This window comes from Leishmania infantum, chromosome 34 (assembly GCF_000002875.2).
Source record: "Leishmania infantum JPCM5 genome chromosome 34".
In the NCBI taxonomy this organism is placed as follows: Eukaryota; Euglenozoa; class Kinetoplastea; order Trypanosomatida; family Trypanosomatidae; genus Leishmania; species Leishmania infantum.
In genome coordinates this window covers 721,151-990,820 of record NC_009418.2, presented here as the reverse complement: position 1 = coordinate 990,820, position 269,670 = coordinate 721,151, and the positions used below count along the sequence as shown (strand labels likewise).

General features: G+C 58.1%; 62 protein-coding genes across 62 annotated transcripts in view; all 62 read left to right on the top strand.

The window, feature by feature from the left end:
- Nucleotides 1-2,766, top strand: part of LINJ_34_2340 (conserved hypothetical protein) — a gene marked incomplete at both ends in the record, with an annotated part of 7,287 nt that extends 4,521 nt beyond the window's left edge. Inside the window, one exon of the mRNA XM_001468560.1 lies at nt 1-2,766. This exon is cut by the window's left edge and continues 4,521 nt beyond it. Coding sequence (XP_001468597.1) covers nt 1-2,766 — 2,766 coding nt within the window.
- An 822-nt stretch (nt 2,767-3,588) lies between these two features.
- LINJ_34_2330 (hypothetical protein) lies at nt 3,589-4,368 on the top strand (the record flags this gene model as incomplete). Its single annotated transcript, XM_001468559.1, has 1 exon — nt 3,589-4,368. The coding sequence occupies one exon, from the start codon at nt 3,589-3,591 to the stop codon at nt 4,366-4,368; it is 780 nt and encodes a 259-aa protein (XP_001468596.1).
- A 1,102-nt stretch (nt 4,369-5,470) lies between these two features.
- LINJ_34_2320 (protein phosphatase 2C-like protein) lies at nt 5,471-6,826 on the top strand (the record flags this gene model as incomplete). The annotated part of the gene is made up of 1 exon (XM_001468558.2): nt 5,471-6,826. The coding sequence occupies one exon, from the start codon at nt 5,471-5,473 to the stop codon at nt 6,824-6,826; it is 1,356 nt and encodes a 451-aa protein (XP_001468595.2).
- Nucleotides 6,827-10,736: 3,910 nt separating this feature from the next.
- Nucleotides 10,737-11,912, top strand: LINJ_34_2310 (protein phosphatase 2C-like protein; the record flags this gene model as incomplete). Its single annotated transcript, XM_001468557.1, has 1 exon — nt 10,737-11,912. One exon carries the CDS (start codon nt 10,737-10,739, stop codon nt 11,910-11,912), a length of 1,176 nt encoding a protein of 391 aa, XP_001468594.1.
- A 9,192-nt stretch (nt 11,913-21,104) lies between these two features.
- LINJ_34_2300 (conserved hypothetical protein) lies at nt 21,105-22,715 on the top strand (the record flags this gene model as incomplete). Its single annotated transcript, XM_001468556.1, has 1 exon — nt 21,105-22,715. The coding sequence occupies one exon, from the start codon at nt 21,105-21,107 to the stop codon at nt 22,713-22,715; it is 1,611 nt and encodes a 536-aa protein (XP_001468593.1).
- Nucleotides 22,716-23,607: 892 nt separating this feature from the next.
- LINJ_34_2290 (conserved hypothetical protein) lies at nt 23,608-24,687 on the top strand (the record flags this gene model as incomplete). The annotated part of the gene is made up of 1 exon (XM_001468555.1): nt 23,608-24,687. One exon carries the CDS (start codon nt 23,608-23,610, stop codon nt 24,685-24,687), a length of 1,080 nt encoding a protein of 359 aa, XP_001468592.1.
- A 1,034-nt stretch (nt 24,688-25,721) lies between these two features.
- On the top strand, nt 25,722-28,946 carry LINJ_34_2280 (conserved hypothetical protein; the record flags this gene model as incomplete). Its single annotated transcript, XM_001468554.1, has 1 exon — nt 25,722-28,946. The coding sequence occupies one exon, from the start codon at nt 25,722-25,724 to the stop codon at nt 28,944-28,946; it is 3,225 nt and encodes a 1,074-aa protein (XP_001468591.1).
- Nucleotides 28,947-30,414: 1,468 nt separating this feature from the next.
- Nucleotides 30,415-31,632, top strand: LINJ_34_2270 (conserved hypothetical protein; the record flags this gene model as incomplete). The annotated part of the gene is made up of 1 exon (XM_001468553.1): nt 30,415-31,632. One exon carries the CDS (start codon nt 30,415-30,417, stop codon nt 31,630-31,632), a length of 1,218 nt encoding a protein of 405 aa, XP_001468590.1.
- A 2,223-nt stretch (nt 31,633-33,855) lies between these two features.
- On the top strand, nt 33,856-34,989 carry LINJ_34_2260 (conserved hypothetical protein; the record flags this gene model as incomplete). Its single annotated transcript, XM_001468552.1, has 1 exon — nt 33,856-34,989. One exon carries the CDS (start codon nt 33,856-33,858, stop codon nt 34,987-34,989), a length of 1,134 nt encoding a protein of 377 aa, XP_001468589.1.
- Nucleotides 34,990-37,372: 2,383 nt separating this feature from the next.
- LINJ_34_2250 (conserved hypothetical protein) lies at nt 37,373-37,789 on the top strand (the record flags this gene model as incomplete). The annotated part of the gene is made up of 1 exon (XM_001468551.1): nt 37,373-37,789. The coding sequence occupies one exon, from the start codon at nt 37,373-37,375 to the stop codon at nt 37,787-37,789; it is 417 nt and encodes a 138-aa protein (XP_001468588.1).
- A 1,001-nt stretch (nt 37,790-38,790) lies between these two features.
- On the top strand, nt 38,791-39,225 carry LINJ_34_2240 (putative ribosomal protein l35a; the record flags this gene model as incomplete). The annotated part of the gene is made up of 1 exon (XM_001468550.1): nt 38,791-39,225. The coding sequence occupies one exon, from the start codon at nt 38,791-38,793 to the stop codon at nt 39,223-39,225; it is 435 nt and encodes a 144-aa protein (XP_001468587.1).
- A 1,648-nt stretch (nt 39,226-40,873) lies between these two features.
- On the top strand, nt 40,874-43,501 carry LINJ_34_2230 (conserved hypothetical protein; the record flags this gene model as incomplete). The annotated part of the gene is made up of 1 exon (XM_001468549.1): nt 40,874-43,501. One exon carries the CDS (start codon nt 40,874-40,876, stop codon nt 43,499-43,501), a length of 2,628 nt encoding a protein of 875 aa, XP_001468586.1.
- A 4,899-nt stretch (nt 43,502-48,400) lies between these two features.
- Nucleotides 48,401-54,022, top strand: LINJ_34_2220 (conserved hypothetical protein; the record flags this gene model as incomplete). The annotated part of the gene is made up of 1 exon (XM_001468535.1): nt 48,401-54,022. One exon carries the CDS (start codon nt 48,401-48,403, stop codon nt 54,020-54,022), a length of 5,622 nt encoding a protein of 1,873 aa, XP_001468572.1.
- Nucleotides 54,023-55,963: 1,941 nt separating this feature from the next.
- On the top strand, nt 55,964-56,530 carry LINJ_34_2210 (conserved hypothetical protein; the record flags this gene model as incomplete). The annotated part of the gene is made up of 1 exon (XM_001468534.1): nt 55,964-56,530. One exon carries the CDS (start codon nt 55,964-55,966, stop codon nt 56,528-56,530), a length of 567 nt encoding a protein of 188 aa, XP_001468571.1.
- Nucleotides 56,531-59,114: 2,584 nt separating this feature from the next.
- LINJ_34_2200 (DNAj-like protein) lies at nt 59,115-61,541 on the top strand (the record flags this gene model as incomplete). Its single annotated transcript, XM_001468533.1, has 1 exon — nt 59,115-61,541. The coding sequence occupies one exon, from the start codon at nt 59,115-59,117 to the stop codon at nt 61,539-61,541; it is 2,427 nt and encodes an 808-aa protein (XP_001468570.1).
- A 2,658-nt stretch (nt 61,542-64,199) lies between these two features.
- Nucleotides 64,200-65,852, top strand: LINJ_34_2190 (putative dolichyl-P-Man:GDP-Man1GlcNAc2-PP-dolichyl alpha-1,3-mannosyltransferase; the record flags this gene model as incomplete). Its single annotated transcript, XM_001468532.1, has 1 exon — nt 64,200-65,852. One exon carries the CDS (start codon nt 64,200-64,202, stop codon nt 65,850-65,852), a length of 1,653 nt encoding a protein of 550 aa, XP_001468569.1.
- A 719-nt stretch (nt 65,853-66,571) lies between these two features.
- On the top strand, nt 66,572-67,729 carry LINJ_34_2180 (conserved hypothetical protein; the record flags this gene model as incomplete). Its single annotated transcript, XM_001468531.1, has 1 exon — nt 66,572-67,729. One exon carries the CDS (start codon nt 66,572-66,574, stop codon nt 67,727-67,729), a length of 1,158 nt encoding a protein of 385 aa, XP_001468568.1.
- Nucleotides 67,730-69,511: 1,782 nt separating this feature from the next.
- Nucleotides 69,512-70,516, top strand: LINJ_34_2170 (conserved hypothetical protein; the record flags this gene model as incomplete). The annotated part of the gene is made up of 1 exon (XM_001468530.1): nt 69,512-70,516. The coding sequence occupies one exon, from the start codon at nt 69,512-69,514 to the stop codon at nt 70,514-70,516; it is 1,005 nt and encodes a 334-aa protein (XP_001468567.1).
- A 1,125-nt stretch (nt 70,517-71,641) lies between these two features.
- Nucleotides 71,642-72,187, top strand: LINJ_34_2160 (putative centrin; the record flags this gene model as incomplete). Its single annotated transcript, XM_001468536.1, has 1 exon — nt 71,642-72,187. The coding sequence occupies one exon, from the start codon at nt 71,642-71,644 to the stop codon at nt 72,185-72,187; it is 546 nt and encodes a 181-aa protein (XP_001468573.1).
- Nucleotides 72,188-77,447: 5,260 nt separating this feature from the next.
- LINJ_34_2150 (hypothetical protein, unknown function) lies at nt 77,448-78,476 on the top strand (the record flags this gene model as incomplete). Its single annotated transcript, XM_001468752.1, has 1 exon — nt 77,448-78,476. The coding sequence occupies one exon, from the start codon at nt 77,448-77,450 to the stop codon at nt 78,474-78,476; it is 1,029 nt and encodes a 342-aa protein (XP_001468789.1).
- An 8,577-nt stretch (nt 78,477-87,053) lies between these two features.
- Nucleotides 87,054-88,151, top strand: LINJ_34_2140 (conserved hypothetical protein; the record flags this gene model as incomplete). The annotated part of the gene is made up of 1 exon (XM_001468548.1): nt 87,054-88,151. The coding sequence occupies one exon, from the start codon at nt 87,054-87,056 to the stop codon at nt 88,149-88,151; it is 1,098 nt and encodes a 365-aa protein (XP_001468585.1).
- Nucleotides 88,152-89,970: 1,819 nt separating this feature from the next.
- Nucleotides 89,971-91,266, top strand: LINJ_34_2130 (conserved hypothetical protein; the record flags this gene model as incomplete). The annotated part of the gene is made up of 1 exon (XM_001468547.1): nt 89,971-91,266. The coding sequence occupies one exon, from the start codon at nt 89,971-89,973 to the stop codon at nt 91,264-91,266; it is 1,296 nt and encodes a 431-aa protein (XP_001468584.1).
- A 2,148-nt stretch (nt 91,267-93,414) lies between these two features.
- Nucleotides 93,415-94,035, top strand: LINJ_34_2120 (hypothetical protein, unknown function; the record flags this gene model as incomplete). The annotated part of the gene is made up of 1 exon (XM_001468546.1): nt 93,415-94,035. One exon carries the CDS (start codon nt 93,415-93,417, stop codon nt 94,033-94,035), a length of 621 nt encoding a protein of 206 aa, XP_001468583.1.
- Nucleotides 94,036-95,168: 1,133 nt separating this feature from the next.
- Nucleotides 95,169-97,841, top strand: LINJ_34_2110 (putative asparaginyl-tRNA synthetase; the record flags this gene model as incomplete). The annotated part of the gene is made up of 1 exon (XM_001468545.1): nt 95,169-97,841. The coding sequence occupies one exon, from the start codon at nt 95,169-95,171 to the stop codon at nt 97,839-97,841; it is 2,673 nt and encodes an 890-aa protein (XP_001468582.1).
- Nucleotides 97,842-99,082: 1,241 nt separating this feature from the next.
- Nucleotides 99,083-99,514, top strand: LINJ_34_2100 (putative clathrin coat assembly protein AP17; the record flags this gene model as incomplete). Its single annotated transcript, XM_001468544.1, has 1 exon — nt 99,083-99,514. The coding sequence occupies one exon, from the start codon at nt 99,083-99,085 to the stop codon at nt 99,512-99,514; it is 432 nt and encodes a 143-aa protein (XP_001468581.1).
- Nucleotides 99,515-100,461: 947 nt separating this feature from the next.
- Nucleotides 100,462-100,860, top strand: LINJ_34_2090 (conserved hypothetical protein; the record flags this gene model as incomplete). The annotated part of the gene is made up of 1 exon (XM_001468543.1): nt 100,462-100,860. One exon carries the CDS (start codon nt 100,462-100,464, stop codon nt 100,858-100,860), a length of 399 nt encoding a protein of 132 aa, XP_001468580.1.
- A 1,087-nt stretch (nt 100,861-101,947) lies between these two features.
- Nucleotides 101,948-102,199, top strand: LINJ_34_2080 (conserved hypothetical protein; the record flags this gene model as incomplete). The annotated part of the gene is made up of 1 exon (XM_001468542.1): nt 101,948-102,199. One exon carries the CDS (start codon nt 101,948-101,950, stop codon nt 102,197-102,199), a length of 252 nt encoding a protein of 83 aa, XP_001468579.1.
- Nucleotides 102,200-103,315: 1,116 nt separating this feature from the next.
- Nucleotides 103,316-105,163, top strand: LINJ_34_2070 (conserved hypothetical protein; the record flags this gene model as incomplete). The annotated part of the gene is made up of 1 exon (XM_003392738.1): nt 103,316-105,163. The coding sequence occupies one exon, from the start codon at nt 103,316-103,318 to the stop codon at nt 105,161-105,163; it is 1,848 nt and encodes a 615-aa protein (XP_003392786.1).
- An 860-nt stretch (nt 105,164-106,023) lies between these two features.
- On the top strand, nt 106,024-107,019 carry LINJ_34_2060 (putative G-actin binding protein; the record flags this gene model as incomplete). Its single annotated transcript, XM_001468541.1, has 1 exon — nt 106,024-107,019. The coding sequence occupies one exon, from the start codon at nt 106,024-106,026 to the stop codon at nt 107,017-107,019; it is 996 nt and encodes a 331-aa protein (XP_001468578.1).
- A 1,952-nt stretch (nt 107,020-108,971) lies between these two features.
- Nucleotides 108,972-111,224, top strand: LINJ_34_2050 (conserved hypothetical protein; the record flags this gene model as incomplete). Its single annotated transcript, XM_001468540.1, has 1 exon — nt 108,972-111,224. One exon carries the CDS (start codon nt 108,972-108,974, stop codon nt 111,222-111,224), a length of 2,253 nt encoding a protein of 750 aa, XP_001468577.1.
- A 1,766-nt stretch (nt 111,225-112,990) lies between these two features.
- Nucleotides 112,991-114,616, top strand: LINJ_34_2040 (conserved hypothetical protein; the record flags this gene model as incomplete). The annotated part of the gene is made up of 1 exon (XM_001468539.1): nt 112,991-114,616. One exon carries the CDS (start codon nt 112,991-112,993, stop codon nt 114,614-114,616), a length of 1,626 nt encoding a protein of 541 aa, XP_001468576.1.
- Nucleotides 114,617-115,643: 1,027 nt separating this feature from the next.
- LINJ_34_2030 (ATP-dependent RNA helicase-like protein) lies at nt 115,644-118,070 on the top strand (the record flags this gene model as incomplete). Its single annotated transcript, XM_001468538.2, has 1 exon — nt 115,644-118,070. One exon carries the CDS (start codon nt 115,644-115,646, stop codon nt 118,068-118,070), a length of 2,427 nt encoding a protein of 808 aa, XP_001468575.2.
- A 943-nt stretch (nt 118,071-119,013) lies between these two features.
- Nucleotides 119,014-124,845, top strand: LINJ_34_2010 (conserved hypothetical protein; the record flags this gene model as incomplete). Its single annotated transcript, XM_001468529.2, has 1 exon — nt 119,014-124,845. The coding sequence occupies one exon, from the start codon at nt 119,014-119,016 to the stop codon at nt 124,843-124,845; it is 5,832 nt and encodes a 1,943-aa protein (XP_001468566.2).
- Nucleotides 124,846-128,838: 3,993 nt separating this feature from the next.
- On the top strand, nt 128,839-132,387 carry LINJ_34_2000 (conserved hypothetical protein; the record flags this gene model as incomplete). Its single annotated transcript, XM_001468528.1, has 1 exon — nt 128,839-132,387. One exon carries the CDS (start codon nt 128,839-128,841, stop codon nt 132,385-132,387), a length of 3,549 nt encoding a protein of 1,182 aa, XP_001468565.1.
- A 971-nt stretch (nt 132,388-133,358) lies between these two features.
- On the top strand, nt 133,359-133,832 carry LINJ_34_1990 (conserved hypothetical protein; the record flags this gene model as incomplete). Its single annotated transcript, XM_001468527.1, has 1 exon — nt 133,359-133,832. The coding sequence occupies one exon, from the start codon at nt 133,359-133,361 to the stop codon at nt 133,830-133,832; it is 474 nt and encodes a 157-aa protein (XP_001468564.1).
- Nucleotides 133,833-134,787: 955 nt separating this feature from the next.
- LINJ_34_1980 (conserved hypothetical protein) lies at nt 134,788-137,286 on the top strand (the record flags this gene model as incomplete). Its single annotated transcript, XM_001468526.2, has 1 exon — nt 134,788-137,286. One exon carries the CDS (start codon nt 134,788-134,790, stop codon nt 137,284-137,286), a length of 2,499 nt encoding a protein of 832 aa, XP_001468563.2.
- Nucleotides 137,287-138,648: 1,362 nt separating this feature from the next.
- On the top strand, nt 138,649-141,513 carry LINJ_34_1970 (hypothetical protein, unknown function; the record flags this gene model as incomplete). The annotated part of the gene is made up of 1 exon (XM_001468525.1): nt 138,649-141,513. One exon carries the CDS (start codon nt 138,649-138,651, stop codon nt 141,511-141,513), a length of 2,865 nt encoding a protein of 954 aa, XP_001468562.1.
- A 5,077-nt stretch (nt 141,514-146,590) lies between these two features.
- LINJ_34_1960 (conserved hypothetical protein) lies at nt 146,591-147,892 on the top strand (the record flags this gene model as incomplete). Its single annotated transcript, XM_001468524.1, has 1 exon — nt 146,591-147,892. One exon carries the CDS (start codon nt 146,591-146,593, stop codon nt 147,890-147,892), a length of 1,302 nt encoding a protein of 433 aa, XP_001468561.1.
- A 5,440-nt stretch (nt 147,893-153,332) lies between these two features.
- Nucleotides 153,333-157,481, top strand: LINJ_34_1950 (putative dual specificity protein phosphatase; the record flags this gene model as incomplete). The annotated part of the gene is made up of 1 exon (XM_001468523.2): nt 153,333-157,481. One exon carries the CDS (start codon nt 153,333-153,335, stop codon nt 157,479-157,481), a length of 4,149 nt encoding a protein of 1,382 aa, XP_001468560.2.
- A 7,718-nt stretch (nt 157,482-165,199) lies between these two features.
- Nucleotides 165,200-169,837, top strand: LINJ_34_1940 (conserved hypothetical protein; the record flags this gene model as incomplete). The annotated part of the gene is made up of 1 exon (XM_001468522.1): nt 165,200-169,837. One exon carries the CDS (start codon nt 165,200-165,202, stop codon nt 169,835-169,837), a length of 4,638 nt encoding a protein of 1,545 aa, XP_001468559.1.
- Nucleotides 169,838-170,709: 872 nt separating this feature from the next.
- Nucleotides 170,710-172,407, top strand: LINJ_34_1930 (putative 8-oxoguanine DNA glycosylase; the record flags this gene model as incomplete). Its single annotated transcript, XM_001468521.1, has 1 exon — nt 170,710-172,407. The coding sequence occupies one exon, from the start codon at nt 170,710-170,712 to the stop codon at nt 172,405-172,407; it is 1,698 nt and encodes a 565-aa protein (XP_001468558.1).
- Nucleotides 172,408-173,685: 1,278 nt separating this feature from the next.
- On the top strand, nt 173,686-175,161 carry LINJ_34_1920 (conserved hypothetical protein; the record flags this gene model as incomplete). The annotated part of the gene is made up of 1 exon (XM_001468520.1): nt 173,686-175,161. The coding sequence occupies one exon, from the start codon at nt 173,686-173,688 to the stop codon at nt 175,159-175,161; it is 1,476 nt and encodes a 491-aa protein (XP_001468557.1).
- Nucleotides 175,162-176,948: 1,787 nt separating this feature from the next.
- LINJ_34_1910 (putative eukaryotic translation initiation factor 2-alpha kinase precursor) lies at nt 176,949-181,352 on the top strand (the record flags this gene model as incomplete). The annotated part of the gene is made up of 1 exon (XM_001468519.1): nt 176,949-181,352. The coding sequence occupies one exon, from the start codon at nt 176,949-176,951 to the stop codon at nt 181,350-181,352; it is 4,404 nt and encodes a 1,467-aa protein (XP_001468556.1).
- Nucleotides 181,353-185,553: 4,201 nt separating this feature from the next.
- Nucleotides 185,554-186,285, top strand: LINJ_34_1900 (putative NAD dependent deacetylase; the record flags this gene model as incomplete). The annotated part of the gene is made up of 1 exon (XM_001468759.1): nt 185,554-186,285. One exon carries the CDS (start codon nt 185,554-185,556, stop codon nt 186,283-186,285), a length of 732 nt encoding a protein of 243 aa, XP_001468796.1.
- A 1,175-nt stretch (nt 186,286-187,460) lies between these two features.
- LINJ_34_1890 (conserved hypothetical protein) lies at nt 187,461-187,931 on the top strand (the record flags this gene model as incomplete). The annotated part of the gene is made up of 1 exon (XM_001468758.1): nt 187,461-187,931. The coding sequence occupies one exon, from the start codon at nt 187,461-187,463 to the stop codon at nt 187,929-187,931; it is 471 nt and encodes a 156-aa protein (XP_001468795.1).
- Nucleotides 187,932-189,356: 1,425 nt separating this feature from the next.
- LINJ_34_1880 (ubiquitin-like protein) lies at nt 189,357-189,599 on the top strand (the record flags this gene model as incomplete). The annotated part of the gene is made up of 1 exon (XM_001468757.1): nt 189,357-189,599. The coding sequence occupies one exon, from the start codon at nt 189,357-189,359 to the stop codon at nt 189,597-189,599; it is 243 nt and encodes an 80-aa protein (XP_001468794.1).
- A 1,395-nt stretch (nt 189,600-190,994) lies between these two features.
- On the top strand, nt 190,995-191,915 carry LINJ_34_1870 (conserved hypothetical protein; the record flags this gene model as incomplete). Its single annotated transcript, XM_001468756.1, has 1 exon — nt 190,995-191,915. One exon carries the CDS (start codon nt 190,995-190,997, stop codon nt 191,913-191,915), a length of 921 nt encoding a protein of 306 aa, XP_001468793.1.
- Nucleotides 191,916-193,656: 1,741 nt separating this feature from the next.
- On the top strand, nt 193,657-195,915 carry LINJ_34_1860 (putative cardiolipin synthetase; the record flags this gene model as incomplete). Its single annotated transcript, XM_001468760.1, has 1 exon — nt 193,657-195,915. The coding sequence occupies one exon, from the start codon at nt 193,657-193,659 to the stop codon at nt 195,913-195,915; it is 2,259 nt and encodes a 752-aa protein (XP_001468797.1).
- A 3,006-nt stretch (nt 195,916-198,921) lies between these two features.
- LINJ_34_1850 (conserved hypothetical protein) lies at nt 198,922-201,963 on the top strand (the record flags this gene model as incomplete). Its single annotated transcript, XM_001468518.1, has 1 exon — nt 198,922-201,963. One exon carries the CDS (start codon nt 198,922-198,924, stop codon nt 201,961-201,963), a length of 3,042 nt encoding a protein of 1,013 aa, XP_001468555.1.
- A 2,454-nt stretch (nt 201,964-204,417) lies between these two features.
- LINJ_34_1840 (putative protein kinase) lies at nt 204,418-205,575 on the top strand (the record flags this gene model as incomplete). The annotated part of the gene is made up of 1 exon (XM_001468517.1): nt 204,418-205,575. One exon carries the CDS (start codon nt 204,418-204,420, stop codon nt 205,573-205,575), a length of 1,158 nt encoding a protein of 385 aa, XP_001468554.1.
- Nucleotides 205,576-206,554: 979 nt separating this feature from the next.
- Nucleotides 206,555-212,431, top strand: LINJ_34_1830 (conserved hypothetical protein; the record flags this gene model as incomplete). The annotated part of the gene is made up of 1 exon (XM_001468516.2): nt 206,555-212,431. The coding sequence occupies one exon, from the start codon at nt 206,555-206,557 to the stop codon at nt 212,429-212,431; it is 5,877 nt and encodes a 1,958-aa protein (XP_001468553.2).
- Nucleotides 212,432-218,950: 6,519 nt separating this feature from the next.
- On the top strand, nt 218,951-222,337 carry LINJ_34_1820 (conserved hypothetical protein; the record flags this gene model as incomplete). The annotated part of the gene is made up of 1 exon (XM_003392737.1): nt 218,951-222,337. One exon carries the CDS (start codon nt 218,951-218,953, stop codon nt 222,335-222,337), a length of 3,387 nt encoding a protein of 1,128 aa, XP_003392785.1.
- Nucleotides 222,338-224,014: 1,677 nt separating this feature from the next.
- On the top strand, nt 224,015-224,962 carry LINJ_34_1810 (conserved hypothetical protein; the record flags this gene model as incomplete). Its single annotated transcript, XM_001468515.1, has 1 exon — nt 224,015-224,962. One exon carries the CDS (start codon nt 224,015-224,017, stop codon nt 224,960-224,962), a length of 948 nt encoding a protein of 315 aa, XP_001468552.1.
- Nucleotides 224,963-225,700: 738 nt separating this feature from the next.
- On the top strand, nt 225,701-228,112 carry LINJ_34_1800 (putative ATP-dependent RNA helicase; the record flags this gene model as incomplete). The annotated part of the gene is made up of 1 exon (XM_001468514.1): nt 225,701-228,112. One exon carries the CDS (start codon nt 225,701-225,703, stop codon nt 228,110-228,112), a length of 2,412 nt encoding a protein of 803 aa, XP_001468551.1.
- A 5,160-nt stretch (nt 228,113-233,272) lies between these two features.
- LINJ_34_1790 (hypothetical protein, unknown function) lies at nt 233,273-234,523 on the top strand (the record flags this gene model as incomplete). The annotated part of the gene is made up of 1 exon (XM_001468513.1): nt 233,273-234,523. The coding sequence occupies one exon, from the start codon at nt 233,273-233,275 to the stop codon at nt 234,521-234,523; it is 1,251 nt and encodes a 416-aa protein (XP_001468550.1).
- Nucleotides 234,524-242,227: 7,704 nt separating this feature from the next.
- LINJ_34_1780 (conserved hypothetical protein) lies at nt 242,228-245,962 on the top strand (the record flags this gene model as incomplete). Its single annotated transcript, XM_001468512.1, has 1 exon — nt 242,228-245,962. The coding sequence occupies one exon, from the start codon at nt 242,228-242,230 to the stop codon at nt 245,960-245,962; it is 3,735 nt and encodes a 1,244-aa protein (XP_001468549.1).
- Nucleotides 245,963-247,546: 1,584 nt separating this feature from the next.
- Nucleotides 247,547-249,436, top strand: LINJ_34_1770 (conserved hypothetical protein; the record flags this gene model as incomplete). The annotated part of the gene is made up of 1 exon (XM_001468511.1): nt 247,547-249,436. One exon carries the CDS (start codon nt 247,547-247,549, stop codon nt 249,434-249,436), a length of 1,890 nt encoding a protein of 629 aa, XP_001468548.1.
- A 1,806-nt stretch (nt 249,437-251,242) lies between these two features.
- LINJ_34_1760 (conserved hypothetical protein) lies at nt 251,243-251,722 on the top strand (the record flags this gene model as incomplete). Its single annotated transcript, XM_001468510.1, has 1 exon — nt 251,243-251,722. One exon carries the CDS (start codon nt 251,243-251,245, stop codon nt 251,720-251,722), a length of 480 nt encoding a protein of 159 aa, XP_001468547.1.
- Nucleotides 251,723-253,646: 1,924 nt separating this feature from the next.
- Nucleotides 253,647-254,480, top strand: LINJ_34_1750 (putative pyroglutamyl-peptidase I (PGP); the record flags this gene model as incomplete). The annotated part of the gene is made up of 1 exon (XM_001468509.1): nt 253,647-254,480. One exon carries the CDS (start codon nt 253,647-253,649, stop codon nt 254,478-254,480), a length of 834 nt encoding a protein of 277 aa, XP_001468546.1.
- Nucleotides 254,481-257,608: 3,128 nt separating this feature from the next.
- On the top strand, nt 257,609-260,653 carry LINJ_34_1740 (conserved hypothetical protein; the record flags this gene model as incomplete). Its single annotated transcript, XM_001468508.1, has 1 exon — nt 257,609-260,653. The coding sequence occupies one exon, from the start codon at nt 257,609-257,611 to the stop codon at nt 260,651-260,653; it is 3,045 nt and encodes a 1,014-aa protein (XP_001468545.1).
- Nucleotides 260,654-263,139: 2,486 nt separating this feature from the next.
- Nucleotides 263,140-263,721, top strand: LINJ_34_1730 (putative amastin-like surface protein; the record flags this gene model as incomplete). The annotated part of the gene is made up of 1 exon (XM_001468507.1): nt 263,140-263,721. One exon carries the CDS (start codon nt 263,140-263,142, stop codon nt 263,719-263,721), a length of 582 nt encoding a protein of 193 aa, XP_001468544.1.
- A 1,683-nt stretch (nt 263,722-265,404) lies between these two features.
- On the top strand, nt 265,405-267,048 carry LINJ_34_1720 (putative amastin-like surface protein; the record flags this gene model as incomplete). Its single annotated transcript, XM_001468506.2, has 1 exon — nt 265,405-267,048. One exon carries the CDS (start codon nt 265,405-265,407, stop codon nt 267,046-267,048), a length of 1,644 nt encoding a protein of 547 aa, XP_001468543.2.
- Between the last annotated feature and the right edge of the window lie 2,622 nt (nt 267,049-269,670).

Genomic DNA, 269,670 nt, shown 5'->3' with positions numbered 1-269,670 from the left:
CAGCGCGCGGATCTGTGGTTCGGTGCTCTCAACGATGTACCTGCCAGCATCGTCGACCGCGCCTCTCGCGACAACCGAAAAGCTATACTTTGGGGACTTCGCTCTGTCCCAACATGTCACGTAGATCTGTGGCTTGATCGCCTCTTCGACGCCACGCAGTACCCACCGCGAGTGCAGCTGGAGATGACCAGCGGCTTGGTGAAGGTGTGCGAGATGGAGCTACAGTACACCCGCACCTTCTCGCTGACTAAACTGTTCGACTTTGTCAGCATTTGTGCCTCTTTCTTGAGCCGGCTGCAGTGGCGCGACTTGTGGGCGCATGCGAGTGAGGTGTTCACGCTAGCCGGTTGCCGCAGCAGCAGCGAGATTGCCTTGTCCTCCTTGGATGGCCTGCGGCTCGTCGCGCTGACTTACCTCATGCGCGAGGAGCTGCTCAACTATTCTTTCCAGAAGGAGGTGCTGAAGCCGTTCGAGTTGATTCTCATGTCAAATCAAAACGTCGCCTGCCGGCAGAAGGTGATGATGATTCTCTCCGAGGTGATCGACTTTCGCGCCGAACACTTGGCGAGTGGCTGGAACGTCGTCTTCTCGTGCCTCAGCCACGCCGCGGCCATTCCAGAGGTGGCGCCGTCCGCCTGGTCCATCTGCGAGGATGTGATACTGCGGCACATCAGCTACGTGAAGGACTGCTTTAGCGACTTGATCTTCTGCTTGACAACATTTGCCTGCTCCGGCGTGGAGGAGAGCATGCCGCTGCGCGCCATTTCGTACCTTGTCGCGTGTGGCCACTGGCTGCAATACGGGCTGGAGGCCCCTCCACTGGAAGTACGGACGGCAGACGCCGTTACGCGGTGGGCCACGCGCTATCTCACAGTGGAGCAGGAGCTGGCAGCGTCTCACGTGCTGGGCAAGCCCCTGTCGCGGGTGACGCTCGCCGCGGAGCCCCTGACGCTGGACGCGCTTCTCCAGAAGCCCATGACCTTTACCAGCAAGACGAAGTACCACCTATGGATGTCGCTGTTCGAGGGAATGGTGCCGATCGTCGTCGTGCACAGCTCCGTCCGGGTGCGAGCACATGCCCTTTCGTCGATATGGGCGTTGCTGGCGCAGTACGCGGGCCTGTTCGATGCGGAGGTGCGGAGCTCGCTGTTCAATGGCATGGTGCGACCGATGCTGACGACACTGCTGACGCACGTGCCTGGGGACGCGGATCTGGTGTCGCCAACGATGTCTGGCGGCTACGAGTCTGACCGCTTTGACTATCGACTCCTTGTCTACTTAGCGCTTAAGGGCATGCTACTCGCATGTAAGGATCACGCTCACTTGCTGGAGCTGGCGTGCAAAGTTTTGAATGAGCTCGTGGAGTCGACCAACATCACCATGCGCATGCTCCGCAACGACTACGTCGATGAGGTACTGCGGGTGTGCTACGACTTTGTCTGGGCTGCGCCGTCCTTGGCGACGATGGATGCGTTGGACAGGCTGCCCAGCGTCCCCGGCGCGCCGTCTTCCAAGGACGCCGTGAACTACGCAGAAAGGCTGTATCAATGGATCCCAACGGAGGCCCGGCACGACAATCCGTTTGTGGTAGGCCTGGTGCATGAGATTCAGCAGGCCGGCGTCGTGGACGTGGTGCACTTTAAGCGTACCGCTGGCTGGGTGGAGCTGCATCAGACGCCGGCGGCGCGCAACACCCCGGTGCAAGTGTCCCTATCCAGACTGTCCGCCACATCGGTGCAGTTGGCGAGTGCGATAATGCTGCAGATCCGCTCCACCATCTTCCGCTGCCTCACGCACGGCCTCCTGGGTAAGCTTCAGCTCCTCCTCAGCACGTGCGAGGCGGACCGGAACGTTTGCCTCGAAGTGTCGGGCGCCATGCGCCACGTGTTGCTTGGTGTGAGCTTCTATTTTCTCGTCACCCGAGACGCCCGCGCAGTGCGGTTTCTCAAGTCGGTCATGGCTACATCGCACGAGCACGGAATGGTGGGCTCGCATGACGTCGCTTCTCACACGGAGCCCGCGTCGCTTACAACCGCTGCTGGCACGGACGCCTCGGCGGGCGACGGCGCTCTGAAGAGCAGGTGCTCCTCCACAGCTGCTGTTGCAGCGTCACCGGCCTTCATCGCGACCTCCAAAAACGCTGTGCTGGAGACGCTGTTGCTGATTCCGTACGCGTGCGTGTTGATCGAGTTCATTGCCGCCTTTGATCTTGGCGAGGCCGACGACAACGTGGTGCGTAATGATTTGTGGGCCTACGTAAGTCAGTATTTGGAAGAGCTGAAGCGAACCCGGCTGGCGTGCATAGAGCTGCAGCAGACGGTGCAAGCGGGCGTGCGCGCTGAACTGGAGGCCGCAGCAACCACCACCAACCCTTCGACACCCGCAAAGCAAGTATTCAAAGAGTACAAAGGGTGCCATTTCACCGACATCTTCCGCTCCGCCCGTTACCCGATTGGGGCTCGCACCCTCTACTTGACTGCCCAAAGCGATCCATCGATCCGCCAGCGCGTCTTCACCGAGTGGTGCTACCTTCTTCGCATCTACGCCCTCAAGTGCACAGCGATCCTTGGCGCCAGCTCTGTCGTGCTACAGGCGTGCCCCACTCGTGATTTGATCGACGTGTTGCGAGTAATTCCCAGCGCGTTCGAGGAGGCGGCAGTTAGCGCCTACTTCAATAGCTGCTGGGAGGAGATGGACTTGCACTGCAGCATGCCGCCTGAGCCGTGTGTGGAGTTGTGTGCACGTATCCTCGAGTCACGCATGTGAAGTGCTTGCCGGTATGGGTTTCTCTCTCCCTCCTCCTAGCAACAGCGCCGCGTTCCAGCGAATGCGGACGATCACGCATGCGTCCTCTTTTGGTTTTCTCGTCGCTCCTTCGCCTTCCGTGACCTATGGGCCGTGGTTTTCCTCCAGACACAGGAGAACACTACTGCACACATGCCTGCGCGGGCACGCATTCCCATCAGTCTCCTTTACTTGTTGATGACCCTCTTTCCTTTTTCTGTCACGCGAGTTGGGCTTTGGTGGTGGTGTGAGGCTCATCTCTTCATGTGTGTGTGTGTGTGCGTATGCGTATGCGTGTGCGTGTCGTTACTGTGGCTCCTCTTTGCTTCCGTCCTGTGCTGCTCTTTCTCTCGTCGCCTCTCCTCTATCATTCCTCGCTTCGCCCTCCCCCCTCCCCCAAACTCACACACTCACGTGGCTTCATTGCGGCGCTGCCGGTTCGCGTCACTGCCTTGCGCGTGCGATGCTTTTTTTTTGCTTCACGCCTGTTACCTTTTTTGTTCCTTGGTGGCCAGAGGTGAGGTGTCAGAGTTTTCCTTTCGGCAACATGGTATGGTCGCGCGGCTGGAGGCCGAGTGGGTCGGGAGGACCTGGCAGAGCTTGCATCATGCCTCTCAGTCTATGTTTGTGTCTGCGTGTACGTGTTCATGTGCCTCGCGTAGTGTCGAACACGTGAAGAATTTGTGGGCTGTTGCCTCTACGCAGCACATCCACCTTTCTATTGGAGTCCTCCACACGATCGCACTCGAGGAAAGAAGCTCCAAGGAAAAAGCGAAGCAAAAGAAAATACATGCAAAAGGGCGTATGTGTGATTGTGGTACCGGCGTAGCGGACTGCGCATGTGAGTGCGTGTGTGTAGATGTCTGCCCCTCCCCCCTCGCGGTGAACGCGAGGGAAGTCAAGCTGGATGGGCACTGCAATGGAACTGTAGTGGCGGTGTGGGGGACTCGAAAAGTCGGCAGAAGCGTGACTAAATGCATCCCGTCTATCGAAGTGCTCGGTGAAACGATCGAGCCAAAACCGCGTGTGCGCTCATCATCCCTCCCTTTCTCCCGCAGGGAGAAGTACCTTTGGGTCGTTGTGCCGTCTCCATGCGGGAAAGATGTCGTCTGTCGCTTCATTGTCCACCACCACAATGTCCCTTGCCTCTGTTTCCCACACGAGTGCCGCGTTCTGCTTTTCTGCTTCTGTACTCTTGCTCCCGCCCTCTGCCGAGTTGTGACACGTTTAAGATGTGTGCACACGTACGCACACCATTTTACGCCTCCATCATATTCCCCTCTCACCTTTTGCTTCTCATTTGTATTTCCCGACTTTACCATCATCGCTGCTGCGGGCGAGCGTGTGCGTGTGTGTGTCTGTGAATCCAGAGTGGCTGCAGCCGCCTTTGCAGTTGGCCACTGCTCTTGGCCTACTCCCTTTTCCACCCTGTGTTCACCGTCTCACAAACTCGCCAGCCCACGGTCGGTGTCAGAGAAGGACCCTCGCAACAGCGCGAACGAAGAAAGCGAAGCGAAGGACAAGAGGACGCAGAGATCTCGCCGAACACCAACAAAAAATAAGAACGTAGAAGCTGTCTTGTGACGTCGCCGTCCTCTGAGCGCGTGTATCCGGAAAAGGTGGAGCAGCGAACCCCCTTTTCCCACGAACAAAAAAGGGAGGGGGCGCACTGAGCCAGGCCGTCTCTTCACGACCCATGTACGGCAAGCAAAACGATAGAAAAAGCGACACGCATCTCTTCCCATCCTCTCTGTCTCCCATCACCATTCCTTCATCGACATTAATTTGGCAATCGAGATCTTCACGCACGACGTGAGCAGCACGAAGGTGAGCAGTGCTGGCAGGGACGTCAGCAACAACAACAACCACAGCGTAAGAAAGAAGGAAAACCGAAGCGAGAGCACGTCCCGCACATCGCCTCGTTCCATCCTGCCGCCGCACATCCATTTACTCACGAGAAACTAGCAGCGCACGCTGCTTTGTTTTTCTTTCTCCATCAGTCTCCTTCAGTGCCTCGGTCCCTCTCTCGCGTGTTTCACTTGGTGGCAACCGCGTTCGCTCTGTCGCGTCACCCTCCACCGCCTTGTTTCTGTCTGTCTGGCTGCGTTTCTCATTTCTCTATCACCCCACGCAGCCATCGACCCCTCCTTCTAGGGACTTGACTATCGCACAGCAGCACGCGGCGAAGGGTGTCTTACTGGGCAGTGGGTCTTGCGGATTTTGTTTCCCGTGACCGCGTGCCGCTCGGACTGTTTCGTACTTCTGTTTTCGCTCTTCGCCGCCTCTGCCTCTTTCTCTCTCCCAGCTCTGCGTTGGGCACCGTCGTCTGTCCTTGGCTGCTAGCTGGTGGTGTTTTGTTACTTTTTTTCGTTTTCTGTGTTGCCGCTTCTTCCTATTTGCTCGACTCTTCGCCCGCGTTCTACTCGAACCCTCTTTCCCTCCCTCCAAAACCCACTCAGACACGCATATACATATAAAGCTCTACCTCTATTACACCGCTCTTTTTTGTTCTTCGTTGTGTGTCTCCGTTGTTGTCCTCGTAATCTCTTCTCCGCAGCGTCGTCTCCTTCTTTTCCTTCCTTCTTCGCTGGAACAGTTTTGCGTCTCTCTGTGCGACATCCATACGTCCTCTAGGTGACGTCCTTTTTAATATTTGCTCTCTGTCGTACCAACGACGTGCCTAAGAATGCCGGCAGAGAAGAAGAGCGACGCGACAGCGACGCGGAAACCCGACTCACCTCACTCGCCCAAGTCGCCAACCTCCGCCGGCGCGACAACAGCCTTCACTTCTGCGAAGAAGAAGTCTATCCTGCGTCCGAAGCAGAAACCGCCGACAGTTCCCGTGAACAAGAGCAGCTCTACGAGCAGTAGTACATCCGTGGGCAAACACCCACATTTTCTCTCGCCACTGCCAGCGAGCTCACCGACGAGACCGCGCGACCCAGCAAAGACTGGCCTACCCCCGCAAGCGCCGCCCCCTTCTACAGGCGTAGAGGATGCATCCGCACCGCAGTCGGCCTGCGACGGCAGTCACGGCAAGGGCCATCAAGCTAACCACGTGGTCGTTCCTTCCAATATGAGCTCCGCAGCGCCGTCGCGGCAGAACTCGACGACGCTGCACCCCCTTTGCCGCCACAGTAGCTTGCGCAAGACTGCCTTCGTTGTCGTCGACTACGGCGCGACCGCTGAGCAGGGCACCCGCAAGACGATGGAGGATCAGCATACGATGCTGTCCGAGGGGATTCCGTTTTTCGGCGTCTACGACGGTCACGGCGGCACCCAATGTGCGGAGTACCTCCGCGACCAATTGCACGGGCTCATCCTCGGCCATCCAGAGGTGAAGACTAATCCCGAGAAGGCCATCGTCGATGGCATAGTAGAGGCTGACCGAGCCTTCCTCGCCCGCTCCGAGGCGGAGACAAACGAGTCTGGCAGCGTCTGCGCGGTTGCTTTGATCATAGATGACAAGCTTGTAGTAGGAAACGTAGGCGACGCCGAAGTTGTGCTTTCGCACAACGCAAAGCCAGTAGTTCTCACCGTGCGACACAACATCGCCAGTAACCCGAGCGAGGAGGAGCGAATTCGGTCTGTAGGGGGCAAGGTGTGCCACAATCGCGTCGGACATCCGAACTACAACCCGGCGGTCGTTAGTCTTGCCGTGACACGCGCCATCGGAGATGCAGGCTTCAAGCTTGCCAAGTACACGGATGGCAAGCCCTCCGGAGTGATCGCTGTTCCGGAGACGTCGGTTACCCGACTGACGGATGAGGATGAGTTTCTCGTGATCGGCTGCGACGGACTCTGGGATGTCATGACATACGCAGAAGTGGTGGACTTTTGCTCCCAACGATTACAGGAAGGCGTGCCGGCGCAGTGCATCGCCGAGGAGTTAGCTCAGGCAGCTCTCACGAAAGGGAGCACTGATAATGTTACTGCCATGCTGGTTCACCTGACACGCCGGGAGGGACCTCTGAGCACGCGCGAGTTCGTGCCTGAAGCGGCTGTATCGACCTCAACGCGCAACCTCTCCGAAGAACCTTAGTCGTGCCGTGCGACACAGACACACCCACACAAACACGCACACACACACATACACGCACACACACAAGGCGTGCGCGAACGTCTGCGGATACCTCGCTTCTTGCCTTCTTGAAGTAACCCTCTTTCTCTCCCCCAAAGCGGAAGACAAAGAAGCTAATAAACCACCTGATGCATGTGATACAAACGGAAGAAGAAGGAAAGCCTCGAGGGCGGAGACTCTGTAGCTCTCTGTGTCTATGTGGAGGATCCTTTAATGACAGACATATTATAGAGTATGCCTTTGTGGGGTCGGCAAGGGGGTTAAGAAGTGTAAAAACAACGAAGGTACAGATGGCCAGACAGCTTCTGTTGCCGATCGGTGCGAGCTGGCAGACATCGCGTGAGCACAGAAAGCAGAGGAGAAACGACTACGGTCCCACACTCGGTTCTTCCCACTACCGTAGCCTTTTCCGGGCTGTACCCTTTTCCGCTTCCCCCGTCACAAGCACCAAACACCTCTATCGGACTGCTCCGCTTTCTTCTTCCCTCCTCCCTCCTTTGCGCTCCCCCGCCAACACGCTTTCTCCGGTGTTTTTTTTTTTTGGCCACTTTTCCGTCTGCTGATCAGGTTATCCCGATTAGTTTTCGTTTATTTCTCAGGATGTCGGCAAAAAAGTGAATAACAAACGGTTGGTAAAGGGAAAGTGGAAAGCGGAGGCTGGTGTTATGAGAGCGGGGGGTGGCTGTAGAGAGGTACGGCAATGCAAAGAGATAGAGCAAGGGTGGCGATGGCTCTTTTCCCTGCGTCGAAGCGAGCTCTTTTTCGATGCCTGTGTAGGTCTGTGTGTGTGCGTATCTGCGTCATCTTCATCCTTTCCTTTCGCGCGCGCTGCTCTTTCCTCTTTTGTGACGTCTTTCCTTTGTTTTTGTTTTCTTTGCCGCCCCTCTTCCCGCCGCTGATTGTTCTCTTGCCGTCGCTTCGTGTCTCATGCGATGACGAGGTGGAAGAGGTGGTGAGTTGGGGGAGGGACAGAGAGGCAAAAGGAAAAGCGATGCGACGCCCACGAAAGAAGCCGTGCGCACGTGGGCGGCCTATGAAAGGCGAGGAGAGTGTACGCATATGCCTGAGCGTGTGTGAACGAATAGTGAAGCGGTTGGGCGTGTGTACCTCTTTTCGTTCTTGTGTGTGTTTGTGCGTGTTCTTTTTGTTTTCATGGCTCTCTTCTGCTCCCTGTGACTTCCTCCTTTCACCCCCCTCCCCCTTCTCTCTTTCTCTGCGTGTGTATGATGATGGGATATTAGAGGCGGCTGGGTATAACTTTGCGGTTCTCTTACGAGCACATCTGCGTGTGCGCGTGTAGGATGCCTTTCTATCTCGTGCTCGTCCTGTTTTCTTTTTTGATTTTGGCAGGCACAGCGTAATTGTGGCTGTGATTTGCGGTGAAACGCCTTAGGGCATGCATGTATGCATGTGCGCTTGTAGTAATGGCGTCGGTGACTTCGATGGCCATGAGAACGCAAGACCGCCTTTCTCGGAAAAAACGGGGGGTAGGGAGCTGCTTGACAGATCTCTAGCCCTCGGGCAAGTGTGGCTGCTCCAGTGATGCGCGTGTATATTTGATGGCTGCTCAGCTGTGCTGTGAAGAGTTGGTGACTCGCTTGCCCGAGAAGAACACAGTTTCCTTCTTGCTCTCTCACAGCTTCTCTCTTTGTTGATGAGGCGAGGGAGAGAGACGCAGCGGCGGATGAACATGTCGAAGACGCACAAGCAGAAGCAACTTGTAGAAACACGACGATAAAAAATACCCTGAACCTGCGTCCGCGGCTTTCGGACGGGGGGAGGGTAGGGTGAGGAGGGAAGGGCAGCACAGAAGCGGCTATGTTTGCAATGTTTTTCTGTGTGCGTGTGTCTGCAGGTAGTGGGCCTATAGAGTGCATGGATGTGCATTCTTTGTGCGCGTTGATGCTTGTTATGAACATATATATCATGTCTGATTACTATTATTATTATTTTTTTCTCTATCTCTGTACGACTGCGATCCAACCTTCTCGCTTTTTTTTCCATTTGCTTCCGCACACTTTTGCGCGTGTGTTCCTTTTTTATTTGTGTGTGTGTGTGTGTGTTTCCTTCCTTTGATTCTCTCTTTTCTTTTTTCGCTTTGCTCTCCTTCTCGCGCTTGTTCTTGTCGTCTTTTATTTGGTTTCGAGGCTTCTCTTCGCCATCGCCTCAGACACTGACGACGCCGATAACCGTATCAACGATGAGGAGGAGAAGCAAACGCCCCCACACACACAAAAAAAAGGAATTTCGAAAAGGAGGAAGAGCGTCATTAGCACCCCTTGCCTCCTTTTTTTGGTTTGCTCTTCTTTCACCGTCGCTCAATCTTCCTCTTCTCTCTATCTCTCTGCACCGTCGATGTGCCACTGCCGCCCCGTCTGAGCTTAGGCTTTTTTTTAGTATTATTTCGCGTTTGTTTGGTTGTCACCCATCTTCCTTCAGTACTCGAAAGAAGCATACGCACACATACAACAGTCCCCTCAAAAAAAAAGAAACAGAAATCTCTCGAGTCGAATAAAAAATGCGCGACCATGCATGCGTGCGCTACCGCGGATGCTGCAGTGAGAGTGATGCCGATAGGAAAAGAGCCTGCATCGCTTTCGCGTCCTTTTCGCAGCCGTCGAAACGTGTCGCGATGCGACCATTCGTCTTGCGCGACGATGACGTGCTCCCGTGGAAACTGCGGGAGGCGACTTTCATGCGCAGGGGCGTTCGCGTGTTGTGTTTGCTACGTGGGGCAGCCGAAGTACGAGAGGTGAGGTGCTTTTGTGCGTAAGGGGACTTTGAGGGAATGATGTCGCCATGCCGGGAGTTGAAAAGGGAACTTGCGAATATGGCTGGCAAACCCAGGGCGCCTCCTGCATTCTCACCCACGGCATGCACTCACAAATGCTCCGCCCTTTGCAGGCGGTGGGTGAGTCTCCGCCGCACTGCGAAAGTCAGCTCTGTGCGCCTCCCTGCTTGAACGCATTCAGTTCCGCCTCCTCCGCGCGACAGTCGAGCTTCATCACGGCGCTACCCATCTCCATAACTCCTTTCTCTCTATCCTTTTCTTTTGTTCTTGGGTTCGCTTTCCTCCTCCACTAGCGGCTCCATCTCCCGCCTCCGGCCCTGCTTTCCTGTCCCACGTGACATGCAGCCACAGTAAGCTGCGCGCACACAGCTTTTCTTTCATCTCTGCCCCTTTTCACGCCACCGGTGCTCACTCCATTGGCTTTCTTCCTTTCCTTTCCGTCACCGCACTCCCTCCTTTCCCCACGTCGCCGAGACAGGGATTCCCACTTGTGTCTTCCCGTGTGTTTGTGCCTGCATGTGTGTTTGCGTACCTGTCTTTTCCCCCTCTTGTCTTCCACATCGCTGCGCCGGCTTGCTTCCCTTCTTTGTGAAATAACCTTCCCTCTTTTTCTTTTCATTCTCTTCTTCTTCCTTTTTCCTTCTCTCTGCCCTTCCCCTCCCCTCGCCTCTTTCGCTCTGTACTTTCTTTCCCCGTCTTCTCCCCGTTACCACCGCATCTCGTCTTTTCTTTCTTGCCCGTGCGCACGCGTGTGCGGGTGCTTTCGACGGGAACTCTCTTTGTTTTGGGGTTTGTCCCCTTCGCCCTTGCGTCTTCTTCAAGTTCTCCTCTATGTATGCTAAGTTTGTCTCTGCCGGATAGTTTCTGTTCAGGACGTATAGGGGGCATTGCTTGTCGCTATCACCGCCTGTCCTACTCCAAGAAAAACCGGGGAGACCTCCTTACCCACCCACCTACCCCGAAGCCTCCATCTACACCTTCTTTGCAGCGCGCGCGCAAACATCAAGCCCGCCACCCTCGGCGTTTTCTTTCACCCTTCCCCTTCCTCGCAAGCGCACCTTCCGCCCACTCTGTGTGGTGATGAGTCTCCGACCCGTGCATCGACCCGTTGCGACTGTTCTAGCGGTTGACATGATGCACGACAGTCGAGCACCGCACGGAAAGTCGCGCGTCTCGGGGGGCTCCAGCTGCTTCCCGTCCGATTATCTTAACAACGAGAGCTTTGACCTGAACTCCGAGACGGAACACGTATCCACGAACTCCTCCACATGTGATCCGGCGGAGTCGTACCACCTCTTGCTCCCTCGAGAGTTGCGGACGCCGGCTCAGGACTTCACCACGCCGGAGATCCCGGACAGCTCCTCTCACTCACCGCTCTGCAGTGCTTTCTTTTCTTCGGTGACTGAAATGCAGCACCAGTCGGTGCTGGAGGTCGGCGTGGCAAGCGATCAAGGCATCCGCTCGAGCATGGAGGACGAGCATGTGACCGTCGTGGAGCCGGAGGTTTGCTTTTTTGGCATCTATGATGGGCACGGCGGTCGCCAGTGTGCCGAGTACGTCCGCTCCCGGCTGCACAAAATTACACTGGCTCACGAGTGCCTTAAGACGGCTCCACGCAAGGCGATCAGCGACGCATTTGCTCAGGTCGAGCGCGAGTTTTTAGGGCAGAACACCAACGACATGAGCTCTGCTGGCTGCGTGTGCGCCGCGGCCGTCGTCCAGGGCTCGGTGCTGACGGTGGGCAACGTTGGTGACTGTGAGGTGGTCCTCGCGCGTGCGGGGCAACCTGTGCTGTTGACAGTCAAGCACAATCCCAGCTGCAACGATGCCGAGGCAACGCGGGTCAAGAAGGCTGGCGGGTGCATTTTCAACTGCAGGGTGGGCCACCCGCGTCTCAACCCGCGCATGTGCAGTCTTGCCGTGTCACGCGCGGTGGGAGATGCCGGGTTCAAGCTTGAGGAATACACGAACGGCAAACCTTCAGGCATCATCGCTGTCGCCGACACCTCTGAAGTGCTACTGGCAAAGGAAGATGCGTTTTTGATTTTGGCGTGTGACGGCTTGTGGGACACGATGTCTTACGCCGAGGCTGTCGAGCTGGCCACCGCGTACGTGGCGAGCGGGGCCGACGCCAACAGCGTCGCCGACCAGCTTGTGGGAGAGGCGCTGCGGCGGGGCACGCGCGACAACGTCACGGCCATCTTTGTACGCCTAGGTGGGCCAGCGCAAGCAGGACTAGGCGATGCCGAAAAATGAAGCCGAGCGTAGATGAGAATGCCCGTGTACTCTCCATCTTCTCTTCTGTGCGTGTGTTTGCGTCTTCGGTGCGACGTGCCATGAAGACGGCCCATGCGAACATCCGTTTGAGCTTGCATGACAGAGGAGAAGCAGGCAAAAGATAACCTTTTCATGCCCAGGCACACACAAATGTGTGCCCCAAATAACCCGTTCCCCTCGTCCTACGCGCTCTCGCTTTATCTTGTGCGACTCAGGTGCTCACTCCTGCTCGCCCTGGTGTGGCTGCTTTCCATTGCTTTCTGTTTTCGCATCGTTTAAGCTCGCTTTTTGAAGTACATGAAGCGGGAGAGTTTCTTCCTCACCTTCCCCCATGCTCGTCGCCGTCGGGAGAGGAGTGGAGGGAGGTGTGTGTCTGTGTGCGTTGTGAAGAAACACATGATGCTGTCGCGGTTTCTGTTTTCTTTTGAAGACGAGGTGTGTATACATGTATATCTACATATGTATGCGCGCATGTGCTGTGTAGTTGCCCCTGACGTTATGGGCGCTTCCTTCGCTCGTTTCCCAGCTTCTCTTCCTGCAGCTCTTTCTGTCGCATCATCGCTTTTATACGCGTCTTGGAGAACGGCACTATGCACTCATGCGAAAGCGTGCATGGCTTCGGGCAGCGGATGAGGGGAAGTTGATAGTTATGTGGATAGGTGCGTGTGCGTTCCTGCGTACTTGAAGGACTTTAGCACCTGATAGATGAAAAAAAAATAATAAGGCGATGCATACCTACACCAACACGCGAACAAACAACAGTAAAGTGTTTTCGAGTAAAGTGGATGTCTTCCCTTTTTTTTTACAATCTCTCGTGAAAATATTTTACTTTGGTGTCTATAGGCGTGAAGATGCGATTGTGTGTATGTGAGTGCGGTCGCGTGCATTTCTGTATCACCTTATCTTTTTCTGTGTGTGATTTTATTCCTCCTTTTCCATGTTTTCCGCGCCTTTTTTTCTTGGAACTTCTTTTTTTTTGCGCCCAAATCTCCTCTTCGTCGTTTCCGTATCAGTCTCCTCCTCATGCTCTTTTCATTGGAACTACTCTCTTCCCGCCTTATGTGTGTGATGCTTCGTGCTCATGTGAGGTCGTGCATCTTCTTTGCTCTCCCCCTCCTCCTGCTTTCTTTGCCCTTTTTCTTTGGTTTGACCCCTTCTCCTTGGAACTATTTTCTTTCTTCCCTCCCCCGACCCTCTGTTTCTCTGTTTTCCCTCGCACTCATGTGCGTGTGCGTTTGTGTGCTCTCTTGTTCAGCTCCTCTATTCTCCTACAGTCCTTCTCCCCTTTCCCCCTTTTCCCTCTTATACAGGTCTCTTTACTCTCCCTCATCTTTCATCGCAACCATCTTTTCATTTCTCTCCGCGGACGCGTGCTGATGTTGTTTATCATGTGCCTTGCCTGTGCGTGTGTGTTTTGTTCTCCCCCTTTTTCTTTGTTGGAACAGTTGAAGGGGCCTTCTCTTTCGCTCTTTTTTTTCAGCTTCTCTGTCGTCGGTGACGTTAACTGTTGTATATCTCTTTCCTGTGTGTTTCTCTCTTCTGCCGACATTAAAACAAACAACAGAAAAAAAAGATCTTTTTGTGCTTTACCGCATGTAAACTGCTTCCAATTTTGCACCTTCATTCCATCTTCCTCTCCGATATGCCTTCTATGCAGCTCCTCCGCTCCGCAACCTACGCGGATGCTTCCTCCTCTTTTTTCTCCGTGACATAATTGCCTTGTTGTTTCTAACAAACTCTTTTTCCTTTTTTTTTCAGGTCTCTTCGTCTTTCGCCCCCCCTTCCCTCCCCCTTCATGGCGCCTTTTTGCATATATGTACATATGTGCATGCGTGTCCTTGCGTGCCGTCCTAAGCAGCTGCCCTTTCTCCTTACTTTGGGTGTGGCAGCGTCTTTCTCCGTCCTCTGACCCTCTTCCTTCTTTTTCTTTGTGTGCTGTTCTCTATTTTTCTCCTCATCCTCGAGGTCCCCTGGAACCCTTTTCCCGCGCACCCCCGCCGCCTTCCCCGTTTTTTTTTTTGTGATCTCAATATGATGTATAGATCTAGAGCTCGGTCTTCCGCCCTTTGACTGCTCTTCTTCAACCACATCCGTATGTATTTCTTTCAGTTTTTTTCACTTGTAGCCATTTCTTTTTTTGTCCTATCACTATGTATGATCACACTTAGGAGTGCCTGTGTTTTTGTTGTGTGCCTTTGCCACACATGAGTGCAGCGGGAGGAGGTGGTGGTGGTGGCGACGTTGTGTTAGGCGCTCGTCAAGCACGACAATGTCCACACCGAGACGGTGTCGAAGTCCTTTTCCATCCACAAAGAAGAGAGAAAAGAATGAAAATCAAAGCATGTGCTTCTGCATAATACGAAAAAAAAAACCACGACCACGATGGATCAGCCACACACAGTTTGTCTCCTCCCTCTTTTCTTTTACTCAGCAAAAAAAAAAGGAAGGAGCCAGGGGTAGAAAAGCAAAAAAAAGGAGGGTACATCACACATGGTTCGAGGATAGAGAGTTCACGTGATGACGGAGGCAAAAACAAAATGCAAACAACAACGAGACAATGCGTTCATGTTTCTTTTTTTTTTGTTGTTGTTGCCTTTTAAATGCAGATGTCTGAGAAGTCGCATTACGTTCTTGTGTCTTGGCTTCGCACTTCTTTCTTTTTTCTTTGGTTTCGCTATCTTCATTTCGCGCCATCTGCATCATCTTATTGGGTCTCTGCTCTCAAAACCTCCTTTGGAGAGCCGGCTCAGTTCTCCTTGCCTTTCCTCCTCCCCACGCCCCACCTCACTGCTTCCTTCTTTCTCTTCTTTTTGTTTCTTCTCTCCCACCTCATCCTTTTCTTTGTTGAAGGACTTCCCTCTATTGTTGTGGTTCTTCACTCCCTCTGACTGTTGTCGTGGATCTATACAACTGTTTTTGTTACACCTGCCTCCCACTGTCCCTTCCTAAACCCCCCTTTTTTCGGCTGTTGCCGTTGTTCTCCCCTTTTCTCCTTCATTTTTCTTACCTCTGAGGTCTCCCCCTTCCACACCCTCTTCTCTCTTGGTCCTCTCGTCTCTTTATTCGCGTGTTGGGCGAATCGATGCTTTTCATCGTCACCGTATCTTCCTCCCTCTCGGCAATCGAATCGAACGTGAATTTAGCGTTCCATGTGCGCGTGCGTGCTCAGTCCCTTTCTTTTTTTTCTTTGTCGCTCTCTCTTTCATGTCCTTGGAAAAGAAGAAAAGAGAAAACGTGCTGCCGTTGGGGTTGTTTAGCACTTGCCGTTTGCGTAGTGCTCTGAGTGCGCGCGCGCGCGGCTGTGCATTGCTCTTTGGCCTCCCTCGATGTGGGCTTGTCTTTTTGCGACGGCTCGCGTGCGTGTGCGTGTGTGTGTGTGTGCGTGTGATCCAGGTACTTTTTGGGAAAGTGCCCTAGTCTCTGTCTGTCTGTCTGTCTGTGCGTGTGTGTGTGCGTGTGCGTGTGCGCGTCTGTTTGCATGCTACTCCCTTTGTGCTTTTCCCCGATTATTTTCCTCTCTGACTTCTCTGATCTCACCGCGGCAAAGTGGCTTCGGGCACCCCCTCTTTCGCGTGATAGTGCATCGCTCAGCTTCAGTAGTGTGCAGTTATCCGCGCTCACTTAGTACGCCTCTGTTGTCTTTTTTTTTCGTGTGTTTGATCACATGCCATGTGGTGCGCACGCTTCGTGCTTCTCTCGACGCTTGTGCTCACAGACACTCGCACACACGCGTCCGCACGCGCCTTCTACGCGAGTTACAGCCAAAGGGGTACGAGAGCACATACGGCACAGCGCTTTTCTTTTTTGCCCATGTAGTGCCGGTGGTGTGCTGTGGGTATGTTTTTTTTTTGGTTGTTGTTCATCTTGACCGTTCTACTCGTATGGCTGGCATTGATACTGTTCTCACGAGCTCTATCACTCTCACTCTTTTTCATCGTTTTCTTCTCTGACAAACAGGAAGCGAATGCTCGCACACTTTCTCTTGGCTGTACATAATGACTGACCTGTTTCCCTTCCTTCTCTCTCACGGGGAGGGGGTGAGGTCTCGATCTGTGAACTTATTTTCGTCTTCCCCATGTTTACCGGTGTTCTTTTTTTTTTCTTCTTCAGCCTCGTGTCTGGGATGCGTTTTCGTCATGGGTGGCTGTGCGTACCAGCTGCCTCTCCTGCTCGTTGGCGCGCACACACGCACGTTGATGTGTATCGCTGTGCATGTGAGTGCCTGCGTGATTGATTATTTCAAGCATTGTGCATCCTCGAAAGCTTCTCCCATCCTCTCTCTCTGTCTCTCTCTCTGCATGGCCTTCCTAGTACGTCGTCTACTTTTTCTTTGTCGCATTTCCGCGTGCCAACTTGCCTCACCCTCCTCCTCTTTTGCTTGCTCGCTTTTCCCAAGGCCTCTTCTTTCACGTGGCCAAGCGCGGGTGTCGGACATGGACGAGACCACAAGCAAGGACCCCAGTGAGGGAAGGAGGATGAAACAGTTTAGGCGGGAGAGAGACGTGTTGGCGAGCGCCGTATGACGAGGCGGCAGTGGGAGGGCCAATCTGCGGCACCACACTCGCACACTCAAAGCATACGCGCACACTCTCCACAACCACATTGCCCCTGCTTCGTTTGCTCGTTTTCTCTCCCGTGTTCATGTGCCCCCTGTGTCTTTCCCAGCTCACTGGTGTTCTTAGGGAAAGGGTCGAAAAGAAACGACCCCCAAAACAAAATAATTTCACTTGGCTTTGCTGTGCTAGTCTTGCGCCGTGAGCGGGCGAGCGGTGGGTGTACAACGTCCAGACTTCTTTGGCCACCGAGAAGCATGCGCATGCACTTAGAGTGACACGCACACACACCCACACAAACTACTAGAATCACCTATCCTCTCCGCTCTTACCTCCCTACTGTATGGGCACACTCGCGTGGTGTCTAAACACGCACCTACGGCCATCAAGGGGCCGCATACGAGCACTTGTGGAGTTTCCTTCCCTTTTATCATCCCTTTTCGACGCTTGTGCGCGGCGTGTGATGGCTTGCGCAGCCCGTGCCCCTGCCCACGTTTGCTTACTTCTCATAATTCACCGCCTCCTTCCACAGGAGCTCCGTCCGATGTTGCGGCATGAATAGAGACTGTCAATTACACCGCTTGTGTCTGTAGTCGTGCTTCTTTCACCATTTTTCTTCTTGTTTCCCTTCTTTGCCAGGCCGCGATTGCGGCATCTGCCTACTCCTTTCCCTCGCCTGCAGTCTGGGTGTGTGGGCATGTTCATGCGTGCGGAGTCGTACTCATAAACACGCTCACACAGACGCCAGCGCACATACAAAGGCTTTCCCCTTTTGTAAATTCTGTCTCACTTTCTCCCCAACGTGATTCTTTGCTTTTTTTTCTTTCCCCCAGTTTTTAGGTTATGCGACTGTTTTTTTTTTTGTTTTGTTTTGTTTACGTGTATGGGGTACTTGTACCGATAAGGAGCTAAGAAACGAATGCTAACAAGAGGTATCCGCTACATGACAACACAGACAGGCATACGCACCCACACGCAGACACGCAGCTCTTTGCTTCACAGTCCCACCAACACTCATGGTTTCTTGCCTTCTTTCGGTGGGCTCTCTTCACCGTTTCTTTCCGCCTTCAAAGCGGCGATGTCGCTTCCCGTCGTTACACAGACACACACATACACTTGGATGGCTTTCAAGAGTGCAGCACAGAAAGCATGCAGTCACTAGGGGGGGGGGGCTCGCATCGTATCTTAGGCATGGTGGACTTTTTCCTGGTGCGTGCGCACTTCTGGGTCATCCTCTCTCTCTGCTCTGCTCTGCAAAATAGCCAACAGTACATGTTGCGTTTTCTTCCCTTTTCTTGTGTGAGTGCGCATGTAGTTTTTTTTTTGTCTGACGTGCATGTGTGTGTGTGTGTGCTCAGGTGAATAACGGTGCGTCCCATTTTTTCCCCTTTTCGATTGCGGGATCGACCTCTGCTTTCCCATCATCTATCGTTTCCGCGTTCATGCATTTCATACGACTTGAGACGGCAGGGAAAACATGCTTTTTTTTCTTTTTGTTATTGCTGTTTTGACGGTGTTTGTCTGCGTGTGTGGGCCCTCTCTCCTTGTGTATGCCTTTTTTGTAGATGTGCTTACATATGCTATTTTACGGTGTCGCCAGCGAAACACTTACCCCCTCACCCAGCGCACACGTCATGCTTTCGTCGTCTTTTGCTGCGCACGCAGGAAAGCACACGCGCCTGTGAGCCTAGAATTGCTGTTTGGCGCCATGTTGAACTTCAAGTAGGTTTTTTTTTATCCCTCTCTTCCGGATTTGTTCGGCTTCCTTTCTTTCGTTTCACATCTTGAGCCTTCCTGCCCTAGCCTCCTCATGATATACTCCCATCTTTTCTCGGTACCTCCTTCCGTTCCCGCCTTTTCTTTAGCGCGCGTCTCTCTGCCGCTCTCTCAGCATCTTTTTTTTTTCGTCGTCGTTTCTCTTCGCCTGGGCTTACTTGGACGTTCTCCGTACCCTCTCCTCCTCCCCTTCCTCTCTCGTCTCTCTTTCCCTCTCTACATGTTCAACTTTTTTCATCATTTATGTGTGTGTGTGTGTGCTGATTCTTCTTTTTGCTCCTTTTCCTCTTTCGCCGCCGAAAGCCCAATCTCCCCCGTGCTTTTCCCTGTTCTCGTCTTTTCCGGGCTATCTGTTTCTTTCGTTACCCCCAACACTCCCAGCATGATTCCCGCCGTATGTGTGATGGAGACTGCGCCTCCTTTTTTTTTTTTGAGTGTCAGCGCTTGGCTTTTGTTTTGTGTTCCGATTCTATTTTCTGTGCGTGAAACCTTTTTTATCCGTGTGTGTTTCCTCTGTTTTTTTTTTTTTTTTGAGTGTATGCTGATGAGCATCACTCTCTCGTGTTTTGTCTTTGCCCCATCTCCCTTTTTCTATTGTTGTTCGGTTCATGTGGCGCTAACGGCTTACAGGCTAACGTTTTTTTTTTAGTTGTATTTTAGTTTTTAGTTTTTTTTTTTTGGAATCCCTTGTGCCTTCTTTTGCTTGATGAACGCCTTTCTCCAGTTTTTTTTTGTATGCTTACGTCCTCACACCCCTGTGCCCCATATCTGTTTGACATGTTCGTTTTTCGCCCTCTTTTTTTGTCTGTGGTTTGTGGTGTCGCGCGGGCGTTTGTACTGTGCTCCTTTTTCTTTCTTTTATGATTTCTGCCTCTCGTGGGCCTTTCTTTCCGTCTCTGCACCGTTTCACTATGACTGTTGCTATTCTTGTGAAGTTTCCCGCTGCGTGCATGAGCAATCACCTACCTCTTTCCATGATCGTCCCTACTTATTTTATTTTTATCTTGTTGCAACTCGACACACACGCGCACACTCAGGCACACAGATATATGCAGAAGGGCTTTTTCCCCTTCATCTGCTCGCTCCCTTTCTCTCTTTCCCGCGCCTCCCACTCATTTCACCGCCCGTTCTCGTTTACTTTGTGTTTCTTCACGTTCACCAGCACCACCTCGCCCCAGCCCCCCTTTTTTTGCTTCCTACGCTTGCTGTTCGTTGCTCGTGTCTGTTCACTTCCTTTCATTGTGTGGTGCCTGTGCTCGTGCGGAGCAGGCCTTACAGGGGACGTGTAATTCAGGAGATGCGTGTGGTGAGGAAGTCAAAAGAGCGAAGTGCGGGTGCTACTCTACGCCGGTGGGAAGCGAGAGAGCACTAAAAGGACAAGCAGCGCAGATGTGAAGGGCGAATTTAAGTGAAGAGGGGCTGGAAAAAGAATGCGCGGGAGAAAGCTTTCTGTTTGGATGACGCACATGTTTACCCCCACACGGGCCGGTGTCTTCGCTGCCACGCACCCCACTCGCTTCGCACCGATCTGGAACGCTGTGGCGCCTTCCTTTTGTTTTTCTCCGTGGATTTTCCCTTGTGACGCCTTGTCTTTTTTCTTTTTTACTTTCTCTCGCTCTTCATGTCTTTACGGGAGGCTGTATGCACCCTTTTTCTGTGCCTTCAGCGAAGCCCCTCTCCCTGAGCTTCTTTCTTTTCCCTGTCGTGCTTGCATTACTGCGCACTGTTGTTTTGCTTCGTTTTTTTTTTCTGCATTTCGTTTTGGTTCTGCTTTTTTTTTCTCGTGCGTGTGTGTGTGTTTTTGCTCTTCTCGTTTCCATTCGTTGTCAACCATTACCAATAAAGCAGCCACTCCCAAGCTCTCTCTATATCACTTGTTTCTTGTCCTCGCTCCTTCTCTGGCCTTGTGACGGCCTCTCTATCTCTTTGGTTCCTTCCTTCCCCTCTTTCGATTGCCTTGATGACGGCAGACACACACCTCGGTGCGTGGTATACAGGGTCCCGCACCCACTCTCTGAGGACGCCAAGCAGCACCCCCTATCCCTGCCGCATGCATAGCGACGTTCTGGTGGGGACAGGGTTATTTACCCACACGACATGGGAAAGCCAGAGCGACCGATCGCTGCGCGTGTAGGCGACCAGAACAAATAAAAACAGAGGATAATGAACATGCAACATAACCCATAAGCGCTTTATGGCGCTCCCAGAGATAAACGCAGAGGCGACGCAAGGGGTGCCACACATACGCACATACGTTACCCCCTTCCGCCCTCCAATCCCGGCACCCCCGCACTTCACCTGCAGATTTGCAGGGTCGTACGGATGGTAAGTGCGGAGATGGGGGTGGGATGTATGGAAAGGGGAGGAGGTGATCACAAGGCGTTGTCGATCAACTGAGCAGCTCTGCCTCTCCTTTCCACACATCCTTTTTTCTTTTCCTCGTTTTGCAGTGGGGGACTATTCCGAAATAGGAGAAAAAAGAAAAAAGATTTGAGTGTGTCTCTGTGTATCCGGCTGCCGCTCCACCCTCGTGCATTGTTCAGCCGTGGCGTTACTCGTCAGTTCGGCGTCACTGTTCTAAGACTCCTTTTCCACTTCTCTGCTCTCCCCTCACCATCTTTCCTCGTCCTATGCCTATGGATCTGCCTTGATCGACTGACCGCACGCCAGCACACACGCATACGAATGCACGGGTACATCTGTGATTACAACCGCGCTCATGCAACCGCCTTTGCGCGCCCCTCCTGCGTCGCTAACGGGAGACAGCCACCACAGTGCGGCGCTGCCCGCGTGTGAATACGTCCCAAGCGGCTTCCCCGCTGGTGGGTCTTACGGTGAGTCCATGCCAGGGTTTGCCGACTCTTTGAACGGAGTCGCCGTAGGGTCCAGCACGATGCTTACGCGTGGTACGCATTCGAGCCAAGACGCCATCCACTACACCGACACTGCAGCGGCGGCCGAGTGGCGTGCCCTCTATGGCGCCAGCGCCGAGATGATGAACTCGACAGCGCACACATTCCGTGCCGGCGGCGCCGGTGTTTCGTACATGACCCCCATCTTCCATCTTACCGCCGACGACGCCACCATCCTGTCCATGGAGCACAACAACCACTGCAGGCTGCTGGGCATCGCCACCTCCAAGAACCAGATTTTCGTCACGTGGACACAGCTTATGCCGGTGATAGAGAACATGGGCATGCTGTGGGCACCCGATGACGACCTCTTTGGCGGCGAGCAGGCCACGCCGGTGGATGAGCGGCTGCTTGAGTGGGACCCGGCGACGATGTCTATCTTGATTGACGAGTTGCCCTACACCTGCACCGAGTTGTCATGGGCGCCGTGGCAACAAGGCATCTACCTCGCTGGGCTCTGCCCGGGGCACGGCATCCGGCTCTATCGCTACTCGCATGGGAATTGGGCGCTGGATGACTGCATCCGCTCCACGGAGAGTGTGAGCTGCTCCATCTCCACAAACTTCACCGTGGCGTGCGCGTGTCGCCGCGGTCGAGTGGAGCTGTGGGTGAGAGGCTCCACTGCGTGTGGCACTGCAGTGGCTCCTGGGCCGTCACCCAGCTTGAGTGCGGGTGACGGCACCGCGACAAACGGAGGCGATGGGGTGAGCCACACCTCATGGGTGCTGTGCCGCGTCCTCACGCTTCCCTTCACCGAGGACGACGGCGGCGGTTCCCGCACGCATGACGGCGACAGGAGCGGTGATGCTGGCTCGTCCTCCGCGGTCGCAGCGCGCCATCGCCGGCGAGACACACTTGGCGTTGCCTGGGACGAGTCCGGCGCCCTGCTAGCGGCCGGCGATCAGGGAGGTTCTGTTTACGTTGTGGCGGCCACCCAAGACAGCACGCGGCTGGGCGAGGTGGTGTACCACCGACTGCCGTCTGCTTTGTGCAGCCCATGCAAGCAGGTTGCCTGGTCCCCATCCTCGGGGCGTAGCTTTTTGTGTCTGGCGATGGTGTTCACGACTTGCGTTCGACTGGTGCTCTTTCGCCGGCCGCGCTTCATGAACGCGGCCGGCCTGCCTCACGCGACCCACAGCGTCGGCGGCGGTGGCGGTGGGCGAATGGGATGGGCGCACGGCAGCGTAGCACCGATAGCCGCCAGCCCGCTTGAGGAACTGGCAACGGCGCAGGTGCCGTGCGAGGAGGTCGCAAAGCTGTCGTGGAACAACACCGGCACGCGCTTCGTCACGGCGCATCTCGACAGCTCCGTGAACATCTGGGCTGTTGACTTCAGATACCAGCACCCCGTGAAGGGTGGCGGAGCGAACGCGACCGGCGGCCGAGACGAGGCCAATACGCTGCACAGCGTCGACAGCGCACGCATGGATGGGCAGGTGGAAACGAGCGTGTTTGCCGCAGCGGGGGACAAACGACTCGGCATTGTCGTATCCGTGCGGCGCACCTCCGCGGTGCACCCTTACCACGCCTTGTCGAAGTGATGTGAGCCGACGACGTTTTAGGGACCGCTCTCTCTTTCTCATTCTCTCTCGCTCTTTCTTCCTCCTGCCCTGCTCCTCCTCAGTGCGCCTGTGGCCCTCTTCGAGGGAGACCTCTTGTGAGCGCTGCGGTGTGTGGATGAGCGTGTGCTTGTCCGTTGTGGTTTCTCTATCGTCAGGAATCGAAAAACCCGGACAGATCTGACGTTCTTGCGAGAGCGACACGCATTACGTGGGAGGGGGTAGGCACGTCTATCGGCGACGACAGACAACTTTCGCAGGCGGTCTCGCTTTCTGGTGCTTGCTACTGTGAGAGGCGCCCGCTGCTTTGCTTGTTTTTTTTCCTTTTCGTGCATTGCCCCCTTTCCAACTCCTTGTCCCTCTTGCACAGCTCTTTAGCAGGAAAGCATCAACAGTCACAGCGACAACACACACACGCAGTCGTCGACTGGCCGACGGGCCATTGTTCCCTTTCTCCTTCAGAAGGACCCTCTGCATGCGACGGCGTCACGAGAGTGTGCTACGCATCGTTCACCTCGTTGCTTGCTGCATAGCGGATCGTGTGGCTGTGTGTGTGTGTGTGTGTGGAGGGTCGTCTGTGCTCACGGTGGCCGATGCCCGCTTCCAGTGTTCCCGAATCGTCATGAGGCCCAGCTGATATTTAACTCCATCTTCACCGCAACACCGCACCGTAGGTGTCTGGCGTCTCGATAGCGTCTGAAATCCTTTCCCCTTTGCCCTTTGTATTTCTCGGTGTCTTCTATTGCTCTCGTCTTCCTCCTGCATATGCACGCAAGTCGAGACAGCTCCTCCGCTGCGTCGGAGCAAGAGCTTGGGTGCCTTTACAAGGACGCCTGTACACCCTCCCCTCCTTTCCACTGATTTAGCGGCGGAGATGCCGGGCTCTCTGAAGGTACAGACCGGCAGGAGCGATGCTCGAAAGACTGTAAAGAAGACGGTGCCTTCGAAAGGCAATATCGCACGCAGTGATGAGCCCGCGGGGGCCGCCCACTCTGCGGCCTCTGCGTCTGTGGCCACGAGCAGCGCTACCACTGCGTCAACCCTGACGAATGCAGTGGCGCTTAGCACGTCTGAGCAAGAGCGGCCAGTAGAGGCGGTCAAGGCGACTATTCCCGCATCCGCAAGTCGAGAGGTGCTTCGCAAGGATCCGATCTACCGTATCATGCATATGCTTCCTCGCTCTGATGTACTGGAGGTGGTGCGCAGCCGTTTTGAAAAGCCGCACTGCGAGCGCGCCGCGGCGTATTTTGACCTCTCCTACATGAAAAATCCGCTGCGGCATCTACGCCTGCAGCTTGGGTGTGACGGCCCTACAGGGATTTACTTGTTCTTCCGTCGCATCGCCGCACATCGCCACACTCTGCGCGTGGTGGACTTTTCACGAAATAGGCTGAGCGCCGACGATGCCGTTCTACTCTGTAACACCCTGGGGCTTGGGGTCGCCGGAGACGCAGCAACCGCACCGGGTATCACGAAAGCGTCTTCTCCAGGCGCTGCAGCTGATTCGACAGTTTCGACGGCAGCGGGGGCCTCCGCGCAATCGTCTTCCTCGCTCGAGCTTTTGGACCTCAGCTACAACGCGAAACTCGGCAATGACGGCGCCGTGCACGTCGTGGCGGCAGTGCGGCGCCTTCCGTCAATACGGGCAGTGATCCTAAAGAGTGTAGGCATCGATGATGATGGCGCGATCGCCGTGGCGGATGTTGTACGCCGCTGGCCGGCGCCAGCGGTTTGCGCGAGCTCAGCTACCCCACACGCGCTGCTTCGTCCAGCCACCGCCTCTGCGACCAAATTCTACCTGAACTTGAACGAGAACTACATTGGCGCTCGCGGCACGGACGTGTTGGGGAAGGGCCTGCCACATTACGTTTCACTTACCCTGGCAAAACAGCGGCCAGACCCGGCGCGTAGCCGGAAGCGCTCACGAGACGACGACGGAGCCGCGCGCCGATGAGCGGGCGATTCTCGAAGGCACAAGACAACCGATGCCCAAATGTCTGCGACAGAAACTCACGCGATGCCCCTAATGCTGTTTCTTGCTCTCCGGCTGCGTCTTTTTACCCTTGATGACGAATCGACGGCATCATCGGCTTAATGTCGAGTGGGACGATGAGGACGCGGTGTGCCGTGGCGCGTGGGCGGCAGTGGTGCTAGTGCGGAGCATGAAGGTGGGTAGGTATCGCGTTTCACAGCGCACTTGCCACATGTCGGCTTTACATGTCCTCGCTCTAGTCTCACGCATCTGTGGTTACGTACGGTTTGCAGATTTGCGCTGACCGACCTTGCCTGCGTGTTGGCGCGGGGTGGTTCACATGTGTGCCACAGGGGCGTAATCTCCATATCAGGTGCTTTTGCTGTGATTCTTAAAGGTGGCAACACGCGCATGCAAAAACCAATCAGCGTACAGTATCACGCTCGCAGGTGCGTAGAAGAGGAGGATGGTGGTACGACACACCGCTACAGCGGCTGGTGCTCCTCCGCTTTTGTTGCGCGATCGTTCCGGGCACCCTTTTACGACTACGCTAAGCGGTGTGCTTTTTTGTTGGTATTCCCCCTCCCTGGCTGCCAGGACGCCATGCTGGTTGTGGAGCGAGTCGTTCTCCCAGTCCTGCGCCTCTTCTCATCTGCCTTATTCCCCCTCCCTCCATCATCATCATCGCCTCTTTCACGTTCTCGGTGTGGGCATCCATGCGTCCGGCTGGTCTCTTCCTCTTTCTCGTCCGCTTGCGCACATGCGACGCGCCACGTTCGTGATGCCCCCCCTCCCCCCACACACACACACACACACACCGGCTCACATGCGATCACAAACTCGCTACCCTTGCTTACATTCGCCGCCATCGTCCACGCGACGAAAGAAAAGAGAAGCAGAGCATTGTGACGAGGTTGCCTTTGTGCGGCGTGCAGCCTCTGTCCCCACGACTCTGTCTTCCGGTGCCCGCCTCATTGGATAGCCTTCGGAACCTTCCGCTTTACCTGCCCGTCGCCATGACACAGCAAGATGGCGGCCCCGGCCCCTCTTCGGCGGTCTCCCCGAACGGGGATGTCAGCGATGTGACGCATTCGACGGCGTACGTGGTGCTGAACGCGCTCATCGACGAGGGCCAAATCTCCGAGGAGCGTGCCGATTACTTGAAGCGAAAGTTCAAAGAACTGCACTCCCGCGTTCTCGCCATCTACAGGCGTGACAACACACTTCTGAAGCACGCGCGACAGTTGAGGAGCCGGCTTGAGGTGGAGCGGCAGCGCATTTACACCTTCGGCGACGCAGCCAAGAAGGATGACGAGGTGATTCAGGCCCTCAAGCGCAACTTAATGGAGCACGAACGTGATCTCGCGGCTGCGTTGGAGCGCGACAGCGTCCTCCAGGTCGAGGTGCTCGAGTATGATCGGCGTAAGCAGCACCTCATCCTTGAGCGCGAGGACGCCATCGCGGCGGAGGAGGCGCGGATACGGCCCAAGATGGAGTCCATGCAGGCGGAGATCACGGAGATGGGGACCCACATCAAAGAACTGGCCGCAGACTTGGTCAGGTGCCAAGCGGAGAAAGATGAGCTCGTCAAGGAAGAGGCGCAGAAGAAAGAGGAGATCGCGAACTTCGCGACCACCTTGGCGCAGGCGAGGAAGCAGCTGCAGAACGTGCAGAGCGACCCTGAACGCGCGAAGAAGCAACTTGACCTCGTACAGGGAAGCCTGGTCGGTGCCCAGCGCGAGCTCTCCAGCACCGAGGAGAAGGTCTTGGCGCAGGCAGAGCGCATTCAGTCGATGGAGCTGCAGCGCAACAGCCGCGCCGAGGACCACGAAGCTGCCAAGAAGCGCTTACAGACTCTACGTGCCGAGATGGACGCGAAGCGAAAGACGCTCGCCACGATGAACACGTCGTTGGAGGTGGAGGTGGAGACACGCCAGGCAACTCAGGAGCGCGTCGCCGAGCTCGATCAGCTCGTCTTGTCGACGAAGATAGCACTCCAGCAGGAGCAGGATGGTGTCGACCGCATCGAGCGTGAGCGGGAAAAGTGCATGCGCATCTTCTCCACCCTGGAGCGGGACATGGAAGACTCGCGGCGCGAGGAGGAGTCTCTGAGGGAGCAGATTGGCCTCCTGCACAGGGAGCTGGAGCAGGTGACGCGTGCCACGGCGCACGTGGAGAAGGAGATCCAAGCCCACCGCAAGGATGCTGAGGTTCGCACGAAGAAGCTGCTTTTTGAGCAGGCCAAGTCGAAGGAGTTCGTCAAGAAGGCGGAGCAGGTGCTCGCTGAGATCCGCGAGGCTGAGGAGACGATCGCTGTGAAGGCAAAGCAAGAGGACGTGAAGCGGCGCGAGCTGGCGGCGATTGCGGTGAAGCGGCAGGAGTTCAGCCGAGCGAGCGCGCGCGAGGAGACCCGCGTGTATTTGGCGCAATGCGAGCTGCAGATGCGCGAGGTTTTGGTCAAGGAGGCGCAGCGGCGCCACAGCGAGCTGGAAAAGCGGCTTGGGAAGGCTATAGATTTGTTTCAAAGGGTGAAGCAGGAGCGGGCGCAGAAAGCTACGCAAATCCAAACGATTGCGCAGGCCATGGCCCAGGTGGCGGAGAAGACAAAGCTGCTCGAGAAGGAGCTCTCCGTGCTGACGCGCGAGTCTGCCCTGAAGGACCAGGAGATCGCGAAGGCCAAGTTCCAGTTGCACGAGCTGACGCACCTGTGCGCTAACCTGCGGCTGGAGAAGAACCGGCAACGCAAGCAGATGGAGAAGGCTGCGGACAGTGAGCGGGAGGTAAAGGCGCAGGTGCGCCGTCTGAACACCGACATTGCGGCGACCGAAGACACAATGGCGGACCTGCGCCGTGCCTATGCAGCGGCGATCGAGAACCGCAACCAGGCCGGCATCCAACTTATTGATCGCAACGATGAGGCGGCGCTGCTTGCGGCCCGCATCAAGGCCCAGGAGTTGGCTATCGCCGAGGGTACCCGGATGACGAATGACCGCGCGAATGAGGTGCGCATGCTCAAGACGAAACTGGGAACCTTGCTGCACGATATCGAGGCATGCCAGCACTCCATCCCGAAGGTATCGCAGATGGAACTGGAGCTGACGCGCCTGAGGGAGGAGATCGAGGCGGAGCAGTGGCGCACACAGGTGCTTGAGGATGACATCACAGACCCCAAGAACCCGCATCGGTGGAACCGCGTTCCGCTCGTGCTCCCGGGCAATGTCGCCTTACCGGCAGCCAGTGAGGCGCAAGCCACGGCGGCGGCAGCGGCAATGTGCACCCAGGCGGATAGTGCACCGGCAGCTCTTAGCGCCTCCTCGTCCCCTGGCGATGCAGGACATGCCGACAAAAGCGGTGGTGATGCCCGTGCGGCGCCGGCGCCGGCACTGGTGGGCGGCCCTTCCGAACAGTACGTATGCTTGCAGGCTCGCTGCCAGGAGTTGGAGGCGCGAGTGCAGAAGCTGAACGCCAAGCTGCGCGAAAAGAACCTTATCCTCGAGGAGGTGACGGAGCTGGCGGAGCGCGTCGGCGATCAGGCGGATGCCGGTAAGGAGTGCACACTAGCTCTAGCGCAGCAAGTCAACAAGTATCACAGCAGCATCCGCCACAAGAGTCGCCAGATGATGGCAACCATTGCGGAGCTGTCCCTCTTTCAGGCCTCGAGCATTCAGCTTCAGCAGGAGGTGCAGCGCCTCGAGTCCGTAGTGGAGGAAGCCGAGGAGCGCTTGGAGGCCGGCGAGGCCCCGTACGCAGAAGCCGAGCTGCATTACGAGCGGGAGCGGCAGTGCCAGCAGCGCTACGTGGCCGCCCGCCAGCGCCAGCGCGACGCAGCTAAGGAGAGCGAGACATCTTTGGGGATGCAGATGGTCGCCACTACGGCGGTGCCCCGCCCCAACGCATACGTACCGCAAGACGACGACCTCGGCCTTCCGCGGCCCTTCGGGCCGTTTGCGCCGTTTAAATCGGCGTCGGCGCCCCGCGTGGCGTTCAATCCACCTCGTGCAGAGGCGTCGTTGCCGTCTGGAGCTCAAGGGCCCTCACCTGCGCCGCGATCTATGGAAGCGGTGCGCGGTTCCTCAGTGCCCCTCTCGGCACCTTCGTCCCCGCCGGGAACTTCGGCCGGTATACCGTTCAAAGCCTGTGGCCCCTCCACACCGCCTCCGCTTCCAACTGCGACGGCAGCAGCTGTGACGACGACAGACGCCACCTCCTTCAGTAGCCCCGTTCCGAAGCGACGGCAGTAACGGACCTTGATAGACGTAAGCGACGGCGCAAAAATATGGGGGCTGCAGCGCATCAGCGAAACTGCACTGCCGCCTCGCAAGGGCCTATGCGCGTCAACCAGTGGACGAGCTCCAGCGGCACTGGTGGTGTAGGATCACTGAGCTGCCATGACCAAGGCACACAAAACAGTTTATCCACGTCTGCTGCACCCCCTTTTTCGTGTGTGTGTGTGTGAAGGGCGGCTTTTGCCTTTTTCCTTCACTCTCTGTGCAGTCCTTATTCTGTTTCCCCTCCGTCACTTGTTGATAAACCCCCTCCACCGCCGCGGTGATGTACAGAGCTTATCGTGGCGCTGCTGCTGCGAGAGAAGGACAGAGCGGAGGAGAGGCAGCCGAGCGTAGACCAGTCGCAGCAGGGGGCATACACATTTGTGGACCTCCACCTACGCCTGTTGGGGGTTTTCGGTGCGCTTTCCTTCTCTTACCATCGCGCAACGCGCAAGTGAAGTTTCGCTGTTTGCTCCCCTCGGTGAAGGGGAGCAGGCGGCCCACTCGATGTACAGCGGGCGACACGCCCCTCCAACCTCCCCTTTTCGCTTTATTTGCCCATGCGCGCGCTCCTTGGCTGCCTCTCAGCTGAGAGCGCACACGAGGGAAGAAGGCAGCGCCCCCGTCCCCATCCCTCATCATCCAAAAGAAAAACACATACACACACACACCATGAAAAAAAGAACCCCCCCCCAAGTGCCCGTACAGGTGGAACAAGGCAACAGCTGCACTCCCGAACAACAAGAAACCGTTGCTCATCCAAGTGTATCTTCTGTTTGATGACGGGTTGTGTGGGAGGGAGAGGGGCGAAAAAAGTGGCTGCGTAGTAAGCGGGGAAGAGAAATTTTACCAACCGTGCCCTAGAAATGCAGCCGTGCTCCGGGAGACCGGCTCGCCACCTGTGAGGGAAGGATAACGGCGATGGTGCCGCGGACAATTCTCGCTGCATCAGATGACCTTGGTTGGCCGTGCCGTTTTATTTTTCCCTGTTAGTGCACGATATAGCCTTCGCTGAGCGTTTAGCAAACTCAGCGGCAGCTCCCGTCGCACTCCGCCCCCCTCTCCCCTTGCAATCGTCTTCATCAGAGCACCACCGTCGTCCCACTCTTCAAACGCAAGCGCTGTCATGTTTGCACGCAGCCAGCTATCTTACCGCTCCGCCTCCTCTCTTGATGTTTTTTTTCTTGCTCCTTCCCGTCGTCCCCCCCCCCATCGACATCGGCCTCACTATCTCCAACATTGACGCGCACTATTCCGTTATCTCAGAATCCTCCTTGCGCGGGGCACCTGGAACTCGGCGAAGCAAGCGAGGCACACACACACACACACACAAGGAAAAGTGAAACCGAAAAGTGTGCGCTGCACCTCTCTCAACTGCTCCTTCTATACCTCTCGGCGCTGAAAGATAACTGACCTCTTACTTACTGACACCAACACAAACATGAAATCACCGGAGTCTTTCGATGGTCTGAGCTCTCACTGCCAGCGGGCGCGCTTCCGGGTTCAGGCTTGCTTCGATACGGCAGCCCATGAGCTCATTCTCTCCGCCGAGGCATCCGAGAACTCTGCTCTGTTAATCGCAGATGACTGCTCGGTAGAACTACGCGTTGCACCGGTAAGTAGCGGTGCTGCCGGCGCCGCTGGCGTCTCACCAACGACGCACGCACTCACAGCATTGCCGTGGGATTGCAGCCGAATGCGACTTGGCGTCAACGGTATCAGTTACGGCACCGGCCCGCTGGTGTTGCGGGATGGAGACGAACTCACGCTGCACCCCAACCACGTCACAGAGGCCACAACGTCGTATACATACAACGTCAAAGCAGTTCCCGCATCGGCAGATGTGGCTGGGAATGAGATGGGGGATGGGCCCCCACTTGAGACCCGCCCCAGTGCATCTGAAGAGAATCATCGGCTGCGAGTGATCATGTCGAACATGGAGCAGTACGCAAAGTGGAACAATTTTTACAGCGAACGGTTCACCAACCTCGCCACGGTCAGCGTGCCGCCGAGCAACGGCACTTGTACGACCGGCCAGCTCCACAAATGTGCGTGTGGGTCCTATGTACAGGCAGAGGTGGGCACATCCGATGCCATGCCACGTGAGACACACCCACCCAACGCCGCGCAGACGCCGCTCGTGTGGGATGCAGACGCTGACGTGAATAAGGCGCTTCCGTCAGCACATGCCCGCACCCTCGTTACGCTGCTCCCCAGCCTCCCCCAGCTGCTAGATTTCGGCTCCCCTGCAACGCAGCCACCGACAGCGCCCCGTGCACCCTTGCCGGCAACGTGCTGCTGCTGTCCGTTCACGTCTGCATCCTCAAATCCGGCGCTGCGGCTCTGCAGAAAGAAGTCGGCTTATACATCAGCGGCCGCGCCTCCCTCTTCTATCGGTGAGAGCAGCGACGCGCAGCAAGTCTGCGAGACCGGCCCGTCTTTGCGTGTCGATGCGAGACAGACTTCTTGGAGCGTCTACGCCCAAGCTCGTCGCGACGACTGTGTAGCCGCTCCACAGGTCAGCAATGCAAAGAAAGCGGTTGATGCGCCCAACAGTGACGCCTTCTTGGGTGGCGCCTCACTTGGCAGGCCAGCTGTAGCGCTCTTGAACCGCATCAGCTCCTTAGAGAGTGCACTGATGGGCTTACGCTACGAATGAGCGAACCCTCGTCGGGAGCTTCCTTTCTTTTTCTCTAACTCCGCCAGTGGTGCCCAGAGATGCGCGGATGGCGGAATTGAGGCCACATGAGTGCCAGCGCCCACCCCGCACCTGTGCGCACACACGTGGGCGAGGTTTCCTGCGTTGTATGTGTTCGCGTCCGAAAAGGGCTGCGTTCCTCCTCCGTTCATCTCTCCTTTTTGCAAAAAAAAAAACGCCTCTGCCTTTTCATCACTCACTCACTTACAGACTGAATGATCTCCAAGCATGCACAGAGAGCGCGCGTCTGTTCCTAGACTAGATCCCTCATTTCTTTTGTTTTCATTTCTTACGTGCATACATGTCACCGATCAGACCTGTTCTCTTCTCTCCTGCTGCTTTTTCGTATTATCGTCTCGCTGCCACCGCCCCTCGATGACGGGGGGGACCCCTCGCAGTGCGTGGTATCACAGGGTCCGGTACACCCCTGCGCGGTGGGCAAGCCGAGCGGTCACCCTCTATCCCTGGCAATGCCCAACCAGTTTATGGTGGTGTCAGAGTCGGGCGCCTACGACGCGGGCATGCCAGAGCAATGCATCGCTGCTGGTGTCGGCGGTGAGGTCCTGGACGGCGTGGCGTCGGAGCGATCTGCGTCAGTACGCACAGCTTGTGCGATCCCTATGAGGACGCAGGGTGTCGGCGCGACTGGAAACGCATCCCGCCCCCCGCCCCTCACGCTGCCCACTGGTGTGGTGGGGGGAGCCCGAGCCACCTCGCGAGGGATGCACCAGAGGTGGGGACCTGCATGATGGGGCGGGTAGAGTTTGAGGCGACGAGCAGAGCGGGGGGCGGGTGGAGGTTGTGGCGGGGGGTGGCCGTGCTCTCGCATGGCTGAGCTGGCCCATTTCTGCGACGCGCGTGTCCACCGGGTGCTTCCCACCACGCGATGAGGAGAGGCGGGGGGGGAGCCTGCGACAAGCCGGTGGGGTGGGTGGTAGAGTGAGGCTTGACTCATGTTGTATATCAGAGATGGTGGACATGTTGACCAGAAGCGTCCCCCTCCCTGCCATTGCCCGCGAGACGGGGGGATTTGAAGCTCTTAAGCCGAGCGGCTAAAAAAGAAAGGTGCAGTTCGCTTTATATGGGTCGCAGTATAGGCAGAGGGCAGCTCATCATTGGCAACTGAAGGCAACTGGTTTGAGGTGTGACAGCGATGATGTGATTGATGCGTGCGCGCGTACTATGCAGCAGAGCTGACCGTTGTGCACCAAGGCGCGTACACCCCAAGAGACCAGTACATTCCCCTTTTCCCTTTGCTCGACCTCCGTGCTTCCTGTTGATCCCCGCCGCAGACTCGCACCTGTCTCTTTGCGTACTCGCGACGGCTCTCCGATGCCCGCCCCCTCCCCCCTGCTGCTGTCTGCGCGACCTCCCCTTCTTCATCCTATGCACTGCCTCTCTCCTCTTTCTTCTCCTCCTCACACCCTGCGTGTTCGCCTCCACACGCGCACGCACGCCTGGACACCGACTCTTGCTTGGCCCACTGTTTTATGTGCTTTTTTCACCTTGCCGTTGCCAGCGGTGAAACGCGGTAGGAGATCATTTAGTATCGTCAAAAAGACAGCGAGGTGGGGTGCTTCGCCGCCAAGCACGACAGCCGCGCGAATCCCATACACCATTCCGCGCACTGGGACAAAAAAATCCAGAAGAATAACTGCGGAAGAGATAACAAGGACAGGAGGCGCTCGGGTGTCTGTCGCGCACCTTAACTCACGCAGCACCGGCGGCACGTCGAGTGGCTGTGATTTTTCTCATCAATCTCCTCTGCATCTCCTCTTGTTCATTTTTTTGTACGTCGTATTGCTAGTTGTGCTCTTCACTTCGAAATACATTTTTGAACTCCGCTGCCTCTTTCCCCCCTCAGTTTGTGACTTTGCCTTCTCCTTAGTGCCACGTGTGCCTCACTGTGCGAGCTCGCGAGGAGCGATCCGCTCCGCCTTCCCCATGAACGCGAACTCCCCTCGACGTACACCGATACCCAAACGTCTGCTCAAGGACTAAATCGGATGCTAACGGCAGAAAGGCAACCCTTAACACGCATCAAGCGCTTTTTTTTTGGGGAGCACCTCTCCCCTTGTGCTAGCGTCCTTTTTCGACCTTTTCGTTATCGAACGTGGGCCGCTGCTTTAGTCCTTCCTTTTTTTCGCTCGTCGCGTGTGTTTCTTGGGCCGTGCATGTCGCACTATGCTTAGAGAGTCAGCTTCGAGCTCGCAAGGTGGCGAAGGCGGGGGAGGCGGACTCACGGGCGAGAACGCTTTCAGTCGATCGGCCTTCTTGCCGGCCTGGGTGCCCCCCGAAGCCTCCACCCTACATCAGCGATCGGCATCGCTCACACCTCAACTGAACTCAACAACTTGCTCGCCCCTGCTGGGCCTTCGCCGCTCAAATGCGTCTAAGATGGCCGGGCATGGTGACGATGGCTTGCGCGGAGCGGGGGCCAGCGCATCACCACAGCCGCCTCTGGGGAACCCTCGCTTCGGCTTGTCGCCGCAGAGAGCGTCGACATCACTGAACATGCCGTCGCCACCACTCAGCAGTATGTATTACTCGCCGCAGGTGCCGCCAGCGCAGTGCTCAGGCTTATCGATTACGCCCACCGTTGCCTCGTTCATGTCGTCTTCCTCTTCCCATTCCCCTACCGCCGCGCGGGTGCTGATGAGCGCCGCGGCTTCGCAGTCGCCGTCGCGCCGCCCAGTACGATTGGCGCTCGGGGCCTTCTGCATGTTAAATGCGGTTATCGCTTTCCTGTTCACGTGGATGATGTGCACGCAGCAGATCGGCTTTGCGCTGACGGCGGCAAAGCGGCGGTGGGACCTCAAGGAGCGATCTGGCGCGACCTGCACGGCTGGCGTCTATTACTTAATCATCGGGCTTGTGCTGCTTATAGACCGACTAAGCTCGACTGTTGCCGTGGTTGCTCAACTAGGCGTACGGCTCGTGAGGGCCGGCTTTCCGTCGATTCTTCGCTGGTTGATGTGGTGCGTTAGTAGAATAGCAGCGTCGAGGGTTTGTGTTCCACTGCTGCGCCGCTTAGCCCCACACGCCGCCATCGCCTCGTCTGAGAATTACCGGATGCTAATGCGAAGCAAGTCGGCGCGGCCTCTTCGGTCTTCTAGTGCAGCCGTTCCTGCTGTTGGTGCGCCGACGGCGCTCTCGGGCCATGGGCTACTGCCACGCTTTTCATGCAGCCAGATGGGCTCCTCGTTTCAGTGTTCGCAGACGAACTCGATGCGCGAATCCATGGCCGATTCGGAGGTGGATAGGCGACCGTGCTCCGCCACCGCTGCATCACTGAGTATTCGGCGACGCGGTGGCTGACGTTGTCGATGCACGGCCCGTGTAGCGGCGTGATCGTCCCTGCTGTAAGCTGCCCCGACGGCGCTGACTTTGCAGCAATGTGATCATGCTCTCCTCTGGTGCATCTCCTCGTGCCACGGCGTGGGGCGACTTTGTGTTGTTTTGCTTCGTTTCCGTTCTCTTTGTTGCTCACATCCACCTAACAGTAGCGGCCGCTCTCTTGTACATGCCTTGCTTCGTCTTTGTGTGTTCCTTTGATGTATGCGTGTGGATGTATGTTTCTGACGCATCACCAGTGCGTCTTCCTCTCCCCGTGACAGAGTCTCGTGCGAGGGCCCGAGCTCGAGCGTTGCCTGCTCTCGCTTCCTCCCCCTCTTCGTCCATCATACATAGTCGCGCATTGCCTTTGGGCGATTTCGAAGTAGAGCTCGATGAGGGAGACGCGTGACAACAGTGGCGGACGCTCACACGCACTCGCGGCTGTGCTGCCTCCTCTCGCTTCCCCTTTTGCTGCCGCTGCGCGAACCCGTTGTGTGCGCGTTTTGACGCATGTTCGCCCTTGCTCAACTCTCCTCCCCTCAAATGCTGCATTGCGGCACCAACGTCGTTGAAAAGGAGAAGAGTGCGCATCGACCCACCCACACCTATAGATGGTATTTTGGGCGGCTTTTCTCTCTCTCCGATTCTGGCTCCATGCGTCAGCAGCACGGCGTCACGAGGACCGGGGCGGGGGGGGGCGAGAGGCGGCGGAAAGGGCACCACACATCCACATGAATATACCCTCACAAGAAAGAGAAGCAAGCACGTATTCCCTGTGCACAGCAGCAGCCGTTCTGCAGAGGTGGCGATTTCATAGTGTAGAAATGCAAAACCCACCCACACACACACACACGAGCGCGAATTGCAACAAGGGCACAGCTCCGGCTCTGAGCAGAGATGGACGAGGTGCGATGACAAGACGAGAGGGAAGGCGCGCTACTTCTTGCCGCTCCTTTTTTTTTCGCGGTGTGCCACTGTGGCAGAGCAACCCCACTGCATGCGCGAGGCGTAGAAGCGGTGCCCTCTTCGATTCACTGTTGTGCATCGACAGCTTGTAACCCCCTCTTCTCTTCCGCCTCTTTTCTTGCATGCTACACGCTCCATATTTGGCGCCTGCGCAACTCCGCCCACTAAACGTCAACGGCGGCGACGGCTGCTGATAGTGTCCGTTTACTCCACAGAAAAGAAAAAACAACAGCGTAGTCGCTCGGTTTTCGTACTGCAGCATTGGGTGAGTTATCGGGTGCCATACACCCACATAAGGACACCATAGCGGTGCTCGTGTGCTTCTTTCTTCGTACTGTGCACGCCTGTATCCCCTTTCTCTCTTCCTCTCTACCTACTCTGTTTACGTGTTGAGATTCTTCAGGGGGGCGGGGCGCTGTTTGGTTGCGCGTCTTACCCGACGACGTGGCGTTGTCTCCTCGTACTTGTTATTTGTTGCTCTTTGTTGTATGCGGGCTTACCGGCATTGCGTAAGCCACTAGAACCCACGTACATTGAGTGCAACAACAGCCTCAGCGATACACCTACTCTCTCACATACGTGCACGCGCGCACGTATACGCGCGTGTTGCCATATCGACTGTCCCAAATCTTGCGCAGGTTTCTTTGATCAGGAGAAGAGTCACCTTCATGTGGCGCGGCTTCATATACATACACGTACGCAAACAATTTGATTTTTTTTTTTTGGGGGGGGCCTCGACTTTGCATTACGCATTTCGGCCAGTCCCTGCTCCCGGTCCCGCTTGCACTCGCTCTCTCTCTAACACACACACACACGTGTTGTTCGTTTCGTGTCGTTTACCGCCTTTCTACTACACACATATATATACATATATACATGTATGTGTGTATTTTTTTTTCGCGTGTGCTCATTGTGCGTTTGGTTTAGTATCGTTCTTTCATCAGCGCTTTTTTTTTGTGCATTCCGGGGCGCCTCCTTTTCCCGGCTCATTTGTGACGCACTTGTCCTTATTTTTTCTTTCTCTTCATTGCTTTTTTTTTGCAGCGATTTTAGTCTCTCAGTGTCTCGTGTGCTGGTGGCGCACAGGTAGCAGCAGCAGCAGCGGCAGCGGAATCCGTGTTTTCCATCCGTGTTCTGTCGTCTCTTCGCCTTTATCTCGGCTTAGGGTGCCTTGTGGTGCTGCGTCTCGCGCGCACCACCAGGCCCTCATCTGCCTACCAAAACACACGCACACACGTCCAGCATCACTACCCGCTTTCCTTTCTGCTGTCTTTGCCCTTCGCGCCCGCTTTGCTCATCTTCGTACGCGACTCCTTCTCTTCCCCGTTCCACCCCTTCACAGGTTACATCAACGCCGACCAGCAGACACTCATACAGGTGCGCCGCTAGGTATCCCACCATGGGTTTTGGCACCCGCTCCTGCATGGTGTTCTGCTACCTGAACGGTGTCTGTGCGGTGTTCATTAGCTACTTGTTCAAAATAGGCATCGACTCGATGGCAATCACTTCGGTCATCAACAAATGGGATCGGCAGGAAAAGGCGCGTGCGTGCCGCAACGCCGGTATTCTGTACTTGATCTTGGCGGTGGCGGTGACGGTTAAGGATGCGATAGACACCTGTCGTGAGCGGCGCCTGAGCAGAGGCGTTGACCAACGAATGGCAGAGTACGGCGTGGCTGACGCACCCGCTGGCGCGGAGGAAACCGTACCTCTGCTTGAGTGTAGCGCTTACGTCCACGGTGACGGTACGCGCCGCCGCAGTGTTGCCGGGCGTGGTGGCAGTGGCAGCGGCGGTTACGGTGGTGCGTATTACTAGGAGGATGCACGCGTGCATCTCTCTCTCTGTGCGCATACTTCTCCATGCAGCGTCAGTGTCGACTCGCAGGCAGTTTTCCTTTTTGACGTGTTGATCTGCGGTCGCGTGCTGTGGTCCCTTCGTGGCAAACGAAGTGGTGCAGTAGTCTGGACATGCGCGTTGGTGTGCATGCGCCAACGTCCATGCCACTGACGTCTTTCCTCGTCCCTTCACTTTTTCTTTCATTCTTTCATATTGCTAGAACAAAAACACAGGAGGGAGGAGGATTGAGCAAGCGTATCGATGTACAACGTGGGCAGAGGGCAGCACTGCCGGCGACCCCTCACTGCGTGTGCGTGTGTTTGTCATGTAGGACGCAGCGAGCGCAAGAAGAACGGCGCAGATGATGATGCCGTCTTGCACGAACAACGCTATTGAGCAAAGGAAAGAGAGAGGAAGGGAAGAGAAAACCGGAGGAGGACGCTGCTCCACGTGCTGCCCAAGAGGAGACGACGCAGCACGTCACAGATAGCTTTTGGTACTCCAGCGCAGACGCGGAGATGGGTGCGTTTCCGTTGAGGGAGGGGCGTCGATGACGCACGGTGCACCGCTTCTCAGCCGTGTGTCTTTTGCTGTGTGGCCACGCAGAGTCGCTGCGCGAGCACAAAGGCGAACCTCAGCAGCGCGCCACCACGTGGACGGGCACGCGTTCGCAATCGATCGGACAAGTAAAAGCAGCGAGCCGCGGCGCTCGTGTAGTCGAGTGCACGGTGCACTCACAGAGACGACCCATGACACGCTATGCGTCTCTTCATATTGGCGCCTCGTTCCCATGTGCCTTTGAGGTCTACCCCCTCTCTCCGAATTATGCGCTATTCCTTTTCCTCGAAAAAATTTCACCGCTGCCAAACCTTCATCAACTCTCTTCCCTGCGCCCTCCCCTCACCCCACACACAAACTCAAACGCCCTTTTTCTTCACTCGCTTCTGCAGCCGTTAACATCCGGATCGACTTCAACACGGATGACTACCTCGAAGGTCCATTCGCAGCGCAGCAAGAAGCTGCACCAGCTGTCTGCCAAGACGAGCAGGGTGAACCGCAACCGCAAGGCACCTCGTCTTTACATGAAGGGCACGCTCGCCGGCTACACGCGTGGCCTGCATGGTCAGACCAAGCAAACTGCACTGGTCCGCGTTGAGAACGTCAACACCCGCGAGGACGCCACGTGGTATGTGGGCAAGCGCGTCTGCTACGTCTACCACGGCAAGAAGGTGAAGCGGTGTGTGCGCTGGAGCAAGGCGCCCGCGCGCCGCAGCACCACTCGTGCCTTGTGGGGTCGCGTGACACGCCCGCACGGTAACGCCGGTATGATGCGCGTCAAGTTCAACGGCGCGTCTGTGCCGGCGTCCGCCATTGGCCGCCGCATCCGTGTGTACCTGTACCCGAGCCAGATCTAGAGAGCCCCACGAGCCACGAAGAGGGAGGGCGCCCGTAGCGGGGTTTTGAGTCGATCTCGAGCACGATCTCTTTGTGGGAGCTTTCGCTTCGTCGACTGACTCTCTGCACGGTACCGGACAGGACGGTGAGGGATGGATACGACTGAGTTACGAAAGCAGGAAAACAAGACGGCACGGCTGGAGGGTTGACTCTCGCAGCTCCTCCACACCCTTCTCTTCTTACAAGTTGTGGGTGTTGGCGGCGGCGGCGTGAGTGGTCTCGGTTTCCGTACACCATCTCTTCCTTTTCTTTTGTTCTTTTCGCTTTCATTATCTACGACGGACAAAAACGAAAACAAAAACACACACAAACGTACACCCGAACCCGCAAATAACCCACGATGCCGCACCGGCCACTTCACGTGATGGCCGGTGAATGGAGCAGTAGATGGGGTTGTGACGCGCACGCTTCGCTAGAGGAGGATGAGAAGTAGGATGCATCGCCAGCGTTGTCGAAAGGCTCCACTGGGACTGTCGCTTCAATTCCAACTGTTCAGGCAGCGCCGATGTTCACACACACCGAAAGAGGAAGACGGTGCTGCACTACTCGTTAGCCCTGCCTGGGGAGTTCGTGCGTGTGTGTGTGCCGCTCTCCCTCTGGACGCCGCTGTCTTTCTGATGTGACCACTTCAGAGATGCCGCCCTCTGCATAAGGGCTGTTGCCATGCACACGCACGCGCGCACACAGGCGCACATATATATGGACACAGACAAGACTTTTCTCCTCTCTATGCACCCCGCTCCCTCTCGCTCTCGCTCGTGCTGTTTTTGTTGTTTCACTATCCTGTTCGGGAGGGGTACCGTTTTATGGGGCATACCTGCACACAGGAGAGAAGGACGGACGTGAGGACCGCAAATCGGCTCCCCCTCTCTTTCTGTCTTGAGCGCCTAAACTCACGCACGGCCACATCCACCTATTCCCACCGCAACCCCCCCCCCCAGCAGCGAGCTCCCGCTAGCTTCGCGAGCTTCCGCGCCGCTTATTGTGCTTCTCCTTGTACAGCAGTTTGCTGTTTACCAACGGCCATTTCTACTGTTTGTGTGTTACCTGCTGCTGTGCTTTCTTTCGTTTCACCGACATCCCCGGTGGCTCTAAGCAGACGAATCGAGGAAGCTGTTGAACGAGTGCGTACCCCCCAATCCGTGTGTGAGCGGCGTCATCGCTTAGTTGTTTTCTCACTCTTGTCTGAAACACGTTGCATGGGGCCGTCCACACAAACACAGACAGATACACACACAGGTCTATTTGTCATGTGGCGCACACTAGCTCGCCGTGCTGAGCTCTCTCTCTCTCTCGAAACTCGCCCTTCTCTCGTGTTCACGTTTAGCTGGTCCATGAGGTGTGCGCTCTGAGACACTACCCTCGCTCGGCTTCCCTGTACTTCCCTCCACCCCCTGTTGTGCTCCTTCGCCTCTCCTTCCCTTCCTTTCCCTCCCCTCCGAAACAGAAAAAAAAAACAGAGGCGCTTCACGTTTGCCTCGCTGCACTTCATTCCAGTCTCCTCTTACTAGTCTTGTGCGCTTACCTTCTTTTTCTCGACTTATCTCTCACTCTCTTTGCCTTTTTGTCCGTTCTCCTGCTACGCCGTGTGTTTTGACTTCGCTGAGTATGCTGCAACAGGAGGCGTTTCGAATACACAGGAAGTCTAGCGACGCCACGGCTAGCGTCGGCACGGGATACCAGGACGATGCCGTCGCCACCACCACCTTGCCGTGCACTTCGACTTCTCACTGTGTGCCACCATCGGCTTTGCCAGCTCCTAATGGATGCTCTTCGACGGCGGCGGTGGGGGCCGGCGAAGTCGCGGCGGTTTCATCAATATTACCACCACCAACGTCGTCTTCAGCTGACGGCGAGCAGATGCTGAGTCTCCACACAGTAGTGCAGGAGACGCATGCCGGGACGAAATCACAGCAGCAGATCTTGGCCGAGCGCGCGCGCGCCTCGTTTCGCCATGACCGCCGCCTCCAACGAGGTCAGAGAGATCCCAGACAGACCGACGCACTCTCATCGTCAACGCCTCACTACCCTCATCCTTTGATGGGCTCTCCAGCGTGGGTAGCACTTCCAGAGTCGGTGGTGGCACACAGTGAGGAGACCGCCTCGCCTTCACTGCTGCTTGATGGCGCCGATGAGCGTAACTGCGTCTCTGCTCGCCCGACTGCGTGGATGTGCAGCTGCTCCTCCGTCATGAACTCCACTCCGCCTCAGCTGCTTCCGCCATCCGCTGCATCGACGACGAGCTCCGCAACACTTGGTGGCCGCGCGGGCGGGCTGGCGTATCAGTCTCTCACCGCGGAGGATGACGAGGGCGATGTGGAGTACAAGTGGCGCCTCACCGGCATCTCGCCGAGCCGCTTCCAGCACCTCGTGACGCAAATGCAGTTTCGCGTCTCGGAGGGCCATGGCCAGTGCCTCTACGAGCTCGGTGTCTCCGACGACGGCACCCCTCGCGGGCTGACCCGGCGGGACTTCAACGAGTCCGTGCAGACCATTAATCGTATGGCAGCTCAGCTGCAACTAGAGGCGACGCTGCTGCAATGCTGTGTCGTCAGAAAGACTGCCGCGACCCCGGCCGGAGGCAGCGTTTCCTCCCCATACGACAAGTTAAAGGTCAGTGTGGCAGAGCGCGCGGAGCGAGATGGCGAACAACATGAACCATGTCACAGCAAGGAGAATGAGGAGGAGCTGCTGTGTGGAGAGATTATGCTATCGCGGCGTCAGGCAGGCAATAGCGGCCACGATTTGAGCGTCGCCTTCTGCGGCGCCGTCGGCTCCGGCAAGTCGACGCTGATGGCGGTGCTCCTCACGTCTCGCCTCGACGACGGCTGCGGTGGAACGCGGCAGGCCCTGTTCAACCACAAGCACGAGCTCGACACAGGGCGGACAAGCTCGCTGGCGTCGCGGGTTTGGACGGTGACGCAGACACCGGCTGACACGTCATCAGAGCTGAAGCGGCCCGTCAGTGCAGCGCAGCTGCCGTCGCCCAGGGATTCGCCCGCTGCGGCCCTGCGCGGCTCCGCTCCCAGCTGGTCCTGCACCTCATCTCCTGCGGCGCCGCTGCCAACATCGACGCTGCCTTTCACGGGCGCCTCGCCTCGCTCCATCACGCTTCTCGACGCTGGTGGCGACATCACTAAGACGATGCTGTTTTGTCTCATGAGCCGCAAGCCGGATTACGTGTGCGTGTGCGTAGCGGCCGACACTGCCGACGTCTCCGACGTCTCTCTCTACGCGGAGGTGTGCTGCGCCATGAACACACCGTTTGTCGTGGTGGTCACCAAGAGCGACTTGGTGGAGGAATTCGAGCTGGATGGCCTCATCATGGAGCTCGCCATTGCGCTGGAGGTGGTGGGGTGTGAGTCGGAGCAGGTGGACTCGACACTGATGGCTGCGGCGTACTGCCGGGCGTGGCTACCACGCCACCGCGACGCCGCCGTGGAGGGGGGTGTGGGCACGACGACTCCCATTTCCACCCCAAACACGACAGCGGTCCCGCCCCGTGCCGAGCGGCTGCGCGTGCCCGTGTTTTGTGTGTCGTCGGTGCAAGGGGGAGAAGGTCTGGAGTTGTTCCGCTATTGCCTCTCCCACATACAGAACCCTCCTCCCTCGCCTCTGCTGAGCCCGTCTTCGTGGGCCTCAAAGCCCCCCTTTGAAGTGCTCCTTGACTACGCCTTTGCCGTCGATGGCGTGGGGCATGTTGTGCACGGCCGCGTTGCACGCGGCCCAGTCGAGGTGGGGTGCAGCTGCTACATCGGGCCTGGCAGCGACGGTCGCTTCTATGCCGTGCTTGTGCGCGGCATCCACGTTGACGGTGAGCACGTGAACGAGGCGCAGGTTGGCGACGAGGCCACGTTCGCTCTGAACCGACTGCCGGACGCGGTGACGGTCTCGCACAAGGGCAAAGTTCTCGTGCGCCAGCCGGAGACGGCGGTGTGGTCTTTCCAGGCTGCCGTCTCGGTGCTGTCGCAGTCGATAAGCGCGCATATGGAGCCGATCATGTACACTCGCAATGCGCGTCAGGCTGTGTGCGTGACTTCTGTGACGCCACCTGGCAGCGAGGAGGAGAGCGACGCCGCCGCAGCAGCCGGCCTTCGCGAGAGCATCCTCGTACAGTGCCGTTTTCTCTTTCGTCCAGAGGTAGTCAGCGCCGGCGACGCGGTGGTGCTGCACTGGGCCCCGCGCGGCATTGCCGTTGGCCGCATCACGTCCATGAACGCGCCGGCCAAGGTGTAGACAGAGATAGAGGCTGATGTAGAAATTGGCGGCTAGACGGCAAATACCCGGTGACTCTTCACGGAGAGGAGAATGCGTGCGAGTAGGTGTGTGCGTGTGTGTGATCGCAGGGGCGCGGGGTGCTTGTGCCGAGATGCTGGAGAAGCGGCAGAGAGAGAGGCAGCTGGAGGGGTTAGTGGCGCAGCGCGCGTTGCACTAAAACTCCCCTCCTACAGCGAAAGTTGAGCAGAGTGGTGGCGTTTCGTACTGCAGGTGGAGATACTGTGTGCGACTGCCTCAGCAAGGGCTGACACTGCCGCCTCTTCGCCCCCCCTCCCTCCCTCCCTTTGTTGCTCTTCTTTTGACCTCCTCAATTCTCTTCTGCATGCCTGCCGGCTCGCGCGCGTATTCCCGCAGACCCGCTTTGCACGGAAAGAGACATGACGAACGGCCAGCAGGCGCAACGGGCTGCATCTAGTTTACGGTTGTGCCCCGCTTTGCTGTTCTTGTCGTTTGCACTCTTCTTCAGTCGGCCACCCAGCTCCTGAACCCTCCGCAGATGCTCCTCTGCCTCTTCACCCTTTTTATTCTGACAGTTACCCCCCTTTTTATCTTCGTTTCTGTCTCGCCAGTTGCACCTTCCACTGTGGACCCTGCCGGCAGTGCTGCTGCCGCAGCGGGCGTCCTGGGAGAGGAAGGGTATGCGCGTGGGCGAGGAAACGTGGGGGCGAGTTAGCGGTGACTGTGTAGAAGGGTGTGATCTTCTCTGTGCGTGCTCTCTTTGTGCTTCCTTTTTGCTTTCCTCGTTTTTTTTTCTATGCCGTGTGTCTCTGCGTGCGCGAGCGTCGAAAGTGTGGTGGGAGCATGCGAACCCAGTCGAGCGGGTGTGCTTCCGCCGGCTCCCGCGCACACCTACATGATGAAGTGTTGCTGCGCGTTCGGCCATACAGGAACGCGCCGCGGCTGTCGTCCGACTTGCACCCACGCATACACGAAACGGAGAAAGCCAATGAGGAGATGGGAGGCTGTGGTACTCACCACCGCTGCTGTGATTTAACTGAATCTCCCTTCTGTCATGCGCTGCCCTTCTCTCGTTCACCTTTGTTGTTTCACCAAGCCGAGAACGGAAAGAAAACGACTGGTCACTTGTGCTGGCCTTCTACGATGGAAGAGTGGCTGCGGATGACCCACCCCTCTGCTTTCTTGTCGTCCAGTGTATCTTATTCTCTTTTATTATGTTTTATGGCGCGCTCCTCTCCCATGAGAAGACACCTCGGTGCATGGTATCAGGGCCCAGCACCCACTCTCTGGGGAAGAAAAGAGCCTGCGGTGTGCCCTCGGGTACGTTTGCAGACGCTTGGTGTCGGCGGACAGGTTTGAAATGGCACTGCCACCGGTGCGCCGCGCGAGATCCGCGGATCGCCCGACGCTCGAGGCAGACCGCGTTTCACGCAATGGTGTTGCGCGCAGGGATGCCATTGCACGCACCTCACTCGCGCTGCACGGGCCTCCGCCGTCGTGTGTATATCGCTGCTCCCCACATCCTCCGTCCCCTGACCTGGGAACGGCGGGCTGTGAGCGCTCTGTGTGCGCGGGCGCATGCGTATCGGCGGGGCTCTTGGGGTGGCCCCTTCCGCTTGACGCAGCCACGCCTGTGAAAGAGGTGCGGGTCGAGGACCAGGTGGGGTGCCCTTTGCTGCCCCCGACTCACAGCAGCGTGCCACCCTGCCGCGGCACATGCGGGCATGCGGTCCAGGCACGCGCCCACCCCCCGCTGCATCGGCGGAAAGGGACGATGTGGACAGCGCGCTCCCACGGGCAACGATGCCGCGCTGAAGCAGGCCCCTCCCCCTTCCAAGGTATGCACAAGTGCGAGCGCTGTGCGCAGGCGCTGTCGGTGGGCAGCTGGCACGGTGTGCCGCACTCCGAGCAAGGTGTGCGGGAGGTGGGCAGGGCTCAGCCCCCGGCTGCGTGTGAGCGGAATATGCGGCATCTTCTGCGTCCGACCGGGGTGGGCTGATGCTGCACAGGTGCCGGAAGCGTGGGGGAGGACAGCACCGGTCTGCACCATCGAGTCCTCCAGACTCCCGTGTGGAGAGACGCCGCGCCGCGCTGCGGCATGCCGCGGCCTGAAGCGGGTGAGGGCGAAGCATGGCATGCAGGGAGAGTGCGCAGGGTCTCGGAGGGCCCTGGGCTGAGTCTGGGCAGCGTCCTCCTTGAGCCCACCCGGCACGCACATAGAAGAGCATCCCCTGCTGCCCGCACGGCAGACGCCGCCGCTTCCTGCCCTCGAGCCGGAGCGTGGGCGCGGCCCGCGTGGATGACGCCGTGTCGTCCACACCCGGGCCCGCGTGGCGCCGATGACACGGCACGCATGCGAGGAAGGGGCGAGGAAGGAGAGGGAGAGGTCATTAGGCACGCGCCCCGATGCAACGGCAGGGCGGCTCGCCCTTGACGACGAGGGCGCAGCCGTGGCGCGGTAGCGCTGGAGGAACTGTTGTTGTACTTCTGTACGGGCTTGGCTTTTGGAGGGAGATGAAGCGCGTTGAAAGAAATGTAGCGTTGTTTCTGAAGTGCTGCAGCGCGACTGCGTTTTGCAGCAACCGAATCATTTCCTCCCTCTTCTTCCGCACTGCTCTTCGTTTCCTCTCGCTCTCTCTCGATCGATTTTCTGCTTGCATTGCGTTTCCAGTTTTTTTTTTTGCAATTATATTTCACCGATTGTGTCGCGGAAACGTGCGACGACTCAGAGAGCTCTTCCGGTTTCCGTGCTTGCTTACTTGCGGCTGGGCTCGCTCTTCTCTCTTGCAACACATCTAGTTGTTTTTGCTGAATCATGCTGTCGAAACTCATCCGTTAGGCAGGAAGGGAGCGGGAAAGTTGGATGCTTCGCGCCCCTATATATTTGCGAGACGAAAGGGTATTGCGTGTGCGTGCCCCGTAACCCCCCCCCTCCAACAAAAAACGTCGACTCCGGGGCGTTGGTGTGTCGTGCAAGCCAGACGTGAGCACGAGCATGCGTGAGGCGGATGTGCATGCCGACGGATGCGCTCTTCTTTTTTTTTCTTGAAGAAGAACGAATCTATGTATGTATACATGTATTCTTGTTTTTATATATACGATGGACTGCTGTTTATCACTTGTGCGATGTGGTATGTGTGTGTTTCCTCGCATTTTCTCTCGTGGCGGCTTTGGGTGACGCCTCATCCCCCTTTTCGTCTGTTGTTCATGTTGCGCCGTTTCCTCCTCCGTCCGCATACATGCGCACACCTGCGGCGACGGAGGCACAACTTGGGATGCCTTGTCGTTTGTTTTTTCCCGGATATTACACAAGGCGTTCACGCGGAGAAGGGGATGCTCTTTAGCAATCGACAAGTGCGATATAAGGTGCTGCTCCCTCAGTCTTAGAGGGCGGCGAAAAAAAAAAAGAAGACGCTGGCAATGAAGCAACACGCGGCGAGGCAACTCTGCTCGTCAGGCATTCCCTTCAGATTGCTCGACTGTCCTTTTTCTGAGCAGTATGGTTAGGGAGAGTAGGGCCAGAGAGCGCGCACGATGATGATCGTCACGTGCTCCGGTATCGCACAATGCTGGATCGCAAGCGCATGGTCGCCGAGAAGGTGCTTCACGGCGTTTTTCTCTCTTCACAATATGTTTTATGCCTACAGTGGCTTGCTTTCGGTTGCTGACAACAAAGGCAAGAACGCCCCTTTTCTTACATAGATGTTCAGCGTGTTCATTCTGCACAACAACATCAGCTAAACCATATTCTTTCCCTGGTCCGTCACAGCCCCGCCATCGCGCAGTGCGAAGCATCCCTAGAAACATGTGTTGCATCGATGGGCCAGCTCAGCCATGCGAGAGCACGGCCACCCCCCACCACAACCTCCACCCGCCCCCCCCGCTCTGCTCGTCGCCTCAAACTCTACCCGCCCCATCATGCAGGTCCCCACCTCTGGTGCATCCCTCGCGAGGTGGCTCGGGCTCCCCCCACCACACCAGTGGGCAGCGTGAGGGCCGGGGGGTGGGATGCCTTTCCAGTCGCGCCGACACCCTGCGTCCTCATAGGGATCGCACAAGCTGTGCGTACTGACGCAGATCGCTCCGACGCCACGCCGTCCAGGACCTCACCGCCGACACCAGCAGCGATGCATTGCTCTGGCATGCCCGCGTCGTAGGCGCCCGACTCTGACACCACCATAAACTGGTTGGGCATTGCCAGGAATAGAGGGTGGCCGCTCGGCTTGCCCACCGCGCAGGGGTGTACCGGACCCTGTGATACCACGCACTGTGAGGGGTCCCCCCCCGTCATCTAGGTTCAGGCATCTCCGCGTTAGAAAAAAAAATGAAAAGCAATAATCGCACCAGTTTGCTGATTAGGCTGCTGTTTCCTTGCTCTTCTACTCTTGCTTCGCTCTCTCTGGGTGCCTTTCTTCCGTCATTCTACCCTGCACCCCCCAACGGCCACATCGATGGTCTTGCTGCGCCGTATCGCTTGAGGGAGCCCGTGTTGCCTTTTTTGTTGTCGCGCGTTCGTTTGAATTCTCCTTGAATGCTGCGTGCTGTGTTGCCCTTTGCATTTTACACCGCGGCGTAGTGCTCCATTCTGTTAGCCCTGTGCGCGCGCGCGTGGAGCAGCTTTTTTTCGTTTCCTCTCGCCACCGCCGACTGTAGCCGTGCCAGTCCGTTCAAGAAGCGGTCGGAGGTACAACATCCCCCTCTACAGACACACACATACACAGATCTCTCTAGTCATTAGCGACAAAAAAAGAGGTGCACCCTCTTCTCCCCTCTTGCGTCGTCCCTCCTAGGCTTTCAAGTGCCTCCGTTTCTTTACGTGTCGTAGTCTTTTTCCACGTAGCACGTCTCCTGCTTTTAGCTCCCTTTACAAGACGCCGCAGTATCACCAGCAGCGAGAGGATGGCGTCGCTATGCGCGTCGGCATGCGATGTGCATGAATCTCTGAACGACAGCGGGGAGACAGACAGACAGATGGTGCTTATCCATGTCGATAACACCTTGCTTGCAATGCGCACGAGCAACCGGCTCAATTATCGCAGCAGTCCGCTAAAGGAGAAGGAAGCTAGCGAGTACGCAGTTGCTCAGGAACTGCTTGACCTGCAGCGGCGTCTCTTCGCCGGGGCTGTGCCCGTGCCCGGCCGCACTTCGTCTTCGTCCTCGGTGCACCCCTCTCCGCAGGGGAAAAGTAATCCTGCCTGCGCCTGCTCCACCGAGGCACTACCGGATCTCGTGCCATTGGCTCTACCGGATAGCTACTCGAAGCACGGCGAGGTGAGTGAGGTGGCAATTCTGAGCGCCTTCGCAAACGTGTGTCGCAGCCCTAACACCTCGGCAGTTGTCACCGGCGTCGCCCTCACCGCTTTGGTCGACATGTTGGACTTGCCCTGCGCATTCGTGTCAATGTACGGCGTGTACGCCGCGATCGAGGCCGCCTCCGAAACGCGTGCTGAGGTGCACGATAGCGCCTCGCATGAGGTGCTGCTCTCTCGCATCTTTAGCGTCTATGTCGCTGCTCTGAATCACCCCGCAGCGGTCATGGCCGACGGCGGCGTGCACGTGCGGGCACTTGGCCGCATGATGGTGCTGGCCACGCACCCCGAGGCAAGTCAACTACTGAAGCGCACCGTGGAGAAGAGCATGCGACTCATCGTCATGACGTTGTTCCGCCGGTTGCTGCATCTGCCAGCGGACGAGGACGCGCGCGGGGCGTTGGTGGCGGCAGGTGTGACGGTGCTGCGGTTCATAAGCCGCCTTATCAGCGGCGACATCGCCTGCTTCGACAACGACGGCCACGAGGTCGCGTCGACGGTGGCGTTTGGCGGCAGCGAGGGATTGGCAGGCACTTCAGCGAGCGGTGGAAGCGGTGACGACAAGACCTCACCTTTGGAGAACACGATCACGCTGATTCAACTGGAGGGACTTGCACTCGCGCAGGATTGTCTGCTGCTGCTTCGGTGCTCCCTCAGCAAGCCCTTGTTTGCGCCGCTGCTGGACACAGTGCAGAACCAGCTGTGCCGCGCGCTCTTGATCGCCGGCGTTGGCACTATGCGCACCATTGTTCTTGCCCAAACGCTGCGCACGGTCCACCTCGTCATGCAGGGCTCCTCGGTGCACTTGATCCCACAGATATACAACTTCATCCGCGTGCTGCACCTCAACCCGCTAGAGGCGCTCGCAAACGAGCTTGCCGACGCCGGCGCTGTCCAGCCGGGTTCGCCGGTGGGCCGTAGCGGTTCTCCAGTCGCGTCCAGGCCTCCGGCCAGTCCTGTCAGCACTGCTTCCTCCGGCCACGGCAACTCTGGCCGACTCTCTGCGCAGCAGCTGCAGAGGAAGCAGGAGCGGCGCGACATCCTTCTGGAGAGCTTGGCGGAGTTTTGCAGCGACCCGCGCTTTGGCAGCTTCTGCTTTATCCACTACGACCTTTCGTGGCGGTACGCCTCGCTGCTGCCGCAGCTTTACCAGGTCCTGGCAAACCACGTCTACCCCGTCTTTCACGGCGACCCAGAGGAGGTGGCGACAGCGGCGTGGTCACAGCGGCGGAGCGGCATGGCAGGAGACCGAAAGGCCGCCGCCCAACGACGCCAGAGGGCTGCTGCTGCTGTGGATTACCGCAGAGACAGGCGCCAACGGAGCATGGCGGCGCGGCGTCTGCCGCGCAGCACCCAACGCACGGCGCTGGATGCGACGACGAACATGGTGTCCGGCATCGCGATCCGGGCCATCGCGTCAGGTGCATTGCCGTCGACTGCCGCCGAGTCAGATACCACCATCTGCGCCGGAAGCCCCTCGACGTCCCTCGCGGAGTTGCAGCGCCTCATCCAGCATGCGCAGAAGGAGAAGGACAAGCTGAACTACTTTGCATCGCTCTTTGAGGACTCACCGATAAAGAAAGGCATCCCGTTCCTGCTCGAGCACGCCATTCGCGTGCCTGCCGGCGCGGAGGAGGAGACCTCCTTGAAGCACTGTACAAAGCTTGTGCTTGCAGAGCCGGCAGGCGGGCGGGAGCTCGGCGAGGCCCTATACCGTCTCAGCATTGTGCTGAACAAGCGTGTGCTTGGGGACTACATTGGTGAGCAGGGCCGCAACCAGCCAGAGGACGTCGCCGCTGCCGAGGATGCAACGAGACCGGCTGCTCTCTTCTCTGTTCGGTTCTTCGAGGAGCAGCTCGACGGATTCATTCACCAGTTTGAGTTCCACAATAAGCCGCTGCTAGATTCGATTCGCGAAATGGTGTTCCTCCTCTGTCTGCCCGGTGAGTCGCAGAAGATTGACCGAGTGATGGAGTCCTTCGCGAAGCACTGGTACCAGCAGAATGTGACCTACCGCGAGGACGGCACTTTGGTCAAGGACGAGACGCTCAACCCCTTCCACAGCGACTCGGGCGCCTTTGTCCTCTCTTTTGCCATCATTATGCTCAACACGGATCAGCACTCCGGCAAGGTGGCGCAGCAGATGAAGAGGGAGGACTTTGTGAAGATGAACCGCGGCATCGACGACGGCAAGGACATCCCCGCGGCCTACCTCGGCAGCATCTACGACGACGTTCGTCAGCACGAGGTGGTGATGGCCGAGATGATGGACCGCGGCTTCGCGAACGATACGACGTGGAGGCTGGAAATGCAGCCGTGCTTGAACTTTGTGCATCACGCGCTGAGCGCAGCGGCAGAGGTCGAGAAGGCGGAGGCGGTGAAGGCGCTGACGACCATATCGTCTCACGAGCTCGGCGCTGCGACCGCCGCCGCCACGGCGGGTTCGACAGTCGCAACGGCGCGTATGCGTGACCCCGAGAGTGGCGTCCTGCAGATCTTCGACCTGCTTCTCTTTCAGTCTCTCTGGAAGCGCAGTCTGCTCGTGCTCGATGGCATGTTGGCGTCCGCCGTGGACGAGGTGTCGTTGTCGATTGTGGCTACCGGTGACACCATCGCGCGCGCCGTCGAGGAGGCGGAGCAGCAGTTGCCGGCTGAGATGGCTATTCTGCAATCGAGCCTGCGCGGCGTCTGCCTGCTGGCGCGTGCTGCCCACGCACTTTCTTTACCCGTGGTGGCCGACCAGTGCTTTATGGGGCTGCTAAAGTATGTCGTGATGAGCGACTTGACGAACGCCGAGGAAGAGGTGCGCGCCCTGTACCGCAGTGTGCCGAAACTGTTGTGCATGCGCGAGATCTTTGCGCTGCTCGTGGACATCTACAGCAGCCTCGAGGACAGCTGGCTGCCGCTGTCGCGCTTGATACTGGACATGCAGTTGGTGGGGCTGTTTGCCGAGCCTGCGCAAGCGGCGGCGAGGGGCAGGCCGAAACCGCGTGGGGCTGATGATGGCGACGCTGAGGCGTCGGACAGCAGGGCAGCGCAGCGGTCGGTGTCGGCGCCGACAGAGCCCCTTCACGTGCTTTTGCAGGACCCCGGCATCTACGCCAACGTCTTTGCACCACTCTCGGCAGCCTCCGCTGCTGGGGACATTGCCGCGGAGCAGAAAGCGGCGAGTGAGCGCGGCTGGTTCTCTTCTCTGTTTGGGGGTAGCGGGGCGCTGCAGGTGTCGACGGTCCAGCTGTCTGAGCTGCGAGATGCACTCGGTCGAATAGGCAGCTGCATCCCAAATATGCGTCGGCTTTTGTCGATTCTGCAGCGAGTGTCAGCTGATCCGAACGCTGCCCAGCGGTGTTTGTGCAGTCTCTCTGCCGTTTCTAGCATTGAGGAAGATATCGCCGGCAGCAGCGGCAACGGCGTCAACTCAGCCCCAGCAGAAGGGGAGGGCAAGAAAGGAAATGGGCACCCTAGCGGCCTGGACGAGGCCTCCGCCTACGCCGCCTCGTACGAACTCGCTTTCATCTGCGCAGTTGTGGGTGGCGCCGCAACAACGGCGGTGCTTCAACCCGCGCACTTTGCCTCGCTCACCACCCGCGTTAGCCGGCTGCTGCGGGAGGTGGACGTGTATCTGCACGACACCCGCGCGAGCGACGGTGTGCGGGCGTACTGGTGCACCCTTGGCAATCGCGTTGTGTGCGCGTCGCTGCAGCTCATGGCGGTTCACTGGCGCGGCCAGCACGGCGCCGTCGCTATGGAGCAGCTATGGGCATGCTGGATGCGTGCCGCTCCTTCGACCTTCGCCTTCGTCGTGGCTCGCCCCGTCGCAGCGTTTCTCTACGACCAAGTCGTTGTTCTGGATGAGGCTGAGAAGGGCGCTGGCCCAGGCGAGAAGGAAAGGGACGCAATGCAGCCGTGGGCCTCTGGCAGCGAAGTACTTGTTCTCCTTGCACCCTTCGCGGTACACGCCGCCGCCGTCTCTGATGTCGTGGTACAGCGCCAGATTGGCTCCCTCCTTTTGCATGTGGTGCAGCAACGCCGCTACAGCGTCTCGGACGACACGGAGAGTATTGTGTCGCTCTGCCTGTCGTTTAGCGTGTGGATGCGACACAGCCGCGCCGCAGGGTCGAGCACGGCGGTCGGCGACACACCAGAGAGCAATGAGGCGGCACTCACGAAAGCGAAGTGCGGGGCGGTGGCCACCACATCCCTTCCAAGCGGTGCCAGCGTGGCGGAGGTGCTGGGCCTTTGTGGGCGCAACGTGCTCCTGGACAACGCCGGCACGGCCGCCGGTGGAGCTGGCGCGGAAAGGGGCGAGTGGTGCAGCCTTTGGGTGTTTGTGCTTCGAAGTCTTGGCGCGCTGGCCCTCTGCAGCTCCGATGCGCGTGATGGCAGCGAGGCAATCTTGTGCCTGCAGCGTGCTTTGCTGGATTCAGAAGCACACGATCTTCCCTCCTCTGCGGTTATGGCTGTGTATGAGGACATCCTCATCCCTCTGACAGAGCGTCTGTGCGCACCGAAGGCGCGATTGCAGACTGGTCTGCAGTGGGCCGGCGCGAGAAAGGCCGCCTTGCGCGAAAACAGCGGCGCCGCCGCGAGCTTCAGCCGAAGCGTTCTCGGCAGTCTCGTCAACTCACTCGTGTCGCCGGTGTCGCCGGAGCGGAACGGGCAGGGTGAGTCGATGGCTTCTGTGGTCGGCGCCTCCGCTCTGTCTCGGCGATCTGCACCGCCGACGCTTGTGTTCACGGAGGTGAAGTGCCGATTACTGAGCTTGGTGCCCAAGGTCCTGCTGCGGTACACGGCCGCGCTAACGACGCAGCCGGATTTGCTGCTGTCGTTGTGGAGGCGGGTTCTGGGCACCTTGTACGCGGTGCACAGTGCTTACCCGGTCATAGAAGATGCTGCCGGGCATGGCATGGGCGGCGGTAGCACCTCCCATGACGATGCGATGCTGGTGCAGGAGGCGGTGGAGGAGACGGTAAAGAATATGATCTACGTGGTCGCCTCCACTTGGCAGTGCTCGTCGTCGTCGACAGTGGGCAGTGTCGCCGGTACCCAGCAGCAGCACGCGGCTGCTTTCTGGGCCGCGATTGTGCGCTTCTTGCAGCCTTTTTCGTTCTCGGCACCGCTGGTTGATTTTATGGTCCAGGCTGGCCTTGTGCGGATAGAGGCTGGTGCTGAGGCTGCTATCGCACCGGACGCTGCTGCTCCAGCTGGTTGAGTCTTATTCTCTCTGCCTATCTTGTATGCTCTGTGCTTTACGCGCGGGGAAGAGGTGAGCACGAGCTCGTCGGCCGCTTGTGCTTGAGAGTGAGGTGTACGCACGTAATGGCGGTGGAAAGAAACGAAAAAGGCGAAGCACAAGAGGCAAAGCAGGCAAGCAACAGCAACAGCAGAAATGTGCACCATCGGAAGAACGCGATTACCACTCGAGATGCAAACACGCATAAGACTGAGGTGCTTTCTTCGGTGTTCCCCTTTTTGTGCGCGTCTTACGCTGGTGGTGGTGGTGGTGGTGGGGTGGCTTAGCATGGGCAATTGTTGAGTGCGTCCTGCAGACCCCAGGGCGCAGGTGCGTCTGTGTATTTTCTCTGCGCGCTGGTTTTCTCGTTTCTGTTTCGTCGTTTGACCGCCTTCATCCCTCCTCGACTCGCTTGCGTGTGTGGCCGCGGCTTCGTTTTGCCAGCTCTGTTCTCGCGGATGCGCAACTCGCCTCGCTGCGTCATTTATGCACCAGTGCGGTGTCGCTCTATGGGGAGGTGCGTGCGACAGCCCTTGAATCGCGTGCTCCGTGGTAGCTTGCCTCTACTTTTTATCCAGCGTGCGCACTCCAGCGCGTTTGCGGGCGCATTTCTCATTCGCTTCGTCGTTTTGTTTTCCCCCTGTTTTTCTCTGTGCTTCGCGTGCTTTTATGTTTTTTTTTTTTTTACGCGGCCAATGCTGTTCAGCAGCGTGTACATCACAAAGCAGCAAACTGTAGAGCACGCGTGCACCTCTTGCCGTGAAACGTGAAGCAGGCAGACGAAAGAGTAGGACGTCAGAGCATTCTCTCTCTGGCGGCGAGGCTCACAGTAGCTGCGCCTTGGTGGCACACTAATAAAGGTGCGCCCAAGGGAAAGAAAACGCAACGAAAGCAACTGTGAACGCTTTTTCCCCCAGCTCATGCCCACGGGTGCGCATCCAGAGAAGGTAGAAAGCGCAGCGACACCTCTGAGGCGAGGAGGAGTCTGCGTGCCCGACCGTTCCACATGCGTCTGTCTCTCTATCCCTCTGTGTCCAACGCGCCTTCGCTGGCGCGCACGCCTCTCCCTTCCTCCACTGCCTGTCTCCTATCGTCTCTCTGTATCTCTCCCCCCTCTGTGTGTGTGTGTGTGTGCGCGGCGATGCCACCACCAGGGAGTTTCTTCAGCGCCGCACTGAGCTTCGTCTTTGTTTCTATTGGTGCCCCCCCCGCCCGCCGTTGTGCTTCCCTCGTCCGCGTGCGCCAGAGCTACCAGAGCGGTAAGGTAGATAAAAAAAGAACAGAAGAAAAAAAAGCGCGCACGAGAGGCAAGCACGCATACGCACACACATCGCAAAACAACAAGAAAAAGCAAATCAGGGTGGCACAAACCTCTATTCTGCGCACCTCCTCCGCGCCTTTCTTCTCGATTTTTTTTTTGCGGCTTTTGCACCGCACCGCGGCCGCCTCTCAGGCACTGCTGCCGTTCTTCTGTTGTTGTGTTTTGTTTTGCCTCTTCACAGCTCACTCACTTTACTTCGCGTGTGCGTGCGTGCGTGCGAAACCGAGCAGCATCTCTATCTCGTCGTTGCTGTTGTGTGTGCGTGTGTGAGCAACAACACGAGAAGAGACTCTCACAAGCGCGTACACGACACAGTAGCCCCCCTTCTCCCTCCCTCTCCCTCTCCCTCTCCCTCTCCCTCTCACCCTACTCCCTCTTCTGTTTTTTTTTCTTCTTGTATTTCTTCCGCCCTGTTTTGGTTCTACATCTCCTTCGCTCGTTTCTTTCAACGCGTATACGCACCCGCACATACACTTTTGTCTGATTCGTGCTCGCGCTGCGTGCACTGACGCAATCTTTCGCCCACAGAACCCCTCTCCTCCTCATTCCAGCGCAATTCAGCATAGGCTCATTCCGTCATCGCTGTCCCCAACAAGAAAATGTCGTTCCGAATCGAGAAGCAGCCGGCGAGGAACTTCGCCTTCGCCACCCCCGGCGAGTCCTATCTCATTCTTGCGTCGAGCGCCTCTCTGCGCAAGCACCTCACGGACAGCTACTGGTGCGAGGCGATGGAGCAGGTGTGCGCTGGCAAGCTCGAGGGCATCGCGGTACGCTACACTGGCGAGAACCTTGTAATGGTTCAGTTCTGCCCCACCAACCTCTCCCCCGCCGGCTACCGTTATCCCCTCTTTATGTCCATCCCGATCGAGTTTCTGGTGCCGCTGGCGGAGAGCACCTTCAATATCCCGCCGCCATCTGATCTGCACGGCAGCTTTGGCACGGCAACAACAAGTAGCTTCCACTCCAGATCCAGTAGCGAAGGCCGCTCCACGTCAAACGGAGCGACAATGCCGAGGTTGTGTGTGGTGTGCGGTCGGTTCAACGTTCCCGGCATGATTCACCGCTTACACGGTTGGAAATGTAAGGAGTGCAAGGGGACGAAGTCCGATAATCGTCTGCGGCAGGAGGCGCAGAAGCTGCGGAAGCGCATGAAGGCACACGCATAGCGGGTGCCGCTTTTGTAATGTTGTCTACTTGAATCCACACCATCTTGCTGCTCGCCTCCTCTGCTCCGCACGCTGCTCCCCCGCCTCGCGCTCTCTGTCTATATCTCCCCATCTTTTTTTTTTTGTGAAGCATGCCGCCTTTGGTGGTTTTGTTGCCACTTTAACAACCCACTTGCCGTTCCAGAATGCTTAATTGCGTATGCACCGGTGTGTGTTGGGAGCGTGTGTACACGCACTGTTTTGCCCCTGCCAGTCCACTCCTGACGCACGTTGATGTCTTTGCTGGCGCGTGGTTGAATGCGCTAGTTCATGTTCCTTTTTCCGCGTTTTTTTTTCCGCTCGCCCTCTCGCTCATTCCGTGTGTGCCTCGAGGGTGCTCAGTCGCGCATATGCGGTTGAAGATGTGTTCTCTCAACGCACGTTCATGTCTGTCTGCGTTGGCGAACAAAGAGCGTATGATGGTGGCGCGCGCGCTTCTTTGCGGAGCGCTTCGTTGTTTGTGTTTTTTTTTGGTGTCTGGGGCGTTGGGTTGATGATTAAGCGTTTCACTGTACGGTATACGCCGCCGGCTCGAGGATTGTTCTACGCGTGCTTGTGCTTTAGTGCACACCCACAACCTAGGCCCTCACGCTCGTGTGAGTGCGTGAGGCAACAACAACAAAATAGCGAAACGCACACACACACGGATGGGCCTAAAACTACAGTAGCTTCCGTGACAAGCTGAAATCAAGCGGAGCAAGACGTGGCGAGTTGCAGCGCATCTTTCATGGGCGGACTGCTTCCTATGCTTCTCGTTCGTCTTTGCTGCACAGCGCTCTTGGCAGACGACATAAAAGAAAGAGGGTTTCGCCAGCTATCCGCTTGCTCGCTACGAGCAGAGGTAGTTCTGTGCTCACTGGAGGTGCGAAGAAACGCAAGAGGGTAACGCCACCGGCTGCTTCCGTTCTCTATCGCGCGGAACCGATGCATCTACCACCGCCTCCCATTCTACTTTCCTCCAATTCCTTTTTTTTTTTTTCGACTCCATTCCTCGTGCGCTGATCGCGCGCCTTTGACTCGCCCCCTCCCCTGCCCTCCTCCTGCTCGTGTGCTTGCTCGTCAACGCGGAACGGCGTTAAATTGCGAATTCGTATCGCCCACCTCTATGTGGCTTTTCTCATCCGGGGACGATAACCCCGAGCCTCCTCTTTTCTCTCTCCCCTCCCCTTGACAGTCCTCTTCCCGAAGTGAAGAGCAGCAACTCGTGGTCGCGTCTCTGTACCTTTTCTGCTGCTGCGGTGTTGGCACTGAGCATCAGCTTTTTGTTTGCTTCTGATTGTCACCGTGCAGACGGGGAGGCGCTTGGACGGCCCCTCACCGCCTTCCTCATACTCCCGGCGCAGCGTAATTTCGTTTGCTTGTCAGTGCGGCTTGGCTCTTATTTTGCATACCCTCTGCTTCCTGACCGTGAAACCGCGTACCGAACTACCGCTCCGTTATTCACTTGGCCCTCTATCAGACTCGCACCTTCCTTTTACTTCTTCCTCCTAGAGACCCTGGCTGCCGCCCGTGTCAACCGCAGCCTCACTCCTGCCCTTCCCGTGCCCTGGCTGCTCTCCTGTGGTGTGTGCCCTGTTCAAATAGCTCCCGCGACGCTCAGTCCCCCTCCCCCTCACCTCACACACACATCCAAGCACGCATATATACCTTTCTGTTCTTCTCTCTCCCCGGCGTCTCGCCTCTGCAACGGACTACCACATATTCTTCCTCAACGCCGTGCGTGCGCCGCTGTTTTCCTTTTTTCCCTGTTGTTGTTTGTTTTTGTTTATGCGTGTATGATCTGTGTCTTCTCTCTTTCTCTCTCTGTGGCGCCGCTCCTTCGCCGTTTTTCGTTTTGTTTTCGCCACGCCTTTTTCTAGTTGTTGCCGTTTTGCTTCCCAGCGATCGGGTTTGTCGAGTCCCCTTCCCCTTCCCCTAGCCGTGCCTGCTGCCTGTGGTTCACTGCTGATCGGTGCTCTTTCTTTCTCCTGCGTGTTTGTGTGCACGCCGCTGTGCGAGCACACGGGTTTTTGAAGTTTCATCTGCCCACTACTACGCACACAGTTTTCTCTCTCTCGCCGTCGCGCGTCGTTTGGACTTGCACAGTCGTCTGCTCTCACGTGAGCGACATAGAAACCTGCACCCTCTCCTTTCTTCTTTCCCCGCCATCACAAGGCACTCAGAGGGGACTAATTGGAGAGGACGCGCCACGTGTGCACCAGACATCCCCTTCACGCTTTCGGTGACGTTCATAGATCGCAAAAGAAAACAGAGAAGAAAAAGGGCGACTGCCGGAGAGCAGAGGCCAGCTCAATCCCGAGGCGGTGGCGTACGCTCATATTGGTCTCCGTGCGCCCACGCCTCCGCCATTCAGAAACAACGCAATATCAAGACGGTATCGACAAGACGCTGACCGTGGCGGCCATTATCGTTGCTGGTGAACCCACCCGCCCTCCCAGCCACCCACTCGCAGAAGCGCACAGGACACAACGCGCGCCTCTGCATAGTTTCTCACCTGTTCTCCCCGCTCGCTTCCCTCGACCCCCCGATCACAAACGCGCGCGCCATGAGCACCGCCCTTGGAATGGAGCCGGAGGTGGTGTCTTCATCGGCCTCCTCCTCGTCTGAGCTGGAAGAGCCCACCGTTGACCCGCGCGACGTCGGCACCGATGCGGGGAACCGCTCGCCAGAGCTGTCGCTGAACACGGCCACCGCCAGCGCGAGCGGCCTGGCCTGGCCAAACAACCTCAACGTCAACAAGATCAGCGGCGTCCGAGCTGGCGCGACAGACAAGCTACAAGGTGGAACTTCTGCCCATCGCGGTGTCAACGGCGCCACAGCTCGATTCACGGACCCGAAGGACGAGAACGGCTTCACCGTTTTCAGTCGCCGCCCGACCGGCGCCGGTGCCGCCGCGACAGGACTGTCACAGCAGCAGACGAGCCCTACATCCACCTTGGCGCCGAACGTCAGCAATGGAAGCGGGGTCAGCAGCGGCCACGCATTGCGCAGCTCGGCTAACGCAAGCGGCGCCACGGCCAACGATGAGCGTCCAGGGGTGATGGAGTTTGCCAAGAACCTCTCCGAGCGACACCTCAGGTGTGCTTTGTGCGCCAAGGTGGTGGTAGATGTTGTGCTCATCGGGGCGCATGCGTCGGTAGCGTGCCGGCGTTGCGCTCTGGCCTTGCCAGGTACCCACATCACAGAGTTGCCGCGGCCGCTGCGAGAGGTGCTGCGAGCGCTGAAGGCGGCAGCGGGACTGCCTGAGCCAAACGACGACTTTGTGGGCGATCGCCGCATTCTGCGCGCGAAGCGACCGTTTCCAGTGAGCGCCACGCAGCCCAACGGCACAGAGCCGACGGTAAAAGAGGAGACGGCGGCTGTCGCTTCGCCCGGCTCGCCGGCTCCGGCTGCTGCCACCTCCACAGCGGCGATGCAAGCGGTCTTAGCGGAGCTGACGGATGCCGAGATGGCCGAGCGCCACCAGATCGGTAGCGCGGAAGCCTCTAGCCGCGCGGAGATCACGACGCGCAGAAGCGTTGCCATCGCAGCGCGAGCCGCACCGGCGGCAGCTGCCGGGAAGCCTAACGGCGTCTCGAGCCGACAGTACAAGCTGGAGGCGGACCGCAAGTATGAGAACGCGGAGTACGTCGCTGCGTTGGAGCTGTATACCAAGGCAATCAAGCTGCAGCCGATGGATCATCAGTCGAACGTCAAGTTCCTCTACGGCAACCGTAGTGCTGCCCACTATATGGCGCAACGGTACAACGAGTGCATTGAGGACTGCCTCGAGGTAGTGCGCCTGGACCCGGGCAGCGTGAAGATGCTGTCGCGCGCCGCTCGCTCTGCCTGCACGATGGGAAATCTGAAGCGTGCCGTGGAGATCATGGAAAGCACGCCGAAGGATCGCTTGACCAGCGACATGGAGGCGGAGCTTGCCCGGTACAAGAGCGGCCTCGAGGCGTACCGCCACGCCGAGCGTTGCTTCGGCACTCCGGAAGGCGATGAGCAGTACCGGATGTTGGTTGCTCAGTTCAGCGATACCGTGCCGTTTCGAGTTCGAAGTGCCGAGTCGCTGCGGGAGCAGCGCCACTACATGCGCGCCGTGGAGGTGCTGGAGGCGCTCTCGTACTCCACGCGCACCCCGGCTGCGTGCCGCATCATGAGCGAGTGCCTCTACCTCTCCGGCTTCGAGTACTTTGAGCGGGCGCGGAAGTGCATCGTGGACGCGGCGCAGCTGGACGACGCCTGCAACGAGCTTCTGAAGAAGATTGATGCCGTTGACGACGGTAAGCAGAAGGGCAACTCAAACTTCAACAAGAAGAACTACGGCCCGGCGGCCGAGTACTACACGGTCGCTATTCAGGCCGCCGCTGACAACGATCAGGTGCTGCGCGTGCTCTACTGCAACCGCGCCGCCGCGTATAAGGAGTTGGGCCGCTACCGGGAGGGCGTCGAGGACTGCACCAAGACGCTGCAGATCGACAAGGAGTTCTACAAGGCGTACGCGCGCCGCGCGCGCTGCCACGAACACCTCGGCGACCACTTTGCCGCCGTGCGGGACTTCAAGAAGGCGATCGAGTACGACGGCACCGACCGCGAGCTGGCCCGGGAGCTGAGAGCGGCAGAGCAGAACCTGGCCAAGGAGGCGGAGAAGGAGAGGGACTTTTACTTTCAATTAGGTGTCTCTCGCACCGCGACAGAGCGAGAGATCAAGCTCAAGTACCGCGAGCTCTCGCTGCGGTGGCACCCGGACAAGTGCATTGGCCTGGATGAGGTCGAGCGCGAGCGGGCCGAGCACAAATTCAAAATTATCAGTGAAGCGTACGCCACCTTGGTGGATGCCGTGAAGAGGCGCGAGTACGACGCGAAGCAGGATCGCGAGCGCTTCACGCGTGCTGGCGGGTTCAATTTCTCCTCCACATACAGCGGTGGCAGCGCAAACGACTACTACCGCGGTCGTCACCGCGCCGGCGGCAACGGCTTTTGGTAGTGTCACGCACGGAGTCGTCCGTATGCGGGGACGGAAAGGCGCAGTAGCGCCTCTGCCACCGGCCTTCTTTCACCTCTTCGGACACCCTCTGCTCATGGTGGGGTAAGAAAAACGAACAGAGCGTCTCGCACTCGTTCGCTATGGCTGATTCGTTTCTGCTCTTCCGTTTCTTCTTTTTTTTTGTTTTCGCACTGCGCTCTTGTTGATTGCATGGCCCACCTACTGCGTCCGCCTCTTGTCCATTCTCCACCTCCCCTCCTTCCTCCTCCTCCGTGATATTTTTGGTCTCTCTCTCTCTGGCGATGTTTGCGCTTCGTTTTGCCTTTCTATGCTGCCTAATGTATGGGGCTATGAGCCTCATCTTGTTCTTTATGTTGGCCGTCTTTACATGCACGCCGTATGTTAGACTAGGGTAGCGCGCGTGGGGGTGGCTGGATTCCTCGGTTGATTGGCTCGCTTGGTGCAGTTTCCGTGGGTCGTCGCGCAGGCTCGAGACGCCGCTTGCGCATTCACAAGCAAAACTGACATGCCGCTTGCTGGCGGCTTCTCCGCCACCCTCCCCCCACGATTTTTTTATTTTGTTTCGTGTTGGCTTGCCTTCAATCTTTGTGAGTTTCATGTCTCCATGCCCTCTTCTTTCCTTTTTCTGTGATTAGAGAAGACTGCCCCTTTTGTTTTGTCCCGTTTCGCTCGCCTTTGTCGTGTTTTTCCTATGGTTTGTATTTTCGCTTGCTTTTCGACGGTGCCCCCTCCACCTTTTTTTTTCCTTCTCGCTTCCACTCGCCCGCAAGTATGTTCGCACTCCCCCTCTTTTTTTTTCTGTTTCTTTCTCGTGATGTGCCCTGCGTCTGCTTGAGGCACTTGGGCATGTTAGCGCTTGCCCCTCTGTGTGTGCATGTGTATGTGAATGCGTGCATGTGCGAGCAGGTGTTTGTGCCTCTGTTTCTGTGCGAGCCGGCGAGGTGTGAGCGTGGATGTTTCGTTTTCTTTTTCTTTTGTGTGCTGGATGTCTGGGCCTCTCTCCCATGATGCCGTTGCTCTGTGTGCTTGTGTGTGTGTGCTGCTCGTTGAGAGAGAGGGGAAGAGGGACAGATGTCGAGAGTCCCTACTCTCTTATTATTATTACTTTTTCGCTTCTATGTACGTGAGTTTGCGCGTGTGTGCGTGTGTGTGTGCCTGTGGGCAGGCTTTTTGTTCTTGATGTGAGTCTCATCTATTTTCTTGTTTTTTTGCTGTTGTGTTGTAGTTTCGCCCTAGCGTGTACCGGTGTATCTCACGGAATCGTCTGTGGTTCTTCCTTCTTCCCTCCTCACCCCTCCGAGCCTGTTTTCCTGAAGGGGATGCCCTGCCGTCTTATCGGCCGCTGTATATTCACTATTGCCTCGATCTTGTCCCCCCCCTCTTTCTCTTATGCGCGCGCTCAGCAGCAAGAGTGAATATGTCGGGACAGGCAGGAGACAGTCGTGATGGGCTGTGAGGTGAGTGTCGGCGGTGGCTCGTGTAGATCGGAGAGCGAAGGAAAAACAAAGTGCATACCGCAGCTGAAGAGAGTGCACGGCTTGCCGGTATGCTCGACGGCCGAGAAGGGCAGCACGCGTGGGTGTGTCGTTGTGCAAACTCGCGTTGGCGGTGTGTGCGCTGCTCAGCACGGTAGGCAGCGCACATCTAGTTTCAAGGACATCATGTTGGGCGAATGCGCATCGGGGAAGCGACGCACACATTTTACTAGACGGAACGTCAGCCTCTGCGGAAAACCAAAAAAAAAACGAACGCCAGCGTTTCTTTGAGCGTACTGGAGCGCATGACAATGCTATTCAGAGCTGCCACTCACTGGAGGCGGAGTAAGTTACGAGGCGGCGTACTCCTACGGCACCGCGACACAACCATGTGCTCTTGGCTTGCCGCAGATGTAACGCTCTCCTCGCCCCCCCTCCACCTCATCGGGTGATCGCTGCATACGCCATCACTGTTTTCTCTCGTACATCCTCCCCTTCTGTACCTCTTTCTCTCCTTTTTTTTTCCTGCCCCTCTGCGCCGGGTGTCTTTTCGGCAACTGGCAGTTGGGCGGTCTCGTAACGGTTGGCGCCCTTTTCCCCTCCCGCGTCCTGTTTCTTTCTCTCTCCCTGTGCCCCTCCCCCCCCCGCGTCTACACTCCCTTTGCCGTCCCCTTGACGCCTTTTCAATCATAGACGTCCGCCCCCTTTGACCAGAGCGCATTCACGCGTTCCGGGTAACGCTATCGTGCGGAGCAAGTGCTCGCTTTGCTTGTGTGTACATATACGTACATACATCTAACTATCTCTCTTTCGTCCGCCCGCGTGACCTTGTTCCCTGCCGCTGCTGCCGCTATCTCTATTATTCTGCCTTCTATTTTTTTTTGTATTTTTGTGTCTGCGTTGTCTCAGCGACAAGATCGGCCCTACATCGGCCGGATCGCACGCTGCGCCTGCTCACCTCTACACGCCCCTCACCCCTACACACCACGTCCGTCTCTCCCCTCCATGTCCCAGTCGCATCCGACCTATGCATGTATTAAAGTGCTGCTTTGCTCTTCTTTGCATGCTCTTCTCGTCCTTTGACTCCTCTTCTTCGTCTTTCTCAACCTCAAGAAAAAAGAGGAACAGATAAGCTCATCGCGAGTGAGCAGAACAGACAAAAATGGAGCTCATGCTGCTCGGTTTCCTCTACGCCTTCGGGGCGGCGTGTGTGGTGAACTACCTCATTATGTTTGTGCGCATCCGGACGACGGAGATGTACGTGCAGAGGCGGAAGAGGGTCGTCGACGCTTACGAAAAACTGTACGGGCCTTTGGGGAACGGTGCGGTGGAGGAGAGGGAGGGTGAGGACCGCGCGCCTGAGACCGATGCGTCAGCTGACCTGCTGTCCAAGGAGCCGTTGCGCGTCGCCTTCCTCCACCCGGACCTCGGCATCGGTGGCGCGGAGCGGCTGATCATCGATGCCGCTGTTGGACTCCAGAAACGCCAATCGATCCGCCTCGTCGAGTTGATCATCGTCACGAATCACCACGACCGCAGTCGAGCCTTCGAGGAGACGACGGATGGTACGGTGCGCATTGTGGTGCGGGGCAGCGCGCTGCCCGCCAGTATCTTCGGCCGCGCCAGGGTGCTGTGCGCCACGATTCGCATGGGCTTCGCCGCCTTCGCGACATGCTGGAGCTTTCCGAACACAGACTGCTTCGTTGTAGACCAGGTGGCGGCGGCGATGCCGGTCCTTCACTTTTTCGCCGGCAGAACACCGATACTCTTCTACAGCCACTTCCCTGACCAGCTCTGTGACCCGAACCGCAACCCAGACAGGACCTTCAAAAGCGCCGGCTCTGGTTTGGCTCCGTGGCACGAGACCTATCGCGGCTTCTTCGACCAGGTGGAGGCCTCTTCCATGAAGTTTGCAACGAACATCGTCTGCAACTCCAAGTTCTCGCGTCAGGTGTGCATCGACACGTTCCCGACGCTGGCCGACAAAATCCACGAGGCCACCGATATCTTTTACCCGCCGGTGGAGATGAAGGTACGCGAGGTGACAGAGGACGCCCTGTCCCAGTCTGCAGCGTTGCGGGAGCTGAAACAGGCAGTGAGCGGTGCTGTCACCTTCGTCTCCATTAACCGCTACGAGCGTAAGAAAAATATCGAGCTGGCCATCGAGGCCTTCGCGCTCCTGCTGTCGACGGGCGAGTTCAAGGGTGCAGAGGGCAAAAAGCCGCTGATGCTGATCATCGCCGGCGGCTACGACCCCCGGTTGGCGGAGAACGTGCAGTACGCCGACGAGCTTGCCGCGCTTGCGACAACGAAGCTGCGCATTCCAGCTTCCCAGGTGCGCTACCTAAAGAACATTAGCGACGATGAAAAGGCCGTGCTGCTGTCTGAGATGCGGGCACTCGTGTACACGCCCTCTCGTGAACACTTCGGCATTGTGCCGGTGGAGGCCATGGCGTACTCGAAGCCGGTTGTCGCGATCGCCGATGGCGGCCCGTGCGAGAGCGTCGGCAGCGTGGAGCTGGAAGACCCGTCAAAGTGCGGCGGACTCTTGTCGTCGCCGGAGCCGGCGGCGTTTGCGGAGAAGATGGCGCGCTTTGCGCGCGACCCGGTCTACGCCGCCAAGGTTGGTGCACAAGGTCGCGCCCGCGTCCTCGAGAAGTTCAGCATGGAGGCGTTCAGCATGCAGCTAGTGACGCGCCTGGTGCGCCTGCGGAGTGAGGCGGACAAGAAGTTGTTGGCTGAGGGCATCGAGCTTGCCAAGAAAGAGGCCGCCTCAAAGGCAGGTAAATCTTCACAAAAGGCAAAGAGCGACTGAGGCGATCAGGAAGTGGAGAAGGCGCTGATGACGCACGCGTTTTGCGCTCAAAGCGGCGTCGGTGCTTCCTGTCCTCTTCGAGCGCACTCCCTCACTCTCCATTCTTGTGCTCAAGGTTGATCGCCGTGCGACCCGGAGCGGATGGAGGCTGTGCCCGTCTTTTCTTCCTCGCCAACATGACGTCTCAGCCTTTAGTGCGTGTGCGTGTTTTGCCCGGTCTTGGCTGCTCATCATTTGCGTATGCGAGTGTGATTGTTAGTACCTGTGCTCATTGCGCGCTCGGTCTTGTGTTCGTTTTATCGCCTGCAAATCTTCCAAGTCAACTGGATAATAGTACCACGAAAAGAGTCACAGGAGGCAAGCAAACAAGAGCCCAGTCGTATTCTTCGCTTCTGTGCAGTGCGCACCCTGTTAGCGATGTGCTTCTCTCTCTCCTGCTGAACCGCATGGACCGATATTAGCTGCACGTGGGTGGTGGTGGTGGTAGTGCGGGAGCCGATCGGAGTGCAAGAGAAGCAGAGGCTCTCGCTCTCGAACGCCGTTGTGCGACCAGCATTTTTTTTTGTTGTTGCTGTTTTGTTTACGCATGCCTGACGCTCCGGTGTTTTCATCTCGTGTGTGCACGTCCCACTCGATCTTCTGTTCACCTTCCCCTCTCCGTCTTTGATTGCACCACTCTTTTCTCCACGGATGCCTCACACCCGCATCCGCCCCTCCCGATGAAATGCGCTTACCTCTCGCTCCTTGCTGGTGTTTCATCTCTGGACAAGTGGACGGATACATCACTACAGCGGACGCGGACAAAAAACACGATGGAGCGCATCCCTCTTGTCGTGCGCCGGATGGTGGCGACAGAGCAAAACTGCGCCTTTGTCCACTTTTTCGCCTCCTTCGCCGATGTGTCCGCAACACCGTTGGCCATCGAGACGAAAGCCTTCCGCAGCGCTGCCGCCGGTGGTGCAGCGGACGACGCCGAACCGGCGTACCAGCTTGTCTACGACGTCATGCGTTCACGAAATGGCCATATATTGTTCAAGAAATCTTATGCTGAGCGCTTCACGCACAGTCTTACCCTTGCCGCCCCGGCGCTCGCCCTCCCAGCCGAGCTGCAGTCTCTTGTTCAGTCGCGTCTGCAGGCGTACATCGAGTCGCCGGGCGTTTACCTGGACGGCGTCACCGAAAAGAATGTGAAGTTGCTGTCATGGATTCCGGCCACCGGTGCGTCCACCAAGCAAGCAGAGGCGTTCCCGATACCCGTCATTATCATGCTTGCCAAGTCGTCTTACCCTTCAGAGTCCATGTACCGCGAAGGTGCCAAGCTCGGCTTACTGTTTAACGCGCACCGCATCAATCCCAATGCGAAAGTGGCCCAGATGGGGCTGCGCGATCGCGCTAACGCCTACCTGACCGAGAATGGTGTGTATGAGGTGCTACTCGTGCACGACGCCGCCGACGCTTACCTCGTTCCCGAGGGTTCGCGGTCGAACTACCTTCTGCAGAAGTCGGACGGAACGTGGTGGTGCAGCGCCGAGGAGGACATCCTCGTCGGGATTACGCTCAAGACAACGTACCGGGTCGTGCAGGCGTGCGGCCTCGGCAGTGTGCAGCATGCCAAGCTCACCCTAAAGGACATTCTTGAAAGCAAGTTGCTCTTCATCCTGGGCACAAGTCCGACGATCATGCCAGTTCAGTCGGTGCTGCTGTATGGGGACTCGGAGACACGCAGGTTCTACGAGGAGGCAGTTCGGGCGCTCGGCGCGACCGCAGGAACGGTGCAGCAGGTGTCAGACGCCAAGGCAGAGCTTCTCTTCCCCGTGAATGTGGAGCTGGCGGCCGCCCTGCGGACTCAGTACTTCGCGGAGGCCGCATCCTCATAGCGGCCCACGGTGCTTCCACCTCCTCCGCACCGGTCACAATCGCCATCAACTGCAGCTACGTCTTTTCACTCCTCCCTCCGTCCCCAGGACTTCCTACGCTTTCGTGCTGCAACAGCGGGGAGGCGGTCGAGTTTGCGTCCCTCTTCTCCGCCCCAGCGGTTCCTCTCGTTGTTTTCTTGCCCATCCTCTGTCACATCTCTGCGTGAGCCGCAAGCGCGCACGCACTGGCACACGCATCACTCCTGAACGGGCGCGAACATCTTTCCGCCCGCCTTCTCCCATGCCATCACCTCGGCCGCCTCAGACGGCGCCGCTGTTATCGCTCTTAGCACCTCTTTGCTCGCCCTTCGTGATGGGGAAGAGGGGGCCACCCTCGCAGTGCGTGGTATCACAGGGTCCGGTACACCCCTGCGCGGTGGGCAAGCCGAGCGGCCACCCTCTATCCCTGGCAATGCCCAACCAGTTTATGGTGGTGTCAGAGTCGGGCGCCTACGACGCGGGCATGCCAGAGCAATGCATCGCTGCTGGTGTCGGCGGTGAGGTCCTGGACGGCGTGGCGTCGGAGCGATCTGCGTCAGTACGCACAGCTTGTGCGATCCCTATGAGGACGCAGGGTGTCGGCGCGACTGGAAAGGCATCCCACCCCCCGGCCCTCACGCTGCCCACTGGTGTGGTGGGGGGAGCCCGAGCCACCTCGCGAGGGATGCACCAGAGGTGGGGACCTGCATGATGGGGCGGGTAGAGTTTGAGGCGACGAGCAGAGCGGGGGGGGCGGGTGGAGGTTGTGGTGGGGGGTGGCCGTGCTCTCGCATGGCTGAGCTGGCCCATTGCTGCGACGGGCGTGTCCACCGGGTGCTTCCCACCACGCGATGAGGAGAGGCGGGGGGCCTGTGGCAGGCCAGGGGTAGTGAAGGCATAGGGGCCCACGACTCCTGTTGTACCGCACAATGAGTGCGCTGCTGGAATGGTTCGTTTTTCGCGTGTGCGTTTCTTCCGCCTGCCGTGTTTACGTGGTGTGCGGTGGCCGGGACTGAAAGCGAAAAAGAAAAGCGTGAATGAAGGCGCGTTGTAAGCGCGAGTGGCGCGTCGTCCCTGTTTCTTGTACCGTTGCCATCTTCGGTAGTCCGGGTTTCTCAGGCTTGGAGTCTCCTCCGATTGCGCGTCTCTTGGCAGCTGGCGCGGTATGGAAGTCTCTGTGGACGTTGGTGGGCGCTGGCGTGTGCTGCTGCCTTCTCGCAGATCCGGATGGCGCTTTGTCTGTTGTGTCCGTGGCGAACCCATCGAGCGTGTGTGTGCTGCAGGCCCTCGCAAAGGGGGCGACGCTGCGTTGGCATGGCTGATTCGCATCCCCGTACAAGGCAACAAAGGGGAACGGGAAACGAATCCTATGCTGCGGAAATCGGCTTCCCAAATCTCCCTCTCCACCTCTTCGCTGACTGGCACCGTTGCGCTCACGTTTTATGCACATGCGCCTGGGTGTGTGGCGCCGCTTTCTATCGCCTTGCTTCGCCCGCGGCACATGCCCCTTGCGTCTTTTGTGTTTGTATAGTACCTCTCCTGTCTTTGTTTGGTCGACAAGACGAGAGCAAGTCCCAGGCATTGGCTTGTCTGTATGCGCGCCAGCGACTCTTTCGCCTGTCGGTCTGATCGCTGTGCAACGGGTGCTCCCCTGCGTTGCTGACGGCACGCGGCTGATTCAACCCGCTCGCTTTTGCGTGTAGCCCCCTCTTCGCTATTTTTTTTCCTGTCTATCTCGCAGCCTGCGTGACGCCTGCAGTGAGCATGCTTCGGAAGAGTGGACGGCGGCTCGCCCTGGAGGGTGAGCGTCAGTTCTTCTACCCCGGCAACTCACCCATGCAGTCGACCGGCGGGCTACCTTTCTACGGCAACCTGTACGCTGGCCGCGTGGACTCCCAGAACTACGTGCCACCTCGCCAAGGCGGCTCTGGACTGCTGGAGGTGGACAAGTCCCTCTGGGACAACCCGGCGACGCGGCAGAAGCTGCAGTCCTGCCCCTACTTTGCGCTTAGTGATCAGGTCATGTTCCACAACATGGACCCCGTCTACCTCGACCCCGGCCTCCTGTCCCCTGAGGAGCACCAGCTGCTGCTGCTATTTAGTCGAGCCTACTACGAGAAGTGGGCTGCCATCCATCGCCGCCCCCCGCACGCACTGCCGAGGCTGCGCATCACCTACGGCTCGTCGAAGCTGCTGGACGAGATTCTTTTCTTGCTGGACGTGCATCCGGATGTGTGCGAGGTACTGAAGAAGGAGTACGCCGTCGACGACTCTACGCTCATTGGCATGAATCCAAATCTGTGGAGCTCCGCGTACCTTGACCCTGCAAACATGGATCACCTCTCCGGTCGAGTGCTCGAGTTCGCTGGTGTGCCAGAGCCGAAGCGGAAGAAGTTCTTTCTCCTGCTGGACCAGATGCGCCGCATCAAAGTCCATCGGCGTGACCTCCCCAACGGCGAGGAGAGGACCGATGTGGTGCCGTTTTGCTACGGGGTTACACTCTACGACTTCTGCAAGTTTCTCGGCATCACGCCGTACTCGGGTCAGCTAAAGGTGTACGACTACGTCGACCTTCAGGGAACTGCGCGCTCCGAGACGCTCAAGGACGAGGACTCCTACTTTGACTACCTTGTTGCTCTGTTCTACCGCGCCGATGTTCGCTCCGCCACCTTGACGGACCTGGCTGACGCGAGCGACCACACCTGCCGCTACACCGTCACCGTGGAGCCCTTTACGACGGCCGACCGCAGGGTGGGGCGCTGGTTCTGAGCGCGTGGAGAGGGATGTGGTCGGTGTGGCAAGCGGGAGGAGGGGCGGCCACGGATGAACTGGTGCTTCTGTACTACCTGCCTCTGCCGCATGGCTTTGTATCGTTAGGTAGAGGCCTCGCGTCGGCTTCTTGTTATTTGCCGCAGCACTGTCGCTCGTGCTGCTGCCTTGCGGTCGCCGCCGGCCTCTCCTTACAGGCGCGCCTGTGCATCTGGGCTATGCCCTCTTGTTTTGTTGCACGTCTGTGGTTACCGTTGCCTGAATATGACGCTGACGCACAACTTCTTGTTTTGTTCCTCCCCCTCTCCCGGTATGTTTTGCTTTTGCTTCTGCTGCGTGGCGCCCGCACGTGTGGAAAGACGCTGCTGCTTCTCTCACGTCGTCTACCGTCTCCGTGGTGGAGCAGGGTGGCGCACAAGGGGGAAAAACGCAGCACACACACACACACACACAAGCTACGCAAACAGAGCAACGAGGAGAGCCTTTTGGTAATGGCTAGGGTGGCAGCAAAGGGTGAGGTGCTCTGTGCCGCGACTGATGAAGACAACTGCCTGCGCTCTCTTTCTGGCACCGCTTCCTGCCCCCTCGCCTCGTCGCTGACACAGATGTCGAAGTCACGACAGACACCAAAAAAAAAGAGCGACCCTCGACGGGTCCATTGCTCTCCCAGTGAGTAAGAGACACAGTGCCCGCGGCGTCTCGCGCACAAGGGAGACCTCATCGCGTGCGTTGCCGGCTTTCTCAAACACCCTCCTCTGACCTCTTCTCCCTCTTCCTCTGCCCGCCTCTTTGTCCTCAACGCGACTCTGCAACGCAACAATAACAACACAACACACGGATAAAGAAGGAAAAGAGTCACCCTCCACGGGCCTACGTGAACGCAGAAGCACGCCTGCGTCTACCACTATCTTCGACTCGTCACACTGTGGATTCCATAGAAGGCTGCACTTGCTGGTTCGTTTTCGTGTCTTTAACGTGTGACTGTCGCTGTACACGAGCACATATTCAGTTTCAACCGCCACAGCTGCGGATCTTTTTTTCGTGTTGGTGTGGTTTACGCGCGCTTTTCTCAGTTCTCCCAAGCCAACCTCCTTCTCCCCCTCCCAATAAGGCAGCTTGAACCTGATGAACATCACTAGTCGCACATCGGGGCCGCTGCGCACCACTGCGCCGGCGGCATCAGCGCCGTCCGCGGCAGCGCGCCGTCGCTTCCAGCTTACGGAGGAACAGCGCCAGGAGATCCGAGAGGCATTCGAGCTGTTCGACTCGGATAAGAACGGACTCATCGATGTGCATGAGATGAAGGTCAGCATGCGAGCACTTGGCTTTGATGCAAAACGGGAGGAGGTGCTGCAGCTCATGCAGGACTGCGCTGCCCGGGACCAGAACAATCAGCCGCTTATGGACTTACCGGGCTTCACAGATATCATGACGGACAAGTTTGCGCAGCGCGATCCTCGGCAGGAGATGGTGAAGGCGTTTCAGCTGTTTGACGAGAACAATACCGGCAAAATCTCCCTTCGCTCGCTGCGTCGTGTGGCGCGGGAACTGGGCGAGAACATGAGCGACGAAGAGCTGCAGGCAATGATTGACGAGTTTGACGTAGATCAAGATGGCGAGATCAACCTAGAAGAGTTTCTTGCCATTATGCTAGAGGAGGACGACTACTAGGAAGCGGGAAGCGCCCAGTCGGGCACAGGACAGCTAAGGTACGAGGAGAACCTTGTAGGTGGCTGTCTGATGGCTTTTGTGCGCTGCTGAAGGGAGAAGACGCAGCAAGAGCATCCAGCGTCGAATTAAAAGCGGCGAGACCGACAGCGATGGAGATGTATCACCGGACTCGGCAAAGCCACGTGCATGTGCGATACATGCTCTCCTGCTGACTTGTTCATGCTGTCTCTCTCTCTCTGCAAGCTCTGTCCACGACAGCTCTGCTCCTTTTTTTTTTCGTTGCTTTCCGCTGCTTGGTGTGGTTCGGCCTCTCCGTTCCCTTTTCGTTTTCTTGCATAGACGTTGCAGTAGAAGTCAGACGTTTGGGCGTGGTGACGATAGCGTTACTGGCAAGACGTGCAGGCAGGTGTGCACCAGTACAACTCAGTTGTCTCCCGTACTCTCCCCTCTTGCATGCGTGAGGTATTGGCATCCCTTTGCTTGGACTCGTGTGCACCTAGCGCTTTTTCTCCAGGCTGACCGTTGTGCCTAGTCTGCTCTTAACGTTGAGGTGGTTAAAGTGCCATGGGCAGCCCTCACAGCTCCGTACGCGCATCCCGCCGCCCAAACGCTGCAGTCGCGTATGCGTCAGCGTTTTATTCCCCGGCAGGCTGCGGGCGCGCTCCCCAGACGAAGAGATAGGCACCAACGTGCCGGTAGCGACTCTCCCCCGTTGCGCAGCTCTCCCCTACCTGCTGTTGCACAGATGGTGCAGCGCAGACAGACAGCAAGTCCGGTGCGGTCGTGATGCGTTGTCGCGATGATGCATGCACAAGTGCACACAGGCAAGGGGCTGCGGCGTCTTTGCGTGCCGCGACCGCGTGCGGGGCGTGGAGCAGTGGTGCTGGCGCCGGACCTGCTGCGAGGGTAGCGTGACCAGCCACGGCGCAGAGAAGCGCGTGTGGTCGCCCTTGTTGCGGGGTCGCTCTCCCGCCCTCATGGCACCCGCCACGGGCGCCGCCACCGTGGAGGACGGCTTGGTGCGACGGACCTGGGCACGTGTGCCGGCGCCGCTGTAGCCGGTCGCGTGCGTCTGTTTTTGCCATGGAGAACGTGCGACCTGGTGCGCCACGCGCGATCCGCGGATCGTCCGACGCTCGAGGCAGACCGCGTTTCACGCAATGGTGTTGCGCGCAGGGATGCCATTGCACGCACCTCACTCGCGCTGCACGGGCCTCCGCCGTCGTGTGTATATCGCTGCTCCCCACATCCTCCGTCCCCTGACCTGGGAACGGCGGGCTGTGAGCGCTCTGTGTGCGCGGGCGCATGCGTATCGGCGGGGCTCTTGGGGTGGCCCCTTCCGCTTGACGCAGCCACGCCTGTGAAAGAGGTGCGGGTCGAGGACCAGGTGGGGTGCCCTTTGCTGCCCCCGACTCACAGCAGCGTGCCACCCTGCCGCGGCACATGCGGGCATGCGGTCCAGGCACGCGCCCACCCCCCGCTGCATCGGCGGAAAGGGACGATGTGGACAGCGCGCTCCCACGGGCAACGATGCCGCGCTGAAGCAGGCCCCTCCCCCTTCCAAGGTATGCACAAGTGCGAGCGCTGTGCGCAGGCGCTGTCGGTGGGCAGCTGGCACGGTGTGCCGCACTCCGAGCAAGGTGTGCGGGAGGTGGGCAGGGCTCAGCCCCCGGCTGCGTGTGAGCGGAATATGCGGCATCTTCTGCGTCCGACCGGGGTGGGCTGATGCTGCACAGGTGCCGGAAGCGTGGGGGAGGACAGCACCGGTCTGCACCATCGAGTCCTCCAGACTCCCGTGTGGAGAGACGCCGCGCCGCGCTGCGGCATGCCGCGGCCTGAAGCGGGTGAGGGCGAAGCATGGCATGCAGGGAGAGTGCGCAGGGTCTCGGAGGGCCCTGGGCTGAGTCTGGGCAGCGTCCTCCTTGAGCCCACCCGGCACGCACATAGAAGAGCATCCCCTGCTGCCCGCACGGCAGACGCCGCCGCTTCCTGCCCTCGAGCCGGAGCGTGGGCGCGGCCCGCGTGGATGACGCCGTGTCGTCCACACCCGGGCCCGCGTGGCGCCGATGACACGGCACGCATGCGAGGAAGGGGCGAGGAAGGAGAGGGAGAGGTCATTAGGCACGCGCCCCGATGCAACGGCAGGGCGGCTCGCCCTTGACGACGAGGGCGTAGCCGTGGCGCGGCAGGGGTAGGCGAAGTACGGGTGCATGCGTACATGTTTCGCGGGGGTTTCCGTGGTTGATTGAGGTGTTGACAGGAAGGGGATACTTGGTGACCGGGGGACGTGAAGGAGGTGGCGGTGATGCCTCTCTCAAGGCGGACGAAAGGGGCGTCGAGGTCGCGCTGGGTGGGGGGAGGGAAGGTGGGTGGGTTGGGGGAATGCGGCGCTGAGGCTGCGTTGCACAACTGACAGCGAAGGGGAGCAAGGATGATGTGCGGCAGCAGAGCTGTGGTTGAAATCGTGAAAGCAGGGAGATATGCATGTGAAGGAAAAGAAACAGATTCACAAAGAAAATTGTAAGGGAGTGGGCTCTAAGGGCGGGATCGGCACCCAACGTGCGTGAGGTTGAGGTGCCGGAATTTGGGGAGACGATCGCTTCTCTCCTTGCTTCCCGTACTTGAGCGTGCCCTGTCGAATTCTGCGTTCGACTGTGCACGCTTGACTGCTCTTTCGATGTCTAGTCTTTCACGGATGGACAACGCCCTGTTCCCACATTGTCGCGGCACGCGAATGCATGCTTCCTGAGAGTTGAGCTTTCTTGCTCTAGTCACATGCAAGTCTGCATCGATGCTTTCTTTTTTTTGCTCGTGGCTGTTAGGGGGCCGTGCTTCCCATTCCTCAAGGCTTGTGGGCTATGCTGAATGCCCGTCTTCTCTCCGCTCGTCTTGCCGAACCTGCTCGTCTATCTCTTTTTTTTCTGTCTTGCCATGCTCCCCTGCGCGACAACGCGGCATCTCTTTCCCTCCTTTCGTGGATTGAATGCTCGGTGCAACGGCTACAACGTTCATTTTCACGCGCGTGGCGTTTTTGTTTTCCGCGGGGACGCCTACATACACTCTCACCATATGCACATCTGGCACACGAAGCTCACTCCCTTCCTGTCGCACCGCCTCCTTTCGTTTTTGCTTTCTCGTGTTTACTCTCCTTTCCGCCTCTCTGCCACGTTTCTACTTGGTTCCACATTTGAAGTACGCAATAGACAACGAGAAACTCACACGAGGACGCAGAAAAAGAGGTCGTTGCTCTGCTCCATCTTACGACGCTTTCTTTCACGCTAAGTGGATTCTTTCTCTTCTGTGTTGACGCCATTCTAGTAGTTTCTATATCTTTCTGCTTTGCAGAGTGAAGTACGGCCCGTGCCTTCCTTTTCTCTGTAGGTGATCGGGTGCGAGGGTTAACCGAATCTTCTTTTGTGCCCCGCGTGCATCTTTTCCCTGTAGCTCCTCTTACCGCGCGCGGGGTAAAACTTGACAGAACGGCGTCGCCGTCCTCAGGGTTGGACCACTCAACGTTTTTGTGGTCCACCACTTTGCTCGCATCGGTATCCTCGGTAGGTATTCGCGGAGACACCCCCCCTCCTTCTCCTCCTCCGACGCACACACTGGTAAAGCTGATAGAGGCACAAATAGTTCCTGGTTTCTAGGAGTGGAGTCGCCTGCGCAACGAAAGCTAACCATCAACAGCATCTCACACAAACACATTCGCCAGCCACGCATACGTTTATGAGGAGGAGGAGAAGACGGACTGTTTTGTGGTGCCTTTCTCGCCCTCGCCCTCTCTCTTTTTTAATTCATACACGCCGCTGTTGCTGTACGGTTTTGACCTCGTCGTGCTCCTGTCGAGTGTGTCAAAGACGGTTTTCCCAATCGAGTTGACGCGATTACGCACGCCTCCCCTCCCCCTATCAGATATATGCGCGCGCGCACACACACACAGCACACAGACATCACCTTAGCGGAGCTCTTTCCTTTTCGTTTGGTTGTTCCGTGCGTTTGTTTCGGCTTTGCACGGCTTTACAGTTCGCATCACCAGTGACCGCACTCGTGGAAGAGACCGACCGCTGTTAGGAGTGGCCCTCTCTCCCCCGACACCCTCAAAAACACACACACACACACACACACACACACGCACCACTTCTCCTCACGTGAGTGGGGCAAGCGCGTGCGTTTACCTTTCACATTCGGTCAGAAGACTTTGTCTTTTGTGTCCTGTTTTTTTTTTCCGGTTTTTCTGTGTTGTGTGCTTGCCTCGTCCCTTTCTCTCGCTCTCTCGGTCCCTCCGCTTTCCCGAGCGGTCTGCTTTGGCACCCACAAAGGAAAGCGCACCACCGATTCAGTGTTAGGTTTATACAGGTCCGTTACCTTCGTCTTTCAGAATCGCTATCGGGCTCGTGAACCCCTGCTCTGACGCGCTCTCTTCTCCTTTCCTGTGCTTTTTTCTTTTTCTCTGTGCTCAGTTGCCACGTGGTGGGCAACTGCACCAGTAGCGGAGCCGCGTAGGATTAGACTTGAAAGAGAAAGGGCGAGAAAGCCTGTACTCTGGTCTTCTCCCACTACACCCCATCGCATTTCTTTTGTTCGGTCCTCGTAGCCACCCGAAATCCCCTGCCCTTTCCCTCACCGCGCCATCGGCTCCCCTTATTCACGCAGCAGCTCTTTCGAAACGGAGCGACCGAGGTAGAGTGCAGGTGTGTATATGTGTGTACCGGCCAGGGTCGCCTCTACTTTCACTCTTTTTTTTATTTTTGTTCTCTGCTGACCATTCTTTTCTTGTGTGTGTGTGTGTCTGCCTGTCTGTGTGTCGTTCACCCCTCCCCCTCCCCGAGAGCTTCTTCCTTTGTTCGTCGAAGCGCTGTGACTGGACCCAGCTTTCTGTCTACAAAGGGTTTCTCATCACCGCACAGGACAGTTGTGAGATTGAAAAGGTAAAAAAAAAACAAGACGGCGGAGCGCATTCTCCCGTTTCTTTTTCTTTCTTTTTGTGTGCGTGTTCTCTTTTCTCTTGTGTGTCTAGAGTGGTAGTCAAGTAGAAACACTCGCGCACGAACAGATAAGCCTCTCCCCGCCACCGCCTCTGCTGCTTGGTTAGAGGGTCCGCACTGCTGCCACCTCTCTCTTGGCAGCGCTCTTAATATAACCCTTTCTTTGGTTTGTCTGTTCTCATTCGTGGGTTGGCCTGTCAAGAGAACTCTAAGTTGCTTTTTTTTGAGTTAGTTCTTTCTCTACCCCTTCCCCCCACACACACGCACAAGGTACGATGAACATTCTACATAAGATTTTCACGCCAGGCAGCAAGTCGAAGAAAACACTGCTGCACTGTGACGTGGAGGTTGGGGACAGACAGCCCCACAGCTCCCCCAAGGTTTCTGCCTCCGTCCAAGTCAAGCGCAAGTCGACCGCGGCGAGCTCCGATGACGACGACGACTGTGGCCCGCTGATGCGGAGCGTGTCCATGACGGTGGTCAGCGATCCAGTGCCCACATCTTTCAAGACCAATTCGAGCTTTGCCAATCAATCGAGGCCGACGCAGGGTCCCGCCTCCTTCAAGTCGGCGCGTCTGGCTAACTCTTTCTCCAACGCGAGCTGCCATCTCGAGCGGCACCACCAGCACACTGCTGCCCTCGCAGGTAGTGTCTCTCGCCACAACCAACGCTCACTTTTTGATAAGATACAGGGCAGCGGCAGCTTTGCGGCCGGCGAAACAACGGTATCAGGCGGGAGCTTCACGGCGAACGGCGGCGCGGTGAACCTGTGGCGGTTGCCGTGGACGCAGCAGAAGGTGACCATGTGCCCCAACTGCCATCGCCCGCGTCAGCGCGATCGCACCATGTTCGTCTCTCGCGCCAGCTACACTCTGCAGGAGACCACCATCGAAAACGGCATGGGCGACGACATGAGTGAGGCGAACGAAGACATGTCCTACAGCGACTCAGAGGGCATGGGCGCGCCGATGAGCGACTCCGTCACCTGCCGCTGTGGGGTCGTATCGGAGGGCGACGCGCCACTGGATTACGACGACTCTGCCGAAGCCACCGAGGAACACCCGCAGATGTTTGTCGTCGAGACGCAGAATCCGTCTGCAGTTCAGTTGCCAGGCACCATCGCCGAGGCCTCGGACAGCGAAGGCGAAGGCCGAGAGGACCTCCGGCGGTCGTACAAACTGTCGCTGGTGTCTCCCCCCACCTCCACCTCGCTACGGCGTCGTGCGCCGCATGTGCAGCCGCCGCTGAGCGGCGCCTCCACTAAAAGCAACACCGCCTCTGTGCCGAAGAGGGTGACCCATTGACTTCACGAGCAGCAGACCTCGGAGGCACCCGTCGTATTGAAGCCCAAGGCGTCCAGATAGGCACCGAGCAGCCGACAGCGAAGAGAACGTATCAGTTTGCTTCTTTTCCTCTTTGTTGGCAGCTGAGCGAGTTACGTCGTCTTACAATCTTTTTTTTTCTTTGCGTATTTAGTTCGCCTCCTCCTCCGGCCTCTTTTCTTTCAAGCCAGCCTGAAATCATCGAAGGAGAAAGCGACTGCAACATCCGCACCGCTCTTCTTTTGTTGAAGGGCCTCTCCCACTTGCTTCTCTTCCTGTTTAGGACTCTACATTCTCTGCTTCGCGAACGCTCTAAGTGCATGCGTTCTTTGCCCCTCCCCCTCCTTCCCTTTGTCTTGTGTGGCTTTGCAGCGTGGAAGCGAGTGCCGCCCTACACGTCTCGATTTTCATCATTCCTCGCCGTTCCTTCATCTTTCTTCTTTTTTTTTTCTCTCCTCTGGCTGGTCATTCTGAGGTCCCGCCTCTACCTTACAAGACGCGTGTTTTTGTTTGTTTTTCGTTCGTTTTTCCCTTGCTTCGCACTGCGCTACATCCTCTTCAAAAGACACTCGTAGTGTCGCTTGTGTGTGTGCGTGTGTGCCTCTTCGCCTCTGCTTCATGATGCTTGTGCCTCTGTGCATGCGTCTGTCCGCGCTTGTGCAAGTGCATTTTCTTTTTCTTCCGTAAAGATAGGTGTTGCCATGCTCTTTTCTATTTGCTCCCCCCTCGCCTGTTTTCTTGGCATGCGCGTGTGCCCATAGTCTCAGTGGTTTGCCCCGACGCTTGTCTAGCGCGTGAGGTTGAAAGTTTCCGTGCACGTGCTGCACGCGCTTGTTTTGCGTGTGGACTTCAGCGGCGCGAGCAGCACCCGTGCGCCGGACGAGCATGACGAAGTCCAAATAAGTAAAAGAGAAAGCATGCCGAGCGCTACGCTGATGGAGGGCAATCAAAAGGTGGACAACAAAATATGTACATGCGCTTCGCTACCGTGCTGACTGGGCTGGGAAAGAGCCCGGCGTGTCACTTCAAAAGGGGCTGCGGCGTAAGCGAGGCACGCTGCAACCGGTGTCTTTTCGTTGTTTTTCTTTTTGCATTTTGTTTTTGCCGCCCTTGCTTACCTCTTCGAATCTCACTTGCTCGATCGGTCGGCGACGTTGATGGCCTCCACGACTCCAGCCCTTGCCGCCGCCGTGCAAACGCTGGCGCGTTGGGCCCTTTGATACGCCCTTTCTATTATCGTCTTACCTGTATACGTAGATGTGTACGGAGCAGAGACGTAAAGACACAGGAAAGAGGAACACACAACTACTCCCAACTGGGCTCTCCGCGCATGCGTGTATGTGTATGCGTTCGGATGGCGACGATGATGATACACAGTCACACACCGCCTCCTTCCTGGCACATCCGAGTCTTCTCCTTTTTCATGTTTGCCTTCCTTCTTCGCGGCGATTTCTTTCCCTCCTAGTGCGTGCTTTTCCTCGAGCTGCCGTTTTTTTTTTCGCTCATTTGTGTCATATGTCTGTGCGTCCCTCAGTTCCACGTTCCCAACCGCTCATCCCTCCCTCCCCCTCCTCTTACTTTAGGACTATTCTCCCACACCTCGCCTGCTTTTTTTTTGATTTGTGTGTGATTTTTGTTCCTCTTCCGATATCCTTTTTTCTTGCCTACTCTCCTTCCTCTCTTCTCTGGAGCGGCGTACCTCCCTCCCCATCCCCCTGCGTGCCGCGACCGCGTGCGGGGCGTGGAGCAGTGGTGCTGGCGCCGGACCTGCTGCGAGGGTAGCGTGACCAGCCACGGCGCAGAGAAGCGCGTGTGGTCGCCCTTGTTGCGGGGTCGCTCTCCCGCCCTCATGGCACCCGCCACGGGCGCCGCCACCGTGGAGGACGGCTTGGTGCGACGGACCTGGGCACGTGTGCCGGCGCCGCTGTAGCCGGTCGCGTGCGTCTGTTTTTGCCATGGAGAACGTGCGACCTGGTGCGCCACGCGCGATCCGCGGATCGTCCGACGCTCGAGGCAGACCGCGTTTCACGCAATGGTGTTGCGCGCAGGGATGCCATTGCACGCACCTCACTCGCGCTGCACGGGCCTCCGCCGTCGTGTGTATATCGCTGCTCCCCACATCCTCCGTCCCCTGACCTGGGAACGGCGGGCTGTGAGCGCTCTGTGTGCGCGGGCGCATGCGTATCGGCGGGGCTCTTGGGGTGGCCCCTTCCGCTTGACGCAGCCACGCCTGTGAAAGAGGTGCGGGTCGAGGACCAGGTGGGGTGCCCTTTGCTGCCCCCGACTCACAGCAGCGTGCCACCCTGCCGCGGCACATGCGGGCATGCGGTCCAGGCACGCGCCCACCCCCCGCTGCATCGGCGGAAAGGGACGATGTGGACAGCGCGCTCCCACGGGCAACGATGCCGCGCTGAAGCAGGCCCCTCCCCCTTCCAAGGTATGCACAAGTGCGAGCGCTGTGCGCAGGCGCTGTCGGTGGGCAGCTGGCACGGTGTGCCGCACTCCGAGCAAGGTGTGCGGGAGGTGGGCAGGGCTCAGCCCCCGGCTGCGTGTGAGCGGAATATGCGGCATCTTCTGCGTCCGACCGGGGTGGGCTGATGCTGCACAGGTGCCGGAAGCGTGGGGGAGGACAGCACCGGTCTGCACCATCGAGTCCTCCAGACTCCCGTGTGGAGAGACGCCGCGCCGCGCTGCGGCATGCCGCGGCCTGAAGCGGGTGAGGGCGAAGCATGGCATGCAGGGAGAGTGCGCAGGGTCTCGGAGGGCCCTGGGCTGAGTCTGGGCAGCGTCCTCCTTGAGCCCACCCGGCACGCACATAGAAGAGCATCCCCTGCTGCCCGCACGGCAGACGCCGCCGCTTCCTGCCCTCGAGCCGGAGCGTGGGCGCGGCCCGCGTGGATGACGCCGTGTCGTCCACACCCGGGCCCGCGTGGCGCCGATGACACGGCACGCATGCGAGGAAGGGGCGAGGAAGGAGAGGGAGAGGTCATTAGGCACGCGCCCCGATGCAACGGCAGGGCGGCTCGCCCTTGACGACGAGGGCGTAGCCGTGGCGCGGCAGGGGTAGGCGAAGTACGGGTGCATGCGTACGTGTTTTGCTTTTTTTTTTTCGTGGCCGAGCGGTCTCTACTGGAAAACGTTGTCCTCTTTTCGCTTTGCGTTGGTGCGTTTTCGCCTGCTCTTTTTTTTTTAGTTTTTTTTTTCCGCTTAAAGGCGTGTCAGAAATGGATGCGGTTTGTGAGGTATATGTGTGTATGTGCTCGGCGGTGACATCTGGATTGAACGGTGGTTTTGTTTTCTGGTTTCGTGTGTGCGGGTACCAGGCATCAGAGGAAATGTTTTTGTATCGGCTGTGGTGGAATCAGATGCGCTGTGGTTGGTTTTTAGCCTGCAGCTTCTTTTTTTTTGCCCGGCATGCGTGGATGCTGAGCTCAGTTGTGTGTTCATCTTCGTGCCCTCGCAGCCTTGTGCTTTTGTTGCCTTTGTCTTGGTTGTGATGTGCGTGCGTGGACGTTTGCATGATGTGATGGCTTGTTGCTTGGTCATATGTGTGGACCATTTCATGTTGGTCTCCACCCGCCGTGCGACTCTCTCTCTTTGCACCCGTACACGAACACTGACGCAGGCAAACAGTGAACGGAAGAGGCTTTGGGCCATCCTCCGCCGCGCAGCCGCTGCACTTGTATCCCTTCTTTTTTTTTCCGGTTTCGCTCTCTTCTGTTCTGTCTCTTGCCTTTGGTTGTTGTTGCGCGTGTGCTTGCGCGTAACATGTTTATGCCATGTATATAGATAAAATGTTTTTTTTTTCATTATTATTATTCGTGCATGTCTGTGTGAAGTTTTTTTTTCGATCGTTTTTTTTCTTTTATGTTCGTGTTGTTGATATTGTTCAGCGCGTGTGTGCAGTTTGCGCTTCGCCGTTGCTGCTGTTGCTCGGTAATGTTTTTTTTTTCCTCTTCGTTGCTTGCGCCCGCCTCGTTCTTGGGTGTGCTGCTTCGCGCCTTCTTTGTGTGTCGTGTGCTCCTTTTCTGTGTACTCGGCAGGGCCGAGGATGAAGGTCAAGGCTCCCGTGCTGATGACCCCTTGCTTCCCCTCTTCCGCTTTTTTCTCCCGCCTGATTTCAAGCTCTATATATACATGTATACCGCCTCTGTTGTTCTTTGCTGTACACGTGCGTGCACGGACGACACCGACAGAGAGACACATAATCACCTGATTGCCCCTTTGTGTGCCTCCTCCTCCTCAGATCCCTCCACGCTCTCGCTGTCTTAATGCCTTTTCGTTTTTTTTTTTCTACTTTTCGAGTAGTTCATGGGGAGTTCTGGAGAGCCCGTGGGGAAGCACGAAAGAAAGGGAGTCCCAATACGCAATGAATATGTTTCATGAAGATAGAGAGGCTAGCAGGTTAGCCCCCTTTCTTTGCGTCGGTCGACATCCCTTCCTGTGAGAGGAACAGAGCCGAACAGAGAAGCTGAGAATGAGGGCCGACGACCCCGCAGCGACGGATGAGAGGCCTCCTCGTTTGTAGTGTTTTGATGGCTGTTCGCCTTGGGTCGGCGACGGATGCCGTGCAGATTGGGAATCAGCAACTTCAATCTGTGACATCTGAGGATGGAAAAAGAGAGGAGAGCCCACAGCGCAAAGTTGGCAGCAAACGCGACGTTCATGTTCGATATGTCCGTCATTGTGTTTTCACAGCTCTCTTCGTGAGTTGTTTCTCGTTTTATCTCCTTAATCGCCACGTCGCACGTGATGCAACAAGCAAGCGCGCCCATTCTTGAGTCTGCGCTCATCTTCGTTTTACGGCCCCCGGCTGCTCTCCTCGTTTCTTGTACAGATTCTCCTGCTTCCCTGTTGCGCTGCCCCTGCGCAACTATTCCGCATCGCCGGCCTGTTTTTTTCTCTCTGCCGACGCTAGTGGATTTCTTTTTTGTTGCATCTCCTCCTTCTTGCGTCTCTTCGACATCTGCCCTTCTCCGCAGCCGACTGACCGAACAGCCCGCCATCGTTTTTTGTCTATGAACGCCGCTAAGTTCAGTCGAGGTAAGCTGAAGCGGCTCGACTTGATGCAAACCAAGAAGAGCGTTGTAGTGAAAAAGAAACGAGGAGGAGAGATGCAGAGAAAACCACGCGCTTCGGTGCAGCCCAAGCACATGCAGAATCTCTCTTTCGTGAACGCGGGCCGAATGAGAGTCGCGAAGCAGACTCTGCGCGCCTACCCCACGCCCGGCATCACGAGATGAAAATCTCTCTCTATAAAAACGGTGAGTTTAGTAAGGTCTGAAATCATGCGCACGGGCTAAAGGGAAAGCGCATGAAGGAGTTTTGAACCAGCGGAAAACACGGCACAACGAAAAAAAAAATTGTCCGGAGTCCCTGTGCGAAGGAATGAACGTCAACGCGACAGTACGCGGTGCGACGGAGCGTCCGTTCCGTCACTCGTTGTTTGCTCTGCAAGCCTTTTTATGTTGTTTCTGTAATGCTCCACCATCTTCCTTTCGACTATGCACCCCATTTTTTTGCGTTGTCACTATAATGTAGTGGGCGCTTTTCTTTTTCTTTGCCTTCTCGTTAAGATTACTTGCGCACCGTGGATGCGGATGCAGTTCTCCGTTTCCTGGACGCTTCTCTGATCCTTATTCCGTCTTCCGTCATTCTCTTTGATTTCTTTGACTCTCCATGTGGATTCGCTCGTTGTGTTTTACTCACAGGCCTGAGCCTTCGTCATCGCTTGAATGCTTTCTTTTTCATCGCGTGATTGTCCTTTTACGTTCAATACTCCTCTGTCTCTCTTTCACCGCCGACCCCTCTGTCTCTCCTGCGACACCGCTGCTAGGTCGGGTGCTGCAGGATACGCGAACCGCTCCACCTTTCTTCTGGTTTCTCCACTTCTCTCTCTTTCTACGAGGCGCAGACAAGCCAGCAACGCTTAGCGATCGCCAGAAAAAAAAATCATCATGCGCTGTGCTCCTTTCTTGCCTTCGTTTTGTCTTTTCTATTCCTAATCTCCACCTCCACCTCCTCCTGCACCACCACTTCCCCTTTTTCATCAGTACGCGCGAAAGTTTTTTTTTTGTTGTTGTTTGTCCTTCTTTCCACCGACAAGTACAGCGCATGCTTTTTTTTTGTTCTTTCTCTGTATCACTTCCTGCTCGACCGCTGTTCTCCATTTTTTCTCCCTCTCTTATGGCCCTCCTCCCTCTGATAAGCTGATTGTGCTTCTTTCCCTTTTTTTTGTATGTTTGTGTGTTGTTCGTCGTCGTGCTTGTTGCACCTGAGAATTCGCCCTCAGTCATTCTCTCTTCCTCTTGTTTTGTGGTGTGCGTGTGCGTATGTTGTGAAACAGCCGCACATCTTGTGGGGGTCCCACGTACGCCCCCTATCAAAACGAACGCGCCCTGCAGCGCTGGCGCTCCCTCTTGTTGTCTTCCTCTTCTTTTTCTCTCTCTGTGTGTGTGCGTGTGCTGTTCTCTGCTTTAACCGAGACTTTGTGGTTGTGAAGAGAAGCGTCGTCGGTAATGCAACTGAAGAAAGATGGGCGTCCAAGCGAGACTAAGAGGGATAGAAGCGAAAAAAAGAAAGGAACTCACAACAAGTGACATATCAGACGTGCTGTTGAAGGACTCTACTCATCACTGCCTTCGCGGCTTTTGTTTTTTTTTTTCGCTGAATGTTTTGGATGCCGTCCTTCCATCATTCTGACTAAAAAAGAAAAACACTGCGACTATCGTATGCCTGTGCTTTGTTCTCCTGCTGCAGCCGAGGATCGTGCATGCGTGTAGTGGCGGTGCGCCGTCGCGTTCATGTGGGCAAGGGGATACGCGTCGGACATGCGCAGTGGTGAGTGAGACTGCTTTTGAATAACATGAGTACCCCCTGGGCAGGCCTGCTCAACCTCACCTCCCCTTTCCCCCTTTTCATACGTGTGTGTGTGTGTTATGTTCTCCTTTTTGTTTCTTTGCCTAAACGTGGTGGACGCCTTTTTGTTTTCGTCTCTTCGCAGCATCGGCATAAGCGAACTAACAATTCGCGAGTAAAGAAATGCACATGAATGACCTTTGATAGCGGAATTGTTGCCGCCTCTCCTGCCTGCCCGTCACGCGCGTAGTGGATAACCATATTTGACGGATACTGTCGTCATATGACTTGATGCGGGGTTCTTGCTGGCTCCTGGTGTGAATGCTCAACGATTGTTTTGTTTTCTCTTCTCATATCTCTGCTTCTCGTGCCACTCACTTTTCTCTGCTCGCTCTGTCCCTTGCTTGCATGATATATATATGTATATCCGATGTGGTGTGTACTGCTCAACGCGCGTGTGCGCTTCCGACTGTCTTGCACAGCTGTGCTCCGAACGAAGATGGACACCTGTGCCGTCATCATCTTGAGGGGCGGCCTTCTCTATGTGTGTGTCTGTGCACGCTTGTGAACGTTCGTGCGAGTTTTGTCTTTTTCTTCTTTGCGTGCGTCGTCTTTGTGCTGGCGTGTGATTCTCTCCTCTCCGGAGCGTGGGTGATATACATATATGTATATATATATATATACGCTCAGGTGGCTGGTAGGTGTATGTGTATGTGCCAATGAAGGTGTGCTTCTTCGCACAGTGTATCGTCCCTCGAATAGTCTTTTTGTGTTGTTGCTGTTCTTGTTTTCGAACGTTTTTCCTCTCTCTTGCTTGGTCGAAGCGCCTTGTTGTAGTGGACTCTCTCTCTTTCCCTCTCTGTCTGTGTGCGGATGTTGGTGTTGTGCCCTCCCTTCTTGCTTGCTTTTTCTCCCGTCCGCGCATGCTCTTCTTGTGTTCTCTCTTCTCTCGTCTTTTCAGTCTTCTCCCTTCTACGCGGGGTGCACGTAACTGTGGAACATGACCAGGTGCGGGAGACGGCGCCATACAAACAGCCCAACCGCTTGATAAGAACAGCATCGGGCGAATACTCCTACGGACCATTACCGGCACCGACGCAATCCAGCACGCACGAAACGCGGCGTCTGTGGCGGTGGCGGGAGAGGCTCTCGCTCGTTTTCGCTTGTGGGACTTCGTGGTGCGCCTTTCCCACTCCGCCCCCTTCTGTGGGCACTCCCTCTCCGATGTGTGTTCGTGTTCGCGCCTCCACAGACGTTCCGTATCACGCTGGCGCCGGAGGCTATTACAGCCCCGAGTGCGCGCGCTGGAAGGTCTTTCCTCTTTCGTTCCCCCCCTTTTCCCCTCACCCAGTGCGTGCGTACCGCACGTACTGGGCAGAATAGCCCGTTGAACCTTCTTGCTCCACAGGTCGCGACGCGGGAAGATAGGTAGGTGGTCGGGGCGGAGGCGCGCATGGAGGAGTGTGGTAGACACGACTTCCGACCTCTTCATCTCTTAGTTCATCTATTGCACCCTTTCCTCCTTTTCGCTTTCAACTTGTTCTGCTTCACCATGTGCTCCCTCAATCGACGTTGTTACGTTCACGATGCAGGCACTCTGCCAGAGGTGAACTCCACTGCACACGGGCGAACCCCTGAGGTGCACGCCACCCTTCCCTTTTCTGGTGAGCATCGATCTATCCCACCTATTCATAGAAGAAGATGTCCGCTGAGGGCGACATGGACGGGGTTGCGTACGGCGGCACCCTTGGATCGACGCTGGACCCGGACGAGGGAGAGGAGGAGCTGGCTTCCTATCTTGTGCCGCGCTTGGCTACATATGCGCCGTCCACCTCACCGCTTTCGTCATCGCTAGCGTCGCAGGTCGGCGAAGCCGACGGCGCCGCTGAAGAGGACCATGCTCTACCCCTTTCAAGGCAGCTTGGCGGCAGCGGAAGTCAGGCGTGGGACAGCGGCGAGCGTTCAGCCGCACAAGCCATCGAGGACGACACAGTTGAGGGTGTCGCACTGCGTGCGAGTCACGGCCTGCCTATGCAATCTTCTGCCTCTCCCGATGAAGAGGCACAGGCGAACGCCGGCAGTGGTCTAGACCCATTTCTTACGGAAATGGATGCCGAGGATGTCGACGACTGGCGCGAAGAGGACGAGCATGACGCTGACGAATACGACGAGGAAGAGGCTGACAACACCGATGCCCCGCCACAGACGCGCTCGGGCACGCGCCGCCGTGGCGCGAGCGCCGTTCCCAACTACGTAAACGCCTTCGCGCACAGCCGTGTAAAGGAGCTGCTCAAGTACGAGGGCAGCTCCTCCATCATCTCAAAGGATGCCATATCGGCGGTGTCTGAGGCGGTGGCGCTCCTGACGCGTGATCTTGTAGCTATGGCAGCGGGAGAAGCAACCAAGCGACATCGCAAAACTGTCACCTATGAGGATATCGCCCGCGTGGCGCAGTTGCTCGACCGCTTTTCTTTCTTGGCGGAGGTGTTGCCGCCAGTGGCCGCCTCTTCCTCCAACGCGCTCGGGGCTGGAAACTCGATCGTGATTGGCAGCAGCGCACACTCGGCCGCGATCCCGGGCAGCAGTAGCGGCACGAGGCGACACGGAGACCCGTCCGTGCGCAGCCGATCCGCGCACGGATGCCCAGGGAGGAATGCGCTGCAGAACCTCGGCGAATCACCGCCGGCGTCGGCGCGGTCCAAGACGGCGCACGTGGGCGTCCTCGGTGCAGCCGCGCACCGATCGGCTGTTCACCCGCAGCCCGGGGCTGGTTTGCGCCAGGCAACCCTGCGTTTTTGAAGAAGAGGGCGCACAAGACACCCGAATGCCCGAGACGTCATGAGCTGCTGCTGCGCTCCTCCTCCATGTTTTTTATGGAGAGGGGCTGATGACAGAGAGGAAGCGAGGCGCAGACAGACAGAGACACACACACACACACCAACAAATAGAGCACCCTAGGGCGTTGCTCCGGAAGGTCCGCTCCCCTTCCGCGCTTCCGGCCTTCCCGTTCCTTACTCGTGCATTAACGGGACTTTCCAGCTTTCGTTCACCCGGCGCGTGATAGGATGTCGTGCGTTCGAATCTAATTTTGCACTGCCATAGATGATGCTTATCGAAGTTGCATTATGCCGGAAGCGAAGGGCACGGAGAGGTGCTGAGGCTGCAACTAAGCTACAACTGCAACCAACAAGCAAACAAAAAGGAAATGCGCATCGTCTTTTCATCGCCTAAAGCTGCTGATGCTGCTGCTGCTGCCAGAAGAGGCCACGCGCTCACTTGTGCGCAGCAAATGGGTAGTAGCCCTCTTCTGCCCCTCACCGACGCGAGTAAAACACATGCTTTACTAGGCGAGGGGTGTTTGCACGACGTGCGCGGACTAAAAGGGAAGGGATGGGCGGACGTGCGACAAGGGCTTTTATGGCGTGCAAGTCGTGCTAGTCTTATCTTACTAGACGTTGCCCACTTTTTCTCATTCCCGTTGACTGTTACATTTTTTTTTCCCCTTCTTCGTCTCGCCTTTCCACTGTGCGGCTTTGCTTCCCTTTCACGCGCTCACGCAAAAAAAAAACTGACAACCCTGTGGACCTCTGAATAAAACGCGTAACACCGCCCTCTCATGCTTGTCTCGGTTGCTAGATATCCGCTGCTCTCTCGCACTCTCTCGCTCTCATTTTTCGGGTGCTTGCTGCACAACAAAAAAAAAAACAGAAACCCACAGGATTAGATAAGCGACCGCCCTCCTCCATATCCCGTCCTTTTTAGTTTGCCTGCCATCGTCCTCTCCATCATCTGGTGCCGATTTAAAGGGTGGACTCTCTTCTTGTCGCGTGCTCTCGCCCTCCTCTTCGAAGCTGTCTTTCTGTCGTCACCTACGTGTGCTTCTTTGCGTTCTGTGTTTGCCATTCTTGTATCCGTCGGTCTGCGAGCTACAGGGGGCGTGCATGAGAGGCGCTTCGCGCAAGCCCTCCCCTCAAAAAAGAAACCGCCCCCAACAAAAAAAAAAACAGGAAAAACCACCGCAACAAGCTCACCAGCACATGTAAAACTGACAAGGCGTGGATAAGGAACCTTCTCCAAAAAAAAAAACAGAGAACGTAACACAAGTGTCTCCCCACCTCTTATATTGAAGTGTCTTTTTCCTTCTTGCGTTGTTTATGCTCTTTTCACCATCTCACGATCCCCACGTATAGACAGCAACTGCAAACGGCAGTCCAAGGCGCACGCGAACACAGTCGCTCACACACACAAGGAAAAGGAACGCACATACACATGCACAGTTCGCGGTAACGCTGTCGCACGTTCGCTTATGTGCACGTTACATACACTGCAACGCAACGCTGTAATGAGCACGTGCACTTTCTAGTCTTATTATTATTTTTTGTTCTGGTTGATACCAAGTCTCTTTTTTTTGTTTTTGCCTCTTCTCCTGTTTCTGTCTGCGCCACGGTTTTTTGCGGTCACCCTCCTCCCCCTCCCCTATCTCAGCTCTGCTACCGCCCTTGAGTGCTACACGTTTTTTTCTTTTTACTTTTCCTTCAGCTTGCTGCCGGTGGGATCCTTTTTTATTGCGAATTCCTAGACTCCTTCTCCCTCGACCATTTTCGCTGGGCTACGAGTCATGTCAACGATGGCCGCCTCTCGCAGCGACACACCGGCGCCGGTGCATGAGATGTCCATGGAGCGACTGCGGCGCGAGTACGTGTCGCTCAAGAGCACTAGCTACTCTTTGACGGTGGAGGAGTCGCATCTTATCAGGAAGATCGAGACTCTGCGCGAGGAGTCGGTCCGCGCGGTGCTGAACGCTGAGATGAAGGAGGAGCAGGTGTCGAACCAGCTGTTCCGCCGCCTCGATGGCGCCGAAAAAGAGGTGCAGCGATACCAGACTTTGTTGAAGGAAGAGGAGAGCGAGACAGAGTCGCTGAGCAGGCGGATCAAGGAGATGCGCAGTCAGCAAACAGAGGTCGAGAATGCATTGGAGGAGCGGCAAGAGTATCTCTTGATGAACCTGCAGCGAAAACTGCTCGACATGGCGCGTAAGAAGACGGCGGTGGAGCAGGAGCTCATGGCGGAGCGGCAGAAGTACTTGGATGTGCTCGTCACACGCCTCAACATGCTGCGCGGCCGCGGGGTCGGCTCTAGCACGGAGTCCTCTGTGACCATCCACTCACAGCCGAGCCCGGCCGAGGCGAATACCGTCCCCGTGGAGAAGCACTTGGACGTGCCGCTACCGACAGCGGCAGCGTCCCACACTTCCACACCATTGCTGAGGACGGGCGTGCCTCTTGGTGACAACCACAGCATGCTGCCAGCCGAGAAGTCTCAAGAGGATGCGTACACCGACGCCGGCCTTCCACTACCCCTCGTCCTCTCGCCTGCCGCAGCTGCTCAGAAGAAGCCCAAGGATAGTGCCACTTTGAACGCGTCTCGCGGCAACACAAACAGCACCAGCGGCCGCCTGAGCGCGTCAACGACTCCCCGCTCTGCCGACCTCACGCCACGCTCTTCGCACTCCTCCGAGACTCACCACGCCGTGGCGGCTCTCGAGCGCAAACTCAACCAGCTGCTGCTGGAGCAGGCCGCCGCTATGCAGCGGACCTCCGCGACAGAAAAGCAGTGCGCTGTGCTGACGGCGAAGCTGCATGCGGTGCAGGAGGCGACGTTCCTCGACCGCGCCCGTGCCTCGAAGATGAAGGAAGAGCTGGAGAAAGCACGCACTCGCCTCTCGGAGATGAAGGCTAGTGACAGAGGTGGCATTCCATTCTCGCCATTGGACGACACCTCCGTCATGAGTGGCTCGAATGCGTCCTTTGACAACACCAGCTCTGCCGTATTAAGCAGTCTCTCGCTGCGAGAGCGCACCCGCGAGCTGCTCTCTTCGGTGCCACAACCGAACGCGAATGAGAGACCCTGTTGAGGAGGGCGGGGGGCGTGTGAGTGTGCCGAGAAACTGGAACATGTACGGCCGATACTCCTGGGTGTGCGCACCCGAGCAGAGAATGAGGCGAGAGGAATAATTCAACTGCTGCTCTTCGTGCGATGCTTCCGTTCATGCGTGTGTGTGTGTGTGGCAGCACCCACCTCCCTCTGCACTTCTTTTTCTCTGAGACGCATACTAAATATCTTCTTCGCAATCGCTAAAACAACAACAAAAACTGGCGACGACTTGATAGCCGAGTATCATCATCAACGTGACTTCAGACACCAGCACGGTCCGCGGCTCTCTTTCATGGCTTTCCGGCTCGCCCTTCGTTTTTGTTGTCAAGTATTGTGCTTAGACCCCGATAACGGGGGAGGGGGGAACACCTCATAGTGCGCGGTTTCACAGGGTCCACTACCCAACTCTGCGTGGGTGAGCCAAGCAGCCCCTCCTCCCTATCCCTGCCAGATGCCAGACCACTTCTGGTGGTAATAGGGTCGCGTGCCTACGACGTGGAAAAGTCAAAGGGATGCATCGCTGCTGGTGTCGGCGGTGATGTCCTGGACGGCGTGGCGTCGGAGCGACCTGCGCCAGTACGCACAGCTTGTGCGAACCCTATGAGGACGCAGGGTGTCGGCGCGACTGGAAACGCATCCCGCCCCCCGGCCCTCACGCTGCCCACTGGTGTGGTGGGGGGAGCCCGAGCCACCTCGCGAGGGATGCACCAGAGGTGGGGACCTGCATGATGGGGCGGGTAGAGTTTGAGGCGACGAGCAGAGCGGGGGGTGGCCGTGCTCTCGCATGGCTGAGCTGGCCCATCGATGCAACACATGTTTCTAGGGATGCTTCGCACTGCGCGATGGGGGGGGGCTTGTGACGGGCCGAGGCTCCTCTGGAGCCTGGCTCGTGCTGTATGGCCGAATGGACCCGCCGAAAGAAAGCAATGCTGCGCGCGGTCTATCGCATCCCCACACACGTGCACGGTGTCTTCTTTGTGTGCTTGTCGGTACACTGGCGCCGCCCCCTCTCTTCTGTTGTTCTCCACCGCCTTTAGACTCATCGCTATGCCTGTATCACGTCCCCTGTTGTTCTCGAGAGTACGCGCACTTGTTTATGTCTACTTTTCTTTCTCGTTTACTCACACCTTGTGAGCGCGCTGGCTGCGCACCGCTCCCTCAACCACTTGCACTGTCGCCGTAATGCTTCCCGCGCTCCCCCTTTCTGTGTGTATGTGTGTGTGTGTGTGTGTGCAATCGCGCGTCGGCGTGCTGTCGTGATGTTTCCAGCCAGCTCATTTCTCGCGTGCTCTTCTTTCGTTGTTGTTTTCGGGTTTCTTGTCTGATTTCGTCCATTTTTCGCCTGTCGGCTCATCTTTTGCCCTCTTTGCTCCTATCTGTGCCTCTGGTTTGCGATGGAATCGATGCAGGTGGGGAACGGCCTTTGAGAGTCCGAGGTCCGCGCCTGCCCCCTCGTCTGGTTGCCGTTCCTTCTCTTCCTCTCTCTATGTTCTGTAGAGGCAGTTGCCCCTGCCCTCCCCCCGTCGCTCTGCGCCTCTCTTGTGTGCGTGGTTGTTAGTTCTGTCTTGCTGCACGCTGGCATATTTTGTGCTTATCGCCCCCCTTCCTTTAGTGATGGCACCCGCGCAGTTATCTACTTGTGATGCTGACTTACCGGACCCCTCCCTCCGCTGCGTCTGCGCGCCTGTGGCTTTGTTTTGGGTGACCGTTACACACCCCCTCCCTCTCGCCACGGCCCAAAGAGCGGGGCAGACACGCAACAAGGACGCGCAACACCAAAACACGTGAAAGTAATGCGAAACACGAGTGCGTTTCCGGACGCATGGCTTCTCTGACGCGTGAAAGTGTCGGCGTGTCTTTCTTTTTCTTCTTCTCGGTATCATCGGAAGGCTGGCGGCCCGGCGCACACACCAATACGCCGCTGTCCGTCTCTTGATGCTTTGGGTCACCGTCGATTGGTTCGACCCATGCTCTCTCTTGCCTTACCCCTCATCTTTCACCTTCTCGTCCTTCCTTTTTTTCTTCTTTTGTGCGTGCATTTCACCGCGGCTTCGCCGAGCGCGTGGTCTCCGCTGCACGATTCTTTCACTATGTTCGAGGTGGCTGGAGGAGGGGGAGGGCATCAAGCATGTCTCACATCCACCACACTTACCATGGGCGCGCAGGGTCATCAATCACAACCCTGTCCTGCTCCAGCTTGGCAGCACAAGGCTCCGAGAAGCAGCGTCAGTACGGTCAGCGCTGCGCGCTGCTACGAGAAGAGCGATACAGGCGCGGCTCAATATGTGCGCTGGAGAATAACGAGTGGGCGGAGCTCAGCATCGTGTGTGCTGACGAGTTGGCGGTAGAGTGGTGGCGAGAGGACGCACGAAAAAGCAACAATGCAGGCCCTACGGAGCCGCGTCCTACGCGGTACACCTATCGGTACAGGGCAGGAACAACGGTGTCTGTGCTGCCTGTGGTCCAATCGACGGAGGCCCTCAATGGCAGCCTCACTGCGGCAGTCGGGACTGTCAATGCCGAAGAGAATCAGCTGAGGCTGTGGGAGTGGGAGAACCGTGCCGACTTGCAGGAATGGGAACTTGGCGAGCGACAGGAGATGGCCCAGGCAATGCAGAGTATCCTGGTGGCGCAGCGCGAGCTCCAGCTTGCCCATCTGGAAGCTGCGTGTAGGCGTGTGATGAACGGGACGACGGCGCTCGACTGGACGTCGTACCCACGCTACGACCGGCCGGAGCTGCTCTCATGATCCCCTCGAAGAGTTGCTATGCGTAAAGAATCTGGTGAGAGGGCAGACTTCAGGAGGATAGGAAAGCGCAGCGAAATGCAGGTTTTGCCTTTGCTCGCACATTGTACATGCATGTGTGTTGTTGGTGCCCGGCTCCCATGACATTCGTGCACTTGTGTGCGCGTCGCTTTCGCCTTTCCGTTTCGCTTCTCCCTTTGGAATTTGCCGACGCGTCTTTCCCTTTTTCGCTCTCCCACTTCCATGCGCGTGTGCGCTTGCCGAGGTGTGGGCAGTCGGGCGATGTGTGCGTTATCTGCGGGCTCCGTGTTGCGTCTACGCAAAAGCGGCTGATGTACAGCGTCATCAAATGGGGGTGTGGAGATGCTCTAGACACCAAAGATAGTGTCGAAAAGAGGAATGGAGAGGCGGGTATTCACGGTGACCCCACCCCCTCTTCCCACGCTGTTGCTTCTTCGTTCAACGCCGCTTGCTGCAAGATGCCGCGGGGTGGGGGGGTGGGGACAGTCTCTTTCCGGCTTTTTACGCGAAGGCGCGAATCACCGGAAGGGTTTGTCAAGCGTGATCGGTCAAGGCAGAGGGACCTGTTCCCATGTGCCCCTTTGAGGGTGCGCGGGCTCCTACGGTTGATGTTTTTGGGGCGCTCAAGGCTCCCTTCCCCCGTCCTCCCGCGTAATCCGCTGTGAGGGCGCGCTTGTGTTAATGCACTGTTCTCCGGCAGACACTTCTTTCCCACTGCACTGCTGTTCAATACATACATATATATATATATGTACATATATGTGCACACACATATTTTTTTTTGCCTTGTGATGCAAACCGTCTCGCTTTCTCGCGTTGTTGCCACCGAGGGACGGGTGCGGGGAGAGGGGCGACGCAACAAGTGGATCAAGCACGGCTGACGGAGGTCGACCCCTTCCAGCTGTCTTTTTTTCTTCTGAGTTCTAATTTCGCGCTGTTCTCACCCTGTGTGCGCTCTAGTGGAAGAGCGCGGTGGAAGGTGAGAACGTGGTTCACGGGAAAAGGCTACAAAAACGTTTCCAGCCACACGAGTGCCCATCTCCCTCCCCTCGCTTCCCCACCGACACACATTTCAGACTGCGGCACATCGGGCACGTGTAAGCTGCTTGCGACGAATGCATGCCAAGGCCTTGGCGAGGCTGCGAATGCACCACGCTGCGAGACAGCGGATGTTTTCTGTGGGCATGTGGCGGGCGTTGTGGGTGGTGGCGAAGCTGACGATGCCCGAAAAGGAGGCGCCGGGCTGGCAGACGACAATACAGGTGAATCTGGCGATGATCACGGAAAAGCCGCATGCGCTTGCTTCCCCGATGATGGCAAGTAGTGTCCGGCCGGCGGTGGACGAGGCGCCCTCTTTTGCAACGACGTCACCGCCTCTTGCACCCGGTCGCGGGTTCACAGAGCTCAGTTGCTCAGTTCTGGTACCCGTCTCTTTAGAGCCACCACTACCGGCGACCTCCTTGCCGTGGCGTGATCGAGGTTTGCGCACGGGCACCTGCGCATCTTCCTCATCAGCGCTAGTTCTGACGGCCGCCTCGTCTCTTCCGTCTTCTCTTCGTCAACACTGGTCCTCTTGCACTACTCTCTCCCGCTGCCCTTTCTTCTCTCTGGCGTTGCCGCTCTGCCTGCTGCGTCACCGTCGGACCCTGCCCCCTCACCACCACCACCGATCACCGCGTCTGCCGCTGCACACGCCCTGCAGAACAATAGCTATTCAGCTACACTCCGTGTTACTCTTTAAGGCATCGGGCTCGAAAGGCCCACGGGCGGAATCAGAACGCACCATGGAGAACGAGCAGCAGCGCACCGCTGCCGTTGCGCAGCTCAAAGCTGTTGTTGGCCTTGACGACAGGGGCGCCAAAGACCTGTCCAGCAAGCCGGAACGCGTTGCCGATGTGCTGGCCTTCTTCGCGCAGCACAGCATCGATGAAGCTTCTCCTCGTGAGCAGAAGGTCATGCTGTTCAACGTGTGGACAAAGGTGAAGAAGCCTGAGCACCGCGATCCCGTGACCGCCTTCATCCTTGACGGCAAACTCGACAGCACGCAGAAGGTCGACGCCGCCATCAGGTTTGTAAACGCGGCCGGGAGTGATGTGGTGGACACGGCGGCCATGCTGGCGGAGTGCGGCGTCGGGGTGACGGTGTCGCGGGAGGACGTGGAGAAGGCAGTTGCCGCGGCCCTCGTCGCTGAGGACGTGGCCGCGCTCAAGACGAAGTGGGACAAGAACCCGAACATGATGCTTGGCCAGATGCGCCGTGTGGCGGCCCTGCGCTGGGCCGACGTGGAGCACGTGCGCGCGGCGCTGGAGAGGCAGGTTCCGGGGTTGATCAAGGACGTTATCGTGGAGGCGAAGCCGGCAGCCGCGAAGAAGGAAGCCGCTGCTATGCCGAAGAAGGAGGTAGAGTCGTGCCGGCAGAACTCGAACTTCAAGGATGTTGCGCAGGGGCTACCGCGCTCCCCAATTGGCGAGCTGCCGTCGCACAAAGAGGGCGCCTGCGTCTACGTCGTTGGTTGGGCCCACCGCGTGCGCCACCAGTCTCGCATGTCCTTTGTGGTGCTGCGCGATGGCACGGGCTTCATCCAGTGCGTCTTTGACGGCTCCACGGAGCCCTTCCACCGCGAATCGTGCGTCGCCATTCGCGGGACCCTGCGTCACGAGCCGAAAGCGAAGTCGGAGCTGCAGCCGCCGATGGAGCTGCACGTGAACGAGTACGCTGTCGTTGGTGACTCCGACGGTACGATTGAGACGGTCATCACGGCTGAGAGCTCCGTTGACAAACTGTACGACCAGCGCCACGTTGTGGTGCGCGGCACGCTGGCGTCGTCTGTGCTAAAGGTCCGGCACGAGCTGTTGCGCGTGTTCCGCGAGCACTTCTGGTCGCACCAGTACTACGAGGTGACGCCGCCGACGCTGGTGCAGACGCAGGTGGAGGGCGGCTCGACCCTGTTCGAGGTCCTGTACTACGGCGAGAAGGCGTACTTGACGCAGTCGTCGCAGCTTTACCTTGAAAGCGTGACGGCGTCGCTGGGCAACGTGTACTGCTGCATGCCGAGCTACCGCGCGGAGAGGTCCAAGACGAAGCGCCACCTCAGCGAGTTCACGCACCTGGAGGCCGAGTACGACGTGTGCTCCTTTGAAGATCTTTTGAATCACCTGGAGGGCATGTTCTGCACCGTCATCCGCACCGTCATCGAGCGCGTCGGCGACTTGGTTGCCATGCTGAACCCCAGCCAGCTCATCGACCCCAACGGAAACGTGCGCGACCCCGCCAACTACAAGTTCACGCCGAAACGCCCTTTCCGCCGCCTCCGCTACGCTGACGCGATCCAGTTCTGCAACGAGAACGGCATCTTGAACACCGAGACAGGCAAGCCTTTCGAGTTCGGGGAGGACATCACTGATCAGCCGGAACGCGCGATGGTGGCCAAGCTGGGCGAGTTTGTGTTTATGACGCACTTCCCTGCCAGCATGAAGTCTTTTTACATGCAGCGTGACCCTGATGACCCGACGCTGACGGAGTCGGTCGACGTCCTGGCGCCCGGCATTGGCGAGGTGCTTGGTGGCTCGATGCGTATGTACAAGTACGACGAGCTGCTCGACGCGTACAAGCGCGAGGGTCTGGATGCGTCCACGTACTACTGGTACACGGACCAGCGCCGCTACGGCGGTGCCCCGCACGGCGGCTTTGGCCTCGGTGTTGAGCGTCTGCTGGTGTGGATGCTGAACCTCGATAGCGTGAAGGACGCATGCCTGTACCCCCGTTACATGGGCCGCTGCAAGCCGTAGTGCGTAAAGGTCAGAAGGACCGCTGCGTACGCGCGCGTGAGGTGGGGCCGTCAGAGACATGGAGTGTGCGTTGCGCGAGAAGACGTTGGCCGATAGGCGGCGGATGCGCGCTGGCTAATAGTGGAGAGAACAATGTGCGACCCCCTCCCCCAAACAAAAAAAAACGGAAAACAAGGCGCAGATGACCAAGACAGCCGACTTCCACGAAACCTCCTCCTCTCATACACGCACACACACACACACACAAACACTAAAAAAAACGAAAGAAACCTTCACCGCCGTGCTGTCGATGAGCAGTGGAGATGAGACACACCAATAACACGCGAGACGTCTGGCTATGCAACGGATCGTTTTCTCCGCTCATTTCCTTGTTCATTTCCTCCCTCCCCCATTCTCTTCTTTGTTGTGCTTCAGTGTGTGTGGGTGGGTACGGGGATAACGCGGCGCTCCAAAAGAAACGTCAGATAAGCATCACAGCTGACGCACGAGCTAGTTTGCGCGAACGTGGGGATGGCGCAACACGGACATCTTGCGGGAATCCTCGCAACTCATATAGGTGATGGGTGAGTCTCTGTGCACGCTGCGTCCACACTCGAGGTGCACGCGCACTTCTAGGAAAGCCTCGCAAGCGTGTTAAATGACAGCGTACATACGGCAAAAGAAAAAAAAAGGAGCGTCCTCACTGCGCGGTAGATGATGTGCGCCATGTGTTTACATGAGAGGACTTGGCACCGCACTGCCTTCTTCCATGGAAGGCGCTTTGCAATTCTTCTGTGTGTATGTGGATGCCCCTCCTCCCCCCCTCCGACTCCCACATGCTGCACTTGCGGATGCAACCAGCCGCATGCACCTTCTTTTGCTCTCTCTCTGTTCGCCGATAGCCATCGCTCCTTCTGCGCCCCCTCTACTCTTCTACCGATTTCCTTGGGTTTCTTACGCCGCCACGTGTTCTTCCACAGCTGGCGTCAGGTCGCTTGTTGACACCTGCGCACAACCATGAGAAGAAGAGCAACGCCAAAGGCAAACAACTGGTAGTTGCGCAGCGTTAGAGGAAAAGCTGGAACCGAGGAGAAACGAGACCCTCTCCCACGCATTTCTTTTTCTCTTTTTCTTTGGTTTACTCGCACGCGAATCGCCGTGGTGGTGCGAGGACAAACAAATCAACAGAACCATAGGCACGTGCGGAGATCATCACAACAAGAGCTGCCACGTCATCCAGAGGAGTACTCGCCTCCAGCGCAATGATCCACTTTATCCTCTTGCAGAACCGCATGGGCAAGACCCGACTGGCCAAGTTTTACATCCCGGTCGACGATGCCGGCCAGGCGCAGATCAAGCGTCAGGTCCACGTTATTGTGAACACGCGCGATACGCGCGCGACAAACTTTGTGTCTTACGAGAGCATCAAGCTCGTCTACCGCCGCTACGCCGGACTCTTCTTCATCCTCGGCATCGACCAGGAGGACAACGACTTGATGTACGTGGAGCTGATCCACCTACTTGTCGAGGTGCTGGATATGTTCTTCAAGGATGTGTGCGAGCTGGACTTGATCTTCAACTTCCACAAGGTCTTCATGATCATCGACGAAATGATTATGGGTGGCGAGATCCAGGAGGTCTCGCGGCCGGTCATTTTGAACCGGCTACAGGAGCTCGAGATCTCAAGTAAGTAGATGAGGAAGCCGAGGAAAGAGGTGCGAAGCGAAGCAGAAAAAATTTCACACCAGGACAGCAAGTTCGTGCAAAGAAAAATTCACACGGCCGTGCTGTCGGCGGCATAGCGCGTGGGCGAATCTGTAATCGTGTCAGAGCGAGAAAGCCGCAGCAGCACCACCGGTTCACCAACGCGCATGTGAACGCTGCACTTTTTCTTCCCTTCGACATGGTGTTTGCTTCCTGCCGCACTTGCGCTGCGCTATCGTTCTCTTTTGGCCTGTGTTCTTTGCTCTTGAGGCCCACTCCCCTCTTTCGATGGGTGCGCGTGCCGTGAAGCTGTGTGGAACGGTACTCGTTGAACTTGCGCTTCCCAGCGGAAGAAAGTAAAAACGATCACCGCAAAAAGAAAATACTCTTGCATGGAGAGTCGCGCTGGTGCGCGCAACTCTCCGGTCTCTCTGGATGAAAAGCAGAAGGTGCAGGGGGGGGGCCTGCAGCAGTCAGCGAAGTGGCGCACCTCTCAGCGGTGATGACGTCCGGTGGCCATGTGCCGGGTTGTTCTTAGGCCTGGGCTTTCTTCCTTCTATTCGACCTCCATGGAACCTGGCGTAGCTCTTCTCACTTTTCCTCGCCCCTCTTCTTGGTCTCTCTCTCTCTCGTCCCTGTCCTGTTTTGTACGCGTTGCCCGGCGTCTTTTTTTTTCCTTTGCTGCCCACTTCGCCGTTGAAGTCTCACCATCGAGCCGCAAATACAATTGCACCGCGTGCGGGAGTCTTACCCACGCTGCTGTCTGTAGCTGAACAAGGAGTTCGTTGCCGACACCGAAGAACAACGAAACAAGTCGACCAACACCTGCTCCCTCACGCCCCACGCACTTACACGCGCCGCCGCACAGGCACGGAAAGGGCACCGCATATCGATCCATCCTCATCAAACCCGCACGAGGAGATAAAAAAAAAAGAATATGGCGGTGCTCGACTACCTGTTTTACGCAGGCGTGCTCCTCCTGGCGCATGCACTGTATATGGCCTACTCTATCCGTGAGCAGCTGCAGGCGTCCCACCACAGTCACGGCCACATCCCTGCGATCAGCTTTGGCGGCCACAACGTGTCCATCACGGCGATGATGGTGCCCATCACGTTAGAAGTACTCGCTGGTACGTTGCTGGGCATTGCCGGCTTCGCGCACCGTCACAAGATGCAGGATGCGCGGCTGTGCGACGTCACCAAGTACCTCCGCTATGACAATCAAATGAACTCCGGCGTAGGCTTCATTCACTTCAATCATCGCGGCACTGTGGCGTGCAAGAGGGATGAGCTGAAGGAGGAGTGCAAGCCGCTCGTGCAGAAGAAGAAGGAGTGAATGTGCTGCTTGTCCGGCATGCGCGTGTGCTGGCCGCGTGGCTGCTTGACGCTATCCTTGCCTTCACTGTTTCTTCGCGGTTTGGGGGCTCTGCAGAGCTTTAGCCTTGTTGGTGGCGATGGGTGGGGCACATGCGCCATAAAAACGTTTTCCCGTTGCGTCTTGCATCATTCCAGGGACTGCCAAATATTCCTGCTGTGCTATCGCAAAACAGCTGCGCTGCAGTGGCTTTTCTGCTCTCCCCTCTCTTGTGCGTGCGGAGACTCGGCGCGAATGTGCGATTGTGCGTGGGTGTGGGTACGTGCGCGTGTTTTTTTTTTTTGGGGGGGGGCTCTTTATTGCTCGTGTTGCACGGGGCCGCGGTAAGGGTAAAGCTGGTAACGACTCGTTTCAGCAGCGAACGAAAAAGCGACAACCACAGCCACAACCACATCCGCGCAAGCGAAACGGCCGCAGTGCGCTTGTGCAGGCTGCAACAACAACAATGAAACCACAGAGGACAGCACGTGACCGTGAAGAGCACATCGACCCTCAAGGAATTCCCGCCAGTCGATCTCATCCCGCTTCCTCGGTGATAGGGCAAAGGTGGTTTCTGAGATCGTGGAAGAAACTGCGGAGGGTGAGTCCGTGAGCCCGTCATCGTACCTCTCTTAGAGGAGTGTACTCTGCTGCACTCTTTCCACTGCGAGAGAAGCGCAATCGCCTCGAGCTTGTTTGCACGTCTCTCTCTCTGCCTGTCAGCATAATGTCGAGGACTTGGTGTAGTGGCGACACTGCTGGTGTGACAGCGCTTCTTTTTCTTGCACAAACCCCACTCCCCACCTCCAACGTTGACGTTCTTTCCCCACCACTTGTACACCGTTGCATCACACTTGTGCACGCATGCCCACACTCCTGCAGTTGCAGGTCTGTCTGTTGCTTGAAGGGCGCATCCGTTGACTGCAGCCATTCACCTTCCTCCGCCCTTCTGGCTGTAGTCCAGGGTTCTCCTCGATTTTTTTTTTGTGTGTGTGTGCGTGCGTGTGTGCGTGTGTGTGCGTGTTGCTGTTGTTGTTCTCTAGCAGTCGTCATATCGGCGTTAGTGCGCATGCTTCAGCGAACAACACTGCGCTGCTACAGCGCCCTCCTCGGCCAGGCGACGCCGGTGCTTCTCGGCAGCAAGGGCGGCACGCCAAAGCGCAAGAAGAACCCCATGCAGCTTCGTCGCAAGACGTACGGCCTTCACTTCAAGGAGCGCTACCTCAAGCTGGAGGAGTGGTACTTTTGCCCTCTCTGCGCAGAGCCCAAGAAGCAAGGGGAGTGGTGCCGACGTGAGGACTGCCGTCAAATCAAGCCGTAAAGGGCGTCGATCCGTTCAGCTCGTAAGCAACGCAACTCTTTCGTCTGCTCCTCGGCGCGTATGCCGTGGCGCGCGGCTGCCTTGGCTGTGTATGCGGTGGATGGGTGGACAGGGTGCTTCTTGTGTATGTAGCGCCTCACCGTATGCGCTGTGGCGTGCCAAGCACCACGGTGTGGGCAGGGGTTTCTCAGAAACAGGTGTAGGGTGCGTGTAAAAGCAGATGCGAGCTGTTCAGGCGTGGGCTGAAGTTCCCCGATCCCATCGTTTTGTTTGTTGGGTTCCCCGTTCTCATGTTACCCTCTTGCGGCAGAGCACACAAACCAACCGGAGAGGCACTTTGCCTGTGTCTGTGTGTGTGTGTGTGCGTGTGAGTTTTGTTTAACTGCTGCACCATTCGGCGCACCAGGTGGCGCCTTCTACAGCTCGTGAAAGCTCCGCTCGACTTACTGTTTCCTTCCGCAGCAAAAGAAAAGAGGATGACGGGAATGCGCATGCCCGCACTCGCATCCACCGAACGAAAGAATGAAGTAGCAAAGCCATGGTATTCACGTGGACGGATGCGTGTTGGCTCTTCATGGCGGGTGTCTCTGCTAGGCCCGTTTGCCGAGTGGAAGGTGTCATGAGTGGCTTGCAATGCTTACGCGGAGGGGTCGATAACACACGCATACGTTGAACAATCCAAGTGCTCGCTCATCCTTCCCGCAAAAGCGAGACAGCGGGGGCGAGGCAATAGTGCTCTGTTATGCACGCCGCGAGGTGGGAAGGCTCAGGTACACACGAGTACGCATGCCTTATACTGGGAACTCTCTCGCTTCACCGACGTGTCCACGATTTTGTGCCCCCTGTGCGGAGGGCACAAGAGTGCGATGACGCAGGCGGGCTGTGGCCTCGAGCTTTGCGGCTCTTGATCCACTGAGACCAAAAAGCGCCGAGGGCCGTACGCCTCCGCTTTAGGCGATCGTGCGCGCTGGAGTGCTCGCGTGATGCTCTGTCCCCAACCGGGGGCGGAGCTGAGGGTGCTCCCTATACCTTCTCTTTTATTTCTTCACGCTCTTCATGGATAAATAAACTTCTTCTTTTGTCGCCGCGCATCCATCGCATACCGTAGCAGGAGTGATGCAGCAAGTGTTTCCGGAGGACCCCGCACGCGGCGGGGAGGGCAAGCCATTGATTCATTTTCCTCTTCCATCACACTCAGCGACAACCTCAACCGCAACCCGGAAGCGCTCGCGGAGCCCGGCGGGGGCGAAAGGCGCAGCACAGAGCCCCACTGCCACCAACCCTGCAACACCACTGTTGCCGGCGGAGCGTGTGGCCCTCTGCCGCTTCATGGAGTATGGCAACCAACCCAGACCTGCCTCAATGTGGCTCTCTCGCCATTCGGAGATGCACTCCACGCCGGCGCAGCTCTTCGCCAACCACGCGGAACCGTCTCGCGCTGCATTGGCCCCTCAGCATCGATGGTGCTTTGCCGCTCTCCGCCAGGCCATGTCGCTCCTCTGTCGGGTTGTCCAACTAGACAGCTCCGGGTATTATCTGCGCGCGGCGTCTCCATCGAATACGGGTGCCGACGCGACCGCGGCGGCAGGCGGTGCACTACCCTTATCCACCGAAGCTCCTGCGGCGACTGCGCGTGTGACGACACTGGAGCTGTACTGCCGCTTCCAAGCACTCGAACTCGAGCTCGAGGATGCGGCGCTGCGAGCCGAGGCAGCGGCGCAGGCAGATGCGGTTCCCGAGTCCATACGGCAGCAACTGCGGTCTGATGTGGATGCGACAGTAGCGTGCATCGAGGGTAGCTTGAATGCGCTGGAGTGTACTCTCGTGCAGATGCTGCTCGGCAGCTTTGCAGACTTCAGCGTCAACGGTGTGGGCACGGTGGACATGCCTCTGGCGCCGTCCTTGGAGTATGTGGCGAGAATGTTGCGGGAGCTGCCGTCCGTGCTCCACGCGGAGCAATGGCCCACTCAGTTTGTGTGTGATAGCAATGCTCCGTTAAACTGTGGCGGCACAGAGCTGCGGAACGCCGGGGCAATCACATCGTCGTCGTCCTCCGTCCTTGAGCGGACTCTACTCGGCATTTCACCACTCTCGGGGGCCGACGCCGCCATCTCGCAGCTTCTCGAGCAGCTCGGCGGTGCGACGACGTCGCTGGCTTTGCGGAGCTTGTTTGACCTCTGCCACGCGGACGTGTGGAACCTCCTCGGGGTAGCGGCGGCGTCTCCGATCAGCCGGCTCGCCGCGCTCGAGAAACTCGCGGCGGCGGCGTCGAGTTGTTCGGCAAGTGCGGCCGGACCGTGCCGGCCCGTGCTCGACGCGGAGACTCTCGAGTTCAAAGATATTCTCGTGCGGGCGTGGAACCGCCAGTACGGCTGCATCGGCCTCCGCCGCCTCTTCTTCGAGATGCAGGTGCTGTTCTACCAGTACGCGATGCATGCGCAGGCCACGGCAAAGCAGTCCCGGGCCGGTAACGGTGCCGCCCTCCGTGACGTATGCGGGCTGTGGGCCGCCTGGCGTCTCTCTCTGCAGAAGTGGTCAGCAGCGTTTCTGGCGAAGCTTGGCGCTCGCGAGCAGTCTGCGGATGTTCTCGATGCGTCGACGTTGAGGGCGGACGCGTGTGGCTTGATGCGCCAGCACGCCATTGCTGCCAGTGGTTTGGCGGAGGTGCAAAGGATGGCTCTTCGCGTCATCACAAAGTTGCAGGCTGTCGATGCGAAGGGCTGGTTCGCTGTACCAGCATTCGACCTTGTGAACGTCGATTTCACGAGTGTGCGTTACTGGATTTTGAGCCCCGTCTTTGCACGCAAGTCGAAGCGAGAGGCCTACCGCTCCCTCTGCCGCACGCTGGAGCGGATGGTGGACGGCTGTGTGCAGAAGTACGGTCCGACACACGCCTTCAGCGATGTCATCACAACAGTGCGGCAGCAGCTCGTTGACGTGGCTCGTGCGGAGGGACTCTTGTAACGCGAAGGCGTCCGTGGAAGGAAAGGAACAAAGAGAACTCATCACCGAGCGCGGCGAGCTAGACCGTGGAAAACACAGAAGGGACGCGTGCGAGAGTCTCACGCACTTGCGATGTCAGCGACGCTCTGGTGGCATACCGTGCGCAGACGCCCGTGTACCCCAGCATGTTCTCTTTCTTTGACGGACAAGGCAGGTCCAGCTGTCTCTTCTCTGTGCTGTACGCTATGCACTACATCGGCGCAGGAAGGGGAGTCAAGCGCAGTGCATTCTCTCTGAGGGGCTCTTCAGCGAAAAAAAAAGCAGACCGGAAATAAACGGCAACGTCAGCAGTGGGGGCGACGCGTCCACCACCGTTCAAGCCGTCGCGTCTTGCCCGCTCTGTCTGTGTCTTGCTTTCTCCGGCTCCTCTCCATCCCTGGAAGCGGCGCTGGCACACACGCACACACCAGCACACACGATGAAGGCGGCATCCTTCTCGCCGCCCCTGTTGCATCGTGGATTCCGCAGCAATGCGCGACGAGGAGCGCGCCAAAAAAAAACACGCATGCAACCATCTCCTCTCTTCTCGATGGTTCTCTTCTCTCCCCGACTCCGACGCCCTCGTCGACCTTGCTGCGCTTTCTCGCACTCTTTCGGTGGTGAACCTTTTACCGCGTGCGCAGTGCCAGCCCTTCATTCTTGTGCTCGTGGGATATTGCCATCTGAGCGCTGAATCCTTTACGCCTTTGGCTTCTCGACCGTCACCTCCCCTACCTGCCCCCGTTCAGTTTTAGTTTTTTTTTGTCTTTGGCCTAAGCATCGAGGCTTCCCTCACCGACTCTCTTCACTTCGTTGTAATCACAGCACACGTACACACCGCCATGCTACATATCGACTTTTGCATCGCAGCGGATGTCCTGGCGGCGCTGGAGGAATCGGGCAAGCCCAACACTGCCACGGTGGCCGTGCCCATCATCATTGAAAAGGAGGTGCTCAAGTTGCTGGCGCCGCCAGTGTGCTCCAGCGATGGCGGATTCGAGTATGACCTGAACGCGACGCGTAGGCTTCTGGATGCGAAGGGCGCAACCGCGGCTTACATTGTGGTGCGCACCGCGCCGAGTACGCAGTATGTCGTCATTTACGTGAGCGACGCCACAAGCGCGAAGAATCGTATGCTCTACTCCACTGGATTGTCGCGTGTGGTGGAGGCGACGCCACATGCGCAGAAGCGTACAGTTCAGATCTCCTCCGTTAGCGAGCTGCTGCCGACGCTGTTCGAGGCCGAGTCTAAGAAAGTGAGGGAGGCCTTGATGACCGAGAGTGAACGGCATCACGCCGCGATTGCGCGAATGGAGGTGGCACCGCAGCCGGTGGTGCTCCCCGGCGTGGCCGTCCAAATAACCACGGAAGCTGAGGACGTGCTGTCGCAGTTTGCAGGCGGCGCGGTGGAGGTGGCCACGTTCAAGATCGCAGCAGAACAGCTTCAGCTGGACAAGACTGTGGCGCAGCTGAATGGTAACCTCGATCAGGTGAAGTCCATACTGACGGACGCCGACCCCCGCTTCGTGCTGCTGCGCTACCCTTCGCCTAAGACACATCTCGCGGAAGCTGTCATGGTGTACGTGTGCCCGCCTACCTGCAGCCCCAAAATCAAGATTCAGTACGCATCCTCGGCCGCCGCCTTCCGTGAGCAGGCCTTGCGCCACAAGATCCAGCTTGCGCACAAGGTGGAGACGGACACCCCGGCGACGCTTGCGGAGGACGTGCGCAGCGCCTTCGAGCCGTTCCCGCCCGCTGGCGCACGCAAGACTCAGGATCAATCGCCGTCATGTCCCCCGACCTCGTGGGCACCGAAGGGCCACCGCATGCTCATTTGACTCGGGCGACTGCTTCTGCTGCACATCAAAAGCTCCCGGGGTGCGCCGTCCATCTCTGCTCTCCCGATTGGCGCGTCCACCTCCTCTTGTTATATATATATATCTGTATCTCATCATAGTGCTTCCTCTCCGTGCAGTGACACCGTCCTCCGTTTTCGCCTCCTCTTTCCTCTTTCTTTTTGAGCTTTCTGGTTGTTGTTTTGCGTGTGACGAGCCGTCGAAGAGGATTGCTGGTTCTTGCTCCTTTGTTGAGTGTGTGCCGCTGTGCCTTTTACTGGTGCTGTTGGTGTTGATACGTGTCTTGCTTATTTTTTTCCCTTTTCCGTTACTGCTGTTGGTTGTGTGTTTTTCTTTTTTCGCTGTTGATTCCACTCTCTCACGCTTCACTGTCCTTGGTATCCTCTCAGCCCTAGTTCTGATGAGTCCATTGTGCTCTTCCCTTCGCTATTCCCTTTTCCCTCTTCGTTCGTTGTGCGAGTCCTCAGAGCACCCCGTGGCGCTTCGTTCCGCCTCCTTCGCCGTCGCCGTGTCCGTCCTGGGACCTCTCCGACTGGCAGTGCAGCAGCCGCAGCAGTCGCTGGTTCGCGGACGGACGAGTCATGTTTTTTTTCCTTTTTTTTGTTTGCTCTCGGTCATGTCGGTGAATCGTGTGGGCACACTGCATACGTATATCTCCCCTCCTCTCAGCACCTCTGGACCTTGTTGTCTCTCGCCCAAGACGCATGAACAAGAGGAGAACACAGGCATACGGCGACGGCACATGCTTGGCACCTCTGCCTCCTTTTCTGAGACAGCGGTGCTCTTGTTTCTTTTTCCTCTCCACTCTCTCCCGTTGTTCTCCCCTCCACGGCATTCGCTCCAGCGCTCTCCATCATGCCGAGAGAATGGCGCACTTATGTGTGGCGTCCCCTAGAGATGGTGAGAGGCAAATGCCCACGTGCACATACCCAGTGTGAAAGGGGCGACTTCGGGCAGAGACATCAAGCTCTGCCCCCCCCCCCTCCCACCACACACACACGCACACGCACACATGGGTTCTCTGCTCTCTTCTTCCTGTTGGGAGAGCTTATTTGCTGTGTCGTTGTTGTCGCCTCAAGGCAAGTGCGTGAGTCGGCTAACAGAGGTTTGAGATGGCGAGACGGTCATGGAAGTTGGGTGCTGTGTTGCGCGTGACGCACCTCGGGCTTCTCATTTTATCTGCTCATCCACAATGCACGCCGTCTGCTGCGTGGAGTCGAAGCATCGGGAGCGCGTACGGGAGGAGAGAAGTGGTCACAAGCCAGCATTTCGCCGGTGCGCTTTCCTCAAGTGCGGATTTGCCTGAGAGAGACGAGAGGTTGTGCGCTGCCGACCTTTGCCATTGCCCTTTGGAGGAGGAGACGTGCGAAGATGGAGCGCTATGCTGCAGGGCTGTTTTCTTTTTTTTTTTGTTTCCATTTTAGCTTCGTTCTCACGGAGGGGAATGAGCGAAGCGAAAAAGAAGGACAGGGAAAAAGGAAACACATCGGCCGGCTGTCACGCCATGGCCATCGGATCAACGACAGTCCCGGAGCTAGATTCGCCTTCCTGCTTCCTTGTCTAGCTTCTCTTCTTTCTCCGCCCTCACCCTCTCTTTTTGGTCCACTAGCTGATCTGCACGACCTCGACTCTTCCTCTGTCTCATGCCCATGCTTGTCTTCGCCGCATAGACCGCCGTCTCTTTGGCACCGTGAAAGCCGACTCGATCTCTCTCTCTCTCTGTGTGTGTCTGTCTGTCTGCCTCTCCCTCCTCCTTTTTGGCGTCGTGCACGCGCACAGAAGCAGAGGAAGGACGGGCGGCAAATTCAATATACACACCCGCTCTGCTGTGCCGGCACACAGCCGCTGCTCCACGAGCGTTGTATCAGCTCCCTCTCTTTTAGCTTTGCCGTTCCTCAGCGCTTCGGATGGAGGCGCCTGCCGAGGTGGACCCGATGGTGGCACTGGTGGCGTCGTGGGACACCTACCTTGTCCCTTCTGCCCAACTAGCCTGCTCAACGAAGGCGTCTGCGCAAGCTCGCGCCGGCGTCGGTCAAAGCACGTGCGCCGTCACTTCTGAGGCATCACCGTTTCGCTATCACCTCACTGATGCATGCCCCATCTTCACTGCCAGCGAGCAAGACAGCAGTGACCAAGTCAGTCCAACGACCTCAGGACCGGACAGCGCGGGCGGCACACCCGCCGATGTGCCCGCTACGCTGTCATCCTCGTCGCTCTTGTGGCTGCTCACACTTGTGAGTCGGAACGTGGAGCTTCTGCGCGCCGCGGCTCACCTCTTTCTGCAGTTCAATGCGCAATTTGCCGCGCTCGTAGAGTCAAACGCGGTGATGGTGAACGCGCTCCGCGCACGCCACCAGCACCAGCTAGACTCCTTGCTTGAGGTGACGGACAATCATGCAGCGACGGATATGATTGTGGACTCTGCCGTCACAGAGCGAGTGGTTCTTCAGCAGCAGCAGGAGCTGGATGCTGCTGAGCGCCGCTGTGCAGAGGCGGAGCAGCGACTGGAGGCGGAGCTGCAAGAGACGTTTTGGCGGTTTCTCACAACTTCGGCTCCGGATGCCGTCGCGGCTGCCAATCGCAAACAGCAGTCGCTTGGCTGGGCAAACGGAGGCGACGGCGCAGGTGCCGGCGGCAGCCCCTATCGTGCCGAGGTCGACGTCAGTCGATTCGCCGAGGTGCGCAAAGTCGCTTCCTCGAACCCGCGCCGTTGCAACACCGCCGTCGCTCCGTTCTCGCCCGTCCGTCTGGTGCCCGTGCGCACCATCAAGCTGAGTAATGAAGTCAGCGATGCGTCCGCGGCTGCCGCGGCGTCTTGGACGCGGTCCCCATCGAAACGATCGCAGGATTCAGCCCTTCAACCCATCATTCTGGATATCTCACCCGTCTCGGCACTGTCGCGCTGTCTCGGGTGCTGCAGCGGCACTCAGCTTGGCGCCATCGCATCGTCTGTTTCGAGCGCGGCAGAGGAGCACCTTCTCCGCCTCGCACACACCCGCCACTCTGTGCTGCTCTTCATCGGCTCCGAGTCCGCCGCGATGGATGTGATGCAGAGCTGCAAGGCGCCGGAGCTGCTGCTGGGAGCTGGGCACAGCTGCCGTGACCGCTTTCAACCCTTGGCAAACCACCCTGTTCTACGGGTTCTGTTCACGACTCGACTGTGGGGTGCCAACGTCGTTCTCTTGTGGAACCCCGCGCAGGACGCTACACTGGCTGCGGCCGCGCAGGCGGTGGTGGAGGACGCGCTGGAGCTGGCGTACGCGTGGGATGCGGACATGTTCTCCGTAGCGGTTTTGGAAGGCGCGCGACTGCCGAGCTACGTGGGGGCCGGCGGCCTCTCCGCTCTGGCGACGGGGGCCTCGTCGACGTCGGCGGCGTTTTTCGCGTCTCAGGCGGTTTCGATGGAGGTCCTGCGTCAGCTGCGCAACGGTGTGACGCGAGAGCTTCTTGACACGGCTGGCACGCGCCGTGCCCGTCGGTGGCAAGGCACGGCGACATGGATGCAACAAGGGATTGGTAGCACAGCTGCTGCCACGGCTGGCACTCACATGTGCCCTCGCGCGGTGGGAGTACTCTACGCCAGCCAATCAGCCCAGCAAGAGCAGGAGAATCAGTTGCAGCATCAGGAGGTGTCGTGCGCCGCCTCATCTGTTCGGCCGAACGCGGCCTCCCCGCTTCGCGGTGACAACTCCATCGTGTCTGTCACGTCATCGTCTTTCTTGTTCTCGCCAACTTCCCCTGCGGGCGCATTCCGCGGCCCGTGCATCACCTTCAATACGCCACTGGCGATTCGTGCCTTTCTTCCGCTGGCAGAAGAGTACTTTATCCCGGAACAGCCGCGCTTGGTGAGGGGGTCCAGTCGCGGCGGGGGCGATTTGCACCGCGGCGTCTCTGAAGTAGCTTCCTCGACCACCCTTTACCAAGAGGGAGGCGGTGTGCGTGGTCTGCTGCGCCGGCCAGCCTCGGCGACGGCCACGGAAGACGACGACGCCTCCTTTAGCAGCGAGAAAGATGCGCGCTTCTCGCCAGCGAGCTTGAGTGCTACCTCCGCACCCGCTTCATCTCCTGCTATCGATGCAATGAGACCCAGCGGCAGCGGTGTCGAGGCAGGACTGCATCGTCAACCGGAGATGACTCTAGAGTCGCTGATCCAGTACGCCTTTGGGGACCTGGCCGAAATCCTCTAGGACCTGCAAGCGTCTGTTACTCTGCGTCGCGGACCAAAACACTTTACGCGGATAGTTTACAACGGTCTTCATAGCCATCTGATGATGAGCACGTACTTGACGGCACAACAGCGCTGCAATCCGTGAACGCGTTGGACTGCGCTGTGGATATTGTTGCACGAGCGGCGATGCCGCAACTGCGCGTGCGTGCGCTCGGGTAGTGGTGCTCGCTGGGTTGCGTGCAAATCTTATTTGCGCATTTTTATATCGCTCTCCTTGCTTCTGCTGTTGCACGTGGGAGGACTGCAAAAGTCTTCTGGTGAGGCAGCGACACGGGGTAAAGGCAGCCTCGTTGGCGCGCTCCCGCGCTCACCCCCTGTGGCTGCTTCTCCGACGCGCCTCACGCGTCTTGACGGTGTCGACGCAGTGATGCGGAAGCGCTTGCGCAACGGAGCACGAAAGTGTCGCGGCTCTCTGGTCGTGTGCGCCTGAAGGTTTCGTGTGGGCATCTTTTTATTTTAGCTGTGACACAGGCGCTGTCAGGAGCGTCGTGTCGTCGACGCTTCTCGCTCTCGCTCCCGATTATCCTACTCTCTCTGTTCCTGTGTTTTCCGCGCTCCCATGATCCCTGCGGCGGCGCAGAAGCAACTCAGCAAAGGGCAGAGAGTGTGTGTGCGCGCGTGTCGGTGTTGCACCTTCGCGCACGCACCGCCGTATCGTCGTTCTTTTCTTTGCTGTGCTTTTTCTGTCTTAGCATGCTCGTTCTGCGCGCTTTCGTTTTCACCTCTCCGACGCCCCGATGACGAGGTGGACACTCCTCTCGCTGCGGGCTATCTCAGGGCCCAGTACCGCAACACTATGGGGAGGGGGGAGCCAAGCAGCCCCTCCGCCCTCTCCGCGCCAAATGCCGAACCCTCTCTGGGGGCGCCACGGCCAGGTGCCTACGGCGCATGGAGCGGCCAGAGCGATTTAGTGCCACCGTGAGGTTGGCATTCAGGTCCTGGACGGTGTGGCCTCGGGGCGACCGGCGCCAGTGAACAAGTCTACGCCTTTCATATGATTCGGCAGGGTGTTGGCGCGGTTTGAGCGTGCTTTACCCGACCCTCACGCTGCACATAGGGATGAAGGGCGCCTGGGCTACCCTGATGGGGATGCGCCAGGGGATGGCAGCCTGCATGATGGGGAGCGGCTGTGAGGCCACCTGCCGAGCGGGGTTGGGTAGGCAGAGGTCGAGGCAGAGGAGCCGTGCTCGCAAGGCTGAGTCGGTGCATCGCTGGCGCGCGCGCGTCTAGCGTTGCCTGGCCCCATCGCAATGGGGGGGGGCGTGTGACACAGGACCATTTGTAGGGGGAGGGAGCTGGGGGGCTGAGCGGAGTGTGACCTCGTGCTGCACGGCAGAGAAACGGATGCGTGGTACACTGCACCGCCCCCTCCCTTCACTCTCCACACAACAAAAGGAAGAACAACGCGTTTTCAAAGAAAAACTTAATAGCCCCCCAAAAGACGACACCAGCAGCTCTCCCTCTCATGCACTGTCGTGTATGCGGCTGGCCGGACCCTCACCTTCTTCTCCCTTCCTCCTGTTTTTTTCTTTGTTTTGCTTGTTCTCTTGCGTGACGGGCGGTGTGAAGCTGGTGCTCATCATTGGCGCCGCTTTCGCACATCTGTCTGCCTGCGCACGTGTACGCGGACTTCACTGCCTGCTTGCAAGGCGGGTGAAAGGAACAGCGGTACAAACGGATAGGCGAGCAAAGGTATTGAGTCGGACTTGGCTGTCGCCCGATGAGATGAGCGAGATGCAGGAGGCGCTCAAGAAGAAGGAAGCTTGGGATCGCCATCTTGAGTCGACGTTGCTGCAACTGAGTTATTTCTACACCAGCCGCATCGAGCCGGTAGAGGCCTCCTACAACTACAATGTGTTCCGTCCCACGTGGTTCGCTGAGTCGATCAAGCAGAAAATGCCGTTCGTGACGTTTCTCGGGCCTTTCTCATCCGGCAAGTCTTCCTTCCTCAACTACCTGCTGCAGGGCGATTATCTCATGACAGGACCGCAGCCCGTTACTGACAAGTTCACCGTCGTCATGTATGGCGAGCAGTTCCAGCAGATCCCAGGTCGTGTGCTCATGGCAGACAGCCGACTGCCCTACCGCGGTCTCTCGCAGTTCGGCGACGCGTTTGCGGAGTTCTTCGCCGGTGTGGTGGTACCTCACCCAATACTGCGCTGCGTCTCGTTCATCGACACTCCTGGCATCCTTGAAGCTTCTGGCGATATGCACTCCCGCCGATACGACTACATCGAGGTGTGCCGATGGTTTGTTGAAAAGAGCGACCTCGTCTTCTTCTTGTTTGACCCGACAAAACTGGACGCCGGGCCAGAACTACGGCAAGTGTTCAGCAAGGCGCTCCTCCACGAGGAGAGCAAGATACGCATCGTTATGAACAAGGCCGACTCAGTGAGGGCACAAGAGCTGATGCGAGTGTACGGCTCCTTGTACTGGAACTTGTCGAACTTGGTCCACTCAACGGAGCCGCCGCGGCTGTACGTGTCCAGCTTCTGGGATAAACCGTACCACGACGGCACCGACCACGCGCTCTTTGAGAAGGAGAAAGACGATTTGCTGTACGAGCTAATCGTCACGATCCCGCTGCAGTCGCTCGATCGCCGCGTCACGTCCATGATGCGACGCGCGAGTGACGTGCTGCTGTTCGCGCTCATCTGCGCCAGCTACCGAACCCGCTTACCGGCTGTCTTTGGCAAAAACAAGGCGAAAGAGCGCTTCTATGAGGAGTACGAGACCATCGTAAAGGACCTGGCTTCGCGCTACCACACCAGCGAGAACAGTTTTCCCACATGCGCGGATGTGCGCGCCTTCCTGACCAGGGTCGACTCGAAGGACTTCCCTGACATCGAGAAGCTGGAGAAGCGCGGGTGGATCAAGTTGCTCAAGAGCACCATCGACGTAGACCTCCCACGTCTGCTCCAGCCGCTCAAGGAATACTCGATGAGCGACCCGCGGGAGCAACGCGACGCCATTAAGCTTCAGCGCAAGTATATGCAACAGCGAGCCAGTGCAGCGCCTCCGGCTAGGGCAGCTACCGTAGCAAGCCTTGGGGGCAATGACCCACCTAGCGCCACCCCGAAAGCCGTGGTGTCACCGCCCCCTGCAGCAGCACCTGCTGCAGGCAGTGTCTCGTCTACCACCGACACGCAGGCGCAGATGTTAACGATGATGCTGCAGATGCTGGCCGCGCAGCAGCAGCAGCAGCAGGCTAGTAGCCCCTCGACTGGTCAGGCAAGCCCTGGCGCAGCAACGACGGCCTCGAATGACCAGATGGAGCTCACAATGCAAAGTATAATGGCCATGCTGCAGCAGCAGATGCAACAGCAACAGTCCCAACAACAACAGCGGTAGGGGAGAGAAACGAGAGAGGCAACCCCCTTACCGCGTGACGCCCACAAAAAAGAAACAAGCCGCTGACCAAAAGCGTGTGCCATAAAGGAAGGATAGGGCAGGGATCGGTGAAGCAGGGAAGCGATTACGAGTTGCAACTTCTTGTTTTGTCTTTGACGATACAGTGACGATGTGGACTTGTTTCGATCTTCTTCGACCTCTTGGCCTCAGCGGTCTCGCCCTTCCGTCTCGCTTTCTCGGTACCATAAAAAAATCAGCGATAGTGCTGCTTGCGCATGTTTATGCTCGATGGCCGTTTGTCGTGCGCGTGCGGGGTCTGGTGGGGGTGGGGAGGGGGATTCGGGCCTTCTTCTTATAGGCGTTACATGCTTCCGTCGACCCCTTCCCCGCGTAGAGGGCCGCCGTCTCCGGCTGCAGACGCACGTATGCCATGGGAGCATCGATGCAGTTTTCTTTCCCTGTGTGTGTGTGTGTGTGTGTGTCTGTATGCGTGCGCCCGTTTCGGCGGATTGGGGCATCAACTCGATCGGTGGCTTCCTCACCTGGCTTCCGTTTTTCCCTGTGGGGTGAATTTTGTGTGGCTCAGATGACTCCATCGTGCACAAACACACACACACACACACGCACATCTATGTGTTCATGATTCACCTTTTGCATGTTGCTTCATTTTTTTTTGTTGTTGTTTTGCTGTGGTGCTTCTATCTTTTTTTTTCCTCTGTCCTCATCCCCGCACTCTGCAAAAGCGTGTGTGCGTGTGCCGGTGGGGTGGGGGAGGGCGCTCCTTAGGCCCCGTCAAGCGCATCACCTCAACACCAAAAGTGGGCAATGTGGAGCATAGCGAAAGAAAAGAGGGCGGCAATTATGTCTTTGATCACCATCATCACTTCGCTCATTTGATTGCGGTTGACGCGCGTTGCATCTACGGGTAATGAGCCCTCCGCCCTCCGCCCTCCCCCTCCCAATCTCGCCATCACGTCGCATTGCCTCAGCTCTGCGAATGGCAGCGAAGTCTGCCGCCATGTGACACATGCTCTCGTGGGTGAAAACTCACATGCTCTTGCACCCCGCCCTCCATCGTCTTGCGTTGCTTTTCTTTTTGTATTGTGGCAAATCTTGCACATTGCCTACAGCGCACCTCATGGCCCTCAAGCGCGTGCGCGAAGAGGCTGCCGAGAACGGCGAGGCCGGCCTCGGCGACACACTGGTCTCCCAACTCCCGAAGAAGCGTCCTGAGGTGGCTGTCTGCACCTCCAGCTCCGCATTGAGCCCTTTCACGCGGCAACCCTTCTCAGCCCGCTACCGTCAGCTGTTGCAGTCGCGTCAGCGACTTCCTGTGTTCGAGAAGCGCCACCTTATACAGGAGACGGTGCGAACCAACTCTGTCACGTTGCTCGTGGGCGAGACGGGCAGCGGCAAGACGACGCAGGTCCCTCACTTTCTTGCGGAGCTGCAGGACACCTTCACCGGCGTCATCGCATGTACGCAGCCACGTCGTATCGCGGCCATCTCCGTTGCCACTCGCGTGGCCGAAGAAATGGACGTGCCCCTCGGTGCGCATGTCGGCTACCACGTCCGCTTCGACTCGCGCCAGTGCGACGCCACGCGGGTGCTCTACATGACGGATGGCATGCTGCTCCGTGAAGCGTTCACGGATTCGGACCTCCAAAAATACAGTGTTGTGGTGGTGGACGAGGCGCACGAGCGGACGATCGACACGGATGTGGTTCTCGGCCTCCTGAAGCGACTCCTCACACGGCGTCCGCTTTTCCGACTGGTGGTCATGTCGGCCACGCTGGACGTGGCAAAGATTCAGTCCTACTTCCCCGGTGCGCCCCTCGTGCACGTCTCGGGGCGCATGCACGACGTGGACGTCTTGTACATGCCACATCCGGTGCGCGATTACGTGGAGGCGACTGTGTCGTGCGTGCTTCAGCTGCATGAGCGCGAGCCGGCCGGGGATATCCTCTGCTTCTTGACTGGCGAGGCGGAGATTGAGCGGGCTGTCGCGGCACTTCACCAGGCCCTCGGCTCGAGCTCTGCGGCCGCCTCCAAGGAGCAAGAAGCGCCGGTGCAGGGGCCCGGAAAGGACTTGACGCTTTTCAATACGCCGGCGGACGACCTGGCGCGGCCGGCGCGGCCGACGGAGGTGGTGGTGCTGCCTCTCTACGGTTCTCTTAGCCTCCAGGAGCAGCAGAAGGTGTTTGCCACCTATCCCCCCAACACGCGCAAGATTGTCGTGGCCACGAACATTGCCGAGACGTCCGTCACCATTGACGGCATTGTCTACGTTGTGGACTGCGGGTATCAGAAGCAGAGCTTGTACAACTCCGAGGCACGCGTGGACTACTTGCTGCCGGCGGTTATTAGCAAGGCCTCCGCCGAACAGCGCAAGGGTCGCGCTGGTCGTACGCGGCCTGGCAAGTGCTTCCGCCTCTTCACGTCGGCCGACTTTGCCACTTTTCCCGATCAAACGCATCCGGAGATACTACGCACGAACATTGTGAACACCGTGCTGCTGCTGCTCACGCTTGGCGTCGCTAACCCGTGTGAGTTCCCCTTCATCGACCCGCCCTCGGACCAGGGCATGAGCGACGCCTTCTACCAGCTCTTGTACTTCGGCGCCGTGGATGACGGGCTTCAGCTCACGGACTTTGGCCGACGCATGGCCGTATTCCCTGTGGATGTCTGCTTGGCACGAATGCTGCTCATGGCCCCCAAGCACGGGTGCGGTGCCGACGCCGCGGTGGTGGCGGCGATGCTGGAGGCTGGAAACGCGTTCAGCCGCCCGCCATCGCGGTTGGCCGAGGCTCGCGAGGCGCACGCGCGCTTCGACGACGCCGACGGCGACCACGTTGTGCTCTTTCGCGTCTTTCACGCGTACTTCAAGAACCAGCAGAACGGCAAACGCTTCTGCTACGAGAACTACCTACGACACCAGACCCTACAGCAAGCGGTGCAGGTGTACAACCAGCTGCGGCGGTTAATGAGCCAACTCACGATACCAGTGCAGTCCACCTACATCCCGGAGCGCGAGTACGTGGACACGGTGGCGCTCCGCAAGGCCGTGCTGGAGGGATTCTTCACACAGGTCGCCTTCTTGACTCCCGTGGCACCCATCACCCATACAGCTGGAGCGGACCCGACGACGCGCGTCTACCGCACCGTCCGGGACGCCTTGAGTGTGACGCTGCATCGTCAGTCCGTGCTTGCGGCGACGCACAAGTCACGCGCGCTTCCGACCTGGATCGTGTTTGACCGTCTGGAAGTGCAAGGGGACTCCGGGACGTTTATCCGAACCGCCTCAGCAGTGGAGGTGGGCTGGCTGCTGGACGTCAGTGACTTCTACACGGACCTCAGCGAAATCCCAGACGGCGAGATTGCGCAGGTGCTGCGCCGTGCTCGTGAGGCGGAAAGTAGCGTACACGCGGGCAAAGCCGAGCGCGAGAGTGTGTAGCGCGGCGCCGGAGACCGCAGCGGCGTGCTTGCCATTTTCGAGCCCCGTTCCTTAACCGTGCTCCATGGCCGCGAACGATGGGAGGACTCCTACTCGCTGATTCCCCTTCATCGCTTTAAAAAGGATTCATTTCGACGCTGTCGCCCGCTCCACGGAGCAGATGTCGCGCGCACCAGAGTAGACAAACAAAGGCCCCCTATGGAACAGGCGCCCTTTTTGCGTGGCTGTTTCCTGGCGGTTGCTCAACTGACATCCATGCTTGTCGTCGATGCAGCAGGCTCAGCGGTGCAGGGCATGAGCGCTGCCGGCCGTGCTGAGTAGACCGCACATGGGGTATAGGGGCGGATAAATGCGCAAACGCTGCAAAACATCCTCCTCCGCCTTCCTCCCCTCCCTTCCCCTCGCTCACGCTCTGTGTCCACTTCTGCGTCCTGTCGCCTTCATGCTTTCATGCGTTTTCCCTTTTTTCCTTTTCGTGTGCGTGCTCATGATCCCTGTTAACTGCAATGCAGTCGTCGCAGCTTGCGGGCACGAACGCACATACATACGCCTGCACACACACACACACACACACACACTGCCGTTGCACGGAACGGAGGAGGCGAGGAAGAGAGTGAGAGAGAGACGGCCGTCCCCTCACCTCCTGCCACCTGTCGTACAAAACGCGAATCCGCAAAAACAAAATCACATAAACGCGGGTGCGACTCACGGAACATCACTGCGACGTGAATCGCTGGAGGTGGCATCGAGCAGTCCCCGTGTTTCCCTGACGCGAGCAAGCAACCACCTCTTGCATGTGTCCCCATATTGACAGGCCTGTACGTTGCTACAGAGAGAACGAGAAACCACGCGTAGTAGAGATGCATATTCACATAGACGTACCCAAGGATAGATTGCCCTTTTTCTTTTTTTTACAAATCGTCCTGTATCTCAGCGCGCCGTCATGAGCAGTGCTTCACCGCCTCCACCGCAGCGCGGCGATGCTGTACAAGTACAGCTCGTGAACGCAGACGGCAGCACCATCGCGCAGCGTCCCATCCATATTGAGGAGCTGTTGCAGCAGAAGGATCACACCGTGGATATCGGCGCTGGAATTGCCCTGCGCCTCGAGGCGCTGAATGCCGAGCAGGACTACAGCGACGACAACGACACCAGCGCACCCGACGACTCTGCTGACGACGAAGAGGGGACCACAGGCTCTGTCGAGGGTGCCGGAGCTCGAGAAGAGCCCGCCTCCGCTGCTGCCCCACCTCCCGGCACGCGGGCCACCATGGACTGGTACGACGTGCTGGACGCGCTACGCCGCGAGCAGCTCGATGTCAAGCGCAACGCGGCTGAGGTGGGCGACGCCATGAGAAAGTCGGGTGAGGGCGAAGGCCGCCTTGTCACGCGACACCTCAATGAGTTGCGCAGTGCAGCCACGCCGCTGAAATGGTTTTCCAATGCAGCGGGCCTCGAGGGCAAGGCCATCGCCGCAGATGATGCCGCCGGGAGCGTGCCGCCACCAGGCGCGTCTCGGCGTGAGGTGTGGGCCTCTCTGGCACCGGCGAAGAAAAACGCGCATCCGCACAACTACAAGCTTCTCCGCTACGTCTCTTATATGCCGGTGCTAGACTACCGGCGTTTTCGCCCCACCGCCCTCACCTTTCACGCAGCGGCGTCGTACTTGAGCCGCAAAGATCGCGGCCAACGCCTGCTCGTCTACGGCGGCGTTTCCTTTGGCGCCCGCACCGTGGAGCATGAGCTGTACGAATTTTCTATGCTGACGGGCAACTGGCGCCGCATCGAGGGACGACAGCTCGTCCCGGCCGGCCACTACGGTCACACAATGACAGTGGTCGAGTCGTTTGACCGCGTCGTGGTGGTGGGCGGCATCGGGCCCGGCGGTGCGGCGGTTTCAAGGGAGAAGAGGCAGGCGTGGGGCACCGATCCGCTGTGCGCGCCGCGGTATCGATGCCTGTGCCCACTCCTGCATTGTCGTACCGAGCAAGCGGCGACTACGTTGGCACGCGCGGGTGGGACTGCTGCGCCGCTGCCCCTCTCTGTCTCACCTGTCTCGACCGGCTTTGTATCTCTGCTCTTCGACATGAACCTGAGTGATCAGACGTGGCGTGCCATCCAACCCGCCACCCAGTTTCCGCTGGCGTATCATACCACCGTGCACTTTGGCAAGGAGCTTTTTGTCTTTGGTGGGCTGACAGATGATCTGCGGGTGTCGGGGCAGCTGCTTGCCATCAACTCCGCCACGTACGCGGTTCGCCGCATCCAAACAAACGCTGGCTCGTCCAGTCGAGGCCGACAGGGGGTGGCACCGGGTGATGGGGCGGGGGAGGCGCACAGTGGCAGCGACCTGGATGAGTGCGAGGCTGCGGGGCCGGGGCCGCGCTTTCTGCATACGGCAGTACGGTACGGCCCATACATGATTGTCTACGGCGGCTACGACGCGCAGAATGAGGTGCTTGGTGACTGCTGGGCGTTCGACATGGCGAATGAACGGTGGGAGCAGCTGCGGTGTCGCGGCGAGGCGGCCGGCCGTGCAGGACACGAGTGCTGTGTCGTTGGCTCCCGCATGCTCGTCACAGGCGGCTTTGAGTCGTCGCTCGATGAAGTCGGCATAGCAGCGTCGCCAGTAACGACAGTGATGGAACTGAACCTTGTGCCGACAGTGCACGGGGAGCACATGTGGCGTTCTGAAGTCGGCATCCACCCGCCCTTGCCGCCGCTCGCCTTCACGCGGTGCGCACCGTGCGGCGACGAGCACTCGTTCCTTCTCTTTGGCGGGCTGACAAAGCTGGCGCGACACCGCAGCCGGTCCCGATCGGTTGGCAAGCGCTCCGCCTCCGCGAAACGCTGTGCGGCGGCCTCCACCGAGGAAGAGAGCGACGTGGACGTGGACAGCCACCCCGCCTCCCACAAGGTGTCAGAGCGCGGGGCGTCTTTGGCGGCGCGCAACGGATTTTGGAAGAGGCTTGCACCGTTCGACGACGGTCTTGTTTTGACTTTCCCAGAAAAGCGGCAGCGCAGCAAGGGGGCCAAGGACGAGCCGGTGGTGAACGCGCTCGGCATCGAAGTCGTCCCTGACGAACTGCCGGAGCACTTCAAGACCTTTGTGCGCCGGCAGGAGGACTTTGTGAGGAAAAAGGACGCCGCAGCCGCAGAGACGATTCGCAAGACGACGCTGGAGGAACAAGAGGAAATGGAGCCGATGCTGTACCTCACGGATGACGAGATCGAGTTGCTCCTGCACCGGAGCGAGGAGTGCTGCGTTGCGTTCGCGGAGCGCTACAAGATGAACACGCTGCCAAGCAATGTGCCGGACCGTGAAGAGCGCGTGCACCTGATTGAGGAGTGCATTTCCGAGAGTCGCCAGGTGCGGGATGTCATGCGCTCTATGAAGGGTTCGGTGCCGGGCGTCACCGCCGTCAAGTCGAAGACGCACCGCAAGCGTGCTGGGCAGAAGTTCGAGGACTACGCTGCCGCAAAACCCTTCCGCCGCGTTGTGGTGATGCACCTGCTGGAGAGCATCAACCAACACCTGTCACGCATGCATCGACTCAACAAGGCGCTGCGGACGGTGGACTGGCCTGAAAAAGAGGGGTTCCTCGCGGCCGTGGGCGACATGCAGAACTCCGTCCACGCCGTGTCGCGCGCCATCAATGGCGTCCTCAACAAATACATCCAGCAGCGAGTGGAGTCCCTTATGAAGGGAGTGGACAAGCACAAGGAGGTGATGCGGCTGCTTACGCAGGTGGTGGAGAAGAACCTGCACGACAAGATATGGGGCATCGAGGCTGCGCGAGATGAGAAGCGACAAAAACACCAGCGCGCCCGTGCCGCCGTGGAGACTCCTGGTCAGCCGACGGCTGCGGCGACGCAGGCCGCGAGACAGCGACGCACGCCATCGGCTGCTGCGCGTAGTGGAAGCTCATCTCCGGCCGCGAGACGAGGTCACACCGTCCGCAGCCGCTCGCTTGGTGGCGGCTACCACGCCGATGAGAGTAAAGCTGTGGTACACATGATGGACAGGGAGTGGCACGACCTGCTGAACCGCGCCCGCATGGTGGAGAAGTGCGCCGGCCGTCTGCGCCACTACTGCGAGGAAGGCGCGGTGACCAGCGACACAGCGCCGCTGTCAGCTCTGCCGCCACCACCAGCACCGCCGCCGCAGCAGCCATCCGTCGAGGGCCCCCTTTCGTTGCCTCTTGCCCCGCAGCAGACACCTTCGTTGATGATACAAGTCCAGCCCTCTCTGCAGGCGCCTACGCTGGCGCCAGGTGGCTCGATGGCGCCGCCGGTTTGCCTGCCCACCGGCGTGCCGCTTGCGGGCTTGCTGACGAGTGAGGCTCCAGTGGTTCCACCTGTGGCAGCCCCCGCGTCGACTGCGGGTGAGGCTGGTGCGGCTCGACCGCGCGAGATCATTATTCAGCGCTCGAACGAGCTGCGAATGACGACGGCGACGGTAGCGGAGGAGGTGCGCAAAGCAGCTCTGGACTTTCAAGCAGCGCTTACCCAGGCGGCTGCAGCGTTGCCACCGACGAGTTCCGCAAACGCATTGTCGGCGACGACGACGGTGAGCCACCCCACAGCTGCACCACCGCGGACGACATTAGGCGCCGATGTCGTCGCCCACACCACTCCGGCTCCGCAACTGCCGGCCCCCGCCGTTATGTCATCGCACACGACAACGGCGGCGGCGACCCCTGGACCCACGCTGCCTTTCCGATCATCTCCATCGGGCGCCAGCTCCTCTTCGTCGTCGGGATCGTCGCGGTCGTCGTCGTCTTCGGGGTCGTCGGGACCGGCAGCCGCCGCCGTGATGCGCGGTCCGTCGTTGCAGCAGCCTTCAGTAGGCCACTTACCATCCGCCATGGCGGCGCCGCTGGAGTCGACGGGGTTCGTGCAACTGCAGCAGCCAGTGACGGCGTCCTTGGGGGCGAGCACAGAGGCACCGCTTGCGAATGTGCAGCAGCCCCAACTCACTCTGGCGGCAACGTCTTCGCACGATGGCGCAACCGGCGCTTCCCATGGTAGCCGCAATGCAAACACAACCTCTGCTGAGCCGGCGCAAGTCTCCACAGTTCAGGGGCATGCGGTGTACCTGAGCGCGCTGCGCCCCATTCTCGCAGCGAAGGAGTCCCTCCAGCAGCTCCAAGACAAGGTGGCTCTGATACGCCTGAACGAGTGGGACGCCAGCGACCTCGCCGGCGCGCCGCAGGATGTGAAGGTGGAAAAGCTCTACAGGCGTCTCAGCAAATTGCTGACGGGAGTGGCGCAGTCTGTCACGGCCACCTTCCTGGCCAAGGCTGGTGCGAGGCCACCTCGTCTCCGCCCCGCTCCCGTTTCTGTCGGGCCGCCGCCGCACCGGTCAAGGGGCAAGAAGTCGACGGGCAAGGCAAGGACCAGCGGCCCGTCCACAAAGCGTGCCACGCAGTCGAAGTCGCTCACCTCGGTGGCGGAGGCGTGCGCGACCCCTGCATCCGCGGTCTTTTCGCAGGCGTTGTTCTCCAGCGCGGGAGGCGACAAGGGAGATTCTTCTCGCAAGGGCGACGGCGCGGCAGCGTGGACGCTGCCCAGCGCCGCCGACGGCAATGTGGGGGACGCCCTGAGGCTGATGCCGCTTCCTCCGCCCGCCCACAACCAGGCCGATGACGCTGATGACGGATGGCTGTCGAAGCGTTCTCGCCCCACCTATGACGAGGCAGCTGGTGTACCTCTGGTCTCACATGAGGCGCTCCTGCGGGATGTCCGGCCAGCGGTTGTGCCTGCCGCTGCCGCATTCACCAGTGCAGCCGGGCCATCCGCCGTCGAGGTGCACGCGGTGTACCCGGACGCACGCACGGTGCCGAATGCCAGCGCCACTAGCCTTTTGTGCGGCAGCGTGGCTCCACCGGCCATAGCGGCGGGTCCGTGGGCACCCACGGTCAGCTCAGGGCAGACAAGCGGAACGGCGCCTGTTGCTACGGCGGCGCCTGTCGTGGCGCTGAGCGTCGTGCCAAAAGTTGTAATGCCGGCAGGAGCGAATGACGTGAGCACTGACGAGTCTGGGGCGGCCTACACGACACAATCGCCACTGCGGCGCAGGCGCTCTACGATTGCAGATCTCGCGCAGCTGCGTCACCTCTCCCAGAGCCGGCTGGATGACGGCAGTTTCGGTGGTGGAACAACCAGCAGCGGCGACGGCGTAGACCCTGTGACTCGCGATCCGGTCACAAATATCACGAGGGGCAACTTTGTCGTGAACGCCGAGTACCTTTCTCGTGTGGCGCCGCATGCGTTGCTGGCGGCGACCACTGCCGAGATAAAGCTGCAGGGGGGTGCCGGTGGCATGCAGCAGGCGTGGTCGGACATCGATGAGGACTATTTCTACTTTGGCCGGCCTGTAGGGAAGCGCGTGGCGACTGCCGAAACGGTGTTGTCCGGCCCTCCCTACATCTCTAACCGTCCGCGTGGTGGTGTGGGCGTGTCGCCGCCCGTGGGAACGGTGGTGGGCTCGCCGCGTGTGAATGCGGAGTTAGCGGCTTCGTCAATGCGCGGCATCCCCGGCGTCACTCCTGCGTCGACGACACTGGGCACGCGCTCCTCTAGGGCGCGGGACAGCAGCAGCGGTCGTCGCGTGTCGGATCACTACCTGTCATCGACAGCGTCGCAGTTGCTGAAGTTGCACGCAGCGCGACCAGTCGTACGCAAAAGCGGCACGAAACACAGCTTCTTCACCCCCGGGGAGCTGCATCTGATGCAAGCCCGCGAGCGGTTGCGGTCAAAGTCGTCCATGTGATTGACACGCAAGCGCATGCTGCTTTTCGGCGCGAGACAGCCTCTGCGGGATATCTCCACATGTCCATCAAGGCTGTGCCAGCGTTTATGTTGATATGCGCTCGTCAGCAACTTTCTGATACGTTTCTGCGCAGACCCGTTCGCGCGAGAGAGAAAGCGACGATGCGGGGCACACAAAGGCACGCACCTGAGTACGTTTCAAGGGGCGGTCCGAAGTGCGCTGCCGTGGTTGTGGCCGCTGACGCACAGCCAATAGAAAATAGATGCAGAGTGGATGTGATAAATGAAATCGTCGATAAAGCACGTTTGACGGCGACTTGCGCGCTTGCCTTGCTTTGCCGGTGCTTGGGTGCTCTGCCTTTTATTCCGGCTCCACGCAGAGGAGCACCGAAGTCATATACAGCTGCTTCTCCGCCACCTCTCGCATCTCGACGGATATAGACGGCGTGTGTGTGTGTGTGGGTGGGTGCTTGTAGGCGTGACCGCAAAGGCGCATTGCTCTAACACGAGGAAACGTCTCCTTCGGTTTCGTCTGATCTTCGTATTATATATATCTGTGCACAACGCGCGTGTTTGCTTGCCTCTGGGGGTGTGCTGGGAGGTATATCGCATGTGTGTCTGTGTGTGTGTGTCGTCTCCTCTTATCTCCGTCCATGAAGCGAACAAAGCACACGGAGCAGGAAACAGACGTCAAGTGCGTGCGGAAAAAAAACGGGAGACGCAGCAGCGGACGGCAAAGTCTGTCGATGGCATCGTACACCAAGAGTGGTGCTGGCGGGAGTGGGATAGTAGACGCGCATCGGCTTTTCTCTCTCAGTGTTGCATGGCTCGCCTGTGAGCAAAAGTTCACGGGGCGCTGGCTGGTTCCTTGTTTTCTGCGGGCAGCATGGCGCTTCCCACGACCTGCACCAGCCCTTTCGGTATGTGCACGCTGTTTCGCTCGCGATCTCGGCTTTCCTTTCGTCCCTTCTCTCCCTTCCGCTTCCCTCTCCTCTATTTGGCCTGCGCGCCCCTCCGCCTTCCTCTTTCGACCTTCACGACCCCCGCCGTCCTGGCCACCCCGCACATTCGTTTTACATTCTCATCGCATCCGACACAGAGATACAAACGCAAGGAAATAAACGTTTTTCAGGGCCGCTTCTCGTCAGATTCGCCACGCTGCTGGGTGGCAGAAGCAACGCCATAGCGAAGCAGCACCCCCGCCCCGCACGGATCCACAAGCACCGTTGTTTTCTTTTTGACTTCCTCACCCTACCCCTCTCGGGGCCTTGAAAAGGTTTTGCACGTGAGTCTGTGGACGGCTTTCGTCTTCGTCTTTCTCACGCCCATTTTGATAGCCCCCTCCTCCAGTAGCGGACGCTCTCACACACCTGTCTTCCTCTTCCTAGGCGCCGCCACTACAAGCAAAAACGAAAGACGAACTGCTTTTTATTTTTTTTTGCGCCTTGTCTCTTCGAAGCGAGCGCTCATCCGACGTGGTGGCAGCCACACACACACACACACACGAAGAACGAAGAGGAGAACAGTAAGCGGAAAAGGAAGTCGGACAGGAGCAACAATACAAAAAAAGCGAGCCTTGACCCTCGTGCATCCTTTCCATCGGACGCAGCCGCTGTCCCCCCCCCCCTACACACACGCACACGTACCACCACTCTCCATTCTCCGTCATCACAGCTTTCCTGTGATCCGCTCACGCTGATTCAGAAGGTGCAGCGTCCGGCAACGCACAAGCAACAAGGAAGAGGAGAACAGACCGTACACCGTCGCACAAGATTCGCAGATCTGCGCCGGAACGACAACAAAAGCAAAACGACAGAGCAAAAAAAAAGTAAGCGGGTAGTCGAGTCTCTTCAACGCGACGACCCAAAGCGCACGGGCGCAACAGACGGACACACAGCGATACCCTCGCGCCTCCATTGCGCTGTTTTTTTTTTGTGCCGGCTCTTTTCGTGCTCTTCGTTGTCGGTTTCTTGTGTTGCCGTACGTGCTTCAGCACGCTTTTTCGTGCTGCGTGTGCGTGCGCGTGTGTCTCGTTGTGGCTCCTTTTCGGTGTTCCAGCTGTTTCTCAAACGATCCCGTAAGTTTGCCACAGTGCGTGCCTCGACCGGCTGATCTCCGCACCTGCTTTTTTTTTTCGCTGTTGTTCTCCTTCCAGGGTGGAACGTTTCGGCCAGGGAGGCGAGCTCAGAGTGGTCGAGGTGGCTGCTTTGCAGGTATCCCCTCCCTCCTTTTTCTTCTCTTCTTCTTTTGCCTCTTCCCAGAGCTCCTCCTCGCTCGCACAAGTATCATTATTGTGTATTTCTTTTTTTTTTATCTGGTTGCTGCCACTTCTGCTTCGTTGGTGCTCTTGGTTTTCGGCATACACGCGATTCGCCTCCCTCATCTTCTCTCCTTGTTGGTTCGTTCTTCTGGGTTTGCTGTCTTTATTTTTCCTTGTGTGTGTGTGAGTGTGAAGAGGGAGCGGAGGGGGATCACGGTTTGCCGTCGCCGCATACATCTCTCGTGCACTCGTTCTCAATACGAACGCGTGGAAGTGTAATTTCCAGGCTTTGAACACGTGATATAGGGCCGCGTTACCGGTGGCCAACAAGTAGAGAGGAAGGGGGCCCAGACCGTGGCCAAGGTGACGAACACGCAACTTCAAGTCTCTGCACTCCCCACTCCCGCAACACCCGCGGACCCGAACTCCGTTTTGGTGGTAGGGCAGAAGGAGACTTCTCCTATCCTTTCGTGCCATTCATACGCAACTGTCGCCTCCGCACGAGCATTCGTGCAGAGAGGGAGTGCACAAGCGGGGCACTGCACATCACGGTGAGCGGACCTCTTCTGTTCTATCGGGGCCGGAAGCTCAACCAGAGCAGGGCCGCCCCTTGGCGGTGTACCCGCGCTTCTTCTTTCACCCTTTTCCTCCTCTTCCCTCTTCTCACGCTTCTTTCTTCTCCGGATCGTTCTCAACTTTTTTCTTTCCTTTTCGCTGTTCCTGTGGGCCCATTTGCTTGTGTGCGTGTGTGTGCATGCGCGCACTCGTAGGAGGATCTGCACGTGTGCTCGAGGATCTCTGGCTCTCTGCATCGGGCTGTTGAGGGATTGGGTTGTGTCTCTCCTTTGTGTTTGTCGCATCAGCTATCCGCGGGAAGGTGGGGAGATCGGCACGGTGTGGGGTGTCACTTCGTCGGCATACACGTGTTTTCTTATCCCTTACCCTGCATCTATTGTGAGGCAACCGTCACACAGCCGAGGGCCCTACCAGCGCTAGCCCTAACAAAGGGCGCACATACCCACAGCTGCATATATATATATGTATCTGCCTCCCTCTTCCTTCCCACCCACTCCGCAGAGGCAGCACAAAACCTCGGCTACTGCCGCAAGCATTCCCTCTTTTGCTCTTCGTCTTCACGCCGTTCACGCCCAACGCCGCCCACTACGCCTCGGACTCTACTCCTTTCATGCCTATGTAGTATATATTTGGGGCGTGGTTTTCGCTATCGTGTTCTGGAGTGCTCTCGCGTTCTCGCTAGCTTTTCACCCTTCACTGCCATCTTTCTTTCTCTTGTCCAACTCCCTCTCTGTACTGCGCGGTTGTCGTTTCTGTTGTGTGGCTGTTGCTGACTGTGTGGTCGCCTCTTCCTCTTCTTTTCTCTCGACTTTCAGGCTTACCGTACTCGCCCCCACCTCCTACCACCTCTCTTCTATTCCTCCAAGGCGTTTTCAAGGGATTGTGCGTCTTGACGTTTTTTTTTCGTGGTTTCTTCTCTGTATCATCGAGGCCAACGGTGCTGCCCCACCCCCCTCCCCTTCCCTCACATCCTCTTCCTCATCCCCCTCGTGCCCTCGCTAGTGTTGTGTGTGCTTGTGGCGGAACATCACCTCGGTCGTTTTTGATCTTGGTGCTCACAGCTCTCTCTCTCTGTGCGTGTGTGTGTGTGTTTCATAAAAGCTCACATATCGTTGTTCTCTTTGTTCTGCTGTTGTTGCGCCACCGGCGGCGGTGAACATGAACCCACTCTTGGCGCGAGACTACGAGGTCCCGAAGAAGCCCATTTTTCTTCTCGAGGGCAGAGATGTGGTTCAGAGCACCGAGGCGTCTGCCTTCGTCTCGAACAGCGTCACTGATAGCGTCATGTACAGCACTAACGGGAACCTCGGTCTGCGACACCTGAGCGAGGTGGAAAGGGTCGGCTTCAAGACGGAGGTTCTGATGAATGGCCTCTACCACGAAGAGCCGACTGACATATCGGAGTACATGGGTATTCCTCGCACTAATCAGGTGGGGGCGAGTATCTGCACAGTCGACTTCGACTGCATGCTGGACGGTGAATCAGGTACGCTGTCGTCGATCCCATCCCGAAAGCTGAGCCTCGACGACGGTGCGTATCGCAGTCATTGCTCCGACGTCATGAGCGCGGATGGGGGGCTTATCTTCGACACGAAGTACGTGCGTACAGTCGGGCTCAGCGACCTGAGCACGTGGGGTGCGCAGGTGTGCTACAGCGACTTCCGACTCGGCGCCAAGGGCTCGCCAGTGCCTGTCGGCAGCGACACTAAAATCGGCTTCTGCAACTGCGTGGCGGGCTCCGGCGCGCCGCACAGTCTTAGTGTGGATAGCATGTCCGACGGGGCCCTGCAGATACATTCGTCACACGTGACGTACTGCTCGCACAGCGACCTGAATTATCGCATCGAGCTTGTCGTGCTCATTTCCATTGACCAGGAGTGCTGGGATGTTGCTCACCAGCAAATGGATCACGTGCATCAGTGCTCGCTGACCTCGGGCAAGGAGGTGACGACATTCACGGAGGTGGAGTGTGTGGTGAAGTACGGCGACACATATCGCCCGCTGCAGGCGGAGGTGGAGGGCACCGCATGGATTCGCGAATCCGAAAGCGGCACGACGTCGCCGTTCTCGCGCGATCGGTACAATGTGAGTGCCGGCGGAGGCGGCGGCGGCGCGCGGGACGGCGCCAGCAGCTACAGCAATACAGAAAGCAAGGAGCACGGTAACGGCGACCGGGATGGCGGCAGCAACTCCGCCTTTCTTCGACCAGGCTCGTGGCACTACCACACCTTCCACAGCTCCAACAAGGCCCAGAAGTCGTACGTGATCAAGAAGCGATTTATGATGCCACTGACGCCTGAGACGGTGCCGGATAGCGTCGTGCTGACCTTCCGTGCCTGTCACAAGCGCGACCACGCGGAGCAGCGCCCGCGAGCACTGCCGACGATTGAGGAGATGATTGCGGATCAGAAGGCTGCGCTCCAGTTGTTCTGGAAGACGTTTGACGCCGATGTCAAGCTGCAGGACGAGCTGAGTCCCAGCCGCAGCTCGCTGCCCTTTGTGTACAACGCATTTCGCATGTTTATGGTCAGTCACGGTCTGGAGGGTGGGCTGTCGCGCTCTGGGCTCTCGGCCGCCGGCGACGGGCTGCAGTTCAACCTGTCCGAGTACATTTACTATGGACTGTACTACCTTCTCACGCAGCCGGAAGCGTGCTTGCGACTGCTCAAGAGCGTCTACCACATGCTGCCACAATCGCGGAAGTATGCGCGCGTACTCGCCATGAACCACGGCGCCGTATTTCCACTGAACACGATCAGCGGCGTCCACTCCACGCATGCTGCCAACGTGAGCAACGCTCGCTTCCACGTGAACGCCGAGATCGGCTTCCTCATCGCCCTCTACGACGAGGCAGCGGAGAGCATCTCGGCTGAGGATCGGCTGCTGCTCCTCGAGCTGATGATGGAGTCGGCTCGCATCTGGCCGCAGTGTGGGGAGTGGCAGGACGACCACACCGTCTTCCGCCTGGACAACATCGCGGGTACGGATGAGTACAACAGCAACGCATCGGGCAACTTCTACGTCAACATCTCCGCGCGGAGGCATATCGCCTCCGCCTTCTCGTTTCTCGACCGTCAGCGTGAGCACCTTACCGAGGAGCAGCTGAACAGCGTCTTCGCTTCGCTAGGGATGTCCCGGCACGAGATGGCCGAGCTGCAGGCCGTCGGCGACGGCATCGTTGTACCGCAGCGCCACGAGCGACTCGGTGTGTATATGGTGCATGACAACTTCGACACCTTGATCGACTGGGGAAACGAGCGGGCCATGCACCCGCTTCACCTGAACTACCACCCGATCCACATCTATCGACGTAAGCTCATCGACGTGCCCGAGGTGCTGCTGGGCATGTTGCTCTACCCCGACGAGTTCGACCAGCGCGACTTTCAGCAGAACTTCGAGTACTACCTCCCACTCTGCACGTTTGACTCGCCTGAGTCGCTGTTTGTGATGGTACACGCGCTCTGCCGCGCACGGTCGAACTTCTCGCAGCCGATGCCGCTTCTGCGCTCCTTGGCGAACATCGATCTCGATAACATTGTCTACTCCGCCGAGGGCGGCCTGCACTTTAGCGCGATGGCGTCGACGCTGCCGGGGCTCATCTTCGGCTGCGGTGGGGTGCAACTTTCCCGCAAGGGACTGCAGGTGCACCCCATCCTTCCGGCCAGGATCGAGCGGTATTCCTTCACGATCAAGTGGCGCGGCGCGGTGCTGCGCGTGCTGGTGGACCGCGCGAACATCACGTACGACCTCCTCGCGGGTGCGAGCCTGCGCTTCATCCACGGCACCCCCGGTGAGCGGATCCACCTTCACACCGGCTTTGGCCGCTGCCCCGAAACTACCCACCTCGCCATCCCGCGCACGAGCCAGAGCCAGGTGGCGCAGTTTGATGGTGTTGTGCTTCTCTCGGACTGCCTCTTCGACAACCTCCTTGAATACAGTTACCGCTCGTGGTACAAGACGCTGGAGACGCTCTTCGACACGTACCGGGTGCTGCACAATCGGCCCATCCCCTCGCTCACACCGGAAGAGTTTATCGAAAAGGTTGTCTACCAGCATGAGGACGGCGAGATTTCGTTTAGCGGCATTGACCAAATCTTGCAGCGTCGTGGACTGTGCCTAGAGTTGGGCACCCCGGAAGATGCCGAGATCGTTGAGACGCGGTACGGCTTGGCGAATGCAAAATTGGCGGAGATGACGGAGATGGTGGTCATGTCGCCCCCACCCGTCAATGCCGGCCTCTTTCGCCTGCTCAAGGGCCTGGTGGAGAACGGTGTGGCGCTGGCTGTGGTGTCATACAGCCGTACGCTGAAGCAGCTGCTCGCCTCAAATCCGCAGTTGGCGCGTCTCTTCGTGGCCTCCATCGACGGCGAGGAGGCGTACGATTGGAAGATAAAGGGACAACCTCACCTTGACCTGTACATGCGGGCCGCCGAGAAGATCCACGTGGACATTAACCGGTGCCTCGTGATTAGCCACCACCTGGACCGCGGATTTAACGCAAAGGAGATGTCGAAGTTCCGCATGTTCATCGATGTCGAGGACCCGTTTGTGAGTTCGCGCTTCCTTAGCAGTCCGTACCCGTCCTTGACGCCGGAGGAGTCGAAAGAGACCGGCCGAGACAACCCTGTCGTGTGCCGTCTGGAGCTGTCGCGGATTCCGTCGTCCATCGACGAGCTGGAGGATATGGTGGACGGTCGAAAAATGTGAAAAAAAAGCCAGCTGCCGTGACACACCAAAAGACGTTGTGGCACCCGGAGCGGCTGCTTCGGCAGAATTGTGTGTGTAAGTGCTTGTATCGGTTGGCCGTGGCGTGCACGCAGGTGAAAAAGGTAGGGAAGAGATTTCGATGGGAGCGGGATGTGCGCAAAGGAGATGCTCATCCATCTACATCTGGCTCCTGCACACACCCAAGCACACACTCCTGCTGAAGGAAGTCGGTGCCACCAGCCCCGATAGGTGTGCCTTTTCACATTTCTTTTTATCGCCGTCCTTGTTATCCATTGCTGTGTGGCTCGTCAGCCACACGCTGTTTGCTGTCTTGTTGTTTGCGTGTCTCGGTCGCGTCTGCCACAGTGCATTTTTCATGCTCCCCGGCACAAAGCCACAACGGGAGGGTTGTCGTGAACCCATGTGCGTGGACATGAGTTCGGCAGCGACGGTGGCGAGACAAGCGCATTTTCCTTCAGACACCGCTCGCATCGGCGGTGATGAGGGCAAGTAAAGCTCGGTGCAGGTCTAGCGTCTCGGGCTTAGCTGTAGGAGCGTCCCTTGCGAAGTGTAGGGCGAGCAACAAGAGCAAAGCAAAGTCGCGGACCAGTGAGAGCTATTGCTGTTCCGTGGGCTGAGCGGGTGCGCATGAACAGCTGGCCCGTGTGGTCTCTGTGGTCCTTTTTCCAGCCCCGCTGGACTGCCGGGGGGATAGCCGTGAGCGCCGGCGTGGCCTGCCTTTTTCTTTTGGGCTGCTTCATGTCTTCCGTCTCTGTCCGACTCCTCTCGCGCACCCTCGTATTCTCCCTCTGTTCCTCTGTTTCTCGGCATTGTTGCGGTGTGCACGAGCGTGCTTTCGTGTGGCGGTCTCTGTTGGGTTGTCCACGCACCTCCTCTTGCCTGCTTCTGGTGGCACGACCGCCGTCCTTGCCCGCTATCCTGCCTCTTAGCCTGCCTCGATCCGCGGCGTCATGGTTGCCGTAACAACCCTTCTTCAGTGGTTTTCATTCTTTTCCCTGGCTACCCTGCAGAAGCCGTTTCTGCCGGTGGTCAAGGATGTTCTCGTGTACGTGTGCATGAGCGGCGCGCTGCTCTACCTGGTGACGATTGTGCTGGCCTTCGGGCTTGCAGATAAGGAGATGGAGCAATACCTGACACAGACGGCGCGTGCTGCGGTGCCAGACGGTATGTCGACGAAAGGCAACGCCGTGCTCGTGCCCTTTTCGTATGAGGCGTTTGTGAGTGCCTCTGTCACTGTGAGTGTCGTGGCAGCGCTCGCTGTTCTGCTGTGCTGCAGCTTTGTGCTACAAGTGGCATGGGACGGCATGGTGACCTGTGTGGCGCCGATGGTGGCGCTGACGGTGAACACGGTGAAGCCCAAGTGCTGGGACACCGCAGAGGATTATCGTGGGAAGGTGCCACCACCGCCAGAGGCGGCAACGTAGAAACAACATCGGCAGCTTGCCTGGTCGGCTTTCCCGGCTAGCATAGCTAGAGTGGTGGCGCGTTGTTCCTTCCGCTACTCGCAGGCCGCGGCTGAGCGGTGGTGATGGCATCGCTGCGGCGCTCGATGGCCGTTCTCTCTCTGTGCGTGGCTCTCCGTGAAAGCAGGTGCGCACTAGTGTGTCCTTTGAAGGGGCTGTCCTGAGCCTCCGCTGCTGAGCGGAAGCGCGTCGAGGAATGAGGAGAAACACACAGGAGCAGCCCTCCGCGTCCGCGCGGCCCCACACCCGATGGCTCGTACCTACCCACCAGCAGAGTGCTGTATGGGCACTGCCAGTTGCACGATTCACCGCTTCCCTTTCAAACAAAGTGATTTCGACCGCACCGATATGCTCACCTACTGTGGGGCCCGCTCTCGCAGCACTGCCGCAAGAGAGCGACGCGTCTCCTTTCTGCACCGTAGGCGCTAGCGTCTCGGAAGGGCTTGGAGGAGGCGGGTTCAGTGGCGCTGGCGCGGGCCACGGTCACCAGCGGCGGCACCGCTCTAGAGAAAGGCAGCCTACTTCCGCTTTCTTCCACCCGCGCGTTCGTCTCATGCCCCTCCGCCTCCTCCTTCGTGTCCCTCTACGGCCATCTCAACATCTGCACCTTCCTCGCTTTTTTTTTGCGTTTCCTCGTCGCAGCCGGATCTGGTTCTCGGCGTACCTTCGCCGCAAGGACTCGACAAATTGGATAGGCGTGACGGCTCTGCCTACTGCCTATCCTCTTCTTTTCTTTTCCCTTAGCTGCTGCCCGCGTGATTCCGTGTGCGTCTTGGTGTTCGGCGACGGCGCTCGCGCACGCGTGTGCCATTGTGCCGCATGGTTCCGCCGCACAGGTGCTTCTCCTTTTTACTTTTGTCACTGCCGTTCACGGTGTGCACGTTTGCGGGTGTGCCGCTGCCACTCGTCTTCCTCCATGCTGCGTCAGCTGCCGCTGCGCCGCTTTCGCCTCTTCTCCTCGTCCCTTCGCGCGACTCATTCCACCTCGGTCGACGCCACTATTCCGCGCGTGCGCACGCACCGGCACGACGCCGCCGCGAGCACGCCAGTCACTGACTCGACCTTGCTGAAGAAGAAGCCCACCAAGGCTGCTACCGCGTCCCCTTCCTCTGCGCCATTCCTGACAGATTACCGGACGGAGAAGGCGCAGCGCCGCTGGAGCAACGCGAGTCGCGCTACACAGGCCGTCGAATCAACGCCATCGCGCACCGGTCCATCACACAGCACTGCTTCCGTGCCCTCACGTTCATCACCCACATCGTCGTCGGCTGCGGCTCGCCCGCTCCTGAAGCGAACAATGCAGGCCAAGAACAAGGTGGTGGTGCTCCATCCCGAGGGCAGCCAAGTCATTACTCTCGACATGTCCATCGAGGTGCCGGCACCGGCGGCCGGCGCCGCGGCACCGCTGCAGCCGAAGCGCGGAACCACAACGGTATCAAAGAGCATGGCTCGAGAGGAGAAAGAGACGGCGGCGAAAACGCTCGGCCGCATTCGGCTGCTTTTTGCGCCGCCGCGGTCGAGCGGGCAGAGCTCGAAGCAGATGACGAAGGATAAAATTTTCGCTGAGTGCCCCACTGTGCGCGCCTTCTGCCGCTCCTCCGATCTTGCAGGGATGGCGGAGGAGGATGGTCCGCTGGCGGCGCCAGGGGCGACGTCGGTTGTCCTCCCGTCGTTGGACGAAACCGCACTTTTCACGGAACTGAACCCCGAGCTGCCCAACCGCATCTTTTGGAAGCATGCTCGGGTGCTGTGCGTCAACGAGACCATCGTATGCGTGCTCTACAACGTGCCTACGGTCGTCTCCATCACGTCGCCAGGTATCCCGTACGTCGGGCTCCCGCTCGCGTGCGCTGACGTGTCGCTGCTCTTCGCGTCCAAGGAGAGCCTGTGCTACGAGTGGTGCGTGCTTTCGGAGGCGTCGGCGAGCACGCGCAGCGCAAACGACGACGATGCGGCCTTTCGCGTGGTTGGCACCGCGCCGACGTTCACGCCGACCAGCGACCTCCAGGGCAAGGAGATGATGCTGCGCGTCTCGCTGGACCCCGCCACCGGCCTCTGGACGGAGATGCGTCTGCCCAGTGTCGTGCGCCAGCTACCGCCGCCGGTGCCGCGGTGGCAGGAGACAACCACGCCCGTCAACTACCCGGCCTTCCGTGTCGTGACGTACAACATCCTCTACGATGACTTCTGCACATCGAAGAGCTCCAAGGCAAAGATATACCCGTTCGCCACCGACGACATCCTCGACCTTGAGAACCGGAAGGTGCGCATTGTGCAGGAACTCTTGGCCTATCATACGGATATTGTCTGTTTGCAGGAGTGCGGCCGGGACGTCTTCCAATCCTACTTTCTGCCTGTGATGCGCGCGTGCGGGTACGACGGGGTGTACTGCAACAAGTCTGGATCGGTGAAGGAGGGCTGCGGCTTCCTATTTCGCGAGTCCCGCTTCCAGCTCGTGCAGCATGCGTCCGTCCCGCTAAACTTTCAAACCCTCTCCACCATGTTTCCGGAACTGGCGGGGCGTGTGGGCGCCTGCCCTGAGCTCGAGGAAGCGCTCTCCGCGGTCACCTCCATTGGGGCGCGAGTGGTGCTGCGGGAATCCACCAGTGACAAGGAGATCGTGGTCGGCAATACGCATCTTTTTTACCATGCCAATGCGTGCCATATTCGCGTTCTCCAAGCGTACATGCTGCTGCACTGGCTGAGCGACGCCACCCTGATCTCGCCCGGCGGCGATGCGGCGACGTCACCGTCGCCCAGTTTAGCCAACCGCGCTCGGCCGCGCCGACCTCTGGTCATGTGTGGTGATTTCAACTGCACACACGCGACCGGCGCGTACCGTCTTCTCACAACGGGCCAGGTGGAGGCCGATCACCCGTCCTGGGACAAAGGGAGGCTCTTCTGGTGGGGCTGCGCGCGGCTGCTCGGCTACGACGCCGACGACCTCGTGGAGTTGCTTGGCAAGGACGCAAAGCTGCCCCACGCCACGGTGGCGCGAAAAGATTGCAAGCGGCCACGCAAAACGTCAGCAGAAACCGCGGCACCCACTCCGGCAGATCCGGCAGAGATCCCTGCAGAGGCAAGCAACGAGACGCAGGCACAAGAGGACCCGGCGCAGGGCGAGGGCGGGGAGCGCGTCATCACAAAGGTATTTCATGAGGCCCTCTACGGACCGCAGGTGCGCCTGCAGGACGCCTACCACCGCACCGACCTTTCACTGCCTTGGACGAACTTCACACTCACCTTTCGCGAGGTGATTGACTACATCTTCTTCTCCGAAGACTCGTTGGAAGTGCTACGCACGGTGCCCATCCCCTCAGAGGCCGAGCTGACAGAGAACTTTGCCTTGCCGAACAAGAAATACCCGTCCGACCACGTCGCACTTGTCGCAGACCTCGCCTTCACGACGCAGTGAGTGAAATGCCTCCTCCCCTCCCCAGTAGAGCTCCTAGCCGCTGGGAGACGCTCACCCCGCCGCAAAAGCGCTCGTCGCTGACGCAGTGGGTCAGGTGCATCCGCATAATCGTAATGGCTGGGAGGGAGGGGATGTTTCCAGTTGGGGCCGCGAATGAAGAACAAGCTGAGATAGCTCCATCTTAACGAACGAAACAAGAGCGTAGAACACGTTTGTGAGACGCACCACGTGTCACACGTCTTCTCTTGGTGGTGGCGAGAGCAGCAACGAGAGCCCCGCTGTGCTGGGTGCGCAGGCTCGTTTATGCTCCCTGCCTCCTTGCCAACCAGGCTCTTCGCTTTCTCTTGGTGATTTACTCTGCTCCCCCTGCAGCGAGGCTCCAACATGCCCCCTCCTCTGCTACCGTCACGCATACAGACAGGTCCACCCTCGCCCACCCCTTCCCAATGCCCGTCATCGCTGACGTCTTTTTGCGATTTTCCTTGCGCGTCGACTCCCTCGCCTACCTTTCATCTCTCCTGCCGTTGTGTGGTGTGTCTCCTGCCTCGTACTGGGCTTGCCTACATAAGATACCGCCCTCACCTCCCTGCTTCTTCCTCGCCACGTCCACCGCGAGAAGGCGCGGAACCGCTTGCCAAGTCGCCCGCACACATCCCTATCGATACACGTACGCCAGACAATCACGGCACGCACGAGAAGCGGACCCCCTAACGTGAGGTCGCACACGCGCGCTCGCGACGACGGCGAACCTGCTCCCTTTTCTGTGGAGCTGAGAGAGCCGAGACGGCTGCTTCTCTCTCTCCCCGCTGTCCGCGGCTCTCAGGTCGAGCCGCGCCACTCTCTCGAAGCGCACACGCGCACACACCACCACAAAATAGATCGATAATTGTATAGATCGTCGACCCCACGAGTGGAGAACGGACCGTCTCACTCTTTGTTTATACTTGTTCTTGTGCCGACGTTTTTTTTTATCGGTGTTCAGGCCACATGCAGCCGGCCACGGAACGACGTCTTCTCGTATACCAGTGCGGGGCTCGCTCCGTGGTGAATGTGCGTGATACCCGGAGATGCTCCCGCCGTTCACCTTCCCGCGTACCTCCATCCGAGTCGCCGGCACCGTTTCAAGGGAGCCGGCCGCGCGAAGCGGCAGGTATCGTGGGCAGCACCACCACCGATGCCGATGAGCGGAGCGCGCTGGGGTCGCCGTGGAGCTCACTCACCGTGAACACGGTAACGGTGCCGGAGGGTGAGTGGTGCGGTGACGCGACGCTGTTCCACACGGCTCTCTCACCTTCGCCTCGAGTGCCTCCGCCTCCGCCGCGTGCTGGATGTGCGGATCATGATGTCGGCGATGCATCCGGCATGCCGAAAAACGCTGGCGGTCAGGCACTGTCGAGGCAAAGCGCCCACCACAGTCTGCAAGGGGTGAGCCCGAGCCCGTTTGCAGATGACCTAAACAGCCACGGCGACTCGGCCGCAGTTCCAGACAGTGACTACCACTCGTCATGGTTTGCAGAGTGGCCACCGGCTGCCGCGGCGGCGTCCTCAAGTCCTGCGCTGTTGTTGTGTAACCATGGAGGTGCCGAGGCATTGGTGCTCTGTGCGGCAGCTAGTGGCGTACCTCGCCAGTGGACGTCCGGCGCTGCGGTAGGCAATCAGGAGGCTATGCACGCGGTCACTCAGCCGCCGCTAAAGCTGGCAAGCACTTTCCAGGCAGGCGAAGTGGACGCTGTGTGTTGCACGGACGCACCCCAACGCGCAAGTGAAGAGCGCCGTGGCGCCGTTTCGGCGCTGCATGCGTGTAGCAGAGCAAGGCCGCCGCCGCACGTGTTCACGTCCAACACCGGTAGCGGGGTCACCCCCGTTGCTGCCGCGGGTGCGGAGCGCGTGCTCTTCGACGACGACGACGACTTTACGGACATATCCACTGCCTCGGCCCGCTGCCGCACCCTTCAGCCTGGGCCGGAGGCAGCGCCTGCCGCACACTGCGCGGCAGTGGATGCAGTGGCGCACACGCCTCCTCGTCATCGCGACATACGAGCGAGTCCTCTGCTCGCTCCTAATCGCGGCGGCACCGGTGGATGTGAGAGCACCGACTGCAGCTCCAGTGGGCACTTTGCCGTTCACTACGCCGCAACCTCTGTGTCTTCTTGCGCGACCCCTAACGCGTCTGTGCTCTCTGTGGTGGCCGCTGTGGGTGCCAGCGGGGAGTCGCTTGACGCAGTGGTGCCGAGGGGCTGCGGGCCTGCCAAGGAGGGTCTCACAACGCAGGTCATTGAGGACAGCGCCGAGAACTCGCCTGCAGCGGCGAAGGCTGCCCAGATGGAAGGCACGCCGTATGCCCCCACGACTTCCGCGGGGACGAACGGCAGCCTCTCTGCTTTCAAAACGCCCATGACCTCACCGCTTCGCCAAGGGCTTTTCCTTCGCCTGCTCAGCACCCACGCCGCCACAGCCACGCACACGCCGACAGCGCGCCCGTGTTCATCGGGCGTATTGCCCCCGAATGCTGGCTCGCTGGCCACTCCCACGCCGCTGCATCGGGCGCACAGGTGGAGGGGCGGCAACGCAACCCCAGGCTGGGAGAGCCTGGCGGAGATTACGGGCTTTCCTACGCCGGTGAAACTGTCACCCATACCCACGAAAGGGTATTCGGCGTACCCCGAGCTTGTGGCCACCGCCGCCGCTGCGGCAGGAGCGCCCACCCTGACCTCCACGCCTCGTGCGTCCGGCTCGCCGTCCCCTGTAGTGTCTGCAGTGCAGGGCGACGCTCATGAATGCGATGATGGCAAACTCGACGCGGCGACGCCGGCTGCGATGGCGAATGCCTTTGGGGCAGCAGAGGACGCTCGCGCATCGAGGAGCCAGACGGCCGGGGTATCTTTCTCTGAAGGTGGCGGTGTGCCGCCGCTCTCCGATGGCAACATTGCCGACTACCTGAGCAGCGCCCACAGCATCAGCACCATCGGCTCCGAGTGCTCTGTGTCACCGATTCGCGTGCGGGCCCGCCAGACAACGCGCGTGTGGACGCCGCACCCGAGCGAGGTGTCGCAGCAGCAGCATCCAACGCCGCCGCCGTCATCCATTGAGGACCAATCTTCGCGCTTCCTCAGCGACTTCCCTTCGAGCGCTGCTGTGCAGCCGCCGCCACCGCAGCGACAGCAACCGAGCGTCTTGCGCGCCTCCCCTATCTTTGGCGCTGTCCATGTCTTTCCATGTGATCACGCCCTCTCCGCTCACAAAAGCCCACCTCGCACAGCGCTGCATCCCGAACGAGCCGCTGAAGAGGTGTCCGAGGACTTGACAGCGATGTCGTTGGTGGTCACGGAGATGCAGGCGCAGCCATCGCACCAGCAGCCCCAGAAGCTGTTCCGCCCCGATGCGGCGACGGGTGACCTTGCACTGTTGCACAGGTCTGCTGATCACTCTGCAGGTGGGTGGGCCACCCCCCGTTGTGTCGCCGACACGCTGAACCTCGGTACCCCGACAGTGTCCATGATTCAGTCACCAGCGCAGGCGCTGGGCGAGAGCTGCTGCTCTCTCTTCATGCTTCCAGCCACGCAGTACATTCACACTCTGCCCATTCGCGGACTTCAGCGGCGGAACCCGCCCGTCGCACACGCCGCGCAGCACGCAGGCCTCGCTGTGGAAGGCGTGGGTGGCGAGAGCGGGCGCATCGCCTTCGCCAATGAGGCACGCCACAACCGCAGACGCCAGACGCAGCACCCCGCGTTGATGTCACCCGCACTCAGCGATGGTGAGGAGGAAAACTGCACACCGTGCTCCACAGTGGCGTTGTGTTTGGCCAAGCCACCGCCTCCGCGTGTGCAGGCGTCGCCGCTGGTGTCCTTGGATGCCAGCCAGTCGTTGGAGGCGGAGCAGCCCCTGTTCTCAAAGCCAGAGAAGGCCCAGTGCGATGCAAGCGTACAGTGGGGAACTTCGTTCACTACGTTCTTGTGGTCTCGCGCAGTCCACCAGGAGCCACGTCGGCTTGATTGCAGCGCCCGGCGAGCGCCACGGTGTGCCTCGTCGTTCGCGCGCCAGCTGCAGCGGTCTTCATCCTCAAAGGGTCCCGCCACACCACCACAGGCATACCAGCGACCGCACCTCGGACTGTCGTCCACCAAAGACACGTTGCGCAGCGTGGAGGTGTCGTACGTGCGGTACCGTCCCACTTTCACAGCCACTTCAAACTCCGCCACCCGCTTTATTGACTCCTGGCTCTGACACGGGTTGGGAGGAGACGGGGGAGAGGCCGATGAGATGCGGCCGAAAGAAGGAGCGATGGTGCGGAGCGCTCTGTCGACAGAAACTCGTGACGTGCGAGTGCGAAAGGGGGTGGGGTGGGCGGGAGTGAAGTAGAGGCTGCGGCTTGTGGCTGTGCACGGACAGCTGTACCCAACGCCGCTCTCCATACACCACCGCCTCGGCAACGACGCTTTTTTTGTCTCTGCCGTGTTTCTCTCTCTCGAGCTTATAGATGCACACCTCTGCCTGTGCTATGGTAGAGTGGCCTACGCTTCGTCTTTTCGTTTTCTTTTTTTTTCGTTCCGCCCTCTCTTCGGCTCTCTGAGACACGCGAGTCTCGTCAAGGGATGGGCCTCTTCTTGTGCCGCTGAGCGTAGCTGTAGCGTGCTAGTGTGCACATTGGGCAGCAGCAAAGAAGCGATTAGGCGAATCCGTGTCTCGCGCACAGCTGCATTACCTCACAGATGCGCGGCTAGGCCGTCCGAGGTGGGGCAAAGCCAGAGTCATGAAAGGACAATGACGAAGGAATCGCCGTCGATGCATCACGGCCAACGAAGAACACCACACGCAGCATTCTGCCCATTCCTGGCCGCGCTGTACCTTTTGTTGTTTTTGGTTTATTTGTCGCCTTACCGCTTCCGCAGTGCTTGCACAATCTCCGTTGAACCAATGCCACTGCGCAGTGGATCTAAGACGCTATCGTGACCGTTGGCGTGGCCCTCCGCTGACCCCTTTGCTTTGCTTTTCGGTGTGGTAGTGGTGCCTTGCGGCGATGCGCAGGCATGCGCACGCAGCAGCCTTCCTTCAAGCCTCTTTCGTCCACCTCTTTCGTTCATATCAGCTTTTTTCGTCCACACGCACGCACGCCCACGCCCTCTCCCCCGCTCTCTCTCCGATTGCCCTTTTACGCTTTTTTTGCATGCCCCCCCCTCCTCCCTGCGAGACACAACACCCCCACTCCATCTTCACACTTGGCGGCTGGCGCTTTTCTTTCTCCTGGTCTCCGCAATCGAGACAGCGATGACGTTTCGTCGCTGCACACAATGAGAGATCGATAACGGATGGGGAGAGGGAGGATAGATGAGACGAGCGGCCCCCTGTACCCCTAGCCCCTCTGTCACCCCTTCTTGGTGGATGGAATCGAACGCTGCCGGCCCTGTGGACCTAGCTCACGTGGGGATCATAGCTGCGGTTGCATAGTTGGCGCCGTGATTCGCAGATGCATCAACGCACGCAACGGCCTTCCCCTCGTTGTCTTTTTTAGCCGCCCGCCCTCCTGTGGTTTCATGAGCGACTTCGCGCTTTCTCACACGCCAGGGGGCGGCACCTTGCCTCTTCACTTTCGGCTCGGGTTTTCAGCAGAGCGGGACGCATGCGAACGGCGACAAACAAAGAGAAACAGTGCCGACACTAAGATATACCGCGGCTCACGCACAGCCACCGATACGAGCGCCGAGCACGCAGACAGCCCGGCTGTGGAAAGAGGGGAGGGGGGTCGGAGAGAGGCGTAGCACACCCATCTAGTTTTGACGAGTTGCCCTGCCTCTCTACTTCACCAGCAGCATACAATATATGTGTTTGTGTGTGATCGTTTGTTTCTTCTCAGTCGTCATCGCTTCTCCCCCCTCCCGGATATCACTCCTCCGCTTCCACCTGCACAAAGACGAAGAGGAGGTGAAGTGCGAGAGCGGTTGTGTTGGCAACAGTGCTCGCACTATTATCTTGTTTTTTTTTCTATGATTCGCCGGGCGCGGCTGACAGGCAGTGAGCTCCGATAACTTTCCCACATCTTTGAAAACCAAACGGGCGTCGCATACACGCACGCGCACCAAAAGGCGGCGTTCTCAGGGCTAGAGGCGACGTGAGTGCTTCTACCGGTCATGAGCGCAGAAAAGGACAAGTGTGTTGTGTTTTTTTTTTAGATTTGCGTGCTGTTGTCGTGTTGCTGCTGTTGCTATCGCGGTCTCTCGCGCGCCTCACAGCACTCTGTATTCTTTCTTTTTGCCTGCACGAAGACGTCTCTTTGGCGCGCAGTGTGCTTTCTGACGGGATGGGGACGGCGCACGCATGTGTCCGCTCCGCCATTGCTACCTACGCGCTCAGCAGTGATGTGTGTGCGTGTGTGTGTCTGACAGAGACTCGTGGCAGCCGCCGGAGCACCCACACACACACACACACATATCGACAGCTGCGGTCTCTTCTTTTTCACCATCGCCTGTAATATAGCCTTCCTTCTGGGGCCTCTGTCGCGGGTACAACCACCTGCCACAACGTCTTTCGCCCAACAGCGGCGCAGGTGGAGGTCACACAATCATTATGGATTCGGGCTTCTTCTCCGCCGCACGTCTCGCAATCGGTGCACACACTGATCACTCAGTGCGCCATGCTCGTGTACTGGCTCTTCTCAGCCTCTTGTGGGTCTTTTGCAGACCCACCGCCGCCTCTCTTCTGCGTTCTTGGACGCCAGTGCCGCGGCGCCATGACGAAGACACTTGCTTTGGGACACCCGTCCGAGAGTCTTGCGCCTACGGATACGCAGCCGAATAGCAAACCTGCTTCATTGACCGCCGCAACAACCGCCGCCTCTGCCGCTTCGCCGGGTTTGCCGTCTGTGCCAGCTTCGCAAGACAAAGCTGTGGAGCGCGCACAGCAGCGTTCACCTCTGCTACCTTCGTCCGATGCTCCCACGATGAAGGCGTCCCCGAATGACGGCAAGTGGGTGGGACTGCAAGAGACTACCGATGGGCGAGCGGGAACAGAAAACGAAACGGGAAGCAGGGATGCCCACGGAGACGACCTCTGGCGTGAAGGCTCAACATACACCGACAAGGACAACCTTGAGGAGCGACGGCGAGTAGAGCGGCGGCGCGAAGCAGACACGGAGATTGGCACCATGTCCTTGCTGCAGTGGATGGACATATCCGCATTGCCGGAGGGCCAGTTCGCCTACTTGATCAAGCGCGCTTTCTTCGCTCCACGCTTTCCGATCAGCGCTTGCGCGAGCGGTGCGGTGCTGTTGGCGATCTGCGTCGATGGCGACCCAGCATGCTCGATTCTACGCCCGAAAAAGGAGACGGTGCGGCAACAAGGATGACGACCTGGGTAGTCTCCTGACGGACTTCCTCCTCGGCCAGCGGGCGACAGCGCGGCTCTCCAGCCGCTTCGAATCTCACTGACTGCAGCAGCGTCGCCGCGCACGTGCGCTCCATGACCCGATTTATAACCGAGCTTCACCTCCTGCCACAAAAGGCGTCGGCTCGCAACGCTAGTGGACGCGAGTTGAGGATGCCGGTCAAGAAGCACGAGCGCGCCATGGACCACGGCACGGCTCTCGCGGACGACTGCGAGCTGCTCAACGTTGACGGCGTCCTCTCCGCCGAAGCGCGCATGGAGGGGCCCTCGGAGTCACTGCGCATTCGGCGGTTTTTTCCGTTTCCGTGAACCAGACAGAGTCCCACCTGCGTGCCTTGACTATTTTCTCCACGCTGTTCACATTTGATTTCTTCCGCTGCTGTTGTGGCATCAACAGCACGTGCATACACGACGGGGGGCAGAGCCAGGACACGATGTGGTTCGTGCGTGCCGCACCGACTGCGACCGCGGCCGTGACGCGGTGATGAAGTTGACGCAAGCTGTTCTAGGCGATGTGCTCACATGTTTATGCCCCCACTCCCTGTGCATCTGGGAACACTAGCACAGTCGCACACAATCACATGGGACGGCACCTGCCATGCGCAGATGGCGAGGGTAGGTCGCGCCGTTCACGCTAGGGCGGCGACTGCTGTCTTTTGTTTTCATTGGGCCGTCTCCCTACCTCTATGGGCCGACCTTTCCTCTGCCCTCGGCATCTTCTCCTGCCTTCGAAGGGCAAGAATCGAAACGGCGGAAAAAGGTCGCGCAGAACATTCATCGGGTTCGTGTGTGTGTGTTTTCGAATTTGTTGCCCCGCCCCCCCCCACTCGGGCCCAAAACCGACAACACTAAATAGGAAGACGAAATGCGGCCATGAAGAGGCATACGGCGGCGACGAGACGCTGTTGCATGTTTCAGCATGTGAGTGTGTGACAACCCACCCTTCGGGGGCCTGTACGAGTGAGGTCCTCACATAGATGCACACACACGCACACACAGGGCATGCAACGCACGAGAGGGGCAGCCAGGAGACACCGTACGAAGGAAAAAAAGACGAAGCCTCCCGTCCAGCAGCACTGTTGTGTGTTGCCGCCTGCTCCATTTCGACATGGTTTTTCTGTGTTGTGCACCACCCTCTTTTATTCTTCTCGTTCGCTTCTTTTCCATCTCTCGTCCCGCTCTCCTGTGTGGGCGCGTCCGCCTACGCGGACGGATGCCGTCGACTCGCACCACTTTCCTCCTTTTTCATCTATGCAACTGGTTTACCGCGTCACCGTGTTTCTCTCTCTATCCTTCCCTCTCCGCAAGCACGACGACCCCCCACACTCTACACACACACACACACATCGCACACGTTTTGGAGAAGAGTACGCCCTGAACAAGAGCACCAAACAAAACACGTTCTCTTTCGTTTTTCTTCGACGTGTTGTCTTGTTTTTACACAGCTCGCGGGATCACCAGTACCACAGAAGAAGGTAGTCTGCCGACCTTCACACGCAGAAGCTGTGCGGTCCAAGACGCGGCTTGCTCGGCCTGCACGTTGTGTTTCTGTACGACGGTGCTTCTGGTTGCAGCAATTTCGCGCCCGTGAAGGACCTTGCACAGCGCCCTGTTTGTTTCTCCTCCCGTTGGGCACAGTGTGACTACTTCCTCGCAGCATTTCTTTTCGTTTTTCTTTCGTATTTCCTCTGACGGCGCTCTGTTCTCCGATCCCTCCTCATTGGCTCGTTATGACTGTTCCGTTTCTGCTCTCGCTGTCTTCTCTGTTGGACTCTTATCGTTGACCTCTTCTCCCCTCTCGGCGACCCTCTTCACGCCACCACTCAGAGGCACACGCAGCGTTGGCTATTAAACTTATTCCTCCGTTCGACTCCGTCGGTCGTGCCGCGGACTCTTCTTGATCTCTGTGTCGACGCTGCAGAGAATGTGCCGTAGCACCCCATCAGCAGTGCAGCTCCTTGGAGCGCTTTTTGCGGTCGCGTGTCTCGTGCACACGTCGTTGGCGTACCCGTACGGACGGTCGTCGGCTGTCACAGAGCTGACGCCTGCCTCGCTGCACGCATTTGTTAATACACACAAGCCGGTGGTCATCCTCTTTTATGCGCCGTGGTGTGGCCACTGCAAGCAGTTCCACCCCGAGTATGAGCGATTTGCCGAGTCGGTGAAAGGCACCATCCGCGTTGGCGCGATCGACGCTGACAAGAACGCCGACATTGGACAGCAGTTTGGCGTGCGTGGCTTTCCGACGATCAAGTACTGGAAGAGCGGCACAAAGTCCGTCTCCTCCTCGCAGGAGTACCAAGGCCAACGCACAGCGGCGGCGCTGCAGAGTTTGGTGGTCGAGGGAATCAGCTCGAGCAAGGTCATGACAGTGACGACAGCAGAGCAGATGAAGCAGGCCGCTCGAGACGCGCCAAAGAAGATGATCGGTGTGCTGCTCTCCGCGAAGAACAAGGTACCGCCGATGTTTTCGGTCATGGGCATGTCGCCGAAGCTGAAGGAGCTGCCGCTGGTGTTCGCGGGTAGCAGTAGCCCTGAAAAGGGTGTGGCGAAGGCCTTTGGCGTCTCGCAACTCCCAATGATCGGCGTACTGCGCTACACCCCGGCCGAAGGTGATGCAGAGGAGAAGTTTGAGATGGTGCCGTACGCGAAAAAGGCTATCGCCTATGAGCCCGTCGCGCGCTTCTTCTTGGATTGCGCGGAGAAGGAGTGCAGCGCCGGCACGGAGGCCCCAATGAACTCCGTGAGCCTTGACGAGGATGAAAGCCAGCACCAGACACGAGAAGCCGCGCGGCAGTCCTCTGTAGCACTTCCGGTAGAACCGGTCGAATACACGCCAAAAGTGATATCACTGTTTTGCGCGCCGCAGACCCGCAAGATTCGCGGCCAGTCCCCCCTGTGCGTTTTCAGCCTTAGCGAGCACGTCAACCTCGACAATGTGCACCAGTACTTCAAGAACGACCCGTTGCTGTTCTTCGAGGCATCTCAGCACAAGGAAGAGTTGCTGCAGCAGCTCCAAGCCGACTTTGGTGTGCAGATAGCGTCTACTGGGGAGGCGATGACGTCTTTGGCGGGGTCCATTGTGGTTCTGCGCCATTCGAAGCCGACAACAGTGCGGTACGCGCTGCTGGAGAATATTGACTCCGACGACGATTTACAGGCAGCCCTGCAGCGCATTCTGAATGGTGAGGTTCACCTCCGGTCGGAGCGCGTTGGAGCTGCGTAGGCGCTCGCATCCTTTGCCATGTCGCCTTGGCAAGAGCCACGAAGATGAAAGAGGGCGAAGATTCTGGTTTGCATTTTCCTCCCTCTCTTTCTCTACTGCCAGCTCCGTCATTGCTCTGCGCGCGTTGCACTGCCTCGTCGCGGTGCCTGCGCACCACTCTGGCGACTGTGGCTCGCGTTTCATGAAATCGTATCTCCCCACGAGTGCGTTGATGTTGTCGTGTCTTGTGTACGCTGTTCCTTTGACCTCGTCTCTTCTACATCTTCGCGGTACATCGCATGGGCTTTTTTTTTTGCGCGCGTGTTTTTTTTTTATTCGTCTCACTTTATCTTCCCTTTTTTCGTGCGTGCGTGTGTGCCCCGCCTTGGCGCGAGTGTGACCTTTGTTCTCTCCTCTCGTTGCCAATCTGTTTTGCGCTTTCCATCTCCCTCGCCCTCCGCGCTTTCTCATTTGAATTGCTTCACCGGATGGGTTTGTGTGCGCACCCGCCTGCCTTGTCTGTTGCCTTCAACGGAAAAGTCGATGCTGCACAGGTGGTGACAACGGGTTCGCTACACTTGTCTGCAGAGAGATTCGGAGAATGCGTGGGATGTCTGGTGGGGAAGGGCACGCGCCAGCTAAGGCTGAAGAGTGCCGCGCTCCGGTCTGGGTTTCAGACTCTACTCTGTCCGAGTGTGTGCGAAGCACTGGCTAATCAAAATACTCTTCTGGCACGTTGCCAGGGGCAAAGGAAGAAAAAAGAAGGTAATGCACGCAGACAAGACAAACGAGAAGACGGAAAAGCGCAAAGCCACCTCCAATTTTCGGACGTGGACTCACGACTGGAGTTGTGTCATGTCGCCTTCGCATGGGGCCTGCGACAACGTGCGAGGCACCATCTGTTCTCCTTTCTTGACGAGACTCGCTCACCCTCAACCGCTGCTTCCCAGAGACGCACTTGCAAACGTGCACCGTAGTCGCTCTCGGCACACCTTCCTCTTTTTTTTCGCGGATCCTCACTTCATCGGTGGATGCAGAGGCACCTGCACTCAAACCGATACCTCGACGCGCATAGAGAGTTGACATTTTTGCTAGCAAATTCGTCCTTGCGACGCTCCGCTTTCTACTGCTCTCCCTCGCTCTCGTTGTCATCGTTTCTATTTTGATTTGCCTGCATGTCTTCGAGTGCGTACGCATTCCTCTGCTGCACACCTCGCTCTTCTGTCTTGTCCTCCTCACGTGCCTAACTGCCCTGATGACGGGGGTGGGGGGAGGGCACAACCTCACAAGGCGTAACGTCTCAGAGTCCAGTACCCAACTCTGTGGGCAAGCCAAGCAGCCCCTCCCCCCTATCCCGGCCAGATGCCAGAGCGCTTCTGTTGGTGAAAGGGTCATGCATCCATGGCGTAGAGAGAGGTCAGAGTGATGCTTACCGCTACGCACGTCGGCGAGGAGGCCCTGCGCGGCGCTGCGTCGGAGCGGCCGGCGGCAGTGCCCACAGCTTGTGCCACCCCTATGATCGGGCAGCGTGTCCGCGCGACTCGAATGTATCCTGCCGCCGGCCTTCAGCACTGCCTCCTGGTGTGGTGGAGGGCCTGAGTGTCACGCCTACTGGACTGCACCAGAGGTGGCGACCGGCGTGATGAGGGAGCGGCTGTGAGGCGACCTGCGACGCGGCGGGTGGGTGTGGGTACAGGTTGAGGCAGGGGGCCGTGCTCTCGCATGACCGCGTCGGCGCATTGCTGCAGCGCGCGCGCCTAGGCCTGCTTCGTGCCGCGCAATGGAGGCCTGCGCCAGGGCGAGGTGGGGTGGAGCTGGACTACTCTTCTATGGTAGTACGAAGACCCGCCGAAGATGAAAGTATCGATCCCTCTGCTTGTCACTGGAAGCGCTTGCCTCCTCTTCCCTTGGTCTTTGGCGGAGGAAGCTCCAAAATTTTGTGGGGCCGGCTTCCAGGCAGGACGCACAGGCACTTTTGTGAGTGTGATGTGTGACAACTCTCTTTCCTCACTGCTGTGTTGGAATGCCCACTGCTCTAACCATCCTGTCTCTGAGTTCACGTCAGTCGTACCATTATCTGTCCCCCCCCCCTTTCTACCCCATCATGTCTGCAACCGGGTGTGAGGCGTCACGGATAAGGAAGGTTGGACGCTACACTTTCGTTGCACACGGCGAAACGATAAACAGCGATGCCGTAAGAGCGGAACACACGCTTCAGCTTCGTCCCTACCTTGCCGACGTACAACAAGTTCGCTGAAACTGCCGAAGACACAGGTTAGGCAATGACATGGAGCCTCTCTAGCGCACGACTAATCGACTTCTTCTCTCCCTCGTTGCCCCTTCGATCGCCCACTATTGAGGGCCGAAAAATACTCACTTCCAAGTGCCGCGGATTAGAAAGCAGCCCATGGTTTTTCGTTCTAGACGCTCTCATCTGTGTCTGTTCTTCGTTTACATCTTGCTTGCTCGCCAGTACCATCTCGCCCTCGCGTACCGACATACACGTCGTCTTCTCTCTTCATCCCGTCGACTCACTGTGACGCACAGCCTTGTCACAGAGGGCCGTGCGTTCTAGGGTAACGACAGGCTTGTAAGCACCTCATTTCGTTTTTTTTGTATGCTTGCCTGATTTTTGTGTCCGTCAGGGAAGCTTCACCATTTTTACTGTTGTTGTAGGCTCTATTTGCGTCAAGTTGCGCTTGGAGCTGACGTGCTCGCTCTCGTGTAGCGGCGGTCGCGAAGCTGGCCAACGAAGAAAAGGTAGACACCTTTGTTTGTTTGCGAGCCTTTTGCACTCGCTCGCTCTCACTTTAGGTGCGGACGAGTCCTCATTGCCGGCGACCACATGCGAAGGACGCTGCGCCGAAGCCGATAGAGGAGGAATTCGAGGGTCCGCAGGGAGACCAGAAGCGGGCGGAAGAGAGAGAGCGACACCGAGGACCGGCAAAGGCCCGCATCGACAACACCCTTGAATAGGCAAAGGCGCGCGCGAGAAGCAGCCAAGGAAGGGACGGAAGTTCCGAGGAAATTTTATTTTTTTTGTTGTTTCCCATATTTCTTCTCATTCTTTTTCCCTCTCTTGCCTTGCGGCATCATCTCTTGGAATTCGGGTTCTTTGTTTTACGATTTCGCCGCTTCTCAACCGTCCTCGTTGTTCTTTCGTCGTGTCTCAGTCGCGCATACGGGCAAGCAGCATTAATTGTCTGCCCTCTTTTTATTTTTTTTTTGATTTTGTTTGTGCTGAAGCAGTGCATTGGGTGTGGTTGCCGCTCTTTCCTAGATCAGTGCGATCGCATCTCTTTTATTAGTCTAGTTTTCACCTTGATGTCATCACCTGTATTCTTCTCTCGTGTTCTCTCTCTCTCCGTCTCGATCGCCATTCTTCTTTTTTTTTCGCTCGTTGTCGTTGTTGCTTGGCCTTTTATTTGCGTGCGTGTCTCTGTGTATGTGTTTAGTTGACTGAGCAGGGGCAAAAAACAAAGAATAGTTTGGGTGGCCTTTGGTAAACCTGGAAGTCGAAGGGATTACAACAAACAAAAAGAAAACGGAACAAGCCGACACAGGACACACAAGCAAAAGAAGGGAGCTCGTTTTCTTTGTTTTCTTTTTGGTGTGTCTGCGTGTTGTGTGTCGATTTTGTTTTCTGGCTGTTTCTGATTTTTTGTGTCATTAGTATTCGTCTTAATTTGTCCGTGCTGCTGCTGCTTCGGTCGGATGCGTTGCCATCCTTCGCTGTTACCCTCGCTATTTATTTCACATGAACACTGCTGTTGGCTCCTGCTGTCTTTTTTTTTCGTTCGATGCATCACTGAGTGCTGAGTTTGAGCGTCTCCTCTTTGCTTTTCCGTCAGGTGCGTTCAGTATCACGTGCATCTCGCCTCGCTTGACCCTCAGGTACCATCGCGGTTATCTTTTTGCCCCACAACCCCCTGCCCGTCGCTCTCCCCAGTCAGTTTACACCTCTTTTTCTTGTTCCTCCGCGTGCTTGCTGCCTCGCACTGCATCCCTCGCTTTGTGACACCTCCTCGCCCTCTTCCCGCGCCGCACAACACACACACACACACGAGCACAGGCACTGCCATTCAACTTGTCAGTTCTCCCCTCTCCCCCACGCTCCCGCTCGCTTTCTTTTTGCTCCAGGGTCTCTCTCCGCTTTTTTTTTAGCTGCCCCTCCCTGCGTTCCCTTTGCTTCTTCCGAAGCATCTGTTGTGTCGTCGCTTGTCGTCACCCTGTCTCTGTGTGGTGTGAGTTGGTCTGTGCGCTTTCTCGTTGTCTCTCTATCTCTCTGTATCTCTGGAACAGTTCTCTGCCCCGCCCCATACTACTACCACGTGGGTCTCTCGTTTCTCTCACTCTCCTGTTTCTCCTTTTTTTTTTGTGGTGGCGTGCGTGTGTGTGTGTGTGCACGTTGTGGTGATTTTACAGTTTCCTCCTGCTTTTTTTTTTTCGAGCTGCCTGCCGCTGGTCGTCTGCTCCCCCACCGAACCCCACCCCACCCCTGGAAAGTTGCCGAGCTGCGGAGACGGCGCACTAGCTGCTCCTTTGCGGCGCCCACATCGTTAGGCGCTTTGCCTTGCCGAACAGAACAGAACGAGGAACCGCAGCAGCAGGGCACGCGCTACAAACACAAGCACGCAGATTCACGTACGTACTCCTTCCCACCCTCACATTCACATACATTGACACGCACAGAAGCTCTCTCGTGCCAGCTGCCTCGTGTCCTTGGTCGCAGTTGCTGGTTTTTGCTTCTCTGTGTGTGTGTGTGTGTCTGTGTGTCTGTGCGCACGTCGGCTCCCGCGGTCTTCTTTTTGCTTGGTTCTTGCTCGTTTTCGCTACCGACGCATAGTGTTGAGGTGCTCGAGTGATGGGTGTCCTATGCGGCTCAGCGAACTCGCGGGGTGGTAGAATTCTGGCCGCCTGCGCTGACACCAACTGCCGATCGAACCGCGAGCTCTCGCGGTGCCGTGTAGACAGCACCCATGGAAAGCGAAACGGGTGCGCGCAGCACAACCACTTTAGGAGCTCAGCCGAGGTTGGCGATGCTAACGTATCTGAGACCATCCTGAGCGCTAGCACAATCCATATCAGTCGCGTAGGCGGAAGCGGCGGAGCTAAAAGGTTCGCTGGTGCTGGGGCCGACACCAACAGCGATGGTGTGGGACACTCGCCTACTGTCGGTTCGGCTGCAGGAGGCTCTGTGGAGCACGGCAAGGTACCTCAGGCGCCAGGAACAGCGCCACCCAAATCACAGCCGCTGCACGCAGCAGCAGACGCCGCGCTAAACGGGCACGAACAGCAGCAGCTTCAGCGAGGCGCGAGCTCCCATGGCACGTCGCGCGAAGCCTCCGTCGCACCGCAGAAGTTGTCCGCCCGCGCACTCCGCATTGCGTCGCGCGTCGATTCCATTGTCCGCAAGTGTGAGGGACTCGATGCGGAGCGACCCACCGAGGAGGAAAAGGTCATGTGCGAGGTGCTCGACGCCCTCCGCAGCAGCTCCGTCGGTCTGCTCTTTCTGAATCACCCTGAAGTGTCCTTTTCAAACCGGTCGTGCGTAATCTGCATCCCTGATTTCCATCAAGACGAAACAATTGATGGCTACCGCTTGCGCGCCGCCTACAATGCCGGCACCATCGGGCGAAGCTACTTCGCTACCCGTGACGTCGCGGCGTTATCGAGCAGGTGTACGCCCCCGCACGGCTCGAGCGACTCCCTTTCCGACGATGCCGCCAGAGGCCCGGTATTCCGCATCCTCAAGGTGATCAGCTTTGTGCTCCGGCGCCGGCTGCTGGAGGAGATCACCGCGGAGCAGCGGGTTCTCGTCAACATTGTGCACCAGAACGTGCTGCAAATCAGCGACGTTCTCAATGATGAGGCGAAGGAGAACATGATCGTAATCACCAACTACCATGCAAAGGGCAACATCGGCAACTACGCAGGCCGGCTCTCGCACGACTCCGACAAGCTGCGCCGGATCCTGACGGAGGTGGCGGTGGGTCTTCGCATCCTGCATTCACACCGAGTCTATCACCACAATTTGAAGCTCGACAACGTGCTCGAGAACGGCGAGGGCCACTTCTGCATCGCCGACGCCGGTTTCTGGCGTCTCTTCGCGGTGCAGTGTCCGGAGGATCTCGTATTCAACGGCGAGTTGGCCTGTCTCCCACCCGAGGTGTTCGACCCGGAGGGCCCGTACGCGACAGGCGAGGTCAATGTCGTCTCGGACGAAGGCGCGGCCGGAGTGGCGGCGGTGGATATCTGGGGCTTTGGCGTGCTCATGTACCGTCTCGCCTACGGCTGCGATCCGATTGAGATCGCCGAGTGCTCCTACGCGCAGGTGCATGAGCGGCTCATGGGCTTCGACCTGAGCTTCCCACCCCGCCCGCACTGGAGCTTCGCGTACGACATCGAGGACGCGATCAGACTCTGCCTGCAAAAGGTGCCCTCGAAGCGGCCGAGTGTGCTGCGGCTGCTGCAACACCCCTTCTTCAAGCACAGCTTGGTCGTAGGCACCTCGTCATTGATGCGCAAAATGTCCATGACGAGCAGCTTCGCTTTCGGTGGGCAAATGGTGGGTAGCTTCGGCGACCGGACAATGAGCGCGCCGGGGCTGAGGGGGGCCTCGATGAGTAGCATGGCAGTGCCAAACTACCGCACGCAGCAGCGAAACGGCTTCCAGGTGGACGCTTTTCTTGGTGAGGGCCGCTTCTCGGAAACGATGATGGTTCATCTGCGCCGCAATCATTCCAAGCAGTTTGCCTTCAAGATTATCTACAAGTCTATTCTGAAGCGGCTGCAAGCACCTGGGCGGGAGAAATGGGCGCGAGAAATGCGTCGCCAGCTTGTTTTCTCCCGCAAGGTGGACCACCCAAACGTTATGCGCTTCATCGACATTGTGGAGGACAAGAAAGTGAACTGCTTCGTGGTGCAGGACTACATGTCGGGTGGGTCCATTGAAGCCGTGCCTCCGGTGAAGGGCGACAGCTCGTCCCCAACGCTGCAGGATTTCTTGGTGGATGTGCTGGCTGGGTTGGTCCACTTGCACGACAACGGCGTAGCGCATCTCTCTCTGCTTCCGACGAACATATTCTTTTGCGAGCATACCTTGCACTACTGCATTGCCGATTTTGGGCCGCTGTTTGTGACGGCAGACGCCTTGGCGGACTCCATCGCGGAAGGCGCGCCGCTCTACGCGCTACCCGCGTGGGTGCGGCGGCATAGTCCCTTGCATGGCCCCAGCGTGGACATGTTCTGCGTCGGACTCCTTGCCGCCTCGGTACTGCCGGAGCTCTTCGACACAGTATGGGCAGAACTGCTCGACAGTGAGAAGAACAGGACGTTTGCCGTCGACGCGGTACTCACAGCCGTGCGAAAACAAAGGGCGCAGCTGACGCCAGCGCTGGTCTCCTTCATTGAGGATGCGCTGGAGGGTAGGTTCCAAGACGCGCGAGCGGCGCTGAAGCACACGTACTTCGGAAACCTGAGTTTCGCGCAAAACTTGCCAAAGACGATTGTCGAGGTCACGGAGGAGGAGTTACAGAGCGCCGTGCACTCGAAACCCGAGACGCGCGACGAAGCCCGCATGCTAGAGGTCCTCGCACAGGACCCGTTCCAGGAGAGCCAGATGCTCAGCTCTGCTGGTGACGCCACGCTACACGGCAGCGAGTCATGCACCGAGGCGTCCGTTATCGCTGGTGCCACGGGCGAGAAGCCTACGGTTCTCGTTTTCGAGGGCGAGAACCTGCTCTGCGGCCAATGCAGCGCCGAGCTGACGGTGGCGCTCTATCAATGCTCCGACTGCGACGGCTACATCCGCTGCGGCAAGTGCTCTGTAGGCAACTACCACAAGGACGGCCACGAGTTAGTGCCGTTTCTGATTCACACGATCGAGCACAGCAGGGATGGTGCCAACAAGGCCGTGCTGGTGCAGCCGTCGACGGTGCCGGATGTGCACGCGCTCGAGACGCTTGAGATGACGGCGAACTTCCCTGTAGGCTCCCTTACGGCACACCTCGTGGCGCAGCGCGCAGCGGAGCGGTCGATTGCGGTGCGCAGCACTGGTGGCGGCAGCATTACAAAGGGCATGTTCGGCGACATGGAGAGCGTCGTCCGCCTTCCTGACGACATAAGCGAGCAGAGCATTTCGGTTAACATCAACTGTCGCAGCTTTATCAGCTTCCGTGGGCTAGGTGGGATGCCCGGTGGCGGACTAAACCTTGGCAGCGGCGCCAACAACAGCAATACGGGTTTCAACACGGTAGGCTTCCCACACGGCCGCGCGGATCCTGTGACGCCAAAGGACTTTGGCTCGCTTTGCTTGCCTCCGCCGACGAGGCTCTCACTCATGAAGGGCAAAGAGGCGAGGAAGCTAGTGCTTCCCAAGGCCGAGGAAATCGAAGACGACGACTGGCAGCAGGAGCTGGAGCGCTGCCGCACCAGCAATCACTCGGAGCTGCTGCTGTACAACTACGGGCTGGACGAGGTGCCGCCTGAGGTGTACGACCCGCCACTGCTGCAGGTGGTCGTTTTGGATATTTCACAGAACAACCTCAGGTCTCTTCCACATGAGCTGAGCTTCTTGATCCACTTGCGCAAGCTTGTGGTGTCGTACAACAAACTCACCGAGCTCCCAGATAGCCTCGGCAACCTTAGCGAGCTCGAAAGCCTCGATGCGAGCCACAACGCCCTCGTAGATCTACCGCAGACCTTCATCTACCTCAGCTCCCTCACCTCGGCCGCGCTGGACTACAACAACTTCTCCAGTATTCCTGATAGCTTGCTTGATATAGTCGCTCCTCCGCTATGTTCCAGCGCATCGAACGTGATGGAGAACTTTGCCATGTCCACCACGCAGGTGAACGGCGCGCGAATGGCAAGCTTAGTGGGTAACACGGCCGTCTCCTTAGTTGGCGGCTCCAGCGTGAGTAACTCCAAGACAGTGATCATGTCGCCCAAGCTGAAGGTGATCTACCTCGCCGCCAACGACAGCCTGACAACCCTGCCTTTGCGAGAGCGGCTGCAGCGCTTCGACGACCTCACGATCGCGCTCGACAACGAGCCCTCGCTCTACAAGGACTACTACGAGAAGAACCTCGACACCGAGCTGCCCAACATTACGGTCAACTGGAACAAGCTCTACCCGGATGAAATCGTGCCGTATCTCTACTGCGGCAGTCTCCGCTCTGCGCAGTCGCAGATGGTGTACCGAAAGCTGAACATTACGTATCTGCTCACTGTAGGCCGGCAACTTGTGCCGGTGCCACCGGAGGGCGGCCATCACAAGGTCATCGTCGTGGACGACATCCCTGGCGCTAACATTCGCATGTCTTTTCAGGAGGCCGTCAACTTCATCGAGGAAAGCCAGTCGAAAAAGAGCGGGTGCCTGGTGCACTGCTTTGCAGGCCTGTCGCGCTCCGCCACAACGGTAATTGCGTACCTGATGATTAAAAGAGGCATGCGGCTGGATGAGGCCTATCTGGTGACCAAGAAGGGCAGACCTGCGATTCTCCCAAACAAGGGCTTCTTTGATCAGCTGGTGGAGCTGGACAAAGAACTGTACCCCAAGCCAAACCGGCCCCTCGACATCGAGTCCCTCGGGCGTTCAGCAAACTGAACAAAGCCAAAGCAGAAGAAGGCATCCCTTTCGCCGCCACGTGACCTTCCTCACATGCGTGTCTGCGCCTATGTGCACGTGAGCGGGTATGCGTATTCGCTGGTCCTGTCTTCTTGCATTGATGTACGCCGTGGAGTCTCGACGTACTCGCCCACAGCCACTTGCTTCCGTACCATATATATATATAGATGTATGTGTGTGTGTGTGTTGTTCCCCCACCCCATCTCGCTCTATTTCTTCTTTGACGCCTCGTGCCCGCTGTTGTGCGTGCCCTTTACTTTCTTTCTATTTTCCCGCTCTTGTTTTGTCGTTCTTCCTGGTCTTGTTTCACACGTTTGTGTCTATGTGTGTAAAGGATGTGTCCTTGTTTGCTGTCTTGCGTCACTGTGCTCTTTCCCTCTTTTCTTTTGTTTTTCGTTTCTTCTCATCGCGTTACGGCGCACTTCCGCCAACGCCCTGTTCCGTCTTGTGCGTCCCTCTTCTTTCCCTCTCTCCTTCGCTTTCTTGTCCCTGCTTCCAGTTTTCCTTTTCTTCGTCGATCTTGCGCCGCTCTCTTCTTTCGTCTCGTGCACTTCCGGCATCCCACCAATACTTTCAGAAGTTTGGAACAGGCTCGGCGGTACTAGACAAGCCTCGTCCTTTCTTTTTTCTCCTTTATGATGCTTTATCATAATCCCAGCTACACCGCACCGTGGGATCCCAGCCTCCAGTGTCCCGATCATGGACGGCAGGCCACGAGCCTGCCGCACCCCCCCCTCCCCCGAGTACGGTGGCCCACCCTTGGCGTCCGCGGGCAGGGCAGGGCAGGGGGCGGGGCAATGTCGCCGAAGAGGCTCGCGGCACGGTCACGCCTGTGCTGACGCACCGCGAGTTGTGCCGGCGATTCAACGGGTACACGTCCCCCAACTCCTGTTTTCTGTTTTGGCAGCGAGGCGCTGATGCAGGAAGCAGCCCGTTTCCCCGCCAGCGCCGGACACAGCGCGACTGCCAGTGGGCGCAGCCAAGCACACCGTGGCTGGTCGGCCCGCCCCCGTCACGAAGCGTCGGCACAGGGGTCTGCATTGCGCAAGACGTGCAGTTCACTCCCACAGGCCCCACAGGGCACCTGGCGTACCAGCGTCTCAGCATCCCGGTGCAGCAAGAGAGAGGAGGCACCGGGCTGGCGTCCCCGCGCTCGCACACCACGACACGGGGCACAGGTGTACGCCCTCCCCCTCTTCCGAACGACAAGAGCGAGGCAGCGGCGTTGCGGCTGTGCTGCCAAGTCCATGCTAGGCGCATACACACCACGTCCGGCCGCACACCAAAGAGTCAGCCACGCAGACGCACACCTGCGAGGTGTTCCGCAAGGCTATGACAGAATGCACGACTGCAGCCAGCAACACCCACGAAGGCGGGCCTCTCTGGCGACGCTGCCCTGCGCGCCGCCCTGTGGAAGGTGGTGCGCTGGACAGTGAAGCACGCCATACAGGTGGATTGAGCATCCCTCAAAACAAGGCGCGCACCCGCCCAGCGAAGCACACCCCGCCGCACGCAACGACCTTGCACGCGGTCACCTCGACACGCACGTCTCGCACGCGCTGCACGGGCTGCCCCCGTCGGGGGCCTGTCGCTGCCCCCACCACACCCTCTGTGCCCCCACAGAACGGCAGGCTGTGAGCTCCCCGTGTGCGCACGCGCACGCGTGTCGGCGGGACCCCTCCGCCCCACGCGCACAGCAGCGGCCGACCCGTCGCGGCAACATGCGGGCAAGCCGTCCAGGCACGCACCCCCCCCGGCAACAGTGCCGTTCTCGAACACGCCCCCTCCCCTCCCCCCCCACTCCACAAAAGCGCGAGCGCCGCCATGCACAGCTGGCATGCCGCATCGCATGCAGAGGGGCGTGGCGCGAAGAGAGCCCACAGTGCATGTGCGCAAAACATGCCGTATCGGCTCCAGCCGACCAAATGGGGGCTCGTGAGGCGCAGATGCCGGAAGCATCACCAGAGCAGCCTGCACTACATCATCCAGTCATCCGGAGTCCACTGTGGAGGGTGGTGGCCGTCGTCGTCGTAGGGGGGAGGGGGGTCGCCACGCCGTATGTGACGGGATGCAGCGGCCTTCAGGAGACTGACGGGGAGAAGCACGGCATGCAGGCAGACGTTGCAGGGTCTCACAGGGCCCTGGGCTGAGGCTGGGCAGCATCCTACCTCGGCTCGTGCGGCATGCGCCTAGGCCACCACCGGCATGCTACCCCTGCCCCCCACCCTTTGACAGACGCCACCGCCCTCGAGTAACGCCCGTGAGGGCGGTCCCGCCTACTTTGGTGCGCGCCATGCGGCCCGGTGGGTGTGGCGCCGATGGCGCAGGCATGCCTGCGAGGGGGGAGGGACAGGCTGAGCCCGTTATAGACGCGTGGCCGGATGCAGCGGCCGGACGGCTCGTCCTAGAGGACGCGGATGTGGCCGCCGTGCCGCAGGGGGTGGGTGAGGGGCGGCTGTGTGTGTACGTATATATCGGGGTACGAGTTTGTGGTAGGCGGAAGACGGTAGTGACAGTGCCGGTTGATGTGTTGGCAGACGTACGTTTTTTTGTGTTCCTGTTGCTGTTTCCTGCGCTCTGGTTGTGATCCATCTTACCTTACCATGCAGAGGGCAGAGGAAAAGCGGGCCGATACAGTGGCACTTACGTGATTTCTGTATGTGATGAGAGCATGGCGTTCTGACACGCCTTCGGAAACTGAAGGGGAGAGAGCGCACGACGACCTCGAGGATTCGGCGTAGAGTGAAAAAGAAGGGAAGAGACGGCAGAGGAGTGGACACCAGCGACAGAGGCGAGAAAAGCATGAGAGCGACACAAGAAAGCAAAAAAAAAAAGATTTGTGGTGCGGTGGCGTTTCCTGGTGCGACGACGTCGACTGTATGAGCTTTAGCTCTCCGTGTTCCTGCTCCTGTGGAGGGGCGTCCCCGCATATATGCTGGCACCGGCGCCACGAGATCTGCAGGTCTGTGTGTGTGATGCCAAGTCGTATTGCTGAGGTCTCACGTAGCTCTTTGAGTGGACTCCCCGTTACCTTGTTTCTTTACTGGCCTTTGTATTATGATCTCTTCAAGGCGATGTAGACCACTATTGACGCGAGTTCTGCTATCTTCGCGCTTCTTTTCTTAAACAGTATTTCTTGTCTGCGTGTGTGTCGCATCTGCAAGCGCGCATTGGTGTGCGTGCGCCTCCGTGCAAATGAGTGCGCTTCATCTTTTTCTAGGCTTCTGCGAGTCCTCTTTGGCGGTGTTGTTGTCTTTCCTGCATGCGCCTCTGGTCGCTGGAGTGGCCTGCGGATACTCGCCCCCCTCTTCTCTATAGTATGTGCTCTTGCCTGTTCGCCTGTAGGCGTGTGTGTGTGGCAGTGCATCCTACCCACGCCAACCTCGCTCCTCTTCCAAAGGTTTCGCTGTTCCTTCCTTTCGCGTGTATGGTGGAGCCTGATCTGGTGCCCCCGATGAAGTCCAAGGCGCGGAAGCACCCCCCCCCCCTTCCCTCCGAAAAGGAAGGAGCTGTGCATCACCACTGCAGCATAATTGCAGCGGGGGAGGTGCATAGTCATGAACTCGAGGAAGCATACAAACGTGCAAGCTCATGTCGGCGGCAGAAGACGAAGGAAAACGGATGGCGAACGAAACAGGGCGACAGGGAGGGGGTTCTGCCGGAGAGGAGTGCAGAGTGCTCATCTGCATCGCCCCACCTTGGCAGAACGCACGTCCTAGTTGAATAAAAGGCAAAGAGGAGTAATATACTGAGCGCTTTCCTGTGACTCTTTTCTCCCTTTATGTAGCTGTTTATGTGCGCGTCGTGCCTCTGTTGCGGCTTTCCGTGTTGCCTCTTCGCATTCTATACGGTCGAACGACGACGAAGTAACAGAAAGGACGGTGGAGCGAGGGGAGCATGGCACCGTGAGGTGTTTGACTGAGGCGAAAATTCGCCTCTCTTTGTTGTTTGAATTTTTTTTCGTGTGCTCGCTTCTTTTTCTATTCTTTTTGCTGTCTATACGTGGCATTCTTCGTGGCTGTGGTGCCAACAGTGGTGCATAAGAGGGAATCGAGTAGCAGGATGAGAATTTGCCAACGACAACGCTCTCCGCATCCGAAAAAAAAAACAAAAGACGGCGAACACAAAACGTCAGGGATGAAAGCCGGCGTATGGGGTAACACGTCTCCCTGCCTCCTGCCTCCTGCCTCTTGCCTCTTCCTTCTCTTTTTTTTCTTTTCGGATCTCCCCAACTCTGTTTCTCGCTTTCTGTGCTGACTCTGGCTGCCATGACGATCGCTTCCTTGTTTGTTTTGCTGCTACTCGCTACCACACTTTGACGATATTTTTTTTTCCTTCTATTCGTTTTTTTTTGCCCTCTTGTCCTTGATTTTTCTTTTGTGCCCCTTCCTCTTCTCCCTTCGTCGCTCGTGTAGAACCCCTCATCACGGTAGATGTCGTCTTCTGGGTCACACACGCACACACACAAGAAAGCATACTCTCTCACTCTCAGCGTGTGAGTGTCGCTTTTGCGGTTGTTCCTGCGCCTGTAAAACGCTGCGAGGCTTCTTTCACATGCATGCATTTCATGTCGCCAGCCCCTCCTCCATACCCGCACACTTCCACCGCCACTGCCGTTATGTATGTCGGTGCTCCTCTTTCTTACCGGACTTTCGCCCTTGTTAGGAGCTCTCTTTCTTTTTTGTCGTTTTTCTTCACTTTTTTGTCTACGTTGAAGGATAGGGACACCTCGACGGGGCTTTCCAGTGTTCAGTCCCCTTGACACAGGAAGAGGCCAGAGTGATGCTTACCGCTACGCACGTCGGCGAGGAGGCCCTGCGCGGCGCTGCGTCGGAGCGGCCGGCGGCAGTGCCCACAGCTTGTGCCACCCCTATGATCGGGCAGCGTGTCCGCGCGACTCGAATGTATCCTGCCGCCGGCCTTCAGCACTGCCTCCTGGTGTGGTGGAGGGCCTGAGTGTCACGCCTACTGGACTGCACCAGAGGTGGCGACCGGCGTGATGGGGGAGCGGCTGTGAGGCGACCTGCGACGCGGCGGGTGGGTGTGGGTACAGGTTGAGGCAGGGGGCCGTGCTCTCGCATGACCGCGTCGGCGCATTGCTGCAGCGCGCGCGCCTAGGCCTGCTTCGTGCCGCGCAATGGAGGCCTGCGCCAGGGCGAGGTGGGGTGGAGCTGGACTCACGCTATAGGGCAGATAATATACGCGTCTGAAAAAGAAATTGTATGTAGGTGAATTTTCTTGTCTCAGTGTCTCTTGCCGCTCCCGTCCTTTGTGCTGGTGACTCTCCGCTTCCGCCACTCTTTGTTTTGGCTCGTCTCTGTATAGGTGTTGGCGTGCGCCGGTGAGCGTATGAGTGTCTTCATTGATGTGCATTGGCGCGCTTTTTTCTCTCGTCGTTGGCCTTTTTGCTTGTGTGTATGTGTACTCGCTGGCACGTGAGGCGGGTCGATCCTACATGACGTCCTCTCCCTCTGTCGCCCACGCGCACGCTACCGCACGATACCCCCCCCCACCTACTTCTCGTTGTCGCTGTACCTCAAGCCGTTTTGTGTGCTCTCGTTTTACCTCTTGCGTTGTGGTTCCTCTCCTCCTTTTTTTGTGTGTGTGCGTGTTATCGCCGTTCGCATGTGCTCTCAAAATGTGCGATATATATATATATATAGATTTTTTTATTGCCGTTTTCACGTGCTAATGCGTTGATGTCAGTTTGAAAGCGAGTTGCTATGGCAAAGGGCAGGAGACGTGCTTCTGCTGCGGTGTTGCCCTTTGGGTGGCTGTTGGTTTCGTATGCTGGTGCAGCTCCTGCTGCCTTCTCTTTGTCTAGTTTATTTTCATTGTTGCTCTCTCACCCGAATTTGTGTGTCCCTCTCCGATTTTGTTCTTGTTCGCGCTACTAGAGTAGTGGTGAGAGGGTGCAATGGATGACTCGTTTTTCCCCCTTTTCTCTGTTGCCATGTATGAAGATCTGCGCCCTCCCTTTACTTCTCTCTCTTGTCTTCTTTCTTCCCAGTCCCCTTTTCTTTACATTGCATCTTTTCTTTCTTTACCGGCTGAGCCTCTTCTTTGTTTTCTTTTAAGTGTTGATGTGCTCTATTTTTTTTTTGTGTTGTTGTCCTCCTCCCCTTCCTTTCCCTACCCGTCCCGTGCTCCTGATGCTGCACTCTGTCTCTGTCTCAGCCTTTTGGTGACTCTTTAGCGTACTGCAGTGCCTCTCTCCGTGTAATCCCTCTCTGCCCACCGCTTTTCTGACGCTATCATCTTCGCTTGTTTTCTTCGTTACCTCTGTTCTCGTCCGTCCTTGTATGTGTGTGTGTGCTGTAGTCTTTTTTTTTTCGCTCTATCTACCTTATTTCCTTCTGCCCTTCACAACAATAACCTACCCATCCCTTGCCTACGCACCGACCCTCACACACACACACATACACAAAGGGGAAAGAAAGAGAGGGAAATAAAGCACTAACTTGCACCGCCGCGTTGTATCCCCTCTCCTCCTCCCGCCTTCCTTCTTCCCTTCCTCCCTTCTTTCCTTCTTTCTTACGTCTAGGCGTCTGTGCTGTGGAGCTGCACTCTTTGCTCCTGTGTTTGTGTGTGTGTGTGCTTCTGATTGTTTGGTTGTTACCTTCACGCTTGTCTGCTTACATATGTCTGCCTGTTTGTGTGTGTGTGTGTGTGTGTGGAGGGGGTTTCTAAAAGCTCGATCACTTTCTCTGCTCGTTTTTTTTCGAGGTTTTGATTTTGTCTCGTGCTTGGTCGCTTTTCACTTTGTCCACACGCACACACACACAGACATACACACGCTGTAGGCTCGTATTGCGTCGATTTTCTCCTCCTCGTCGTTCCGAGGGTGCAACTCTGTTCTTTAGTGTCCATCTCCGTGCGCGGTGCACGTATTTTTCGCTGTTGTTTTCTTTCGCCGACAGCGTTTTTGTTGTGTTTTCGTACTTCTTATTGTCCTTCCTGCATTACATGTTTATTAGCTTTCCCTCTCTTGTTTTCTGTCCATCTTCGTCCTGCGCTCCAGTGTCTCTCTCTCCGAGTGGGCCTTCTGTTCCTCTCTGCGGAGTTGTGGGCAACGGTGCTGATGACGCCAAGCAGAAACAAACTGACGTTGACCCTGTCTACTCCCCAGGACAGGTAAAACTGAGAAGCGTATCAGGAATTCCGCGGTGGCAAGTGGCGATGGCGCCGCCTAGAAGTAGGCGGGGGGGGCGCATCTCGGCTTTGCCTGTTTGGCTGGTGCTATGGCTTTGAGCTACCCTAAACGCACACACACGCAGATCTCGCTGTTTTTTTTTTTCCGGCTACCCGCGATGTGTGCGCCCTCTTCCTCTGTCTCTCTCTTTGATGACTCTCCGACCTCCCCATGTGCGCTTGGCTGTGTCTTCCAACCTGCGCCACTGCCGCGTCCTTCCTTCTTCTGTTTTCGTTTTCATCGCTAGGGAATGATCCCACTTGCCCACGTACAGATATTGTGGGCTGCTATTATTCATATATACATACCTATGTGAAAGGGCTAGCGTTCCGTATTGCATCTCTCCGCACCTTCCCATTAGGATAAGCTTCGCGCTCCCCGCAACACGCGGGAAACTCTGTCACCGCTGCCCCATTCAAACACTCCTTCTTTCTCGCTTCCTGCGCTCTCGCGACGCTCACGCCTTTTCTGTTTCGTGCTTCGAGGGCAGGTAGACGAGGGTACAATGAACGCATCATCGTTGTTGCTTACGCCGTCGGCGGTGCCGCGGCAAGAATCGTCCGCAGCATCCTACCTGACCTCCTCGCCGCTGCTGGTCGACGTGGTGCCGTTCGAGGCTTCGCTGCAACGCCTTTTGTATGAGAAGGTTTCGACAGACGAGCAGATGTGCAGCTACTCGGTGCAGCAGGCGTACCGCGGGCTTCTGTACGGTGTCCGTGCAACCACGCTCACGTTGACGGGGGCAGGGATAGGCGCCGCGAATCATGAGCCTGCGTTGGCCCCTTCCAAAGAGGGCGAGACGCATCGCGACGCCGCGTTGTCAGCGGCGACGGCGACGGACGCGTGCGTACTTCGCGGGTGGCAAGCGGTGCTGTATCGCATGGCGCTTGTGGCCACCCGCTCTGCTGCGGACTTGGAGTGTGCCATCTTTTTGAGCACACGCATTCTCTGTGACCCGGCGACGGCCCACGGTCAGGGCAACGAGCGTCCATGCTGCACGCATGAGTGGACGCAAGCGCTACTGCAAGGGCTGCCACTGAGGGGTTTTGTGATGGGCAGCAGCGAGCACAAGGAGCTCGATGACCGATTTGTTCGGCTCGTGCATGCAAACCGACGGTACCAGCTTGGATTTCTTCTCATCCTGTCGAACACGCTTCGCATGTTGGCCACCGGCCACGCCGAGGGCCAGCGACTGTGCGCCGAACACACAGAACTGTTCACAGGCATTGCACAGAGCATGGTGCCGGCTGTTGCGAGCTACGTGGAGGAGTCGATGCGCGAGAGCGCACTGCACGCCGCGAGGAGGACGGATGCGGGCGGCGCCGCCCCGCTGCCGAGCCGGCTGACGGTTGAGCTGAATCACCTCGTCGTGCACTGTGTGTACTGGCTCACCACGGACGTGCTGTTGGCGCACATGGACGCCGAGGCCGACTCATCCGTGGACACCAAAGAGGCAGCACTCAAGTCAAGGAGGCAGAAGAAACGCCCGCCGGTGCTCGATCGTGACCTTCCAGCGTGCCTGTGGGGGTGCGTCACAATGGTCCGCAACGCGCTGCGACGCGGTTTTCGTTGGCTTGCCGAGGAGTTTGACCACCGCGGCCCCCGCACAGCAGCGACGCCGGCAACGGCGCTGCTGTCAGCTGTCTCGAAGCAGCTCGAGGACGTCTTCACAGATGTGGTCAAACACCAGGAACTGCTGCAGTACTCGCTCCTCAACGCGACGCGCGAGTTCAACGGGGCTTCATCGCACAACGCACAGAGTCTGACGGAGATGGTATGGGCCCACACGCTGCAGATGTGCTTCCTTGTTCGCAACTTGACTGGTGTGTGGGTCGCCGTGCATGGAGGCCTGGGCGTGCCGACGACGTCGGCAGGTTTGGTTCTGCCAGCGTACAGGGACGTTTTGATGTTCATGGCCAGCGCCCTTCTGCGCGTGCCCACCCTGCACGATGCGAAGGAGAACGAGCGGACAACCTTCATGGCGACCGATGCGGCTTTAAGTGCGTGCCTCGCGCTCGTCGCAGCCGCACCCACCACAACGCTGCAGGCGGAGTTGTGGGCCACAGACAGCGGTGTGACACAACAGATCCACGCTCTTCTGGTACAGCGGGCGTTGCGGTACCGCAATGAGCGAGTGCTTCGGTTAGCCTCACTGCTTTCGCGCGCCGTGCTAGACGCGGCGGTGCGAAGCGGCGCTCTCGCTGGCTTCGCCGCGGACTCGTCCGACCAGCTGCTAGAGCTACTCGAGAGCGAGGACGACGCCGCGTCGCGGTGCGTTGGTGAGCTGCTGTGCGTGTCTATTCTTGAGCACCCATACCGTCTTATCCCGGCGCTGTTTCGTATGCTGGAGCACGGTAGCACGGCCACGCGGCGACATGTGCTGGAGGTGCTGTGTAACCTACCGGACCTCGTCTCGGAGCAGCGCGCCGCGGAGGAGGACACAGCGGAGGAACGTCCCTCGCGCTCCAGCGCGCCGGATACCGTGGCGCCGTGGTTTGGTGGCCATTCGAAGTCTGTAGGCGCACGCCGACGCCACGTACTCAGACTCCTTGCGGAGAACCTGTTGCTGCGGCTGCCGGACGAGGAGCTGTGCGTGCGGCTGCTGAGCTCGTCCTTGTTTGCCAAGGTGCACCCGGACGACGTGCTGCTCCCGCTCTTGCACCTCTGTGTGCAAAGAGATGACACGGGACGGAAGCAAAGCGCCGCGCTGTCGGCGTTGACCTCCGTTGTCACCGCACACACGGACACAGCGGAGACGTACCTCCTGCTGTTGCAATGCGGGTATCAGTGCCAGTCCGCGGCGAACGGCGGCACCCTCAGCGCTGTAGTCGCGCCTGGAGGGATCAAGAGGAATACCGACGGTGTAGACAGCGAGCAGAACCCTACTATGGTGCGGCGACCGACTCCGCAGACGCCAGGCGACATTCTATCACAGGCCCTCCTCTACTCAGCTGATGGTATTGCTGGATCGGCGCACGACTTGTCCTCAACACCGGCTGCCCTGCCGACCACAGCGGCCGAGATGGACCCATCATCTTCTGAAGCGCGCGCCGGCAACTGGCGTCGCAAGGAAGCGCAGTTGCAGACGGCGCTTCTGACGCTCACAGATCGGTGGGTGCGGGCGGCGGCAGCGAGCTGGACGTACGCTTGTCATTCCCTTCCTCTCCTTCAGTTTCTGGCCCGTCAAGCGAACCGCGGAGCGGGTGACGGCACAGCTGATTATGCCAGCGACTCTGGTGCCCCTGTCGTAGAGTGGGTGCAGTGGGCCATGAAGTACATGGTGCGGCTTACCGCCTCGCTTACCGGCCTCGTCAACGATGACCTCTCGCCAGCTGCCCAGGCTCGCTTAAACAAGATGCACCTTCGAGCCATCTGGGACACGTTCTTTGCACGTGCGTCGGCCACGGAAGGACCGCCTGATGACAGGTGGGCGCGCATTGCTTGCCGTGCAGGGGGCACCGGCAGCGGGGCCGACGCAGGCGCGTCGGCGCGCCTGCACGCACTGCTGCTGCCGCTCCTGTGCTTACGCAGTTGTGCCCCCAAAACATTCGCCGTTGCAGACGCGACATTCGTGACGGATGCAGTGGATTCACCTGAGGAGGAGGACGACGACGATGACGTTGCCACTATTGTGCGCCGACTGTGGCGAGTCCTCTGGCGCGGCGTCACAATGGAGGCGAAGTCGGATGCGACGATTTTTGCCGCGTACCCGGAAATTCAGCGGGTTGCGTTGGAAGTGGTGTGCCGCTTTCCGGCGAGGCTCTTCTTCCACGCGTGGACGCGGTGGACAGCGGCACAGGCAAAAGACAATGAGCCCTCCAACGCCTCGAACTCGCCGGGTGGCGAGCTGTCGTCGTCGAGGCTGTTTGCGTATCGGGTGTATCTCTTCGGCGTGTCATCGTACCTTGCCGCTGCGAGTGTGCAGACAGCGTCGCGGCACAGCGACCCATCGGCATCGACGGCGGCGCCTCTTTCAGCAGATCACGGCAGTTACTTGGCCAGTGACTTGCAGGTTGTCCTAGAGTACCGCGCCACGCTGGAGCGACTGTTGACTGTCACGTTGCCCCAATGGCTGATGGAAGAGGAAGGGGACATATCTGTCAACTTGTCATCGTCGCAGCAGGGGAACTCAGTGGGAGAAGCCGGCGAAGCGGGGCCAGGGATACCTATCAACCAGGGCTCGAGCGAAAAGGCGGAGGCCATGAAACAGCGACTGTGCGTCGCCGCTATCGATGCTGCAGCCGTCGTCGGCGTTGTGACGCTATCCAAAACCGACGGTTTTCCAACGTCATCTTCTCTACCGACTTCCGGCAACGGTTACACCTCCGCTCTCTACGCCTTGTGCAACAGCCTCCTTGAGACGCCGCTGACAGGGTTGGCGAAGGCGTACAGAGACGCCGAGAAGCGCGAGACGTCGGAGGAGCTGCCGAGGTACGACGACGCTGGCAGTGAAACCGATTGGGCCCGGCAGCTGGCGCGTTTCCAGCTATGCATCCGCGTTCATCAGTGCGTGCTGAACGCCATCTCTCTTCACCCCGCCCATGCGAAGGGTCTGCTGCTGTGTTGGTTTCGCGGCTTCCTCCGCCCGATTGTGGAGCTGTCGAACGCTGCTTGCAGAAGTGTGGTGGGGAGAGAACGGCACGAGTGTCGTGCAGCCGTGGACGCATGCAGTGTCATTTTTCAGGCTGTTCTGATGGCGCGCAAGATCGGCAGCCCCACTGCCCCTGCCTTGACCAACTCGGCAGAAGACAAGTCGTCGGCCTCGTCGTCTCTCCTTTTCCGGCTTGCGTGGGAGGAGAGGGAGGCGCTGGTGAGCTTTTCCCTCGGATGCGTGCGGTTTACGGCGTCGGCAGCGGTGCAAATCGTCGGCGTCCGCCTCCTCTCTGCGGTCCTTGTCGCTGCTCCCGAGCTCTTCCTGAGCATGGACGGAATGAACACGCAGATGGTCACGTCGACGCCTTCCACCCGTATGGGCTTTTCATCTTCACCCTGGTGCGCGCTCGAAGATGGGCAGCGGCTTCTGAGCTCCGCCGCGTCTGCGCTGCAGCCCATCGCCCTCATGCACCCCGATCGCCCCACCCGCGTTCTGGCTGATGAGGTGTTGCGAATGCTGGAGAAAGCGGCAACGGCGAGCGGCACGTGATCACCTGGACACGAGCGTGAAGGAGGAGGTGGACTCGAGGGCTCGCACGTGCCATTGACCCCTTCGCACCACCACCCTCTCTGCGCGGCGGAGGTGATGCCTGCAACAGAGCTGCTTTAGCACTGCCAAAAAAAAAAAGAATCGTAATTCACACTAGCACTCATATATTCACAAACAAAAACGTGGCATCGGCGTCTGGATGACGTGCGGCTCTCTCGAGTACGGGGGCGCAAAAGAAGCGCCAGAACGCCGAGTTTGTTTATTGACTGAACATCACGCGCAAAGGCTGAACAGCAACAACCAAAGGTGTATGTGCGTGGGGGAGGGGGCGGGCGGGCGGGCAGGCTTCCTACAGCGCACGTTGTAGAATGGCGGCACTGGCAGAATGGCTGAGCGAATCCAAAAATTTCAACGACGCTTTCTTCTTGTGCTCGAATGAGTGCTTGCTGTTCCTCCTCCTGCGTCGCCAACGTTTCCCGCCTACTCCACCTTCCCCTCTATCGACTCGCTTGTGAAAGCAGTTTCGATTCCAAATTGCATTCTCTAAGTGCGCGTGGGTTGGCGTGTGCGCGGCCGCACGCCCCCTCTCTTGTTGTGCATCGTACCACTTCTCGATTCCACCCTTTTCCTTGTCTTTTTGTGTTGCGTGCTTGCGCTCTTTCACGTCTTCTCTCGACGGCATCGCTTCCGCTATCGTCGCGAGGTGAAGCGTCGCGTAGGGAGCAGCACTGAGAGGCCGCGGAGGCACTTTCCGCGTGCTTGCGCTTTGTTGTTCCTCCGCGTTGCGCTGCGGAGGGCGCTGCCACGCTCAATTTTTTTTTTTGCTGCTCCTCTGTTTTGCATGCTTTTGCGCACGGATAAGGATGCCACCGATGACGACGTCGAGTATGGCTGCTCGCCACTCGTGGCGGGTGCTGACGTCGTCTCTCAAAGCCAAGGTGAGCCTTCAGATGACACTTTGCGGTGGCCAGTGCTTTCACTGGTACCGAACGCCGCGCGGCACATTTGTCGGTGCCATTGGCGACGGCGTCTTTGAGCTGCGCGAGGTACAGTGCAGTGCAAAGCTGAAAAAACAAGAACTGCAAAGGACCGCGCCACATCCGCCGGTGCCGGCACGGGCGAGGCGGCGGCACGCGGCGAGCGCTCCTGCTTCCACCTTGGAGGCTGCCGTGGGCGAGAGCGACTGTTGCCCATGCTGCTGGATAGAGTACCGGCGATTATGGCCGCTAGCTCAACCAGTTCGCCTAAGTGGCAAGGGTCGCACGAGCCCACTCTCATCATCATTGCGGCACACAGGTGCATCATCAGCACCCGCCGTATGGGAGAGCGACGAAGAGATGCTAAGTCGCTATCTCTCTCTCGATGTCGATCTTGACCAGCTATGGCAGGAGTGGACCGACTCGCCAGAGACTCGCAAGCATCCCCTTGTGGAATACCTCGTCGGCAATCGCCTTCACCGAGAATTCCTGCGCAGCGGTCACGGCCAGCGTGTTTGCGAGCACGACGAAGCACAGGCAAATCTGTACATCCCCATCCGCCATGTCCGGCAGGATTTGCACTCGTGCCTTTTCTCCTTCCTGTGCTCGCAGAACAACAACGTCACGCGCATCACAGGCATGATCTACGCACTCTCCCGCACCTACGGCGACCACCTATGTGACGTCCAACTCGCCACTGGTGAGGTGCAAGAGCCGCGGAAGTCGGCTGCTGATACGCGGTCCAAGGTACCACAAACGCAATTCCAATCGGACGCCGCTGCCACCAGGAGAGACGCCATTGCATCTCCGTCACTGAGGTCGCACAGTTCAAGCACCAACTCTCCGGAATGGCTTTCGGTGTACAGCTTCCCCTCACTCGAGCAGCTGGCAGCTGCCACGGAGGACACGCTGCGCAGCCTCGGCTTCGGCTACCGTAGCAAGTACATTGTGGAGGCTGTCAGCTTTATCCGGACACAGTTGCCTCCGCAAGCGCTCCAGGACAAAAAGGCGGTGAAAGGGAAGATGCACTCCCCTCCACACCTAATACAGCAACACGGGGCGTGCTATCGAAACGGCTTCTACTCTGCTGTGCTAAGCCACCACAACTACCACCACCAGCATCAACGGGATATGCTGCTTCTCCTGCCGGGCGTGGGGCGCAAAGTGGCAGACTGCGTGGCGCTCTTCGCGCTCAACCGCACCCACATTGTTCCCGTGGACACGCACATGGCACAAGTTGCGGTGGAGTACCTTGCCGCCCCAAGCGCCGCGGCGGCGGTGGGTCGTAAGCGTTCTCGTCCAGGGTGTCTGTTGTCCGAGGAGGAAGCCCAGTCACCGGATAATCTGCTGCTGGAGTGGAGGAAGCAGGCGGAGGCTCTTAAGGTGAAGAAAGGCGCGTCGCCAGCGACCGTGAAGGCGATAGAGGAAGGCAGAAGCTCTGCAGCGTCGCTGCTGCGTGCCTCACGAAAAACGCCTGTCCCGCCCTTGTACGAGCGGCATCATAACGTCATTCAGGACGCCTTCTGGAAGCTGTTTGGCAACTACGCTGGGTGGGCCCACAGCATTCTCTTCTACTACCGCCTGCGCAAATGAGACACCGCACGAAAGCAGAGAGAACTCAACGAGGCGTGTGCTGGTCTTCTCTTTTCCCGGTTTGTCTGCGCTCCCCAACATCATCACAGAACCCTATCATTGCGATTGATTCCAAATATATCGAGAAGGACTACGAAAAGGGAACCCTATTCTAATCTCGTGCACCCATCTGTGCCGACACAGATGCGATTCGCCGGCGCGCCGCCGCTGTCGCGAACATCGCGGCTGAGGCGAAGGCGGCACCGACTAATCTTGCTAGGACTGTCTGCCGTCAGATGACGTCGAGACAAGCATCACCCCCTCCCCCCCTCTCCATCGGCTCGCGCATTATAGACGCCGCTGTCGCCGACGCCGTTGGCGAAAGAGTTGTCCATGGCCACACCATCCGCAATTGGCGCGTCCGAAGAGCCGTGGCAGCATGCGGTAATCACGGAGCGACTCCTTTTCCGCGCATCGGTCAGCCTCTCATCCGGCAACTCCTGTTTCTGTTGATGTGGTCTTTCACTGCGAGACTCGGGAGCATGGGAGGGCGAGGGGCTCAGGGTGAGGAACGTGGCGCTGCTGAGCGCGGCTGCATTCACACTTATCCGGTGGGTCTCGACCTACAGGAGAATCAGGGTCACATATATTCAAGGCCCTCTTAGTCGCATCCGATGAAGAGCAGCTGCCGATGGCGCGCGGCCCCGCCGTTGTTCATGGCGATAAATGCGAGTAACACGCCCAACTGCAGGCATGCGTGAAGCTCGGTGAAACCGGCCACGATGTTGAAGCTCGCACACTACAAGCAGCAGCACACAGGCAGACCCTTTGTGCGCTTGATTGCGCTGATGATGCGCATGATGCGCGTGACGGAAACGTTGATGCGAAGAGGAGTGCTCCCTACTTTGAGATTGCTAGCAACGCGGTCTTTTTTTTTTTCGGTGGTAGTGGTGGGATGGAGGAGGAGAAAATTCTGTTGGGAAAGACATGCCATCAACCTCGACAATACGAATGCAGCCAGCCTTCATCTTTCCATTCTGTGCCCACTTCTGTTTCTTAGCATACTGCTTCTGCAGGCGTCGCAATACAAGGCGACAACCAAATCATAGAAGCACCCCCTCCCTAGATTGTCTGCCCGCGATTGGGTCCCAGCAACGCGAAGGCACGCCTATACACTGCAACGGCACTCACTCACGCGGAGTCGGTAGGTGCGCTGAGAGCTCATAATTTTTCTCTCACCGTCACTCTTCCGCCTGCCCTCGTTTCCTGCAGAGCACGTCGGCTGAAAGTGGCGCGCTGATGGCGGCAAATTCGCAGTCTAGCGCCGTGGATCTGCTGCGCTTTCTTGCGATCTCGCTCGCCGTGCACGCCGACGCCATCTGCTGCGCCGTAGACGACGTCGAGGCCGCCATTGTAGAGTTGTCCACAAATGATGAGCTTCTTGAAGCCCTCGAAAATGAGTTGGCCGCCTTGCTCGATAGGCAGCGGCGACTGCACGTGACCCGCTCCATGATTGCCCTCTCGCAGGATGAGCGGCGCCGTGGCATGGAGCTGCGACGATGTTGGCGACCGTCGACGCAGCAGCACGGCAACAAGCGAATTCAAACGTCCCGCACACCATCGAGCAGATCGGCATCCCTGAAGCGCGGCACACCTCGTCATCCAGGCGAGGCGTTGTCCATGGATCTGTCCGCAGATGAACCTCAGCAGGAGTATGGAGCGTCGGCGGTGCCGACACGGGGGCTTTCCACGGCTACATCATCGACTGCGCCGTGCACGGAGTCCGACGCGGACTCGGTGGACGCGCAAGTCGAGCGGCTCAAAGCGAGGATCATGCATCTCGACCGCTACTCGCTGCGCGGCAAGCTCCTCCACCTAGAAAGCCAGAAAAACGCGGTCAAAGAGATCGACCTTGAAGAACTGGTGGCAAGGGTGGTGGACCCTTTCGAGTTCCCAGCCTCCGTGCGAGCTCTTTGGTGCAGTGCCGCATCCCCGCGCTCCACCGGCTCTCAGGCAAGCTCCTGTGCACCGTTGACAGGAGCCTCTCATCGCCGCTCGCGCTCTGGGGATATCACTCTTGCCCAGCACGCAACGGGTAAGGGTGGTGTGGTGAACCACACAAACATAGACCTGCTACTGGCGCGGGCATGCCAGCGGCTCTCTGGACGTGCCGCTGACGCATTAGAGGCGCTGGCGTCGACGAACGTCTCTGAGGCGAGCGCAGCAGCGCATCTGCTGGGATGCATGGTGTACGCTGCCGAGTTGGACTCCAGCGGGAGCACCGACCTTGCGGCAGTGCAGCAGCTGCAGACGATGCCGCGAGATACTCTCTCCCATCTCTATGACCAGTGCGTGCGCAACAGTGTTTGCGAGGCCAAGCTGGACGGCCGCTGCTTCGGCGTTCGCGGCACCGTGCTGGCAGCCCAGGATTTCAACGCCCTCCCTGCGGAGTGGGCCACATCGCAGTCGCTCAGTCACGTGCCGCTAGATGAGATCCTACCCCCCGTTCGGCATTTGTTATCGCCTCGCTTCAGCTTCGCGGATGTGGCGGAGCTGAAGCAGCTACAGGAGAAGCGGGTGACCTTGCAGGAGAAGCTTGTGAAGCTCCTGGTGGATGGGCAGGAAAAGGATGCGGAGCTGCTGCGAGACATTGCCGGGAGTCAGCGCGACCGCGCGGTCGCAGCGGCACGTCTGGCGGTGGCCGAGATGTCCCCCGCCTCAACATCGGCGCACGCGTGGAAGACAATGGTCCTGGTGCGTGATGATGAGCGCTGACAGCCTCTCGACGGTGGATCGTAATAGCGCCTTTGCGGACACACTTGTGCTTGCCGAGGATGGGGTTTCTGCCTGCGGGGCGCTGGTGCGCCCCACCTGCACTGTGCGTCTCTTTCCGTATTCGTATTATGATTTGTTCTCCGTTTTTCGGGCAGGCATCATGGTGCTTTTCAGGGCGATAGCGGGAATTCCGACACGCACTGCGTGTGGCCTACAGACTGCCGTTTGGTCGGTTTTGTTGTTCTTCCTACTTCTGGCTGGCTTTGTCATTGAGGATAACGTCGCGTGTGCAAAACTATTCCCCTCTTCCCTCTCCTCGTCGCATCGCCACCATCCACAGTGGATGAGCATACCTGGATAGTGCCAAACAAAATCTACCTCATCAGCGTCAGAAGAAGTTGGTGTTAGGGAACGCATAGCACCAGGATTGAGCGAGGAGAAGCGCGCGTGGAGGGGTTCGCATTTGGTGGTGCCTCGCCGCGCATGCACCAATGAGTGCGCAGGTCGTTTCTCGAGGCGATTCGCATAGACTCTCCCCAGATCAAGCGTCCTAACGGCGCTTGCTTTCCTGTGCTGCAGCAGCAGCCTATGCTGCACCCAGCGTATGCTACTCGCACTCCTTGGCATCTTTGTCTATGTCACATATGCTTCAGCGCAACTGCCTCTTCTCGCGCTTCTTTCGTCGCACTGTCGCTTCTCCCCTCTTTCCGCTCTGCTGCCGATACTCTGTGCGCGCACCGTCTTTGTCCGTCACAGTCGGATCACAACCCCTTTACTTGTGTTTTTTTTTTTGATTTTCTTCTATTGGTGCGTGAATTTGTGCTTCCTTTGTATTCACAAACTGCGTGCCAGCAACTCGTCTCCCCTCACGCATTCCCACACATCGGCTTACATAGTTGCATCCTACCTCTCACCTCCGCGGCTGCTGCTTTATTATTATTATTATTTGTTTCACGCCTTTTCGCTTGTTGTTCTTTTCCTCTTGGTATACCATTCACTCCAGACACGCTCCTCTACCTGCGCACGTGCCATCTCGCCCGGTCTCTCGCTCTCGCTCCCCTTGCTCGATTTTTTTTTTTGCAAAGAAGAAGAAAGGGAGCCCAGCGCAGTGTACGAGGAAGTCGAGAAAGGAACGCAACAAAAGAAGCAAAAGAACGGCACAGACACGCGTGCCAACGCGCACGGACGCCAGAGTCGGCAAGAAAATCAGCGATCGTGCTGTCACGGTACCACTAAAGGCGACATTCGAGAGATACGGCTCTGTTCTCTGTTCCTTTCTCACCCGTGAAGACGACGACCTGAACGCGTAACCGACAGAGCCAAGCGCGCACGTGGTGCCACTGTCTGTGCTGCATCTCTTTGCGGCGACTAGGACAGTGGTAGCGTGTGTGTGTCTGTATCGAGGCATTGTCGCGCCCCTTCCCCTCCCTCACAAAAGGAACGAAAAATACGCATCTCAGGAAGAGGGTGTTGATGAAAGCTACGCTTACTCTTTTATTTTGCCTTTGACGCACATCCGCGGCTCACTTGCTGCACCGACTCCCTCTTACACGCCCTGTTTCGCGCGCTTGGTGCTACGAGGCGTGCTGGAAGATCTCTGTGTTTTCTCCCGCTGTTGTCCTTCCCGCTTGCTCTTCTGCCCTACGTGCGCGCTTGCTCGTTTTGTGAATTCGTCTTTTCCGTGCGCGTGTCTGGGAGCATCTGGTGTAGACGTATGCTCCGGAACGGTGAACAGGGCTCTTTTTGTCTCCGCCGACGTTTTCGTTGCTGCCGTGAATCGTAGGTGCATGCCACAGGATGCACGTCTCCAGCCTTTCTCGCTCGTTGGAATCGAAGCCACGGTGAGGCCCGAGCAGAGGCGGTGGAGCGCGGGGAAGCGCTCGGGCACACATGGCAGACCGCTTGAGCGATTTTTTCTCTTCCTCTTTTTGGCTGCACTCGCGCTGTGCTCAGTGTGCTGCTCCCAAGCATCGTCTGCTCCTTTTCACCCTGCACGGCACATCGTAGCGGACGAGGCACTCTCCAACGCACCATCCGCGCGGAGTGTGGCACTTCGCTACACCTTCCCCGGCAGCAGCTTGGCGCTTCTAGTGACGGAGGGCGGTCATCTGCACGCTTATGATCTGGAACGTGGCCAGCATGCGTGGTGCGCCGACGCTGGCGGTGACATGGTCACCGTGACGATAGACCTGCCGCCGTCTAAGGAGGCGGCGCTGCGTGATCCCCTAGCGCTTCCGTTTCTTGTGCGTGGCAACAGTCTCTTTACACGCGTTCCGTTCTTCACGTACACGCCACTAGAGTCCATGGATGCAACCGAGCGGCTCGAAGGGCTACCGCAGTCCCTCCGGCCCTACTTCTTTATGAACATCTCAACACTGCTGAGGCGACAAACACTCTTTTTGGGTGGCACAGATGTGTACGTGACGACCTCAGTTCAAGTGGCGGATCTCGACGCGAGCACAGGGCGGCCTGTTGGGGGCCTAGAAACTCCATCGCAGGCTTTTTGCGGCAGCAACGCCACCAGAAGCCCACCACGCGGCGACTCAACGACAGAGTCGCACCGCGTGCCGCACAATGAGCTCCTCCCTCTACTGCACATTGTCCGCTACAACATTGTTTTGCACGTGGTGAGGCCAGGCGAGTACAGCTGGTCAATCTGCCTCTCGCAGCTGCGCATGTCGCCTCGGGCAGTCGTTCAGCCACGCTTCCCGTCACCCTTTTCCGCACATAGCGCAGCCGACACCTCGTCAGCGGCTCCTGAGGACGACAGCGAGCACACGCCGCGCTTCTTCTCGCAGTTTATGCGCAACATGTTCGACTACGATGACGAGCATGTCGTGAATGTGGCCTACAGGCGTGCTGCAGATCAACAGGCCAACCCGACGCCTGCCGCGCGGACGTCGACGGCGGTGCTGATGCGCAACTTGCAGCGCACCCATACTCAGGCTGCCGATTACATCAGCCGCGTGGTTAGTGTACACCAGGTCAATGAAAGCCATGTCAGTCTCCGAAGCGTCCACGATGGCACTACGGCCTGGACATCGGCTTTGCCGCATGTGGCGCGCGAGCCTTCTGGAGATGGGACAGGCTCGACGACGTCATCCTCGAATGCAACTTCCACTGTGATCGCTGCATATGTGTGGGTGAGTGGCGCTGATGAAATCTTCCGCGTTCCAGTTCTACGTTTGGCCTTCGGCAGCGTGGTGGAAGAGGCGGAACAGCTTCGCATATCCATGGAGACGGATGCGAGGGGCGCCGTACCTACAGGTCTGCCGCGGCTCACATCTGCTTCGCTCGCTGGGGCTCTGGTGCCCGCAACGCACGCCGCGGGCCGTCTGCAGCTCTGGACACTTATGCAAAGCGGTGACTCAGGGCGTGGCCGCTGCCGCGACGGCGGCGCTTGTGGCGAGTGGGCTACAGATGACGTTGAGGCCGATGAGCGTGAGGAGACGGAACTCGCAGCGTACTACCATCAGTGCACCTGGTGGGAGACGCCGCCTGTGTCTTGGCCGCTGCTGGCGGGAGCATTCAACGGAGAAAGTGGTGCTGTGACTTTCCAGGCTATCGACTCTGCGACGTCGTCGAGAACGGTGGCCGGCACAAGCGGCGTCTACTCTACCGAGAACCCACCCTTAGGCTTCGACAGCTCGGGAGCGGTGGTGAAAACCGGCTTGGCTTGGCGCACCGCCGCCTTCATCTCCTTTCACGTACTCTGCCTCGCCGGCTCGATCGCGTTTTTGTGCGCCGGCGTGCCGCCCCGGGGGCAGCTGCAGCGCGCCTGGGCCCAGGCGGACCGCAACCGTGACCGAGTTTCCCACACGTCCTCCTCTCATCAGCCATCGACACAGCTGGTCCCGCAAGATCTCCTCTCCCCGCACGGCGGGCGAGGCACGCCGTTCAGCCTCATAATGGATTCCTTCTCGATGGACACCCTTGGTTTGGGCACTTTACCGACAGCCTCTGCCTCCATGGCGACTGTGTCGCTTCCCCACTCAGACGACTCACTGCAGGAGCTGATGCGACACCACCAGCTGGGGCACCTCAGCAGGTCCCCGCCACGCTCGCCATGGGTGTACCCGGCGCCAGAGCAGGTGCGCTCCCTCACATACGAGGAGAGTGAGAAGATGCTCCCTGTAACCGCCACTCCAGCGACCACAACAACAACCAAAGGCACCGCAACCTCATCAAAGGCGGGGTTTGGCATGACGCCGTCCACGGCGCGACAAAAGGCAAAGACGTCTGAGACGCCAGTGAAGAGAGCAGCTGCATTGCCCTCGAGTCCGGCCGATTCCGCGGCAGCCGATAAGGCCGCCGCGTCCGCGTCAAACAGTTCGAGCGACGACGACACGGTTGACATCGACCTCGGCGAGCGCTGGTGGCTGCGAGCGCAGTTTTTGCCGCGGCAGCATGCAAGTGCACCGGCGCTGGACGAGACATTCTCGGACCGCGGCAGCAGCTATAGCCGCTCGCAAGCTAATACGGGAACGGAGGAGGAAGGCAAGCTGTTCCAGCTGCACTTCAAGGTCCTAGAGAAGATCGGGTTTGGGGGTGAGGGGTCTGTGTTCTGCGTCGAGCACCGCGTGACGCATGCGCGGTACGCCATCAAGGTGATTCACATCCACGAGAAGGACGAGGAGCGAGTGGTGCAGGAGGCCGTTCTGCACAGCTCCTTCGACAACGCCAACGTGGTGCGCTTCTACTTTTGCTGGATCGAAGATATCGCCGTATCGACCGCAAACCGCCTGGAGTTGTGCCACCGCGACGAGGACGGGCTCGATGCGACATCGCTGGCCTACAGCGACAACTCACTCATGGTGTCCACATCCGGCAACACAAACGGACACAGCACCGACCACGACACAGCCTCCAAGGCTGGCGACACCTACCACATGCTCTTCATCCAGATGGAGTACTTCCCCCGCGGTACGCTAGCGGATTGGCTGCGTCTCCGCAGCGGCTTCTTCCGGCTCGAGGTGCTACGCTACATGAAGCAAATCGGCGAGGGCTTGGCTTACTTGCACAACCAGGACGTGGTGCACCATGATTTGAAGCCAACGAACATCTTCGTCTCCAACGACAACGTTCTCAAGATCGGCGACTTTGGGCTCGCGAAACGACGCGGCAACGCTAACGGGAGCGCCGGTGACTTGGCGTCGAACGTCGCGGGTGGCCAGGAGGAGAGGTCGGTGGTCGGCGGAAGCCCGCTGTACTCGAGCCCAGAGCAGACGCGTGGCGAACCGGTAAACAAGCCGTCCGACATCTTCTCTCTTGGCATCATCGCAGTGGAGATGCTGTGCACCTTTACCACGCTGCACGAGCGCATTCGCATCTTGACCGATGCCCACCAACTCATCTTACCTGAAGAGCTCGAGGCCGAGTTCCCTGACGAAGCGCAGTTGATCAAGTCTATGCTGGCGGCAAACCCGCTACAGCGACCGCCAATACGAAAGCTCCTTCGGCAGATCAGCAAGCTCATTGTCGCGCTGGAGGCACAGGAGAGCGATGAGGAGGCCGAGAAGCCGCCGCCACCGTCCCCTCTCGACGGCGCCGAGCACTCGGAGTCGCGCAACGGCAACGACGAGGCGGCCACCGTCGCACTCGTCGACGACAGCGCGTCGGCGCTCGCCGCAGCCACGGCAACCGGCAAGTTCGGCAACACACCATTGAGCACAAGCGTCACCGCTGCGTCGTCGTCGTGTGGGCGATCGGTCGCCGCGGATCTCGCAAGCGGCAGCCATGTAGACTCCTTTCCGTCGCCGCTAGGTGAGCAGAAGTCGCGTGTGGCTTTGCTGCCTGTTCTCCACAGCGAAGCCGCCACCGGTATCAGCGCTGCAGCAGCCTCGCACATGCCAGCCACCACGTCAGCGCATGACAGCAACGCCGCCTCTACGGGGAAGCATGTAACTCGCCTAGGCGACTCGCTTGCCTCTCTCCACGCCTCAACGATGGTGAAGCGTGGTAACACATACCACCACCGTCGTCGCGGGTCGGCCAGCCCGAACATGGAGGCGGAAATCGGTCGCCTGCATATCTGTGAGATGGTCGCCACCGGATCTGCGTCCCGGAAAGAGTTCTTTGCAAACGACCCCTACGGACTGCCCAACACCCCGGTAATGTACACGGAGGACGCTGATCTGTCCACTATCCTGAAGCACGACCTGCAGGATCGTACTGTCTCTGCGCCAGACTGAGCGGGAAGCAGTGCGAAAGGGTTCAGTGGGTGTTTTTTTTCGTCTGCGGAAAAAGCGCCTCTATTTCGGATGCCCGCTATCGTGCGTCTTCTTATTGTCGTTGCTCTTCACGTGACGCATCTATACTTGATTAGAGGGGTTTGCGTGTGGGATGAAGGTATCTGCTCTCTGTTCCTTTGGTTCGTCCCGTGCTGCCCAACAGCCGCTAGCGCCAACGGCCTTGCCTCGTTCCCTTTTTTCTTGCTGTTCTTCAAACCTTCTCAGAAGAGAAGTTGATGCCCTCCTTTTTTTTTTCGCTTCTGCTCGCGGCATTGTTTGAAAGAAGGAGCACGTGAGAGAGTGTGCGGATTTATTTCTCGTCCGGCGGCCGGATAGCAGGGGAAGCGAACAACAAAAAAGGGGGAAAGAGGAACGTCACGTCGCGGTCGTTCTGTACGCTGGGAGTTTCTCCAGTCGGGTTTACGTTTAGGCGTGCTCGTTGTGGGCGTGTCTTTGTTGACGTTCTTCGCATGCTACGTTTTTTTTTTCTCTGCGCGTGTGCTATCGCAGATGGGATTTCGTTTCCCCCTTTTCTCGTCTCCTTGCCTCCCTCCCCTTACCCTCGCCGCCCCAACACTCTTTATAAGTATTTTATTCGAGAACTTATGGGTGTGCTCTCGCGCCGCACGGAAGTGTGCCACGGTTGCTCTCTCTCTCTCTGCCACTATTGTGCTGCACATTGTTTTTCTCGTTTCGTTCCTGTTCTCGGTTTTTCTGCCACCTCTCCCTCCCTGCTGCTTCTTCTCCCTCTTCTCACAAGCGTTTTTCCTTTTTCGTTTTGCTCTGTGTGCTGCTGTCGTTGATTTTGTGTGTGTGTGTGTGTGTGTGTGTGATGTACGTTTTCTTTTTCCCGGTCGGCTTTTCACCTCCGCTCCTAACGTTTCACCACCTGACACTCTGCGCGCCCCATCTCCACCATGCCGTCTCATTGTTTTTTTTTTCCGCCAATACAAGCACGCACACGCACCATCTGTTGTTGTTTTAGTTACTTTGAATGTACATATATAATTATATATGTATTCAAGGCCTCTCGCAACTATGACGAGCGGGGCGTGACCCCTCGGCGCTTTCTTTTTCTTTTTTCGCCTCGACTTGCTCCGCCACTCTCGTTGCCCGGCGTCTCGTTCGTGTTTTTCTCTGCATTTCCGTGGGTTTTGTTAACGTTTCTCCCCCCTTCCCCATTTCGCACATACACACGCACGACGTTCTTGCCTCTCTTTCTTTTCCCGGTCTCTCATCTGGTGCTCTCACACCGGAAGCCCGACGTTTTTTTTTGTGCCTGTAGAGGGCCATAGGATTCCCCGTACCACTGCTTTCTTGCTCTTTGCTCTTTTTGTTTCTTGCTCTCCATCTTAGACGTCACTCGGAACGCAGTGTCGGAAAACCCCTCTCACCCCCGTCAAGCTGCTGAGCTTGGAACACAACAGGAGACCCTGCTCGCCCAGTCCCGCACAGGCACCCCCTGCCCGCACTTCGGATTCCTCCAACGGCGGGCGACTCGTCGTGGCAGCATGGGATGCACGTGGCGTGCTGCCCGCTGCTGCGCTTGCGCTTCCTTGCGCACCTTCCCGCCCGGCCAGAGCCTCCGCACCCGCCCAGCGAAGCACACCCCGCCGCACGCAACGACCTTGCACGCGGTCACCTCGACACGCACGTCTCGCACGCGCTGCACGGGCTGCCCCCGTCGGGGGCCTGTCGCTGCCCCCACCACACCCTCTGTGCCCCCACAGAACGGCAGGCTGTGAGCTCCCCGTGTGCGCACGCGCACGCGTGTCGGCGGGACCCCTCCGCCCCACGCGCACAGCAGCGGCCGACCCGTCGCGGCAACATGCGGGCAAGCCGTCCAGGCGCGCACCCCCCCCGGCAACAGTGCCGTTCTCGAACACGCCCCCTCCCCTCCCCCCCCCCACTCCACAAAAGCGCGAGCGCCGCCATGCACAGCTGGCATGCCGCATCGCATGCAGAGGGGCGTGGCGCGAAGAGAGCCCACAGTGCATGTGCGCAAAACATGCCGTATCGGCTCCAGCCGACCAAATGGGGGCTCGTGAGGCGCAGATGCCGGAAGCATCACCAGAGCAGCCTGCACTACATCATCCAGTCATCCGGAGTCCACTGTGGAGGGTGGTGGCCGTCGTCGTCGTAGGGGGGAGGGGGGTCGCCACGCCGTATGTGACGGGATGCAGCGGCCTTCAGGAGACTGACGGGGAGAAGCACGGCATGCAGGCAGACGTTGCAGGGTCTCACAGGGCCCTGGGCTGAGGCTGGGCAGCATCCTACCTCGGCTCGTGCGGCATGCGCCTAGGCCACCACCGGCATGCTACCCCTGCCCCCCACCCTTTGACAGACGCCACCGCCCTCGAGTAACGCCCGTGAGGGCGGTCCCGCCTACTTTGGTGCGCGCCATGCGGCCCGGTGGGTGTGGCGCCGATGGCGCAGGCATGCCTGCGAGGGGGGAGGGACAGGCTGAGCCCGTTATAGACGCGTGGCCGGATGCAGCGGCCGGACGGCTCGTCCTAGAGGACGCGGATGTGGCCGCCGTGCCGCAGGGGGTGGGTGAGGGGCGGCTGTGTGTGTACGTATATATCGGGGTACGAGTTCGTGGTAGACGGAGCACATGGAGGAAAAGGGAAAATCATTGAATGAGCAACGGGGGTATAGGTGTCGAATCTCGTATTTTCTATTTTTTTTTGTATGTCTTTCGCACGAAACGCCGATTTTGTTGACAACCGCATGTGTTGCGTTTGTCGTCCATCTTTGATGGTGTCGCAGCGGACCTGCGAGGCCGATCCACGGGACTGCAGGAATTTCGTCGGGTTACTGGTGCATGTCGCACGCGTTTTTTTTTTCTTTCGGTTTCTCTTCGTCAGCCTCGTCTACCCTCTCGCGCTTTGTGTGCCGCACCGTCCATCGGATCTCGGTATGTAGGCTGTATTGCTGTACACCCCACACCAAGACCTACGTGAAGTGCAAGCAGATCCGCATCGCAGCGCTGTATGTGTTTTTTTTTTTTACTCTACCTCGTCAACATGTCTGCTGTGATCCGGAAAGCACGGCCCTGCTCTTTATATATATTTGTGTAGACCTGTTCACCTGAGTGATGTAGACACCCATGGTGGCCCGAAAGCAGCGCGGGTTTCCGGCACGCCTCCTCGACAGCGAGAGTCGCATACGAGAGGAAAAGGAAGCAGATGTCGTCGGCGCTTTCGGCTCGCTTTAGGCGTTTGCCCAGAGCGATCTGCGTATCGGTATGCCGGCATGAACGCGTACACACAGCGCGGAGCACGATTCGGGGATGGGCAGAGGCAGAGTAGGGCGAGCGGAGAGCATCGGCGCGTAGGATGCGAAGTTTTAACAAAACCCGCTTTGAGATCGTTGAGAAAAGATTAGCTAAAAAGCTCTACTCTTGAAACTTGCCCCGCCAGACATTTCCGTTTTTTTTTTCGCGCCCACATGGGCTTACACAGAGAAGCAGGTACACCGACATGTTCGTGCACAATCTTAGCGCAGGCGTACCCAAAGGGGGAGAGAGAGACAGCAAACAGGGGACAAAAGGGAATGGGCGACCCGATAGATGGGTAAGAAAAAGAGAGAAGGCATATCTGTTTGTGCTGCCTAATAAAGAGGTGCTTGCGACTGCCCCCCGCCCCCAACAACGCTTCTGTTGGGCGTGTGCAGATGACAACTGCGCACCTCTGCCTGGAAACGAGAGAGGGGACACGCACTCTCTGCGTGTGTCTCATGGGGCGAATCTCTGGTAGTGTTTTTCGGACCTTTCTCTTCGCAGCTTTCAAACCGTGCACTTCCGCCCCGCCTGCGAGTTTTTTGCTCAGTGACCGTTGATCTCCTTCTCCAGCTTCATCGAGGCGCATTTCCATCACTACTTTGCTCCCTTTTTCGTTCGCTCCCGTGTCTTTGCGACGCGCGCAGGGGTGCTTGTGAGCGGGCTTCAGTGACGCGCTCGGATGCGGCTCACTTGTTGTATCTGTGCACCCACCACGGCAGGCCTTCAGTTGTGCTCTCTGTGTCTCTCCCTCTCTCACAGACTTCGCCCTGCCCATCGCACACGCTTCGGGGCAAAGAACTGGAACTCATTTCTCTCACCGCCCTCTTATATGGACCGAAAAAGAAAAACAAAGGTAGACAACATTGGACGCAAACGTAGATGAAAGCGTGCCGGTGCATCACAATCCTCACCGGCGCCGGCATCTCTGCTGAATCGGGAATTTCCACCTTTCGCGATAGCGACGGGCTCTGGTGCAACCATAATGTCGAGGATGTAGCGTCTCCGGACGCCTTCATCAGAAACCCGGCTCTCGTGCAGCTCTTCTACAACGAGCGTCGCCGCAATCTTTTGCTAAGCTCTGTCAAGCCGAACAAGGCGCACATAGCACTGGCCAAGTTAGAAGAGGAGCTGAGTGGAAAGGGGAAGGTTGTCATTGTCACTCAGAATGTGGACAACCTGCACGAGCGCGCCGGCTCGAAAAACGTTCTGCACATGCACGGCGAGCTTCTGAAGGTCCGCTGCGCAGCCACCGGGAATGTCTTCGAATGGCAGAAGGACATTGTGGGAGATGTTGACCGCTGCCCCGACTGCGGCCTGCTTGGCACCTTGCGCCCGCACATTGTTTGGTTTGGTGAGATGCCGCTTTGCATGGACGAGATCGAGTCGATACTGTCGAAGACGGATCTCTTTGTTGCCATCGGCACCTCCGGAAACGTGTACCCCGCCGCCGGGTTTGTGAAGCGGGCGCAGTTTTACGGTGCGACGACGCTTGAGCTGAATCTTCAGGAGGGCTCCAACAGCACGCTCTTTCAGGAGTCCATCTACGGCAAAGCCAGCGACATTGTGCCCGCCTGGGTGGACCGAGTGCTGAAAGAGAGCTCGAAAAAGTGATGGGACCGAACTGATTCGGGTGGGTATAGTATGCGTGCGCGATGTGGCTACTCCTCTGGCACGTTAGCTCTTGCTGTCCTCTGACGGACTGTGGGGGAAACAAGAACGCACACACACACAAAAAGGGAAAATGCTGCCTCCCTCAAACGAGCAAGCCTCCACGACTGACATCCGAGGGCTCTTCCTGCCCTCCTGTGACATCTTTTGACCTACCCGCCTCAGCGGTGCCGCATAACGGCAGCTTCTCTTTTTTTTTGCCTTTTGCTTCTTCTGTGGGGTGGTTTGGGGGACTGCCGCATGGCCAACATCTGCCAAGACCAAGGCAAGACAAGGCGGTGCGCTATTCAGGTTACATGAAGTTATAGGGCGTTGAAGGGCGGCGTGACCTCTCTCTTCCCCGTCTTTCTCTTTCGAGTGATTTGTGGCATGCCCTCCTTCTCTGCTTTGTCGGTTTTTGCGTCTCTTGAAAGCGCGCACAACACGCTTGCTGATCCCTGAATCCCCTGCGTGCCAAAACGCTTGTGCCTCACTGGCACGCGTTGTCTGCTTCTTGCCGTCGGCGTCCTGATGCCCCCCCTAAACCCTTTCACCCTCTCCCCTAACTCACCTTACCCCTTTGCCGCAGCCTCTCCATTCATTCCACACATAAGCCCTCCCCGCGCCTGCCGCCGTGACTTTTACACCGACCTCTGCATACACGCATCCACTTTTCACCTTGCACAGCTCACGGCGCTTTCTCATTCTGCCCCCGCCCCCTCTCCCTTATTCGATTCAGCGCACGCTTAGTGGATCGACCACCTCCCCCTTTCCTCCGAGCCCGATATAGATCAAGGCGTTTTCGCTACTTTTCTCTGCGCCACCTGCTCTAGCCCTTGAGCTCTTCGATCGTGTGTGGCGTATCTGTCGTCTTGGCCTTGCACATATTCGCGCCTATTCGCAAATCCAAACGAAGCACACATACACAGACAGACAGACACCCCCCCCTTTTCCGCCCTCCTACGCCACCTCCCTCCTCTTCCTCCTCCTCCCCCTCCCCCTACGCGCACGCACGTGATCGTACTTTACGCCGTCAGTCTTATTTGGGTCTTTTTTCTCTCTCTCTCACCTCTGTTTTTTTTTTTTGTTCGCGCGTTTGCTTATTGGAAGACGAGTGCTTTGTTTTAGGAGCGGTGAAGATGCTGCGCAACCTCGTCCGCTACGTGGGCCTCGTCCTCGTGCTGCTGTTCTTCATTGCCAGCGGCATTGAAAAATTGGCGGCGCCGTCAGTGGGCGCGGCTTTCCTTGCGAAGAGCAACTTTCCTCGTATGTTGGCTAAAATGGGCGTCAAGCTCTCGCCGTCGGAATACATCCACGTCGTTCGCACCGCGGGTGTAATGTGTGTGTCTTTCTCGCTTTTTATTTTGCTTGGAGTTGGCCGTAGCTTCTTCTCCTTTCTGATGGCGACTGGAATGATCATCACCACGGTTGCATTCTACGTGGACCTTGACTACCCGTTTGAAACTCCAGAAGAGAATGTTCAGCACATTCTTAAAAATGCGTCCCTCGTTGGCGCGCTGCTGTTTGTGACGGGTAGTGGCCACCGAAGCCGTCGGTACAACCAAGCCCGTGTGGCGAGCGACAGCAATCGGGCAAAGAAGAACAATTGAGTTGCGGGTCGCGCGCGTCTTCACGGCCACGAAAAAAAAAGGAAAAGGGCTGCGCCTCTCTGTGTGTGTGTTTGTGTGTCGAGGAAGGAGAATGACCCCTTTGCTGGGTCTGGTGCACTCGTAAGCGGATTCTTCGGCAAGTAAAGTACTGCAGACCTCCTCTTTTTCTCTCTTGCTGTTGTTACTTTTCGGTTGGTTCTCCGTTGATCACCCCTGTTTCTTTTTTCTTCGTTTGTCCTGCGCACATACTACGGCGCGTGGCGTGTACACCTCTCTCCCGGCCAGTGTATGTGCATGCACGTCTGTGCGCACGTGCCTAGGTCTGCGCAACAGCGGGCTGTGTCGACTCCTCCTTTCCTTTGCTGTGGGCTCCTTTCAAACCTCCTTTCCTCTGTTGCGCACTTCCTCGTTTTTTTGTGTAGGGCACGCTTCTCCTTCCACACACTCACATACACACACATACACACATATATATTTCGGTGTAGGTGCGCGCGGGATACTTGTGTGTCCATCTCGGGGAGTGCCTTCAGTGTTATCGACCAAAAAGAAAGAGTGGCCAGTAACGGTGGGACTGGCCCGGGGCTCTGACGGAACAAAGTGGCGGTGGCGCCGAGTGATGGCCATGCTATTGGCGCCACATCGTTCTCACCTCGCTGGCGCGCCGTTTCGTGGGTAGTGTCTTTTTTTTTATTATTCAATTGTTCTCTGACACTGACTTGCCCAGGTACTAGACAGGAGTCTTCAAGCCACGGTTGAGAGTGCGAGCTGCTCGCGAGGGTTCTCTTGGCCACCTTAGGCTAGCGGCACATCACACGAAAACATTCTGGGACGTGCTTTGCATGGACCTGGTGCATACCATGTTCAGGAGCGCGGTCTCGGCACTCATGAGGTCGCGCGCTCCAGTCAAGTGCAGCTTTATCGTTCACTTTGTGACTTCAAGCGTGCTGTGTGTGCGGCACTGTATCGGGTCTACCCTCTCCCCTCTATTTGCCTCTCCGCCACCTCCTCGTCCTCGTCACTTGCCCTATTATTACATCTGCCTGTGTGCGAACGTGTCTGACGAGCTTGTGTGTCTCATAGTCTGCACACACTGCTCTTCTCATCTCCCTGCGCCACTTTGGGGCTGGTTTTCAAGGCGATTATACTGTACATATCCATCAGCAGGTGCACATTCCTCGTGCGTACGTTGGCCACCATCACATACGTACATAGCGCGCCGCCACTCCTCTTTGTGCAGTGTCTCTGCGGCAAACTCTCTGACAAGTACAGCTCAGCAGAGCAGCGCCACTCGTGTGGCGCTTGTGTGGAAGAAAAGTGTTGTTGCTCCCCCCCTCAACACTACTTGCGCTTCTTCACGAACTCTTTACGAAGGACTTTAGTACACCCCTCCACCCCCAATTCTTCACGATCGAGCAGTTTTACGTAATGACCTTCTCTTTTAGCGTCATCTCTACCACGGGGCAGCGGATCTCCATCTCTGTACTCGGTCCGGATAACACTGTAGGCGACATCAAGGCGAAACTTGAGGAGACGGAAGGCATTCCGCAGAAGATGATCATGCTGGTGCACTCTGGTCGAAAACTGGAAGACAACGCAACCCTGGAGGAGTGCAACATACACGCTGGCGTCACAATCAATATGGTGCTTGCTCTGCGTGCAGGCCGCTGAGCGTCAGCCAGGAAACCGTATTGCTCGCTTTACGGATGATCGATGGCGGCGCCCTGCAGTGTGGCAAGCCGCAAACAAGCTTCGACACAAAAGGCGGCGGACAACCCGTTGGAATACTTATCGACGCGCAGTGTATGTGAGGCAGAGAGAGAGAGAGACACCACGCGGATTTCGCGCCGCGCCCCTCCTTGCTCGACTGCGCATCCTCGTCGCCACGTACTCTGCGCTTTTTCCTATTCTCCTGCCATGATGATGGCGACGGCAAGGCAATAGCGCTCTGGGGGGTTTTGTCTGCGTCCGAGGAGCCGCAAGCAATGCGGTAAGGGGCTAGGCGGAGATTCACCTTTTTTGTTTCTCCCGTTTCTGTTCGAAATGGAGGGAGCACATATGCACTTCATTTGCTTCTTCTGTGTCAACGTCTGTGTGCTCGGTTGCGTGTACTGTAGCGGTGCACGTTTCAGGGTTTAGTGGGCCGCCCACTCATTTTTTTGTTTTGTTTTCGTTTGCGCGTGTGTGTGTGTGTGCGTCCTCGGTGCGTGTATGTGTCTGTGTGTGTGTGTCTCTCCCTCTGTGTATGTATGTTGCTGCGATTGTTCCGAGGTGGAAAAGACGACGACCAAAGCTGAAGCGATCGTGTAGGAGTTGGGTGCGAGCGGAAAGGTGGAAAGGGGGAGGGGTATTGTCTTTTTCTTTCCTGCAAAGGGCGGCCTGTCGTGATGCGGAAACTCAAAAAGAAGAATCCGCGGTCTTTGCGATATTCTCAGCCCTCAGACGAACAAGAACAACAAAAAAGACAACGGCTGCTGAGTAGGTAGGGGTGAGGGAGGCACTCTGCTCTTCAGAAGTTCGTTTGCCATCGTGGCTCAGAGACAAGCGTCGCGGCACCCTCCTTTTCTGACACACCGCGCGATGTGTTTAGTGAGGCGGCCTACAAGAGGGTGGAGTGGATATAAAATGCCCTCTTCGTCTTTCTGTTCTCTCGAGCGTCTCCTTTCGCATTCGCCGAAAATGTGCCTTTTCATCGACCGCTGACGTTCTTCGTTCTTCACACACGGATCCTCTAGAGTACGGCATAGCACCTGGAGAGCGCCTTCTTTGCCTTTTTTTCTTTTCGCTCGGACTGTCTGGCCACGCGCGTGTGTGCGCATGGGAGACGCCTTTGTTGTTGGCCGTGCTTCAAGTCACGCAAGCGACTGAATGGTGGACGCGCGCCTATAAAGCGCATCGACACGCTGGCTCCTCGACGCATGGGGTGGCGGTGGTGGGGGTGGGTGGGGCGCTGCCACAAACAAGAACGAAGGAGAGCGGTAGAGGACTGTCGTCCCGTGCCTCATTTGCGAACTGTGGAAGTTCTCTAGTCTTCGTTCGCTGGACTTCCTATCCCCTCAAGCAGGAATGTCTCTCTGGCCGTTTCGGACGGGCAACGATGACCGCTTCCAGACGAGCAGCGGCCCGTCTGGCGCCGATGACATCTACGCCACCATGCGCCAGGGGGGCCTACCGCCGCACAGCTACGGGGTCGAAGTGGACAGCTATTTGGAGTGGCGGTGGCGGCGGGGGTTTCTGCAGAGCGTTTTCCCAGTGACATGCTACGGTGCAGTCGCTGGTTTTTGCGTCGGCTTCCGGCAGTCGCGCATTGAGGGCCGCTACGTTGGTCGGTACCGCATTATGTGGCGGTACACCTCGACATTTGCGGCGGTGGGACTTCTGACGAGCGCGTTTCACCACCTCCTCGTCGTGCGCAACCGCTACCACGACAAGTTCTACTACCCCATAGTGGCCGGCACCGCAGGCGCGGTGGTTCTTTCCCTGGCATCGCAGATGGGCACCATAGGGCAGAGCATGTTCGTGGGCGCCTTCCTCGGCGTCTTGTACGGGCTTGGCTGCTACGGCACGACCTACTACCACCGACGACGCCTGCGCGTCTTTTTGCACGAGCAGCGGGTCCGGCAGGTGCCCATTCACAAGGTCTCGCCGGAGCTGCAGCCCATGTACCGCGCCTTCCTGTACGACAACCGCCCTTTGGAAGAGGAAGACAAAAAGAGCCGCGAGGCCGTCACCCTCTCCCGCTCTGTCGACGACACTCGCCTCGATGCCCACACGTTCATGAGCAACATGACACCGGAGGTGTTTGATTGGGTGAACTTTCCGGACTGGTGGCCGTTGAAGTGGCCCATGCAGACGGAGGAGGAGCAGATGCTGCTGGAGCGTCAGCGGAACGAGGAGATCGAGCGGCGCAAGAACACGTTTCTAGAGACGGAGGACGCTGGTCTGTTGAAGCGCAAGAACCGTGCGAAGAAGTATCGTGATCTGTGACGTGCACGAGGGGGCAACGGAGGCGGGAGGGGGTGATGGTGAGAACCTACCTCGAAGCTACACGTGCACACTCGTGTGCTCAATGGCGTACATACGCATACTCGTTGGAGTTGGGCCGTGCGACGTTTATGGGATGTTGTCGGCGTTCGTGCGGGCACCTTGGTTGGTGTTGTTCTGGATTTATCTGTACTCACATTCCAAGCTTCTGCTCGTGTCCCACCCACCCAACCACAGAGACGTGAGCGCATGCCGACACAGGGCCGAAGCAGAAAGAGGTGAAGGCGGCGTGAAACGGCGTCCTCGAGGTGAGCAGGCGTGTCTCTCTTCGATGCCCCCATCGGTGTGTTGATGGAGACGTGTAGGGCGCGGCCATGTTGTGTTCAATGCGTACGGAGGAACGCGAATCGATGACCTTTTTTCTCCATCTTTCAGAAACAGCGCGCATGCGAGACGACGATCACGAATGCGTCTAGACGCGCTCGCTGCTGCACGCTCACTTGACGAACACCGACCGCTCTCTGCCGGTTTCTCTCCTCCCTCCCTCACCCTTCCACACACAAATACACAAACACACACCAACCGCCTCTTCTCTCTATGCGTTTCATGAAAAAAACGCCGACGGTTGCTAAGGGCAGTCAACTTTTCACCCTCGTCTCTTTCTCTCTCTGCCTCTCCGCTCCCTCCCAGAAAACACATCCCAGCGACAGACAACACTAGGAGGAGGAGAAAAGGCGTGCGCGCGGTCTGCACGTGCAAACACCCAGTACCCACCAAAACAAACAAAACGCACAAAAACGCATACCTTATGCCACTCCCTCCCTCTTCGGGTGCCGAATTCATCTCCAAGAGGTAATTGCGTTTCTTGCTTTTCTCTTCGCAGGTTGTCCGTCTATCCCTCCGTCAGACTTCTTCTTTACGCCCTCTCCATCTATGTGGAACGACGCTGTTGGGAGCTGCGTCTTCCCTTCGCCGTAAGCGTCCTTAAACAAAGGAAACCGCTCACTGTACTGCGGCGAGGCGCTCCGCGCACACGTGATCACGAAAACCGAAAAAGTCACGATTACAGCGCTGCACGCACGCCACCATCGACTGAGAAGCTGAGTGCTGCTTTCCTTTGGAGAGGGAAGAACGGTAAGGAAGGTAAGCGCATGCGTGTCGTCCGAGATTCGGTGACGTCTCTCTCAACATCAAGAGTGTCGTTCGCAGGCAACAGGAGCACGAGCGGGCTCTTCTCCGCGTGCCTCCTGAACTGCCGACATCTGCGGTGTCTGTGTTTCTCATTCTTTTCGAGCGGCAGCGGGGTGCTGTCGTGGCGCTCATTGAGGTCACTTATTTTTTCTGTCGTTTTTGTGTATCCTGTTCCTGGCGTGTTTTTTTTTTGCTTGTCAACGCCGAGGCAGCATAGGCAGAGAAGTCGTAGTGCTTGAGCATCGCTATTTAGGTAAAGGTGAGGGTCTCCTGTTGCTCGGATCGCTAGGTGTGCCGCTTCGGTGCGGTTTGAATGCATGGAATGAACGGCAAGCGGAACTTTCGCGCGTTGATTCAAAACGTGGGGGTTCACAAGGTGAAGAATTCACCAAAGCGACGCATTCAAAACGTGGCGCAAGATGTGTGGCGCTCCCGTGGCAAGGGCGGCGCAGTGACGGCGCCTAAATTAGATGCGGCGGGCACCAGCCCCAGGCTCAGGAGGTCCGACTCGGCGGAGACGTCTATTCTCTCGCTCGGCTGGCGGCCCTCTTTCATGGCCGTTGGCGCACCGTCACCTCTCTGCAAAGGACTCTCCCTTTTCGAGCGCCTCCAGCAGCGTCGTGTGCAGCTGTACACCTCGGCGAATATAAAGAATAAGGTGCGCCAAGCCTTTTTGTCGGCGGTCGCCACCTACGAGCAGCTCTTGGCGGCTGCGACGAAGGCGCTCGAGCCGTCGTCACAGTTCCTAGCCCTCTCGGCAGCGACGGCATTGCCCCCTTCCCAGCCCTCGCCTGCGGCATCTGGCAGCGCCGATGCTTGTGGCACGGCGGCCTTCTACCTGGACAAGATGCAGCACACCTTTGAGGAGGCAAAGCGGTACTACAACAGCACTCCCTTTGATCAGCGCTGGGATGACATCCTCAGCTCCCTCGCGGTGCTTGGTCGCATATCGCACGGTAATGTCGTCGTCCCCTTTCACGACAGCGCAAAGGCATTCGAGAGCATGTGGGCTGCTGTCAAGGAAGCGAAAGAGCGGGTGCACTGGCAGACCTACATTTGCAAGGACGACTTCATTGGTCAAGGAACGGTACGCCGGCTCGTGGAGGCTCGCCGGCGCGGCTGCGACACGGAGCTCCTGTACGACTGCGGTGGCAACATCTCGGGGCGGGCGCGGCTGACAGAGGAGCTGAAGCAGTGCGGCGCCAAGGTGATTCCGTACCGTCCCTTCTTCCGCAGTGTCGCCACGTACTTCATCAAAGGGCTAGACTGGAAGCGTAGTCCCGGTCTCCGCAATCATCGCAAAATTTTGCTGGTGGACGCGCGTCAGGGCTTCTGCGGCGGACTAAACGTCGGCAATGAGTACTGCGGCAAGGCAGCAGGCGGCACCGGCAAGTTCCGCGACACGCACTGCGGCGTCATCGGCCCAGCTGCGGCACACCTTGCAGAAGTATACAGAGACACAAAGCAGCCGCACCCTTGGAAGTACGGCTGGCGGCGCTGGAGGCAGATCGCCTCCCAGCAAATCACGCGTCGCGTGAAGCAAGGGCGGATGCGCATGGAGCGCAACGAGCTGTACCGTGCCTTTCAGGAGGAGCGTGGCCGAAGCGGTCGCCGCTTGCAGGACGTGCCGTCGGCCTCGATGAAGGCCATGCGCGGGCGATGGAACAAACAGAAGAATCAGCTGCTGACGCTGATGCAGTGGAGCCGCTCAGGGCTTTCGAGCGACAGCGTTCTTGACCGAGAGGCGGTGCGTCACACACAAGGGCAAGAAAGCTTGCGCGCAGGCGGCAAGCAGGTAACTTTGAGAGAAGAGGCAGCGGCCAGCTGTGCTACTTCGGCTGAATCGGGCCCCAAAGTCACCAACCACGTACCGGGGTCCTTTGTCGTCAAGGACGCCAACGACGGCACAACCACATCTGCCTCTCCGCCACCGTCCGAGTTATCAACTTCGGCCGCTGGCAAGCATGCAAAGGCCCCGTTGGCGTCGCCCGCTGAAGTGCCAAGCAGCGGCGGCAAGCTGAACAGTGCTCGCAATTCCGCCATGCGCCGCAAACTGCTGGCCGCACGACGCGAGGCACTCTCAAGGGTGACCGACCTGCCGCACAAACGCGCCTACACGGATATGCTGCGGCGGATACCAATTCTCGACACGGAGCCGGTCCCCGAGGCGCAGATGTATCTCCGGCACCGTGAGTCGATGACACAAGTGCTCTCCTGCAACCCCCGCTACCGTGACTACTCCATTCAGTATGCCTTTTGGCAGGTAACGCGCAAGTGTCACCGCCGCATCTGGATCACGACGCCCTACTACCTCCCAACACGAAAGTTGTTCAGCGCCCTTGTTCAGGCCGCGCGTCGTGGCGTCGATGTGCGCCTGCTTGCCGGCAGCAATCAGACAACGGACCCATGGTTCATGTGGCACGCGTCGAACTACATTACTGAGCGACTCCTCAGGGCTGGGGTGAAGATCTACGAGTTTCAAGGCCAGCAAATCATGCATGCCAAGACGGTGGTTGTGGATAGCGTGTGGAGCTCGATCGGAAGCTACAACTGGGACCTCATGAGCAACCGAAATCTAGAGGTGTGTCTGTGCCACCTCGACCTTGAAGTAGCCCACTCGATGGAGACGCAATTCTTACGGGACCTCGCACAGAGTGTGGAGGTGCGCCTGGAAGACCACAAGCAACGGTCGCTGTGGCTCCGCTTTACGTCGTGGCTCTTCTACAACTTTGTCTTTCTGCTCGACCGCATCACATTCCGATCCTTCGCCAACGAGGACATCGTGGACGCACCTGGGTCGCCATGCGACTGACGCAGCCGCGATAGATTCTGTCACCGTCCTCCTGCGGCTCGATGCTCCGACATTGTCCCCGCTCCTTTACAATACTTTGGTGATGCCGGCCCCACCGCACCGTGGGATCCCAGCCTCCAGTGTCCCGATCATGGACGGCAGGCCACGAGCCTGCCGCACCCCCCCTCCCCCGAGTACGGTGGCCCACCCTTGGCGTCCGCGGGCAGGGCAGGGCAGGGGGCGGGGCAATGTCGCCGAAGAGGCTCGCGGCACGGTCACGCCTGTGCTGACGCACCGCGAGTTGTGCCGGCGATTCAACGGGTACACGTCCCCCAACTCCTGTTTTCTGTTTTGGCAGCGAGGCGCTGATGCAGGAAGCAGCCCGTTTCCCCGCCAGCGCCGGACACAGCGCGACTGCCAGTGGGCGCAGCCAAGCACACCGTGGCTGGTCGGCCCGCCCCCGTCACGAAGCGTCGGCACAGGGGTCTGCATTGCGCAAGACGTGCAGTTCACTCCCACAGGCCCCACAGGGCACCTGGCGTACCAGCGTCTCAGCATCCCGGTGCAGCAAGAGAGAGGAGGCACCGGGCTGGCGTCCCCGCGCTCGCACACCACGACACGGGGCACAGGTGTACGCCCTCCCCCTCTTCCGAACGACAAGAGCGAGGCAGCGGCGTTGCGGCTGTGCTGCCAAGTCCATGCTAGGCGCATACACACCACGTCCGGCCGCACACCAAAGAGTCAGCCACGCAGACGCACACCTGCGAGGTGTTCCGCAAGGCTATGACAGAATGCACGACTGCGGCCAGCAACACCCACGAAGGCGGGCCTCTCTGGCGACGCTGCCCTGCGCGCCGCCCTGTGGAAGGTGGTGCGCTGGACAGTGAAGCACGCCATACAGGTGGATTGAGCATCCCTCAAAACAAGGCGCGCACCCGCCCAGCGAAGCACACCCCGCCGCACGCAACGACCTTGCACGCGGTCACCTCGACACGCACGTCTCGCACGCGCTGCACGGGCTGCCCCCGTCGGGGGCCTGTCGCTGCCCCCACCACACCCTCTGTGCCCCCACAGAACGGCAGGCTGTGAGCTCCCCGTGTGCGCACGCGCACGCGTGTCGGCGGGACCCCTCCGCCCCACGCGCACAGCAGCGGCCGACCCGTCGCGGCAACATGCGGGCAAGCCGTCCAGGCACGCACCCCCCCCGGCAACAGTGCCGTTCTCGAACACGCCCCCTCCCCTCCCCCCCCCCACTCCACAAAAGCGCGAGCGCCGCCATGCACAGCTGGCATGCCGCATCGCATGCAGAGGGGCGTGGCGCGAAGAGAGCCCACAGTGCATGTGCGCAAAACATGCCGTATCGGCTCCAGCCGACCAAATGGGGGCTCGTGAGGCGCAGATGCCGGAAGCATCACCAGAGCAGCCTGCACTACATCATCCAGTCATCCGGAGTCCACTGTGGAGGGTGGTGGCCGTCGTCGTCGTAGGGGGGAGGGGGGTCGCCACGCCGTATGTGACGGGATGCAGCGGCCTTCAGGAGACTGACGGGGAGAAGCACGGCATGCAGGCAGACGTTGCAGGGTCTCACAGGGCCCTGGGCTGAGGCTGGGCAGCATCCTACCTCGGCTCGTGCGGCATGCGCCTAGGCCACCACCGGCATGCTACCCCTGCCCCCCACCCTTTGACAGACGCCACCGCCCTCGAGTAACGCCCGTGAGGGCGGTCCCGCCTACTTTGGTGCGCGCCATGCGGCCCGGTGGGTGTGGCGCCGATGGCGCAGGCATGCCTGCGAGGGGGGAGGGACAGGCTGAGCCCGTTATAGACGCGTGGCCGGATGCAGCGGCCGGACGGCTCGTCCTAGAGGACGCGGATGTGGCCGCCGTGCCGCAGGGGGTGGGTGAGGGGCGGCTGTGTGTGTACGTATATATCGGGGTACGAGTTCGTGGTGCTCGTGAGCGGTGATTGAAAGTGGAATCGGAGATTGTAGTCACGCTTGCGAGGTGTTTGCATAATCGAGTGTGCCGGCTGCCAATCTCATTTTGTCTTTGTGTGTGTGTGTTTTGGTGCGGTGAATGCCGCCTTTGCTTTAGTGTATGTGTTTTTTCGCAGCTCTTCGGAAGTAGGGAGAGACTCACATTCGACGTTGCGTTTTCGTTGGAAAAACATGACGGTGCCGTGCTCTTCTGCACACACCTCGAATATCGTGTGTGGTATCGCGAAGCATTTCCGACTGGCTGCATTGCGCTCTTTCTGGCTCTTTTCCCTCTCGGGGAGTGGCTCATTGCTCCGCTGCCCTTCTCCCCTTCCTGTAGTGCTTGTTTCCGCTTGTCCTTCACACCGAATTTTGTGTTTTGATCGTGCTGTTGCTTGGTTCACTGGTGTTCTGGTTTCGCAAGTTCTTAGTCGAACGTTTTGGCGAGTGGCGGGTTTGTGGGAGGGTGGAACTTGTGTGCTCACAGTTGCTGCGGCGGTCATGTTGCTCGTGACAAATTGAGGCGTTTGTTTCAGTGTGTCCGCTCGTGTGTCGCTTGCATGTGGGCTTTCCGTGAAGCAGCCGCTGCAAATGCTGTTGCGGATAGCGGAAGTAAGGCAAGAGCGCCCGCCGCTGCGAGTCGTGGAAACATTACTCTGTCTTCTGTGCTGGGCTTTCTTGTTTCACTTACAAGAGGATGCCGAGCTTCCCTCTTTCTCCGCTACTCTCAACTCTCGCCGCGCCCGGAGTGAACTCGTCGTGTTTCGTATGGCGGTTCATCTGCAGGGGTGAGGAGGAAGGGTCGGATGGCCAAACAACAAAAAGAAAGGTATCTTTGGTATCGTAACGATCAGACTGGCTTCTGCGTCACTGGCGCTCGAGCTTCGACGCTCCTTCAATGCCAGTTTGTATGGTGTCCCCCACTCACTCGCCTCCTCCTTCTGCTACGCTTTCGTGTGTTCTGTTCGACTCTCTGCCGAGACTCACATGAAAAGGCGCAGGGTCGACGACATTTTCTGGTGCGCATTATCATTTACCCGTAGTGCACGCGCGAAATGCATCGGCGTCTGGGCCTCTCTGTTCTCGCCGAGCACCATCCAGAGAGAACAGCTGGACCTCGTGCCCATATCGCCGCTTTCTTTGTTTCACTTCGGTGGCAGTCGAACTGCGGAAGTGGTGCATGCAGCACCAGTCATGGCACTGCTCGTCAGTCGGCGAATGCTTCACCGCGAGAGCCGACAGAGACGGCAGCGAGTGCGGAGAGCGTGGCCACGAAGACTGTCATTCCCGATCACATGGCTGTGGACTGGAGCGGCGGCTCTTCTTACTACTTCTCCGAGGAAGAAAATGCGCGTCTTTCTCGGCTGCACACGCCGCTAGCTTCGGATCGAGAGTCTGGTGGCGCTCATGGCGCAGTTTCCATCACATGCCCGAATTCCACCAGCATGGACGGGAAGCGAAAGGACGGCGCAGCGGCGCCGGCGTCGCGGGCAGTGATTCACGGCGTCGCGCGCAGCTTCTCCATCGATCTCACCATCCCCCCTCTACGCCGCGAAGAGGTGGAGCGGTGGAAGCTCGACGGGCACATGTTTCGCAAGTGCATCAACGCGAGAAAGCCGTTCGCACATGGGTCACAAAGGATTCATCAGTTGCTTCCCTCAACAGCCATGGTGACGTACCTCGGACCCGATATGCGCAAGATCGATCAGGTGCATCGCCAGAAAGGCTACTTTACCCCCTCTGAGGTGGCTGAGGTGTTCATTCCCCTGGTCCCGACTTTTCCGGTGGAGAGTCGACATGTCATGGCGACGGTGCCACCGGAGATCTTGAGGCAGATTGAAAAGGTGGCAGGCTCGACCTCCACACTGGCGCAGGTGGTGTTTGAGCACTACCCGATGCTCTTTCACTATACGCCAAATCGCTACCGACCTGCGGTCGTGCAGCTGAACTCGGAGTTCTGGTTTGTGCGCCAGCATCCAGGGTATGGAAAGGCAGATCGCGCCTTGTCGCAGTTCAGGTCCCACGCATTGATGGACTTTGATGCGCCCGACACTGCCGATGACGCGTCCGGCGTGGAGCCGCTGTATGCGGCCTCGGAAAAGGCTGCCGCCGAGGTGGTTCCCTCGCTGCGTCGGCGAGCGAATAGTACTTCGCAGCGGAAGCCGTGGAGTGTCGAAATGCTTGCCGTTCTTGTCCGCAACCTTCCGCGTGTGCCTACGCCAGAGTGCTCGTCACAAGATATGACGAGCAGAAAAGTGCTTTCACCGAGCGACGGCAAACCGCTCGTGAGGGAGCGCTACCGACCGCTGAACCTCGTCCAATGGATCAACGGCTTTCCTCCTGACGACCTCGCGTTTGTGAAGAAAAAACGCGAAGCTTCTGTGGTGCAGCTCATTACGCAGTACGTACATGTTTTTCAGCTGATGAGTCTGAAGAAGGGCGACCACAACCTCTTTGTTGAAGGGCACGTGCTTCTTTCAGGGGGAGCCGGCAGCAAATGGAAAGCGGATGTGGTAGACCCTCCGGCCTCCGCTGCATCCGCCATGGCAGATATCAATAACGGTGACGAGGCTTCTCTGGCGCGTGAAGCGGGCCAGGAGGAGGCTGCGATGGCCAGTTGGTGGTCTGTCGACAGTGCTGACGCTCCCAAGGACTCTGGCAACGCTGCGCATGCTACCAAGGCGACTGCGTTGGGCAACGCCAAGTCCACCCTCGACGACCGAGAAAGGGTGTTCAAGCAAGCGGTGACGGAGGAGCTGATTGGATTGGATAGCCTTGTTGAGGATCGTAGAAGCGTTGGCACCGAGCTGGACTCCGAGCGCGATGCCATGGTCTTTGGTGAAGACGCTGATGAGGCGGGGCCCATCGAGCAAGGTGAGGACGACGACGGGGAGGTGGATCAGCACAGAGGCAACTCGGATGATATCTACCGGGGTGGCAGGGGGAACCACGACCCGGACTCACCGTCTTTGCCGCACGAGAGGTACTCGCAATCACAGCGAGCACCTGCGAGAGGTGCATCCATGGATGCTGTAACCGCATTTGGATTGCCCCTGGAAGAAATCTACATTCGGCGCCTTCCACCAGATGTGGCGCCTCGCAGTCTCAGTGACTTGGACGAAACCACGTCGCCCGATCCAGATCTGCTCTCGATCGCTGCAAGCTTCCTCGCCTCGCCGCCTTCGCTGCAGTCGCCCACTGCTGACTGCTTTTTCCGTCGTTGCCGGCGGAAACGATGGCGGGTGGTGAACGCGGTAGATGAGGTATGGCGTTGGGTTGCAGTGGAGCGTTTGTATGCGGGCTTCACAGTGGAGCAGCGAAGCCACCTCCGTGAGCGTTACCGAGGACTGGTTGGTTTCCTGCGCTACCACGGCAAAGTGTTTGAGCTTAGCGGGGATCTTATGTACGTCATCGCACATGACCCGAGGGGCACCGTGGCACCTATTCCACCCATGGAACGCGCGTTCCGCTATGCTCATCGTGTGGTTCTGCCAGAGGACTTCGATGACAATCCAGACCGATCGGCCTCCCTCCTCGGCGAGGCCGAGCGCAAGAAGTTCGTGCGCGTCCTCGGGGAAGGTGCGATCCCGAGTTTCCGGCGTCACCTGCTGCTTCTGGACCCTGATAATCCGCTCATGCAGCACGAGGTACTCTATGACGAGATTGCCAACCTGCTGCCGGACCATCCTGTGCCCTATATAGAGATGATGGCGAAGCTACCGCCGGTGATGCGTGCAGCCCTTCCGCAGGTACTCAACTTGGCTGCCAGCAAGCGCATCGATGTGTACGTTGAGAAGGGCAGAACAATGATTCGCAAAAAGACGGCGGCCCAGCCAGGCGCAGCACCGGCGGCGTCGCGGCCACAGACGAGTGTGGAGGAGGCCATTGCTGAACTACTTCAACTGCCCATTGGCGAAGACGGCATTTCGATCAAGGCGCTTGTCGGGATGCACTTATCCGTGCCTGCAGCCAATACCTTGTCGGACCACTTCGGCTCCGTCGGACGCGCAGTGCGCATGCTGCCGCAGTATTTCGAAGTCTGGGAAGATGACAGCGTTGCGCGCAAGAGGATAGTGATGGTGCGCCTGCGCCATTGATCTCTGCTCCACCCGCGCCTTTCTCCTCTTTCCCTTTTCGCACGCGTTATGCAAGGAAGAGCTCGAGCACATGTGCGCCTTTCTTCACAGCACCGCCTGTCTGCGTCTGTTCGCGCATGCTTGCGCGACTCTCCGTCTCTGCCCTTCCCCCTCCCCCGCTTCTCTCTCTCTCTCGACGACTCAATCTATTTGTTGTGGTGTTGGTCGTTTCTGGCTGTCGCCGAGGTTTGTCTGCTGCGGCGGAGTGTGTGTGTGTGCTCTTTACTGTTTTTTTTTGCGGGCCGTTTCGCCTCACCCAGCTTCCTCGTGCGGGTGGTCTTCACAGCGCTGGGCAGCGAGCACGCTGAAGACAGCTGAAGCAACGGAAAAAAATATGCGTGTTTGTGTGTGTAGAGAGAGGATGAGCGGAGGGACGAAACGAAAGTTGGAGGTGCACGGCGCTTTCGGTTGGCTCGATTCGGGCTCGGTTCTCCCTTGTTGAGTTCTCTGCGTGAGTTGCCCTCGTTTCTTTGTTTCTCTTCCGGATTCCTTTCGGGTTTTCTCGCGCCGCGGTGGATTGGGCCCCACAGATACGGACAAAAAAAAATAGGCGCAGGGGTAAAGGAGGAGGACAAATAGGATTCGCCCTAGCCCTGCTAGGCTGGACATCCTCTCTCGGGGAGGCAGAAGATGCAATGGAAGGAGAGGACGGGCGCCCACAAGATGCGCGACCTACCCGCTATCGCCTACTTGTGCGAAAGTTAGGGCGGAGGGAGAGTTGCGAGCAAAGGCATGTCGAAACGGCGTTCGCGAAAGGCGGTGAAAGGTGAGAAGCAAGAGATTGGTGCCATATCTTCTTGGTGCCTGTGCTTCTCTCAGCTGTTCCGAGCCACGTCGGACCCTCGATGTCATGTGGTGATGCAGCACACACAACTCCTCCTACGCTTGCAGGTTCGAGTGTGTTGCGGTGAGGCGAGGCAGAGGAGGGACAGGAATGTCGAGGGACTCGACATGTTTTTGTGCGAGTTATCGCTGCACCTGCCCAGCCGACCGCGCATTCTTCTTTGGCTTTTCCACAAACACACTCCCTATCTGTATCTGTGTTTTGCACTTTGGCCTTGATGCCGCGTACTCGCGTTTCCGTTGCTGCTGTCGCCACTGCGTTCCGCTTCCCTCGAGGTGGGGTGGGTGTCTGCTCCTATACGCTGACCTGAAGATGTGCGTACAAGTCCATGCCCATGGGTGCTGTCGCTGCACGCAAAATGGCTGTACGACTGCGCATTTATTTCCGTAGCTTTACCCTGTGTAGCCTCACCTCCTCTCACCCAGCTGCGCTCTCGCACCTGTGTGTTTTGAGTTTCTGTCATCGTCCCCCCCCTGCCCCGCTTTTTCTCTATTCAGCGTCTTTATCCAAAGACGTTGTGTGGGAGACCACTGTACTCCCCCCGCTACCACCACCTCCACCACAGCCAAAGAAGTTATACACCGTCTCTGGCGACCACCGACGAAGAAAGCGCACCACGCACACGGACTCAAATTTAGACACGAAGGAGGACTCTATTGGTTAACTGCCTTGAACTTTAGCTGTTTTTTAGATACGTTTTCCATATACGAGCTCGTATTGGCGACTGCGTCCGTTGCAGGTTGTTGACGAAGCCGACAAGGATTCTCGCCTTACAGCTCGGACATCCGATCATCTTCCCGCTGCCTCTCTCCCTTTCCTGCCACCGCGCGCACATACTACACATACGCAAGCAACAAAACGACAAGCAAACAAACAAGCGAAAAAGAAACGGCAACAGCACCAAAGAGACCATTTAAAAAGGAAAGGAGAAACACACACGCAGACACACAAACATATATATATATATATACTACTTGAAAAGAAAAACGCCAACAATACCAGCGGCAAAAAAAGAATACCACTCAAGGCTTAACGTATTCCCTACCTACCCACCACCAACCTCTCCTCCTTTCCCTGCTTCTTACAAAGGCCTCTTGTCGTTTTCATCGCAAGTGGACGAACCCGCACGAGAGTGGGTTCGCCGTATTGCCCGCATCTCCTCTCGCGCAGTGTGCGCCGGCATTTTGTGTCATTACTGGGTGAACAGTAAAAGGAAAAAAGGAAAACGAAGCTCTCCCACTGTGTCTTCTGCCGGGTGTGCTTCTCTGCGTCTTTAGCCTGCTCGTTGCCTCGAGTTTGCGTGAAGCTGTATCTCTCCTTCATCGCTCTGTTGTTCATTCCTTCGCTGTATTTGTCTGCTCCTTCGGCTTCTACTCTTTCTCTCTTAGCGTGTTTGCTTGCCCGTCGCTCAGTCTGTGCGTGTCACTGTTTGTCTTCTCTTCGCGATCGCCGGTGCCGTTCACCCTCTACGGGATTCCTACCGCAGACTGCACGTTAGCCTCTGTGGGGTGCCCTCCCGTTTTTTTTTGCTTGTTTGTTTTGGTGTTATCGACTGTCGTTCGTTGTCCGCTATGCCGCCGAAACTGAAGCCCCTGCCCGCAAAGAAGTCCACGCTGCCTCCGGAGCTGCCGGAGGAGAGCGATGAGCTCACTGTGGGAAACATCCGCGTAGGCCCTCGTGGTGTTGAGTTTACCGGAGAAGGGGATCTGCAGGTGCGTCGACCAGATCTCAACTTCGAAAATCTGAAGCGCGTTCGCCAACTCGGCCAGGGCACGCAGGGCAACGTCTCCATGTATGTGACGGCGGACAAGTCTGTCTTTGCAGTGAAGAAGATCACGATTCCCGTCACGCTCGACACCCGCACTCGTCAGACTGTCGCCGCAGAACTGCGCAACATCTTCTCCGCGCAGTCGAACGAGTACACGGTGAACCTGTACAACGCCTTCTACCGTAACCGGGCACTTCGACTAGTAATGGAGTACATGGACTGGGGGAACATAGACGAGCTCATCGCGGAGAAGGTGAAGATTCCACCAACGGTGTGCGGCTACATCGCATCGCAGATGCTGCACGCCCTCGCCGTACTACACACGAAATCGAACATCGTGACGGAGCCAAATCAGCACAAGTCCCTGCGCCAGATCCATCGCGACATCAAGCCAGCAAACGTGCTTCTCTCCACCACCGGCTGCGTCAAGTTGGCTGACTTCGGCATCGCGACAAGTGCCGAGACGATCGGCGTCAACTCATTTGTCGGTACAGCGACGTACATGAGCCCGGAGCGAATTCAAGGGCGGCGCTACAGCACGCCGAGCGACATCTGGAGCGTAGGTGTGGTGGTGGCGCAGATGTTGCTCGGCCACTACCCGTTTTCTTCAGTGAGCAAGGGGTTCATGGCGCTGCTGCGCGAGATCAACAGCGTGGAAAAGTATCCACTTATGGATGAGACCGGGTGTAGTCAGGAGACGCAGGACTTCATCGATTCGTGTCTTCGACAAGACCCAGATGACCGGAGCAGCGCCTTTGAGCTGCTGGAGTCTCCATGGATTAAGTACTGCGAAGAGCACGGCAAGGCCGAGATGGTGGCTCTGCTCGCCTCGCTGGGCGATCGAAACCGGCAATACCGCGAGGACGACGCCTTGCAGGCTGCATCCAGGGAGACTTCCAGCCTTTCTCTCCCACGTGACACCTCCGAAACGTGCAAAGCCGACAACCCTCTCGGCATGTGAGTGCTCGAGGCCGTCTTGATGCGCTTTCCCGCATACCTCGTTCTCTCTTTGCTGTATCTTCGTCTGCTCATCACCTGTGGCGCAATACTCCGAAGCTGAATGCAGGGGCACAGATGGAGCATGCGACATACACATCAAGGCCACCTTTTGGAATCTTCGCCTCAAAAAAGGGAGAGAGCGAAATGTTCACTGTGAACCCCTGCAACACCAGGCCGTCGTAGGTGTTGGCGCGTAATATACGCTTCGCGCTTCGCTCTATACTGCTTCCGCTGGCATATATATATATATGTGTGCGTATTAGATGGCGTTTTTCGAAGGCACAGTAAGCAAGTGTCGGCGACTACGGCGAGTGGCGAGTTGCAGTTGCAATCGCGGTTGCTCTTGGGTTTATGGTGTGTGCAAGTAGCGAGCCATGTCACTCGTAGCCGTTATTCTGTGCATGCCCGTGGGTGGGACGTCGTGTGCTGGCACCTGCCTACTGTTTGTTTCGCTTTCGCTCGCTGCTGGATGCTCTTGTATTGCTACCGTGTTGTGTGCTAATGTGCGTGTGTGTGTGTGTGTGTGCCTGGGCGGGTCATAGCACTCCCCATCCGACTCTCTGCTGCGGCGCTTTAGGCGTTGAAGAGCACCGGGCGCAGCTCACCAGTTCAGACCGGCGCGATGTACGCTGTTCATCGGCCGACCGGATCCCTGTCTCATGCAAGCGTTGGCACGCAGCGCAGATGCACACTTGTGCGCTTATACATTTGTGCCTCTGCTGCAACTTGAATCTGTTTCCTCGCCGTCGTCGCGCTACTTACTCTTCGTTTCACGCGCCTCGTTGTCTCCTTCTGCCTCCCTCCTCGTCTCCAGCTTGAGTCTCCACTGCCCCTATCACTACCACGCCCCCACATGCACAAGGGACGAGGCACTGCGGTGAACTACCAAGAAGGCAACTTTACACGGCCAGCACATATATGTATATGTTTTTTTGTGGTCAATGTACACTAGCGGGCCTTTTCAAAAGAAATTGCGGCCGAGTGCGCCGGCTGCCACCACAGCGCGAACAAGCTCCTCCGCCAAGAATGTGTCGACCCTTCCCCTCCTCAGTGGAGCCGGCGACACCTCGACAACTTCGCCGCCGCCGCCTCAGACTGCCTCCTTGAAGAGCTTGCGGCAATGCGAAAGCTCGTCGTCGCTCTCGCCCATACGAACACACGCAGCGTTGATGCCCCTGTCACCGGAAGAGGTTGCACGGGCTCGTCATGTCGTCATGGACCCGCTAGCTGCGCTGCGACGCTGCCTCCAGTACGTGTGTAGCCACCCCGAAGTCTATGGCGATGACGTGCGCGGTCTCCTCGACCGCGAGGTGATGCATGTCGTGCGCCTCAAAGCTTCGGAGGTGTCGCTCACGAACGGAGAACGACCGCTTCTCGTCGACCCACTGGAAAGTACCGGTGTCCGTCAAGCTGCTCGCGCTCTCACCGGAGTGCCAGCCCTGCCTACGATCCCTGCTCAAGCGACCGTGAGCAACGGCGCTGTGCCGGGCAGTGTTTCCGCTGGCGACTTGTTTGGCTACGGCAGCGTCTCTTTCCTGCCTGCCTCCTCCGTCGGCTTTAGCGCACTGCTACAGGACTCGCGAGCTGAGTGGCCACGGGCAGATCAGGCCGGTAGCTGTCGCTACTCGGACGGTAGAAAGACGTTTTTCGGCGGCTTTCCATCCATGTCATCGTCTCCTGCGGTTCCGCATCTCTCGCAGGATGAGAGCATTCAGTGGAATGAAACCCTGCCACCATCCTGTACGCCAGCAAATCGGCGCGGTATCCGCAATATTGCGCTGGAATCGGTAAGGAATGATGAAGCCGTGAAGAGCAGCGCCTTTTCTGAGGACATCGCCATGGACGGTGGCGCAACCTCCTCGGACGAGACTCGTCAAGCATCGCCGCCCCTGCCGCATGGCGGCGCGTGTGAGGTGCACGGCAGATTCAACCCACAGGACCAAATTGCTGCCCTTGACCTCCACGAGGGCACGCGAAATAGCCTGTCCGCAGCGCCTCCCAGCGCCGTCTGCGCGGCAGACGGCACGGTGTTGTTGGTAGACCAGCAGGGGTACGAGGTGACGTACCTGCGCGCGCAGCTGCAGCAGCTGGAAGCCGCGTTCAACTCCAAGTGTGTGCGGCTGCACGAGCTGGAGGTGGAAAACCGGCAATTAGCCGAGAAGATGAAGACATCGGAGGAGGCAACGGCTCGGTGGGCAGCGCAGCACCACGCCATGAAAGGACAAGTGGAGGTGATGCGGCGAGAACTTGATGGCTGGAAAGACCGGGCCAACGACGCTGTGACAGCGGCGACAAGGAAGAACAAGCAGCAGAACCAGCGTGCAAAGCAGATCGTTTATAGCCAGCTTAGCGACGCGAAGCAGGAGATCGTGCGGCTGGGTCAGCTGTGGCGCGAGACTGAGCGAGCCCTGCAGGAGACCCGCCGCGCCTTCGAGAACACAGAAAAGGAGGCCGTCGCTGCGCACAACCACCTCACCGACGTGTTTCATTACCTAGAGCGACTGGAGCGGCGAATCGCGCGTCGTGACGTTTACGTGTCCCTGTGCGAGCGGCGACAGCGGTCGCTGGAGGAGAAGTACGAGAAGCTGCGGTGGGGCTACGAAGAGCTTAGCACGCTAGACGGGCGTTACTCGTATGTGGACTACATGCTCACCACAAGGCCGTTGTGGTCCGTGTACATGTTTGTGCGTCTTGCGCGGCACCAGGGAGACTACGTGGCACTCGAGAATCCGATGGAGGTGCAACAGCGTCTGCTCCTTATGGTGGGGCAGGCAGAGAAGGGTCGAGAGGTATCCCCAGAGGCCGCCGCCGCCACTCTGGCGGCCATGGAGCCGTTGTACGGGTTGATCTTCAGCCGGTCACCGCAGGGCGGCCGTCTCGTTGCACAGGAGTACGACTTCCGCCTCGTCTTCCGCACCATGGTCGACGAAACGACAGCCGATCTGAGTCGCCGCGGCCGATCGAAGCAGCTGCGCACCACCCTGCAAGGGTCGGTGGCGTGCCGTGTCATCCGATGGCACGAGCGCTACAGCATCGACTACCTCAGAGGCCAGGACGACGACCCGGAGAGTGCGGAACTGCACCGCAAGTGTGTGCCGCTCCTGACTCTTGCCTCTGTGCTGCTGCCGCTACGCTCGCGCACCGGGGCGATCCTGATGCAATCGCCGCCCGTGGAGGCAGCAGCTCCCTCAGCGGAAGTGACGGACTCCACGGCGGCAGAGCCGGCGTCCACAGCGGAGGAGGAGCGTGTGCACACTCTCCTCTCCACGACCTCAAACAAGCGCCACTACAACGAGGGTACCATTCGCTTTGTGCTCCGCTGCTTCTGGAAAGAGCGACTGTCAGCCTTTTCGCAGCAGATGAACGCGCGTGTGAACGCTGTCAACGCGAAGCGGACAAGCAAGCGGGAACTTGAGGGCACCGAGCAAAATGGAAAGACCGAGAACAGGCTCTCGCCAACCGGTGAATGCTTGCCCGCCGTGTACGAGAATAGCGACCGCGCCGATGAGAGCGACGATGACGAAGACGACGTCGGCGTGAATCAAACATTCCTGGCGGCTCTCGTCGACTTCTCGACGCGCTTCGCCTCGCAGCAAGCGGGCTCGGGGATCGCGGCGCACACGAAGCCTGGGGTGCCACCTAGCAAGGCAACCCTTTTAAATGTGCGTGGCGTGCTCACCCGCGGGGCATCCGACGCGAAACTTGGCGGCAGGGTCGCGGCCAACATCCCCTCTCCCGGCGCAAAGGCAGCACTAGACTCGGTGTGGGACAGTGGACGCATCTTCTTCGCTGTGGTGCTACAGCCGGGCAGATCCGCGGCGACCAAGCAGGACGCCGCCTCGCCGACGAGTGAAACGCCGACCCCAGAGGAGGTGAGCATTCTTGCTGAAGAGGCGCGCGAGATGCTGGCGGCGCTCTACTACTACACGCTGGAGTACAAAGACTTGGACCCGGACTTCCGCCTCTTTTACCTCGTCGCGCATCAGATGGTTCCGGAGATGGTGGCGGTGAACTTCTTTGCAGGTCTCGAGGCCTTTCAGCTTGAGAGCGTGGCGCTGTTGGAGTGGCGGCTGCAGTGCCTTTCGGCTGGCATGCACAGCGGTGCGACTTGCACAGCCGCCGGGCAGCCGTCCAGCTCACCCGCCACGCCGAAGAAGGTGGAGGACCCGCTGATGGCGCTCACCCGTGTCGTTGACGTGATTGACGATGCTTTGCTGGACGGCGAGGAAGAAGATATTGAGACGGACAGCGACGGTGATGGCTACGGGAGCATCTTGCCCTTTCACGCACGTGCGGAGACACAGGTGCACCCCTCCACAGCCTCGTCCGCGACGACGGGGCAGCGACAGGAGGGGAGGATGGAGGACTCCTGCACGGCAGAGACGCACTCTTCCGCGCTGCCAGTGTCGCAGCGCACCCGCGAGTTGCGGCTTCTGCACAACATCCGCGCCTACCTGCTCGAGCGGCGGGGGTTTATGCAAGGCGAACAGGGCGCGGAGCGTGGCGACGGCGATGCGGGAGTGGGTGACAATGCGGAGAACCCCACAGGGGCTCGTCTCGCCGCCTTCTCGTTTGGTGAGGCGCCGCCGGAGTGGACGGCGCTGGAAGAGCGGGTGCTGAACATTCTCGGTCCGCACACACAGCTGCTGGATACGTTCCGCCACCAGTACCGGAAGCAGAAGGGCGAAGATGTTGCGCAAGCCAAGGGGAAGCCGATGAAGCCTGGAAAGGAGCTCGACCACCTCCGCAGGCGCCGATCAGAGCGCAAGAGTCGTCACGAGACAGCCAAGTATCTGAGCGCGACGCGAGGCTTTCTGGCGGAAGAGGATGTTCTCGCGTTGGTGCAGCGCCACTGCCTTGCCACGTACGCCGTCTCGTGCTGCGGTACGCCCCGTTTTTCCCTTCTTCGCTCCTTATTCGGTCGTAGCAGCGACCGGGGCCGCGACTCCTCCTCCGTACTCGACCCGTACGCGATTGTTGGGCATCTGCCTCTCACCGGACTTCACTTGCAACGGCTGCGCTTCGCGCTGTCGCTGGATCAGCCCTCTCATCTAATCCGGCCTTCTGCCCTCTTCAGTGTGGACCCGGTAACCAAGTCGAACAGCCACTTCTATGATGCCTACCTCACCATTGTGCTCGACGTGTTTGAACAGCAGCAATCCTTCCTCATGCATAGTGTGCTGCGCTGCTGTGCCGCACGCCATGAGTTGTATGCCGCCGAAGGCGCTGAAGATTGTGACGGGCTGATCCCGATAGCGTGTCTCAAGAAGGGCCTGACGGATGCCTTTTCGACCATCAGCGGCACATCGCAGCACGCGCTAGCCGTGCTGAACCATTTGGTGCGGTACGATGAACTGCTTCGCCTTGAGGATGAGGTGAGGTTTGAGCAATTCACCGACGCGCCACTGCTGCTGAACGTGCCGCCGCGTCACGGGAGAGGTTGCTTCACGGCTGACGGAGAAGGCAGCGTGAAGCAGGGCCCCGGCAACGCGGCGGACCAGGGAAAATGGAACCTGCGCGAGGAGGCGGACAGCTGCTCGCTGCTGAACATCGCCTTCGCTCTCCGCATGAGCTACATTGTGTGGGGCGAGGTGAGCGCCGGCACCGCCGAGGCGCTTGTCCACCGTATCGTCAAGCTCGCGGTCCCCGTGTGCTGCTCCGATGCCGTCCCAGGTGATGCAGTGTGGGCGGTGCGGGCGGCGGCAGTGAACAAGGACGCCACCGTAGTGGAGGAGTTTCCCGAGTGGGACATCTTCGACCGAATCACGCGGCAACAGTACGCCCGAGCACTGACGCGGATGCAAAAGGGTCACAACGGCGACGCTAACCCGCTGCGTCGCACTCTCTCAGCATTGCAAACGGAGCTTCTGCAACCGGCATCGATACTCAGCAGCCGGGCAAGGGTTGGTGCGAGCATGTCTCTCTCGCCGGGAGCCGTCGACGTTGACGCTCTGTACCCCGACGTCGCAAGCGTGTGGACAACAAAGAAGGTGCTTGCCGAAGCCCAGAAGCACATGGAAAGGGCTGCAGCTGCCGTTCCCGCCAAGGGCGCGGGAGGGTCTGGCAAAGGCAGAAAGAAGCGCCACTTATCGCAGCCGCGCAAGTCTCTCTCCAGCGTGCAGACAGCCGCGAACGGCAATGGCAGTGCAGGCGAGGGAGAGCAGTTGCCGGACTATGGGCTGCTGAGCCTCGTGCGTGCACTCGGCTTTGCGCCGCCATTGTCGACGAGCGTGCCTGGAGTCGGCGGCGCCGCGGCGAACAAGAAGGGTGGAGGCAGGAAGAGCGCTAAGAAAAGCGGTGCCTCAAAGAGCAGAGCCTGGCCAGAGACTACCATTCCAGCGTATCTGCAGCAAGAGTACAGCGAGAACTTGTCTGTGCAGCTGCAGGACCTCGCTGCGCGCGTCGCTGCGTTGACGCCGTCCGATTTGAACAGGTTCCCTGAGGACATGTCAGTCGATGGGGACGTCGGCGTCAACATGGAAGGAGCAACTCCATCGGCGAATAGTTTATCCGTGTCAAATCGATCCGGTGACGCGCCGACGCCGGGGAGCGGGCCGTCGCGGGTGCAGTCTGTCAGCTTTGCTCGAGGATCGCTGCAGAGCACTTCACAGAGCAAACTTCACAAGAAGGTCACCGTTGAGACGCCTCTCGATGGGAAACGAGATTCCTCGGAACCCCATGCGCTGGCGCCGACGTGGGTACCGTTGTTCCCAGGCTCTTCCTCAGCGTTGGACAACGTAGGCGCGCCTCTGTCGAGTAGCATGCCGATGGATGTGTCCAAGCTCTACGCTATTTGCGCCGCACTGAGTATGACCTAGTCGTCTCCTAGGACGATTCTGTGCCCTCCCCCTTTCCACTCCGCTTCCTCTTCCTCCTGTTGCCGTGTATCGCATAACCAAATCGCACGGGCAGCCTCCTCCTCCATGGGAAAGGATCAGGTGCAGGGGTTGTCTGTTTCATGTTGCGAATACTGCAAAGGGCAGCGGGTGGGCAGCACCGTCGTTTTGTCGTTTTTTGTTGTTGGTTTGCCTGGTTTGTTGTTCATCGGGTGCGCTGATCGTCTTTGTCGCGCTACACCTGACCGAACACAAATGAAGACAACGAGGAGAGAAAGATGGTCCGCCATGTCAAGGCGATGGCCTGATCGTCGACATGGTCGTGCAGAGTCCCAGACATCGTATTTCTCCTGCTTCTTGCTATTCCAACTCGCTGTGTTGTCGTTGTTTTCGTTCTGTTGGCCGAGCGCTTCCACGGCAGATGATGGCATCTGTGCAGCCTACACGAATGTGGTTGTACGTGAAAGACGGCCGATCCCTTTTCTTCGTTTGCGTGGTTTTTGGTGGTGCTTCAAAACCGTTGTTTCCCACATCAAAAAAAATGCTTCGATGTAGCTTACAGTGTCTTTCACGACTTGCAACGCACCCCCTACTTTTGTTTTCCTATCTTCCGCACACTCGAAGAGGGTCCGGCGAAAAGGACAAGAAGATCCCTGCTTAGCCGCATGGCCCGCTTCGGCGGCAGGGCGGTTTGTCTTGAGCCACCGGGATGTGGCCGTGGCGCCACAGAGGTGGGCATGCACGCGGATTTGTGAACTTGTGGGGGACTATGGATATGTCGGGACGAATGCACGCTTTGCCCCGTCTTTCTCCGCTTGGCGTGCGAACTTTTCTCCGCTCCTCGCAAGGGCAGCTCATTTTCGTTCGGCCATTCGGAGGTGGTCTTTTTTGCTCTGCGCTCTCCGGTTTCACTGGAATTTGTTGCTGGCGCCCGGTCTGGAATCGGTATGTAAATAAACGAATAAACGGAGAGAAACCGTAGTACTGGAATCGATGCTGCGTTTCTTTACCTATCAGACGGCAGCAGCGTTGCGCCAGCATCCATCGGTTTTGTTGCGTTTCAGTGAAAGACTCTTGATGCGGAGCGGGCAGCATCGGCGTGGTTACGCCTTTGCGGCCTGACGCGCTCTCGAGCACAACGAGTAGCGGCGTGCTGATGGTTACCTGCACGTGCACGCTGTCGTTTCCTATAACGCTGTGACAACGGCACTCACGTGTTTCAAGTGCCTGCTGCCTTGCTGTACACCGCTACTGCCTTTTGTAAGAGCATGGCCTGGGATGATGCCCTTCTCCCTCCATCCCACCTCCCCTATCCCGCCACTGCTTCCACTCGTGATTTTTTCTCAGGCGCTCAAGGGCCGCGTAAGTCTCTGAACACTCGTGGGTAGTGCCGCCTGGCAGGACATTGGGCAGCACACAAAGATATCGGCGTTTTATTCCTGTTATCTTCTGTTTTCTTTGTTGTCGTTCCTTGTTGCCCATCGAACATTTGCCGCGCTGCTTGCGTGGTGAGACAAGAACGTTGCAACCGTACTCCTAGCCCAATGGCTGTGGTTGTCTTCGACATGGGCGCGCTCGAATCCTGGAAGCTGCGGTTGCGCGAGTTGGCAAATGCCGGTGATGGGTGCAAAGAGCATGTTCTCTCGTGCCTCGACGCACTCGAGCACCTGGGACGCACCGCAGAGCACGACTCAGTACTACCAGTGCCGAGGAACAACCTTGAAACTGATCTTGCCGTCATCAATGCCGCCCCCTACACGCGCGTGAGCACTGGCATGCAACTGTGGACCGTACACCCCATTCACTACACACATCACGTACTCAATAAGATGATGCGGGAGCGCCAGGTGCAAAGGCTTACTCGGCGTCTCGGTAACCTGGCAGCGGATTTGCACAGCGTCGCGCACGACATGTGGAAGGTCTTGCAAGCGTCCTGCATCCGTCAGACGTCGACAGCCTCACAAAGGCTCTCTGATGTGACAAGAGTAACAACTCTAGACAGGCCCGCGTCTGTAGCAACAGCACCGGGCTCCATGAACGGCGCTTCGCCAGCGCTGTCACCGTCCACGTGTCGTACGCTACGCAGTCTTTTTGGGAGATTTCCAGATTTCGAGGCTGATGTGCTGCTACACGGGTCGAGCCTGAACGCATCGTCAGAAGCAACTACGGAGACTTCTGCGACTCCACCCCATGCGCGGAAACAAGTCGACGCATCTGTGCAGACCCCGCCGGAGTTCACGGCTGAGTCTACTGCCGTCGATACTCCGCGAGAACGACTTCTATTTCTGTGTCGTCGCTGCCGACAGGACGGTCGCGCCGGCTATCAAGTGGACAAAAATAGGATGCAGCTCAAGCAAACACATGACATCGTCGCCTCAGTGGAGCGAACAGAACCACCACCACCTCTGAAGAGTCCCACCCTGCAGTGCACTGTCTCGCGTGGTGCCCGTCCCCCTCTGCCACAAATCGGCGGTACTCGGCGACCGCGATGGTGAAGGCTTTCAAATCTTTGAAGCTCAGTGATGCACACAGATGTACACAAATCCGTCTTGCATTGTATTTTTTTTTCGTGATGTTATCCTCAACGCCCTTCAAGACGGGGGTGGATGGAGGGCAACACCTCGCAAGGTGTAATGTCTCAGAGTCTAGTGCCCAACTCTCTGGGCAAGCCACGCAGCCCCTCCCCCCTATCCCGGCCAGATGCCAGAGCGCTTCTGTTGGTGACAGGGTCATGCATCCATGGCGTAGGGAGAGGTCAGAGCGATGTTTACCGCTACGCACGTCGGCGAGGAGGCCCTGGGTGGCGCTGCGCTGGTGCGACGGCCGACAGAGAAGAGCCTCTGAGTGCACCTTCGCCGTGTTCGCCGAGCAGTACTTATGTAGGTGTTCTCGGTCGGACTCATTGGCTTTATCACGGCCGCATTCCAGGTGGAGGTGCTGTCGGTGGAATGCTTGACGTTGCGCTTCCTCCGTTCCGAGATTACCGTGCATCTTTCCTCTGGTCACCGCCCGGAAGTGGTGACCATACCTCCCTACGCTCGAACGCGCATGCAGGGCAGTGAAGGTGTTCAGTACGGGTACGAGCCGACACTGGCGCAGGACGGGGAGCGCATCTGCAGCCAAAGGCGAAGGCAGAGCACTGTGCTTGAACGACCTGCTGCAACTGAAGCATTACCTTTGCGCGGCGCTCGGGTGAGGGAGACAGCTGTATAGGGCCTCAAGTGTAGAACGTGCATCATGGCCAGGTGCAGCGTACGGCCCCCTCTTGGGGTGCGCGTGCGCGAAGGCTTGGGCACACGCAGTCCTTCAGTTCCATCATTACTTTGATTCCGCACGGCGTCTATGAAGTTGCCGACCCACACCTTGCACTCATGAGCAAATAGTGACGTTGGCTGTTACGCCCTTGTCGGCTCCTTCTACACGAAGAACGGGCATCATACATGTCTTGTCGCCACCACGGCGAGCCGCCTCTTAGCCCTGCATACCTCCGTCAGCCTGTTTCTCTGGCTCGAGAACTGTGAGCGCGTTGTAGCGATGCGTGCACAAGTCCAAACGCCACGGGGACGGCGCTGAGAACGAGGAGTTTATGTGTGTAGGGGTGGGTGGGGAGGGGGGTGGCGACGTCCGGCACGAGTACCTCGGCCATGTTTCCCATGACGACGTCCCCGAAAAAAAGGAAAAAAACATGGGCGAGGTGCTTGCTGCCCGTCCTGTCGCTGCGCAAGAAAGCAGCACTCCCTACCGGAGGTGCTACGTGCTTGGCGTCCCCACACTCTTTGTGCGGTCTCGGTCAGGTAAGGACTGCGATGCGGTTAGGAGTCTCGTACGGTACGGACTCAGCGCCACACACCTTGACCACAGCGCTACGGAGCAGATAGTCTCGCTCTCGGATGCGGGGAGGGGCGTTAGCACCATCTCGATTGTGAGCCGATTTCGGATCACTCTCAGCTGTCTATTTCCCCTCACGAACAGCATGTCAACCAAATGTGCTGGAGTTCTCCAAAAGGGATTGGCGTGCTTTGGTAAATTGCCATGCTGCATCGTCGATTGCATCGCATTTACGCCCAGTAAACCTTCAGCTTGCCCTATGCGCCCAGTGCTCTCGGTTGTGTTATGGGCATAGCGGTCGCGCCGGCAGCTTTGGCGCAGAGCGCGCCGTTTTTTTTTTTTTCACGCAGTTGTACGTTCCTGTTTTGTTCCCACTCGTGCAGCTCTGCAAGATCATGGGACTGAAAGTCGTTTGTGATCTGGCGGCGAGCGTGGCCTCAGTGCAGTATGTGCTGCAGCCGCCGTCTATTAAGGATATTCTTCGATGTGCTCTGTGAAGGAGGGCTAAACTATCGGGGCCTTTGCGCTGTTGAATGACCTGCGACGACAGTATATTTCTTCATATGTGGGGACCGTGGGAACAGCCGTCACGGGGCGTCTTTTTACCAACAACAACAAAACGATCGAAACGCAATGCGAACGTGCCTACGTGCGTCAGGCTTTTTCCACAACTCTCCGCTGTACGCGTGAAGTGTTGTGGCTGTCTTTACGACCTATACAGGTACGGGATAATGTACTCGCCGTGCCGTTTGTTCTGTTTTCCGCGCTACTTAACTTGTTGTAGCGTACAAACGAAGAAGGAAAGAAGCGCGTGATGGGGCGAGGATGCCTTCCTCCTTTATCCTCCTTCCGGTCAATAAACGAAAGAATGCTGCAGTGCCTCGGTCTCTCCCGCTTGCACCTCTAGACCTCCTTTCCAGCGTGCTGCGGCAGCAGTGGAGGCCGTTCGTATCTGCGTAAGCTGCAGACCGACACTTTGACCACCTCCTAGTCGCCCCACTATGAGGGTTTCGATTGATAGGTATCGTGTGATCCGCGTCGCTGAGACGCGCTGTCGCCGCATCTCTAACGCCATATCGTTTTTTTTTTTTTGCCACTCTCTACCTCCTCACACTTACTCTCTCTCTCCCCTCTACCCCGCTTTTCCGCCGCCCATCTCTGTCTCTCTATCTCTAACCTCAAACACGGCAACGACTCCTCCCCCCCACCACCACCACCACCTCGCCCGGCTCTCAGTGGCCGGCTCTTATTTTACCGTGAAGACTCGAAGATCAATCATACACTTGGATCACGGTCAACAACGGATTGCTCGCGCCATCTCTTGCCTTCTTCGTCCTGTTTAGCTGCACAGGCGCTAGCCCCCTCTTCCTACACGCGCACGCGGAAAAAAAAGAGCCACTCCCACCCGCCCGCACACGCGTGTGACATCATCTTATAAGTCTCTGCTAAAGTTCACATTTTGCTTCATTGCTTTCACCGCTTACCGTAACCGGGCATTTTTCTTTTACTCCACCTCACCTCCAACACCTCCATTCCTTCACGCGACCTCCCCTGCCTTGTATCTGCTTTCATTCATCTTCGGATTCTTTTTCCATACGCTTTTTCTTGCCCTCTTCTCCCTCACTCTTTTTCTTATTGGGGGAGAGGGCTCGTGCGACTAGCCTTCTGCTGCACTGTGCTTGGCTACGCTACTTTTGCCCTCCTCTGCTCCTCTCCTGCACTCCATTTTGCAAATTCATCGCGTGTTGCTTATTTTCACGTGCTTCGCCTTTGTGTTTGTGCGCGACTCAGCCAACGAGCACGCGCCACCGCTTCATTCTTTTTGTTTTCGTGGGGTGGCGAGGAGTGGAGAGGCTTGTACTTCGTGGCCTCGCGTAACTGTCAAGTTTTGATCTGCTTGCATCTGCGCTTTCTCTTGCCTTTGTTGTTAGGCCTCTGACTTCTGTGTGCGTCTCTTGTGCCGCTTGCTTAGTGAGGAGCACCTGACTCAAGGAGCTCACACCTGTTCTCCCTGTGCATGGGCATTCATCTCCCCACTATTGGTTACTTTCCCAGACAGCTGAATCTCCCTCTCCAAGGTCACATGTCTCGAGTTCCTGCAGCCGTAGGGTTCCCCCAGACACCGTCCCCACTCTTACTCTGTGTCCTTGCATCTGTGAGTAGGTTGCGAAGGAGTAGAGCAAGAGAGTGCTTTTGTTGGGTTGCTTGTGCGTCTTTTTTTTGTGCGTGTGTGCGCTTGTTGTGGAACTCCCAGCTTGTTAAGGGTTCAGGCGTTGGCCCATGTTGTTGCTACCTTCTCTCCCTTTCTCCGACTTGGTTGACGACTCCTGACTCTATTGCTTGTTGCTGTTGGCTCGGGTTTTCTCCATCTCCATATCTTGCCTCTCTCACTCATCCCGGAGAGAGGGCGTAGACGTGCATGCCAGTTGTGGAGGAGGGCGAGGGAGCGCATTCACGGCCGACACTCTATAGACGAGAGTGCATTGGTGCCCATCGCATAGAGGAGTGCGCTGGAGTCCCTGACACCCCTCATTCACCTCTGCTGTCTCCTCGTGCCGCGAGAGCCTTTCGCTCCGATTTCGGCTGCTGCTGGGTAGCGGCAGCCAGCGGCGCGAACGCGTTAAACTTCCACCTGGTGTACACATACAGACACGAATTCAGAACAGTACCCAAATGGCGGCGGCCTCCTCCAACTGCCAAGGCGAGGGCTTGCAGCACTTTCACTCGACGGGGCGATCGCCTGCCTCCGAGCATCTGGAGCTCAGGGAGGGCATCTATGACGATATCACTGGCCAGGTGAACGTGGTGAAAGAGGTGGATAAGCTCAGGAAAGTGGGCGCGATCGATCGCATAAACGAGGGTGAGGCTGTCAACAGCAAGTCCCTGCCATACAGCGATACAGTCACGCCGTCCAGCAGTGACCCCAACGTACTCAAATTGCCGGCGCTCCAGCAGAACCGTCGCCTCGCAGTTGATTTGGCGTTCGACGATGACGCGCCGTCCGCATGGGCACTCCTCCGTCGCGTCACGCACAACGTCTGGATGTCTCTCAAGATGACGCGGCTCTTTCTCTCTCTGGCGTGGGCGGATATCAAGACGCGTACCTGCAGCTACTGCCTCGGGTTCTTCTCTGTGCTCATCGTTGTACTTCTGTGTGTGCTGATGATTTCTATCCTGGTACACATGCCGATTTTGTTTCTCCGTCTTTCCGAGGAGACGCATGGCGAGTTCGACCTCGTAATCGGGCCCGGCAGTGTCATGAGCAAGGCGACGGGCATCAACTACACAAGAATCAAAGAGCTGTTTCCGGAAAGCGACCCCAATTATGGATACAGCGCCCCGCGCTTCTTGGACATGTACATGGCTCGCACCGCACGCTCCTGCCCTGACAAGAACGTGACGCAGATGTGGTACAACGCGGACGGAAGTGTGTGCGACGACATTGATCTCTGCATGAATGGGTGCTTCTCCAACGGCACGGCCGCTGTGGACCTCATGGCGATTGACGCAACGGCGGAGGCGCGCATGGGGTTTGGCAAGGACTACAATGAGACTACGCTGAACGAAGGAGAGCTGATCTTGTCGCACCGCGCAGCTGTTCTCATGGGCGGGGTGGATGTGGGCGACACGATAATCCTCTACGGAGACGCTCAGCTCAACATTCAATTCGCGTTCGCCAATCTGACGCATAACGATTCGTCGAACGTCATGATGCCGTTCAAGGTCGTATCCATCATTCACGAGTACTACCGCAAGTTCCCGGGTGTCGATACCTTTGTTGTCGTGTCCTTCCAAACGTTCTTGCGCGATGTAGCGAAGGGCCTGGCGCCGGGCACGTCCACCGCTGCTGTAGAGGGCGTCGCCAACACGAACCCGAGCGACTGCGCGTCTGCTGTGTACTTCATCATGAATCCGGAGGCCCGACTGAAGGCATACGGCCTCACAAGCTACAACAGCATTCGCAGGAACGTGGTGGCGTGGGCTTCGGGGGTACTGTCGTCTCTCGGGTTCATGCAGGTCAGCCGCTCCACACCGCAGCTGCGCGGCTTGTACGCGACACGGCTGTTCAGCGTCTTCGTTGGGCTAATCATGTCCGTCATCCTCTTGGCGCTGGCGCTCCTCAGCGTTGTGCTGATCTACACCCTTCTCACGGTCGGAATCGAGACGAAGACGTATGAGCTTGGTATCCAGCGCATGATCGGCCTTACGAAGGAGAATCTGATCTTTTTGGTTCTCGCCAACGCGTATGCCTTTACCTTGCCCGCGTGGGTCATCGGCCTGGCTGCCGGACAAGGCACTTACACGGGGGCTCGGATCGCTTTCGCGAAGCTCGTAGAGGTCCAGCTGCCCATGTTGGTCACGAGGGCCTCTCTCGGGTGGGCCACGGTCGCCGGCCTCGGTATCCCTATTGTGGCCTCTTTCTTTCCGATTCTCTCGCTCGTGACGCAGAGGCTTCCCGACGCGATCAACACCTCGCGCGGCCGCAATAGTGGCGTCATATACAAAATCCAGCGCGACGACTCGACGCAGTGGAACGGGGCCATGCTCGTCCTCGGCTTGCTCTTCTTTGCTTTCGGCTTCGTGATCTACTACCTGTTCCCCACCGCGTTAATCGCAATGAACCTGAACTTGATCTTCTACATCTTCTTCGGCGTTCTCATTGGTCTGCTCGCGGGGCTCGTACTGCTCGCGATGAATTTCGAGCGGGTGGCGCAGACGTGCATCAGCTATTTGCTGCTGTTCTGGGAGAGCAGGGCTGTCTTCTCGTTCATGCAGAAGAGCCTCAGCGCGCACCGGCGCCGCAACCGAAAGACGTCGTTGATGTACGCGCTTTCTCTCGCCTTTGTCATTTTCATTACGGTGGTGGTGCAGATCCAGCTCGTGTCCTTCGAATACTCCTCTCGCCAGCGCATGGGCTGCGAACTGTATGTAGAAACAAAGGGCCTGACAATGGAAGAGTACTGGACCATAGAGGAGATTATCGAACACCAGATGGAGACCGGCATAATCTCTGCCTACACGTACGACTACAACAGCTCCGCTCTTACGTCCCTGAAAGGCGCGAGAATCTACTCGATTGGCCGCGTACGCAGCTCCGTCACAGTCCTAAAACCACTCCCTCCTAACTACTTCGAGGTCATGGATAGGACTTACCTGCACGTGGACAACTACCAGAGCATCGTGGGCCGCTACGGGCTTGTGCGGGCCCTCTACAGTTCTGAAGGCCTCTACAGGGGGATCTTGTCCTCTGGCGCGGCGGATACCCTCGGCGTCGGCAGCGCGGACGGCGCCGTTTTGCTCGAGATAAGAACGGTGCAAAACGCGACCTCAAACGCCGAGGCCGTTCGTCGGGCCACCATCCGTCCTGTCGCCACGCTCGACACGGCCCCAGCCATAACTACGTCCAAGTACACCCACGCACAAGGTGACGTCGTGCTGAGTATCCCTGGACTCTTCCGGCATCTTAACGAGTCGCGCGTAAGCGTCTTGAACGGAAACGTGGAGAAAATTCGGCTGCGCATGAGTGACCCGAACTGGTACGACTTCATCGGTGACCTGCTGACCGGGAGCATTGCCGCGGTGGGTCACACAGTGACTGTGACGAACATTAGGGATGCGACGAGCGACATGGCCACGGCCGGCAAAGTGCTGAATCTCTTCTTCGTTGTGGCCGAGATAATGATTTTGGTCATTTGCTTCTTTTCTCTGATGAGCAGCATGACGACAAACGTGCTCGACTCCTCCAAGGAGATTGGCGTGCTGCTGTGCTTGGGCATGTCCCATTTCCAGGTGTACCGCGTGTACGTCTGGGAGGCCTTTGTCTTGGTCGTTTCGTCTGGCGTCATGGGCCTCATCGTCGGCCTTGTTGTTGCCTACACGATGCAGCTGCAGAACATCCTGTTCACGCAGCTGCCTCTGCCATTCCCTTTTCCGTACATCCAGCTGGCCATTTTGGTCGTCATGGGTCTTGTTTCAGCGCTGGCGTCCAGCATCAGCCCGGTGGCGTACCTTTTAGGTCTTCCTTCTGTCACACACATCCTGCGTCGTACCATTCACTGAGAAGTCTTTGACACATTAATTTGGTAGGTATCCGGAACAGGGGGGCTCGCATACCCGCCTAAAGAGGCGTGCACGCTCACGGATAGGGCCCTGCATCCCTTTGCTCTTCCTCCCCGTTCTGCCACTTGTTGCACCCCTTCCCCTTCCCATTGTCACCAGCCTGTTCCTCTCAAGGATGCTGGTGTCAAGGATGCACTAACAGGGCGAGTGGGGCGATTCAATGCGGAACTTTTGTTTTGTGTGTGTGCCAGCGTGTATGATTAGAGAACACCAATCATGAGGCTCTCCGCCGCGTTGGCCGGCCACGATGCCAGCGTCCATTTTTGCAGGTGCCGTTTGCCACCATCGCCGCCGCGCAGCCGGCCCCCTTTTTTCCCGTCCACATTCAGAACGCCCTTTCTTTCACGTGCATTAGGCAGGGCATATGTGTGCGGCCATACTCTCCTCTTCTGGTCGAACAGGTTCTAGCAGACAGCGTCCGCTGGCACTGATTTCATTTCTTTGTGTGTGTGTGTGTATGTGTGTTTTATTATTATGTTTGGCGCATTTTTTTCATTATTTCGTGTGTGCGTGCGTGTGACACTTTTCTGTGCGTCATCGCTATGCTCGCGTATGCTGATGTCTTTTACGAGTGTGTTGCTTGTCCCGGCAACACGCCCCAATCGCCGCGTTTTGGTGTGTTAACACTTGATATTTGCGGACTCTGCCCCCCCTCCTCCGTCCTCCTCCTCCCTCCCCACCAACCCTCTTCCTCATTCCTTTCGTTCGTTCCCTTTTGTATATTTGTTCTCTGTCTTCACTTTTGTGGGAGTGATGCTGTTGTAGTGGTGCTCTTGATTGCGGGAAACCCAAACGAGCAGAAGGGGAGCCGAGTTCCTCACCAACCCCCCCCCACACACACACCAAAGAAAAAGAACTGAGCTACAAGAATAATACTCGTGAAACGACCAAGAAGCCGACACGGAAAGTGCCACGTAACGGCGTCCATGGTCAGGTATTTCATTGGGCGGAAAAGGCGTAATGCCCACCGCATCGCCACAGCTGCTGGACGCGAATGGTGTGCATCCTCTCACACCCGAATCCTTCAGTCTCTTTCTCTCTGTGTGTGCGTGTGTGTGTGGCGTCGCTCCAACAGGAAGTGTGCGATGCGCGTCGTCGGCGCCCGCCCAGAAGAGACGCCACCGCGCTGTCACTGGCACTTTTGTTTGCCCAAACATGAGAAACAACAACCACAAAAAACGATGCAACAAAACCGATGAGTCTGGCTCGGCTTTCACCTCGTTTTCTCCCTCTCTCTCCGTCATGCCTACCTCCTCTTCTGGTCTTCGTTTCCCTTTGCTTCGCTTGCGTTGTGGCACCTTGGTCGAGCACCAATACCCTCTTCCCTCCAAGGACAAGGTGAGAAGAGAGAAGGGGAGCTCATAAAACCCGCACGCATGAGACGTGTTTCTTGTTTCAGCAGCACTGGACGTCGCACCGTCTGCTCTGTCGTGCTCTCTGTTAACTTCAGTTAGCGAAACGGAGTGACGCGAACCGCAAACACGCGTCGCGGGACTTCTGGAGACCCTCAACGGAGACTGCCTTTAGAGGTTGTAGCGACGGCGCCCACGCGCGCGTCTTTTTTTGTTGTTGTTGTTGTTGTTGTCTCGCTCGCTCTTATCTCTTTCTGCTGCTGTGATGTCTTGCGCACAAGTGGATATGTCTGATACCCAAGCAGCTCCGTCACGGGCGAAAAGCCGCCGCACGTGCGCTGTGTATTTTGGAGCCACGACTTTTGTCGAAATCGATGATGATCCCTCTACAATCACTCTGGAAGAGCTATGTGAGGCGTTTGGCACGCCATGGGAGAGCGGCATGCACGTGAAGCACCGTGCCACCGGACGCGTCGTGGTTACCCTCCCCTTTGAGCCGCTGCCAACGCTCGAAGAGGTGTCAGACGTCATCATCAAGGCGGAGAGCACGACGGCGACCACGCACACGGGCGATTTAACGGTTCCAACAGCCTACGACAACGCTGAGGAGGATGTGGATGGCGCCGAGGAGGGAGAGACGAAGTACGCCGTCGTGTACGACCTTGTTACCCCGACGCCGCCTGGCGACAATGGAGACAGCGAGCTAGCGGCGGCCGTAGCCGCGGCAGGCCTGTCGGAAAACCTTTCGGCAGATTCAGACGGTGCTTCCAACATCGGGGAGACGATGCGGAAGCTTGTCGAGCTCGGCGCAGCAGAGCTACTCACCGCCGAGCCCTTGTCCGTATCTCAGGCGAGGCGGGAATACAATCCGCCAGATGCCCCGGGCCTCTTGCGTCGCATCGTGTATCCTGCTTCGGAGTACTCTCCATACCGCCTCGATCGCGACCCGCTCTACGATGGCAAGCTTTCCTTGTACCGGTCTCCTGCTGTGACCGCTAGCTTTGCGTCGGGGCCCTCGCCGGTCAGCTGCACCGGTTCGCATGCGCTGCCGACGCAGGACTTTGGTGAGGGAGGACTGTACACCAGTTACCTCGATAGTTACGACCTGAGTTGTCCGATGAGGGAGCCGTTTGTGAGGTCGTTCGCGGCTGGAAAGGCGGCGCTCGTAATGCCTCTGTCGGATGAAGAGCATCATCGCATTTTCGGCACGTAAGTGGATCCCTCAGGGGGGGGAGGGGGCTGTTTCCTTTCCTGATGCTATTTTGTTTTTCTCGGGTCTGCCACTTTTCTGGTGTGTGTGTGTGTATGCGTGTAGAGATGTAGATGGGTGTTTGCATACAACGAGGTCAAAAGTTCTTCTCGTTACCTTTCTTTGTGCCGGTTGCGGCCCCAATCGCGGATGCAGCACGCCACAAGGTGTGCGGAGGCCCGAGCTGTGTAGGAGGGGAGAAAACAGAGAAGACTTCCTGTACGCGCACCGTAAGTATGTTTTTGTGTGTGTGGGAGGTGGAAAGGAAGGACTATACCGCATATTATGGTTCGGTTTTTTTTTGCTGCTGTGTAGGCCTCTCTCTGTAGGACGTGAGCTACGCAGACTTTTTTTTGGTGGTGGTGGTGGGGGGGAGGGTGTGAAAGGTTGTTTCCGGTGCACACGTATGTGACGTGGAACGAGCCGCACGCTTCCTCCCTCTCGCGCCATTTTTGTGTTCTCACCGCAAGTGTTCAAGCAGTCCCGTGCATGCCTTCTGCATGCGCTGCTCCTGCTTTCCTTTCCACTGCACCTAACTCTCGTGTATACCTTCCCCGCTTCCTCTGTTTTCTCTTTCGTTGTCCACCTGAACGGCAGCCAAGCATTTGGACGGGTCTCAGAGAAGGAGACGTGTTCCACAAGACCGCTGCTGCGCCAATATTCTCCACCCTACCTTTTTCAACGTAGGGCATTGTTGCCGTCATGATTGGCCATGGAACGTGGGAGGCGGCCGTGGAGTCGGCGGCCGACTCGAAGAAGAAGGGCGGCGGCTTTCAAAGCTTTAACCTGGAAAAGCCACTACTCGATGCGATTCTAAAGCAGGGCTTTTCCGTGCCCACCCCGATCCAGCGCAAGGCGATCCCGCCGATGCTGCAGGGGAACGATGTAGTCGCCATGGCCCGCACCGGATCAGGTAAGACAGCGGCATTCCTCATCCCCATGCTGAACACCCTAAAGGCGCACGCAAAGATCGTCGGTATTCGCGGGCTCGTGCTCTCCCCGACACGCGAGCTGAGTCTGCAGATCTTACGCAACGGCTTCGCGCTTAACAAGTTCCTCGATTTGCGCTTTGCTGCGTTGGTAGGTGGCGACTCGATGGACCAGCAGTTCGAGCTGCTGGCGTCGAACCCAGATGTAGTGGTCGCCACGCCCGGTCGCCTGCTGCACATCATGGAGGAGGCTTCATTGCACCTCACTAGCGTGCGCTGCCTGGTTCTGGATGAGGCGGATCGCCTCTTCGAGTTAGGTCTGCAGCCGCAGATCGGTGCCATCATGCAAAAGTTACCCGAGTCCTGCCAGCGTGCCCTCTTTTCCGCGACGATGCCTACCGTATTGGCGGAATTCACGAGCGCCGGGCTGCACAACCCGGTGGTCATACGCCTCGACTCGGAGATGAAGCTGAGTGATCAACTGAAGCAGAGCGCTTTCCTGGTGCGCAACGACGAGAAGGTTGCCGCGTTGATCGTGCTGCTCAAGCGTGTGCTGCACGTTGGCGAGGCGGCAGCGAATAACGCGCAGGCGCTCATCTTTGTGGAATCAAAGTTTCATGTGGAGTTTCTGCAGATGATTCTGACGCACTACAGCATCTCAACGAGCGCGGTGCACGGACAGATGGACCAGGAGGCTCGTCGCCTTGCGGTGCGCAGCTTTGCGAAGCGTGAAACGAGCGTGATGGTGGTCACGGACGTTGCGGCGCGAGGTTTGGACTTGCCGCTGCTCGACAACGTCGTTAACTTCTCGTTCCCCTTTAACCCAAAGCTGTTCGTGCACCGCGTAGGCCGTGTCGCGCGCGCCGGTCGCTCTGGCACGGCCTACTCCATCATGACCTTCGAGGACTTCCCGTACTACATCGATCTTCTGCAGTTCATAGGCCGGCCGCTGCAGTCTGCCCCGGTACCCGGCGACCTTCTCTTTACGCCAGACAACGGCTGCTACGGCCGCTTGCCCGAAGAGGACATCCAGCTGGAGCTAGACTTCCTCAAACGCTTGCACGAAAACGATGTGGAGGTGCGCAGCATGGCGCGAGTGGTGGAAAACGCGCATAAGAAGTTCAACCGTACAAAGAAGAAGCCGACGCACGAGGCGATTCAAGAGGCTCGAAAGCCGCAGTACGCCTTTGACCGCACCCCGCTTCATCCAATGCTGCTCGAACGCGTCGGCAGCACCCGTGTGCGTGCTGACGAGGCACGCTTCGACCTGAAGCGATTCAAGCCGAAGGAACTGTTCCTAGAAATAGGCTCAAAGGAGAAGCTGTTCGAGATTCGCCCGCCGGAGACGGCGCAGTCCTTGGCACGTTCAGCCGACGCCGAAGGCGGGGCAACGAAACGCGGGGCGGCCTCTGCGGCGCCACCAGCGAAGCAGCTGTCCTTTGCCGAGCAGATGCTGCAGCGTGCGCAGGAGCGCAGAAAACGCGAGCGCGAGGTCGGCAGCAGCACTTCTGTTAATAGCGACGATGCGGTGATGAGCCTGGTGACGCAGCCTCGCCAGGCCGCACTGGGGCAGGAGGAGAGCATGGAGACCGGCGCCTACCGTGACGAGAACTTCTTCATGGACCTGGAGCGGCGAGACACGCTCAACAACGCGCACTACTCCCTCAAGGATGCGACGATGGACATGACCGCCGAGACGGCTGAGGAGGCTGCGCAGCAGCGGCAGGTGTTTGCGTGGAGCAAGAAGAAGAATCGTTATGTCCAAATGCACGTCAATGACGCCAAGGCGCTCCTGAGAGGCGTGAAAAACGAAGCCGGCAAGGCGATCAATTACAAAAGCAAGCTTCAGGCCTACTCGAAGTGGATGAAGAAGAGCAACATGCGCATCCAAGATGTCGGCGAAGAGGAGGACCTCGTGCCGCTGAAGCGCGCCAAGGCGGCGGCATTGTCTTCCCAGCCGCAAGACGGCGACGTCGGCAATGGCGACGACGACTTTGTGGACATCAGCGACCCCAACCAGGGTAAGAAGCTACGTATCGGACGCAAGCAAAAGCGGCTGCCCAAGGACGGCCACGTACGCTCTTTCGAGGAGATGGCGGCAAGGCGGCGCAAGGCGGAGAAGGAGAAGAGCCGCCTTGCGCGCAAGAATCAGCGCAGTGGCTCTGGCAAGAAGAAGAGTAAGTAAAAAAAAAGAAACGCGCAACAGGCTACCAAGCGAGAACAGTGCGGTGACGAGGTAGACCTCTCGAGAGGGGAAGGCTGCAGCGGAAAGAGGACATATGCGTGTGGGAGGGGGGTCAGAGAGTGCGCCTGTGCTCTCCGCGGGCGACCCCATGTGTGCCTCTCTCTGAGAAACCCTCCCCAACTGTGATACAACAAAGGTGCGAATGCCGTGGCGCCATGGATCACTGAGCAGGGAGCGCCGTTTGATCTGCTCGAAGGAGTGGCACCTCGTTGTTTTCTTTCGCTTATATATATATATATTATTGGTTCATTTTACATATTCAGTAATGACGTGTAACGTTGACCCCCCACCCTTCCCGCAGCGAAGCGGAACAAAAACGATTCGATCAGGCAGAAGTCGGTGGAACCGCTTGTCGACCTTGTCTGCTTTCGTGTCTGTTGCAGGTAGAGAGACACGCTGGCGTGTCCGCAGTGGAACGAAAAAAAGCCGACGCGAGCGAGAGCACACATCCCTGTCTGACCCTCTGGCACCATTTTCAGGGTGGTTGGTGAGCCACGACTGTCGCAGAAGAGCGTGGAAGGTGTGAGTCCGCTCGCTCGCGAGCTCATGTTTTTCCTGCTCACCACGTGCATACCCACACAGCGCACCTCAGCAGCAAGGGCGAGATCTGCGCGCCCATGCAGGTCCTTTTCTGTCGCGGACGTTGTCTATTTTCTGAGCGCGGAGGCAAGCAAGCACGAGAGAGTGAAGGGGAGAGGGTCGCTGCCCTCTTTTCACGGGCCCCATCTTCTTTTGCGGTATCTCCGTCGTTGCTGGGGTGCCTTTCCAAAGAATTCGACACCACGCGCTGTCTGGCCTCTTCTCTCCGACTCGTCCCTCACCCTCTCTCCCACCTTCTCTTTGCATGTGTACGCAGCGTTTTAGTTGTGCTCACACGCTATCCATCACTCCATGCACCCTTGAGACATCCGAAGGAACGTACAGGCTCTGTGGTTGCTGATGTTGCTAGAGAGCGCCGCACTCTGGAACGCCGCCGATGCGTGGCCTGTGGCGTCGTCATAGTTCCTCTTCGCTTCCCTGTTGCAATCCCTAGTAGTCACTCGGTTCTAGTTCGGCAGCGTCTACCTTCCGCTACATGGATGAAGTGATTACGCGAGTGCATGCGCGCCATCGCTTGCAGAGCAGCACCGCAGCGATGTCACCTCGTCAGCTGCGCCAGGTAGCACCCCTTATCACGCAGCCACCACCACCTCATTCAGGCGGTACCTCTAGTAAGCTGTATTACGACACGCCTGAGGAGAGTGCCAGCTACTCGGCCGAAGAGATCTCACTTTCCCATGCATTGCTGCACACCATCGGTGAGGAAAAAAGAGTTGAGCAAGTGGGTGCGACCAACTGGAAGGCGTTTCCGGAGGTGCAGCTTGGGCTCTCGTCGCAACGGCTCCTCTGTGCAGCGACACCGAGATGCCAGCCCGCCAAGCGCTGTGGCGTTGCCACCGGAGAGGGAGTTGCTGTACGGTCCTCGGCGGCGCTTTCACGCCGCCGCGGCAGGAAGTGCGAACCCCGCCAAACGCGTGCAGCGGGCCGAGACGGCGTGGCGGTCAGTGAAAAAGAACACAAATTCGCTGTCTCATCGGCGAGCACCGCCGTCATGACCAGCAGCAACATCACCTGTAGGGCCACATTCTCACCGGATTCCGATGCAGATCACCGAAGGTGTGAATGGCTTCAAGAGGATGCAGCCAAGGCGGTGTCGCTACACAGTTCCGAGAAGAGATTGAGCAGTGCCCTGTCGCCCTTCGCTTCAGCAGGAACCACCTCGGGAGAGCTGATCCCACCTTCGCTGGTGGGCTTTGTCGCTGTTCCATCGGCAGCAGTGGCGGCAACGTTCCCGGGAAACAGGTCTGCGTGCAGTCAAGGACGTGGTGCCGTTTGGCGGTGGTCTCCACAGGCCACACCATGGCAGTCGCAAGAACAGCGCTGCCCCCGTTGCCGAAAAGTTACGGCAGTCTACCGCGAAGATGCCCAGCTCCTAGCACGTTCCTAGCCGCTGTAGCGACCACCTTCTAAAGACTGTTTCAACGCATCACAGAAGCCCCCCCCCCCACACACACACACACGGCTCTTCCTGTGTCAGGCAATGCCGAGAAGGATGAGCGGTCTGGGAATGGGGCACCTGGCGACGCACGAGCATCGCGTGACGCGTGGGTGAGCCACCCACAGCGCTTATCTTTCGGGAAGCAGCAAGGCGGGAGGTGGCAAAGCAACAAAACTCGTACAGCCGCTGCGGCGGCGCTTCGGTCGCTGCCTTTCATCGACTCTATTCTTGACTGGATCAGTGTCGTCCCGCGTGAGATCGTCATGATGCCCGGCGCACCTTCAATCTTTGCGGAGCGATGTGCAGAGGGGGAGGGGCCGGGTCGCAGGCGGACGTCTTCAAGACGCAGGAACAGCAGGGACGCTGCGCGCCTCAACAGCAGAGCGTCGTCGCGACAGCGCGCGCAGTGACTGATGGTATTGTCAGCACAAGCCATTCGGGTGCATGCAGATATGATCCTCCAGAATGTCTCCTGGCGTTTGTGGGAAAGGGAAGAGAGATGGTATCGAGCTGCGTCGGCTACAGAGTCGAAGAAGACTGGCGCACGTAAAGGTGCCTACCTCACAGCTGCTTTTCATTGAGTAAAACAGTGTCAAAAGGGGAAAAAGAACTACACGCTATGTTGTATGAGTACGGTCGCCCTCCCCCCTCTCTGTGCACGTGTGCTTCGCTGGTGATCGGCAGCTAACACGCCACGCAAAGACGGCCATGCAAGAAAGGAGGTAGATTGCGCATGTGTGCCTCTGCTAGTTGCATGCGTCCCTTCGTATCCCACGATAGAGCCACGCGTTCCAGTGGCGTTGATACCTCCTCTCCTCCAACTCCGCTGAGCGACCAGAGAGTGCTGCCGCGAAGCACAAGGGCGCACAGACCTTTTGGCGTTGCGTCTTTTCATGCTCGAGACAAGTCGAAGGGTTTTCCTGTTCCTTTCCGCCCCCTCTCTCCCTTCGCGTTCCCCCTCTGTGCTGTTTGTGGGGGAGGGATGTAGAGAGGGGGAGGAGGGCATGGGATGGGGCGGGGTTAGTTCCTCTTACGCCACCGACGTCTACGGTACAGAATGCTGAAATCGTCTTACCTCGCCTCCTCCTCTTGCTTTCTTCCTCTCTCTATCATCGCTGTCCACGCGACCGTTGGCCTCGCGTGTCTTTCTTTTTTTTTTTCGGATTACTATTTCTGTTGCCCAAACCCATTCGCGTGCGATCGCGGTGGTTGCGTGGGCATGCCTCCGGTCTGCAGGTTGTAAAAGCGCGCCTCATTATATACAAAGCAAAAGGAGAAGAGGGGGAGAAGCTGCATTTCGTCCCTCCCACACCTCCGCTCCCCTTCACCCGTCTCCTCCTCAGCCTCACGATTAACCCGTCCACACAGTTCAGCAGCTTTCCAAGTCACGACACCACCCTCCCTTGTTCATCATTACACGCAACTTCATGAGCGCACTCGATTCGTAAAGCGCTGTCGATCTCCTCCCTGTCTTTCCTTCGTAGTTCTTCGTTTTGTTTGTTGTCTTGTCTGTATTATTGTGTGTGCGTGTGTATTTTTGGGGGGATTTTGTTCCTTTATTTCTTCCTTTTTTTCTTTTCAGTGGTTTTTTTCCTGTCTCTCTCTCTCTCTGTTTTGCCTTTTTTTGTCTTTTCGCATTTCCTTGTGTGCTTCATCATCATCCCTAGTTTCAGTCCCCTCTCTCTCTCCCTTCTTTTGTTGTTGTTTCGTCTCGTTTTCGGATTCTCCGCCTTCGCTGAGCTGCTAAGGTGCGCGTGCTTTTTTTTCTTTTCGCCGGTGCATCGGGCTCTTCAGCGGAGAGAAGCGCTTCACGTACACTTGACCGAACTACATTGCTTCTTGTGGTCACCCCAGAGACCTTCTCTTGCCTATACTGTCGTAGACGTCTACGACTAGTACTGAGGAATGCGGGAGAGAATCACCGTCTCTCTTTTCTTTTCTGTATCTCTGAATACTTTTCGTCCTCTTCTCCTTCTCGAACTGCTACTCCTGCCGTTCGTAAGTTTTTGTTTGTCCCGGCTTCAGATTTCCTATCTGATTCTTGCTTGCTTTCCCTTCCCCTCCTTTTCCAGTAAGTGTGGGTGTGGGTGTGTGCGCCCTGCTCACGGCTTCTTCGTTCCCTCTCTCTCTGCGTAGCTCTTTACAACTTCTCGGGAGCTATTTTCTTTCGTTTTGCGTGTATGCCTGTGTGTGTCTGAGCGTCCGCTGAACCACTATCAACCACCCTTTTTTTCCTCTACCCATTTTTGCCAGCGAGTGGAGCAGACAGCTCTCTTCCCCTACGTTTCGGCTGTTGGAGGTGCGCAGCAAAAAAACACTTGTGAAGCGACACGGACAAGCGAGCAGCGAAACGACTCGACCCATTTCCGCTTTTTCTGCCGTTCCTATCGTACGCTTCCCCTTTACTTTCTCCCAGCACTAACACCCAATACGAGCGGCACACACACATATGTATACACACAAAAAAAACGCTATAGCAGACGCAAAGAGTTTTTTCTCTCTCTTTCATCAGGTCGCCTTTCGCTTCCTCTGGCTCCCTCTTCCTCCTCCGCCTTCTCCTTGTCCCACACACACACACACACTGCCGCTCCACCGCCACCAACACCACGACCGCCCCACCCCCTTTTGTGTTCTGTCTTGCCTATCACGGTAGCGGTTGAGTGCTCTTTTTTTTTGTCGTTCTTTATTGTTGTTGGTAGCGTGCGCGTGTGTGTTTTTCTTTTTCCCTCTCTTCGTTCCTTTTTTTCATCTTTGCTAGTTCATCTTTCCCGTGAACTTAAAAAGTTTCTCACTCACTCTCGTCTCGTGGCATTCCGTGTCTTTTTTCCCTTTTATTATGATTAATCTGGTTTACGTAAAATCCATCGTATTCGTGTGTGTGTGTGTGTATGAGCCACGCATGGAATGCTGTTGCAGCTGATCTTGGTCGTTGACATTCTCTCCCGCACCCTCTCTGTCTCTGTCACTAGAACGCTTTTTTTTTCGCGCTCGTTTCTCTCGCCATGCTCTCCTGCGGAGTTTCGACGACCGGTGGTGGGTCGCTCATAAGAAACGGTGCCCCGATGCACGGCATCTCCATCCGCTCCGCAACACCACCGCGTCGCCACAACGCCCCTCTTTCTGCCGAATCCGAGCTTACTGTTCTCACTGCAGGTGTCTCCTTGGCACACGAGGAGACGTGTACTCGCAAGGTGGCGTGCACAGTGTTCAACCGCACGCCAGCGGACGGCGCTCCGAGATGCAAGTCGAATAGCTCCCTTACCACTGTCGCTGTCTTGTCCGCCGATTTGTCGCCGCGGCAGCGTCGATGCGGCACCAGCTTCGCCTCGAGCATTCTTGCGGAGTGCGACTCGCCGTGTGGCTCACCTCGCGTGCACCTTACTCGGCCCTTTTCTAGCCGTGGCTCGTTCGCGAAGCCGGTGCTCTGTGGCAGTGTACCGAGCACTGGAGCGCCGTCGTTAAAGGCTGCGGACGGTGCCCTGGCGAACCGCAGCTCCAGCGGACTGCATGGGGTGTCGCCATCTCTCTCGGTGACCCTGAGCGAGGCGGAAGAGGACGTCACCGTGACGAGTGCAGAATCGGTCTCTGCGACTGCTTCTGTGGAGCCGCTGGCGACGCCGGGCAGCATCGTCTTGGCCGCCAACGATGCAAGGCCGTCGAGCTCTCCGTCCTTCACCTATTTCCCCAGCAGCGGCGGAGGCGTTCCTCAGGAAAGCTCGGCATCGACCAGCGATAAGGCAAACGCAGTCGGAAGCGTACCTGCTTTCCGGCTGAGCAGCGTCCCCGGCATCCGTGATGGCTGCGGGGCCATCGTGAATAACAACATCTCGACGGAACATAAATTCTTTGAACCTTTGCAGCTGGATGCTGCTGGCCACCTCTTCTCCCCACTGCAGCGGTTCTCCAGTGCTCACACCTCGCAGCGCGCCAGCTGTGTCGCGGCTCTTGAGCCCCGCGCGTTTGACTTCGGTGGTGCACCTGTCGAGCACAAGGACGTTACGCTCGCATGCCCTTTGTCAAATGTGCACCACGGCAAACTGTGCGAGATCGTCAAGCAGCAGCTGCTCCTGCACGCCTGCCTTGTGTCCATCGCACGGGAAAGAGATGAAGGAGAGGATTTGCAGCGGCGCGGCAACTTCACTTTAGAGAAAGTGCAGTTGCAGCAGCAGCGCCGTCGCTGCCGTTGTCTGCTGTCCATTATGTGGCTGCTCTGGAGTGTGTTTCTCCGTCTTCCGCTACGCTTTCTGAAGCGAGTGCTGACTACTTCTGTTGGCGAATTGCGGAAAATCTTGCTGTTGACGCAAGAGTCCTAAAGTGCATTCTGCCATGGCGCACCCGTGTCCCCTAATAAAAAACAACGACAACAAAAAAGACGAAAGAATGAGTTTTTTTTTTCGAAACGCGAGTTTTTCCTCTTTTTTTTCTGTGTTCTTAGCGCACTGACTCGTGTCGATTCAGGGATTTTTGTTGAAGTTGTGTGTGTTACTCCCCCTTTTTTTGTCCTTTGTTTTGTTCGCCCCTTTCATGTGGTTTCTCTCGTCCTGTTTCCTGTGCACGCGATCCCACTCTTTGTTTTCTTTCGTTTTTCGTTTTTTTTTCATCTGAATTGACACCTGCGCTCCCTGTGTGACAGATAAAGGATGTGCGTTCCTTCTCACTTCTTCCTTTGGCCGTCTCTCGGGGCACCTTGGTCCTTTTTATCGGCTTTTCGTAACAGGTAATGCAGAGAAAATTCACTGCGATTCCGATTGACAGCGAGGGAGGTAACGGAAGGGATGCCAGCGGATAGATCTGCGCGTCGAGGAATGGGCCATGAGGGAAGGGCAAGCTGGAGCTCTACATGTTTTGTGCATGTGCTAGGGGTTTTCATGCACGTATCTTCCATTTTCTTGCTCAAGTTGGCACCGCATCCCTCCTCTCGCTTTGCCTTAGTTATCCGACCCAGCGGCACCCCACTGACGCGTTACTCTCCACTTCTGTGCGCCTCCTCTTGCCTGCCGCGCATATTTCTTCCAACGGGTAGAGGTCCCTATCATTCCTTATTATCGGCCTCTCTTCGTCACCTCCGCAACTTTTTTTTGTTTCTTTTCTTCCTCCTTCCACTCTAATTGTTTGTTCTAACACGTTGACCCATATTACTTTCTCTGTGCATGTGTGTGTGCGTTCGTCTAGGAAGATGTTCCTTCTTTTTCGATGCCTTGGTGCTCTCACCTCCTTTGTCGCTGTCTCTCCATCTCTGTAGCGCTTTATTTTCAGCTTTCTCGTCGCTAATGTCCTGATTTTTTCTTTTGTGCGTGTTTCATTCGGTGTCTTTTCACTTCGTTCATCGGATCTTCTGTGCCGCTTCTTTTTCAGGCTCCCTGCTGTCTTGCTCCCGCGTCTGTGAGGAAGGACGACACTCGTTGTGGGGATGTGCCCAGCTCTGTTCCTTTCACCTTCCTCTCTCCTGCTGGCGTCGATATTTCTTTTTTTTTTTTCTGCCCCGCCCCCTCCCTCCACCTTGGTCTTCCAATGCAGCAGAACTGTACCAGAAAGGATGGACATCATTGCCATGCGGGCCCGTGGAGACATATTCCCCACCCGCTTCCTTCACAAGCAACGACGCGCGTAGCTGACACCCTGGTGAATGTCTCTGTTTTTTTTTTTGCAGCCTTTGCCAACCCCCCTCACGCGCGCATGCGACAAAACACTGTAAACGCGCTTTTGCACACGAGGAGGATGTGTATTCCCCGCCGCTTGTGCAGCTCTGTCATGAGGGCGGGGGGAGGGGGGTAATGCTCAATGCTGCTTGCTTCGTATCTGTGTCTTTCTGTGTTTCTTTATTTTTGTCTCTGCCACTCTGTTGGACTCTCCTCCAAGCGCCAGCCCGTCTTTCTAGTCCTCGTGCACTTGAACCGTTGTTATGGCGAAAGGTTCGTGGGGCGAAGATATCGGCGGAGACAGAGACAGACACGTATCTGCGGAGGGTGCGGCATGCAGTCTAGCGCGGCTCTCAGAAGCGCCATAGACGCAAAAGCCAGATGTAAAACGCACAGCAAAAAAAGGATCTAAATGGCTGTATCGTGCACTCGTTATACCATGCGGAGTAGATTCTTCCCTGCCCCCCTGCCTCCCTCCCCGTCCCTCCTCCTCCCGTTTGTGCCCTTGCTCCGTTAGGAGTCCCCCACCCCCACCCCGCTCGACCCCATTCTCAGTCTCGCTTTCTGACTCCTGTGTCCTTGGCACTTGTTAAGTTCACGCTGTACTATTCATTTTTCCTTTTAGTGTGTGCGTCTTTTGTGCTCGCTTTGTTAGTTTCCGTTTCGAGGGTGTTTTGTGCCTTGCTTCTATATATGGATATGCTACTCAACATCGTGTTTCCTCGTTGTTGGTTTCCTCTCTTGTTCTTTATGCCGACGCCCCCCCCCCACACACACACACTTTTTTTTTTCGATCATCCCCTTTCGAGCGTTCCTTTCTTTGTCTCTTTGTCTCTTTCACGGTCTTCTTTTTTTTTTTGTCGGCTCTATATACATCGCCTACTCTGGCCTGTGCGTGTGTGTTTATGAGAGTGTCCTGCGTCTGACGTGCTGGTCAACTCCCTGTATTTCGTTCGTTCTTGTATGCGAGCGCGAGCGCGTCAGTACGTTCTCTCTCTCTCCCTCTGTGTGTGTGTCTTCTGTGCATTTGGCGTCCTTTTTTTTCTCTCTGCGTTTATCCATGATATATATATATATATATGTGTGTGTGTGATGTGGCCTTCCATTGGCCGCCGATGTAGACCCATCTATGTCTTTTTGGTTGTTGCTCCTTTTCCTACTTTTCTTTTGCGTTTCATTTCTCTCTCTTGGATGTAGAACCGGTCACTCGATCCTGCTGTGGATACTGGCATTCCTCTACACTACTCCCGCCTTCTCCGCCATTCACGCTTTGGGCGTCTCCTCACCGTGTCCTCTCTCGCACCTGCCACCGCAGAGGTCTTCACTTTTACACTCGTTTTGTACGCCTCAGCGTTACGCTCACCTGCACCGGGTGGAACGAACACCGATGCCTTACCACTTGATGGTCCTTGTTCTCTCTTTTCGTCTCCCTTCCCGCCCCTCCCTCTCTCCCTCAGTCTCAAGAGCAAGTATCTGATGGCCTCACAGCGGCAGCAACGGCGAAGGCAACACCAGCGGTGCCGTCTCACTCCCCACCCTCCCCCTGCCTTATGCGAGAGTAGCCCTCCACTCGTACCAATCGCAGAGAGAACTGCAACGTAGAGAGCTTGTTAGCGTACATGAGCGATCGTACAAGAACTCAAAAACAGCACAACTCCGATTGTTTCTTTGTGCTCCTGCACATTGCATGCGAGAAGCCCCCTTCCGTCTTCCTCTCACAACCGTTTTTTTTTTTCGATGTTATCGCCTACATCTCTCTTTTTGGTAATGTTTTCCTTTTTTATTTTTGGACTCTGCTTACCGTTTTCCATTTTTCTTTTTTAGTATGGGGACAGCGTTTCCGTGGATTACTCCCATCCCCTCCCCCCCCACACACACCCTCTCCTCTCTCAACTTAAAGTCCTCGTCAAAGAGAGCAATACAACAAGAACAACAGCAACGCCCTCTCTTCATCGCTTTCATCTCCGTTCTATAGAAGGTAGCAGGATAGTTTTTTTTTGTTTGTTTGTTTCTTGTGGCGCTTCTGTTTTTTTTTTTGCTTCTCGCACCGCAGAAGAGATAAATAGAAGCGCGAAAGCGAATGCACGCGCACACGCGCGGGCAGCCACGCTCGCCCGTTTGGTCCCTCTTGTGCGAGAAACACGAAACAAGGGCGAGAAGAGGAAGAAAGACGGCGTTTTATACCTCTCCTCTTTGTCCTCCTCGCGCCACGTGCTCTCTCATCCTTTCAGTCCTTCATTTGAAATCGGCAGTGCTGGCCTCTAGTAGTAGTATAAAGAAGCTTTCACGAAGGGGGCGGGAGTCTCAAGTCTTCTTTGTCTTTCCTTTTCCCTTCTGCGATGCGCTCTCTCGCTCTTCTCCCTGTGACTTGAGCGGGCCGCATATGGCACCATCAGCGATGTACAGAAATCACTTTCGTGAGCGCGCGTGTGTGTGCGTGTGCCATTTTCCCAAAGGGGACACTCCGTGTGGTGCTGTACCTATCTGTGTTTACATGTATGGCGTACGAGGTTGGCTTCTCTTTCGCTGTGCGGGAGTTGATCTGCAGCGCCACGGGCGAATCGCTCTGTGAGTGAGTGACATGTCCTCAGTCCTTTTCTGCTGTCATGGCCCCACATGGAAGCTTCTCACGCACACATGCACGCAGTGCTGGCGCAAGAATACGACCAGCACTAAGCCCACATTCACTCGCATCTATAAATGGGGGGGTACCGCTTGAACTCGTGCTTTAGTTCTCCCCTTTTTGTTTTCTCTCTCTTTTCATGCTCCCCCCCATCTGCCTTCCGCTTTCCTTCTCGGTATAGTGGTTATAGCTAACGCAGTCGCAGACAAGCACCAGTCTCAGCCGTATCCCTGGCCTTGCTCTTCCTTGTTGTTTTCTGTGCCTCTTTTCGTGCATGTGTTTGTTTTGCTGTACCCTTTTCTTCCCTTCCACTCGTTGTGTGTTACTCTGCCTGTCTCTTTTCTGCTGTTGTTGTCATAGTTTTCGCCTCATGACGTTTTCCCTCTCTTAGCGGGTTGGTCTGTAGATGTGTGTGTGTGTGTGTGTGTGTGTGCGCGCGCCCCCACCCCCTCACTCTCTCTAACTTCTCTTAGTTCTAGTCCACCCTTTATCTGTCGCTGCCCGAGACATCGACGAGGGGCTCGCTTTAGCTGTGCCATCCGTCCCCCTTCTCACGCTTCCACCTGCCTCGCCGCCCGCCAACCTCTGATCAGTTATATGACGATCAAGAGGAGGAAGTAGGGAGGGAGGCAGAAGGATGGAGAGAGTTGAGGGAAAGGTGGACACGGTAATGAAGAGACAGGACAAGCAAGGAACGGCGAGAGCGCCGAGATTCCCTTCGCGGGCAGGAAGTAATATGCACATTATTGTGTTGTTTCACGCGAGCCGAAAGTCGTTCTCGCGTTCGGAGCAAATCTTTCGCGCCGGATTCTCATACCTCCACCATCGGTGACTCTTGTTCTCAGTCTTCCGGTACATAACTTATCCTCGATTCACACGCACACGCACACGCACGAAAAGCAGATGCAATTACGCGACATCAATGACTGACGCCTCCTGTCGCTCGTCTGTCTTGAGGGCATCGTGATGTGCTCCTTCTCTTTCCTCTTTTTTCGTCGCTTCAGTACCTGCATGTAGGTCTTTGTGTCTAATCGTGTGTGCATGTGTGTGTCCGGGAGGGTAAGAAGGGTGTGTATATGCTGATTTCTCGGACTTGGCACGTTTTGTGTAAACGAGCCACTGCTCTCTGTGTCTTGTTTGATGTGTGAATTTGGTGGTGCTCATGATGGAATGTGTCCATGTATGCCTCGTCTACATGTGATGAAGCGCACAACTGCCTACGCGCTTATGCATACTTACATACACGCCCTGCGAAAGAGAGGGGCGCGCATGCGGATGCCCTTGGCACATTCACAGCAGCTGCCGGGCACACAGAAGGCGCCTGGAAACGCCATCTCGCCCGGTTCGATCCGGAAACAACGGCAACCGCAGCAACGATAGAGACAACAAAACGGTGGATATTCAACACACAATCGTGCGGGACTGCAGACGTTTCATTTTTTTTTGCTTTGTTGTTGCTGGCTTGTTTTGTCCCACGCTTTCTGTCGTTGTTCTCTATTGCCGAACGACTTGTTGTGGGTGCCGTTCACCCCCCCCTCCCCTTTTTCTTCGCCTGTTCACTTCTTTCGTTGCGTGCTCTCCTGTTTCTTTGTTGTTTAGTTTATTTGTGCCTGTTTTTTTTTTGGGTGTGTGGGTCACCTAGGTGTGCGTGCGTCTATATATATACACACATACATGCATATGTATATATAGGTCTATATACATATTCACACACACACATATACATCTATATATATGTGTGTGTGTGTGCTCGCCGGTACCGGTTCGTGTTGGCGAGTGTTTTTCGTTTTGTTTTTGAGGTGAAACACACACACACACATATATATATATATACGTCGCTTCTCCTCGTGCGCTGTGGCTCCTCGTCTTCGTCTTCGCTAAACGCTACACTTCGGTAAGGTGTCTCTCTCTTTCCTCGGTCTTCTCCAATCCACCTCTCCTCCGTGCCTAGGCATTGTTTTTGCGTGTCTGTGTACGTGTGCGCTCTATCCCGTAGCCCCTCTGTGTGTTAGCATGCGTGCGCGTGTGTGTCTTTTCCTCAGTCTCTTACCAGCTGTAGTAACCGCGTGCGTCTCTCTCTGCGGCTGTGCCCCTTCGGCGTGTCTGCATATGTGCGCACTGTGGCCTCTTCTCCACTATTCTTGCCTTTTCCTCGACCCGCTCCCTTCTTGTTTTTGTTTTGTTATCCAATTCTGTGGTGCTTTTTCTTTTCGTCTCTGTGTCTGTGTGTGTGAGCGCCTCATCGTATGATGTCGGTGTTTTCTCTCTTCCTGTGCGTTCATAGGCTCTTTGTCGGTCGGTCTGGCTCTTTTCTTCTTTCGTCTATTGTTCTTTCTGTGTCTTAGTATTCCTCGTTCCAACCCTTTCGATGACTTCGATGAACGCTTGTTTCACGTGCTCGCCTGTTGTCGATGTCTATGTCAACGTCTATGTGTGTGTGTTTATTGTTTTCGTTTGTTGTGTGTGTGCCTTTTCGTACGGCTGCTGCAGGGGAGCGGTACCCGTGGAATTGTCACCTTCCCTTTTTTTCTTTCCTGCCACGGAAAGGAGGTGTTTAACGTACGTTCAGGTCTGTCTTGTTGGTTCGCTCCTTTTCTGTTGTAGGGGACGCTTTTGTTTTCCCTTTTATTATTATTTTCGCTTTCGACTAGTTGTTTGCCAGCGTTCTCACCATCTCGCACGCCGTCCCCTTCGTGGCGCTCTGCGTGATCTGCTTTCTCCAAGTACCGCCAAACCCTTTCTTTGGTTTCTTTTTTATTCTTTTGCTCGCTACACCTTTCTCTGTCGGCAGCGTTGAAAAGAAGAAGGACAGCAAAAAAAACCCTCGATGGCTCGTAGACGGGCATGTTTCAGTGCCATTCTTCCTGCAGACATGAGTGAAAAAAGCGCGCGATGAGGAAAATGAAAGTTGTAACGTAGGTGATGATACATAAAAGAATTGACGAACAGCAGGAAGCTCTCCGCAACAGCGTCGCGTGAAAGGTGTGCTTTATTATTATTATTACGATGTTCGCCTGTGCGCTTCTTTTCTTTGGTGGCATCGCTGTATAGCTCTTCTCGTCGGCATCTGCCACGTCGTCCGCAGCATCGACAAAACTTCATCTCTGCAAGCACACACACACACACGCACACACATGCTGAAAGTGTGAAATAGGTGGAGAAGCGGGCAACGCGAAATATTCTGCACTTCGTTGGCACACGTTCCCTCTTCTCCACTCAGAGCCGGCGTCCCATCCGAAAACCTGTGCAAAGGCCTTCGCGTACGACGGGCAGTTGGGTCCTCTTGGTCTCAGCGAGTAAGGCGCTGGAGATGCGATGCTCGTCTACAGCCGTGTACCTGTCCGACGTGCACTTCTACGAGACGATGGCTGCGCAGGTGCTTCATGAGAGCTGGCTGGAGATGACGTCATCGGGTGGTTGGCGCGCCAGCGCTCCGTGGGACTTGGGTCCACCACCCCATGCAGCGATCGTAGGGACGAAAACTTCTCGCGAAAGCGAAGAGACGTTTCTATCTTGTGTAGACTGTGTACTCAAGTTATGCGAATAAATATTATATGCTCTTCTTTAATGCTCTCCTGCCCCGCTTCTTCTACTTCCCTCCCCATGCATTCCTTCCTTCCACCAGCCCTTCGAGCTCACGGAAACATCGAGGAAGCATACCCTTCTGAGCTGGAACGTGTCCTTATTGAGGTGCACAACGCCAAAACCATCGCTTCAGGGGCAGTGATTCGGGACAATTCGGGCTGTAGATCGCCATGAAGGGAGTCAGCCAACGTGGGCTGCGCGGCAGCAGTCTCGCCCTGTCGCGATCGAACCGTACCTCCAAGGAGCAGCGTGGCCGTGGACAAAACAGCGTCCCAAGGTGTGCCGCCACGTCGCCATCTCCACGGACGGCGGCGGCTCTCGTCCCTCCCACGACGCAGCAGCTGCAGCACGCACCGCTTGTTGCGTTTACACAGTGGAATGAGGCGGCCATGGAGGCGCTGCGTAACGGCGAGGGTGACTCCAGTCGGCGCATTCTCTCGGCCCTGCTACCGGTTCTGGAAGCACGCCTGCACGCCATGCAGTGCAAGCCATCCGCTCACACTTCTTCCACCGCCATCGAGTCGTGGCGTCTCGCTCACGCGCTGACGCTCAACAATTACGGATGTCAATTACGCCGCGACGGGCTCACGGGCGAGGCACTTCGGCAGTTTCTGCGCGCAAAGCAGGTCGAGACGCTTGTGTTCGGAAAGCCATCCTGCTCCACGATGCTGAACCTCTCCGCCGTTCTCCTGAGCAGCGGAGCGGCGGAGGAGGCGCTGGCCATTTCAAAGGAGTGTGTGATGGCGGCGCAAGACGGGGAGCCGATTCTTTTCATCACCGCCCTGCATAACCTTGCTGTCGCGCTGGGGCAGCAGACAAGCGAGCGCGAGCGCAAAGCAGCGCTGCCAACGATGCTGCAGGCGCTGCGTGAGGCGCAAAGCGCACTCGGCGAGCAACACGCAACCACACTCATGCTCAAGGAAAAGTGCGGCCTGACGTCGGGCTGGTTCTCGCAAGACCGCGGGCCGGAGGCCGGCCCTGAAGTCGCCGCTCCCGTGCCTGCTGTTGAATCGCCTTCGGTGCACGGCACGTTGCATGGGAACTCTGCAGCGCAGTCGCCCTCCCCGGCGCCACTGACGGCGCAAGAGATTGCTAGAGCTGCTCTGCACACCCTGGACTTTGGAGAGCCCGTTCATGCCCATCCGGCTGCACACGCCGTCGCAGCTCTCGACGCGGCGGAACCGGCGAACGGTGATTCGAATGGGTGGGTACAAGATGCGTACCCTGCTTCCTCGTTGCGGCCCTCGCCGAACGCAGACGCGCGCAGCCAGAGCTATGCGGGGAGAGCGACGGAAGATAATCAGGACTCGCTCCTCTCACCACCGCGACAATCAACGCACTTGGACTCTGTGACGGACGTGGATGCTGTTCGCGCCACGCATCTAAGGATGCCGCTGGTAGAGAGTGCCTTGCCTAAACCGCTACAAGTTTCTAGTCGGCAGAGCAGCGCCGCGGCCTCGGTCGATCAGCAGTGCCTCAACTCCGTCAATCTCTCCGGCATGCAGCGTAGCGTCGCTATTGCGCCCCTAGAGACGGTGCTGCAGGAGCCTTTCCAGACTGCGTCGCTGGTGATGAGCCGCAGCGTCCCCAATCTTGTGGGACCTGCTGGGCCTATACGAGACTTGTACAAGATGGACAGCGCGGACGGCAAAAGGGGCCCCGTCTTTTTGCGCTTCAGTTTGCCGCCGCGCCTGCCAGCCGCAAGCACGGTGTCTCTGCCGCTGCGCAAAGTCGCTCCTCAAGGAGCTGCGGCAGGCCCATCGGGCGCGTCCGCGGAGGGCCGCCGCAGGAAGCCGTCGCCCGCGACGATGCCGCCGAGCGTCAGTAAATGGAGCGGTGACAGCAACCTAGAGAGCAGTACGGCGGCCACGCTTATCACCGAAATGCCCACAGCTGGGGACGTAAAGACGGTCGATAAAGACGAGAGACCATTCTCCAAGACTGGCGGCCGCGCAACACTACCATCTGCGCCACAGCGAAGCCTTTTCGGGTGCAGTGGTTCCTTGTACGCGAGACGGACTGTGCGCCGCGAGGTTGAGAAGCAAGAGGAAAGGGCCTACCGCGTGCAGAGGGAGGCTGAGAAGAAGGCCGCGGAGGCCGAAACCGCCTTTCAGCTGGCCCTCCAGAAGATTCAGTGTCGTACTCAGAACACCGCAGCCGTCACCATACAGCATGCGTGGAGGCAGTGGTGGAGCGCCGTAGGTCGAACACGCCGAGATGTGCAGCTGCAGAGACTCGAGGAACTCCAACGCCGTCGCCGTGAGCGGCTGGCATTGGGCTTCGTGGCTGGGAAGATGCCGGGCAGGTCTGGGAAAGTCACCATCCCGCCGCCACCGTCCCAGCAACACGGTCACGTCGGTGGCTACGTCGTACCTGCCATAGTACTGCGGTGCTGCAGAAAGTGGCTGGCCAACACCGTTTGCGTCCGACATGTGGCCAAGAGCCACCGCAGCCTAGTGGACGGTCGCCTGCATGAGGCAGATGTGCGTCGCGGCGTCTGCCGAATTCAAGCGTTGTGGCGTGGTTCCATTGTTCGCCACCGGCGCGCTGAACACCAGCAGCAACCTCAGTTGGACGGTGAGAATGCCTGCGTGATTGCCGTATCTGCCGCGTATCGGCGGCGCGCGGAAGCCGAGCTCCTCGAGTACTCCGCGCTGGTTCTGCAACAGGCGTACAGGAGCTACCGTGCGCGCCAGCTGCGGCGTCGGCTCTACGCTGCAAAGCACAACGGACCGGCAGCGGTGATCCAGCGCTGGCTGCGATGCACATTGGCTGATCAGCGCAACCGCGGCGTTGACTCGCGCACCATACGCGTGCGCGACGCGGCGGCGAGGACGATACAGCGGGTGTGGCGCGGTTACGTTGGTCGCGTCGCGTTCCGTATGCGCGAGCTGCGACTTCGAATGGGCCATGCCGGCGTCTACCCGTTTGCCCTTGAAGCTGGTATTGGTACTGCACGGCGCCTTGCCGCGATCGACGACCGCGAGGGCAGGGCGGCAAAGCACATCTCGGCAAAGACCTCCACGCCCCCATCACCCGCCGCAGTGAAGAGAGCAGGTGCGCGTCCTTGTTCGGGTAAACCGGATTCCTTTGCTGCCGGCAAGGCGGCGCTCGACTTAAACTGCACTGCGGCACTCGTCGACGCGTATGCAGCTGACTGCTTGCAGCGAAGCGGCGAGGTGTATCGGCTGCGTGACGCGGAGCGAGACCGATACCACATTGGCCTTTACGTGGACGTAAGAGCCACCAGGGAGCGGCAGGCGTGGCAGGAGTCGTTGCGATTACGGTCTACCGAAGTGCTGCGCCGACGTGCCGCGATGGACACTCGGATTCACGAAGAGCAGCGCGCCTTCACGGAGCACCGTGCCGCACTCGCCATTCAGCGCGCCTATAGGGCCTGGCGAAGGATGCAGGAGGACAAGGGTAGGAACACCGATTTCCTCTATTACTCACGTGCTCTCTACCAACAGCACGAGCTTGGTTCCCTGGCGGCGCGGAAGCAGCGGCAGCGGGACACCGCGCGGGCGATTGCACTTTACGGTGATTCGGCCATGGCGATGCGAGCAGAACGCGTGAAGGCGGCCGAGGAATTAGCTTTGGTGGCAGACTGCAACGGCCCTGCTAGCAGCAGCAGCGGGCCGAATGGGGTCATCGCGGCACCGCACAAAGGGGCGATGAAAATATCGTCGTACGCTGAGCGTATGGCACGGAAGCAGCAGCGTCAGGAGCAAGAGGCGATGCAGCGCAGGGACGAGGTATTGGTCGCCCTCACCTATCCACATGACATGGCGCACGCGCGAGAAGGACCTGATGAGTGCGCGGCACGCACTGGCACCACGTACGAGCATCCTTACTATATCCCCTACGTGAACGAAGAGCATTGCCGCACTCTTGGGATTGATTAGCGCAGGAAAACATGAAGCGTCCACAGGTGTTTTTTCTCTTGACCCTAAAAAATACTCACATGAAATGAGCCACAGCTGTGCCTTTCTCCGCCCGCACTCTGTTCTGAAACCACCGTTTTTGTGCAGCTCAAGCCTCCTCGCTGGTTCTCCCTTTTTTGTGTGTGTGCGTTGTCGTTTGGTGGTGTGCGCGCTCGGAAACGCTACGGGTTTGCATTTTGTTTGTCGGTATTCTTGTAGTGGTGGAGGGGACCTTTCGCGTGACGCGGGCTCGTGCGTGCAGCTGCCCCCCCCCGCCTCCCCCTCCCCGAAGCCGCGCCGCCATGCCGCATCCCTTTTTTGTTGTTTTTGTCTTTGCTCTTGTTCGGATTCAGAAAGACTCGTTCTTTTTTTTTCCTTCTACATATATCCGTGTGTGTCTGGGTGTGTGCCCATCATTTCTCGTTGCCGTGCCCACGCACACACACACACACACACATATGTGCCGGCAAGCATATATATATGCATGCACAGCTGTATGCGTGTGTGTGCGTGTTGAAGCGCACCTTCCTCTATGAGACCATGTATAGTCCTTATCTGTGTTACTGTCCTTTGTTGTTTGTTTTCCCAGGCTCGTTTTCTTCGTCTCGTCTCCACCCACCCTTTTCTGTTTCTTTCGGTTGCTGGGCAACGGGAGAGGGACGGTTTTGTGTTTCCATCAGCTCCCTCGATCCTGCGCTCACTTTGCAGGCACGCTTGTGTGCGCTTTACTGGTGCGTCATGCTACACTTCTGGAATAGAGCCGACAAACGTACGCAGCAACGAGCGACATCTGCGCACCCGAGTGCACACCTCTTTCTTTCTGCGTTCCCCAACGCCGCCGCCTGTGCCGACGGAGGGGTCGTGCGCATCTTCGCAATGTGTGCTTGGCAGCATGGGTGTCGGTGGCCGCACTCGCGCCATTGTGATGCTGTAGCTTCGCGTTTCATTTCGGGATGATAGAGATGGCGACCGCGGGCGATGCCTATGCGGCTACTTCGGTGTATGCGTATAGAAGAAACTCCAGCGGACGCCGATGCTCTACTGTCTCCGCGTACACTCTCTGCCTCCCTCTCTCCCCCCACTCCCCCATCCACACACCCGCTCCTTCGTCTATCCGGCAACCGATGCCGCGGCCGCTGTGTTCGTACCACATCCGTGCATGTGTGCGCATTCATGTGTGGAAACAGGTACATCACGGAGAGAATTGCTCCAACTAGACGTTGCTTTTGCGGGCACGGGAGAAAGAGTGTTGCCGCCTCCTAATTGTATGCCCTCCCTCTTTCTGGACCGCACCGCCCACAGGGATTGAGTCGTGCAGCTTGGCCTTCCCCTTGCTACCGCTGCGCTCGACGCAGTAACTTCTGCCTGCGTTTTCCGGGTGGGACGATCCGCACGCATTTCCCTCCCTCTTCTGCGGGCATTCTCCCAGAGCTTGACCCCGCGCTTCTATGCGCCGCAGCTGTGCAGCCTCCAACAGCTTTCCCTACTCGTTGGCCAGCGCTCCGCCAGTGCCTGTGGCGTCTTGAAAGAGATAAGGCTAGGCTGCAACGGCGCAGCGCAGTCGAAATGATCACGGATGCCGAGTTTTGGCAAGAGATTCGCCGCAGCATGAGCGGCGGCGAATGCATCTTCTCGAGCATGCTAGCTCTTATTCACGCACGACAGTCCGCCATTGACGCGCATGTGACGACGCCCGAGCGTGAGGTTCACAAACTCACCACGTGGGGCCAGAAGCACCACGACGAGGTGACAGGTCGTGTCTTCACAAGTGAGCAGAAGCGCGAGATGGAGATGGAGGCGAGGGAGAAGGAAGCAAGGTTGAAGGAGATCGAGAAGCCGCTGGAATTGAACAAAGCCTTTAGGGCCGGGAGAGTGGCAGAGGACACCCCGGTGTACGGCGTTTCGTCGAGCACCATGTGCGTGCTTCAGCAGGTGATGATGTTCGCTGTTCCCATTTATGTGTTGCGCTACAATGTGCCAGCCATGTCTATGAGCTGGAATACGAGCTGCTTCATTGACCGCCAGTCGAAGCAGCTCATTACATTCGGCTCGGGGCACGGTGTGAAGGTGCCGCAGCACCTGCGCGGTCGCGGCTGCGTCGCTGGCGACGGTTTTTTTGCCATCCTCACAAATCAGGACGAAGTCTGGTCATCCGGCGGGCTGAAGGTGTCGAGCTCATCCATTGATGGACCGACGGCGCTCGGCCGCGAGGATGCAATGACGGGCATTGCCGGCAAGACCCTGATGCTGGTGGGGCACGGGCAGCGGCTCGCCATTGTGACGCGCGCCTTCACGGTGCGCTCGCTATCCGCGTTGTCGAACCCGATCCGTTCAATTATGCCGCACCGGCACGTTCGCTTCTTGGACGTAGGCTACGGCGAGGATTACTACATGGTTGGCACCGACTCCATCGTTTACAAGACGACGGCGTCGAAGCGTGCCGTGAGCACGCCTCGGCGGGTGATGACGCTGTGCCGGACGCCCGTCTCCCGCATTGCCAGCGGTATGGGATTTCTGCTCATCATTGACCAGAACGGTCATCTCCTATCCTTTGGCCGCAACAAGAAGGGGCAGCTCGGCAACGGCGAGGTGCAGGACGCACGTCGCAAGCCATACTTTCAGAAGAAGCTCACTCACCACTACTTTGTTCAGGTCTCTGCCGGTGACTGCCACTCCTTGGCGTTGACGAGCAACGGCATTGTGTACGGCGCGGGAAGCAACGAGAGCGGCCAGCTGGGCCTCGGGAGGGGTCTGAAGCAGGTGTGCAAGTTCACCCCAATCCCGCTCGGCAACGATGTGCGGTGCATCGGCATCGCCGCCGGGCCGGCGGGGAGCATGTTCTACTGCGATAATGGCCGCGTACTCACCTGCGGCCTTAATGACAGCATGCAGCTCGGGCTGGAGACGTCGGAAAAGATCGTCTTTGAGCCGACGCCAATCGCGGTAATCTTCAATGGCGTCGAGTCCTACACGCTGGACTTTGGAGGCTTTTGCCGACCGGAAGGAGACGGCCGAGCACCGCCAGCGGATATGCCTGGCGCGGTTGGCGAGGAGGGCGGCATCTCCTCTAGCTCGCCTGCCATGGTCGGCGCCCTGTATCGGAGCAAAACCTCCTCGAACCGCGCCAGCCAAGAGATGACGGTCATCAATTTCTCCGAGACACCAGGTAACAACACGACGAATGCCAACAACACGAGTGAGCAGAATGCCAATGCCGCGCCAACGGAGACGGAGCAGCGTGGCGAGAACAGCGGCAAACACGAGGACCACCAGCCGGTGGAAGACAACATCTCCGCGAATAATTCCACGGTGGAGAGGCAGAAGGAAAAAGGCAAGCCGAAGACGCGACACGACGGGAACGCCCACAATGGCGGAAACGGTGACGCAGTCAAGGGGCGAAGAAAAGACAAGACGCAAAAAGAGAAGCCCAAGTGTGGCTGCTGCACTGTCGTGTAGCAGGTAGGGAGATGTCGACGTAGGATGCTCCGCTCTGCTTCGTCTGTGGGGCTCTACCTAAGTTTGCACGCGTATGTCTAAAGGTATGCGTGCAGCGACGCGAGAAGGTGGCTGGCGCAAAAGAAAGGAAGAAAAAAAAATGAGCAACCCCGGGCTGCTTTAGAGGACCTTTAGGTGCGAGCCTTACACGGTGCGAGAGAAACCGCCTCTCGAAGCGGAAGGCGTATCTCCTTTTTCTTAGGTTTCGAAATTTCATGATTTTCGATCATCAAAGCTGGCGCGTGCCCTCATTGTCTGTGGCGCTTCTGGATTCAGTCGTCGTCGGCGTTTGTGAGCCTAATGGAGGTTTTTTCTGTCGCCTCCGTTCTTTGTCCGTGTGCAGCGCGCGCACACACTCACACACAAGATGGCGGTAAGAGGCGGAGAAGTGACCGCTTTCTACGCCTTGCCCTGCCCTCCCTTCTGCCTCCCCAACGAGCTCGACCATTTTTTTTGTTCCAGCACGGTATATCTCACTGTTACAGCATTTCCTCCGTGGCGATGTCATCAAAAAGTGCAAGCGCTTGTCGAATGGCATCTCGCTCGCCTATCGCGCGCACGCCTGCGCTCCCTTGTGTGTGGAGATGGTGGTCGCTACTCAGCGGTGTAGGATGCTTGTTTGGATGGGTGGTGGCGGTTATCTCGGAGCCACAACTTACTTGCATTCCGCTCGTTGTGTCTGGTGCGTGAGTTGGCCTGTGCACGAGCCATTGTGGCGTGCTTGGCAGGTGGGTGCGCACCTCCCGTCTGTGTGCCGGTATGTGCGCCTTTCGTTGCACTCCTTTTTTGATGCTGAATTCCCTTATCTGGGTTCGTATGCTGTGTTAGGTGTTTGTTTGTTGGCCACTTACCCCTCGCATCTCTCACACGTAAGATACGCGCTGTGTGTGTATCTCTCTTTCACACACACACACACACACACACACACCTCTCGGAGTGCGTGGACGCTCGTGCGCATGTGACTCTGTGACGTTTCTCTCTTTCCCCTCTCCCTTTTCGCGTTGATCACTTGTGCCCCTGTTCTTTTTTTTTCCTTTCTCTTTTGTTCTTGTGCGACATTCAAAGACGCAACTTCATGGCGAGCGAGCAAAGAAGCGCAAAGGCGTGCAAGGAACACGCTGTCAAGAGAATGCGGAATCGCACGTCTCTCTGGGTCCTTACACGTCCCGCTCTCTATCCCACCCCACCAGTCCTCTCACCGACCTCTCGGCGTATTCTGTGGTTCCATTGGATACGTGCACGATGGCTGACGCAGTGTCTGCTTTTACCGCGCAGGCGCTGCCTAACGAGACCCCTCAAAGCAAGGAATCGATTTTGTTCTGAACCACATCTCGCAGCTCATCTCTCCATGATCCCTCCCCCCCCCCACTCTGCTCTCACTGTACACATACTGCGGGAGGAGAAAAGCGTGTGCATGAGCTCACGCACTCGCGTCTCGCGTTTTTGTGTTTGCTGGTTTTAGGTACGTGTACGGAAGCAGAAGAAAACCGGCACGCATATACACTTCTCCAGTGCGTGCAGGCAGAAAAGCACTCCGTCCGCTATCGCGCCGCCCAAATACGTCTCTCGGCTCTTTTTTCCTATTGTTCCCCCCTCCCTACTGCACCTCTTCCTGCAGTCTGTCGAGCTGCGGCTCCCATCAAAGAAAAGCAACCGGCCGGTCTTGCCGGTGGTACTCCACGTTCGTCACCCCCCCCTCCACCCTTAATATCTTTACACCATTGACGGGAGCCCCTCGCTGCTTTTCTTTGCGTGCCTTGCATCACCATGTTCCGCTGTGCTGTCTTTGGTGCAACGATGGTACGCCGCTCGGGGGCAGCAGCAGCGCGGAATCCTCCCACGCGCGCGGCAGCGCTTAAGGATGCCACCAGCGACGCAGTGGCGGGCTGCAGCGCTCCAAACACTCACGTTGATACATCTCTTCAGCACGCCCAAGAAGAAATCCACGCTACTTTTGTGCGTGTGGAGAAGGCACCGGCGACACAGCATCACCTGCCGAAGTTTCTGTTTCAGGGTCGCCGTGGTAGTAGCTCTTCGGAGTACTACGTGAGTCGGAGCAACCCAGGGCATCCGGACACGGTCGCAGAACTGCTCGGTGCCGGCCGCGCAGATCCGGAGTGGATGTGGCTGAAGCTGCTCTGCTTTCTGTGTGTCTCGTCCACGTTCGGGACAACGTTGTACAGCTACTGCTTCGCCGAGCATATGAAGTACTTCAAGGATGAGCCGTGGTCGCCCTTCCGGCACTGATACGGTGCGTTGGAGCTTCAACGTGTGGGCGTGTTTCGTGTAGCGTGCATGTTGTGTGGGGCATGTTTGCCAAACGGCTGCTTGACTACTTGCCTGTCTGTGTGTTCCCTGGTATGGCGACCCTCTCATATCGCTACAAAAGCAGCAGACATTTTCTCTCTCTCTTTCTGAAAGGTGTTCGTCGTGGAGGAGAACACGAAGTCCAGCTCCACTCCGCGCCGCCCTGGCGCAGGCCTCCATTGCGCGGCACGAAGCAGGCCTAGGCGCGCGCGTTGCAGCAATGCGCCGACGCGGTCATGCGAGAGCACGGCCCCCTGCCTCAACCTGTACCCACACCCACCCGCCGCGTCGCAGGTCGCCTCACAGCCGCTCCCTCATCACGCCGGTCGCCACCTCTGGTGCAGTCCAGTAGGCGTGACACTCAGGCCCTCCACCACACCAGGAGGCAGTGCTGAAGGCCGGCGGCAGGATACATTCGAGTCGCGCGGACACGCTGCCCGACCATAGGGGTGGCACAAGCTGTGGGCACTGCCGCCGGTCGCTCCGACGCAGCGCCGCGCAGGGCCTCCTCGCCGACGTGCGTAGCGGTAAGCATCACTCTGGCCTCTCCCTACGCCGTGGATGCATGACCCTTTCACCAACAGAAGCGCTCTGGCATCTGGCCGGGATAGGGGGAGCGGGGTGCACTGGACGCTGAGCCACCGCGCACTGCGAGGTGTTGCCCTCCCCCCCCGACCCCCGTCATGAAGGGAGATCATGGAAAAAGGTAAAACTAAGCGCTGTCGAGTTCTCCAGATGTGCTTTGCACTGATTGGTCGGCTATCGCTGAATCTTCACGGCGCTTGTGGCAACGCCTCCTTCACAGCTCGACCGCGTCGGCGAGTAAAACGCTTGAAGCGATTGTGACGAAGAGACTCGTTTCTCCACAGCGTCCGCTTCCGCAAGCCTCACCCGATCCGTGTTCTCCATTTGTGGGTGCCCTCGAGTATACATGGGAGGTGACAGGCAGGTCACTTCTGCCGGTGTGTCCTCCTCATCTCTCATGAATGTCTCCCTCCTCCCCGCCCACTTCTGTCGTATTATGATTTCTTCCCGGTTACTGAGGAGCATCCTCATGAAATCATCAACAACCGAGCAAAGCCACAAGGAAAGCGCCGCATGGAAATCGCGTAACGTGGTCCGATGTGTGCGGCGGCGCCGGTGCCCACGGCGACGCAGTGCAGGAGACAGCTTGCCGGCGCAGGGGAGACCACCAAGGACGAGGGTGGAAAAGCACCAACAACCAAAAAAAAAGAACGGTTTGCTAACATTCTGATGTTGGCGCACGTCCGTTCTGGAGTCTAGCATGCACAAGCCTTCGTAGCAAGCGCCGTTAGTTAGCCGAGTGTGCGGTTTTCGCTCCTTGCAGTGGAACTGCGGCTGCTTGTCGTGCTACCACAGCTACTACTCGCCTGCTTGCCTCGATGAAGTGTGCGTTTGTGCTTGCATGCGCGTTCTCCGTAGCTGTTTAGAACTTGATCGTCTTGCTGCGAACGCGGACACGGCGGCGCAACCATAAAAACACCTCTATTGCAACGAAGATCATGTGAGTAATGTTGCGGATAGTCGTGGCAGCCTATACCGTTGGAATTGTGTCAACCGATCAAAGACAACGGTGGTGAGCTGTCTCTTACTATGCAGCCTCTGCCACTGGGACTGACCTGCGCATTTCACTTTTACGCAACTCGCATGGTCCCTCTCGAACAGCGTCTCTTCGTAGGCTTTTGCGCGCCCGAGGGCTTTTCTGAGCAGCTATGCCCTCAGCACTGGGAGAGAATCAACCTCCACTTTCCCTTCCCAACGACCACCGCACAATCAACGTCTCACTATTGCAAGTGGCCTTCTACGGGCACACAGGGCTCCTCGCAGTTCCGCACCGCTTAAAATGCTGCACTCAAAGGCGGGCATCGTCGTGTTCATCACGGGCTACGGACCCTTCGCCACTGTGAAGGTGAACCCCAGCTCCGACATTGCCCTTCGTGTCGTGGAGAACCTGAAGCGCCATCCCGACGTAGCGGAGATGCGCTACACGGAGCTGGATGTCAGCGTGACCACCGTCGCGGCGTACTTTGAGAAAGTGGAGAGGGAAATTGCCGACATCATCGCCGAACACGGCGCCGGCAAGGTGAAGATCCTTCTCTGCCACCTAGGTGTTCACAATGACACAACGGGGCTCATCCGCGTCGAGGTGCAGGGCTACAACGAGCTCTTTGCCAGCGTCCCTGACGTGGACGGTAAGGTGCTCAACCACGAGCCCATTGTACCGGAGGACGGCACGATCGAAGTATTTCACGAGAGCTGGTTCGGCAAGGCGGGCTCGCCGCAGCTCGAGAAGCTGGAGCGCTTGATTCAGCAGGTGAACGACACCATTGCCGAGTCATGGCATCACTCTGTGACGGGTGCCGTGACCAAAAATGAGGTGACACCCTCGGACGCAGACAGAAAGGACATGGCGATGCCAGCGTTTCAGGCTCCGAGCTGGGCAATTTCGCGCAACGCAGGGCGCTACCTGTGCAACTGCGCCCTCTACCACGCACTTCGACTTCAGGAAAAGAATCCGGGCATCGTCTATGGTGTCTTCATTCACGTTGTCGATCCGATTCGCGGCAAGACGGAGATCGAGGGCGGTCCAATTGTGGCTTACAACCCAACGACAATGGTGCAATCGGTGCAAGTGCAGCGTTTCATGCACGGCCTGCTGTCTTTGATGACCACGTGACGAAGAAATCGCTAGCAGTGAAGGAGCGGTGCGCTTGTTCAGGTTCTTTCGCCCCATTATCGGCCTCATGCTCAGCCCAAGTGGATGGCGACACGACACACGGAAGCCGCACCACCTTTGTGTTCTGCGCGGCGTCGTCATCCTTGCTTGTTCACGTCGGCTGAAGGCCCTTCCGCTCACCGTCAGCGCTTTCTCCTATGCGTCTCCTGAGCAGAATATCATGAAGGGGCGTCGCTTCATTTTTCCCACACCCGAAAAAGAAACAAAATAACCAAGGCGGCAGATTGTCTCTGTTGGCGCGCCCGTTTCATCCATCACGTGCGCACAGACGCACAGCTGCACCCATAAGCAGCCAACAAGAGGCTACATCGGCGCTCCACGTTTTCACAACCCTCAGACGGCGAACGGATGAGCCGCTTTCCGATGATGGTGCGGGCTCACGTTTCGCGTGGCGCGCCTCTGCGCACCCTTTCCTTTTTGAATTGACGTCATCTGCTCACTGCACCTGGAACGGCACGTTGTACAACTTCTTTCTCTCTTTCTCGTTGCCCTTTCATCTTTTTCCGTAAACCGACTATGTTTGTGGTGCGTGTATGTGCCCGAACCAAAACTTGTTCGTCCTCCATGCACGCCAAAGGCTGCCGCGTAGCAGGTGGCTTGTCGGTCGTTGTTGGTTTTAGGTGTTTCTGTTGGGCTCCTCCTCCCTCTCCCTTTCATTCTTAACATCCTGAAATCGTAGTGGTGCTCGTGACCTTGCATGTCCGCCTTGTCTCGTTTCGGGTGCGTACCTACGCGGTGAATATATTTTCTCTCCGCCACGCCTTCCTCGTCCCCGCACCCCTCCCCCTTTTTCTTTTTTTTTCTGCGTTGTGGGTGAGCAGCATCCCACACAGCGAAAGCACAGCACACAAAGAGATCAGCACCTCTAAACGAAGAGACCGAAGAACCACCCTTGGCGTTACTGCCAAGGAACACTTGAAAGGAGCAGCCGTGTAACGTGAAACGGACACGACACGGAGTCAAAAAGGAGGAAGAATACCCTCCCCCGCTCCTCCGCCCGAGAAAGAGAAGGTGTCAGGCATTTTGTACCCCCCTGCCTGCGGCCCTTTCCGCCTGCCGTTGTCTCCCAGTTCACATACCCCCCCCCCCACACACACACCACCACCACCACAGTTGCCGCGTGGTCTATACCGAGCGTCAAGACGCTCTCCACTTCCCGACACACAAACGCGCAGGCATAACGGGGATAGGGAAAAGGCAGCGAGGGGAGGCCACGAATCTACCAATTTGCTTTCATATACGAGGAAGGTCGGCAAAGGTGTTCTCGTGCAGCAGTGACGACAGCAACGTCTTAGCAGAAAAAAAAAAGAAGCTGCAGACGTCCGCGCACACTGAGCCGCCAAGCAGACAAAAAAAAAAGAACAGAGAGGTTTGATCGGTGTTAGTCGTTGCGGCTCCCCACCGTTTTCCCAGCCCCCGTTGACGCTCACACACGGCAAAAAAAAAAAACAGCGGGAGCGGCGGCGCAGTGGAGAAAAACGATTCAAAGCGCACGCCCACGCGCGTAGAAGAGGAGTGGGACCAGGCCACCGAGTTGGCGTACGCAAGTGCGCGCCAGCGGCGGAGGAACGACAAGAAACGCAAGGCAAAGAAGAGGCCGATCTGGAGTCTTGATAAACGTAGGGGACCGAATAGCGTACAGCGCAGCGTGTGCAACACGGCAATAAAGGAGGAATCTCGTGCACACATATATATATATGCAACGACGGTTCAAAAAAGGGGATTCGAAAAGTTGTCCTGAGCAGCGAAAGGTCAAAGAGGCCTGCCTCTTTTTTTGCCTGTGCCTTTGTGTGTGTGTGTGTAGGGGGTCTGTGCGTTTCTAGGTTTTTACTTGTCGCTGGCTTCTTGCTTCTGCTGTCTCCCTCACTCGCCCTCCGTTTCCGCTGCTTTCTCTTTGTGCTTGTTTTCCTTAGCCCTTTGACGATCAGCTCTCACTTCACATCGGTTAGGTTTTTCCTTTTGCCTTTCCTTTCGTGGCCGAGACTCTCTTGTTATTATTACCCATTTAAATGGACTAGTGCGTGTCATACTGATTCTCTTCCTCCCTCTTCGATACCAACATCTCGTGTTCCCCTCCTCCCCCTCTGTCTTCGACGGCTGCCTCTCTATTTTTTTTGTTTTTGTTCAGTACTACAAATCGAATTCCCCTGCTGCTCAACGGACTTTATATGGTCACTGTGGACTCTCCTTCTTTTTGTGTGCTTGTATGTGCTTGTTGTTGTGGCTTCCCTTTTTCTACTCTTAAGTTTTTTTTTGTATTGTATGTCGAAGCGCAGCCGCGGGCTGAAGAACAGGGGAAGACTTTGTGGCGGTATCGAGAAACGTGCCGCTTTCTAATTGCACCCTTTCTCTCTCTCTCCCCTCAGGTCGTCGCGGGTGGTTGAACTCCTTACCTGCTGTACTGGTGTGGGCTCTCGTGCTGTGGCCTCTTATCAGCTTTGCTGATTAGTTCTAACCTGTGAAGTGGCCGCAGCCGGCCAATTTGCCGCAAGAAGTTGTGTCTTCCTCAATCGCCGATCTTGCGATCTTATTGATTTTTTTCGCTGGTTGTTTTTCTTTCTCCTGCGCGTTGTTTCCGGGTCATCATCTGTGAACTTTATTTCCTCTGGCGCCCCTAGCCCCCACAAGCGATTCCGTTTCTTGCGCTCTCTCTCTAACCTACGATTTCTCTTTGCGTGTGTGCCTTTGTCTTTCCTTTTCTGGTGAGCTCCTCACTCGTGAATCCGCACTTGCTTTCTGTTATCTCTGCGCTCTTTGACTCTTACGAGCCTCGGTGTATCAAGAGCGGTGGTCCATTCATCTCATACTCTGCTATGAGGAGGAGGGGGTGGTTACCGCACTAGAGGACAACGAACAAAGAAGTGGGAACATCCCAGCAAGACCAACGAGAATTTCGGCGTGTGTCGAGGTTTTGTTCGTTTTTCATTTTTGTTGTGCGTGCGCTTTCGGCTTGGTATTGTCGCTCAAATACCACTCCCCTTTTTTGTTTCTTCTTTGCGAGTGTGTATGTGTGCTCTCTCTTTGAGGCTCACTTCCCCTCTGCTTGGTTTTCTCCTCCACGCAGCATCATGATGCAATCGCCACCTCCTTACGTACCTTTTGTCGAGTACGTCCTCAAGGCAATCGAGCATCCGCCGTACATGTACGTGGCGAAGCTTGCTGCGTGCTGTACGATGCTCTTCCTTACACGTGAAAACCCCGAGCTGCTACAGGAGTTGTGCCACAAGTGGGCGATTCGCTTTGCACAGGACCGATTCCGTCTCATTCGGCATATTCGCAAGCGTGCTTCCTACTGCATCAATTCCCTCGATCTCGCCTTACACGTCGGGCGCGACGCGAAAGACTCTAGCGAGGACACTTCTGATGACGGATGTGCGGCGCACTCATCTGAAGATCACTCTGACGAGCGTGATGTGGCGGCCGGAATGTCCTGCTGCGACCCGGACAAGTCGGTTGAGCACCTGCTGTCCATTCTCAACACGCTCGTACCCATGTACTTCTCGTGGAACTGGCACCGAGCCGACTACGTGATTCAGATCAACAAGGAGTACGAGGTGTACGTGCGGGAGTACGTGTTGCCTATCTGCGTCGATCTTGCCCCTAATGAAGGTGCCGATGACGTGGTGCACACGCCTTGGCTGCTCCCCCCGCACACGTACCTCGAACCGACGGAGAGTTTGCTGTCGGTGGACACATTTACCTCAACAGTGGCACCGCGCCCTTGCGTAGACTCGCCGCGTCGTCCGAGCTACATCGACAGCACCCTCGTGGGCGGGACAGCCCTCAACAAGCACGGCATCGTCTCTGCCAGTGGCTCGCCAATGGCTGGCAATGCGAAAATGGATGGGCTCAATTTTCCGAGTCTGCAGCAGCACTTCACCTCCACGTCGGTTAGCAAGGGAAAGCCGTCCGACGCCATTGTGGCCACTCCCCTGCCAAAGCTCTCGCCCACATTCGGCGAAACGTTAGGCAACGACGCAGCGTCCACCTCGTCCCCAAGCATAATGCCGGTCAGTGCAGATGCCTGCAACACGGCAACAAGGAGTGGCTTTACCCATATTATGTCCCCCAACGTCATGTCCGCCCGCGCCTTTAACGCCGCGGCCGTGTACGGGTTGCGCTTTTTGACGCTCAGCAACTACCGCAAAGCACTGCAGAGCAACACCAAGGGTCTTGTGATCGTCTTCCATGCCAAGTATTCGGCCAAGAGCAACGAAGTGATCGACATGTTCCAGAAGATCACAGCGAAGCGGCTGCTTGATCCGATGCCGACCATAGCCGTTGTCTATGCCGTAGCAGAGCCAGAGTTGTCAAGCCTGTACAAGGTCAGCTGGTTCCCAACCATCGTGTACATTCCTCCCATTCCGCACCGAAAACACCGCCACCAGGATCCAAACCCCGGTGCGTACACTCGCGCTGACGGGGCAACACCCTTGCCAACTTTGTCGGCACCAAAGGCCCTGGCCAAGGCCTCAACGCACTCCACACAGGCGCCATTGGTGAAGTTTCGCTGCGGCCATTCTCCCGTTGTCGACGCAGGGTCCCCGGCCCTGCCTCACAACGAAGAGGTGGCTCCGCGGCGCACAAACGGTCGCAGCGGCACTGCATCACAAGGGACGACTGCCACTCCAGGTACTGACGACGTTGCGAGATCGCCGCAAAACACTAGTATGGGTCCGCGCCGCAGCACACCGACACGGAGTCAAGGTAAAGCGTACAAGATCGTCAGCGACGTCGACGCCGCGTCAGGGAGACACACGAGCGCGTCGCCGAGCAGTCGGCCAGATGCACCCTCACTGGTTGTGCAATGGGCTGACAAACGGACCACAGCTTCACCGCCGACGCCGACGGAGATCCTCTTCAGTACCCCCGTGGGGGAAAGCGCTCGAAACGAATTCGTGACCACGCCACCGCAGTTCAGCAGCAGAAGCAGCACCGGAGCAAATTCCAGCATCCAAGGCGGCAGCGTGGAGGATGGGGTGCAGCCGCTAGGAGAGGACAGCGGAGGGGCGGAGCGTGACTCTCTCGAGGGCATCCTGGACGGCGGCGACTACGTCATCTACCCCTTAGATGGCGTGCAGACGGTTCCTGCGCTTGTAGAATGGATCAGCTCTCGCGGGGCAAGTGTTCCACGCCTGCGGAAGATGAAGGAGTTCTTTACGTGCATCAAAAAAATTCGTCAAGAGGAGAAGTTCAAGCGTTACCGCGAGCTACACTCGGCAGTGGTGACGCTTCGCCGCTTGCAAGGCATCAAGGACGACTTGAGTGTTACCGGGAGCGGCGGAAACGGTAGCACACACACACACCTCTCGTCGACACCATCTCATCAGCAGCTGCCGGATCAGCCTCTCTTCATTTTTCTGGGCGGCGGTATGGCCGCAGGCAAGACGACAGCCGTCGCGGCTCTCGCCAAGAGCAGCTGGTGGGAAAGCCACAAAGAGCAGAGTGTTGTCGTGAATGCCGATGAGTTCAAGCTGCCGCTAGAATGCGAGATGTCGTTATCAGAGGCGCACACGCACAGCACCCGTGCCGCCGAGAACCTCCTTGTGAAGGCGATCAACCAAGGCCGCAGCATCGTACTCGACGGCACCATGATGTGGAAGCCGTTTGTGCAGCAGGTTGTCGCCATGGTGCGCGATGCCCACCTCACACTCTTCAAACAAGGCCCAGGCTACAACAAGAAGACACAGATAGAGCAGTACTTCGTGGCCGAGAAGGCTCGCCAACCCGCCTTGCCAATGCCGTACAAAATCATGTTTCTTGGTATCACCGTAGAGGTAGAGACTGCCGTTCCACGCGGTTTTCTGCGCAAGTTTCAAACCAACCGCGGTGTGCCCATCTCAATGCAGCTGCGCTCCTTCAAGCTCTTCGCGGAGAACTTTACAGATTACGTTCGCATGGTGGACGAGACAACCCTCTTCAACAACAATATCTTTGTGAAGCTTGAAAAGGGTGAGTTGCCCCCTGTGCTTGCCGAATGCAGCAACACAACAAACGGCCAGTTGGTCGTGCACGATGACGCAGCGTTTCAGCAGTTTTTGCGGCAGCAGCAGATCAACGACGACGCAGATAACGTGCTCGAATTGTACCCTTCGACTCCGGTAGCTCACTGAAAGGCGCGCCCGATTGGCGGCATGAAGGCAGGGGAACCAGACGCTTTCTTTTTTTTTTCCTTTTTGACTGGACTGCTCACCTATTCTGCGAACCGCTTTTCAAACTTTTTCCACGCTGGTCAAGGAACTGCATGTCACCACACCGCTCGAACGGCTCCCTCATTCAGTCTCTTGGGCACCCGGAAGTACCTCCTGAACGCGTTCCGACAACGTTGCCTCGGTGAACTTATTCGCCGCGGTCCAAGCACACCCGCAGTAGCCCTCTTCCTCACTGCCGCTCGACCCTACAACCTCCAATGTCTCAGTCTCATCGTGTGGGTGCACCTTGGGCAGGGAATGCTGCCGGCCAGCTCTCGGGCACTCTCCTTCTCGTGGTTGCCTCGGCCTCTCCGTCCCAGGCCAGCAGGTGGGTGCGCCAGTCCCTGCGCACGAACGCGGGTACACCCGAGTCCATCATGCCGGGTTCCACTGACCCCACTCCCTTCGACCCCTCTCTCACGCCATCGGAAGCGTGCCATACATGTGCGGTCTGTTTGCAGATGTGGTCTCGATGGCGCCGCTGGGGTTGAGCTGCCATCTCGGGGGTCCACCGCGGTGATGAGACGAAGAGGGCCCAGGAGGGATGGTTGTGCGGCTCGGCATGCAGGCGTTGCGATCTTCGACTTGTTCTTGTGGGCGGGGCGATGGTCTGGGAAAGCCGTGATGCACAGCGAGTGTGGTGCGGGCCGCGGCTGGGCCTCTGTGGCGCCGTGATGCAGGCAGCCGAGCGTGCGGGCGGTAGGGCCGGCAAACGCCGCGGCTGTCTCTGTGTCCCTTGCTGGCGCGGCACTGGCTTGCTGGGGAGCAGGCCCAGGGAGTCTACCGCGGAGCGGGGTGAGGACGGAGGCTGTAGTGGGGCGGTTGGAGCCTGTCTCGCAGAACGGTCGCGCAGTCGTCGCGAGGCGATCTGCTCAAGGGGCTTTCGCGCCGGTTGCTGGTCAGCGTGACAGTGCGTGGCGGAGTGATACCGCAGCAGGACTGCATCCATCCCTCGAGGCTGGCTGTATGATGAGCATGACCGAGAGACAGCGGCGCGCAGGGCAGCGTCGCAAGAGCTGCTTCCAATCGCGTCAGCTCTGGCGTGCAGAGCGCTGCGTAGGCGGCGTCGCCAGAGGGGCCCGCCTTCGTGGGTGCTGTCGGCCGTAGTCGTGCATTTTGCCGTGGCCTTGCGGGACACCTGGCAGGTGTGCGTCTGCGTGGCTGACTCCTAGGTGTTCGGCCGGACGTGGTGTGCATGCGCCTAGCATGGACGTGGCAGCACAGCCGGAACGCCGCTGCCTCGCTCTTGTCGTTGGGAAGCGGGCGAGGGCGTACACCTGTGCTCCGTGTCGTGGTGTGTGAGCGCGGAGACGCCAGCGCGGTGCCTCCTGTCGCTTGCTGCACCTGAATGCTAAGACGCTGGTACGCCAGGTGCCCTGTGGGGCCTGTGGGAGTGAACTGCGCGTCTTGCAGAATGCAGACCCCTGTACCAACGCTTCGTGACGGGCGCGGGCCAGCCAACAGCGCTGTGCGTCGCTACGCCCACTGCAGTTGAACTGCGTCCGGCGCTGGCGGGGCCACGGGCTGCTTCCTGCATCAGCGCTTCTCTTGCAAAATCAGAAAACAGGATGGGGGACGCATACCCGTTGAATCGCACGCGAGCCTGTTTGGTGACATCGCCTGCCGTCCGTGATGCAGACACTGGAGGCTGAAATACCTCTGTGCGGTGTGGCTGGCATGATGCGGCGAGGCCGGTGAGCGCGACAGGAGGAAAGAGGGACATGCTGGGCGTGCTATGACAGCGCCCGGCGCGAGGTGGCTGCACAGCACCGTAGAAGTGGTGCAGGAGCGTATCAGCAAGAATGAGGGAGACGATGCCGGTGATGACGGGCGTGGGAGGCGATGCAGCGCGTGCCAGAGGGGGGTAGCGAGAAATGGCCCCTCCCCTCCTCCCCCCGTCCTCTCGCCGCTTGGCCCCCTCGCCTGCGCTCCCGTGTCTCCCTCGCTGCCGTTGCGGCCCGTCTCTCGCATCCGCCGGCCGCACCCCTGCCTATGTGCCAGCCAATGGCCCATGCGCCCCCGCTGTGCACGCGCCCCAGTGCCACTTGCCTGTCTCGTCACCACTGCCTCCCCCGCCTGTCTCTCCCCGTCTATCCGTCCCTCTCTTCTCCCCCCTGCACACTGCTGCCCACGCCGCCCATCCCTCCTCGGCCCCTCACACCACACCCGCACACAACAACACGCCCAACAACAACGCGTGTGCGCGCACGCCACCGCAACACAGACATCGCGTCGCCACACCTCGACTCTCCTCCGCTCTCCCATCTGACCCCCCTCCTGCCTACCGCCTCCTCTCTCCTCGTCCGCCGTGCTGCGTCGTCTGCCCCCCACCCCCACCCCTGCCTTTGCCTCTCCCGTCTGCCTCGGCGCCGGCCTTCTCAGTCTCTCGCTCTTGTGCGTTGTCGCCCATGGCATACAATATCACCGTCATTGTCTACGTGGTCGTGCAGTTCGTGGCGTTCCTTCTGGTGCTGGCAGGAACGCCCCTGGACATCTTTCGCGGTGTGGCTCCGGAGATTTTGGGGCACAAAATGGTTTGCGTCACCCTTTTTGGTTTGAAAGTGGACTGCTACAATAAGACGTATTTAGAATCAACGGAGGAGTTGTGGGCGGAGTGTTTAAACCGCCTGAACCGCTTCCACGCTGCACAGGCGTTCGCTATCATCTCCATCCTTGTATACTTTGCGGCATTCACGTTTGGGTTGCTTCTGCTCTTCTGCTGCCCCTGCTTGCGTTGGGTCTGCCTGGCACTGAACGTTGCTGGCATCCTCACCTTGTGCGTTGTGTGGGCGGCCATGGTGGTGACGTACTATACAGATGATAGCGCAGACTGCGTAAAGGCCAAAGACGAATTCACCTTCGGTATCGGCTTTGACCTCTTGATGACGGCTTGGTGCCTGGATATCATCGCTGCCATTTTGATGCTCTTGTACGCGGTGAATTATTCTCGGATGAGCGAAAACGAGGCACTGCAACAAGGAAAACAATAGAACTGGAGATACGAGGAACGAGCGGAGGGCGGGCTTGAGAGCGGCGCGGCCCCTCCCCCACACTGGCGTCCTCGTGGTGGAGCTGGTGTCGGCGAGGATGAGGGTGCGCAAGCTGCGGGTTCCCGTGTGTGCCCTTCGCCGGCCCAGCCCTCTCGCTCCCTGTCGTGTGTGCGTGCGCGCGCGCGGGCAGCAGCGGCACCGCCGTGCACAGGCACCGCTGCCGAGGGGCGATTGCAGCACTTCCCCCACGCCTGCGTGTGATACACGGCGCCTGCGTGTGTGCAGGCGCATGCGCCCCTGCGACCCTCCTCCCTCTTCTTCCGTGAGCGGCCCCCGCGACCATCGCTCACTTACGCTGCCGTTGTTCGCGGGTGCCGCCCCACGCTCTCGCCTTACTCGACGCTCGTCTCTTTCGAGCTCGCTCATGCTTGCTGTTCTGCTCTGCGCGCAGAGAGAGGTGCGTGGTGTGTGCGTGTGCGTGCGCCTCTGCGCCTCCCTCCGCTGCTCGCGCCCTCCCTGTGTGCGTGTGCTGGCGGAGGCGGCTGGCTGTGGCGACGACGCAGGCACGGGCAGCAGCCGTGCAGCACAGCAGGCGCGTACACGCATACACACCTATACACGCGGAAACGGGACTGCAGGCGAGGGGCAGGACCGGAGAATGCGCGGCGGTACGAGCGAGTGCGACGGTGGAGCGGAGCAGCGGCGGCGCTGCTTTCCTGCTCGCTCCTCTGGCGTCTGGCTCGAGCCCGTCTGCGTGTGCGCCCCCTGTGTCGCTGTGTCTCCTCGCCTCTCTCCTGCGCGATTTGTTTCGATGGCTTCGTTGCTGACGCACCCCACGGAGTCCTCCAGGCTCCGCCGTGTGGAGTTGCCACGCCGTATGTGACGGGTTGCAGCGCACCGACGCGACTGTGGGGAGAGAAGCACTGCATCCAGGTCGACTACACTGCAGGGCCTCACAGGGCCCTGACCGGAGGCTGGGCAGCATTCTCCCTCGGCTCGTGCGGCACGTAGAGCCACCGCTCCCCACGAACGCCCTGCTACCCTTTGCTACCCCCTCCCCACCGACGGAGGCCAGCGCCTCCGTCATGGAGCACGACCCTGAGGGGGCGGCCCCGCTGGGAGCGCGGCGTGCCGTGCGCCCCGGTGCGTGTGGCGCCGATGCAGCGGCAGGACGGCTCGTCCTCGACGACGCGGATGTGGCCGCCGTGCCACAGGGCGTAGGCGGGCCGTGGCTGTACGCGCGCATCTGCCGGCTTGTGCGTGGTGGCGTGGAGGCGGTGAGAAGGAAGTGCATGCCTCGCGGACTCGGACAGACATGCGAATCAGCACACCTAAGCATAAGCAAAACGACGCGTGCATATATGCACCGATATCTATATATATATATATGGCTGTGTGGATGTCTGTAACGACAAAACCGCCAAACGCCTGTTATTACGCTGTGCTCGCCTGGCAGGGCGGAGGGCGTGCGTGCGCTTTTTACTCCTCTCTTGCTTGTCCTGTGTTTCCTTTGCGGCACGCCTTCCTGCGCGCGTGCCTGCTCGTTATCATGCTTGCTTCCGTTGTCCGACTCGTTCAAACCAACAGCGTCACCGCCGCCACTGCCGCCCCCCTCCTCCCCGAGAGGGCAGGGTAGGGGGTGCGGGCGGCGCTCCTTGCTGCTGCCCGTGGTGGGGCCGCGCCATGTGCGTGCAGGTGTGCGCACGGGCATGCGGGTGCGTGCCGGTGTATATGTGTGTGTGTGTGTGCGAGCGCGTGAGTCCGGGGAGTGTGGAGGGGTGTGTGCACTGGTGGAGGAGCATGCTGACGTGCTGCGGCTCGCGTCCCCGCCGCCCTCGGCCCGGCGCCACGCAGACGCCGTCCGTGCTGCCCCTGTGTGCTGCTCTTCGTTCCCCCACCCCCTTCGCTGCGGTGCCGTCTCCGTGCATGCTGGGTCCGTGTGCACCCGCCGCGCATCTGCCTGCTGTGTGCAGCGAACGGGATGGGCGGTGGCGGCGGTGGCGCTGCGTGGGTGGGCGGTGCTGCCCCCCCCCCCCACACACACACCGGCACACACGTGCAGAGGGGCCCCTCTCGCACCCTCCCCCTGCCCCCTGCGCACATGCGGCTCGAGCAGCCTGGCACAGGCGCGCCTACAGGGCACCGCGGCTAGGCGAAGGCGTGCATGGGCGGAGGGAAGGCCAGCGGGTGCGGGGCGTGCCAGAGGGGGGTATCNAGAAATGCCCCCCTCCCCTCCTCCCCCCNTCCTCTCNCCNCTTGNCCCCCTCGCCTGCGCTCCCGTGTCTCCCTCGCTGCCGTTGCGGCCCGTCTCTCGCATCCGCCGGCCGCACCCCTGCCTATGTGCCAGCCAATGGCCCTTGCGCCCCCGCTGTGCACGCGCCCCAGTGCCACTTGCCTGTCTCGTCACCACTGCCTCCCCCGCCTGTCTCTCCCCGTCTCTCCGTCCCTCTCTTCTCCCCCCTGCACACTGCTGCCCACGCCGCCCATCCCTCCTCGGCCCCTCACACCACACCCGCACACAACAACACGCCCAACAACAACGCGTGCGCGCGCACGCCACCGCAACACAGACATCGCGTCGCCACACCTCGACTCTCCTCCGCTCTCCCATCTGACCCCCCTCCTGCCTACCGCCTCCTCTCTCCTCGTCCGCCGTGCTGCGTCATCTCTCTCTCATCCATCACCGCTTATTCCGCGGCACCCCTTCCGTTTCTTCTCTTTTCCATGTCTCCGTTTCCTCTATCCACCTCATATTGTTATTTTCGCCAGAAAAAGTACAATGTGAGCCTTGTTGTCTACGTGGTCCTGCAGTTCTTCGCTTTCCTGTTTGTGCTGGTGGGGACGCCCTCTGACATGTTTCGCGAGAGGTTCCGAGGTGGAGATCCTTTGTGCATTACGCTGTGGGGTCTAAGGGTAACATGTAGCTCCAGCGACTACTTACTCTTCATCGAGATGTACTGGAGCGATTGCCGAGGACGAGTAGCCCGTTTCCGTGCTGCACAAGGGTGCGCCATCATATCCGTCTTTGTTTTCGCTGCGGCCCTCATCGCAGGGCTTACGTTGTTGTTCTGCTGCTCCTCCCTCCGCTTGGTCTGCCTGGCGCTGAACATCGTTGGCAGCGTCACCGTGTTTGTTGTGTGGGTGGCCATGGCGACAACTTTTCACCACAACGATGGCTCTCGTTGCCCACCTATGAAGGTTGACAGCGTCTATGGCTCCGGCTTTGTTCTCTTTCTGATCGCTTGGCTACTGGATATCATCAACATCATCATCTTGCTGCTCCCCTACACGCCCATGGATGCTGATCCAAATGAAAGAGCAGGATAACAAACAATGAAGACAGCGTCTGAAGATAACACGAGGAACGGAGGGCGGACTTGGCAGCGGCGCGGCCCCTCCTCCGCACTGGCGTCCTCGTGGTGGACCTGGTGTCAGCGAGAATGAGGGTGCACGAACTGCGGGCTCCCGTGTGTGCCCTTCGCCGACCCAGCGCTCTCGCCCCCGCTGCCGTCACCTCTCTCTTTTCGCGCTGCCTCGCATTGCCCCCGCTGTGCGCGTGCATTTCATGACGAGTGTGGCTTTGGGCGTCTCCTCTTCCTCCTCCCCCACTCCCTCCCCCGAAGCGCCGTTGTGGTGCGCGCGCATGCCTGCTGGGTCGTGGGTGGCAGCGCGGCGCGCAGGGGGAGGCGCCGCGTGCTGGTGTTCACGGCCGCGCTGCCCCCTGCGTGTGTCCTCCCACGCGCGGCTGCCGTCAGCGTTTCCGTTTCCTCGCGTTGTGTTGCCGCGCTCATGCGCGCGCCGACACGCCGACGCATGCGGCCTTCCGCCCACTGATCCCCCTCCCCACACCCCACCCCTCCGCTGTGAGCTGCTCGCCTTCAGCAGCTGCTGGGACGAGCGCCCGTGACGGCCGCCCGGCGCAACCGTTGGCGGAGCGCGGAGGAGGAGGAAGTCGCGGGGTCCCGGCAGGGTCGCCGTGCGCCGGACCGTGTGCGCGGGAAAGGAAGAGCGCAGGCGTGTGGCGAATGCCCCCCCCCGGCTCGGAGGGGCATGCGGGCGCGACGCAGGAGAGAAGCCGACGCCGTGGCAGGGATGGCGGGGAGGCGAAGAGCCGCACACGGCGTCGGGAGTCCGTCTGCCCTTCTTCAACTGCATACCCCGCCGTCGCGGCCGCGCGTGTTTCTGGTGTCCCCCTCGCGCGCACGGTGGACTGTGTGGATGGAGAAGGGTGAGAGGATCGGTGCGAGGTGTCAGAGGAGGTGGTGGCGGGGGTGGGGAGTAGAGGGGTGGGCTAGCAGGCGCATGCGCCCCTGTGCCCCTCCTCCCTCTTCTTCCGTGAGCGGCCCCCGCGACCCTCCCTCCCTAACGCTGCCGTTGTTGTGGAGTGCCGCCCCACGCTCTCGCCTTACTCGACGCTCGTCTCTTTCGAGCTCGCTCATGCTTGCTGTTCTGCTCTGCGCGCAGAGAGAGGTGCGTGGCGTGTGCGTGTGCGTGCGCCTCTGCGCCTCCCTCCGCTGCTCGCACCCTCCCTGTGTGCGTGTGCTGGCGGAGGCGGCTGGCTGTGGCGACGACGCAGGCACGGGCAGCAGCCGTGCAGCACAGCAGGCGCGTACACGCATACACACCTATACACGCGGGAACGGGACTGCAGGCGAGCGGCAGGACCGGAGAATGCGCGGCGGTACGAGCGAGTGCGACGGTGGAGCGGAGCAGCGGCGGCGCTGCTTTCCTGCTCGCTCCTCTGGCGTCTGGCTCGAGCCCGTCTGCGTGTGCGCCCCCTGTGTCGCTGTGTCTCCTCGCCTCTCTCCTGCGCGATTTGTTTCGATAGCTTCGTTGCTGACGCACCCCACCGAGTCCTCCAGGCTCCGCCGTGTGGAGTTGCCACGCCGTATGTGACGGGTTGCAGCGCACCGACGCGACTGTGGGGAGAGAAGCACTGCATCCAGGTCGACTACACTGCAGGGCCTCACAGGGCCCTGACCGGAGGCTGGGCAGCATTCTCCCTCGGCTCGTGCGGCACGTAGAGCCACCGCTCCCCACGAACGCCCTGCTACCCTTTGCTACCCCCTCCCCACCGACAGAGGCCAGCGCCTCCGTCATGGAGCACGACCCTGAGGGGGCGGCCCCGCTGGGAGCGCGGCGTGCCGTGCGCCCCGGTGCGTGTGGCGCCGATGCAGCGGCAGGACGGCTCGTCCTCGACGACGCGGATGTGGCCGCCGTGCCACAGGGCGTAGGCGGGCCGTGGCTGTACGCGCGCATCTGCCGGCTTGTGCGTGGTGGCGTGGAGGCGGTGAGAAGGAAGTGCATGCCTCGCGGACTCGGACAGACATGCGAATCAGCACACCTAAGCATAAGCAAAACGACGCGTGCATATATGCACCGATATCTATATATATATATATATATATGGCTGTGTGGATGTCTGTAACGACAAAACCGCCAAACGCCTGTTATTACGCTGTGCTCGCCTGGCAGGGCGGAGGGCGTGCGTGCGCTTTTTACTCCTCTCTTGCTTGTCCTGTGTTTCCTTTGCGGCACGCCTTCCTGCGCGCGTGCCTGCTCGTTATCATGCTTGCTTCCGTTGTCCGACTCGTTCAAACCAACAGCGTCACCGCCGCCACTGCCGCCCCCCTCCTCCCCGAGAGGGCAGGGTAGGGGGTGCGGGCGGCGCTCCTTGCTGCTGCCCGTGGTGGGGCCGCGCCATGTGCGTGCAGGTGTGCGCACGGGCATGCGGGTGCGTGCCGGTGTATATGTGTATGTGTGTGTGCGAGCGCGTGAGTCCGGGGAGTGTGGAGGGGTGTGTGCACTGGTGGAGGAGCATGCTGACGTGCTGCGGCTCGCGTCCCCGCCGCCCTCGGCCCGGCGCCACGCAGACGCCGTCTGTGCTGCCCCTGTGTGCTGCTCTTCATTCCCCCACCCCCTTCGCTGCGGTGCTGCCCCCCCCCCAAA